The following is a 221,894-nucleotide window of genomic DNA, read 5'->3' as shown; positions in this document are numbered from 1 at the left end:
CTAGAACACAAGGAGTTACCGTCACTTTAGTTTACAGCTCCGCAAGGTTGCTACAACCATGTCCATGCTCAGATTCCAACCATTTTCAAATCACTTTGGGTAATAAAATGATTGACATATTTTTAAATTGGCAGCACCAATTACCATTCCTTACATTCTTACTTTGTTTTTACTGAGCTCTTGCATGATTTATCTTGTGTTACCACCTTAATAAACATTTTATTAAACATAGAATAAATTGTCTCTTTTTCATGAATTAGGCTTTTGGAACATCCTGTGTCAGGATGATTTTTTTGTTTGTTTTTCATTTGGAACCAAAGCTCTATATAGGGCTGTAAACATTTATTATCCACTTAATAATCTAAAATTTTATGTATTTTATGGAAAAATTGGAATTTTTCCTCCTGATTTTGCCATTAGATTGATTTGCTACATTTTTTAAATTTATGCAAAAGCATATGAATGCACCCTAACTGTGAAAGTGTGGAATACTAATAGTGCTTACAACAAGTGGGGTGTTGTAGGTTTGCTTGCTGCATTAAAATACCTTGTGGAGGAAGGGAACTGGGTGGGTTTTGTTTGTATCCAGTGTGTCTCTACATGTTTCCTAGTGGGCTATGAGACTGTGTGGTTTAACCTGTCTTTACCGCTTGTTTTGCTTCCCCCCTTGCCCCATGGTTTTGCTTTTGTGTATCATCTCTCCAGCATCCTCCTCTGGGTTTCGTTTCTGTTTTCATCCACGGAAGATTCTGAGAGCGTGGAGGAAGGGGAGGAATCCCGTCGTTAGTGGAGCAGACTGCCTGCTGCCCCGACGGGACGGGGTGGGGCTCTTGCAGGCTCTTGTGCTTGTAAATCAGACTGCAGCGGGCCTTGGCCATGGACAGCACAGCGCCCAGACTTTGGATCTGGGACCTCAGCAGGATGCCTGGTTGATGAAGGATCTGCCTTCTCTGGTCACTCTGCCCACGTAAAAATAAAACTGGCTGAGATGTGACCACCATGTTGTGCCCAGCCAGGATAACACCTTAAACAGGCTGCCTGTGTGAGAGTATGGAACTTGGCAGCGCCCGGGCACATGTCGGACACAAAGGCCTGGTAGGACGCGCCTTATGAAGCACTGTTTCAGAGTAACTCACTTCCTGAATAAAGGTTGTCAGGTAATGAATATTTTTTATTGAGCTGTTTTATTTGTGTGGACTTTTTAAATGTAAGCACAAAGAGAAATCAAGTTAACACATTGCCCACTAAGAGAATTCTGAAAGCTGCTGGCCGTTGCCTGCCCAGTTCAGTCTGTTTTAGAATGACATTTCCTGCTTCCGTACAGTCTGGTCAAAAGAGAAGGTAGAGAAATAGGTGTGTGTGGGGGGGGAGTTGCAGGTAGAGGCCTTGCAAGAAGACCCCGCCTTTCCAGAGACGCCACTAGGCTGGACAACTGGAACGGTCAAGCAATGACTTCCTTTTAATAGGAAGTGATTAGTGGGAACCCTGAGTAAGAAAAGCACAAGCTTAGGGGTCAGCCTTGTGTTAGAGTCTTGACTCCCCACTCTCCAGCTCTGTGACCCTGACCCTGGATTGAACACGTGTCTCCTCCCCACTCAGATGCTGAGGCTGCTGCCACCGGATTTCCATAAAGTGAATGAGTGCATCTGGGGGAAGCTCAGGACGCACAGTGCTCTGCACCAAGGCGACCCCCTTTCCCCTCCCTTTGTGATTAGCTTAGGACAGCTGTCTCAAAAGCTGGCGGGAACCAGAAGTCCCTCTGGCCCATTTGATGACATTGGTCAGCTTTGCCCTTGAGAGAGCAATGCATCTATAGAAATGGACTCCTAGGTACCTTCCCAAACCACCCATCCCAGTGGCCTCTGATGAGGGCTGAGTGCCTTGAGGCTCCAGCTTGGGTTTTTCTGTGCGCCTCGCCCTCTAGTGGCTAAGTGTGGGATTCCCCAGGACCGTGCGCTCGGCCGGTACGCGCCACAACCCCCGCCCCGCCCCAGCGCGCACACCTGATCTGAGTCAGCCTTTGCAGCACGGGCTTCGTGGGCGCTGTGGGTGTTTCTCCTGCCGCTTTGAAACAATTCCCTCCTATCCCTGCAATTTAAAAGCAAATTGAAGCATAATATAGCACTATTACTTTTCAACAAGGACATGGGTACTTTTTTTTTTTAAGAAAGCTCTTTTTTTCTTAACATATCTTTATTGATTTCAGAGAGAGGAAGGGAGAGGGAGAGAGAGAAACATCAATGATGAGAGTGTCATTGATTGGCTGCCTCCTGCATGCTCCCGATGGGATCGAGCCTGCAACCTGGGCATGTGCTCTGATGGGGAATCGAACTGCGATCTCCTGGATCCTGGGTCAACCCTCAACCGCTGAGCGACTCCCCGCGGGGGAAGAAATAGTTATTTTTAAAATAGATTTTTTTTATAGATTTTTAAAATAGATCTACTTTTAAAGTTATTTTTAATAGCAGAAAATTGAAAAATCTGTGTTTTAAAACAAGGGAATAATATGCTTTGTATGATACATCCACAAGGTGAAATAATGTCTTAAAATAGGCCTAATTCAACTAATGGGTTGATGTGACATGGAAATGGCAGAATATACTTGCAGTGATTAGAACTATACAAAATTATTTTTTAAACCTGCATACCGCCTCTGAAATAACATCGTTTTGTGGGTTGTTACTGTGTATAACATTTCCGTACCTACCTTTACTAACAAGTTATGTACAAGCATCATCTTATTGCCAAGCCTTACAAATCCTGTTTTCAAAAGGGAACAATTCCTTTAAAAGTGTGTGATCACAGTATAACCTCCAACTCCCGAATCACCCTCTCACCTTAATTCCTACTTTTCCTCTAGATCTCATTTCAGTGTCTTCTTCAGGGACATCTTCCCTGACTTCTCGTTACCCAATCAACTGCCCAGTAAATATTAATTGTATGAACGGATGAATGCTTCTCTGTTCCATAAAATCCCCACAACTTCCCTATAAAGTCCCTGTATCATTCTGACAACCGTCAATACAATCTCAGTATTATTTTTAGCCCTGAAATTATGCCCTTTCGAAGAGCCCTGAAGGAACTTAAAACTTGGCAAAGCTTGACATTTCATGAGTCTGTTTGTTCGTTCATCGAATATTTAGCGTGTCACAGCAATGGACAGGGTGCCCAGGCTCCCACCACTTAGGCTGGAAGGTGGGAGGAGGGAGGTAATAACCGTGATGACCTCCGGGGAGTGGTGAAGTCTGAAGTCTGGGAACCCAGGGGTGCGCGCTTTCAGGCAGAGCGGCCAGGGAAGGCCCGTTGGAGGCGGTGACACTCGAGCTGAGGCCCGAATGCAGTGAGCGACCTGGGAACACCCGAGGGAGGGGCATCCCTGGCAGAGAGAACAGAGAATGTAAAAAGCCCTGGGGCGAGAACGAGTTTCAGGGAGGAATAAAGGCGGCTGGCCGTGGGGTGACGGCGGGAGAGAGTGGTAACCCTGACTAGGGGGGACGGATTCACACTCATCTATGGCCTTGGGATGCGTGACTACCAGGGAAAGGCCTCTGCGAAGGGGTCGGGGCCCCTGTTACAGACAAAGTGCAGCCTTGAGAGACCCCGGCGGAGGATGGCCTTGGTCTGACGGTGCGACGCGGTCACCCCGGCTGCTGCGGGGCAGAAGGAAGAAGGGGGGGGGAGGGTGCAGACCAGGCGCGAGACGGAGGGACTCGGACCAGGGCGGGGAGCAGAGGTGCGGAGGCGGGGTCGGGACCCAAGGCCCTGAGCCCGCCCTGCTCGGGAGGAAGGTGGGCAGACCAGGCTGCTCCCCGCCCCCACCCCCACCCCCACCCCCGAGCGGCCAGGTGGCTTCAGGCCGTGAACGCCACCAGGGTCTCGGGGTCCCCTTTCCGGACGGCGGGGCGCCCAGGGCGGGCAGCCTCGGCACAGGCCTGGGCTGCGCCCCAGCTCCGCAACCCTCGTCTAGAAAATGGAAACACCTGCGAAGCCGATTGCACGTGCGAGCGAGCGCCCCCGCGGCGAGGCGGGCGGCCGGCGTCTTCCGGTCCGCGCACCTGCACAGGCGCAGAGGGTCCGGCGGCGCGCGCCCGGCGGGCTCGGCCTCGGCGCGCGCATGCGCCGGGCCCCGTCTCGCGCGCGCCTGCGCCGCGCCCGGGCAGTTTGGCTGTGAGAGCCCGAGGGCGCGGGACGCCGGGTGCGGAGCTGCGCGGGGGCCTTCGCCATGCCCGGGATGGTGCTGTTCGGCCGGCGCTGGGCCATGGCCAGCGACGACCTGGTCTTCCCGGGGCTGTTCGAGCTGTTCCTGCGCGTGCTGTGGTGAGGGCGCCGGGCGCCGCTGCGGGGGCCCGGGCCCGGGAGGGAGCGGCGCGGGCGCGGGCCGGGCGCGGGGGTGGCCAGCCGTCCGAGGGCAGTGCCAGTGTCGCCAGGTCACGGCAGCGTCCAGAGCTGGCCTTGCGTTCCCGTGTCTAGTCCTCTCCACCGCCCGAGGAGGCAGGTGCCGTGACTCTCCCCATTTTACGGTCGGCAAACTGAGGCCCAGAGCGGGGGGCCCGCGGCCGGGGCGCGCGCGCTGCGGGGCCCGAGCTCCCTGCCTGCCCCCCGGAGCCGCCGGGACTCCGTGGCCTCCCGAAAGCCATGGCCCTGGGGCCTGCTTCCTCGAGCCGGAGGCAGCCACCCGCGTCCTTCCCGCACCCTCCCTGCACCCTTCAGCACCCCGCGCGGGAACGCCCAGCGTCGCGCCCCTGCCAGTGGAAAACGGGAAACGGCGCCGCCCGGGGCCGGGCCGGGCGCCGGGCGCCGGCGGCCGAGTTCCCCTGGGAGCGTGGAATCGGTAGAAAGTGGAATTGGGGGCCCCCGCGATGTGTTGTCAGAGGGTCTGAGCAAAGAATAATAACACCGTCGCTATAAAAAAGTAGATTTTCGAGGGGGAAAGAAATAAAATCGGGGAACGTTAGGAGCTGCCTACTCGGTAGTTGAATACTTTTCAAAGCTAAGTCTTTCCGAGGTCAGTTCCCGTGATTTCTAGACACAGCGGTGGTAACATCACAGAACTGACAAAAGCATGAAAGGTTGCCGAGGCCATTTCCACGTGGCCTGGGCTTGAATGCTTAATGCGTGTTCCTGCCAGGCAGGCTGTACCCTCTGGGGGACCACCTGCAGCCACAGGCCAGGTTCTTTGGCGTTGTGTGTTGCACTGAATTACAGAACATGAGTCCACACTACTTCTTCCAAACTTACCAGTGTTCACCCCATAATGTCTTTGTGTGACCTGCTGTATTGCACCCAGCAAATCACAGTGCATGTTTGCCCATGTGCCTTGTTAATCGCGGAAGCAGAAGCTCTCTTGTTAATAATTTAGCAAGCATATAGTTCGTCGGTTTACCAGTTGTGTATTTCTGAGCCGCGACGGGGCTGTAGCGGCTCAAGTTATATTTGCTTTCTTACGGCTGTACGTGCCTGTCGCGTATTACAGCGGGCACGGAGCAAGAACAGTTATGCAAGCATGGGAAGTTTAAAACTCATTTTAAAAATTACACTCTTCGTTGACTTTGTAGATCTTTTATTGATGGACATTGTATTTCAAAGCCAGCCTCACCTTGTTTTGAAAAATACTGACTCCTTTTAGTTCTTTCTGTCGTGTTTTGCAAAGCAGCTCCTTGGGTTCCATTCCTGACCCTCCGTTTCCCGACAGGTGGCTTGGCATTCTGACCTTGTACCTCAGTCACCGAGGGAAGCTGGACTGCGCTGGAGGGGTCCCGCTCGGCACTTACTTGATTGTGCTCATAGTTCTCCTGGCTGTTATTATCTGTACCGTGTCAGCCATCGTGTGTGTCAGCATGAAAGGTAAAAAAGAGCAGCCTTGCGCTGGCGGGGGTGGCTCGGTCCCGTACACAGAAAGAAAGGTGGCGGGTTCAATTCCCAGTCAGGGCACGCACCCGGGCTGTAGCGTGTGCAGTGCTTCATTCCTTTTTACGGCTGAGTGATATTACACTGAATGGCTATACCTGATTTTACATATCCATTCCTCAGTCAGTAGACATTTGGGTGGCCCCCACTTCTTGGCTATTAACAAATAATGCTGCTGTGGATGTTTGCAAACATGTTTTTGTGTAGACATATGTTATCATTTCTCTTGGATATGTGCCTAGGATTGCGGTTGAACTCTGTTTAATCTTCTCAGGAACTGCGGGTCTGTTTTCCAAGCAGCTGCCCCATTTTTCTTTCCCATCAGCACTTTATAAGGGTTCCAATTTCTCCACATCTTTAATAATGCTTGTTATTACATGACTTTTTTTTTTTAATCCTTACCTGAGGATATTTTTTCTATTGCTTTTCAGAGAGAGTAGAAAGGAGGGAGGGAGGGGGGAGAGAGAGAGAAACATTGATGTGAGAGAGATACACTGACTGGTTGCCTCCCGCACACAACCGGGGACAGGGAGTGAACCGGCAACCCAGGTACCTGCGTGCCCTTGGCCGGGAGTCAAACCTGGGATCCTTCGGTCTGTGGGCCGACACTCTAACCACTGAGTCACACCCACCAGGGCTTTTTTTAAAAAATATGTTTTTATTGATTTTTAGAGAGAGGAAGGGGGAGAGAGAGAAACATCGATTGGTTGCCTCCCGCACACATCCCTACTGGGGATCCACCCCTACTGGGGATTGAGCCTGAAACCTGGGCATGTGCCTTGACTGGGAATTGAACTGGTGACCTGTCAGTGCATGGGGCAACACTCCAACCAACTGAGCCACACCAGCCAGGGCTATATGACTTCTTGATCATAGCCATCCTAGTGGAATGTTTATCTCATCATGGTTTTGATTTGCATTTCGTTGGTGACAATGATACTGATCATCTTTTCCTATGCTTATTGGCCATTTGTGTATCATTTTTGGAGAAATGCCTATTTAGATGCTTTGCCCAGTTTTAAATTGGGTTATTCGTCCTTTCATTAATGAATTGCCAGAGTTACGTCTATTTTTAATGATAATTTTTTTCCTGCATGTCACCATGTTCTGCATTTAGCCACTTAGCTGAAGATGAGGGAAACCTTCCCAGGTTCACAGGATGAGCTGAGTGCTCTGGTGACTGACAAAGCAATGCACCAGTAAACAGATTCCTCTTCAGAGGCAGGGCTGCCACTGCGCAGCGTGGCTCCGGGTTTTATCACTGCTCCGATCAGGATGTAGGAGGCATGCTTATAGACTGCAGATGATGACGAAACTGGGAGGTGTAGCTGACAGAGTGGGTGACAGAGGTGAGACTTTGGCATTTTGGGATGATAGACTGAAGCTTACAAAATGGTAGTTCAAGGGGAGCAGTATAGAGAAAAGTGTTAGGGGCAGAGTATTTCATGGGAAAAAGACTAGGGTTTGGGTGACCAAGAAGCATGGCCTGTGCCCACTGACTAGAGTAAGCTGTAGAAAATAGAGCTCTGAGAACACAAGTCTGGGGTCTGCACCAAAGAAGGTCCTGGTTCTGTGGCTGTGTCAGCCCCCGTGTCTGTACTGCCGCTGGGGCTGGAGGTGAAGAGAGGGATAGAATGTGTGCATGTGGCCTGAGTGGCATCATGAAATTGTTAGTGGGTCAGAATTTCTGAAAGATGCAGTCCTGAGGTTGGTCCCATTCTGTTCGGGTCACATTCTAGTTCATACGCCATGTTTACAGCTGTCATTGTGGGTTCAGATGTGAAGCAATAAGTAGTTTTTTTCTTGTGAAGTGTTTTCCTTCAGATAGTCTTGGGTGTGTTAGTGCCCATCACACCGCTGGGATGGATGCCATATTCACCCAGGCACCAGGTGGCCTACCCAGCAGCCTCCTCCAAACAGAACCTAGTTTGATTCAGGACATCCACCCACCCCTCCGCATACCAAGCTGGCCCTGAGCCAGTGATTGGTTCGTGAATGTGCATGTGACCCGACTGGGGCCATTACATTCAGGGATGTACTGGGAAGTTGTGGAGAAGTCCTTCCTTGCTCCCCTGGGAACAGCATTCCCTCTGGATGATGCTGTGCTTGGATGAGCTGCTGAATTCCTGCTGCGCTCAGGCCAGGAGGAGCCGACACACAAAGGAGGCTGGAGCGGTGGGGAGCACAGAGAGCCATGGTGCCTGTCTTGCTCACATCAGGGCAGGGCTTCCTGGTTTGTAGCCAGTTTGAGTTGGATTTTCTGTTACTTGTGGTGAGAGAGATCACAGCTGAGTTGAAAACAGCATTTTAAAGAAAGAAGTTTAAAAAAAGACAAATGGGGAAAAATATTGTAATGCATGAGCTTAGAGCCAATCTCCTTCATTGTAAGGGCTTTTATGATAAATAAGAAAGAAGAGAAACACGGGCAAAGATCATGGACAGTTAAACATAAATAACATTCACATTGTTCAGCCTCAGTCACAGGAAGAAAAACCCACCTAGATAGTACATGGAGTCTGTGAGACTGTGCAGACAAGCAGCTCATTTTGCTGGTGGGAATGTCATTTGGCTGAGCCTCTCAGAAACCCAGTCTGGCTGTGTGTGTGTGTGTGTGTGTGTGTGTGTGTGTGTGTGTGTGTGAATGCATCTTTTCCTATATATTTGAATGTGTGCAGAATACTTGTAGGGACGTCACTGCAGTGTTGTTTATAGGTTCGAAAGGTTGGAACAGACTCAGTGCCTGTCAGTGGGCCATTGGTTAGGTAAAGTGTAATTCCTTTATATGATGGTTTACTGGGCACCTGTTACAAAGAATGAGACCTGCTTGGACAGATAAGGAAAGATTTCCACTCTACCAAGGTGCAGAACATTGCAACTTTTTTCTATACGTAGAGGAATTCCATCGCCCCTTCTGTTAATGTCATCTCAGTAGTTTATCTCTTTTGAGCAGAAAGACCATGTTTATTTAGCTTTTGATTGATCTCTAGAAGAAACACCGCACATTGTAGAGCATGTATGGAACAAATGGAATGCAGTCATTTTTATCCAAAAGACCAAAGGATGTGTATTTTCCTGTTTGTCCTCTGTCTCTTGGTCATCTACGTAGCTTAGTTGGGAGGAATCTTGGTATCATTGTGGCAGCTTCTAGTTTTGATTTGAGAACCTCCCTGATGAAATCCTACTGTTCCTACTATGTGGGAGGTTTATTTATTTATTTTTTCAAATTTATAAGAGAAAGTTTATTTAAAAAGTTACAGAGGTAGAAGTGAGCCATTTGGGCTGCGTGGGCTCAGGAGACAAGTTACAGAAGCAAAAGAAGGGTCCTTGGAGCTTAGGAGGGGGAAAGGCAGAGGTTAGGTGCCTGGGGATGAGGAAAGGGGGAGGGAAAAAGCTCTGGCCTTCCAGGAGGGAGCGTGCGCCCAAGTGGGAGGTTTAGTTAGGGAAGGTCCACCCTCTTGACTACCACGTTTTGGTGGAACACCCTGGCCATGCGAGGTCTGCCATGCACCGTGTCTGATTCTGATTCTTGGATCAAGCATCTCCTTGGCATTTGCATCTCCTAAGCTCCTTGCTCATCTCAAGCCAGAGAAGATTGCTACAGTGGCTGGAGGTGCTGAATCCAAGGATTCTGTGACATAGGCCTTCCTTTTGTAGCCCTTACGTAAGTGGCTATTCCTAGTGATGGACAGTAGTTACTTCACCAAGATTATCTTGGACGTAGGGTGTTGCTGTCGTGTTAACCACGAGGCACAGCCTCACGACACCCTCTGCAGCAGCCAGGCCACACCAGCAACGCTTTCTCTTGAGAAGAAAAAAAATATCTAAGTAAGATAAAAGTGCTTTTCTGGGCAGACCTCACTGTGTAAAGGGGACTTTCTCAGTATCTTTCTCCTTTTCTGGAACCGTGACCAGAACTCCATTTCCTGCTCCCTTCTTTATGTGTTAGTCTTATTCTTGCAGCATCAGTAGGCTGCCTTTCAGATCCCGGGGCTGGGTATTGGGGTGGTCCCTTATTTGGGACCCCAGCCCTTCAGGAAGCAGTGGGCGTGTGCAGATGCTAATTCCTGTTTTTCTCTCCAGCAGTTGGCTTTTGTTACACAATCACAGGCTCCAGATATAGACTGGTTTTTTTCATGCTGCATCACTGTCCCTTGGAGAGGGTGCCCATTCACTTCCCTTGTAAGGTTTTGTCTTTGTGCCCAAAATGAGGCCTGATAGTGTCCAGTATTTTAAAGTGTGACTCTACGTAATTCATTCTAATGGAAGATTATTTTTGGAATTTGAAATCGATTTCCTTACCACATCATTTTTTAGAGCTTAGATTTGTTGTATTTGTTTTGATCATACGGTATTTTTGTGTTACATAAATGAGTGTTTTTATCACAACATTTTCCCAAAGGAGGAGGGTTGATGTTTTGCATCAAGAGTTAAAGCACACAGGCCCCTATTGATACTGGGATTTGTTTTACAAACACGGTAAGAATATTGTGTCTAAAATGTTCAGCTTCTTTAAGTGGGTCTTGAGCATCAGAATTGCTCACTTCCCAGAAGTGAGGGCCACGGGGGTACTGGGGAGGCTGGGAGCCGGGGTCATGGATATGGGTTATATTTCAGAAAGTGGCTTCTAAGCTCTCGGTGCCTCAGGTTCCTCATTTGTAAAGTGGGATGGTGACTCTCACAGTCCTTTTGAGGATGGTGCCTGGAATGACAGAGGGCTCAGGTAGGTGGTGGAGCTCATTTTCTTCGCTGTTAGAACTTGGGTAACTGCTTATCTCTGTTTGCCTCAAAAGTATCCCAATTTAGATAATCGTATGGTCACCCTAGTTAGAACCCAAGTGTTTTTAAACCATGGAAAGTCTAAGAATTTGAAGCTGAGGCTTCCTGTCACAGTCCCCATCGCTTACTTTGTCTCCTCTCAATTTTAGGCATTGATGACCAATCACAAGTAGAAATGGTCATATGGGGGGTGAGCACCAGAGATTATTTTCTCCATTGCTTTTCAGAGAGAGTAGAAGAGAGGGAGAGAAAGAGGAACATTGATGTGAGAGACACATTGATTGGTTGCCTCCCTCAGATACCTCGACCAGGGCTGGGGATTGAGCCTGCAACCAAGGTGTGTGCCCATGGCCAAAATCAAACTCGTGACCCTTAATTCCCGGGCCAATGCTCTAACCACTGAGCAACACCAGGTAGGGTGCTGTGCTTTTGTAGAAAAGGAACCTGCATCTCCAAGGGAGCAGGCGACCAGCTCGGGTGTTCCTGTGTTTCAGGAACCATTTGCAACCCTGGGCCACGGAAGTCTATGTCCAAGCTGCTCTACGTCCGCCTCGCGCTCTTTCTGCCCGAGATGGTCTGGGCGTCTCTGGGGGCTGCCTGGATAGCAGACAGTTTTCAGTGCAACAGGGTCGTTGTGATTGGCATCATCGCAACCGTCGTGGTCAGGTGAGCTTTCCCGCTGTCTCTTCAGCTTCTTGTCACAGATGCACCTGAGATGTAGGTAAACAGACCCTCCTGAGAAACTAGACAGCCGGGCATCACGCAGGCTTCCTAAGTTAGAAACAGCCTTTATGAGGACATGGTACAAACGTAGAGGCACCTGTTCACACGTGAGACAGCTCACCTTCCATTATGCAGTTATCGGTGGAGTTTTCTTTCTTACCGGCTCTCATTGTTCTCAAAGGAAGAGACCCCCAAGGCCAAAATGGGCAGCCACCAGAGGCAGGATGGGAGTGCACTAGACAGAGTGCAATACACTAGGACAGGATTTTTGCATTTCACTCGCTAAACATTTTTGAAATGATCTAGTTACATCCCTTGTGCTATAAACAAGGACATGGACAGTTGTGCTGATGGTGCCTCTCCTGGGTCTCACCACCACGGGCAGCAGAGCCCCTTCTCTGAGGTCTGTCTTCCTGCAGCACATGTGGTCATGAGCCCAGAGCTCTGCGCACCGTGGACAGCCGAGAACCGTTTAAACATCTGTACGCAGGACCTATCAGGGTGCCCACGCTGTGGCTGCACTCTTTTGGTTTTACCAAGAAGAACCCTGAGGCCCTGAGGAGCGAGGGCCTGGGTCATGGTCAGGGGGCCACAGCTCTGCCCACAGAAGCTCATTTTTCCTTTTGTTTGTTTTTTAACCTGCTCTGAGGGTATTTTTTCCATTGCTTTTTCAGAAAGAGTGGGAGAGAGAGACATTGATGTGAGAGGCCACATCGATTGGTTGCCTCCCTCACGCACCCCAGCTGGGGCTGGGGATTGAGCCTGCAACCCAGGTCCGTGCCCTTGGCCAGAATCGAATCCAGGACCCTTCAGTCTGCAGGCCGATGCTGTAACCACAGAGCCAAACCGGCAAGGGCTCTTTTGTGATCTTTACTCTAAGAGCTCTGATTTTTGTGAGGCCTCACAATGAACTTTCTAGAACAAGTTGCCCAGGTTCTGGGAGAGCTGCATCTTCCTGGGTAACTGGAGCGACAGGAGGGAGCCGTAGGCTCTGCTCTCTGCTGTAGGACCCGGTCACTGCCTGCTCTCTCTGTTTTGCAGTTGGATTATCATCGTCTCCACTGTGATCACCATCATCATCGTCTTTGACCCGCTCGGGGGGAAGGTGGCCTGGTACTCCTCGGCTGGCCCCAGCCTCCTGGACAGTCCCGAGTCGAGCCAGATTCTCAGTGGCCTCAAGACAGCAGCCAGGAGCGTGTGGGAGACCAGAATCAAGCTCCTGTGCTGCTGCGTCGGGAAGGATGACCACACTCAGATGGCTTTTATGAGCACAGCAGAGCTTTTCTCGACCTACTTTTCAGTAAGCCGAAGGGCCTGGGTTTGCCCCTTTCTCCTCTTGGAGCGAATGCTTCTTACGTTAAGACAAGGACTCTGCACTTTTAGCTAGTCCCCTGGCTGCCAAAAAATAGCTCTTGAGGGTAGGTAATCTTGGGGGTGGGGGTGGAGGCGACACTGCTTCCTGAAAGGAGCACTGAGCACTCTAGGGGTCGTTAACCAGGGGCCCTGTGTTTGCAGACCCTGCCCCTCTGGTCAGTGCCTCTTGGTGTTGACACCTGTTCATTACAGTGTCGAGAGTTCAAATTAGTTTGTAACGAACTGAATATGCTTTTAAGGAACCTGTACATTTTGGGAATAATTTACCAATTACCTTTTCACGCCCGCCCACCGGCTGGCACTGAGCAGACACCAGGCACAGGCGTTAGAAACGACCGATCCTGCTCCTCCTGGAGAGTTGAGTCCACAGTCACCATGCAGGAGGGCGTCACCGCCCTAGGGGGTTTTTCTTCAGTGACCTGGAAATACTCGTTTTTCTTTCACACTTAATGTGTCTTTTCATGTAATGGTCTCTAATAAACTGCTCTTCTGTTCACTGTTGAGAGCAAGTCAGGGAGAGGCCTTCTCTTGACATCCCACGTGCTTGTGATCCTTTCCTCAGCTCCCTGTGGTCCGACTGCCTGTCCAGGGCTGGCCCCGTGCCCAGCAACAGCCTCTGTGGGGATTAGAGAAGTGTGTCCCCTAAGTCATTGTAGAGGAGTGCTTCAACCCGTCCTGAGACAGTGGAGGAAGGAAGGAGAGAATCTGCCTCTTAGAAGATGTCGTACCTGTGTCACAGGCAGAGCTCAGTGCTCAGCACCTGGTCCTTCCTTACAGACCAGAAGTGCCTGCGGGTGGCGGGGACCCTGCCTGCTCACTGGCCCTCCTGGAAGGGAGGGGAAAGTCAGGCTCAGGAGACCACTCAGCTGCTTTCCCAGTTCATGGTCCTTTTTGAGGCTGGCTGTCCCCAGTGAGTGAAGTCCAGTCTCACGGATCCTGTCACAGACTTTCCAGGACCTTTGTGGCATCCTGAGCACTGAGAGTATAAACCTGGGCTAAGAGCACTGTCGCTGCTGAAGCGGCAGGTTTACCCCTTACTCCCCCTTCATCAAGGATGGGACATAGGCATGAAGAGCTGAGTTACTTGAGGGAAATTTAAAAATGGAGAGCCACACGGTCTGTGTTCCTGGTGGGTTTGTCTCAGGGCAGGATAATAGAACACACTGAGCTCGGAGACAGGAGGAGTCCCAAAAGGAAAATGCTTCCTAACACACCTTTTTACATGTAACTGTATGTGTGTGTGCACATGCACGCATGTGTGCGTGCACGTGAACTGTATGAAACTGTGAAGAGCTCATGGGCAGTTCCTGCTGAGCTTGACGACAAGCCACGTGGCCTCCCTCCAGGACACAGACCTGGTGCCCAGCGACCTCGCGGCCGGCCTCACCCTGCTCCACCAACAGCAGGGCAGCATCAGGAGCAGCCAGGAGCAGGAGGGGGTCAGCCATCCCCCCGGCTCCTCCCAGGTGAGCCCAGGCTTCTGTCGGGTCCCACAGTTCTGACGTTGACACCCATTTGTAAATCTTCTCAAAAGAAAAACAACAAAACACCTAAGCAACAAAACAACAAACAGCTGGCTCGGAATTAGACCTGTGGCTCGTGTGGGCTGCGGTTTGTCACCTGTCGGGTGCAGCGGCTCATCGCCACCTGGAGTGAGGTCGAGGCAGCCCATTCCTGGCCCGTCGCCATCCCCTGTAGCTTCAAGCATTCTCTTAGGAAACGAGCTGTGAGTCTGGTTTCAAAAACCCCTCCTGGGGTGGGGCCTGCTTCTCCCCAGGTAACGCGCTTGCTCTCTGGGCCTGGGAGCAGGAACAGCTTAGCTTTGAGTAATGAGAGTTTTCCTGCCACAGGCCTTTATGCTTTTGAAGAACATCCCACATAGGTGCCTGTGCTCCCCTGCGCCTCATCCAGGCTCCTAGTTCCCAGCTGGTTGGTCACAGTGGCGTGAAAACCTGCTGGTCTTGCCTGCATTGGGCAGGAAGTCGGTGGCCCACTGCGCCAGGAGCCAGGGAAGTCCTTAGGGATGTTTGCTGTCACCCCGCTGCACTCGCTGCGTTCCTGTAAAACGAGGGGTCCACCTCCCACTGTGTCTAAGGACCAGCTTTCCCTGTGGGAGTCCTGAGGGGTCCATTCAGTGAGCAGAGGAGGGGAGAAGAGGAACTCTAGTTCAGGTTTAGGGTCTCGTGTGTGGGTCCTCTCCGGCCTGGGTTCCCCTGAACAAGCAGCTGTTTTCCTTCCACAGGAAGATGATTTGGATGCAGAATTGGAGAACTGCCGACATTACATGCAGTTTGCAGCAGCTGCCTACGGGTGGCCGCTCTACATTTACAGAAACCCGTTCACGGGGCTGTGCAGGATCGGGGGAGACTGGTAGGTGGGCAGGGGCTTGGCCTCTACTTCCTTCTAGACGGCTCTTGCAGCGGTGCCCATACGTTCTCTTCTAAAAATAATCCTGTTTCCCCTTTTAAAAAACTCCGTTTTGAAATATTTTAAAAGCTGCAAGAGCTGCACCAGGATTCTGGCACCTCCCTCAGCATTGTCACCGTTGACTCGTTCCAGTCATACGTGCTGTGTGCTCTCTGTGCAGTTTCCGCTGAACGTTGGAGAGAGTTGCAGACGTCTGTCCCTTTATCTCCAATTGCTTCAGGCTGGGTTTCTTCAGAACAAGGATATTCTCTTATGTGACTGCAGGACAGTGATAAAACTCAGCATTTATCATCATCGTTAGCTCATTTACAACTCACATTCAACTTTTTCCAGTTGACTCAATGACATTCCTGTCGTCGTTTCCCCCAGACGCAGGATTGTGTTGCATTTGGTTACGTCTCCTCAGTCTCTTTGGACTTGAAGCAGTTTCTCAGTCATTTATCTTTCATGATACTGACATTTTGAAAAGGGTCACCAGTGTTTTGTAGACTGGCCCTCAGTTTGCATTTGTCGGATGGTGGTTTGTGATTAGAGTCAGGCTGTGCATTTTTGGCAGGAACACTGTGAGGAACATTGTGTCCTTCTGGGTGCATCACAGTGGGAGACGCCTGGTGCCAGTTTGTCCTGTTACTGGTGATTTTAGTTTCTTCATCCTTGCTGATTTTTTTTTTTTAATGTTTTTATTGATTTCAGAGAGAGGAGGCAAAGGAGGGGAGAGAGATAGATAGAAACATCAATGATGAGAGTGAGAAACATCATTGATCGGCTGCCTCCTGCACGCCCCCTACTGGGCATCAAGCCTGCAACCCAGGCATGTGCCCTGACCCTGGATCGAACAGTGACCTCCTGGTTCATGGGTTGACACTCAACCACTAAGCCACACCAGTCAGTTGGGCCATCCTTGCTGATTTGATTCATTTTTTAAAAATGTAAAGCGCTGCCCGGCCGGGCGTGGCTCAGTGGTTAAGCGTCGACCTAGGATCCAGGCGATCAGGGTTCGATTCCCAGTCAGGGCACATGCCTGGGTTGTGGGCTGCAGCCGATCAATGACTCTCTAATCATTGATGTTTCTCTCTCTCTCTACCTCTCCTTTCCTCTCTCTGAAATCAATAAAGATATATTTAAAAAATAATAATAAAATTTTAAAAATTAAAAAAATGTAAAGTGCTCACGTGAACCCAGAAGTCAAAGCTCTAGTAAGAAGCATGCACAGAGATAATAATACCCTTTAAAGGCCATTGTACATTCGCCAGACTGAGTCCTAAAAATTGTACGCTCTGGTCCTCATGTTTGCTGGGAAGCAAGACGGGTTTGACATCCCTTGGTGAGCGGCTCAGGTGGCCGTGTTTTTAGTTGCAGAAGCAGGACAACAGAATATGACTTGGTTGGAGGCGAGCAGCTCCACTGCCATTTTGGTTCCATCCTGCGGATAACGGGGCTGCAGTACCGGGATTTCATTCACATAAGCTTCCATGACAAGGTGAGTGTCACAGTGCTTCCAGACTTCAGGGTCCTGGAGCCCTTTGAATTCTGATGGGTTATGAATCATTCCCCCCGGAAAATGCACACAGACACATACTACCCACTCTCCCCCAGGTTTTGTGTATCGTTTCAGGGGCTTTTCAAACCCCCAGAGCCCACACAGGTTTAACGTGAGATGGGGCAGAAAGCCTCCCCAGAGCTGCCACGCTGCCTTCACACGGTCCATCCTTCAGAACAGTGGGTGGTGGTGGGGCTGGTCCCACAGCAGTATCTGGAGGTAGTTCATCCTGGTTTCTGGATCTGAGCCCATCCATAGTGGCCTGGTGCAGTCTGGAGGGGACTGGGGGCACTGAAGATGTTGGTGACCCTACAGGAGCCCCCTGTCCAGCTTCTGCGACCTGTCCTTGGTGGGCTCGCAGCTCTCCAAGTGACTGTCATGTGGTCTAGTGCAGTGGTCCTCAAATGTGCTGCCTCATAGATCTCCTGGGAGCTTCCACATCCCCAAAGTCCAGGCCACACCAGGTCAGTGAACTGAGTCCCTGGCAGTGGGGTCCTGGCTCATGTTCCTCTCCTGTGGAAATTGGGGAAGAACAGGCAGCAATTTTTTCCTTCCTGCTTGCTCCAGATGTGTAACTGTTCACCACAGACCAGTGGCCGCCCTCCCAGTATTGCTGTCACTGGTTGATGGCCATCCACGAGCCGGGCCCTCTGGGTCTGCACTCCAGCCTGTGGGGCTTGGGCCACTATATCCTCTGGGAGGTGAGGGAGCAGACCCAGAGGACTGGGCGCTCTCAGTGTTCTCGCAAGACTGGCTCCAAAGATAGGAGCCTGGGGCTCCAGCTTTACCTGTGCTTGGTGCTGGGTGGAAGTGATGCCCACCTGGCCCAGACCTCTTACTGCTCACATTTCACGGAGAAGGGCTCTGTCCTGCCCCTGAGGTGCACACCCACACCACACCACCACCACCACCACCACCACCACCCCCCTACCCCCCCCACACGCGCACACTCCACCCCGAGGGTAACCTGAAGTCATTGGTGAACAGTGGCTGTTGGTCCTGACCCAGAGGGACAACTTCTAGTCAGTCACCGCAGAGCTGGGCTTAACCCGGACCCTGCTGATGCCGGGCTAAGGTGAAGGAGGCCCAGGTAGACTGTGGCCCCCACACCGTGCAGCACGTGGTGGGGCAAAGGTGGGAAAGGAAAACAGACTTTTCCATGTGAGTGAAGGCCTGTCACATACAGAGAGTGGGAGCAGTCAGGCCCCACACAGTGGGACAGGCTCTCCTGGTCCCGGGAAGAGCTGGCCCTCCTGGCGGGTGTGTGCGCTGATTCAGCCTCCTGCCTGCTCCTCTCCTGCAGGTCTTCGAGCTCCCCTTTCTGGTGGCCCTGGATCACAGGAAAGAGTGCATTGTGGTGGCTGTGCGAGGAACCATGTCTCTGCAGGTGAGGAGCCAATAGGCCTGGGAACGAGGGGCCGCAGATGCCCGGGAGCCCTCAGTGGGAACTGAGGAAAGCCTCCTGAGTTCCTGCGTCAGACTCAGGAAAACACTGGGAGGGACATGCGGGAGCAGGTGCAGGCTCGTGAGAGACGGGTGACCTTATTTCCTTTTGAGAAATGTCAGAAAGACGCCAGTGGGTGGGTCCCTGCTTAAAGAACTGCTACAGGGGTACCTGCTCGACTCCCTGGATGTGTCTGTTCTGGACCCCAACCTGGGTAATCCTCCCCTGGAATATTTTACTCCCAGCGCCAGAAAGGGACAGTGAGTTAAGCAGTACTGTCGGCACCCCCTTCGGGGTCCTGAGTTCCTCTTACGGATCTCAGCCCAGGGCCTGCCGGCGCCCAGGGGCCCGCTCTCCAGGTGCTGCGAGACCCGCCACCCCTCCCTCCCTAGCCGTGATCCGCCCATGCCCAACCCCTCTGCCCTGCGGAGATGCTGGGTGACTTTCTTCTGTTTCTCATGTCCTTTGGCCTCTTGGCCACTCCTGTCTCATTGCCTGGTTCTTGCTACTCTACTGACCCAGAAAATGTAGTGAGACTGAGCCTCCACCTCCCTCCGCCCTCTGTTGGGCTCTGTGGGGCACAGCGTGCAGCCCGGCTGGTGGCCAGGACAGTGCTTGCCTCTCCTGGAGCCATCTGGGTCCACCCAGGGACCAGAGAAGCCAGAGCCCTTCCCTCCCCACCCGTTCCTCCATCTGGCCCATTTCTACTAACAACGTGGTGTCCTCCCTTCACCCACGGAAGACACGGTGACGGGGTCTCCAGTTTCTCTCCTCACTCCCTGCCCAGGCTGTCGTACGTGGAGTGCTGCCCGGCCTGCCTTTCTGGCCACCTCCTGTCCACTCCCAACACCACCACCACCCTCACTCTGGTCCCAGGTCTATCTTGCCTGTGCTTGGTCCTGTCTCTAGTCTCCTACTGTCCCAGTCTGTCCTGAACACTGTCCACAGTCACTCTCCAGAACCTGGGTCAGGTCTTAACCACTGCCCAGAAAACCCAGACTCCCACTGCTTTCCACACGGTTTGTGCTGCTCAGCACAGCCCTGTTGGTGCTTTATGACCTGACCCCGCCTGCCTTTCCAGCCCCTGGGCGCTGGGAGCTCAGGCCAGCAGGTGCCAGCCAGGCAGCCTGTCATCTGTGCAGCTTTGTGACCAGTGTAGATATGGGTCCTCTCCCCCAGCGGTCAGGCTCACTGAGTCCTGGGGACACACCCGCCTCCCACAGGCCACCTCTCTGCCCTATTCCCGTGACATGTCCATTGCTGGGTTCCCATGAGGCTGGCCTACCACCTGCTTCCCATGTAGATGCCTGTTTTGGGTCCTGCCCCTGCCCTTGGGTGAGGTTGCCTGCCTCTCTTCTGCTTCCTGAAAGAGCTTTTCCTTGAAGCTCTGGCTCAGGTGCCACCTCCTCCAGGAAGCCTCCCCTGCCCTGCAGTGTTTACTCTGCTCCCTTTTCAGTGAGCTGTTGGCTGAGCCCCAGCATAGGGCTCACAGATGCTGTGGTACTTAGATGTGTGCAATGAGGCAGAACAGAGGTGTGTCTTGGACAGGTCCCAGGTCCCCGCTCTGTTGTTCATGCCTGGCCCAGCTGGGCGTGCCACAGGTCTCTCAGGAGCTACCTGGCCACCTGGGTTTGTCTCCTGAGTTCTCAGCTTCACAGGTTTGGGTCTCAACAGTCTGACCCAGGAGACTGCCATCCCAGCTGTTCCTCAGAGCAACCTGCCACCCAGACCGACAGTGCACGACACCCAGCTGACACCTCTTCTCCCAACTTTCTTTTACAGGACATCCTTACAGACCTGTCAGCAGAGAGTGAGACCCTGGACCTAGAGTGTGAGGTGCAAGACTGTGTGGCACATAAGGTAGGAGCCCTGGGCTCCGGGATTTGGAATGTTCTGCTCAGGTGAAGGGTCAGAATTGCCTGATTATGAGTTTCCTGTTAATTCAGATCTACTAACAAATCGCTGCTCCAGGCCTGGTGCTGCGCACAGTGGGTGCTTTCGTGCTTACAGTGCAGGCTCTCGGGACAGCCTGTCAGCTGCTGGTGGGGCAGTATTTGTGAGAGGCAAGTTCAGAGTGACTGAGTCACCTACCACAAGGCTCATGGTTCCTGAAATACATGTCAAGAGTCGGCCTCTGAACCTGCAGAACGTTTTCCTCCCTTGTCATCAAAAGAATATATTCTCATAGTGGGAAACGCACCTCAGCGCCGCGCACTCCCCCGCCCCTGCAGACGCTGCGCAGCCCTGGTCTTGTTCGGTCCTGTGCTGGGGGCGGGGGACCTCCTCCCCAACAGTTTTAAATGTCCACAACAGTACTTTTCATTTTAACTGTTTAGAAGTGTAACTTCACTGCCGTTAGCCATTCAGAACGGTGTGTCCATCACCACTCTCTATGCCCCGAAGAGCTCGTCATCCCAGCACCACTGTGCCATTGAGTCCTAACTCCTGCCCCAACCCCTGGTCCCCACCATTCCAGTCTCTATGAACTTGGTTGCCTAGGGACCTCATACAAGGGGAGTCACAGTATTTACCCCTTCGTGACTGGTTGGTTTCACTGAACACGTTTCCAAGGTCCATCCGCGTTGTAGCCGTTGTCAGAACGTCCTTCCTTTTCAGGGCTGAGGAATATTCCGCTGCATATGCACTTACACCCTCTGGTTTATCCATTTATTCAGAGATGGACCGTAGTGAGTAATGCTGCTGGGCACGTGGGGGCACAGGCACCTGCTCAGGTCCCTGCTCTCATTCCTTCTGGGTGTGGCCCCAGGAGTGGGGCTGCTGGGTATTTCTGTTTAACTTTTTGAGGAACCTGCAGTTTCCCAACAGCACCGTTTTACATCCCACCAGCGACATGGGCAAGTTCCCGCTCCTCTGCAGCCAGACTTCCTTCTCTTCACCCTGTGGGGTGGGTAGCTGTGGATGCCTCTCACTGGTCTCCATGTGCGTTTCCCTGATGACGAGTGAGGCCACAGAGCAGAGGGTTTTAACATCTGAGGGGAGCCTGAAATCACGTCAGTCAGGTTATCGGGTGCAGGGCAGTGGGCCTGTGCTGTTTTACACACCTCATGTGTTTTCAACTAAAACACATTACTTCAGTAGTAATCATTTTTTAAATAAAATGCCTGTTACACAGACATGTCTCACAGCAAGAGTGCAGCTGCCCTGCCTGGACAACTTCCAGCAAGGAGACAGGGGGGCTTAGTCCTGGGAATGTGAATTATTTCCCTTTAACCCTTAGCTATTTTTTTGTGCCTAAATTCATGAAAGAGTCCAGATTAACTGTTAGTGGGTGTGTATGAAAAAAATTTTTAAAACTTATAGACACATCAACCAGCCAACCAGAGTCTGCTGGGCTTGGCTGCACCTCGGTTCCTATAGGACCTGCCCACAGGTCAATGTGTGACCACAGCTGGGGCACTTAGGGCCTGGCTATTTGCCACCTGCCCGAGGCATAAGGCCATGACCTGTCCTCTACTCTTAGCTTCAGCTGTACCAAGTGTTGGCTCTGCCACTGTCCATAGTAATTGGAGCTGAAAGCTCTGCGGCTGAAAACAGTCTTGGCATCTTGTGTGTGTGAGGCATGTGCCAGGGAGACACCAGCAGCAGTTGTGGTCCAAGTTGTTTGGCTCCGACTGCCCAGAATCAGACACTTGATAGGTGCCTCATAGTGTTGGAGGAAGTTGACTGCATGGAGTAAAGGGGAACTAGGTGGTTTGTCAGGAAGTGCTGAGACTGTGCCCAAGATGGTCCACCCTTCCAGCCTTCTCTTGGTTTCTAAGGCCGGGATCAGCATTCTACTCACAGAATTACTGGATCAGAAACTTGCAGTAGCTTCCAAGGTGGCCAGCCAGGCTCCCGTCTTGCACAGAATTGCTCCCCCTCCTCCGTCGGGGGCAGGCTGCACGAGGACAGCCAGGCCTGCCTTGTCCTATAGGAAGCGCTCCAAAATATATTTGATAGCATTGTCTCTGTCTTATTCGAACTGTTTAACTTTCAAGAAGCTATGAGATAGCCGTATTTATTAGGAAGTTCTACATTTTATTTTTTGAAATTAAATCAAAACCTGACCTCCCTAAAATCCACTTCTGATGGTCTGTTTTGCCTTTGCAGGAACAGTGGATGTTTAACCAATGTCAATGATTCAGAACTTTGTTTTAGCATCATTTTGAAAACTCAGCCATTCATGATCTAAATCTGCCCAACCACAGGGACTTGGCTGGACTAAACTGTGGTACAGCCATATAGCAAAACTCTACGTAGCTACAGAAAACGCTGTAGAAATGCCCACTGACAAGGAAAGATGGGTGCCAGGAATATAACAGCAGTGGGCATGGACATTGCCCAAGATGCTTCTGGCTTGCTAGGGGCATAGAGTCGCAAATAAGTGCATAGTGTAAACCTGTTCGTCGTTGTGATGGGACCTACCTTGTCTGACAATCACTAGTCACCTTCTTCGTTTTTAGGGGATTTCTCAAGCTGCCAGATACCTGTACCGACGACTCGTCAACGACGGGATTTTGAGCCAGGCCTTCAGCATTGCTCCTGTGAGATTGTACTTTTTTTCTTTCATTTTCTGTCATTAGCTGTTTGGTTTTCTAACCTTTCCTCGTTCTACTGTCCTCGAGGACTACCAGCTGGTGATCGTGGGGCACAGCCTGGGAGCAGGTGCGGCCGCCCTGCTGGCCATCCTGCTCAGGAAGGTGCACCCGCAGGTCAGATGCTACGCCTTCTCGCCGCCCCGGGGGCTGCTGAGGTACGGCCACAGACAGGTCACAGGGGGGAGGCTGGTCTGTTGCTGGTGGTTTAACTTTCCCTCCTCAGGTGTGTTTTCAGCACCACTTAGCTGAAGTCAGACTGAGCAGCTTTCCATAGGCCCGTCTGACCAGCGCTTGGATTTCCTGAATGATGGAATGATTCAGTGATCACCATAAGCCTAGTTAACATCTGTTATCACACATTGTTTCTTGTGATGAGAACTTTGATTACTCTTAGCAACTTTCAGATGTGCTACAGCGTTAGCTATAGTCTACTCATTTGTTTATAACTGGATGTTTCTACCCTTTGTCCCTCCATGCATTTTGCCCACCTCCCCCACACCCCGGGGCAGCCCCCCATCTGTTCTCTGTATCTGTGAACTTGTTTTTTTAGAGTCCACATATAAATGAGATCATGTGGTATTTGACTTTGTCTGTCTGGCTTATTTCACTTAACACAATACCCTCAAGGTCCATCCATGTTGTTTCAAATGGCAAGATTTCCTTCTTTTTTATGGCTGAATAATAATCCAGTGTGTGTGTGTAGACAACACACACAATCCAAACATTCACCAGTGGACACAGGCTGTTTCCGTGTCTTGGCTGCTGTAAATAATGCTGCACCGAACACGCAGGTGCACGTTGTCTTTTCAAGTTTGGGTAGAGAGAGAAAATTTAACGAATTTTTCCTGTTTGAAACTGCAGCAAATCCCTTCATGAATACTCTAAGGACTTCACTGTGTCACTCGTCCTGGGCAAGGATGTGATCCCCAGGTCAGTCTGCCGGGTGCTTCATCTGGGGTTGGGTAGCTGGAAAGACTGAGTACTGAGCCCAGTCTGGTTTTGATAAACAGGTTAAGTGTGGCCAACATGGAAGATTTGAAGAAGCGAATCTTGCGAGCGATTGCTCACTGTAATAAGCCCAAGGTAAGCTGTGCCGTGAGGGTGCACAGGAGTCTGTGCGGCCTGGGGAGGATGTTTCTACATTGAAAGCCTCTTAGCCCGGGGCAGCGATGCTGCTGCCAGACAGACTTTTCAGCCCTGTTCCAGTTGTGACTTGCTGTGCACCTCTTAGCCCTGTCATGTCACCAACAGTATCCTGATGCCGTTGGAACCAACACTTAGAAAATAAGTCGGCCACGTAGAGTTTATAATGTAATGGTATGTCTGTCCTGTGAAATATTACACAGCCATTAGAAATGGTGACATGAACTTATATTACCAATAGAGAAAGCAATCCATGACGTATTGAAAAGTTAAAAGAAAATTAGGCAGGCTTAAAAATTCTTACTGGTATGATCCGAAGCCGGGGGTGGTGTAAAAAAAGAGATGTATGAGCTTTGACCAAAAAATATATCAAAATGTCATTTTGTTCAGATCTCTTTTTAACCTGTTTTCTGACTTTATTTTTGTTGCTAATCAGAAAAATACTAAGAATTTTAAGTGAACTTTCTCCTTATCAGCTACTGCCACCCCCCATTTAAAATAGTATCTAACGTCTTTGAGAGTAAAACTGGTTTGCAAAGTTACCTGAAAAGAATTAAGGATAATTTTCTCTCAAAATCTGCATGATTTGGTTTTTAAATATTGCTTTTACTATGGTGGCTTCTTTGCCCAAGAGACACCTGAGTTTAGGCCCACTGATCGCCACTCCTGAGATCCATGGCGGGCACTTGTCCCAGCTCCCGGGCCCAGGCCTCTGGTAAGTGAAAGCCTCTGAGTAACAGGAATGCCGCCTTCTCGGTCCCACCTTTAGTACAAGATTCTGCTGCGCGGGTGCTGGTATGGGCTGTTTGGAGGGAACCCAGAGAACCTTCCGACAGAGCTGGATGGGGGCGACCACCAAGACCTGACACAGCCTCTTCTTGGGGAGCAGAGTCTGCTGACACACAAGTCCCCAGCATACAGCTCCTCCAGCGACTCCCCGCTGGGGTCCCCCACCAAGTACCCCCCCCTCTACCTTCCTGGCAGGATCATCCACCTGGAGGAAGAGGGCACTGCAGGCAGGTGAGATATGGGCAGCAGGGCCCTCACCTGGCTAAGTCCACGCACCACCCGTCAAAGAGACACATGTGTGGAGTTGAGGCTCAAGTGAAGCTTTGCTGTCTGTCCCTTTCAGGTGTTCCTGTTACACTTCTCAGTATTCCGCAAGGTGGGCACATGAATCAGAATTCAGCAAAATACTCATCAGCCCAAAGATGCTAACAGACCACATACCGGGCATCCTGATGAAAGCCCTGGACAGGGTGGTGTCAGACAGGGCCGTGTGCATTTCCTGCCCTGCCCCAGGAGCCTCTAATGCGGACATGGTGTAATCAAGAGCTACTGGAAACTTCCAGGACTGCAGACTCGAACCATTGATCTTCAAGTGACTTGCTCTTAAAGTGGATCCCACGATGACAGTGCACTGATAGGCGTTTGACAGGCACTGAGCTTGAGATGTCTAAATGACGGACTGATCTGAGAAATCATGCTAATCATAGTATTAACGCACCAGGAGTCAGCAGAGCACAGAGGTCACAGGATTCCTGAGACTGAACGTGCTCGAAGCTTCACAGGTGCCCCTTTCCCCATGGCCTGCAGATCCCCGGCACCTGAGAACTGCCAGGGACTCCAGCAGCCAGGTCTGGATCTGTACACTCCCACCCCCAGGCCACTTTTCACTGGCAGGGTCTTGTCTTATCCCTGTTCAAAGGAGTCTGAACTTGGCGTACAGGCGTGCAGTTTTTTAGCAAACTCATTTTCCCAGCTATACAAACTCAGCTCTCAGCTGCAAGGGTGCAGACTGGGGTTTGCTCCTGGTGGCACTAAAGATCAGCTCTGAGCCGCAATTGAGAACCGAGACAAAACCAGATCAGGAAAGTGAGTGGAGACAGCCCCTGCCCCTCCGCCGCAGCCATTCCTTGTTTACGTGTCCCATTTGTCTCATCAACCCAGTTGATGTGAACAGTCCTGGCTCTTGTGTTGGCAGTGGATTCAGAGGGCGTTAATAAAGCGCTTAATGGTCACACGTGTGTGGTGCTGTACCTTCCTACTGGACACTTGCACAGGCCTGTTTTCCCGGGAACATTATGGCATTTTCTGTCCACTAACAAAATGAAGTCTTTAGTCTTCTTGGCCCTGTGGCTGCAGGCTGAAGATTGCACGGACATCTGATTTCACCCACCCCACAGAGCCCATAAAATGACAGTAAAGGGATTTAAAAAGCCTAAGCCAGCCCTGGCTCGGTTGGTTGAGCGTTGTCCCACACACTGAGAGGTCACAGGTTCAATTCACAGAGCACATGCAGGAGGCAGCCAACCCATGTTGATGTTTCTCCCTCCTCCCTCTAAAATCAATCAAAACACTTTATTTTTTTGGTTAATCTTCACCTGAGAATATTTTTTTCCATTGATTTTTAGAGTGTGGGAGGGAGGGAAAGAGAAACATCAACATGAGACACATCCGATTGTGGCCTCCCACATGTGTCCTGACCAAGATTGAACCTGCAACCCAGATATATGCCCTTGAAGGGAAATCGCACCCATGGCCCTTTGGTGTGCAGGCCAACACTCTAACCACTGAGCCACACGAAACAGGACAATCAGAAGCTAGAGGTAAACAGAATCTGCTTTACCACCCAGACCCCCTGCACGTGACGCTGGAGGGAAGCAGACAGGGACGTGCCAAAGCGAGGGGTTACCTGAAGGCTGGAAGAAACCTGGCTTTGGGCGGGGCAGGGGGACTGGACACAAGCACAGTGGAAAGCGAGGGAATGACATTCCTCACCTCCTCCCACTTGGCCCCCAGAACCTTCCAGGAAGAATTCGCCAGGGAAACCTGACCCCTAGAGATCCGTGTCCTCCCCTCTGAGCCTCAGCTGTCCCAGCCAGACTACTTGGGCCACTGAAAACCTTCACAGGGCCAAGCCATTTAAAACCTGTGCTGGAAATGCCACGGTAACATCCAACTGCTACAAGCTTCGTTTCTACACACAAGTCCTGTACACTCAGATCTCAGACACACTGCAAACACTGCCCTGCTAAGACTCACCTTTGTGCTCAGCTGTCTCTGCTTGTGAGGTTCTCGACCTTTCGGCGCGAGCCCAGGACTGCCATGAACTTGAAGAACAAGCGGCCGGGAGAGGCAGGTGCGGGAGAAGCTTCACACTACCCCCGCTACAGGCTGGGCCAGTGGAAGTGCTGCAACCACAGAACTGACCCCCGAGGCTGGAAAAGTGTATACAGAAGATAAAGGAGAACACCTGAAAGTTCAAAGCAGGAACGATGACAACAGAAATGGACACCTGAGTAACGGAAGCCATGAGTTTCCAGATGGAACAAGCCCCCCCGCCCCCCCAGCACACGGGATAAAAATAAAACCAGGCCATGGAAGGTCAAGGGGAAGTCCCGCAGGCTGCAAATCAAAGTATCCCTGTGCAATGGAAATGGCCACGGAAGACAGTGAGAGAACGGCCTCCAAAAACCTGAAAGGAAGGAAGTTCCAACCCGGAATTTTAGACCCAGCCAAAAAGTATTAGGGTAGAATGAAGTTATTTTCAAAGCTGTAAGGGCTCAAAAACGTTTCCCACACTCCTCAGGAAGCGCTTGGAAAACCTGTTCATCGAAATGAAGTAAATTAAAAAACAAGAGTCGGGTGTAGGTGGTAAAAATCAAAACACGTGAGGGAAATGGTGCCCAGAGGATCCTGAGACTAGGAGAGTAAAAACTGATGAAACACACAGTACACGTGAACACATTGAGAGATTTAGACAACATGGAAGTCCAGGGTTAAGTCCACAGGAAAGTAAACCTTAAATAAAACACCTCAAGAGAAGCCAAAAGTTGTGCAGGAAAGGCCAAGTTCTGTCCCTGCCTGGCTCAGCTTTGAGTACTTACAGAGTAACACAGACACTAAATCGTGAGCACCAACCGCAATGACCATTCGGAGGGAATGGGAAAGGTGCTGGGGGCTGGAGATGCAGCTGGAAAGAGCCCACACATCTCCCAGGATGGGAATGCCACTGGTAACGGCTGAAACTGAAAACTCCAATGACAATAAAAGCACAGGGTTTAGACTGACCCTCCGAGAGAGGCTGGCAGCTGACTAAATCACCAGCAGATTTATTCAGTCCTGCCCATGTGAAGAGGCCTCCACAAAAACCGGGGTTGGTGAACACGTAGATTTGGGGAGAATGGCCCTGGGGGAGGGCATGGAAACACCGAGCCCTTCCCCCATGCATCTCTTCCGTCTGGCTGAGTTATAGCCTTTTATAATAAGCCAGTGGTCTAGTAAACAAAAAAAGCATATGATTTAAAAATATGGAGACAAATATCAAAAAGTTAACTCAAAGTAGTTGCCTCTGGGGAGGATGTAAAGGGGAAGGCTGCCACTTTTGTAGTAAACTTTTAGAACTATTTGGTCTTTAAACAGTATATCTTTGGTTAAAAAGAAACTCAAAAATAAAAAACAATCTTCCAAAGCAATAAAAAAATATTTAGAAAATGAATTCTATAGCATGATTTATTTATAGCACAATTTCAGGCTCCAGAAAGGATCTTAAAGTCAGTCAGCCTCCGCCCCACCAAGATGCCAACTCGGGTCCCAGCATCTCATTCTCAGCCCAGCCCCCCAGCCCGAGATGCACGTGCAACGCCTACACACATGCCCCAAGGTGGACATCAAGTGTGTATCTCACCAAGGGTTGACAGGTCTGAGACCAACCACCACCCCAACTGTCTACTGACTCACCCACGTCCTCCAGCATGAAAACAGACGTTGAAAACGAACGTCTCCAACAACCCAGGAATTTAAAGTGAGGCAAATGAACACATATATGAGGTGGAACACATATGAACCATGAGGTGGTTCACCTAGCTCTCAAGAATTCAAGTATTACCAGTCATATGATTCAAGGATTTATTAAGTCATACATGCAAAACATACGGCTAATTGCATTAGCAAAAGATCAATGTAAAAACACTCCACAATTCTGCAACTGTCAATTTAAAAAATGTTCTAGTGGTTGAAAGGTCCAATTTTGTTTCCTTGCCAGTGGTAAGCTGTACAGAACTTCATTAGCACGAGCACGGGGTTTACAGAACCTCCCACCCAAGGAGCACAGTTAGGCAGAGCAACAGGAAGCTGTCCACACAGGGAGGTGGGGGTGTGTGTGTGGCAGCATTGGTCAAGGTACAGTGCTAGGGATCTGGCAAGACAGTGGTGGTAAGAAGGTTCATAGTTTAAGAGTATCTAAAATGTTTAAAAAACTGTAAAGATGCAACACGTGATTTTTACATCTAGTTACTAGAAAACTAAGGAAAGCACTTATTAGCTTTGAATAAAGAACGTGAAAACAGGAACGCACGTCTAATCTACAAAAAACTAATGCGTCATCAAGAAAGACTTTATACAAGGAGGCATATTGCTCATTGAGAGGGGGATCTATAAGAAAAGCACTAAGTTAGCAACTACGGGAATGACCAGTTCGAAGATGAATGCCCAATTTTGGGAGGGACTGCAGGTTTACGAAAAAGGGAAATCTTAAGAAAACACTTACTGATTAATACCGACTTTCTTCATCGACTGCATTTGACAGAAACTAACTTTAAAAATTTACCCGTGACACTTTCATTCAGTTTATGTGGACAATGTAGTGTAAATTAATCTCCAGTTCGTATTTTGTCAAAATACTGTCTTCATCCTCTGATCGCATCAAGTGTTGCCCACACTCCACCCCAAGGCATCCACTTGAGAGCAGAAGACTTCATCAGAGAAGCACATGAAGAAGAGCTCTGTTCAAAATCTCAGCAAAAACTAATACACTAATTTTTTTAAAATCTCACTACAAAATCAAAAGGATCGATCCAAAGAGTTGAGTTGTTACACTCATTCCATTGTGATATACAGTACAGTGTTAGGTAAGGAACATGGGCTGATAAATGATCAATGCATTAAATTGGCAAGATTTCACCCAGGAGGCCGTACTGCCTGTATGTGAAACTCGTTAGAAAGCGTCTGCCTTCCCTAACTTCAGAAGCTAGTCTTCTTAGAGACAAAGTTCTTTAAACTGCTTAGTGCTTAGTGTTCTTAGCACAAAAATGCAACTTAGTTCACAAGGTATTTTGGCAACTCTTTATCTGAGCAATAGGGGCTTTTGAAAAATAAGGCTTTAAGGTAGCTTGTCATTTTTAGGGCTAAATTTTAATAGAATGTGAAAGTTTGAACTCTTACACTTATTTGTTTAAATAAAACCTAAAAGTTACTGATTGGTTCAAAATGGTTTTATGGAAAAGCTAATTTGTAACAAAAACTTGGCATTGAGTGCGAAGGCTCCATCATTTCTGAGCAAAGCATAGAAAGGTTTCTGGGGACAGGGCGGTGGCGGGGGGGCAGACATTTACAACAGCAGGCATTTTCTCTTCCTCTTCTTGACGGGAGGCGGGCAGAGAACGGCTCGAATAGCTTCATCAAACACTGTCTTGAGGCCGCGCTGTGTGAGCGCCGAGCACTCCAGGTATTTTACAGCACCTGCCGAAAAACACAGCCTCTTAACAGCCACGCGGCTGGGTTTCTGATCAGAACAAGGGTGAGGCTGCTCCCCCGGGCCCGCCGCCTTCTGCAGGAGGAGAGGCACAGCAGAGCAACCCCTAACCCCGCTGCCGCCTCCTGAACACTTCGGGCCACGCTCAACTGGTTCCCCAAGAGTAAGCCAGACCCTGAGCTGGAAGAACACGCCCTCCGCTTCCCAGACTGGACTGTAGTCTATCGGGAAAATAAAAGCACGTGCAAAGCAAGCGTGAAAGACGCAGGAGTTCCTACCGATCTCCTTGGCCATGGCTAAGCCCTGCGGGTAGGTGATGGGTGTCAGCTTCTTCTCCTTCAGTTTCTCAATAGTGTCTTTATCATCCCTAAGGTCAAGCTTAGTCCCCACCAGGATGATGGGAGTGTTGGGACAATGGTGTCGCACTTCAGGATACCACTAGATGCGAAGAAAGGAAAACAGTTATGACACTCTCCTTTTTGAGCTTCCTTCACCCAAGTTATATCCACACAGCTGACAAAATGTCAACTGCCCCTTAGTCAGGGTCCCTACAGAGCCTCCATGCAGGAAACTGCACCTGCACGCCAGCCTTGCTCACACTTTCCATTCACACGTTCAAGGGCCCCAGGGCTGCCGGACCAGACCACGGGACAGCCTGGACCACAGAACCACCCTTGCATGTTTGATTAGCAAGGCAGGACTCCCAAGATTAAAATCCTACAGGGTGGGCGCTACCTGTCAGTAAGAGAGTGGGGAAGAGAAAGGGACGGTTCTCCCCAAAACTATGTTTTTGGTAAAACGAGTCAAGTTCTTAGGTTGTCTCGGAAAATACTCCATATAGGGGTGGGCAGAACTAGGTTTACAGCTATAATACAAATAAACACTACAATACATAGTAAATAACAACACAAGAATAAGAAGTCCTTCGTGTACTCACAACTGAAACCTACATTTGCCCACCCTGTAAATTCAGGGATGAGAAGCAGCTACTGAGACCTAGGTCTCTGCTCTGCTATCATCACCTGCTGACCACTCCAACAGAAGGACATCTCAGTGTCATTCTCGCCACGTTTGTAAAGACGCAGGAGTGAAAAGCAACGGCTGTGCTTCATTACTATAACAAGGCACACGTCACTGAATCCACCTGAAACTTTAGATTCTACGTACTGAAGTCATATATTAGAAAACTAATTACCTACCTTAGTACAATTACTAAAACCAATTTAAGTCATTGAAAATTTCATTCAGTAAATGGTATTTTATTTCTTAATGTTTCTTCCTGAGAGTAACATTATATAACAAAATATTTTTCTAAAAAGCACCCACTTACCTTTGCACGAACATTTTCAAATGACGCAGGACTCACAAGAGAAAAGCAAATTAAGAATACATCCTATAAAAAGGAAACACAAGGCAGTGTTTAGGAGATGGTCTCACAGCGACAAATGCACTCTGCTATCCAAATGCTGCTGGGGACAAGCCATCGGACCAGGGGCATGTACTGTGCACCCACACCCTGTGTCAAGAGCATGCGCCCAGATACACCTTGGCTTCTGGCAGATGGCCCCCAAACCAGGGCCGCACATGAAGCAACCAGCTACTGTGAGAAGGGGGAGTGGAGGCAAAATACGCTGTAAGTTACTTAAGGCTGTGGAGGCATCAAGTCAGAGCCCTGGGAAGCCTCTTTTCCATCACTCCCAACTCCCACTGGGAACCTAACTGGGACGAAACCAGGTGTCAAGACATCACTTGAAAATTTCTATAAAACTTGGTCTGTTTCTCAAAACATTATCTACAAATGGTGTGCTTTCCATGAAGCTCCGCACCTGCGTGTTAAGTACAAACATTTTTAGATGATTGCTGGGCTCCAACTGAACTGCTTAAGAACTGCCACCACAGCAGATCAATGACTCTCTCATCATTGATGTTTCTCTCTCTTCCTCTCTCCTCTCCTCTTTCTGAAATCAATAAAGATGTATTTAAAAAAAAACAGCAAAAAAACCTGCCACGAGTCCCTGGCAAAGAACCGGACTGCGGCACACACGTTCCCTGTGAGGGAGGCTGTTCTACTGTGTAAGTGGCATCTTCCTGCTGTTGGACGTTCCACCCCCCTCAAACTCGGCCTCTGGGAAACTTCTACCCGGGCAGGGCAGGTGTAGCTAAAGTAGATCCAAAGTAAAGGTAGGTACAGAATAAATACCTAGAAGAATTTTGGGCTACAAGTGAAATATTTGTTTTTTCCCTCCCATTCTGCATTGTGTAATAAGTCTAGATATTTACTTAAATTAAAAAATGCCCCAGTTTTTAAAATGCTAACTTTATAAGACATTTTCCTGGAAAAAAGCAATTATGCTACTTTGTGAAATGCCCAATTCCCAAGCTAACACTTTCAATCATTAGCTGCTTTTGTACCTGAAAGGGAAAGAAACACCCCACACAACACCTTTTCATGAACAACACTGTTTAATGCTAGCGCATGCACAAGCTTGTCCAAGAATCACCTGAGATGATTATGACATGTCAAAGCAGAGTGGGGTTAGCTCACCAGCCTGCACAGCAGCACCCAGACAGTCCCACGGCACCAGACCACCAGCAGGAGAAGGCCCTGGCAGCCCTGGTTAGTACCGCCCGGCCGAGCTCAGGGCCCGCACTGGGCTTTCTGGCAGAGCCCCCAGGTCTCCATCTCCACCAGCCTAGGGGGAGAGGCTCATTCATAAAAGCCCCCCCCCTTTCACTTGGGAGGAGGAACTGCTTTAATTCAAGCTAGAAGGTAAACTGTCACACTATTAAAAGCATGGTTCCTCAAGCAAAACCCCAACCCTGAGTGAATTAAAAACACCCAAGGAACTGAGGCTGAATAGGAAATCCTAGGAAAACTAAAAGGAATGAGAGAACAGATAAAGCTGAAACTGAAGTCGATTGAAAGTTTTACATACGGCAATCGGCTTGTCTTTGCCCCTGGAGGTTATATCCTTACCATACGTTTCTCCAACCTAGTAATGCATGAGAACTTTGAGTTTAGTAAAAATGGAGGAAAATAAAATCAACACAGCCTGTCATTTATTTTTCATCAGAACTGTCTCAACCCTCCCAAGGTTTTGATCTAACAGCAGGTAATGGTCTAACAGGTCTCTGATGCCAAAGCCACCAAAACACTCTGTCCACCAACCTGGGAGTGGAGCCCAAGGGGCCTGTGTGACTCAGGGATGGTGAAGACAGGGTAGGCAAACCCTGGGAGACAGGGCACTCCTCCTCACCAAGGCAGCAAACAGAGTTCCTTTTCCAGCAGAACTGATAACACGCCCAGGAAGCTCACGCTCAGCAAGGAAGTGTTAAATAGTGTCCTTCCTGCCGCTGGCATCCATTAGCAACAGGTACACCTTCAAAGATCTCCATCCAAGTTGTTAGACACAGCCCAGCTGAGGCCACAGCTCTCAGAGAAGCGCCTGTCTGTGGAACAGGCCTCACGGTGAAAGGCTCTCCTGGAACCGGGCCAGGACGAGAGCTGTGACCAGGACAAATGTCCTGCCTGTGCAGAAATGCTGGACTCTCCTCCCCAGGCTCTGGGAACAGTGTTGCTGCAGTGAGACCTTCAATCCCCGCCCCCTGTGGACCTGGACAAGGCGGCCCAGAGTGACAGCATTTGGGTGTTTCTCACAATGCTTTCAATTCATTCCTCTGTGCCAATAAAAATGGGAAGACTTGCTCTCCAGCAACAGAGCCCTGGAATTCTCTTGAGAGACAGACGGACAAGACAATTATTTTCATTTCATCTCATTCAAGCTTCTCGGATTTCCAATTTGAAGAGACCATTAAAGTCTCCATAAATACCCTATTTAACCTGTGGGCTGTTTGTGAAGATTTGCCCTCCCAAGAACTTGACCTGACGCCAGATCTTCACTGTGATACAGGGACTCCTGGGGATTGGCCACGAAAACAGTTTCAAGATACCCTCTACCCACATCTGTCGTACCCTTTTCAGTTTTTAAGAACATCTTTTCTGATGAAGAAAGACGCTTTCTGTCCTATGCTAACATTACACCATTTGCCTGTTCCCTCCCAGCCTAACTGTGGCTTTAAGGAATCTTCTCTCATGCTCGGACCTTTGCTTTCTGCCCTGATGCCCACAGTGTTCACGCCGCTCATCCCTGCCTGGGGTTCCTCCATTTACATGCCTGTCCTTGTGACACTCAGGGCTCCTCAGCACAGACACCTGTGGTGTGGCCACACTCTCCCTTCCTCATAGGTCATCTGTGTGTTCTGCAGCCTCTTTAGTCCACCTGAGCTGTCCTGGATCACAGGACACCTTTCCTCTGGACATGACCATGACCATTACTTTCCTTACACCACAGGGCATTTCTGCCCACACAGGCCCAGTGGCCCTCAGTGACTTTACTGCTCCTCTACTGCTAACCCTGTCCTCACTGGTGAACATTAGAGTCCTTCCTGTCAGTGGTACAAGTCACAAAAAGATGAGTCTGCTCTGAGCTAAACAAGTGGGCAGACCTCTGGACGGCTGGACTCTCACTACTCCAAAAGCACTCTCATTTCTTTCTTTTACTTTATTCTCTTCCAAATACTTTCCACCTGGTTTTTACTTTCAGGCTTGGAATATTTTTATTAATACAGGCATACTACGCACCAGAAAAAAGACCAGGGTACATAAGCATGGCAGAGAAAAGAAGCCCCAACACCTGGGAGCTGCTGTGGCACCCACAGCTCCACCACGGGAAGTTTGTGTGGGATAAAGTAATCTCCCAGAACATCGGCGTCAGCCAAGGTCACTGTGTGACCAAGCTGAAATTGAGACCAAACATAAAGAAATAAATAGATCATTCACTTCACAATCGTGTCCAAACACAAATACAAGGTCACTGTGCAAACTACAAAACACCAAAGGTCCCCCCTCCCTGCCGAGCAGAGTAACTACTCCTATACCAATCCACAGCTTTAGCCTCACTTCATCCCCACCTTCTAGGTAGGTTTTGCTAAAATTACCAACAAAACTACCCTGCTTCCTGCCAGCATCCAAACCAGAGCAATCCCCGCTTCCTTGAGCCTTTGCCCAACTCACCCCGCAATCCCCCAAGGTGTGTGTCTCCCTCAGGACAGAGCAACAGCCCCCATTGCGCTCAACCAGAGGTGTGTTCCTACTGACTCTGGATGGAGGATACTATGCTGCGACAGCCAGCCAAACCAAGCGCAAAGCCTTTTGAAAATCAAAACAGCCCAGCTCAACACTGGGTTTTCCTTTTATCTAATGTTGCAGTAATGTAGTCAGTTCTTAAAAACCTTAAGTCAGGACACATACAGAAAATGAAAATACTGCCATAACACAGCAGGGTCCTGGCTGACCCAAACAGAGAGGCCAGTACAGCAAAGCAAACCAACCACAACAGTGTGGGGTCTCTCAGAACACACACAGGGCTCGGGCCATGTGACTCTGGCAAGTCTCATTTATTCCCACTCACACGACTAAACACTGGAACAGGGAGGCAAATGCAGGGGAGTGGACACAATGCGAGACGTTGGGCTTGAGCACTATGGCAATCACACCTTGATTCTGAGCACACCAGTTGAGGATGAGTATGCAGAAGTTACAAAATATTTTTAGAGAATATAAAGATAATTTATTGAAGGGGAGAAAAGCACTAAGGATTACTTAATTTAGAAAATATAAAAACTTGAAGGGAAATTTATGCTGAAAATGACGACTACTTGCTCACCAACTTCTGGAGAACAAAGTAGAAACTAATGGTTTAAACAGATTTCACTTAGCTACAGAGAGACTCGACAAAGGACACCAGCACCAAGTGGCCACGGGAAACAGAATGTCTCTTTTTAGGACATGGTAGATAAGACATCTTCCAACTGGCCCTTCCAGAGTGGGTCTGAGCAGTCATAGATGAGCAGCAAGAATAGGTCTGCAGACTAAAGACCCAACAGCCAGAGACAATGTCCCATCAACACCAAGTTTACTGTTTTCTTGCCCTTTGCCAACAAGAAATCATGGTGCCAGCCTGTAAATTCCAAGGCCTATTCCTCTCGGCAGGACAGCCTGGCTCCAAGGAAGGAGACTTTCCAGACAGTGGCACCTCCGCACTCGGGCCGCCCCTCGCAGCCAAGATGACGTCCCTTATCTCCAATGAGTCCAGGCTGGCATCTGTACTGCTGGCTGGGTGCTCTCCCTCTGTGCTCCTGAGCAATGCCTCCCTCGCCCTCTCGGCTGGTACATGACGTGGTGCACTGTATTACACAATACTTGTGAGCTACTGGAGGGTAAGAATCACATCCTACTCCAGCAGCCCCTGGGATCTCAGCCCCACCACTGCAGCCTGATTCAATCAGTTGCTATCTATGTGTTCTTTAGCACACAAAGCGGGAATCTTGCCAAGTCACCTTTGACATACTGTGAGTGACTCTCTCAGAAAAAAATCACTCAAAAAAAAAGGGCCACACCCTATCCTCTGAGTCACAGGAGGTCGTTGAGTGACACCCCACCCACCCTTTAACTCAGTATATTTGCAAATCCATTGAACATCTGGAATTATTAAGCATCCACTGGTACAGAATAAATTCCTAAACACACTGAAGAATTCAAACCATTTGGTGATTTGACTGGTTTTTAATACTTAGTTAATTTTTAGCAGGAGATTAACTAAGAAATCATGCAATTCAAACCTCCCATTTTATAGTTTTGGTTTGTTACCAAAATCCAGCTCAAGAACTATCAGCAGAAATCTACAGCTCAAAGAAACTGCATTTGGCAATTTCTCCAGCAGGAAACAAATAAAAAAGACAATGACTGTTGCATGGAAAAAGCTGTTTCAGAAGTTTAGAACTATCATTAATGAACAGGAAGTTCATTTAAAAACAAAAAACAAAATTTGGACAGGCTAGAACTAATTGGTTATTTTCACCCACACTGCCCACCAAGGAAAAGTGATGATTAAGTCAATCAAAGAACAAATCAATCAAAGGATCAAAGCCCGCCTTCTCCAGATGACTCTCTGACCCTGACCCCTAACCCCTCTGGCCATCTGCTTGCTGAGAGGATGGATGACTGAACTGAGGTCTCCAGACCTACCAATGAATCTGCATAAGAGGAAGAGTCCTAACAGCAGCTACACTGGAGCTTCAGCTTCACAAGCCTAGGACTGTTCCAGGTGCTTTGCCTTATTATTATTAATAAACTCATCTAATCCTACTAAGAAAGAGGTAAAGACCAGAGATGAAGAAAGCTGCCCGAGGTCACACAGCTAGTAAGAGGAAAAGCGGGATTTGAACCCAAGGAATTTGCTTAACTGCCTCTATACTGTGTTTGCCAATTAGACACTAAGCCTCAAAATTGTTCTAAAATACACTTTTAAAAGGAAGAACAAAATGTAACAAGATAAGCAAATGATACAGGTAGGACTCTTGCTTAAAGAGCACTGGCTCCTAACCATGTTTTCACCAGCTACTGCTCTTACCAAAGCTGTTTAACTTTGGTAAGTATAAGCAAAACTAATTTTAAGTTTTTCTGACTGAACACAGTGGCCAGTCACAGTTTTATCCTCAATCGACACTGAGAAGAATTAGGCACTAAAACCACAGAAAATGAACATGTACTCTATAGAAACCACGATCTTCACGGCTTCATTTGGTACAAAACTCACAAAACCAATCACCTCAAAAGTAGCTGCTGTTAAAGCTGGTCTCCAAAAACAAAACAGCACCTATTTCATAGGGTTCTCCAAGAACTAAATGAAAAAATGCAAAACACACAATGCAGTAGTCAGTAACTGCTAATGATCAAAAAAGAAACACAAACCAAACTCCAGTTTGCATCCAGGGGGCTATGTACTTCACTACTGAACTAATATATTTGCTATTACTCAACATACCCAAAAGATAGTAATAGAAGCAAATCCATAGGTGATATGCAATAATTAAACATTCAGGAATTGTACATTCTAAAGAACACATTACAAAATCGGCCGTGCCCTGGCCGGTGTGGCTCAATTGGTTGAGCGTCATTCTGTGCACCAAAAGGTGCCAGTTCGATTGCAAGTAGGAGGCGAGCAGGAGGCAGCCGAGCAATGTTTTGCTCTCACATGGATGTTTCTCTCTCTCCCCCTCTCCCTTCCTCTCTAAAAATCAATAAAAAATACTTTTTAAAAGCCAGCTGTGACCCTTACTGTCTGCGGATAGGAGAGAGGACGTAGTCTGTCGTAATCTTCTTGTCCAGCAGTATCCCACAAGCCCAGGTTCACCGGTTTTCCATCTACCATAACATTGGCAGAATAGTTGTCAAAGCTATAAAATATGGAGAAAAAATGGTTAGTCTCTAGCCTTGGAGCATAAGGCCCAGGTCCAGGACCTGTGTTGCTGTCCCAGCAGGGGTCTCAGAGGAGGTGGTGCTGAGAAGGCTGGGAGCAGGCCTGGAGGCTGCCAGGACAGCAAATGCCCTCCTGCAGACACTAGGAAATGCCAATGAGCTAAGAAATGGAGGGAAAGTGGGGTGGTGTGTGAGGGAAACATATGCAATGCCTGAGAAACGAAGGACAGTTACTAAATTTAACTGAAACAAATTACTATCAGCACTAAGAAAGCTTTACTTTACTAAAGAGAACATTAAGGTTTTTCTCCCCAGGAAGAAATAAAGTGTAAACTTGGTCCCTCTTTCAATCCCGCTTGCTGAGTTTTTCATAGATGTCTGACTCACTCTCAACAAGATGGCACACGGCTGGAGCTGTGCCTACACAGACCCACCCGAGCCCAGGTTGGCAATGAGTCGGGTCTTGGTCATCCATGCCCGGAACCAACGTGCAGGGGGATTTGAGAATGCGTAACGTTTTCAAAGTGAGTGTACCAGATTACACATATAAATTACTTTGAAGTTGTTACACAAAAATTGGTTAACTATAGGAGGCAAAAAAACCTACAGGCTAGCAGGGGAAAATAAGGTTGACAAAAAATTACTACAAGTATCATCAAGTAAGAAGTTCATTAAAAAGAAAATCTAGCATTCCAATTCAAACCAGGGCAGGTACCAGGACCATAATAAAACTCCAGAATTCATTTTTACATACTTTGAAGACTAAAACTAGGGTCTTACTACACTGGGACAACAAAGTCAAGGTCTGAGTAAGGTGCTAATATGGTTTATAAAATTTAATGACCAAACTAGTTTTCATAAAGAAAAGGTCTAATGTATAGTAATTCTGCCTCATGAGAAAAGGGTTATTCACTAAATAGTGACTTTTTACCCCCCCGATTTGGCAAAAAGAATCAAGTGCATGTCTCATACTAAAATAAAAAATACATTCTAGGATGGGTAGCTCAATGAGTTACAGCATCGTCCCGATGTGCCAAGGTTGCTTGTTCCATCTCCAGTCAGGGCACATACAAGAAGCAACCTATGAACGCATAAATGAGTGGAACAACAACCTGATGTCTGTTGCGCGCATTCTCTCCACTCCCTTCCTCTCTCTCTAAAAATCAATAAAAATTTTAAAAAATACATCCTAAATGAATTACAGATAAAAACTTTAGCTACAAAAATCCTAGAAAAATTACTAGAGAATATTTTTTGCATCACTCAAGTAGGAATGGCCTTCCCTGGCAAAACATAAAACTCAGGGAAACAGGAGAGAGACCTATCTACATTAAAATGTTACACTTGCTCATGGCAGAAGACACCATAACAAAGTTCAAAGACAAATGAGAGACAGAGGCATTAATGTTTCTTATATACAAAAGATCCATCGGTACGAAAAATATTTTAGTAGAAAAATAAGCAAAAATGTCAACAGGCAATTGAGAGAAGACTATGAATGGACAGTAAACATTCAAAAGATTTTAACCGCACTGATGATCAGAAATGCAAATGATGAGTTATCTTTTTCAACTTGTGTGGACCACAGCATGTATTAAAGGGCTGCTTCAGTCACAGCTGGTCAAAGCAATAGCCTTTTAGATGGCAAATGGGTAGTATCCATCAAAATTTTAAATTTGACACAATTCCACTACTCATAATCTATCACATGTGCACAAACATGCAAGGATGTTTAACACAGCACTGTGTGTAATGCAAAAAAAAAAAGGCCTAAATGACCAGTGGTCAGTCACCTATAGCAGTTCAAAGTCATAACAGCTGTTAATGATTTAGCTCTATCTGCACATATAGATAAAGAAAGTCCCCACCATAAATTCTGAACAGTATGATTCCACTTATACTAAAATATGCACAAGACATATTATGCACCTAAGTGTGAGTGTTGTGCTTGAGGAGGTGGGACTTGAGGTGTTTCTTCCCACCTGGATGGAAGCTGTGAGTACAGAGCTCACCGTGGCCACAGGGTGGTGCTATGAGGCCAGGCAGGCTAATGGGGCTCCCTAGTAACCCCATCATCAGAAAAACACTTTTCCGTCTCCACCCAATTCTGCTGCCAACAGGGAATAAGCAGCTCAGTAGCCAACTCCATCCTCCTGTATACTCACCCCAAACACACCCTGATTAAATCCCAAAGCCCCATAACTCGGCAGTGACATGTAACCAGTGGAGTACTTGCCAGAAAAGGCCAATTACAACATAATGGAGTAGTTCATGTTCCAGCTCCTGGAGCCCTCACACACAGAGCCCAGAGAGCAAAATTTATCTGAAACTCTTACATTACCCAGCCTCTGTGCTTCAGTTAGTTTAACTTTCTTTTGTTTCCTAAATGTCTAAAAATCAATTAGGAAAGCTGTGTGTTTCATCATTGCATGGAAACTTTAGATTACTTTTTAAAAACCCAAATACCTAGACTTTGGTGAACATTTGAGTGGAAAAGTCATCATATCTGTTCATGAAAGCAGCAAAATGAAGGTCAAAGGTGTCCGGAAGACATCACAGATGAGTTAACTCCCAGTTTAACCTAAGATACTTACACAGTGGGGATATATTCTCCAGGAAATGCATTGGTTGTATAACTGATCAGTAGGCAAGTTTTACCTACAGCTCTAGAGAGAGAGAGAGAGAAAAAGGTGTAAATTGCTTGGTTACCATGAATGTAATCCTAGTTTTCATTATTCTGTTAAAATAATTTATAGAGAAATCAAGGAGCATACACTAAGTATTTAGCATTAAATAAAACCATTTCTATAACCTTTTATTTAACACTACAATATATTTTTATCCTGGAATTTAAAGCAAACAAACTAGAATTTTTCAGAAAGGCCTTCCCATTCTGTTTAGGAATGTGGTGTGAGCACTCACAGTCAAGAAACAGTTATTAAATAAGCACAAGATTCCAGAGGAACACTGTTTCAAAACTGAAGATCTTTTTTGTGACCATCTGTAGAAGTCTTTCATCCAAGAATCAATTCCATCCTGAAATTATTTTGAAGAATACTAATACAGCTTTCCTCTGCAACTTCCACTCTGTTGCTAAGTAACAGATTTCCCTGCCTCTGAGTGACAGCTCAATTCCACCACCTTCCTAAAGCCACCCTCTGGCAATCAGTAATGACTGTTCTCTTAACAGAGCGCTTAGTCATAACCACCACACAGAACTACTCTCACATTAACTCATCTGTATTCACTTGCCACCTCCCCACCCCCACCCCTGTCCTCACATATCACCACAAGCTTTTAGAGCAGCTAACACAATATAATCCAGACATTAATTAATAGCTCAGGGATGCTGGAGTAAACTTCCCAAGCAGCTGCAAGGAGGAGAAAGTAAGAGACCCATGCAGAAATACTTCAGAAAAGGAGGGCCTCCTGCACAGCTGGTAATGGATACAGTGTACCATCAGGCAGAAGTCTGAGTGACGCTGAAGTCTCCCAATCACTTCAAAAATTTTTTTTTCAAGAGAACATCACCTAAAAATTAAAGTTAGTCCAGCCGGCGTGGCTCAGCGGTCGAACATCGACCTAGGATCCAGGAGATCATGGTTCAATTCCCAGTCAGGGCACATGCCCAGGTTTCGTGCTCCATCCCCGGTAGGTGGTGTGCAGGAGGCAGCTGATCAATGACTCATCATTGATGTTTCTATCTCTCTCTCACCCCTCTCTCTTCCTCTCTCAGAAATCAAAGACATATTTTTAAAATTAATTAATTAAAGTTGCCACACCATTAGCCCAAAATGGTCTCCAAATTTTACAACATTCATAGGGTGACTTCAGGGGCTTCTAGAGCCCATGTCCCTGGCCTCCTAATGGTTCGCCAAATGCCCATGTCCCTGCTGTCCTCAGTTGGCTTCCAAAGCTAAGAGGACACAATGGAGTCCTAAGTTGTAAGACTTTGTTGTTCAACCTCAACTACTATAAATCAGGACTCACCATAACAAATTTAGGTGCTTTTCTATTCTCCCTGCACTCTTAGCTTAAGGCAAAAACCTCTCAATGAGGACAGATTACAGGCCCATCCAGTCTTGCCAATACTTGTTTCACTTGTAACATTATTTAGGGCTTAACAAAAGTTGGAACTCCCCACCCCAAAGACCTCAGAGTCAAACATTGTATCATCAGGAGGTAGCTTCCAACTCCTAAAGGCTTTCTAAACAGAGATGACTCACTGGCCATACATTTTGTTAAAAGCTTAGAATGTCAAAATAAACCTGTAGGAGCAGGAGCCTAAGATTTAAGTCATTACCCTGCATCTGAGACACACCCATGGCCAACTCGATCCATCATTTACTGGCTGGAATTTTGGGGTAAATTTTAACTTCCTTATGCCTCCAGTTTTCTCAACTGTAAAATGAATGCAAAACTACAAACTCCATCACAAAACTACTATGAGCATTAATTCAATTTCAACCTTTACCAACGAATTGCATGCTATGCCAGAAAGTAAGTATACTAGGTGCTGCAATGAACAAGACCTCGTGGAACTTATGCAGTTAATTAAAAAATGAAGAATGCAATCATGACATAAAATTATAGGTGTGACAAATGTTATCAAAGGTGCTCTGGAAACATACAGCAAGATATCTAATATAGTGTTGGGGGCGGTTAGAGGAGGCTGCAGTGTATGCTGAGGCTTATGAGGAACAGGGACACAGTATAGGGAGGAATATTCTAGACAAAAGCAACAGCATATGGGGAGACCCAGAACTAAAAGAAGCCCAGAATAACTAAAGGACAAAATAAGAGGCAAGTGGTAGAGGAAAATTTGAAGAGATTGTCATCTCTTCTTGCTAAGGACATGGGACTTTATCCTAGCTGGGAAGTCACAGAGGTTTTTAGTTGCCAAGAAATCCTTAGATTTGCATTTTTACAAGAAGCCTCTGAATGCTGTGTGAAGGTTGAGGAAGCTGGGCCCCAGGCAGGAAAATAAGGAAGCTGCAATTGCTGCTCGTTCCAGTAACTACCCCTGGTAGTCTGGACCAAGAGGGGCTTTCAGGGTGAAGGGAAGGGGGCCATTTCAAGAGCAGCCTAGACTTGAGGCAGAACAAGCATGTCTCTGCCATGGGTTGGATGTGGTAGCTAAAGAAGCAAACAGAGTCTAAGGCCATAAGTGAACCTCTTTTCAAAACTATAAATGTTGCGCAAAAATGTTCAGTTATGGCCCCTTAATGTCCAGGATAAGCAGTTATAGGGATTTAACTTTCACCCTGACCGGTGTGGCTCAGTTGGTTGGGTGTCACCCCTTGCACCAAAAGGTTGCTGGCTGGATTCCCAATCAGGGCACAAGCCTCAGTTTGGGGCTCAGTCCTCAATAGGGAGTGTGTAGGATGCAGCCAATGGATGTTTCTCTCCCTCCCCCCAACCCAAAAATCAATAAAAAATAATTCTTTAAAAAAAGATTTTAACCTCCATGTTAAAATGTAGTAGCACTTCCTTTAAGATCCTGGCCTAAGCCTCTTCTACATATATGAGGAACAAAGCCATTACTGTAAATACGACCCACTATGTTTTAAACGCTCTGAACTTTCTTTTCCTGAAACTCAGCTGAGGCAGTATCTTTTGAAAAGTTGAACTATAAAGGAATTCAAGGGAAAGACATAACCTGATATTGACTGAAATTTCATTACCAATCAATTATTTGTTACAAATCTGCATTCTATAAGAAAATTATTAAATTATAAAATTGTAATTTTTTAAATGAGTATATGTCCATTGATTTAATTTTTTTAAACAGGTAAAAAGAAAAAGGAATTGGTTATTTACCTCCTCTTAGTGTATTTATTCACTCCTTTTAAACACACTCCACAAATAAATGTTGAAGCTAAGTCAACACTGGCTCTAGGCAAAGCCACAGTTTTCCCCACAGAAGAATGGAGCCGTATTTGGTCACAGCCTGGGACTAATGCCGCAGCAGAATTTCTGGAAGTTACTATCTGCTTTGGAATTTCCAATTTTATATATTAACTGCTTATTCAACCTCTTTTTAATCTTTGAAAGATGTCGTAACTATAGAAAGTGAGCATGAGTCTACAGAAAGAAGTTCACGTGAGCACTTTTTCTTTAACCTACCTGTGCACCTGCCCCATCTAACAGAAATAACCAAGATTAAAGCCAGTAACGAGTTCCTATTATGTTCATTTTTCCATTAGAATTTTAAGGAAACTTTGTACTTAAAAATATTTTTGGCAAATTTCAGTATTAATTTCCAAAATCTATAAACCAAAACATTTTTAACAATAATCAATGAATCTAGAAACATCAGTAATTTCTTCATGTTAAAAAAAGTAAGGGAGCCCAGCTGGGTGTGGCTCAGCAGCTGAGCTTCGACCTAGGATCCAGGAGATCATGGTTCAATTCCGGGTCAGGGCACATGCTTCCGTTGCGGGCTCCACCCCCCCTCACCCCCCCACCCCCCGTGGGGGGCGTGCAGAAGGCAGCCGATCAATGACAACTCTCATCATTGATGTTTCTATCTCTCTCCCTTCCTTTCTCTGAAATCAATAAAGCTATATTTTTAAAAAAAGGTAAGGGAGCCAGGAAGCTCAAAAATTTTAAAAAGACCTTGAATTGAAACGCCTCGATTTGCACTGGGAAATGAGAATGGGGATTCTACCAGTAAGCCTTCAGTAAACGCATAACTATGCAGATAATATGTTCAAAAAACATATGAATTAATTAAGTCATTTCATGCTACAAAAATACAAAACCAGAACAGAAATTCTGATGTTCTGTTACTAACAGAGGACATCACAACCAACTTATAGAAAGCCACCCATTATCACCATCGGAGGCTTCAAAAAATTCAGATTCTGTGTAGTTTCTAGAACAAAAGGTGAAGACACTACCTATAACAGAGTTCAAGTAAAGGCTGAAGCATGAAGCAGCCTTTACCTAGACGCCCTTCTAGAACCACCAAGCCTAACCCTGAGGTTAGTTGAAGACGGAATTCAAAACAAGAATTATATCTAACTATCCACCACCCTACCCTCAGTCTCCTTCAAAATCAAACTCTTTACTAAATCCTCTTAAAACATTCCCTCCAATAATGAAAAGATATGTGATAAAGCAAACAGAACAAAATGTTGATTACAGAATCCAAGTGGTGGGTATACCTGTATAAATGTGTTCATTGGACAATTCTTTCAACTTTTCTGTATGTTTGAAATTTTTCACATTAAGATGTTGGAGGAACAATATTCCTTCTGAATCCGTAGCAGGATTCCTGATCAAACATCTCCTTTCTAGGAAGACCACAATTATAAGACAGAGCTACCTGGTGATGCAGAAGTGAAAAAGCAGTAAGTACTAGGACATTAGATGACTAATGCAAAGACAGAACATCATAAAAGGTGGATTTAAGGTTTTTAAAAATGGATTCCTGATTCTCCTCCACTAAACCAAATCCCAAACTTTTACTGAGATTATAATTTGAAGCAGCTGTCAGAGGGAGGGGTGTTGGGAGGCTGGGTGAAAAAGGCCAAGGGAGTAAGCAAAGAAAATTTAAAAAACCCCAAAACCTCAGTCACAGACAACAGTATGGTGATTACCAGAGGGAAACAGGGGTGGGAGGAGGTAAAGAGGGTAAAGGGGGGATAAGTGGTGATGAAAGGAGACGTGGCTTGGGGTGGTAAACATACAATGTAATATACAGATGGTGTATAGAGTTGTACACCTGAAACCTATATAATTTTATTAACCAATGTCACCTCAATAAACTCAATTAAAAAAAAAGTTCACAAAAGAAAAAAAGTAATCCTATACAGCCTAACCATCCAATAGGAGAATGCGTGAATAAGCTGTGGCTGCAACAAACGATCACACATCATTTAAAAAAAAAAAAGGAGAGCATTATATGTCATTTTACCAACCAAGACCAGAGTCAAATACTATACCTGAATTTGGAAGCCAATGACAAATTCAAACACCTTTACAATAGGTCAAAAACATGAAACCCTAGGCCTCAGAATGAAATACATAAAGGCAATGCATAAAGCTTAAAAAAAAAAAAAAATCATGTATCATGCCATCACAGATTGTTCAATAGAAATAGACAGTAATTGGTGTGAATACATAAAGATGACATCATGGAGGCATGGTACATGGATTTTCCATGCTCAACTAAAAAGTAAAAATAAAAAATCCTGGGCAACATCTAAACTAGACACTGTACTGAAGAGTCCACTAGCCCCACCGGGACACTAGTTTGTATGATGAGTGAAATGGGGGCTTCTAGTCATTCACTCTGGGCCCTTCTAGTAAACCAAAGCCAAAACAATACTATTAAAAGTGGCTGTAAATATCTGAATGTGAGATGCTGTCTTACCTAAGTAAAGCTGAGAGAAAAATCTTGGGGCAAAGGTCCCCCAAATAAAAATGACAGACCACGTGCTCAGGAAGGGCTGCCTTAGAATAAAAAAGTATCAAGTTTTGTATCTTAGTTTAGAGTCAATGTCAATTAAATCACAATACAGAAAATGATCCATTAGAACAATATGGGTTAATTCATCCTAGTTATAACATGGTTATGACATATGAGAACTGAATGAATCCAACCCTACATCAGGCCCAAGCGCACACCCAATTAAACACTGGAAATAAAAATAAAAACAAACAAAAAAACCATGGTAATGACAAAGCTTTTAACCAGAATTCCCAAGAACATTTTTAACATGAGGAAGCTTGCACTTTGTGAAACCTGTTTGCCTTCACTGCTTAAATTGCCCTTAATTTAAGCCTGAAATTCCACACATTAACTCCTTAACTCCAAGAAACTTAGACCCACACTTACAGCTCTGACAATCTTTGAATAAAAGAACATTCCAACTTTATCACCAGAAGGTATTTTATTTGGGTAAAAGAGGAAAAATACTTTTGATGGAAAATTAGGTATCTCAGTTTTGTATGGAAGTAATATTTGCTACATACTGTCAATTAAATAACACAGCTTAAAACTTTTTGTGAGCCCGGCAGGCGTGGCTCAGCGGTTTAGCACCGACCTATGATCCAGGAGATCGAGGTTCGATTCCCGGTCAGGGCACAAGCCCGGGTTTTGGGCTCGACCCCCGTGGGGCCGTGTAGGAGGCAGCCGATCAATGACTCTCCTATCATTGATGTTCCTCTCTCTCTCTCCCCGCTTCTCTCTGAAATGAATAAAGATATTAAAAAAAATTTTTGTGTGTGAAGGTACATTTCAGGTCTAACTATTTAGCCCTAGTCAACCTCCATGTCAAATTCAGTATTTAAAAAACTCAAGGACAGAACTGTGTTTCCTGCCCAACACCCTTTCGGAGCCCAGCGCGCCTGGGTGTTAGCAGCAGCAGCACCACGGGGGGCGGCACTTGTTCCGCATGTGCAGGCACTTACCGCCCGCATCTTGTTTAACCCTCGCGACTTCCCCAGAGGCCCCTCTTGGGGGACGAGCGACGGCTCGGGGCTGCCCCCCTAAGCCGGGGCCGGGCCTGCAGGAAGGACCCCGATCCCCAGCAGGCATTCAACAAGTACGTGGGCTCATCGGGCCAATACAAACAGCGGGCTTATCCGCTCCGCATTAAATACCCTAAATATACCTGCTGCACTTATGTCTTAGTTTCAAACATTTTCAAACAGCAATATTAGACGCTATGGTTAGATAGTAAAACACCAGCAATCTGACCTCTTTAAAAAACAAAACCAAAAAAACCTCAAACCGTCTCAAATGTCTAACAACGACGGGAACACGCTGAGAACTCACAACCCCACGGAGGGGCGCAAAAGCGACCTCGGCCCTAACGACGAGCTAGGGGCCCGTCATCAAGGAACAGCGACGCCAGAACCCTTCCCTTTTACGCGAGTCTAAAAATGGACCAGTTGCATCCTGAGTCCGGAGAAACCCGCAGCGACGCCCGGAGCTTCCCCGTTCACGCTTCACCGCTCGAGCGGTGCTGACACGCACGGTTTTGCTCGGATTACACTGACATTCTTGTTTCTATGGGCGAAAAAAAAACACCACCACACACACACACACAACTGCCTAAGTCTTGTGTTCCGCAGGCCCGTAGCCAGCAGACGGGAATGAAAAGAAACGCCTCGCGGCCGGGGCCTCCCCGCGCGGGGGGCCCCCTGCTCGGCTGCACCCCACGCGCGACCCCAGCGCCAGCTTCTCCCTTTCCCCATGGCCACGCTCAGAAAAAAGAACCGCCTTCACCACGCCCGGCCCCTCGCCGCTAGGCTCCCGAAAAGTTTCTCCACGGGAAGAGCAAACACGATCCTTTTTAAAATCCTGAAAGTGCCGAAGGAGCCGAGACATGGACACCCCGGGAACTCGGTCTCGGGTCCCGAAACCCGCCCAGGCAAAGACTCGTCGGTTCTGACCGCCGGGCCGCCGGGCCGCTCAGGGGGCTCTCGAGAGGTGAACTTAAAAGACAAGAAAGGGGCCTTTTTTTTTTTTTTTTTTTTTTTAAAGAAACGCAACTCCGAGCCCACAGCCCGCGAGGGAAGCGGCGGGGCGGGGCGGGCAGCGGGCGCGGGGAAAGCGGAGGGTGGAGCTCACTTTCGCTCCCGCCGCGACTCCCTCCCCCACCAAAAAGAGAGGAAAGGGCCGGGTCCAGGCCCGCGCCGCGGGGTCCCGGGAGGGGTGCTGGCCCGCGCCCCCCGCCCGCGCCCCGAGAGGCCGGAACGCGAGGCCTCACGCGCGCGCGCGCCCCACCCGGCCCCCCGGCTCCGGCCCCGGCCCCCCGGCCCCCCGGCCCCGGCCCGGCCCGGGCCGCGCACTCACCCGTCTCCCACCACCACACACTTGATGGCCTGCATCTGGGCCGCTCGGAGGGCCGCGGCGGCGGCGGCCGGGCACTGAGGCGAGAAGCGGCGGGCTCGGGGCGCGGCAGGCGGGCGGGCGCGCGGCTGCGGGCGGCGGGGCGCGGGGTGCCGGGGCCGCTGTCCACGCCGCCTCGCCCTCCTCCGACGGGAAGCAGAAGCCCAGCAGCGGCCACCACCCAAAGCTGAGGAAAACTGCAGAGAAACAGGAAATGGCCGCTCCACTCACATCCGGCCGTCCCTCCCCCGCTCCGGCGCCAGCGATCCCAAGCCTGGGGCGGGGCGTTCCCGCCCGCGCGCTCCCGGCGCTCCTCTGGGCTTCGGGCGCGCTCGGGGACGTTCGGGCGCGCTCGGGCACACTCGGGAGAGCTCGACTCCAGCCGGGCGGAGGGCGGGGCGCGCAGGCCGCTGTCCGTGCGCGCTGACGTCACGGCCCCGCCCCGGAAGGCGCGAGCTGGACCAGGATCGCAGCCCCGCGTCCCCGGGGGTCCAGCTCCCTGTACCCGCGACCGACTCCTGTCCGAGGCCCGCAGAAGGGCGTCGGTCTGTCCTTTCTCTGTGACAGCCGTAACTTACGTGACGACAAGGGCCCTTCTAGGAAATTCGGAACCCAAAGCTATAAAGAAGACCAACCGTCCATCGCAGCATTATTCAGACGCCGAGGTTCATTGAGCCAAAAAAATGGGCCGAACTTTCTTCCCTTGGCGCTTCTGTTTTCTATTATTTCTAACGGCGTGGAGCGTTTCCTATGTGCTGTGCTTTCGTTGAGTAGAAATGTTACACGTCCCGGGCTGGAAATGGAGCTGGAAAAGAGGAGCAGGGCCTGGGGCGTGGGGGGCAGACCGGCTGCGGCAGCGCCGTGCGGCGGCGGCCTGTGCCCGGGGCCACCGGCCCTTCTGTGGAGAGAATCTGGGGAATCGAGGTGCAGGCTGCTGCCAGGAATGCACGCTGGCTGGAGAGGGGAGGGTGGGAGAGGGCGAGGCCGGGCTGGGTGTGGGACAGGCCCCGAGCCCGGGTGGAGGGGTCGTTGGCCCGGTTTCTCGCTCCTTTGGGTGGGTGACGGGCCACAGTCTAGAAAATCCACAGAAACAAGAAGGGGGAGCGCCTGGGTGCTGATGGCCCCTGGCCATCCTCCCTGCTAGGGAAGGACAGAAATAGCCACCTGAAGCCCTGCCCTCGGGAATGTGAGCAGACTGGCCAGCTGGCCCCCGGCTATCAGCAGCTAACTGTTCTGTCCCTTTGACTAAAGGCCTCCCCTCCTGTAATTTAATTCAGAACATCTCAGAGGGTTTTTTTGGTTTTTTTTTTTTTTTTTTCTCTTGTCACTTTGTACCAAGCCCTGGAGATAATGCTCCGTGAGCAGACCATTCTAGTGCCCATATTTTGGTAGCTTGCTTCTCAGTTATTATTTTAGATACATAACGAACTGTTTTAAAACAAGTCAGACCCGGAATCGTTATTAGGACCTTTTTAGTGGCTGCTTTGTGTTCATCCCATTGTGCACAGGTACCTTCAATTAACCTTTCCTGTTATCAGACGGGAGAGTTGCTGTCAGGTGATTTCCATCTTGTAGGCCTCCCTTTCCTGTAACTCAGTCTGTAGCTCAGTATTGTAACAGTTTTTTGCAATCAGATCTTTTCTCCACACTTTTTTTTAAAGCATTTTTGTCTTGCCGTTATTTCACAATGGACATGTTCCCAGGGCAAAGGACATCTCCTTTTTTGCTCCGTTCATGAAGATCTTCCCTGAAAAGGAGTTGACATTTCAAGAGCAACAGTGTCCCCTTTGCCGATAAAAATTTCCAGTAAGTCTATGGGGCGAACCTCAGCTACTAAGTATAATTACCCTTATGTCCTTAGGACAGGAGTAAATAAAAGGGCGGGGCCTCAGGTCGATCATTTAACTCAAGTGCGCAAACGTTTGAGCACTACCTGTGCTTTATGGCGGGACAGTCAAGGAACCAGAAAGGGGCGTAGTTGCCAGGATACCAGGCCCACTGTGCTCAGTGCCCTAAGTGGGGTACAAATATAGTGCTTATCAGGAGGTGAAAAAACTGTATTCGCAATAATAAAAGGGCTTTCCTCAGAGAGATGAGAGTTAAAGTAAGGGTCTGGGTAGGATTTCTGGTGGGTCTTGATAGAGTAAGAAGAAAAGAGTTTTCCACAGAGAACAAAGTCCTGGATGTTAGAAGCCGGCCGAGGCCATCCTCAGATGTGACTCGGAGGGAGCCAGGCATGTACGTTGCTCCAGGTCTAGATTCTAGAGGTGGCCGCAGGCTGGATTACCAACTGCTTTGAGTACGGACTGTATTTGGTCAGGACATGAGTTTTTGAGCCAACATGTGGTGCAACCACATTCAGATCATTATTTCTCTAGATTGGTAAAGTGGAAGTCCACCATATAAGAGATTGGGTTATTATTATAAAATAACAAAATTATCAACCATTGAATGCATAAATAAGTGAAACAGCAAACCTCTCTCTAAAATCAAATTTTATTTATTGTTATGTTTTAAATATATCCTTATTGATTTCAGAAGAAGGGAGAGAGAGAGAGAAACATCAATGATGAGAGAGTCACTGATCACTGCCTCCTGCAAGCCCCTGACTGGGGGGAACGGAGTCCACAACCCAGGCATGTGCCCTGACAAGGAATCAAACCTCAATTTCCTGGATCCTAGGTCGATGCTCAATGGCTGAGCCACTCCCGTCCAGGCATCAATACATTTTTAAAAATAAATAAATTAATGTACAGTCCACACATGGAAATTAGCTTTTAATTTAAAACCAATTGATGTTTCTCTTTCCCTTCCTCTCTCAAAATCAATAACTTTTTTTTTTTTAACTGTTAATTTAAAACTTATCCAAGTTTGGCTTTGAGCATCTATTTGTAATGTTGTCCATGGCAACAGATGGTCCAAAAAATTAAAATTAAAACTAAATAAGCAAATATTAGACCCTGTGTACTCCTGGATGTGCTACATAGTTATTTCTCAGGTTTCTTTTATGTATGCAATCATGTACCCTACTTAGGTCCCTCATTCAAGGTCAATCCTGGGTATTGGAAGCATGAAATGAACAAAACAGATCCCTGCCATCAGGAAACCTACGTTCTAGTGGGGGAGATGCTTAATAGCCACATGAACATATAGTATTCATTTCCAGGTTAACATGACGGAATTACATGCAAGTGTCTAACGTCACTTCAACCCAAAGCACCACTAGGATTTCAGAAAAGGCATTTTTTCAAAAGGCCCCATAATCCTAGAACGGAAAGCGCAGAAGAGAAGACAAGAGATACTAGAAGCTGGAAAGAGGGGACAAAGTGGTTGAAACTGATTTAGCCACCTAGACTAGCTACGGGGAAAGCTGATCACCGTGTCCACATCAGAGAGTCACCGAAGGGCTGGGGACCGGCAGCACCTGACACCTGTGGAAGTGGGGGTGAAGGAGGGTGGGCTGAAAGCTGAGCAGCAGCAGCAGGCAGTCCGTCAGGCTCCCTCTGGTGTACTGGGCAAAGTGGACGCCTGCCCCTGCCCCTGCCCAGGCCCCTGCCCCTGCCCCTGCCCAGGCCCCTGCCCCTGCCCCTGCCCCTGCCCCTGCCCCTGCCCCTGCCCCTGCCCCTGCCCCTGCCCCTGCCCCTGCCCCTGCAGGAGCCTGCAGCTTCCTCCCTAGAGAGCGAAGGCCAGAGAGTGTTTTGTAACCTGGGCTGGCTCTTGAACATCTCTACCCCCCACCTTCACGGCTCCGGCTGGCAGTTTTCTTCAGGGTACAGGGTGGACAATGGAGCCTCTACTGAGGAACAGGTGTCGACATGGAAAGAGTCTCCTGGACACCTCCTAAGTCCCCTAGAGCGTCCCATTAACTCCTAGTTTCTCACTTCTGATCAGCAACAGACAACCACAAATTAATGGATATATAAACAAAACTTCCAGAATGGAAGCTAGAAATCAAACTACACAAACTAAGTAAATTTGAGTAAAACAAAAACAGGACAGGGAGAAGGAAACTTTGTTTTTTAAAGGTTGTTGATACCTTCACCGGGTCAGGTGTGGCCCAGCAGTTGAGCATCAACCTAGGAGATCGACCCAGGAGATTGAGGTTCGATTCCCGGTCAGGGCACATGCCCGGGTTGCAGGCTCGATCCCCAGTCGGGGGCGTGCAGGAGGCAGCTGATCAATGACTCTCTCATCATGGATGTTTCTCTCTCTCTCTCCCTCTCCCTCTCTCTGAAAGCAATAAAGGCATATTTAAAAAATAAATAAAGGTTGTTGATACCTTCCTTGATAATCTATCCATGAATAAGAAGGGAGCACTGCTGTTTAAAAAAAAGAAAGAAACATTCAGATGGTTTAAGAAAGAAGAATCAGGAATTAAAAGCAAGCTAGCGGGAAAACCCCAACTGAAAGGCTGAAACGTCAAACTGAGGAAATCTCTCAGAAGGCCTGAGAGTCATGGAGAGAGAGAAAAATGGGAAACCCTGAGAATGCGAGGGAACCAGCCCAGGAGGCACAACCATCCTAATAATATCTTAAGATAGAAAAGAAAGAACAAAGAAAAGGCAAAGGAGGAAGCTTCCAGTCCTGAAGAACAGGAGTTTCCAGCGGGCAAGTGGCAACCCAGGCAAGGAAGACACCCAGCCTCGAGTCCCGTCTTGTGAAACAGCAGAGCGGGAACAGAGAAGGTCCTGCAGGCTCCCGAAGACAACAGTCAGAAGGAAACAGAAAGCAGAAGGGCTCCCGGTTTCCCCGCAGGGACCCGGGTGCGGCCACGCCTTCCAACAAAAATGATTTTCAACCAGCAGCAGCCGAAGAATTGATGGAGCGGGAGGGGGAAACAGACATTCTCAGGGAAGTTAGTTCTCAAAAGTGTTTTCCCTCCCACACCCCACGCCCCACACCCCAGGAAGCTACTGGGACAGGAGTCCTCCCAGGAGGGGGGTCCAGCTCGGCAGAGGGACAAGGGCCCTCCTCCCCACATGGGGACTGCTGCAGGACCAGCCCGCTTAGGAGCAGGGCCACTGGCCATAAACCACACCTGGGCTGGATTCCCAGCCACGTCCCCCAGGGCGACCAGCTCAGTGCCGATGGCAGGCCAAGGATGTGATAACAGGGAGAAGGTAACACGGAGACAATAGGGAATTATTTGTTTTTCCATTTTAAAGAATCCAAATGTATTTCCAACTTTAAAGTCTGAAAAAGTAAAATAAAACCTTTTGAATCAAAGATTCGAAGACATAAGTGATGCCCTACAAAAAATAAGCACCTTTCTCTCTCTCTATATATATATATTTTTTATTTTGAGATTACGTTTATTAAAGCTGGAGACAGTGAAACAAGGAAGAGCTTAGGATAGAAAGAGCAGCAGGAGAGCCTAGGCACCATCAGTTTCTTTTTTGTATTTTTAAATCCTTACCCGAGGATACTTTTTCCATTGCTTTTCAGAGACAGTGGAAGGGAGGGAGAGAGAGAGAGAGAAACACCGATGTGAGAGAGACACATCGGCTGGTTGCCTCCTGCACGTGCCCCACCAGGGCTGGGAATCGAGCCTGCAACTGAGATACACGCCCTTGGCTGGAACTGAACCCAGGACCCTTCAGTCCAAGGGCCAGCGCTCTAACCACTGAGCCAGACCGGCTAGGGAACCATCAGTTTCTGAGTCTGACCCAAGAGCAGGCTGTTGGCTTGGGCCCGGTCCTGCGGATTCACCAATTTTGCCCCTGAGGTCTGGACGGCTAGAGCCCTGCCCAGAATTCAGGCAGGAGAGGTGTTGGGATCAGCTCACACCCCTGCACACCCGAGGCCAGCTGCTTGCCGTTTGTTTGCTAAGGTTCCCGGGTGTGGTGTGTCACACCAGGAAGTGCCCAACGGAAATAGAATGCAAGCAAAAACAATAATAAAAATAATATTGCAAGCTATACAGAATGTCCCAGTACAGCAGTGAAAAAAGGAAACTAATGCAACTAATTTTTAAAAATCAATTTTTGGAGGAGTGATTGACATACAAAAAGCTGAACATGGTTAATGTATACAACTTGACAAGTCTGGGATAATGTGGTCAGTTCTAATCATGCGCTTTATAGAACTCAGTGTCCCTAAATATCATTTCAACATGCAATCAACATGAGCATTATTGAGGTATTTTGCAGTCTTTTTTTGGCACTGAATCTTTGACATCCGGTGTGTGTTTTACGTCGATGCCACGTTTCGACTCAGACACTGAATGTTCATCAGAAATATTTGGTCTGTCTTTCAGTTATGAAAAATTTACTGTTGAAAAGGTAGATTCCCATGCCCAAGTGGTTCTAACCATACATAAAAGTTTTCCAATACGTGAAATGGAGTGTCAGTTTTAAAATCTAAACTGGAGTAAAATTCAAAAGCTCGGTAGCCACGTGGCTGACCACGCTGGCCTGTGCCGGTTGCATGGACGGCGACACCATGTGCAGAGAGGCCCCTGCTGGGAGGGGCCACCACGAATGTCCAGATGGAAGTTCCTGCTGTTTGGCTTCTTTCCCGTCATGGGATGGTGTTGACTGTCTTGCCCAATACGGCTCCTTTTGAGGACCATCTTTTAGGTTTTGGTAAAAATGAAGGCTGTGCTCTCCTGAAATATACATTATGAATTGTATTTGTTTATATGTTATAATTTCAGATACTCTGATAAATGCTATGAATAAAAATGGAGTAGTGATTATTGTATTAGGGTTCTTCAGAGAAACAGATCAGTACGATATATATCTACTTATCTGTTTAGAGAATTATATGAGAAATTGGCTCATCTAACTATGGAGACTGAGAAGCCTCATGATCTGCCATCTGCGCGCTGGAGACCTAGGAAGCCTGGTAGTTCCAGCCCGGGTCCAAAGAACCAAGACAGCTGATGGTCAAAGTTCCAGTCCAAGTGCAGGAGACCAACGTCCCAACTGAAAAACAGGCGGAGAGAGCAAATGCCCCCTTACCCCAGCCTCTACCCTCTTCAGGCCTCCAGCGGACTGGACGCTGCTCCCCACACGCCAGCTGCTTCACTCAGTCCACAGGTTCGAACGTTGGCCTCGTCCGGAAACACCCTCCCAGACACACCCAGAATGACGTTTAACCAAGTATCTGGGCACCCTGTGGCTCAGTCATGGTGACACATAAAAATAACCGTCACATTTACTAGTATGGGTATTGAGGGACCATGTGCTATTATCATATAACTAAAAATAACAACTAGAGCAAAATCCAACTAACCCCTGAACACATACTACTTATCAGGCACTGCATATGCTTTCTGTGTATTATTTCTAATTCTCAAAATGACTCCACAGGTGAGAGATAGTGCTATGACACCCATTTCACAGATGAGGACATGGAGGCGTATTGACATTTAGTAACTTGCACAAGGTCCGGTCTCTGTCAAATGGCGCTTTGAACCGACGTAGTTTGACACCAGGGCCCGCTGTCTCGGTCACTACACTAAGCTACTTCATTTATTCATTCTTTTGTTATAAAATTTGAAAGGGCTGGTCCCTGTCCTCAAGGAACTTTCAGTAGAGTAAAGCCACAACTGCTGTCACAGAAATAAATCATTTTTGGTTTGGAAGATAGGAAGAAGTGAGGGTGAGGAGTGACTCAGACCAGTCTGCAGGAGGACATGGTCTTTGGCCTGGAACATGGTTGGGTTTCCATAGTAGAGGCTGATTGTATTTTCCAAGCTGGCCACAACTATCCTACAGGCCCTTCCTACAGAGTGATACTGATGCTCCTCCCAGCGAGAAATGAGCTCTATGCTCCCTTCCCTTGAAGCTGGGCGGGACTACGTCTAGGGCAGAAGTGCCGCCCGGGGTCTGCCTGGGATCTCCCGGAAGCTGGCTCTCAGAACCTAGTCGCCAAGTTCCGAGGAAATCCAGGCCACGTGAAAAGACCCCGTACAGATGCTCCGAATGACAGCCCAGCCGAGGGCCCGGCCAGGAGCCAGACTGGAGTGAGGAAGTGTGGTAGAAAAATACGCTTGGTCTTTGTACCCAGTTCCTGGCAATGAGCTCCTAATACCCTTGGAATTTCCTGAGTGATAGGAGTGTCTTTTGTGACTCACAGGACAACCTTTTCAACCAGTACCTGAGTTTGTGCTCCCGAGGTGAGTCAAAGCTGGTCTCTAGATAGCTTCAGGGTGGGGGCTGGGAGCCAGGTGCACCAGCCGTGTGTTAGGGGCTGGAGCCTTCAGGGGTGCACCCCAACCCCGAGGGAGGGGACAGGGACTGGAGGCTGAGTTCAATCATGTGACCAGCGGCTTAATCAATGCTGCCTGTGGAACAAAACCTCATATGAAAACCCTGAAACAATGAGGCTGCAGGAACCTCCGGGTTGGAGGCGTTGTGCCCAGACTCCACAGAAGCTCGAATTCTAATTCTCACTCACCCCAGTCTTGGACTCTGTCCTAGTCATCTTCTTTTTTCTCATTTTTTAAAATATATCTTTATTGATTTCAGAGAGAGGAAGAGAGGAGAGAGAGATAGAAACATCAATGATGAGAGAGTCATTGATCAGCTGCCACTTGCACCCCCTGACTGGGGATCGAGCCCGCAACCCGGGCATGTGCCCTGACCGGGAATCGAACTCCCATCTCCTGGATCCTAGGTCGATGCTCAACCACTGAGCCACACCAGCCGGGCTCAACTTTTTTTAAAAGCACTGTATTGAAGAATGGTTGACATACAAAAAGCCATACATATTTCTTTTGTTTTAAAAAAAATTTTTTTTTTTATTTTAGAGAGAGAGAGAGGAAGGAAGGGAGGGAGGGAGGAGAGCGACACATGGGTTTGTTGTTCCACTTACTTATATACATTCGTTGGTTGCTTCTTCTGTGTGCCCTGACCGGAGGGTGAACCCACAACCTTGTTGCATCAGGATAATGCTCTAACCAGCTGAGCTACCCGGCCAGGGCCAAAAGCTGTCCATGTTTTGTGTACACAAGATGAGTTTGGAATTGGTATACGCTGGTGAAATTATCATCACAGTCTACGTCATGAACATATCCGTCTCCTCCAGAAGTTTCCTCCTGCCTCCTTTACTTGTGTGTGTGTGTGTGCTATTTCATTGTGTTTTTAACTTTTTTTCCAGTTTTTAAAAATTTGATTTTTAATTTTTTCCATTACCGTTTACAATCAATATTACTTTTTATTAGTTTCAGGTGTACAGCACAGTGGTTAGGCCATCCTATACTTTACAGAGGGTTCCCCTTGACATTTTTAGTACCCAACGGGCACCGCACAGTTATTACAATTTTAGGGACTATATTTCCTATGCTGTGCTTTCCATCCCTGTGACTATTTTGTAACTGCCCCTCTGTACTTCTCAATCCCTTCACCTTTCCCACTCGGTCCCCCGAGCCCCCCCCCCCCAGCAACCATCAGTCTGTTCCCTGTATCTATGAGTCTGTTCCTGTCTCCTAAGCTTCTTATTTTTTCTAAGAACACTTAACACAAGACCTGGGTACTTAACAAACTTTTAAGTGTACTAAACGGTATTGTTAACTCTGGGCACCACGTTGTACAGTCGATCTCTAGGACTTATTCATGTTCTACAGCTTCATACCCTTTGACCAGTGCCTCCCCGTTTGCTCCTTTCCCCAGCGCGGGAAGACACCTTTCCACTCTCTGCTTTTATGAGCTCGACTATTTGAGGTTCCTCATATAGGTGGTACCATGTAGTCTTTCCCTTCTGCGTCTAACTTATTTCACGCAGCACACTGTGTCCTCCAGGTTAGTCCACGGGTCACAAATGGTGGCCTTTCCTTCTTTCTTAAGGCTGAATAATATTCCGCTGTATCCTAGTGGGCTCTTCATCTGGCTGTTTATTTATGACACGCCAGTAATCATAAGTCTAGTGGTTTCCTAAGTTCAGTGAGTCATCCCAGAGGATTATCAAACCTGAACAGGGCTTGTAGGATACCCCGAGTTTACAGCCAGCCTGTCAGAATCCTGAGCGGCCCCCGGGACTTGTGGCTGGCATCTGAAGTGGGGGTCCCCTGGTGGGACTGAGCCCTAGAACCTGTGGAGCTTGACGGTAACTGCAGGGAGTGAGCGTCGGAAGCGAGCCGAGTTGTGGACACCGGTCTGCACCAAGGAGCTGCTATGCTGGAAAACGCAGGAGGCCTTGGAGACGACAGCAGCCCCGGCCGCCACCTGACTGCAAAAACACAGGCCTCCCGCGTGAGACGCACTTTGGCCGAGCGCACTCAACCCCCAGAAAGGCAGAGATGGTAATAAAATGATTGTTGTTTCACGACATTTATGCATTTACTAGGTTATGGGGCGATCTGTTATGGAAACCAGGGTGACTAAGGAATATCAGGCATCCCAGGTGGGGACACTGGCGAAATCAGAGGTAAAAGAATGGGAAGGCAAAGGGCATGGTGATGGGGACAGAAAACTACTCTGGATTACGGAAAAAAAGAGAGAGATTTTTTAGGAAGAACACTGGTGAGCTCTCAGAGTCAAAGGAAAAGTTGAGTAGTAAGAATTCAGAAAGGACAGGATCCAGGGCCACGCTGGGGCCCGCAGGGATCTTTCTTTGCGGGGACACTAATGTCACAATAACTTAATCCCACCTGCCTGAGGGTGCTGCTCCGCTCAGGTTTCCCTTCCTCGCAGAGGGGTGGGGATTCTGGTTGGTATGGTTTGGTTACCCGCCAATTCCGTTGGGGGGGGAAGGGAGGGAGGGACCCAGTGACTCACGGCCCACCAGAACCAGAACCACAAGGAATGGGGGAGAGGAAGTCCCCCCAGAGAATGGGAAGTTGTGGCTGGGCAGGCAAAACCCAAAGAAATCTACTGTTTTCATCAGGATTAGGCTCAGTGCGCAGGCCGGAGACCTAAGTGACAAGGGTTTAAACGTGATCGGTTTATTTCTCTTGTGTGTGAAATTCCGGAGGTAAGGCATTCAGGCCGGTATGTTCCTGTCCATGAAGCCTCGGGGCCCAGCCCCTTCCTCACATGACCATACAGCTGCGTTGCTGGTTGGGCAACATAGGCCTGCTGAAAATTCCATCACCCCCAAGGAAGAGAGGAGGGGACCCCAGGGGACAACGATCGGATCCTGCTACACCCACCGCATGCCGTCTGGCCGCCTACGATGCAGAACGCAGGAAGGCACTCACACGCACACATTTCCACACATTTGATATTTGTAAATGTTCCCACCCATCACAATGGGACCATCCTAATCTCACGCTCAGCCAAGAGCACACGCACCGTTCTCAGGAAAGAAACGCAGAACCAGGTCCAGGGGCTGCCGCAGCTCCAAGTCCAAGGCCTATTCCATCCGTTCCGCCTCAATGTTGGCGACCTGTGGGCCAAACCAAAGTTGAACTGGCACCAACTCACCGTATATACCATATACAACTGAGGAAACGGAGGAAAGAGATCTAAAAGGTTTTAAATAACAATAATGTAATAGAACAAGCAGGGAAATGCAGGCGGACACCATCTCCAGTCCCCGTGTCCACAGTCACAAGCCTGCGGCCGGCATGCATCGCTTCCCCTTCTCACTACCCTTTCTAGCATCCCCTTGCCTTTGGCCGGCGTCAAAGTTAGTTCCTTTGCTCAAAATCTCATTGCTAAAAGGTCTGAGCCCTTGACCGTCCAGCTTATGCAGGGATTCTGGCTTTAAACCTTTATCTATTGCCGGGTAATAAGTGACTCCTAATTTTAGAGGTGTGTAAAACAGCAATACATAGCAAAGGGGCACAGGGAACGACCAATTCCCACCCCTCTTTATCTACAGTGGACATTTTAAAAAACAAAGTCCAGGCATTAGATTTGGCAGATAAATGTCTCAGGCTCTTTTTAAATGTATCGGTTCCCTTTCACTCTTTTTTTTTTTAAAGCTGTGTGTGTGTGACAATTGTGATTTTGCTGGCTACATAACCATGAATGTTCAATATGTTCCTCCTGTAATTAGATCTAGAGACCTGATCGATTCAGGTTCCGTTTTTTCCCAATTTTATATATATGTGTGTGTGTGTGTGTGTGTGTATGTATGTATATATATATATATATATATTTTCCCCCCCAATTATATTTCATTGACAGTCATCAATGATCATTGCCTAGATTTATTAATTCATTAAGGGCTGCGAAATGGTGATATTCTCAGTCACGCATTCCTCTTTTACTTGTTAGCTGGACCCACTTGCAAAGAGAAACATGCCCTAATCAAAGCCGTGCTTACCTGAAGTACCACCCCTGCAGGTGAAGTAGGACAAATGCTTCATTCTTCCCCTTTCTTTACTAGTTTACAACAATGAGTGTGTCTCCAAGCATTTTCCAGAGGCGCCCAGTGAGATTGTTTTCTTTGTTTGGTTTAGTTAATGAGCACTGTCCTGGGTTGAGTAGTGTCCCAAAAAAGGTCATGTCTACCTGGAAACCTCAGAACGTGACTTTGTTGGGAAACAGGGTCTTTGGAGATATTAGTTCCGACGAGGTCATGCTGGAGTAGGGTGGGCCCTGACTCCAGCGACTAGTGGGTGTCCTCATAGGAAGGAGATGGGGCAGCACGCAGGTCAGCCCCTTGCAGAAGGCCCCATGGGAGTGGGCGGCTAAGCAGTGGCATTCAGTGCATACTTTTTGCCCCCTTACTTTTTTCACTTAAGAACAACTCCATACTAGTAAGCGTGTCAGTGACTCCCACTGACCTTGATCTGTTGAAATAATGTGTCAGGTGCCTGGAAAGAGCCCTTCAGTGGGGGACTGAAAACGTGCATTTTCTCAACACGGTAACTGAGCCCACGTGTCTAAATCCATCCCACCCTCCCAAGTCTCCACGGGAAAGAGCAGAGGAATAGAAATTATTTCTGACCAACATTGTAGATCAGTGTGTCTATACTCTCTTCCAGCAGCATAATTAAGTTGTCTCCATTTTTTTAAAAAAAATATCTTTATTGATTTCAGAGAGAGGAAAGAAGAGGGAGAGAGAGAGAGAGAAACATCAATGACGAGAGAGTCACTGATCGGCTGCCTCCTTGCACGCCCCCGACTGGGGATCGAGGCTGCAACCCGGGCCTGTGCCCTGACTGGGAATCGAATCCCGGTCACCTGGATCCTAGGTCGATGCTCAACCGCTGAGCCACGCCCTGCAGGGCAAGCTGTCTCCTTCTTTGGGTTGCTTGTGGCCCATAGTGAAACATTACTAATAATGATTATTAATGGATCCACTGAACCTGCATTCTAAGGACTCCAGGGCTCTGCGTAGGAAAATAGCAACTTCCTGGGTGCCCTCTAGCCACCCAGGCCTGTGCCGGCTGCTGCAGGTCTGCCCTCGCTCATTTCTCACAGAAACTGTAGGATGGGGGCCCTGATCCTCATTTTATAGAACCAGGTCTCGGGAGCTGAGAAGTTGCTGAGCCTGGAAACTGCCTTCCTGTGCTTTTCTTTTCTTGTCAGTCCTCCCCAGAGGATATTTTTTCCATTGACTTTTATTTATTTATAAAAATTGATTGATTGATTTTTAGTAGAGAGAGGAAGGAAGAGAGAAAGAGAGAGAAACATCAATTTGTCGATCCACTTAGCTGTGCGCTCAGTGGTTGATTCTTGTATGTGCCCTGGCCGGGGATCAGACCTGCAAGCTTGGCGTATTGGGAATGATGTTGTAACCACCTGAGCTACTAATTTTTAGAGAAAGTGGAAGGGAGGGAGAGAGGAGATGAGAAACATCTATGTGTTGTGAGAGAGACATCCACCTGTTGCCTCCTGCAGGAGCCACGGCCCGGGGGGGATCAAACCTGCAACCCATTTACTTGCCCTGGACTGAGGCTCAAACCTCCCTTCCGTGGGAGGGCGGGTGCTCTGCCACTAAGCCACACTGGCCAGGGCTCCCTGGGCTTTTCTTACCAGGTTAACCTGAAAAGAAAAAAAGACGTTACTATTTATTTATTTAGCTGCTCTGACATCAGTAGGGACAATTGTAGGCAAATGCCCTGGGTCCTGTTGATCAAAGGTTAATGAATTTCCCTGTCTGCCTCGGCCACTTCCTCCCCCCTGCTCTCATAACCCTTTGTGCCACTAGGAAACCACTTTCACACCGATTTATAATTAGTCCTGTCTGTTAGTTTCTCAAATTATAATTAGCAGGATGCCTTCCCAGAGATGCCAGGAAGTTGGGCTGAGTTCAGGGTTAAGTCAGGAGGCTTGACTGGTTCACCAGCCTGCTCTGTAACTTGGAACTAGTTAACCTTGATAGGTAGACACTAAGCCTCAAGTCTTGTTAGCTTTTCTTTGTGTTCTCTTTGACCTTTCATTCTGTCTAATTACAACAGGCTTCCTACCTTGCTCAGTTAAGTTTTGTGGTTATTTTGTCTGTCATTGTTTTTGGCACTTAAGTGGCTTGTTAAAAATGCCCCATGGCCTCAGTGGCATTTACAGACAAAGAAATGAGTAGTGCCCTAGCTGGTTTGCTCAGTGGTTAGAGCATCAGCCCGAGGACTGAGGGGTCCCGGGTTCGATTCCACCCAAGGGCACGTGCCTCATTTGCAGGCTCCATCCCCGGCCCCTGTCGAGGCACGTGTGGGAAGGTAACCAATTAATGCGTCACGTGGATGTCTTTCTCTCTCTCTCTCCCTTCCACTCTCGCTGAAAAAGCAATGGAAAAAATATCCTCAGGTGAGGATTGAAAAAGAAATGAGTAGCCAGGGAAGACACACACACACACCTCACATCACCACAGCCCATCTGGTCTTTCAGCATAATTCTGATAAACAGGACAGCCAATTATCCACCCGTGAAAATCTTTACAGGCCTCAGAATAAATTGAGCTCATCTCCAAAGCTGTTTCCACATTGTTATATTGACTGGGGCAAATTTTCCCTTGAAGACTCTAACGTTTAAATTGTCTTCCTAAATACTGCATAAAGAAGTGTTCATTTTGCTTTTTGGGAAGGGTATCTTGAAAAGACAATAAATAATGCAGCAGCATGTGCTCTGCAGTCCTTAAAGACAGCATCCACTGCGCACTGACTGAAAGGTAAAAATAGTTCACACGAAAAGGGAAGGGAACTTTTCAATGTCACTGACACATGTGGCAAAATATAATGCTGAAAAATAAGGGAAACTAAAGGTTTATGCAAATACTTTGAAAAATATTACTTTAATAATAATAATAATAACTAGTCCAATGCTAAAAACTCTGAAATATTTATTTTAAATGGTCTTGGCCTGAAACACAATGGATAGGAAATGTAGGATGATTGAGCATCAGAGAGGTCAATTCTTTTATACAGTAGACATTTAAAGAAAAACGGTAATGCCAGATTGTAGTCATGATAATGATACTGGAAATGTCCTCCACGATTTATAATCTTTGGATTATAGATGAATAAAATGAAGACTTTAAGAAAATGATTTTGAATGTGAATTCACTTCAGGGTAGAGAATTTTAAAATGACTTTTAAAAATTATTATTGCCAACCTATCTGGGGGCAAAGGATTTTTACATTTAAATCTATTTTCACCCTGTTGCTTCCGACTCTTGCTTTCTCAAAGGACTTGAGCCCTGGTTTCCGTTTCATCAGGGAAACTCTTTTGTCCCAACTGCACCAAATTCCCAGACTTCCTCATGGGTGGGCAGAAGTAATGACATGAAATACTTTGTCTGAAACCAGAAGGAAGGTCTCTACCTTCTCACCATGCAAACCTTTGACAGAAACCTCCATGCTTCAGTAGGAACGCAAAAAACTCACTGTCAGAGCCCTCCCAAAAGACCCAGAACACCAGATGCTTTGGAAGTTTCAATATTTTAACTTTTCACATCAGGGGCTTTAATTAACATCATAATTATTCAAAGATGAGATATCTTTGAATGATTATAATTATTAAAACTCCGTATAAGTGGACACTGAACTGGAACGGCTGGGACCACAAGCAACCTCCAGGGGCCGAACGTTCTGTCCCTCAGCCCCAAGCAGCCTCCCTTTGTTTCCTTTTTTTTTTAAATTTTATTTTTGTTTAAAATATTACAGATGTCCCTTTTTCTCCCCAATGACCCGTTCCACCCTGTCCCATCTGCCTCCCCAGTCCCTCTCCCCACCGTTGTCTGTGTCCGTGGGTTGTGCAGATATGCACACAAATTCTTTGGTTACTCTCTCCCCCTCCACCCACCCGCCCTCCTCCATCCCTCTGACATTCTTCAGTCTCATCTATGCTTCCATGTCATTGAATCTATTCTGTTCATCAGTTTATTAAGTTCTTCAGATTCCACGTATAAGTGAGATCATGTGATGTTTGTCTTTCTCTGCCTGGCTTATTTTACTCAGCATAATATTCTCCAGGTCCATCCATGCTGTCCCAAAGGGCACGAGATTCTTCTTTTTTACAGCTGCCTAGTATTCCATGGTGTGAATGTCGCACAGCTTCTTTATCCACTCACCTACTGATGGGCACTTGGCCTGTTTCCAGACCTTAGCTCTTGTTTGCTTTTTATAACTGCGGGGAGACGCGCCCAACATGAAGCTCACCAGCCTAACCATGTTCTGATTGCAGGGGGGGCGCTAAGCGAGTCCAGGGAGCCGAGCGCCCCCCCAGCTCCGCGCTTCCTCGCCGACCTTGGCTTTTTTTTCTCTTGCTCACCGTTAGGGGGCGGCCGCGCACAGCGCCCCCGCCAAGCCCCCGCCCACGCATGCGCGTCTCACCGGCGGGAAGGGGGCGGGGCCGGGCGCGCAGGCGCGGCGCGGGCATTGTGACGTCAGCCGGGCGGGCGGCGGGGCGGCGTCTCCGGGCGGCGCTTCCCACGGCGTGACGCGCGGACTCCCCTCCCCGCGGCCCGCCCGCCGCCCGCCTCGCCGCCGCCTCCCTCGCTCTCAGCGCGCCCAGCGCGGGCCAGCGGCCAGGGCGGAGGCCCGGGGGCGACGCGGGGCCTATTAGCGGGCGGGCGGGCGGCTCGGGTCCGCGGCCGCGGCGGGGCAGGCGGGCGGGCGGCGGGCGCGGGTCTATATGGCGGCGGCTCTGTCGGGCCTGGCTGTCCGGCTGTCGCGCTCGGCCGCCGCGCGCTCCTACGGGGTCTTCTGCAAGGGGCTGACGCGCACGCTGCTCATCTTCTTCGACCTGGCCTGGCGGCTGCGCATCAACTTCCCCTACCTCTACATCGTGGCCTCCATGATGCTCAACGTCCGCCTGCAGGTGGGTGCGCGCCCGCCGCCCCCGCCCCGCGCGACCCTCCCCGCGCGCGGGCCCGCCCACCTCGCCCGGGGCGCGCCGGAGGCGGGGAGCTGCCGAGCCCGAGGCCGAGTGTTCGCCGAGCTCCGTGCGTTTCCCCCGCGGCCCCTCGGGAGGACCCCCGTCCCCCCACGGAGGTTATCGTTACGCCCGTTCTGCAAACCAGGCCGGGGGTCGGGGGGGGGGGGGTGCGGCGGCTCGCCTTGGCTGAGCGCCTCCTGCGGGGGGCGCGCGGGTCCCCGACAGGCGAGGGGGGTGCTGCCTGCACGGGCTGGAAAGGCCCTGGTCTCCTGAAGACGGGGCTCTGTCCAGAAAATGACAAATTGCGCTTCCGTGTGGTGGTGGTGGTGGTGTGGTTGACTTTCCTAGTTCCCAAACTTCACGAAGCTTCCAAGAAAATTGCCCTTGGACGTGAGGAAGGATGAATGAACGCTAGCTAATGTCCCTGGAGCTGTGTCTTGTGTATCCCGGCCCCCCCGGGACGCTCAGGGGTCGGAGGCCAGCAGCGCGTCAGGGGTGAAATCGAAGACACAAGCACACAGCACCCTGGAGGCCCCCTTTGTGAGAAAGGACTGACGTTTCTACATCCCTTGCATTAGAGATGCCTGTTTCTAGTGGCATGGGAAGTCCTCAGGCTGAGAATGACTCCTTTTCGAGTGTGTCTTGCAGGACCAAGCGCCAGCATCCTCTTGGATGCCAGGGACCTGTCTTGGAGTGCCTGCTGGGTGCCGGGCACAAGCTCTGGGATGGCAGGAGGGACAGGTCCCTGTCCCCTGGGAGTGCACCGTCTGAGGGATCTGTGTTGCTCCCTGGTGTGCAAAGTGAGGAAGCCTGAGCAGTAGGACCAGGCAGTGTTGGGACCCGGCGCATGTTGTTTTTCTCCATTCTGGTTTGGTTGTATCAGAATGGGATTGTCCCTGTGCCTTGGACTTTCAGGTTTTGGGTGCCGGTCACGGGTGATGGCAGGCCACATAAAACTTAAAACCAGCTATTGATCAAAATTGCGTCAAGGTGAAGGGAGATGAACCTGCCTCTCTGTTTCAAGGTCCAAATTGAGATGCTTTTATGTGAGCAAGGGCTTATGGCGTCCTTAAGTGATAACAGACTAGATGAGTAGGAAACCCAAATACCTTTCCAGCAGGTGGTGTGAATGAGTGAGGTGTGGGGATTGGGGTACCAGAAAGCCTGTGCTCTAGCCAGTGGCCACTAGCCTACTGTTGTTTGCCAGATGGAGTGATTTCCAGGAGAAATTGGAAATCCTGATTTTTTAGATATCAAATTAACAAATTAAAAACCCCAAAACTTTGTGGACAAAACAAAACATGTCCACAGGCTATATCTAACCCCCCAGCTTCCACTTCGGAAACACTTGTTCTAGAGTTATATTAATAATTTGCAGCTTGGCCAGGCGTGGCCCAGCGGTTGAGCATCGACCTAGGATCCAGGAGATTGTGGTTTGATCCCTGGTCAGGGCACAGGCCCGGGTTGCGGGCTTGATCCCCAGTTGGGGGCGTGCAGGAGGCAGCCGATCAAGGATGACTGTCATCATTGATGTTTAATCTCTCTCTCCCCCTCTCACTTCCTCTGTTTGAAATCAATAAAGATATATTTTTAAAATAATAATTTGCAGTCATTTATAAAATTACATGAATTGACTGTAAAAGAAAACTTAGTACATAATGTTGAAAATTAGTTTTACATCATAAAAAAAAAAATCACTGTTCTCATATGCCCACTTATATTTATGACCCACTCCCCTAGTCCAGGCTAGGGGGGTGAGTCATAAGTCACTCACCTGCACGATTGCAGTAGCCTCCCATCTGTTTTCCACCAGGCAGAAGGCCATGTCATTCTTCATAGGAAAATAAAAACAACATTGCACATGATGTAGTTCTGAGCTCTGTTCATCTTCCTAGACTCTCACCCAGCTTGTTTCTCACATATTACTCTCTCTCCACACTTTCCTATCTACTGTCTGCATGCATCAAGCCCCTTCCTGCCCCAGGACATTTGCACATGCAGGTGTTTTTTTTTCCACCTTGAGTGCTCTTCCCTGGCTTTTTGAGGCTGATACAGTCTTCCTCCTCAGTTCTCATCTCAGAGAGGACCTTTGTGACCACCTTATCGATGTGATCTTGCACCTGCTCTCTCCGTTGCAAGAGTGCTTTCTCCATTGCAAGAGTGCTTTGGGCTTGTTTGTTTCATATGCAATAAGGAATAAAGGACTCCAAATCTCCCATTGTTTGTAGGGCAGTGAGATCATCTCTACAAAGGTTATTCAAATACACATTTTATAACTAGGAATCTACCCCGTAATGACTGTTAGTGCGTTTCAAAGGAGGGAAATGGGCTCCATAAAGGTGGTGTGGGCAGTCGGGAGAGCTAGGTGTACCAGTCAGTGGACTTGGGCCCACATAATAGTCCAGGTACAGCACAGCTTTAGTGAATTATGGGAGCCGAATGCTCTAGGAGTCGAACGTGGGCCTTTGTGGTCTGGTCAGGGGTCAGGGGTGAGTGGGGGTGGGGGGCACAGACAAGGTGGTCACCAGGGACCTCGGGGAGGGGCTAAGAAATTGGAAATCCTTGATCTTGGGCTTAAGTGCAGCAGCAGCCATGTCATGTGGGTGGGAGTGGGGTGTCTCTTTTTCACTGTAATATTTACATCTGCCACTTTCAATTCCCCTGTAGGTTTAGAGTTTCTGCTCATTTGTGGAAAATCACTAATGTACCTGATTTGAGGGTATAATTATTCTAGTCTCTAGCAAAGGGAAGTGGGACAGAAAGTAGAATCTGAGTAAGGGGGGTAGCCCCGGCTCACCGCCCTTTCACTCAGAGCCCTGCGCCCTCCTCTCCTCTGCAGAGGTGCCAGAATCTGTTCTGCAAGGAGTAAGGAATGAAGGACTCCATTTCCCACACATTGACTTAGAACCCCCAGATCATGTGTAGGGCGACAGCACATTTTAAGGAGGTTGATATTTCTCTTACGTGGAAGATGATTGAGAAAACAGATGCAAAGGGTTTTGTAAACTGGAAAGGGTTATCATTTTCAAGTACTGTGTGTAAGCTAGCTTTAATCTAGAGCCATTAGCATTCTACTTAATTTGCACAGAATCTGAACTACACGGCAGTATAAAAATGAATATCCCTAAACGTCATAAAAGCAAGGTAGAAAATTGTACTGAGAACCAATTGTAATTCACCAAGCCCACACCACCTCAGTCATGTGGCCTGTGGGAAGAACCAAATGTCTTAGCCCCAGCTCACCCAGGTTCTTATAGCTGTTTATTTATTTATATATTTTTAAAATATGTCTTTACTGATTTCAGAGAGAGGAAAGGAGAGAGAGAGAGAGATAGAAACATCAATGATGAGAGAGCCATTGATCGGCTGCCTCCAGCACGCCCCCTACTGGGGATCGGGCCCGCAACCCAGGCATGTGCTCTGACCCGGAATCGAACCCCGATCGCCTGGATCCTAGGTTGATGCTCAACCTCTGAGCCACGCCCGGCTGGGCCTTATAGCTGTTTAAAGAGAAGGAATCGCCATGGTGGTGTGGCTCTGTGGTTGAGTGTTGACCTATGAACCAGGAGATCACGGTTCGATTCCCAGTCAGGGCACATGCCCGGGTTGTGGGCTCGATCCCCAGTAGGGGGCTGCAGGAGGCAGCTGATCAATGACTCTCTCATCATTGATGTTTCGCTCTCTCTTCCTCTCTCTGAAATCAATAAAAAGAGAGAAGGAATGGAAAGGACAGTTGGAGAATAGAAGACGTGCAGTCGGTGGTAGTTGTCAAGCTGAGTCGTCCAGTATCCTTGTCTTCCTACGATGCCACCGTCAGCCACACTGCCCGGTGCTGACCAGGCCTGAGAAACCTTCCTTCAGCACCCCCTCCTCGTTCCAGCTGCTCTTTCGTAGTCTTTTTCTGAGTGACTTTCTAAATCTGTAGCTCCCTGTTTCAGCTTTCGCTTGAAAACTACACTCATTCATCCTGATCAGGTAAAGGGTTAAGGACGGCAGGTAGGGTGGAGAAGCTGGCTGCCTACTAAATAGAGCGGTCATGGGGGGGCATTGATGAGATGGCATTTGAGCAAAATCGTGAAGGAGTTGAGGGCTTTAGCCTCAGGGATGTCTGGGTGAGAAGAGTATTTGCTTTGCACAGAGCAGACCCTACAGCTGGCGCAAGCCTCCTGCGTCCCGGACCGGTAGGAAGCTGGTCATTGAGAAAGAAGGTGGCAGGAACTTCAGGCTGAAGCTTAGGGGAAGCTCACATGGTGTCTTATAGGCACCGGAGAACTTTGGCTTCGACTCTGATGAAACCATCTTCCTTAGGTCTGAACAACTTCAAAAAATTAGTGAAAATCCCAAAACCCTAGTCCCCGGGTCAGTTGCAACTTGACTCACGTTTTTTGGTGTGTTTTTTTAAATTGATTTTAGAGGGGGGAGGGGGAGAGAGAGAGAGATCGATTTGTTGTTCCACTTACTTATGCATTCAGTGGTAGCTTCCTGTATGTGTCCTGACTGGAGATCGAACCCACAACCTTGGCTTGTCAAGATGACACTCTAACCAGCTGAACTACCTGGCCAGGGCCAGTTTTTGGTGGTGTTTTTTTTAATGTTTTTATTGATTTTAGCGAGAAAGGGAGAGGGAGAGAGAGAAACATCAGTGATGACAGAGAGTTGTTGGTCGGCTGCCTCCTGCATGACCCCCACTGGGGATCGAGCCCGCAATCCGGGCATGTGCCCTGATTGGGAATCAAACCATAATCTGGTTCGTGGGCCGAGGCTCAACCGCTGAGCCATGCTGGCCAGGCAAGGCCAGTTTTTAAAGTACTTCAAATATAGGCACATATTAAAGTGTATGAGTTAGATATCTATGTACTCATATTAAAAAATATCCACCATATGTAAAGAAAAGCAAGTTTAAAAACCATTTGTTAGTATTATCTCATTTAAAAAAAAAATTCAAAAATATGCTTGTCGCCCTAGCTGGTTTGGCTCAGTGGCTAGAGTGTCAGCCAGTGGACTGGGCCCTAGGTTTGTTCCAGCCAAGGGCACGTGCCTCAGTTGTGGGTTCAATCCCTGACCCACGTTGGGGGCAGGAGTGCATACAGGAGGCAACCAATCAGTGTGCCCCTCTCACATAGATGTTTCTCCCCCCTTCTACTCTCTCTGAAAAACAATGGAGAAATATCCTCAGGTGAGTATTAAAAATAATATATGTGTGTGCTTGTCAATACCTGGGGGCAGGGAGCATTCCAGGACCAGGGAGCAGCCCTGACTCACAAGGGAGCCTGGGTGTTGCTTCTCAAATGATGTGTGGAGAGAGACCAATGTTTCTTCACCTCCATAGGCTGGGTAGCCTTGGAGACTGAGAAGTCTAAGGTCAAGGCGCTAGCACAGGCAGGGGCTCCTGCTGGCCCTCCTGGTCCTAGCTGGCACCTCCTTATTGTGTCCGTAGGTGTTGGGAGGGGCTAGGATCTCTGTGGGATCTCTTCTATAAGAACACTAATTCCATTCATGGAGGCTCCCCCCTCATGACGTCAGCACCTCCCAAGGCCTTACCTCTGATACCACCATCTCTGGGTGTCAGGGTTTCAGCATATGAATTTTGGGGGGAACACAAACATTTAGACCACAGCTAAAAATGAATTGCTTTCCCATGCAAGAAAATGAAGGTGGACCCCAACCTTACACCATATATAAAAATTAACTCAAAATGGGTCAAAGGCTAAACTTAAAAACCCAAACTGTAGAACTCTTAGAGAGGAAAACACAGGGAAGTCATGCTATTGAATTTGGCCACAAAGAAAAATTAGACTTCATCAAAATTAAAAACTTTTGTGCATCGGAGGACACTACCAAGAAAGTGAAAAAGACAACTCACGCCCGCCCGGGCGTGGCTTAGCAGTTGAACATTGACCTAGGATCCAGGCTATCGGGGTTCGATTCCCGGTCAGGGCACATGCCCAGGTTGCGGGCTCCATCCCCAGTCGGGGGCGTGTAGGAGGCAGCCGATCAATGACTCTCTCATCATTGATGTTTCTACCTCTCTCTCTTCCTCTCCTTTCCTCTCTCTGAAATCATTAAAGATATATTTTAAAAACCCCCACAAAAACAAAATATTGAGCTTTTTAAAAAAACTCACAGAAGGGCAGGAAGTATTTGCAGATCATGTATCTGATAAGGACTCATGTCCAGGATAAAGAACTCTTACAACTCAACAACAATAAAACAACCCAATTCAAAAATTGCCAAAGGACTTGCAAAGACATTTGTCTAAAGAAGACATAAAAATGGCCAGTAAACCCACGAAAAGCTGTCCACTCCCACATCACCGTCCAGCGATCGTGTCTGTGCTCTGCTCTACAGAGCCCCTCAGCAGCATTTGTCACTAATTCCCTGACACTCCCGATGCTGATGGTAGCTGCTGTTTATGGGGTTCCGGTCAGGAAAGATGCTGGGTGCTTTTTCACACATTGAGGAAAGAGGGTTGCCCGGAGTCCCCCGCTGGGACCCAGCTGCCCGCAGATGTGTGAGCAGTGCACCTTCGGCACCCAGGTGACGGAAGGAGGAACCGGGAGGTGGCTCGTGAGAACTGCACAGCTGGCTGAGGGCAGGTGTGTTGGGGACGTGCTGACGGGCTGGAGAGGAGCAGAAACTCCGGACTGTTGCTGTTGCCTGTGGTCGTGATTCAGCTCACCGTGGAGAGGCAGAGCCCTTCCTACTCCCCTGGCGCGTGGTTTGAGAAATCAGTGTCGGCCACCCCCTCGGTCTGCTCCTGTAGTGAGCACAAGTGTGTTAAGGTGTCTAATGTTCCCATCTGAAAGCAGGAGGGGGCCAGGATGGTTTTGCGATGTGTTTGTGCAGAACCCCACTCCAAACCCATTGTCATCGAGCTGGCTGAGCAGCCCCTGCTCCTGTGGCCTGTCTCCTCCAGTCCCCTTTGGGAACAGCCTTGCCGGCTGGCTTTCAGAAGCATCGAGGCCAGGATATTTTTAGTATCCAGACCGTCAGGTTCCTGAGGCCATTAATAGCTCAGGTTAGGGAAGGGAAGGTGACAGCAGTCCAGGAGGGCAGCAGCTGCCTAATTGGGTCAGGCCTATTGTGCAGCAGGTCAGCTGCCTCTGGCCTGCAGGGATTTTGCTGGAAGGTGACTTCTCGTGGGCACTGAGGATCCTGGACACACCAGACAGTCTTGTTTTCTGTGCACCTCCTCTGCTCTGGCCTCTGGGGTTCCATTCTTAACCTTTGCCATATTTTTGGGTGCGGGGGGTGGAACTAGTTCCGGAATCTACTCCCAGGCCTGCACTTTATTTTTCCTGAATCATACTGTCTTGAACTTCAAAATAGACTCCTCCCTTCACTCTGGTGGCTCGGGTTTGGTGGATAAGTTTGTGCCATGACTTATGCCGCGTATTATTTTGTAGACTTAGCGCGGGAATGGGAGGTGAGGACATAGCTGGGGCCAAGGACAGCCCATTGTGTGATTGTGTATACTTGCTGGGTACAACGTAACGCACCGACACATATGTCATACAGTGAGAATAAACTATAAAACATGCTTTACAAATGACACACTTAGAGACTGCGTGACAGTTGTTTCTGGCTTTCAGAATGTAGGTGGTGTGTAAGTCAGAGAGCAGAAGAGCTGGCTGGTGGGGGCCCAGAGCCGAATGTCTTTGCTGACCTGAAGTTTTTGTTAATAGAATTAAGTACATAGTTTATACCTGAATTTACTGAAGAACTAGAAGGTGTTCAGCAAAAAATTTATTCTGTCATTAAATACACGATTATTGATTTCATTAATGGTGCCTTATTTAGAATATTTTAACACAATGCTGGGGATGCGTCATCTTTCTGAACAGTACTAAGTCCTTGTACAAGGACATAATAGAAGTGGTTAGAAACTAATTTTCCTGAGAGCCGGCCCATATTAAATGACCCGTTTTTCTTAATAATTTTTTAAAACCTCTATTAAAATGTATTACATGTATATTAGGGAATGCTTCCATTTCAGGAAAATGTTCATTTTTAGTACATTTCAAATTAATGAAATAAATGTAAGGTTTGACATAATATGGTTGGGAAGTTAGTTTGAGGGAGAGACTGTCAAGAGAAGTTAATTATATTTGACTTGGTAAACTCTGAAAGTATTGTTTTGAGTTGTACTCAGAATTCACACTTGTAAGAATTGCACCTCTTGCCCTGGCCAGCGTGGCTCAGTCGGTTGAGCGTTGTCCCATGCACTGAGGGGTCCCCCCTTCGATTCCCAGGGCGCGTGCCCTGGCTTCAGGCTCAGTCCCCAGTAGGGGCCGTGCAGGAGGCAGCCAATTGATGGTTCTCTCTCATCGGTGTTTCTCTCTCCCTTCCTCTCTAAAATAAATGAAAACGTATTAAAAAACAAAAGAAAAGAACTGCACCTCTTAGAAGTTCTCATCACAAGAAAGAACAGACAGACCTGTATCTGCCTGGTGCTGTGTGCTGACTTGTGGCAATTTTCTGCAGCGTATGCACGTACTGAAGGCTCACCTGAAGCCAGTAGGATGTCGTCTCATTTCTACCTCCGCTTAAAAAGCACTGCCCCTTGGTCTGTGTGCTGCTTTATGCTGTTCAGGTACACTTGTCAGTTGTCACAGCGTAATGGTCACACTGCCAGCAAACAGTTTTGAGCATGCCCCACAGGTATGTGTATAATTTATAAAGTATATATTTTGCTCTACCAAAACATGGTATATAACAAAGCATAGGAAGAGTTAAAAGGGGGCTGAGGTAGAAATGAACTAAGCAAAGCTGTTCTGACTTTTCTCCCATGGTCCTCGAGGTGGGGGCGTGCAGGAGGCAGCTGATCGATGGCTCATCATTGATGTTTCTCTCTCCCTCTCCCTCCCTGTCTCTGAAATCAATAAAGATATATATATAAAAAAAAAAACACACAAAAAAATCCCTACATTGCCTCTCCTCTTTGCTCTCATGGCCTTGCGTCTTCTTTTTCCTGCACTGTTGGAATAGCCTCCTAGTTGGCCTGATGTGGTTCCTTTCCAGTCTAGCCCCTGCACCGCAGCCAGAGTAATTCATCTTAAGCACAGATCTAGCAGCACTTCCTGGCTGGGCATCCCTGTGCCTCTCCATCTCCTGCCACAGGCAGTCCAGGCTCCCGATGCCAGGGGCTGTGCCTCTTCATTGGCCCTTTTTACAACGTAGAGGATTGTAAAGCAGTTCAGACAAGGTGCAGGGCCGATAAAATGAGATAACCCAAGGGTTTGCACTAAACCGCATACCCCGTCATCTTATTTTGGGCCCATTTCAAAGCCTTTCAGTTATTCCTGACGTCTTCCCTCATTTGGAGCATAGTAATGTGAAAGAAAGGTTGTTCTTGGTCACAGAGAAAAGCCAGTCTCATTAGGTTCAGTGTGTGCAGCCAGAGTGTTAACTGATGGGCCATCTCACGTTTACTCTCGGACAGCTGTCGAGGTCACAAACCTACTTCTCTCCAAACGTTTCCCTGCAAAATCTCAGGCTGGGCTAATAAGCCTCTGCTATTGGCCGGTCTGAGAGTGAGGGGCTGAGCCCAAGCAGCTTTCTCCACCATGTTTTCACCTGCGGTGCCTATAAATTCAGCGAAGTCTTCCCTTACCCAGGCTCCAAACTCCGCTGAGGTTCCTGACCTGCCAGCAGGTGACCGTCCCGGCCACCTGGGGGGGATCCTGTACGCAGGGCCTCCAGGCTGGCTTTCCTGGGAGGGCTTGTTAGATTCTGGGCCTGTAGGTAAAGTTGGCTTTGATTCCTTGCGAGTGACTTGTCAAAGCTGAGTCACTGAGTCATTCTCAGACAGGGCACCTCAGGTAAGGCCTTGGTTGTGTCATGGAGTCGTCCAGCTCTCTTCTGGTCAAAGGGAAGGCAGAGTTTTGTCGAACCTTCACACGTTACTGCTGTGAAAAATACAAACCCAAGAATGTCTTCCTATGTTTACATATTTTAGGAAAAGGCATTAATAAAGTACTATTCTTTTTGTTGTGATCTTTAATAGGTGGGCTGTCACCCTGTTTTCTGTCAGAAGTAGGGCTCGGTACGAGAGACCGGAGAGAAGTCATCAAGTTTGTTAGGAAGTAGCTTGTGCGGCTCTCCCAACTCCCCTTCACTGTGACACTTCAGTGTGATTATCTGTTCCAGGTTCACATCGAGATCCACTGAAGACCTCCCACTGGCTGGCACAGGAGTGTCCTCGGCCTCCCCGCGTCAGAGAGCACAGCATGAGGGACGGAGGAGGGACTCTGGGCACCTGCCTCGCAAAAGCTCAGGGAGAGGACTCGGACGAGCGGCTGTGCTGCCTGCGAACACAGGAGAGCCCTTGCCCACCAGGTGCACCTTGCTGGGCACCTTCCTGGGCAAATAGGCCTACGGCTGATGTACATGGAAATTCACAGAATGAGACGTTATCATTGGAAATGAGAAGTGATCTGAGTGAGGCCGGCCTCCTGCTTCACGGTGGCACCAAAGTGCTTGCCTATTTGAAAGAATCAGTGAGAAGGAATTCCGCCCCCACCGTGGCTCAGAGCGAGACTGTGGGCCTGTTCTTTGCTCCTGCAGAAGAGGGTTTTGCTGGGCCGTCCCTTGGTGTCAAGGAGGCCTGGGCGAGGGACTGGGTGGGAGGCAGGCCCAGGGCCACCAAGGGCCACAGGGGTCGGTGCCGCAGAGGAGAGCCCCGGGGGTCAGGACTGCCCTGCCGTCAGAAGCGGTCAGACATGGGAATCTCTGAGGATGAGCCGAGTGCTCTTGAGGGGAGAGGCTCTGAGCTGGAACCGTCTCGCCGGCACCCGGTCCTGCGCACCCCACTGCGTGCGCAGCGCGGAGTGTTCCCGAGGGATGGGACAGCGCGGGCTCCCCCCGGCTCGGAGCCCCTGCTGCCAGGGCAAACAGCGGGGTGCAGGAAGATGCTTCCCCGTGGAAACAGTGCCTCACGCGACCTGCAGGCAACGCCGGGACCTCTGGCTGTGCAGGCTCCCGAGGTAGCGAAGCCATTACGCCACGGTTAATGATGGTAACGCCGAACAATAAAAATAGTGAGATTCATTTACAAGGTGTCTCAGAATGGTTTCTCTGCTCAGTCTGATGCAGGCGGTGCTGCTGGGAGGTTCCTGCTCCGGTTTCTGTGCCCAGACAGACTTCAGCGAGTGGGATGGAAACTCATGGAAAGCCGGTGACACAGAAGGAAACGTTTGAGCGTGTTTTAAATTGTGCTTGAAAGAGACATTTGTGATTGGGAGACCTTTTCCGGGAGAGCACGAACATGTCCTGCGTAAATACCACATTAGCCGCAAAGCTTTCGTGTAAAGTCCTGTGTAAACCTTCAACAGCCACCTGAAGGGCTCCCGTCGTGCTGCCTCGGGCTGCCTGGCCACCTTGCGGAACTGGGTGCCTGTAAACGCTGCCCCCGTTCTAGCCCCGGGCCTGCTGGGTTGATGGGAGCCCTGACCATTTCCGCACCTTGAGAATAACTTTGGTCGCAGCAAAATGTGATTCCTTTTCTCTCGGCCCTTTCTTCCCACTTGTAATGCAATTTTTAACGGAGGCCCTGCGGTGGATGTTGCAATATTAACCTTACCTACAGAATAAACCTTTCGCAGACTGGCGACCCTGGCAGTGTTACCTGAAACAGAAGCAAGCGTGAGGCTCCGTCACAGAGGACCCTCAAGTGTTTCCCTTGTAGGAAGCGTCTAGTCTCCAGTCGAGGTCTCTTGTACAGTAAGGTTTTCCTGAGATAGCTCCTTTTTTGTTGTTAATTGATAACTTTGATAAAGGTCACGTAAGAGTGTGAGTTTTTACAGAGTCCCCGAGTCAGACAGCCGTGTCTGGGATGATGAATTGCATATACAGTCTCCTGTGCTAGATTACCATGTCATGTGCTATTTTAGTGTTTTGGGAAAATGAAAAATAAAATCTGTTCTCTAGCAAAATAAATGTCTTATTTTATGTGCATAGTCTTGGTTCACCTTGTGTTTTCATTAATGCTGCCTTCCTAATACGTACAAGTCTTCCAGACCAGTGGGAGCAGTTTGCTGACCAGGAGACCAGACGCAGAGCTCAGAAAACAACATAAAGCTGGGTTGGAATTTGACTCTCACCTTCCTCCTGGGGTGTAATGAAATTGTGGGTTGTGGGATCCTTCAGGGTGTTGCCCAGAGTCCCAAAGTAAGAGTCCTTGTGAGAAAACAATTGCCAGCCGGTCTAAAAGGACCCCATCGTGATTGAGCAATGAAAGCCCCGGCCACCCAGCTGGCGTGGTTCAGTGGTTGAGCCTCGACCTAGGACCCAGGAGATCGGGGTTCGATTCCCAGTCAGGGCACATGCCTGATTCCCAGTAAGGGGCGTTCAGGAGGCGACTGATACCTCTCCCTCTCCCTTCCTCTCTCTGAAATCAATAAAAACATACTAAAAAAAAGAGCCCTGGCCAGTGGAGTCACTGGTGGATTGTGATGTAAAGTGAGGACACATTTTAGTGTTTTAAAATGGGAGCTATTTTCTTGTCACGCCTTTCTCCCCTAACCCTACCTCCTCTTTTTCGGCTTCAAACTAAATTTGCTCCTTTGGGATAGAACTTTCCATGACTCATGAACTGTTTTATTTGCTTTGGTTTATAAATTGTAAGTATATAAATTTTCAACCAATTGCAAATTAAAAAACCAGGAATTTCCTATTTGGCCTTCAGTGCTAAATTTAATAAATTCGAAATTTTTTCACGTGGTTATATTAGAATAAGGTGTGTTTTCTCTAAAAGCAGTTTTGGGGAGAAGTTCACAGTAGCTTTCTGCACATTAATTCCTTAGTACATGTATACTTTGCTGAAACTTTTCGGTGCTGTGTCATGACCAGTTCCTGTCTAGATGGAAAGTTCTGGGATGGTGAGGAGGTGACTGACACAACTGCTACGTGACATTTTGTGACTTTCCATAGTAAAGCCTTTGGTAAACATGTTGCTTTTTGAGGCAGTTAGTACAGAAATAGGATATTTTGGATACATTGTTTCATGGTTGAATTATAAAAAGAATCACTCATTGGAAATGTTTTAGTTTGTATCATTTTGGCAGCTAAAACTAAGGGAAGCTTGTTAAAAAAGTTCTTAAGTTGAGCCTGGCCAGTGTGCCTTATTGGTTGAGTGTTGACCCAGGAACCAGGAGATCGAGGTTCGATTCCCGGTCAGGGCACAGGCCCGGGTTTCAGGCTTGATCCCCAGCAGGGAGGGTGCAGGAGGCAGCCGATCAATGACTCTCTCATCAGTGATGTTGCTCTTTCTCCCTCTCCCTTCCTCTCTCTGAAAGCAATAAAAACGTTTAAAAAATAAAAAAGTTCTTAACTTTATATGCATTTCCTTTTTTGCCTTTATGGGTTCTGCTCTTAAGGATTGAACAGCACAATCATTTTAAATTTAGAAGCAAAATCTTGGACTTAGTTTTACATTTGGAAATCATAATTTAACACTGGAATGAGTTTGAGGTCTTGAAGCAATTATGAGGTTACAAGCCTACAGAGGATAAAAAATTTAGAAACTCTTGCCTTTAAATAGATCATTCTTATGACTATTGATTCTATAAACAGGAGCAGGATTCTGCTCCCTGCATCCGGGTGAGTGGCAGGCAGGGTTCATTGTCAAATTAACGTTCACATTTCCTACTTCCCGGTGTAAGATCAAGGTTTGGCAATAGGTGGCTATAAAAACGTTTCAGCGTTTGGAGTTTGCTAGAATCAGCTTCTTTTCCCCCCTGTATGAGGGATTTTCTAACAAGAATATCAACCGGTTCCATGTAACTGTTGTACGCAGATGGTCCCTGGCTTAGGGCAATTCGCTGGACAGTGGCAGCAAATGCAGCCCTGGGTCACCCCTGCCATCAGGGGTAAACAGCCAGCACTCTACAGCATAGTATTAAATGCATTTTAAAAAACCCCAAAACACCATGTTTTTATTGATTTTAGAGAGAGAAGAAGGGGGAGGGATAGAAACAGATGAGATAGAAACACCCGCCTGCTGCCTCCTGCCCGCCCCCTGCTGGGCATGGGCCCGACCAACCGGGACGAAAACCAGTGACCTCTTGGTTCATGGATCGATGCTCAACCACTGAGCCACCCTGGCCAGGCTTAAGTGCATTTTGGCTTTTGGTATTTTTAGTTTATGAGGGGTTTATGGAGGTAACCCCGCAGTAGGTCCAGGAGCCTCTGTGTTTGGGTTGAGTATTTTCTGTACTCCTTACTCCATGTGTTTCCCGCATTGTCTAAAAAGGGTCCTGGAAGATCAGAATCAGCCACTTGGTTTTTTTTTTAACAACATCATTTAATATGTTGACTATTATACCAAAAAAAATGACTTTATTTTTCTGTCCGCTTCCTTCAGGGAGCAATGAGTCTGTCTTTGGACCACAAAACCGGTAAAATACTCGGGCTCAGCTTTCAGACCCGACCTTGATGATGTGTGAGTTCTGCCCTTCGCTCCTCGACGCAGATGCGTAACAGATGGTGGCTTTGGATTTAGCCTGTGGGGAGGAGGAAGGGGGATCCAGAGAAGGGCGTGAAGGCACCTAGTTCCATTGCGAGTGAGAACCGCTCAGGCCAAGGGACCTGCCCGCCCAGGTGAGTGAGACACGGCGGGGCTTGCAGCTGGCAGAGGCCCCCTTTCTCAGGGCAGGGAGGCCCTGCTTTTTTTTTTTTTTAATCCTCACTTGAGGATATGTTTTCCATAGATTTTTTAGAGAGAGTAGAAGGGAGGGAGGGAGGGGAAGAGAGAGAAGCATTGATGTGAGAGAGACACATTGGTTGCCTCCCACACCCCCCCCAACCGGGGCCAGGGATGAACTTGCCGCCCAGGTACATGCTCTTGACTGGGAATCGAACCTGAGGCCCTTTGTGCACAGGCTGGTGCTCTAACCACGGGGCCCCCTGACCGGGGCACGCACTGCCTTTTTCATAGTTCCAGCGCTTTGACGTGGCTATTGGCATGACCGAAGAAACCTGGTATTTTAAAATGGGTTCGTCAGTACAAATCTATGCAGGCCATGCTTAGTTGTGGAGCTAAGGGAGATACGTGTGCCGTGTTTTAAGTTGGCAGATGAGGGGACATGCATTGTGAGAAGGCAAAGTTTATTAAATGGCCTTTATTAGTCTGGGCAATTTTTTTTAACATATCTTTATTGATTTCAGAGAGAGGAAAGGAGGGGAGAGAGAGAGAGAGAAACATTAATGATGAGAGAGTCATTGATCGGCTGCCCAGCCCACAACCCGGGCATGTGCCCTGACCGGGAATCGAACCCCGATCTCCTGGATCCTAGGTCAATGCTCAACCGCTGAGCCACGCCCGGCTGGGCTCTCTTTTTTTTGCTAATCTTCACCCAAGGATATTTTTCCATTGAGTTTTTTAGAGGGACTGGGAGGAAGAGAGGGAGGGAGAGAGAGACAGAGACAGAGAGAGAGAGACATATTGACTGGTTGCCTTCTGCACACGCCCTGCCTGGACCAGGGCTGGGGATCACACCTGCAACCCAGGCACATACATGCCGGTGACTGGGAATCGAGCCCGAGGCCCTTCGGTGCATGGCCGGTGCTCTCACCACTCAGGCTCCCTGGCCATGGGAATGTGGGCAAGTTTCAGTGGAACATCCTCATGTCCCTCTGAAGGCGGGCAACTGAAGCCCCAGTGGATGGGACACTGCTGCCCGCATGGTGTGTATTTAGTCACTTCAGTAATTCAGGGTAATTTTAATGTGGCTGCTTAATTTGGGGGGACTGGGTGAGACGCGAGGCCAGCCCCAGCCAGTCCGTGCATGCGAGGCTCGCTGTGGGCACAAGAGGGAGCCACATGCTCACGTAGGGAGTGTCTTGCTAGGGAAGGCCCTGTTGGGTTTTTTTAGTTGTTTTGTTTATCCAAATTCTTAACCAAGTTCTTAATCTTAAGAATTAACATAAAAATGCCGGAATTAGTTCAGTGTGGTTTGTTAAGCTCAGTGAGTGTGATTTGTCAAATCTTAAAGAGGCTCACCTCTAACTCAATACCTATAGGTGCTTTAAAACAAGATGACTGTTGGAAAAAATAACTTAGTGGTTTTGGTTTTTATTTCGGAGAATGACTTTCAGTATGAGACCACCTTTTCACACTGTATCAACAAGAATGGTGGTTTCGGTTTTTGTGGGGACACACACAGCCTCCCCAGGCAGCCGAGCCCCGAGGGTTCCCTGCAGAAGGGTCTGGGTCAGTCCTGATTCAGCTCGGGCCTTGGGGACCCAACCTGAGCCTGCACCAGGTGTGAGAGCCTCTTGGAGACCCTTAACGGGATATTTTCCACACGAACGAGTCAGTGTTTCACTCCAGAGATCACAGCTTGAGATTTCTTTGGTGGCTCGTTGTGAAATGTACTTAAAACACTGGAATCTTAAAATATTGGAAATTGGCCCGGCCGGGCGTGGCTCAGCGGTTGAGCGTCGACCTAGGATCCAGGCGATCGGGGTTCGATTCCCGGTCAGGGCACATGCCCGGGTTGCGGGCTAGGCAGCCGGTCACTGACTCTCTCATCACTGATGTTTCTATCTCTCTCTCCCTCTCCTTTCCTCTCACTGAAATCAATAAAGATATATTAAAAAAAATAATAATTAAAAAAAAAAAAATTGGAAATTGCCCAGCTGACGTGGCTCAGCAGCTGAGTATCGACCTAGGATCCAGGAGATCTAGGTTCAATTCCTGGTCAGGGCACATGCCCTGGTTGCGGGTTCGATCCCTAGTGCGAGGCGTGCAGGAGGCAGCCGATCAATGACTCATTGATGTTTCTCTCTCTCTCTCTCTCCATCTCCCTCTCTCTGAAATCAATAAAGATATATTAAATATAGATATACATACTGGAAACTGCCATTGTTCTGTAATGTTCATGAATTATTGCTCTTTCCGGTACATTTTTGCAAAAGATCTAGCAGGGGATTTTTTTTTAAATGATAACTTGTGATAATAGGGTATGTATAAATAGCTCACAGGCTATTTAATTTCTTGGAAATGTTCTGAGTACCACTTAGGACTTATTAAAATAAAGCAGTCTGTTAGGATAAACTGCAGGCTTCCTCTCTGTTAGTGTTTCTGTCTTAGTCTCTTGGGGACCAGTCACTAGGCTGTCTGTCACTCCATCTCTCCTGCCTGACGTGGAAGGTCCAAAGCTCCTCAGACACCTTTCGCAAGATCACAATACCTGGCGTGAGTTCCTTATAATACTCGTATCTTTAGGTGATAAAATTCATATATTTATGCACATGGTTACCCCATATTTACTGTTCTCTTCAGATGTTTGTTTTTATTCATTTTAGAGGGAGAGGGAGAGAGAGAAAACACCAGTGGGAGAGAAACATGGATCGACTGCCTCCTGCACGCCCCCTACTGGGGAACGAGCCCACAACCTGGGCACTTTGGCACATGGGGCAACGCTCAACCAACTGAGCCACACCAGCCAGGGCTCTTTCGATGTTTTACAATGAGGATGTTCCATTAAAAGAGACACTAACAATAATGTCCTAACTCCTAAGGATGTTTCAACTGCCGTCAGACAGTTGACCATTTTGACAGCTAAGAGGTGCCATTCCTGGAGCTCCCCCGTCTTTCCCGGTGACAGTGACTCTGCTGGATGAACGCTCTTCATTTTCAGAACAATCCTGAAAAGCAGCGGTGCCCATTTTAGTGCTGAGGACACGGAGGTGAGGTCCCGTAGCTAGGAACTGGCGGGGGACCAAGACCTGTTCTTCCTGCCATGTGGTTTTTTTTTCCCTTGTTACTTCCTTTCAGGATAGTCATTCAATATCCAGCAAACATTTATTGGGCGCCTACTGCATACGAAACATCCTAGCAGGTGCTGGAGACAGACCAGTCAATACAAGTAGGCCTCTTGCCCTTGCAGAGCCCAGCGATCGAGTCCGGTTCCTCATTAAGTACCAGTGAAAGCATCGAGGTACCCGGAGCAGGAATTTGGCAGTGAAGATGCCTTTGCTGTTATAAATGATGTGCTGATACTTGATGCTTGACTTTCCGATGGTGAACATGAGGAGTGCCAATTTTGCACACCTGGAACTAATATTATGTCACTTGTCATTGAAATATAAAAACTTACTAAAAAAAGAAAAATAGGCCCGGCCGGCATGGCTCACGGGTTAGAGCGTCAGCCCAAACAGCAAAGGGTCACCGGTTCGCTTCCTGGTCAAGGACACGGACCTGAGTTGCAGGTTCGATCCCTGGCCCCCATCGGGGCGAGTGCGGGAGGCAACCAATCAGTGTGACTCTCTCACGTTGATGTTTCTCTCTCTCCTCACTCTCTGTCTTCCTTCCACTCTCTCCAAAAAGCCATGGAAGAAAAATCCTTGGGTTAGGATTAACAAAAAAAAAAAATTTAAAAAGATAATAAAAAGAAAAATAGTTGCTGATAGAATAAAATGTAATATATTAAATTTTTTCTTAAAGTAAAAAGACAATGAGAAATGTTACATCAGAGAAAGTTTTTGTCTAGAGAGGACGATCCTGCTAACTGTTTGGTACCGATGAGGCCTTCAAGGACCCAAGGCACACCCTCCAGGTCACGTGTGAGCCGGCACTAACCTCGGGCTGTGTCGGCCACTCCAGCCTCAGACAGCTTTCCACCCACGGTCCGAGACTTAGAAAAAGAATGAATGATTCTAAACTGAATCATTCAATGATGATTGAAAATGAATGATTCAATGAATGATGAACTCTCCGACACAGTAGCTGCTAACCTCACATGACTCTGTACACTTTAATTGAAATTCTGTAAATGAAATTTACGGTGTAGCTCCTCGCTCACACTAGGCACCTTTCAGTGCTCAGTAACCGAGCAGCTCGTGGCTGCTGAGCCGGACAGCGAGGTCCGGAGCGTTTCCACCATGGAGAAAGGCCTGCTGGGCAGCCTGTTACACTTGCAACAATGTTGCCTCCACAGGAACTGCGCGTCTTTACTGTATCAAGAGTTCACGGTATTTTTACTTTAAACCTCTCCCCTCCGCCAGTATAAGACAAAACACCATTCTCTAGAAGTGGGGGGAAGATCACGAGTTCCCGCATGACTCTCTGTAAGCCTCGCTGGACAAAAAGGGATTGTCTCGGCCTCGCTTTCGGTCTTGTTCACGGGTGTATCCGTCGCGGTCCTCCGGAGAAACAGAACCAATAGGATCTTCGAGATAAATGAGGACATTTGCTGTGGGAATTGGCTGGTGCCGCTGCCAGGCTGAGATACGTCAGGACACGCCGTCCACGAGCCGAGAGCGGGCAGGCTGCTGGCGCGACGCTCCAGGACCACAAGCAGGTGTGTCGACGCCCGAGGGCGGGAGGAGGCGGGTGTCCCAGCTCCAGGAGAGGACTTGCCTTCGTCGGCCTTTGTGTCCGAGTCAGGCCCTCCGTGGATTGGATGATCCCCACCCATTTGGTTTTGGGTAAACCTTTGCTAAGTCTGCCGATTGAAACGCTCACCTCTTCCATCTCGCCCTCACAGATGCACCCAGAAATAGTGTTTTACCAGCTCTCTGGGCATCCCTTAGCCCGGCCAAGTTGACACATAAAATTAACCATTACGATGAGGCATCCCACAGCCCCCTGAAAGATGGGAAGGCTTCTCACAGTGCCAGGCCTTCCATAGAGAGAGGCGGCCTCTCATTGTCTTTAGTTTATGTGATTGCGTATGTTTTAAAATATTTTTTATTTTTATGTTTTATTTACTTATTTTTTTAAAATATTTTTAAGCCCGGCCGGTGTGGCCCAGCGGTTGAGCATCGACCTATGAACCAGGAGGTCACGGTTAGATTCCGGGTCAGGGCACATGCCCGGGTTGTGGGTTCGATCCCCAGTAGGGGACGTGAGGAGGCAGCCGACCTATGTTTTTTCTCTCATTGATGTTTCTCTCCCTCTCCCTTTTTCTCTAAAAATCAATAAAAACATATTAATATATATATATATATATTTTAAATGCAGAGCCCTTCAACTCTCTGAAATGCTAAGCATTTCATTGTCCAATAGCGATTGGCTTTAGTCTTTTAATCTCGCACCTTTTGGAAAACTCCATCTTCTGTCCGGCTGTCGACCATGCCTGTGGTTTCGGGAGGGGAGAGCATGCTCCCGCTCAGCCCTCTCCAGAGGAAATGCACACTCAGCTTTAAAGCTTGACCTTGGCTCATTGGACTTGAGATGATTCATGAGAACATCCTGTGCTGCCCCCCTGTAGAGCCGCCTGGGGACTCGGACCACGAGAGAGGACGGCCCGAGGAATGGAGGCAGGTCTCGAAAGGGGCTGTCTGCCCCCCCACCCCAGATCTGCGGGCTCACCAGGGAACCCTTGAGATCTTCCAGCTGGAGGCCGGACTTGGCTTCCCCTGGTCGCCTCCAAAAATAGGATTTGGAGCCTGTCCCGCCTGTGACATAATCATCTCGCAGTCACAGGCAGGAAGTGAATGTCTTCCTGCCAGGCTGTCCCCGCGAGGTGGGCCAGGAAGGACATTTCTCCTCAGTCCTATTTCACAATAGAATGTCAGGGCCCTGATTTGAAGATTCCTTTCTTCAGCCTGAAAGCGCGGCGTGCTCTTCAAAACCAGGCGGCCGGAGAGTCGGACCGGCGAGGCTGGGTGATGCTTCGTGAAGGAAGCTAGCCCATAGCCCTGGCAAATGCGGGCGCCGGCGCCCACCCCCTGCCTCCGCCCGGCCGCCCTGGGCTCAGAGAAGTGGTGAGGTTGTCTCACTAGGGAAACACCCTCGTGTCCCTCCAACCATCAGGTCAGACAACAGGATTTGGCTCCAGGGCCCGACCTGCGATTACGATCGGTCCCACGCACAGCAGACCGAAGCAGGCAGGCCGCGGCTTGAAACGCCCCGTAGTTTTGGTTTTCCAGGATCTGCAGTGAGAATGGCTTCTGTGTGCCAGGCTCTAGGGGTAAACAGGTGAGCGAGGCAGGAGTCAGTCTTGAGAATCCGCAGGTTGGGGAAAGTGACCCCCAACCAGTCATTAACCTGAGACTGGGGACACATCCCCACGGTGTGGGAAGTGGCTCCCAGGCACTTGCTCACTGCACGTCCAGCTCCGAGCACGAGGCTTCTCTCCCGGGAGCCCCCTCTCAGGCCCAGCTCACCCGCTCCCAACCTTAGCTGGGCCCCCGCGGTGCCGGCCAGGCCTCACCTGGAGCCCTGGTTCGAGAGGTCCCACCTGGAGCCCTGGTTCGAGAGGTCCGCGTTTGAGATCCAGTGGTCCCGGGACTGGGGGAGCACAATTTCACCTGCCTCCCCTCGGCAGAGACCTGAGGACCCCTTAGCCCTCTGTCCCTCCAACTCGTAAGATCGAAACCCCCAGCCTCATGTGCATTCCGCCCCTCGGCCTCTGCCCTGTAAGAGCAGACGGAATAAAAGCCTGGCCCTGCCTGTGCCCGACCAGCACCCTCACTGCGTGTCCCAGGCCAAGCCCTCCCCTCCGCGACCGTGACAAGCTCCCGCCACAGCCCTTAGCACTTCCCGGGGGCCTTCCCTCTGCCCTTTCCTCGAGAAAGACCTTATCGCTGTGACCCAGTTGTTTAAAACAAACAAAATGAGAGAACTGAGAACTAGAAATTAGAATCAGATTTTGCTCTGCGGCCTGAAGTAATTTGTTATAAGTTCTAATGTAAGCAAAACCCCAGCTACTTAAGATGACAAATGGGGGGGGAAAAACCACGTTTACTGGGTTTGCTGTTAAGTGGGTGTATTGCTACCAGATTGGACAGCAAACGATTAGGGTCCCTTAGAGCGAAAATGAACGTGCCCGCGTTGGCCATCTGCGTGTCCTCTTTGGAAAACGGTTCCTCTTACCTTTTTTATTTATTTTTTAAATCCTCACCTGAGAATATTCTTTCCATTGCTGTTCAGAGAGTGGAAGGGAGACAGAGAAACAATGATGGGGGGGGAGAAACGTTGACGAGAGAGACACTCGCCCCAACCAGGGCCTGGGATCGAGCCTGCAACTGAGATACGTGCCCTCGGCCAGAATGGAACCCGGGACCCTTCTTTCCTCCGGCTCATGCTCTAACCACCGAGCCAAACCAGCCAGGGCCCTCTTCCCATTTTTTAATCAGATTTTTTGTTTGTTTTCTATTGTTTGAGTTCCACATATTTTTTAGATATTCACCCCTTATCGAGATATGTGACTTGCAAATATTTCCCCCCATTGGGCAGGTTGCCTTTTCTTTGTTCGTGGTTTCCTTTGCCGCACAGAAGCTTATTAGTTTGATGTGGTCCCACTTGCTGATTTTTGCTCCTGTGACCGCTGATTTTTGTGCCCGGCATCAGCTTTTCACCCTTGAACCCAGAGCCAACTGAGCCATGAGCTGGTCTGTCTGTCCTTCCGCCCGGAGGGTCATCACATCTGAAAGGATCGCCGCAGGCTCTGGTTTCTTACACGGGGACTTGTCCGGGGCCTGTTATTTGCTTAGAGGTTATTTTTAGGCCGCTGGACCAGTTTCGAGGTAAATCTTTTGGGTACTTAGGCAGCATTATTTTTTAAAAACTGATCATGGACTATTTTCAACTGAAAGTTCCAAGGCAGAAACATTTCCATTTTAAGGCGCTTGTTTCTCTGGCAGTTTTAAAGACTAATCCAAAAGATTAGCAAAAATAGCTGCTTGTTAAATAGATTCAATCTGGAAAAGGCAGGCGCTACTTCTGTTCCGTGAGCCTCTCTGGCGCGAGAGGCGAGCGGAGGAATAACCGGGGGTGGCCGCGGACGTCTTACGGGAAACAGTTCTTGTTTTCCTGTCTCTTCTCTTGTCCTGTCTTTTCTTCTTGAACCAGAGGAAAAGAAACATTTCCATGATAAGCAGCATGTGCCTGACCCAAAAATGCATCCCCCTCAAAATAATGTTAAAGAAATGGCCTGCTGACCTCTTCGGGGTGAACCCTGTATATATGCCTGTTGGCTTAGCTCAGTGGGTTCGACCCGTTTCGGTGTTGAAGGTCACGGACGACTCATAAACGGGCCTGGAGAGGGCCTACTGTGTTTATTTGGACAGCAGCTTTGAAGCCTCCTGGGAGACCCCCAAACCCCTTAAAACGGAGCTTGTGTTCGCGGCCAGGTGATCGGTGTTCATGCTTTCTGCCCGCTGCAGTTTACGTGCCTCCAGGTCTTTGAATTGCCCAGCTCCCTTGGCATCAAGAGCTCCCCTTGAATCCGTTCTCCGTGTGGCCCGCCTGTCACCGTCTCCATTTGGCATTTCAGTGAAACTACAAGAGGCTGGAAGAGATTCCCTTAGACTGAGCTTTACTGCCTGAGAGAGTTATTTGGGGCACGAGGCACGCGCTCGGTTCTGGTTTGGGAGAACCGAGGGGCAAGCGCATGCTTTCCTCAAGCAGGCTCCTATTTTGCCCACAAAGCATCTTTTCAGTTGATTGCAACACACAGATTAATCTGCTTACCCAGCGGTCGTCCCTTACCTTATTGTTTTCATTTATTTTAATTGATGGGAAATTTCCATAACGTAAATTAACTATTTTAAAGTAAATAATTCGCTCCTGGCTGGCCGAGGCTCAGCGGCTGAGCTTCGGCCTAGGATCCAGGAGGTCGTGGTTTGATTCCCGGTCAGGGCACATGCCCGGGGGCAGTGGGTTCTGTCTCCAGTCCAGATGCTTATCAGAAGCAACCAATCGATATTTCTCTCTCACATCAATGTTTCTTTCTCTCCCTCAAAAAAAAAAAAAAAAAAGACTTCATTCTTTTTTGTGGCTGAATAATATGCCATTGCGTGGCCACATCCCAGTTGGTGGCTCCGTTCATCCGCTGGTGCACATTTGGGCAGCTCTGGCCAGCCCGGTCGGCCCCGGGCCGGGCTGTAATGGCAGGCGGCCCGAACGCCTCCCCCACCCTGCAGTCTTGTCTTTTCTAGCTGCCAGAACAGTTGTCCTACATGCAATTCAGTGAATGAAAACGCCCTTCCCCGAAGTTCCTAGATCTGGAATTTGTAAATTATTACTCTTCGGGGACTTTTATTGGCCTAGGACTCTTTTTTATGTCTGACATTTGGAAGGCTTTGTGCTCTTTTTTTTAACGTCAGAAAATTATACAAGGTCATTGCCTCTTTGGTTGATTCCCTAGTATTTTGTTCTAAACCATGCAAACTATTTGTTTTCTTTGGAGCTTTCTCCGACTTCAGTTGCGTAAACTGTATCGGAGGCTCTCAAGCTGGACTGGTCATAAGAAACCCTGGACATACTTTTGAGGACAGATGGCCGGGTCCTGTCCCCGGGCAGCCTGGTCCTGCAAGGCTGGGTGGGCCCGGGAAGCCGCATGCCCTCCTGCACCCCCGCGGCCCTCAGGCCACGCTTTCTGGAACAAAGGATGGGACTTTTATAAGCGGGACGCGTTAAGAGATAACGTTTGAAATACATTCGTTCAAGTCCCGAAGAATCCGTCACCATAAAATACATGCTAAATGAAAATGGAAGAAACAGTTCAACGTTTTTGATGGAAGTAGGTTTCGTTAACCCAGGGAACCTTTCTATCTGCCCCCATAAAATTTTTTAATTGAAAAAGTGATTATGGATTCACCCTGGCGGGCGGCTCAGGCAGTTGGGGCGTCGGCCCCCTCACACCACAAAGTTTCCGTGTTTGAGTCCTGGTCGGGGCGCATACCTAGGTTGCGGGTTTGATCCCTGGTTGGGGCAGGTACAGAAGGCAACCAATGGATGTTTCCCTCTCTCTCCCCCTTCCTCTCTCTCTCTCAAAATAAAAAATAGAAAAAACATACCCTCAGGTGAGGATTTAAAAAAATAATAATAATTATAGATTCATAAGAAGTTACCAAAAACGCACAGGGAGGTCCCCTGGGCCTTTCATCCAGTTTTTATATGTATTTAATGTATATGTATTATATATATATATAGTACTATAGCGATGCAAGATGTTACCACTTATTATTTAATATATATAATATATGTAATATATAAAAGTAATATTTTTTACAATAACCAGGAAATTGGCAGAATCCACAGAGTTGATTCTGATTTTACCGGCTTCGCTTGCTTGTGTGTGTGTGTAGCTCTGTAGACGCCGGAACGGTCATCACCGCAGGGCTGCCTTGTGCTACCTGGTGGCGTCACCTACGCTTCTCCCGCCCCGTTCCTAACGCTGGCAGCCACCAGCCCTGTGCTGTTTGCTGTCTTCATACAGTATGTCACTTTTTTTTTTTTCTTAAAGAAAGATTGTATTTTTATTTAGTTTTTAACGCCCACCCGAGGATATTTTTTCCCATTGCTTTTCAGAGAGAGTGGAAGGGAGAGAGAGAGAGAAACACTGATGTGAGAGAGACACATCGACTGGGGCGGGGGACGGAGCCTGCAACCGAGGCACGTGCACTAGGCCGGAATCGAACCCGGGACCCTTCGGCCCACAGGCGGACGCTCTAACCACGGAGCCAGACCGGCCAGGGCAGTAGGTCACTTTCTGAGATTGGCTTTTTTCATTCGGCATCATTCGGAGTCAGCTGTGTTGCAGTAACACTTTATTCCTTTACTGATACATAGTTTCCCACGGCATAGCTATACCACAGCTTGTTTAACCATTTCCTTGTTCGGGGACATTTTCGTTGGTTCCAGATGGAGCTGCTGCAAATAAAGCTGCTGTGAACATTCACGCGCAGGTTTTTGTATGGACGTCGATTTTCGTTTCTCTGGGTAAATGCCCGGCGTGCGGCGGTCGGGTCCCACGGCAGGCGCACACTTAGCTCTGTAAGAAGCCGCCGGACTAAGACCCACAGGGCTGTGCCGTTTCCCATTCCCGCGGCGGCGTGCGAGCCGTTTCTCCATGTCCTCACCGGCATTCGGTACCGTGGCTAGTTTTGATTCTAGCCGTTCTGACAGACGAGCGGTGGTATCTCACGTGGCCTTAACTTGCATTATGTCCCTCCTGACGAATGATGCTTAACGATTTCCATGTGCTCATTTGCCATCTGTATGTCCTTTCTGGTGAAATATCTGTGCGTGCCTGTTGCCCATTTTAAAATTAGGTTGTTTTATTTGTTTGTTTTTATTATGTAGATTGTTTCTCTTGCTGTTGAATTGTGAGAGAGAGAGTACGTGTTCGAGATATTCCATTAAAAATTCTTCATTGCCTTTTAACAGAGATAACACACGTTCACTCTTCTTAAACTCCAGCACTTCAGGCACATATAATACAGATGGGAAGGCCCCCTGCATGCAGCACAGGCCTTAGCGCGGCTGTCACCGTCCCGTCCCATCCGTGTCCCCCCAGCCCCCCCTTTCTTCCCCGAGCCTTCCACCCCGTGTGATTTAAGCGTCAGGGAAAAACAGCTCCGGGTGTCAGGCTACAATCTGCCCTGGGGACATAGCTTGGGGATATTTTCTTTGCGACTTTGTGGAGATTGATCTGATATTTGGCAACAAAAGCTCCTGCCTTGTGACTCAGATTAAAAGTCAAAGTCTCAACTGTGCTTCCCAGGCCTCTGTGCCCTGTTCTCCCTGAGCTCCTCCCCTGCCTCCTGTCCCGGCGACTCCGACTGGGCCGCACCAGCCCCTGACCTTCCCAAAGGCCAGGCTCGCTGCGGGGTGCGGGCCGTGGGTCCTGGGCCGCGGGCCTTCACTCTGGGCTCTTTTGAGCGACTCTCCCCCCCCCCCCCGTGCCCCATACCCCGTGGCTCACTCCTTCACCCCTTCAAGTCTTTGCTCCTGATCACTTTCTTTCTTCCTTCCGCATTTTTTAAAAACATTTTATCGTATTTTATTTTCAATTACAGTTGACATACGCTCTTATTTTAGCCTCAGGTGTACACCCCGGTGATTAGACATTACATCACTTACTAAGCGATCACCCCAATAAATCTCACACCCATCTGACCCCACGCAGGTATTAGAATATTGGCGACTACACCCCCGTGACAGTTCTGTAACTACCAACCTGCGCCTCTCAATCCCTTCCCCCTGTTCGCCCGGCCCCCCAACCCTCCTCCCATCTGGCAGCCGTTAGGCCCATCTCGGAGCCTGCGGAGGGGACACGATTTCTGTGACGACAAGTCTGTCTGGATGGCTGTGGTCCAAGGCCGGGTTCGCTGGCGCTAAGCGGGGTCTCGGGAAGCAGAGGGAGCACACGGCTCCTCTTCATACTGAAGGCGTTTATTATGCTCAAGATGAAACTGAGCTCTACCTGGGCAGGAGACGCGCTTCTGTGTACAAAGCAAAAAACAACACAGGGACTCCCGGTGGGAAACCAAACACAACCCGGTGACCTGGGGAAAGGAAACTCGTGCTCGCGGAAACGCTGGGCGGTTTAGACTGATTTGTGTACCTGTTCATTCGTGAGGGTCGCTCAGGTTGCTTCCGCTCTTTGGCTACTGTGAATAATTCCTTATTGTCTTATAACATAAAATTGTGTCCCCTGAGGGTAGAGATTTGTTGTCTGCCTTGATCACTGACCCGTTTCATATGCTTAAAACGGAGCCTGGTGCATAATAGGTGCTCAACAAACATGCGCTGAATGAATGAATGAAGAATGAATGAATGAATGAATGTTCTCCTGTTGTCTGAGGCAAGGCTGTTGGGGCCTGAGTCCGTCCGATAGGCTCTCCAGCCCTCACGCTTAGAGGTTCAAGGCTAAACGTGGTCAGCACTCATTGCCGGCGCCCGGCCGGCCTGTTCACACTCAGTGCCTTCCTCCCTTCTTTTGGTGACTATTTATTCTGCTCCTACTATGTGCTAGGCCCTGGGCTGGACACGGGACACGTGGTGAACCAAACCAGGCCCTGTCCCTGCTTTCCCGGCCTCTGCTCGGGGACACAGACGTGCGTCAGGCGGGCGCACAGGCTCCTCGGGGAAGAGCCACAGAAAGCGCCCCCCCCAGCCTCTCCTCGCTGGGCAGTGTTTTCCCCGTTACGTTTTGGAAGTTCTCTGTATATTCTAAACGCAAGTCTTTCGTCGGCTGTGTGATCTGCAAACAATTTCCCCAGCCTGGGGTTCGTCTTTACATCATCTTATCAGAGGCTTTTGCAGAGCAAATGTTTTTTTAATGAGGCCCAATTTATGAATTTTTCCTTTGAGATACGGGGCGATGGGGGGGTCGGTGGTGAAAAATACCATTAGCGGCATTTCGTACAGTCGCAGTGCTGGTTCCAGAACGTTTCCATCAGCCTCAAAGGAAACCCCATCCCCCCCCCCCCCCCCCCCCCGTGGCTGCTGCTTTCCGTCTCCCCCGCTCCGCCGACTCCGGACGTTTCCCAGATAAATGGGCTCGTGGGCTCCGCGGCCCCTGTGCCTGGCTTCTCTCACTCGGCGTGAAGTGTTCAGATGGTAAGTCGGTCAGTCAGACTCGTGGCTCCGCAGTGACGGTCTGCACCCCCGTGGGGTGCCAGCTCCCCAGCGCCTGGTGCTTCCTCACCCCCCCCCCACTCTCCCGGGCCTACAGCCCCCATCCCGGCTCCCTGGGCGCTTCTGGTCCAGACACCCGGCTCTGTCCTGGCCTCTCCTCAGGCCTCACCTCGCTGCACCCCCATATCATCCAATGTTCGGTGCTTGACTCCTTTCCGCATTGCTGACCCCCGAGAATCACTCGCACGCGGGGAGTGGTGAAGAAATGGACTCAGAGTCAGACAGTCTGGGTTTGGGTCGTTCAGTCGTTGACCTAGTCCAATCGGGCAAATCGTCTATGCAGGGTGTCCCCCCAAAATGTATACACACTTTGACAGCTCATAGCACAACTGATGTTCCTTTTCAGGTTTAATAACGGCAGCCAAGGTGTGTACACAGTTTTGGGGGACACCCTCTGTATCTCACAGAGGATAGCACCTGTCTCACGGTCACGGTGAGGGTGAAACGAGGGGGCCAGGGGTGCGTAGGCCGACGACCGGTGCGGAGAAAATGCTTCATCCTGGACAGATCCTATTTAATTACGACGGCCCTGGCAACGTCTGCGGTCCCACACGCTTGTTTGAAACCTTGTGCCCCCATCAAGAGATGGCGCGTAACCCACCCCCGCCGTAAACCTGGGCAGACTCGGGACTCACTAGTAAACCAGTCGCATGTGACACGAAGGACGCTAGGTGACCTCCAGGGCTGGGCCAGGAGAGGCCGTGCGGTTCGTGTCCCGTCCGCTGGAGCCCCCGGCGCCCAGGTTGTCATCACGTCACAGGCCTTACGAGGTCACCCAGCTGCCCCTCCCCCCAAGCCTTCGGCCCCCGCAGCGCAGCTTCCAGCTTCGGACGTCAGGGAGCAGGGACGAGCCTTCCCAGCCGTGCGGGTGCTGATTCCTCGCCCCCGGAGGCCGTCAGCAAGCAGGGGGGCGGTTTATGCCTCCGGGGCTGGGCTGGGCCGTCCCACGGCAGCAGCAGCGACTGGAACAGTGATAAGGAGGCCGCCTTGCCAAGGCCACCCCCGTACCTGTCTGTACCTGACCGGCCCCTTCTCCCCACGGTCTCCGCTCGGCCGTATCTCTACCTGCATCAAATTCCAGACTTGTTTTTCTGCTCCCTGCCTTGACCTTCCAAACCCTCCTGCCCCCACACTGATCTTCCTGAAACGTAAACAGGGCCCAGTCACCTTGCCCAGTCTTGGGGCCAGCGATGCTCCCGGTCACCTGTAACTAAAGTCTGGAGAGAGTCAGCGCAACACGGAGAGACTCACGATTTAGGGAAACATAGCTCCCTGCGTGCAGGGCTGCACCTTGCTGGGCCCCCGCCTGCCCCCGCCCACCCTGCCCGGGACAAAGACCGTAACGTGTGAAGCTCAGAGCATTTCTAGTCCAGAAACAGAAAGTGGGCTCCTCACTTGGGGAAACATGTAAATATCCATCTATGAAAAATTACATGAAAACCCCGAGAAGTCCAGATGTAAAGGTAAAAAATGGTATATTTTCGAGTTAGGGATTGAATTGCATCTGGAAAAGTGAAGTATAAGTCAGCCCTGCATCGCACAGCGGCTCTCAGGCGGGTCGACAGCCCAGGGCGAGGCCGGGCCGGGGATGCGGGGCGGTGAGGCCGGTGGGCAGGCCCCGCGGCCGGCGTCCTTCACGGGAAGTGTCCGCCCGCGGGACCCGCCACCGGGCCTCGCTGCCCCGCGTTTCCCAAACTTCACCCTGTGTCAGCCAGCGGAACAGGTAAAACCGGGAACTCGAGACAGGACGCCAGCTTTTTGGAAAATACATTTTAAAAGGCTGTTGGTCTTCAGAGGTTGTTTTTAACTGATCCTTTGGGGCGTGAGGGTCCCGCCCCGCGTCACATCGAGTCGGGGCTGTTTCAGAGTCTAATACGCGGCTAGGAGCGCGCTGGGAAACGTGGTCAAGTTTCCTAACAAACGGAGTACACGTCCAAAAGGCCTTTTCAACGTGAGAAAATGGAAACGATAGCTTTGCAAAGTGCCACTGTGTGCTCACCGTGAAACCTTGCCTGGCGTGTGGCGCGTTGCCACGGCCATTTCTCAGAGCTCAGGCCTCCTGCCCAAACTTCTTCTTCGAGAGGCACTTCCTTCTGTTATTTTATCACCTTCCCGGTTTTGTCTAATCTCCCCCAGATCACAGCCACTCTTCTTTGTCTTTTTAATGCGCGTAGGAGAGTTTCAAACACAGGGCCCGCGTCCGCGCCCCGAGCCCTGCCCGAGAGGAGGGCCCCCCTGACCAGCTGGTGGCCTGCGGCCGGCTTCGGGGCTCAGCTTCCGCAGCGCTCTTGCATCCTGAAGAGGCGGCCAGCCTAGAGAGGATTTTGTTTTAATTAAGCCCATCTTCAGAGCCGCGGCTCTGGCCAAGAACGTGCTTTCCCGGCGCAGATGGGTTATGCTCGTGGCCCTCGCAGACGGGGCCCTTAGCGGCTGTCCCGCGGCAAAGAGAGCGAGTGGTGGGCCGAACGCGACCCCGGGGACACACGTGCTCTTTAGTTTCAACAATTGGTTTTTCTGACGTGCTGGGCCTTAGAATTGTTTTCCAGAACAAGTGCTCAGCTCTGAAAAGGACTCAGGGTGGGGGGTGTCGCTGTATTTGCGAGCATTGCTAGGAGTGTGTTTTGTTCGTTTAATTTTTTATTGATTTTTAGATAGAGAGAAAGGGAGACAGAGAGAGAGGAACATCAGTCGGTTGCCTCCCCCAGGTGCTGTGCCCCAAGCCCGGGTGGAAGCCGCCTGGGTATGTGCGCTGACTGGGAACTGAGCCGGCCAGCGACCTTTTGGTGCCGACCGACTGAGCCGCACCAGCCAGGTCAGCATTGGCGCGTTTTTAATGCAGGTCTGCTCTCACCACGGAGAAAGGCTCCAGTGGAAACTCCAGTTCTTCCTGAGCTCAGTTACGGGGTGTTGAAAAATTAAAGTTAGCCCTGCCAGGCATGGCTCAGCGGCTGAGCATCGACCTAGGATCCAGGCGATCGGGGTTCGATTCCCGGTCAGGGCACATGCCCGGGCTGCGGGCTCGATCCCCAGTCGGGGGCGTGCAGGAGGCAGCCGATCCATGACTCTCATCATGGATGTTTCCATCTCTCTCCCCCTCTCCCTTCCTCTCTCTGAAATTAATGAAGATATACTTAAAAAAAAAATAAAATTAAAAATTAAAGTTTATCTTTTCCTGAATCTTGCGATACACATCCATGTAATAGAATGTATAGAAAATACAGAAAAATAGACGGGAAATTAAAGTCATCTATGGATCTCTCACCAAAAGGCAATCAGTGTTACTATTCTGGTCTATTTTGTTGGTAATATTTTATTTTTATAACCCTCACCCGAGGATATTTTTTCCATCGCTTTTCAGAGAGAGTGGAAGGGAGAGAGAGAGAGAGATTGATGTGAGAGAGACACATGGATTGGTTGCCTCCTGCACTCGCCCCACGGGGCTGGGGACCAAGCCTGCAACCGAGGCCCACGCCTTTGGCCGGAATCGAACCCGGAACCTGCAGTCTGTGAGCCGAACCAGCCAAGGCCGCACTTACTTATTTTTAATCATTTATCATCTCTTGTGAACAGCCGGCATGTATTCAACTTGCTACTTTGGGGAGGAAAGGACAGCAACAGCTAAGCATGTGAAGGTGTATCTGCTCTTGCAGGTCATTCCACAGGTGCACTGATTTTGGGGGGCATGTCATCAAGTTTCAGTTGTGCAAACTGTAAGTCCTGCGCATCAGATGCCATATCTCATGCAGGATTTGTCTGCCTTCTAATGAGTTTCTGAGCGGCCTGCCTTGTACCTTGGTGGGGTAGAAGGGGGTCTCCCAAAGGAGCCAGGACGGGGCCCTGAGCTGTGTACCGTGGGCAGCTAATCACCTCTCTGGGCCCCCCCCCCCGACCCCCGAGGGCTCGCCTAGTTCTAAACCCCACGGGGAAAATAACACGCTTAGAGTCTCCAGGGTCACCTGAGCTCCGGTAACGAAAGTGTTTAGCATTCAGCAGGCACACAGTGAATGCTAAGTTCCAACCTGGTGATTCCGTTTTGTTTTTTTTTAAGTGATTTTATTGATCTTTAGAGAGAGAGGAAGGGAGAGGGAGAGAGAGAAGCGTCGGTGTGAAAGCGGAACATCAATCCCCTGCCTCCTGCTCACCCCCTCCTGGGGATGGAGCCCACAACCCGGGCATGTGCCCGGACCAGGAATTGAACCGGCGACCTCTTGGTGCGCCAGGCGATGCCCGACCCACTGAGCGACGCCGGCCGCGGCTGCTGGGTCCATTTTTGATAATTCTGTAAGCAGAACTTAATAAGACGGTGAAACTTGTTCCTCTCCCTTACCCAGTGATCCTCGGGAGGGAAACGGTCTATTCCTGCAGCTGGACCACCGATGCTATTGATCGGAGCGTGTCAGTGAGGAACCAGCACTAAAATGCTCGTGGCAGGGGGTGTCTTTGAGAAACTGCAGCACAGGCTCAGCTCGATTCTTTTTCATGACAGTGAGTACACGCCAGGCGCGTAATGTAAATGATCTGGAATCCTCAGAAGAACTTGGAAAGGCAGGTGTCACTGTCTCTTGTTAGTCAGCCCGGAAAAGGCTCAGAGAGGCCAATCGCCTGGCCCCGGGTCGCACAGCAGGGGAGCCGCGGTGACCTCTCCTCGTTCTTAGACTGGGGATCATGCCTGTGCTTTCAACGGAGGTGAAATTCACAGAACATGAAATTAATCACTTTCAAGTGACAATTTAGTGGCATTCGGTGTATTCATAGTGTCGTGTCACCACCATGGGGTCTAGCTCATTACCCCAAAAGGAAACCTGTACCCCTTGGGCAGTCACCCCTCCCTCCCTCCCTCCCACCCGCCCGCATCTGGTGACCAAAATCTGTGCCTGTTTCTATAGATTTGCCTATTCTGGGTATTTTATGTAAGTGGAATCATATGATACGTGACCTTTCGTGTCGGGCTTCTTTCACTGAGTATAATTATTTCAAGGTTCATCCCCATGGCAAGTATCAGTACTTCTTTTTATGGCTGAAAAACAGGCCGTTATATAGATATCATTACATGTTAACACATGTAACATATAATAATATTATGTAATACATACATAATTATGCTTATAAAATATATATTGTATTAATCCTCATGGGAAGATATTTTTCCCGTTGATTTTTAGGGAGGGAGGGGTAGAGAGAAAGAGAGAAACATCGACGTGAGAGAGACTCATAGACGGGTCGCCTCCTGCATGTGCCCTGACCAGGGCTGGGATCGGACCCGCAACCCAGGTACGGGCCCCTGACTGGGAATCAAACCTGCGGCCCTTGGGTGCGAGGACCAGCACTTTAACCCCGAGCCCCGCTGGGCCAGGGCTGCATATAAGATATTAAATATTATCTATGTCCCACAATGTATTCATTCGCTGACGGACATTTGGACCTTTCCACCGTTTTGCTTCCGTGAATGACACTGCTGTGAGCGTGTGTGTGCAAGTATTTGTTTCCGCACCTGTGCTCAGTTCTTCGGGATTCACTTTAAAAAAAAAAAAAAAACTCTTTATTGATTTCAGAGAGAGGAAGGGAGAGGGAGAGAGAGAGAAACATCCGTGATGAGAGAGTCATTGATCGAGCCCACAACCCGGGCATGTGCCCTGACCGGGAATCGAACCCTGATCGACTGGACCCTAGGTCGACGCTCAACCACTGAGCCACGCCCGCCGGGCTGGATTCCCTCTTTGAGGACAGCAGCTGCACCATTTTCCATCCCCGCTGGCAAGGCCAGTGCCCTGGATCCTCACGTGGGGGCCGTATCTTGGAGCCGGGGGGCCCTCTCTAGCCCGTCGCGGGGGCGCATCCATCGTCAGCCCCGACAGCGCTGCTGCTGATTCCCCTGGGAATGCTGGCCGAGGAGCCGCCGGCGTGGCCTGGGGACGGCCTTCAAGTCCGTGAACTTGAAAATTCGCAGTCTTACGCGCTGGAAGGGACTTTGGAAGAAATATCACCCCGACGTAACTTGTCCCGTCTCTGCCTGAGTGCGGGGTGCTCACGACAGTGACGCCGTCCCCTTTCCCTGGAGCCGAGATCTCCTTTGGAAGCCGAGGTCGGCAGAAGGCTCCCTGGAGGCCTGAGCAGCGCGTGGGGGGTGTTGAGGTGAGCAGGGAAAGCAATGGGGCAGGACCGCCCGGCAGAGGAAGTGTCAGGGCAACATTTCCACCTGGTCCTGGGTGCCGGGTGTGCAGCGGCCTCCTGGGGGTCCTTAGGCGGACAAGCCTGGGGGCGTCCCAGCGGCCGCACAGCCGCTCCCTGCTTTCTCTCTGCCCGCCCCCCCCCCCCCCCGGGGCATCTCTGGGCCTGCGAGTCTGAGCCCCTCCTTAACTCCTTGTCTTGGGTTTTCTGGGGACACTTTCCAACCCTCCAGGACAGGCCGGTGTGACGCCCGTAACTAAACGTGTCCCTTTTCAGACTCCACACCTCAGTGAACGGTTCTTGTTGACGTGAGGAAGCCAAGGGCGCCTCAGAATCCACAGGGTCAGAGCGGCCTGGGGGGGTGGGCGGAAATGAAGGCCCCCCAGCGGCCTGCGACCTTGGGACCCCGTCCGGGTCCTCGGGCGCCACTTGCTGCTGGCCAGGGAAACCACCCGGGGTCTCAGCTAGGAAATAAGTCAGCGCCGAGGTGCCAGGGTCACCTGGGGACACACGGGCGACACAGACATGAACAGGTAACGTTCAGCTCGCAGCGTGGCTGACCTCGCCGTAACTTCTTCCTCTGCGGAACTCTCTCCCAGCGGCGGAACAGGACTCCTCGGAAGCCGGTTCCTTTTTCACTTATTTACTTTTTTCTTCCATCCTGGGAACGATCCAAGGCCTGGGTATCTATTGCCCGAGTGAGCGGCAGCTGTGGACATGTTAGAAGGTGAGCGTCCAAGAGAAAAGGCGCTAGAGCCGAAGTAGAATGTGTCACACGTGCCGTCCTGGGGGAAACTCAAGTTCAGCTGGACGTCGTGGCCGAGCCCCCGGTCCCCCAGGCCCCTGGCTCTGGGGCTGCCCACCGGAAGGCCGGCTGGCGCCGAATCACCCTCAGAATTAACAACCCGCCTGCTCCAGGCTGGCCGGACCCCAGGGGCAGCTTTCCCCGGTCTCCTGGCGCGGGGATTCGGGTGAGGGCCGGGCAGTGGGGAGCCTTCTGGGAAGCCATCTTGCCCGTCTCTCCCCTCTTTCCGTACTCTGCTTATTAATAATTAATTTTTCCTTTTAATTGCCAGCCCTCTGGATGGTGTTTTTGGACCAGGACAAAGCGCACTTTGCTTTTTTATATTTCCTTTCATTCTAATCACAACCCCCCCCCCCCCAGGCTGAGTCTCCTTCTCAGAAACCCGGCAATTAAAGGAGGAAGCCAGCCTCTCGCTAACACTTCATCTGGAGCTTCTTCGTAAATAATTAACCCGAGGACGTCGGGCTCAGAAAACAAATGGATGCCCGCCGCCCCCCAGTGCAACCCGCGTAGCTGCGTGAGAGCTTCCTCTCCTGGGTTTTCAGCCCATTCACAAAATCCAGGACCCGACGGAGGCCTTTCCATCAGCAGGAGCGAGGTCTCTGCTCTCGGACCCTTAGAGGAAGCCGGCCGGGCGGCTTTTCTCATGCACTTAAACTTGAGATTTGCTCACGAAGCCCTGGTCTCGGGCCCAGGACAGGATTTTCTCCCACTGGCGTCTCATGGGCCCCCTAAGGCGGCAACCGGCCTCCCACCGGGTTTATTTTGATCTCCTGCCAATCAAGCCTCACCCCTGGGGGTGCCAGGGGAAGGGGAAGGGTGCGGGCTGTGGGCACCTCAACTCAGATTCAGGCCTTGGCTAAAACATGGGGGGGGGGGTGGCTGGTGGTTTCTCTCCCTTTGTCTTTTACTTTCTCTGTCTCTTTCCTCCCTCCCTCCCTCCCCTCTTCTCTCTTTCAACTGGAGTGAAATTCATAGAACATAAAATTAACCAGCTTAGTCACAGAAGCACAGATGACTATACGACTCCACTTATAAAGGTCCTTAGAGGGGCCGAATTCATAGAGACAGAAAGTAGGAGGGAGGCTGCCAAGGCCCGGGAGAGGGAGAGGGGTTTGGCGTTTAATGGGGACGGAGTTCCCGTCTGGGAAAATACGCCGAACTGCACATTGAAAAGTGTGTTAAGATGGTACATGTAAAATTTTACGGATACTCGACCCCGAAAATATTCACGCGACTTAAAAAAACTAACCGTCCGAACGTACAGAGTCCGCAGGCGTTGAGCACATTTGCACTGTGGCTCAGCCAGCACCTCTGACTAGTTCCAGAGACGCTCCTCACCTCAAAGGGAACTCCGACCCGGGCGGCCGCCGGGCCCACTCCGCCCGGCCCGCCCCGCGCCCGCCCGCCGGGCGCCCTCTGCGTGGGTGAAGGTGCTTATTCTAGACACTTCTGATCCGCGGAGTCCTGCCACGCCGGGCACTTGTGTCGGGCCTCTTCGGGGCATCACGGTTGGGGGGGATCCCCCCACCGCTCGGCGCGTCAGGGCTTCGCCCCCCTTCGGGCTGCGTAGTGCTCCGTCGGGGGAGCTGCCACCCTTTCTCGGTTGGTGCGCCCCTCCGCTGGCGGACACACGGACGTTTCCACCTTTGTGCTGCTGAGGACACGTGTGCACACGGACGTGTTTGGGGCCCTCTGTTGGGGGTTGTTGGGCTGCTTTTAACTCGCCTGTGGCCAGGCTGGTCCTGCCGTGACCTCCCGCAGCTGGTGGGACGAGCAGCGCCTTGGAGAACCTGCCCGGTGGCATGTCTCGGGAGGTCACAGCACTCCGGGGCCACCCAGCAATTAAGGAGCGGCCGTGTCACGCGCCCCGGGGAGGGTGCCCAGGAACTAGGTCGGGCAGTTCCTTCTGCAAGTGCCCCAGAAGGTAAATCACGGCCTCGGAGGGCCAGGTGCCCCGGAGCATCCACCTCCCTGAGTCACCTCTCCCGGGGCGGGGAGCCTCACGGCAAGTCCCTGGACGCCCCGTCTCACCTCAGCCCGAGTGTGGACGGACGCGCAAGGCGCGGGGCTGCCGGAGAGGGAGGGAGGACGGCGCCCCCGAAGTCCTGCCCCGGCGCGGCTCCCCTGGCCACACCGCGGGGGCCTGGGGCTGCCTGGCCGCGTCTGGTGAGAGCCTGGCTCCAGAAAGCAGCAGGCACGGGGGCTTTGAGGCTGGGACGGCCTTACGGATACCCAGCCCGAGTTTCCCAAACCTCTTTCATTTATTTGGGTGAAATTCGCACACAACGAGCCACTTCACCGTGTACGCCCGGTGGCATTTGGTACGTTCGCAGAGCGGGGCCCCACGCCCGCCGTCTAGTTCCAAAGCACTTGCATCACCCGGAGGACACCCCACGCCCACACTGCGCCACACCCCAACCCACGCCTGCCGACCGGAGTCGTCTGAAAATTCAGCCGCTGGCGGGAAGCTGGCCCCTGACCTAGGGTGTCGCGGCAGGGGCTCCGCGGAGCCGGGCCAGGAGCCGGGCCGGGAGGGAGGGGTGGGGACGCTGGGGTGTGTCCGGGCGCGGGCTCGGGACTCCCTGGGCGTGAGCTGTCCCGGGAGGGACTGGAACGTGTACTTGTTTGTGTCGGAGGCTGGAGGGTGTAGAAAGCCGGGGACAGCGGGGCGGGCCGATGGCCCCCCGCCGCCTCTAGGGGTGCGTGGTCCCCGCAGGCTGATTTCTGTCTGAGCCTCGGCCTCCTGGTCCCTAAGGGGGGCCGGCGACCCTGCCTGATCAGGCGCTGGGAGGGCGCCAGGGCAGGTGCGAGGGTGCCCGGCGCTGAGGCCGGCACACAGGCTGGCCGGCGGCGATGGCCTTGGTGGGGCTGTGGGTGGAGGTGCCAGGAAAACCCAGCACCCGGCACCTGCGTCCAGGAGAGAGTGGACGGAAAGGGAACGAACGAGGGCGAGACGCGTGGAGGAATCTGCCGCGAGACCCAGGAGAAGCCGGAGAGCCCGGAGCCTCTTAAGAAACTCGGGGCTCTCTCCCCGACCCACCTGTCCCTGGCCGGCCTGGTGCCCTCTCCTCTGAAGCTGGAGGCCGGGGAGCAGGGCGCCAAAGGCCGCGGCTAAGCTCCGGGCCCGCGGGCGCCCCGCCGGAGACCGAGCCCGCGGCTGCGCCCAGGTGGCCCCAAGGAGGCGACTCTGCTTCGCTGCCTTTCCACCTTCGAGGCGCAGAGCCCCGCGGCGTGCCGGAGGGTGCGCCCCTGTTTCCTGGTGTAGCGGACGGTCCCTCGGAACCAAGGAGGATCTGGAATTCCTTCTGCTCGCGAGGAGCCCCCCGACGGCCCGGGGATGGCGGGGACGCCCCTTCCTCCAGGCACCCTCGGCGAGACCCCGCCTGACGGACCCGGGTGTCCGTTTCCCAGAGCTGAGGGAACAAACGACCGCGACCCGGTGGCTTAGAAACGACGGCGGTGATTCCCGGGCAGTCCCGGGGGCCGGGACTGTGAGACGAGGCGTCTGAGGCGTCGGCCGCTCTCGCCGCCCCCGGAGGCTCCCGGCGGACCTGGGCTTCCCCGCGGCCCTGCCTCGCTCCCATTCCCGCGCCCGTCTCCTGTGGCCGCCTTCCCCCCGGGTGTCCCCCCCTCTTCCTATGGGGACACCAGTCCTTGGGTTTAGGGCCCAGTAACTGCCTGTATCTGCAAAGACCCTACTTCCAAATCCAGGCACCTCCGGAGGGCCCGGTGGACGTGAACTGGGGCTGGGGTACGCTATTTGACTCGGCGCGTAAACAAACGCTCCAAATGACAGCAGCTGTCCCCAGATCCTAAGCGCGCGAACCTGGCAGGCCGGGCCACCTATTTCCCGTCTTCTCTTTTGAGAGCTATGACAGGTTGTGGTTTTTTCCCTCGAGGTTAATACTTCTATAGCTCCCTGTGCCCCTTCCCAGGCAGCACCGCCCGCCCCAGGCCGCCTGCGCCCAGGGACAAGGGGTCGTCTGGGGCGGGGGAAGCCGGAGTTCAGGCCGGACCCCTGGGAGGGGGCAGGAGGCGGCCGAATCTCTAAAACTGAAGCTTATATGACTGGTCTGTATCGAGGGACAAGGATTTGAGTGGGAGTGTATACCCGACCCTTCCCTTCCACTTTTTTTTTCTGAGAAAAGGGGCCTTGCCAGCTGCCAGGGGGTGTGGCGAAGGATTCCCGGGTTGTCCGTCATAAAGAATCGCTGACTGCTGGCTGCTGTTGAATCCACGGGGCCTGCACGGTGGTGGTGCTAAGAAACAGGTTGTCGAGTGAATAAAGTGATGTCAAAGGAGGGGCCCAGAGTCCCCTGATTTCCTCTTGGAAATGCGCACGTGTGTGACCGTGACCCCCAGAACCCCGCTCCTTAGGGGACCGATGAGGGGTGAAGTGTGGGGCAGTTCATGAGCAGACGGCCCAGAGCACGGCACCTTCCAGAAGACCTGGAGGAACAGGCAGCCGGTGGGAGGCGGCCACACACGCGGGGAGCCCTTACTGAGGTGCACCGTCACCCCCGAGTCGGTCACAGGCGTTCCGCCCGGCTTGGGAGTGAGGGACAGGAGAGGCTTTGTATTTCGGTGCGCAGCAGTGATGAGCACTGGGTGCGAGAGCACCTCGGACCGCGCGGGGAAGAGTGGCTGGTTCCGTTGCGGATGCAGACACGAGGGCCCAGGGAGGTGAGGTAACTTGCCCGAGGTCACACAGTCAAGATGGAGAAGCGCCTGCGTTACGCAGTTACCAGAGGTGGCAGGTGGTGAGGCGCCAGGGCTGGGGCCTCATGACCTCACCGGTGTCACGTGGCCTCTTTACGACGGCGACGCGTGGCCTGGACTCACGGCTGGCTCTGGCCGTCCCAGCCCGTCGCCGCCACATCCGTGGGACGCCGTTAGACCTCCGGTCACCGAGCGCTTGGTGACGGATGCCGTGCTGTCCCTTGGCCGCGGGCCGCCCGATAGTATGCTCTGCACCCCACGGCGGGTTTTCCTGATGGCGTTAAGCTGCTCACTGCAGATTCAGGGGATTGTTTGTAAGTGGAACAAAAGACACATTTTTGTTTTTGTTGCTAGGAGGCCAGGGACATACTATAAAAACGAACTAGGTGAAAATAACCCAGCTTTTGATTCCCACAGGGGACGCCTTGTACGTAATAACTCTAGATGCCGCCGACAGTGGGTACAGCGCTTTTCTTCTGAAGGCAAATAGCTCGAGATGGTGGCCAAATTATTTCCCCCAAGTTTGCCCCTCCGGAGAAATTTGACCACGTTTGTAAGAACAAACGTGCAAGTTACCAATCAATGTAAAAGGAATTAATCCGTCCTTGGTAACGGGAGGCCTGATGTCAGCTGCGTGGGTCGCAGGGGCGGAGAACGGGACTGAGGCCGGCCGACGGCATCGAACGGCGGGCGGGCGAGACGGGACGCCGGGAAGGACATGATGCCTGGGCTTTTGAAAATTTAATGTGGCTGTGACTCGACACTCGGACCCCTGCTGTTTGCCCGGGCAGAGTGGAGGATGCTGATCTGCACGAGATCATTGCTATTCCAATGAGACGTTTTTGTCTGAGATGAAATGAGATTTCGGAAAACATCGCTTTCCTTTCACGACCGTGAGCCGACTGTGAGCTGGCGGCCGGGTGCGCCTTCCCGGGACGGGACCAGGCCCCAGAGCAGATGTAACGGATTAGTCAGGGTTCCCATCTGCTAACGGCCGCTGCTGTCTCCGCATTTCTGGACCAGTATTAGAGGAGCCGGGATCTGCTCCGCGCAGGGTCCGGAGGCAGCCGGAGCTCAGGCAGCCTGGGCCGCCTCTTCCCGGCCGAGCGGGGAGAACTGGCCCCCGCAGGGCTTTGACTGCTTTGGCCTTAGTACTGGGAAAGGACACTTCTGTCCGATTTCACATTTCCAGTTGGAAGATGGAGATGAAGGTCCAAAGAAGGCCTCTGACCTTCCTGGAATGTGCACATTCTTGACCCCCCCCCCCCATTGCTTTTCAGAGAGAGTGGAAGGGGGAGAGCGAGAGGGAAAAACACTGATGTGAGAGACACATCAATTGATTGCCTCCCACATGCACCCCAACCGGGGCCGGGGACGGAGCCTGCAACCGAGGTGCATGCCCTTGACCAGGGTCCAACCCGAGACCCTTCAGTCCGCGGGCCGACGCTCTAACCACTGAGCCAAACTGGCCAGGGCGCATTCTTGATTTTTAAAAACGATTCCTGCAACGGTCAGAGGGCTGCTGAGTGGGTTTCAGCACGTTTTTAAGGGCTCCTGCTTTCGATTGCCCTGTTCATCCCGCAACAGTAGCCAATGCTGTTGCTTCCTCCCCTACTTGGACACATCGTAAGACAATAAAATAGGCTACACAGTCTTGGTCTGAAGGAGTTTCAAGGCTGCAAAGCCCATAATACACTGTGAGAAACTCTCAAAGTGGGGCCAGGTATCAAAATTTCAATTAAGTAATTATTTGTGTAATTATATGCGCTTAATGGCTGTACATCTTCTAGGCCAAATATCCCTGAAGGAGAGGGACCTGATCTGATCTTTGTCATCATCACATTCCCAGCACCTGGGACAGGTGCCTAAATCTTTTTCTCTAACTGAACGACTGTCACAAGGGTTTAACGCTTGTTATCTTTGGGCGATGTCTCCTGCATGAATTGTTTTCCTTAATAATTCACTTATAGAGCTCTCAACATCCGAGTCACCCACCCATAAGCTGGACATAAAGTGAGCACCCGTCTTAGTGGGTAACTGGGATTCTTGATGTTCCTCCGTGTGGGGACAACCTGCATGTGAGCTGATTAGGTAACTGGGTGGGATTTAAGAGGAGCTGGAAAGCAGCTTTTTTAAAGAAGTCTAACTTTCCCATTAGATATTAATTCACTCGAGTAGTGAAGGTTTTGAAGTCTTCCAGTTTCTCCATTCGAGGGCAGGAATGACACCCGAAGCCCTAGTCTCCCAATATTTTTGCAGGCTTTGTCGAAATGGACACCCGGGGAAAGCTGTGAGGATAATCTAATATTCTATCTACAAATAACTGGGCTATGCTTCATTCTGATGGAAATTAAGCAATTTTCAGATCCAGACTTTGAGAGAAACACCCGTGGATCGCATCCTAAGGAACCTAAAGAATTAGCAATTGACATTTAAAAGCATTTATAATCTGTAGTATCAAAGCTCCACATATCACATTATTACCAAGTTCCGCCCTGGCCGGGTAGTTCAGTTGGTTAGTGCTGTTCCCCATAGGCCAAGGTTGCTGCAAGTTCCAAGTATGCTGTCATTTTTCTCGGTGACCGCAGTTCTGTCTCCAAGATAACCAAGCTTACGGGAACCAGATCAGGAAGCCAGATCTCAAACCTCCATCTCCCGATGCCCAGGCCATCTCCAGCTGCCTATTTGTCACACAAGCTGCCCAACATTTAATCTGCGCCCAGAAGTGCGCCCGGTGGTTTGAGAAGCACCAGAGAGCTGGGCGTTTAATTCTTGAGATTATTAGGAGATTGAATTCTTTGGAATCACCCCGCAACCTGGGGAAAAAAAAACAGGTGAAAACGTCCACTTTGATCAATGACAGCAGAAGGAGCCTTCCACTCGGTGGGCCATTTGTAAATATAAAACAGTTGCCGGGAAATCACGTTAGAGGTGAATGATCTCCTCCGTTACAATGTATCCTTTTCTTTAATGCAATTTAGTTAAAGCAGAAAAGAACAGAAGGGCTCGGGGAGGGAGGGGCCGCGTTCACTCTGTGCTTCGGGGGAGTTACTGGAAGCAATCGGTGGAGGGAGAAAGGTGATTCATAGAAGACGTGGAGCGGGGCGCGCCGAGGCCTTCGGCCCAGGAGGCCTGGCCCAGGGCCCCGGCGGTGCCCACGGGAAGCTGAATTCAGAGCTTGTGCATCACAGACCCAGGGCCGCGGGCAGCCTCCCGAGGGAGCCCGGGGCCAGGCTGCAAGGGCACCTGAGGCCACCCGGCCGGTGCGCGCGGAGCCCCAGGCGCGCGGTCCCGGACCTCACGCTGCCGTCCGCTGAAGAGCCCGGCGCTTGGCTAATTCTAAAGCGCACCGGGCGCCGGGAAAGGCGCGTCTCCATTCTGTGGCCGCGGGAAGGCCGGACCTGCTCCGAGACGCCTCGGAGGGAAGCCTGACCCGCGGAGCCGCGCGCGCCGGGTCTTGCCCGCAGGGTGCACGTGCGAGGCGGGCCCCGGCGCGGGCTCTACAGAGCGGGCCCCCCCGGGTCCTGCCCGGGCTGCTGCGAGGCGCGGGCGGCCCCCGAGGGTCGCGGTGTCTCGGCGTCGCCAGGCAGGGCCCGGCCGGCTCGGGGCGTGGCCGCTCGGCCTCGGGCCCCGCCCACGGCGCCCGGGGGGCGGGGCCCCGCGTCACGTGACGGCGCCGCCGAGCGCGAGCGCCCCGCCCGGCGGGAGGAGTCCCGGCCGCGACCCGGCCCGCGCGCTGCTGGAGCCGCCCGGCCGCCCGCGCGCTCCGCACCCGCGGCGCCCCCGCCCGCGGCCCCTCGCGCGCCGGCCCCGGGCTCGCCGGCCCCGGGAGCGGCCTCAAGATGGACGAAGACGGCGGCGGCGGCGAGGGCGGCGGTGAGTGCCGGAGGTGTGGCTGGGCGGGCGGCCTGGGCGGGGCTCGCGGGCGCTCGGGGCCGGGGCCGGGGTGCGGGGGTCGCGGGCCCGGGTCTGCCGGGGGTGCGGGGTCCCGGCAGCTTAGGGGCCGGCTGGCGACGCCGAGGCCCGCGGCGCCCCGGGCCCGGGGACCCAGGCGGGGGTCCGGGGGGCCCCGCGGAGGGGCGGGCGGGGTCGCCGTCGAGCCGGCTGGGGCCGCCCCGAGTGTCGGGCGGGGTCCCGGGGGGTCCCTGTCCTGGGGCGGGCGCCTCGGGGGCGACCTTCCCCTCCTGTTGTCACCAAGGGCGTCCACGCCCTCCGGAGCCCCGCCGCAGGCGCACCCTGAGCGCCCTTCCCGGGTGGTGGGAAGTGGGGGAGCCCACGGGAGACGGGGAGGGGAAAGTTTCGAGTTGGGGATCCCCGGGTCCGAGAGGGGCGGGTGCGGGGAGAGGGTTGGCAGTCGTGACAGTTCCCGGGCGTGGGGTCCGAGCGGCCGGGGCGGGCGGGGAGGGGGCCGCGGGCTGGAGCGCACGCGGTTTACGCGCGAGGGGACCGGGAGCGGGTCCGCCCGGAGCCGGGACCCCAAACCAGCCGCCCGCCTGACGACGCGGCGAGAGTGGCTTTTGTTGTAAATTATTTAGTGGGATACAGATGCCTGGCGCGTCGTGCTGCGAACGACGCCCTTGAAGCAGAATCACCTGCCCGGGCCGGGCGCGGGGCGCGGTCGGGTCGTTGGTTTGGGAAGCAGAGAACCCCCCCCCCCCCGCCGTTTTACAGGAGGACCCGAAGTTGAGGATCCCTCCTCGGCGACTAAAGACTTCCTTTCTGCTGACAGACGGAGTCGTCAGAACCCTTTGTAATAAGGGAGCGTTTAGAAAAAAAATCTTAATTACAGGCTGCGGGAGCAGCTGCCGGTGCCAGTCAGCAGCCGTGAGGCTCGGGGCCGACGCTGGCTCGTCCAGGTGCCCGCGGAACCTCCGTGCCGCGCAGGTGGGGGTGCTCGTGCGGGAGCCAGCCACGCGCGCCCGTGGCCGCGACGGGCGAGAGCTGGCAGCAGGAGGGCATGTGGCGAGCTCAGTTGTCACCGTGGGAGCCGGGGGCAGCACTGTGGCTCCGAGTGGGTGTGTTGTTTGTGAAAGAAAGTGCTGTGGCGAAGGAGCCCAGTTGCAAACCCTCCTACAGCCAGGCTGCCTTGTGCAGACCGAGCCCTGGGCTCTGTGGGTACCGTGCGCCCTGCCTCTCGGCGCAGTTTGGGGAGCACGAGGGACACAGCAGTTTCTCCTTTCGAGAAAAGAAAGACGAACGACTGTAATAGTTGAGCGTTGGACGTTTGAGTCAAAGTAGCCAGCTGGCTTGGAGTTTTGTTGTTACGTTATAGGTGACTTTTAGTTCCATGTATATGCTTTCTTTTTTTTTAAAGTTTTGTGATGTCCGACAAACATCTTTTTAAAAAAACTTATTTTTCAGTTACAGTTGCCATTCAGTATTTTATATTAGTTTCAGGTGTACAGCATCGTGGTTAGACAGTTATATAATTTACAAAGTGGCCCCCTGATGATAATTCTAGGACCCACCTGGCACTATATACATAGTTACTAGTTATTACAATGTTACAGACTGTGTCCCCTGTGGGCAACTGTGTTTGGGCGGTGATTCTGACTCTGAGGAATGCAGAAGGCTTGAAGGTAAAAGTAGGTTGAAAGATTTAAAAAAAAAGGAAGCCAGTGTGCGCCAGCGGTTTATAGATCTTAAGTGCTCTAACAAAGGATGGTATTAAGTATCCAGCCTTAAGACTTTCTTTGGGTGGTTTAGTATCTCTTCCGGGAATACAATCTTGAAATTCAAAAAAATATGTCCTTTGTGAAGATGTGCGTTACACTATAATAGAAAATTGGATACAGCCGTGCCTGATAGGAGACCGGTGAGGTAAATTATGGGCAGTTTATTGGATGAATTGTTTTACAACCACTAAAAGATGAAGCGGTTTGATACATCGTGGTGTAAAAAACTGGTGACTGCTGTGTTTTATTTTCTTAGTTTTTGTATTTTTCAAGTTTCTGAGTGACGTGTGTTACTTTCAAATTTGAACAAAAGAACTTATAAAAAAATGTACCCTGCAGTAGGAAAAGGGTCTGATGATTTTAATGTGTGATTTAATCCACTTCACTGGAACAGTCAATAATGAACAGATATTTATTGATTGTCTACTAAGATGCCAGGCAGCGTGCTAGGTCCCGGAAAGCAACATCTAACCTTTATTGGTACAGTTTATTAAGGCCTTTCTTCCTTGCCTCATGGAAGACACTTAAAAATATGTTTGACAATCTTAGAATAAGTAGATTTTTAAGTGAAACATCTTAGAGTTTTGAAATGACATTATATAGTGATTATTATATACATTTGGTGTGCTTATATTTAAGCCTCGATTGCTGGAGGTTTTGAAGTTAACATACCTCTTTGCATTTCTTTACTTATCACCACCATTTATATTTCTAAAAAGTAATGCTTTGCTTTAAAATTCATATTTCTAAAAATAAAGTTCAACCCTTGGAAAGACCATGAAGTCACTTGCCAGCCAGTTGTAAAACACAACTTTTTGGGGTATAGTTCAGAGTATAGTACAAAACTGAACTGTGTACGAAAGTCAGTTTCGGTTGCTTACGAGACGGGGTAAATAATCTAGTCAAAACAGTTACGGCAGGGGCGAAAGATGATTTAAAAGCTCTTTTTGCTAATGTGCTGGTTGGGTTAAAAGACCTTTAAAAAAAAAAAAAAAGATTCCTACTTGCTGTTTTTATAACTTAAATTTGGTCCAGGGTATTATTATTTGTTCCCTCCGTGCGAGATAAGGAGGGGGGCCGGCGATGTGAATGGCCGGAGGGCGGTGCCCGGAGGAAGGGGGCGAGATTACAGCAGCATTGTTGCTGGCGGGGCGGGCACCGCGCGGGTAAGCTGTGGGCCATTCCTTTGGGGCCTGGTTGCCATTCAGGTTTTTAAAACAGTTCTGGAGATGTGTCTCTACTTGGCAGGTGACTGGCCAGTTGGGCTGGTTGCCAGCGTCTTCCTGCTCAGTTTGGGAATGTGTCTGACTGACGTTCCCGAGTGGACCATCTGTGGCAGGGGAGGGGAAGAGCTTCGCTGGCTGCCCCCCTTCCCCCTGCCCCTCGCCCCACCCGGCCGGGGTCGATGGTGGTTAAGGCTGTGACTCACGTGGAGAGATGCTCAGCCTCGCTCAATAAAATAAATATAAATTACCACAGGGTTGGGATCCCGGGTTTCACCTGTCAGGCAGGCGGCAGCCCCCACGTTTGAAACCAGCTGTGGGCGACGGGAGGGTAAGTTAGTTACGGCTCCTAAGGGTGCAGCGCCAGCCAGTGCCCTGTTGGCTCAGATCCACGGCCTGCCCTCCGCGGGTGGAGGGATCTCCCTGCAGGCGTTGCCCACCCCCCGGGGTCCTTGGGCTTGGGGTAGGTTTGGCCGGTGGGAGATTGGACGGCAGGAGGAGGGGGGAAACCAGGTTCTCTGTCCTCTGTTCTGCCTCAGTGTCTCTGGCAGTGACTTGGCCTCCTTTTGGCCCCAGGTCTCCTGAGCTTTACAAATACCTCCTCTCGTTGACCCTCCGGCGTAGAGGTGATAGCGGCCTCTGGCTTTTCTGACGTGTGGGTTTCACTCTCAGCTTTTCCATCATGTGTGCAGCCAGTCCCTTGTGTGAAAGCCCCTCCCTTCCAGCTCCTTCGAGGGAATCTGTTTCTCTGGGTGAATCCCACAAATAAAGGGGCATCGGGCAGCAGCTTTTAAAATTACAGATGTATAAATTCTTTGCCCCAGCAATGCCAAGCCTAGGAATCTAACCTGCAGGTGTATCTGTAGCTGTGTGAGGTGCCATATCCTCGGCAGCGTTGGTGGTAATAAAAGGCGGAAAATAACCCGAGCGGCCCTCAGCAGGAGGTTCGGCAGTCAACCCTGCCGTGCCCAGGTGGGGCGAGTGAAGCTGTGAGGCTGTGGAAAGGAACCCAGAGGCTCCTTTATGGACTCATATAGAAAGATCTCCAAAGTATTTTACTGAGTTACAGAAGCATAGTGTATGAAAATGTGCATTGTTTGCTACCATTTCTGTTAAAAAAAAAAAAAGTGCCAGCACACGCATGCAAATTCTCAGGAAGGAATTCTCACAAGGGCTACCTGTTGGGGAGGGTGACGGGAACTGGGCAGGTGGGGAAAGCAGGTGCAGAGGAAACTCTCTGCTATGCGCCTTTCTATATTTTTGAAATTAAACTTTAAGTCTGGCTTTACTTTTTCCAAAACGGATAGTTTCACAGAACAGTACTGTGATGGTAAGAAAACACCCTTTTTTGAGAGACTTTTTATGTATTAAAAAATAACGCAAGTAATATAAAATGTAGGAAGTTATAAAATACATACATTGCCTGTTTTTTCAGCCTGTGCCTAGGAAATTAATAACCACCGTTCTTTTGAATGTTTGCAAAGTGACATGGTAGGTGCTTTAGAATATGCTTAGCGTGCATTCCTTTCTAGAGTATTAATAAAATATACATATTCAGCAAGTATTGGTAGCATTCCCTCCAAAGGCCAGGTCCTGTTCTTGGCACAGGGGTGAATTGTGCATAAGGCAGGTAGATTTCCTGGGCTCGTGGAGCTTCTGTTTAGGTGGGAGACAGACAAATAAGGAAAACATATGTAAAATAATTGCAAATTATGCAAAGCGTGTTGAAGGAAACTATGAGGGGCTGAGGGGGAGAGTGAGGATGGGCGGGGCATGGGGCAGGGGTGTGGGGCAGCCAGGTGGCCAGGGAAGGCCTCAGGGAGGAAAAGTCTTCCAGGTGCAACCTAAAGGGCTATAGTGGGTGGGGCAGGGGGACAGGCACTGGGCTGGACCGAACCGAGTGTGTCCAGAGGACTGAAGCTTTGTGTGGCCAGAGAAGAAAACGGAAGGGGGGGATGGGCCGGGGACAGGCCCGGGGCTGTATCAGATGGTTTCAGTGAGTAAGGAAGGATCTGAAACAGGAAAATGACATCTGATTTACCTTTCAATAATTTTAGCTAATATTTATACAGTGCTCTGTGTTGGGTTCTGTCCTGTGTGCTTTACATATTTTAACCTGTTTACTCTTCAGAGTAACCCTATTAGGTACTTAATATTTATAGAGGAAAATGGAGGCATAGGGAAGCTGAGTGACCTGCTTTAAATTTTGAAGCTAGCAGGTGGTGGAGCTGAGATTTGAACCCAGGCATTTGGGCTTCAGAGGCCATATTCTTAACCACTGCACCCCCTGCCTCTTTTAAGAAGAGCGTGCTTGGCTACTGAGTGGACAGTGGGTTGGAGGAGGGGAAGAGAGGAGACATGGGGACACCAGAGAGGAAGCTGTTGCCGGGGTTCAGGTGAGCGTTATAGACCCTGTTTATTTCTTTTAACCGCTGTAACGTTTTATTTACCTTGTCCAGTATTGGGCTTTAATGTTGATTTTACATTGTTGCTACAAACAGTAAGACGAACTCCTTAGGCTTGTTTCCTCTTACAAACGTGTGAAAGTTTTTCTCGAGTATATCTGTAGAATCGCATTTGTGGGTTCTGGGTTTGCTTTCGGTTTCCCTAGATACTGACAGATTGCCTTCTCACTAGGAGCATCCTCAGCATTCTAATCAGCTCTTGGCGTTTGTCTCACAAGTGAGAAATGATGTGCTATTTTAATTTGCATTGCTTTACGAGCAATGAGATGTATTTTTGGAGACTCTAACGGACCCCACAGCTTGGAGGTGAAGGAACTGTAGGAATTGAAGATGACGTCTAGGTTTCTGGCGGTGTGGCCATGTGGGAGGTGCTGCTGCTTAGTGATTGGGAAGCGGGGCTAGGAGAAAGCCATTTGGAGGGTCTGTTTGTGTTTTTGTCAAAAATGTCATTATTTTGCCCTTACTTTTGAAGGATATTTTCACAGGGGGTACAGTTGTAGGTGCTATGACTTGCCAATTCTTTGCCTTCTGGCTTCCATTGTTTCTCTTGAGAAATCAGCTGTATATCTTGTTCTTTTGAAGGTATTGTGTCTTTGGCTGCTTTTAAGAGTTTTCTCTTTGCCTTTGGTTGTCAGTTGTGTCACTGTGGTATGTCTGGCTGTGGCTTCCTTTGAGTCTCTCCTGCTTGGGATTGATTGGTGGTGGTTCTGCTTTTTGGTAGTGCCAGGACAAGACTTGATTGTACATTAGAGCTGAGTATTGGTGGTCATCTCTTCATTCGTTACTTTGGCCACATTCCTTATCTCTTCTCCTTCTCGGACTCTGCCTTTTCATCATGTCCTGTGTGTCCCTCAGACTCCTTTCTGTCTTCATCCCTCCACCCTTCACTCTGTGTATTTTCTTCTGACCTATATTCCAGTATATTAATTTTTTCTTCAGCTCTATCTAACCTGCTATTAAATTTGTCAGTTGAGCTCTTATTTTCAGTTATTGTCTTTTTCAGTTTTCTTGATTCTTTTGTTTTAGACTCCAACTTTCCGCTGAAAATTCTCATCTTGTCAACTAATTTGTTATATTAATCGCAGTTATTGTAAAGTCTCTGTCTGATATTTGAATACCCTATGAGTTTATTCTGTTATCTATTTTACCCTTGGCTTTCAGTCATGTTATCTTGACTCTAGACGGCCTGTTAAGCTTTAATTAAATTGTCACAATGTGTATGAAAATTTGTAGAGAAAATTTGAGACTCTGGCTATCTTCCCCAAGAGAGGTTTCTGACAGGCAGTTAAAATAAGGAAATATCACTTTAAAGTTGTGAGGATTGGTTTGCTTCTGGTTTACCCTTCTCCTAGGGTGGTCCTGGCTCAAAGCTGGGCTGTTACCAGAGCCTCTTCTACTTGGCAGCCCCTCAACTCTAATTTTTATCCCCCCAGCCCCCTAAAACTGCTTGAGATTTTGTTGGCCGTCTCAGATTCTCAGCCACTTGTTTCTGCTTAGCTTACTGACCTCTCAGCTTCTGCTGTGAATTGGCAAATGTGCCAAGAAGAAAAGTGGCTCAGATTAAGGGGCAAACTTCTCTGAGACCCTGGCCTCCTATAGGAGTCCCTCCTCTCTGCATTGGTAGCTCTCGGATACCTTCAAAAGTTGTTGCTCTTTCAGTTGTTCTTGGCAGAAGGACTGGTCTGCAACAAACTAGTCAGCTCTTACTAGAAGTGGAATCCCAGGAGGTCCTTTTGGTCTTTCAGATTAGAGTTGTTTGCGAGAGAGCCTGGTGGAGATGGTAGGAAGGCAGTTGCTGTGTGTGAGCCTGCCGCTCAGAAGACAAGTCTGGGGTAGGAGATAAACATAGGGAAGACTCTAAATCATGGGGATGGATGAATGAGAACACGTAGGGGAGGGAGTTGAGAGGAGAGGATATCCCAGGACTGAGGACAACCCAGTGAAGGAGACCGAGACACCATAACCGGTGCGTCGAGGAGACCTTGAAATTCGTGTGGTATTGCAGACGTTCAGGGAGGAAGAGTGTTTTAGGAAAAGAGAGTGGTGAGCTGTGTTGAATGCCCTTGGGAGGTGGGTGAAAATGTGGAAAGACAGTGTCTATTGGATTTGGTGACTTGGAAAACCCAGTCTGGTGAAAGGTAGAGAACAAGGTAGACTGGAGTGGGCTAAGGAGTGGATGGGGAGAGCTTGTCCCTTGCTGAACGGAAAGCATGTTCCGTTTGTTAAGTGACTAGAGGTAAAGAAAGCCAGCGTGGTGGGGACTCAGCGAGGAAAAGGGAACTACGCGTTTCTCAATAGGTCGTTCTGGTAGGGGGCCAACATTGCTTCCTATCACCTTACACACTTGGTATAAATAACCCCAGGAAAGAGAGATTGGTTTTAAGAAGTTATTGGCAGAGCCTTTAGAAAGCAGGTTTATCAATTTGTAATCTAGGACTGTTGAAACTTTTGAAGTGAAATGAAATGAAAAAATAGGTTTTATCAAAGTATCCTAAAAGCTGCTTAAAATATAAGTACTTTGAAGTTGGGGGAAAACAGTAAGTCATTTAAATGAGAGTAGAAAATGCACGGGTCTGCCCGGCCGGAGTGGCTTAGTTGGTTGAGCGTTGTCCCGCGCACTGAAGGGTTGTGGGTTCGATTCCCAGTCAGGCCACATACCTGGGTTGTGGGTTTGATCCCCAGTCTGGGAGTGTAAGGAAGGCAACTGATTGATGTTTCTCTCTCTCCCCCCCTCTTCCTGGGGACTCTCTAAGCGTGTCCTCGGTTGAGAATTAAAAAAAACCCCAAAATCCAAAAACAGAAAGAAAAAATATGTGGGTCTCCATCCTGATTTTTGAAGTTAAACATGTAAACATTTTATAGTAAATGCCAGTTCCCCAACTGACAGAATAGAATCGGCATGAGATTCTGCGGTGTCTTATAGTTTGGCTGGAGACGATTCAGCAAGCATTTTGGGGGGGGGGGGAACATCTTTCAACATTATGTAAATATTAGAAAAGACTTTACCTGAGTCCGCGGAGTTGGCTGAGAAGCTTCTGTAATTTACTTTCGTGGAGCAGACTTCCTTGGAGCGGCCTTCGTTCTAGGTAAGGCTCCAGGAGCGCTGTTCAGACGGGAAGGTGACCCCCTACCCGAGGCTCGGCAGAGCTGTTTAATTACCGCCCTCTTCTTGAGAGGCTCAGTCCTGTAATTGATGCATAAAAACAGCAGTTTGCTGTAACACTGGACATTTTAATGATGATTGAAAAGTATTTCCCAATATCGAGGTAATTAGCAGTGCTTTTTCCAGCTTCATCCAGATGTTTGGCACTGTGTAGACGCAGCCCGGCTGCAGTTTTGAGGGCCACTGTCCGTGGGAACATGCAATGCGCTCCGTTTACTTTGGACGGCAGGGCTTCCTCCCTGTGTGGACAGATACATGCGAAACACATGCTCTGCGAGCGGAGCCTGCGGTCCCCCGAGAATTCTCTGGAGGAGGAAATGGGTTGACCTATTTGGTTGCTATGAAGTAAAAACAATCTTGTTTTCATTTTTCGGTGAACATCTGGGTTGCATTTATTATTTTACATTCTAGAGGTTCTTTAAAGCCACAATTTGATAATGTGAGGGCTCATTTAAGCAGCAACTAGCTATTTTCTATAATTAAATTAAGTGCTAGGGTGGCTGATAGGTTTTAAAAAAAAATTTCTTAAATTTTTTTTTTCTTTCTATAAAATGTAACTTTTAAATAACAGCCCTTGGTGTTTAAACCATAAAATGGGATGTTGATGTTTTGGGGGCGGGAAGGGTTGATCAGCCGGTGTATTGCCTGTTGCCCCGGGCCGTGTGGTGTGTGGCCGTGGTCACGGCTGTACCTGGCCCTGTGGCCGGTCCCCTTTGTTCTCTTAAAGAACCCTGGTACGTTCACATGTCCACTCCTGGGGGAGGGGGACCTTCGCGCCAGGATGGAGTGAGTCTTTTTTATTTTTTTGGAGGGAGTGAGTCTTCAGTGGTGTAAGCCAGGCGAGGTTACCCCCTTTTTCTTTGTCGCGGGTTGGACATCGGCTTGCAGGGCAGTGTGCAGGGTCCTTGGGAGGGTGTGTTCCTTCTTAGAAAAATAAACGGGGGAGAAATGGTTCCTTTTCTTACGATGCACTGTGTCGGGCCTTGTTAGGTAGCCGGCTTCCATCCATACTGTCCGTCGGTCTGTCCGGGGCCAGGCTCGCAGGCTGAGCACCACCAGCTGGACCCTGGACTGTGGGGCTGAGTTGCCGACTCTCAGCCGCCCGGAGCCTCCCCGTCGCGACGCTTCCTGCCGTGTGGGACGGTAAATGCCACCTCGTTGACATGGCTGCGCAGGGGTCGCCGTCCCCGGGAGCCGAGGCCTCTGGCCTGGCGCCGGCTGCCGCAGCAGGTTCCCCCTCCTCGCAGTCAGGATCCCATCGCCACAGGGAGCGCGGAAGCCTCTTCTCTTCTCTTCCCCAAGTGGTCACTAAACACGTGGGCAGCCCGTGGGTGTGGCTCAGTGGTTAGCGTGTCAGGGGTTTGATTCGGTTTCGGGTCCGTTCCCGCTCCCTGGATGGGGTGCAAGTGGGAGGCCACCAGTCGATGTGTCTCTCTCACGTCGATGTTTCTCTCTCCCCTCCCTCCCTCCCTCCCTCCCTCCCTCCCTCCCCCTGAAAAGCAGTGGAAAAAATATCCTCAGGCGAGGTTCACAACAAGACCTACGGGCAAATGTAGTTTCACAGTTGTTCGTACAGAAAAAGACGTGCAGGCTCTGGCTATTAAAATGGCTTTATTAACGCAAAAGAATGTCCCAGTGGCACAGTGCCCCTGGGCGCAGTCTCTGAGCGCTGGCGTCGCCACCCGTCACCATTCGCAGGCTCTCGCGGCCTTTGAGGACCAGTAGGCGGCCCGAGCTCGGGGGCGGCCTGGGTTGGCCCTCGGCCGCCGGGCTGGGCGACTTCGGACCGACTCCTGCCCACCCCCGGATATCTCGCTGTAAGAACTGAGCTGGGTTCCATTTCTATTCGAGGTTAGCACTTCCTCCTACTTTTAATAAGACAAAATATACTTTCACATGCTTCCAAACCCGTGAATAAGTTTCGTCGGGCAGTTCCCTATGATTACATGTATTCTAACACATTTTTTAAAAAATGCCGTAGTTGAAAGCGGCCAACTTTAGCCTTTTAGTATTCTGTTAGAAGACAGGACTTCCTTTCAGTTTTTAGCAGAGAGGAAATAAAACAATCAAGAAGGGCGCCCCCCCCCCAAGTGTCAGTAATTAGATTAAAATTTTTGAATCGAGCCCTCAGTGAATCCTCTCTTGTCTGCGTGGCGTGTGGGAAAGCGACCGCGGCTGTGACCGGCGGGTGGGCGGCCTGTCGCATGGGGAGGCCGCGTCCCCGGGCGCGGGAGGCCTGTGCTCGCAATGCCCCGGCATCTCCCCGGCCGGGCTCCCGAGACAGGAAACGTCCTGCGAGTAAAATGACGCCTTTCATGGGCTGTGTCAGAAGCAGCCCGGTCCTGGCCCAGTGCTCTAAAGCGTGGTGTTTTCTCGGGAGCCTCCCGTGGGTTCCCCAAAGCCATGTGTTTCTACAGCGTAGCTTTTTCATTCAGAACCGTGGTGAAGCTGCAGACTAGTCGACGGTAACTGGGATGTTTTTATTTTATAAAAGAGACTCAGATGCCGGATGCCTCCTTCCTCCTTCCTGTGGTCAGACTGGTCTTCACCCAGAACCTGGCTCGGTAGACCTGCTGTCGGCGGGGCCCGCGGGTGGCGGCAGGCGGGGGGGGGGGGGGGGCGGGTCCGAGTGGTGGGCCCCACACCCGGCTGGCACCCTCGCTGTCTGCCTCACAGATGCCCCGTAGTTTGGCTGGACATGCAGAACATGACTAATTTTTTTTTTTTTTTTTAATCTGGAAAAGAACATACACAGATATTTCCCCCGGGTGCTGCTGCCGCCGGCGCTTGAGCACTTGGCTTTGGGGTTTAAGCCTCCCCGCGGCCCCACTCGCTGCCGCCCTGGTGGGCGCTGTGACCCTGGCAGAGGAGGGACCGTCCTGCCGTGGAGATAATAAAGGCTTTCAGAAGTGTTCTGGCTCGCTCTGCATTAGAAATATTGTTTCCTGTTTCCACGTTACCTGTGAAGATTCGAGGCCGGCTCCCTTTGGACAGAACGCCTGGCAGATTCCTACCCACTGTAGCTTGGTTTTAGCCACGAAGAAACACAGGGAGATTGGCGACCAGGAGTCTCAGGGGCAGAGTCCACAGGAGAGCCATTTTCTTAAGTAAAGTTGTAAAGTTGCTGATACCTAAGGCCATTCCAGCTTCCACCGATTAAAAAGATTAGAAGGCCCTGGCCGGTGTGGCCCCGTGGGTGGGGCATCGCCCTGTGCACGGAAAGGCCGCCGGTTCGATTCGCAGTCAGGGCGCATGCCGAGGCTGCAGGCTCAGTGTCCGGCAGGCTGATCAGTGTCTCTCTCTCTCCCTCCCTCTCTCTAAAAATCAATTAAAAAAAAAAAGAAGACTTAAAGGCCAAGCTTTGGGTGGTAACCCTAATCCGAACATCTTCCCAAATACTGGAAAGGGGATCCGTCTCTTAGTATAGGCCGTGAATTTTATGAGACTGTTGCTGCCTGTTTCATTGAAGCTCCTTGTTCCTAATGTCCCTAAACATGCCCTCCCTCCCTCCCTCCCTGCCTCCCTCCCTCCCTCCCTGCCACCCACGGCCCGGCCCCACCCCGCCCAGAGACTGTTCCTTTCATCCGTTCTCGGGGCCCTGGGCCCTGGGGTCCTGCGGCCTTGGTGGGCTGCCTTTCCTGCTCTGGGCCGATGCTTCGGGGCCGACCTCGTGGGGATGAGTCATGCCAGAGATGACCATCCCTTCCCAAATCATCTTAGTCCTGTGGGACTGCAGAGGCCCCCGACCCCCCTGTGGTCTGTGGGAATAAAGATTTCGAGAGTTTTTGCCTGTTTGCTCTGTCGGGTCAGCCCCTGAAGGATATATCAGATAATTCCCCCGGCTCACGGCGGAAAACAGTCAACTGCCGTGTTCCTGGTTTGTTCTGAGAACTCGTGTCTCTGCTTTCTGTATACTGACTTAGGTTTGTTTAGACATCTGAGCGGACTGTTACTTGTTGTTGACATATTTTTAAGTAAATATGTGCAGCTCTGGGCACTTCCAGCCTTGAGTCTTTGTGTAAGTTACCGAATCTCCTTAAGGTGTTCATCTCCTCGTGTGTTAAAATGGACGTTAGAAAACCCAAGTGAAATTACGTAGTGAAGAGTTTATCAGAAATCCCACCGGACAGTCGGCGGGCGTTGACCACTGCCGTGGGCACGCGGAGCCCCTCATCCACTTGGCAGAACGGCTGTATTTGGGTCTGGGCGTAACTGATGGTCAGCCGTGGGATTATTGTATCTTTTCTCCCCCAGCCTTGTATTTTGAAAATTTTCAAATCGACAGAGAAGGTGAAAGGACAGTGCAGTGACTACCTGTATATCGTTCACCTGAACTCATCATTGCTCACATTTTGCCGCATTTGCTTTCTCTCGCATACTACTACTTTTTTAAGAACTAAAAAAGTATCAATTTTAGAGAGAGGAAGGGGGAGAGACAGGCAGACATCGATGTGGTGTTCCACTTATTGAGCATTCATTGGCTGATTCCTGTCTGTGCCCTGGCCCGGGACCAAGCCTGAGACCTTGGTGTATCGGGAGGACACCCCAACCAGCTGAGCTCCCCGGCCAGGGCTCCAATTTTATTTATTTTTGCTGAACCATTTAAAAGTAAGTTATGTACGTTGTAACAGTTCATCCCTAAATACTTAACATTCCTCTCCTAAGGACATTGTCCTCCTTAACCGCAGTCATCGCCGGACTTCAGAAAAGGAACGGGAATTCCACCCTGTCCTTTCACGTGTGTCGGCCACGTTCTGCCTTCGCCGGTTGTTCTCCGAATGTCCTGAGTAGCTATTTTTCATGCCTGGTCTGTCTCTGATTAGGGTTTGCACCTAGTGTTTGGTTATGTCTCCTCAGTCTTTGTTTATTATTTTTTAAATCTATCTTTATTGATTTCAGAGAGGGGAAGGGAGAGGGAGAAACATGGGTAATGAGCGTGTCAGCGAGGGGCCGCCTCCCGCAGGCCCCGGCTGGGGATCCAGCCCGCAACCCGGGCGTGTGCCGGGAATCGATCTGCGATCTCCGGGACCATAGGTCGATGGTCAGCTGCTGGGCCACGCTGGCCCTGCGACTCCTTGGTCTTTAAAAAAACCTTTTTTATGGTGACCGTGACTGTGTTTTCTTTTTGAAGAGTCGCCCATGCCGGCTGCCTGATGTGACTTGCATCCCGCAGTCTAGATTACATGTAAAAACGGGAAAGAGGAGCCCTGTTTGCTTACTGCCATTTTTAGTTTTTGTGAATATGTTAGAATCATCTACTTGATTCAGGCCGAAGCCGCACCCTGTTTTGCTGGTGCTTCGGCAAGTGGGGGTTCGGGCGGTGGCGGCGGGAGTCACTGACCGGCTCAGATGTCCGTGGGCTGCGCGGGTGGCCTGGGAGCCACACACACGGGCTGTCAGCTCTGCCCCCGCGTGGAGCTGACGAGTTATCTGGCTTCGAGTAGTAAGGATTTTATTTTAATACTTGGCCACGGCTTTATAAAGAAGTGAACGTTAGAACTGGGACTGTGGAGAGACGCTGCGTTTACAGAACGCAGGCCGCAGACCCGCGGCCTCCCCCTCGCGCCGGCTCCGGGCCAGTTCAGCGCGGCGAGGCGCGCACGGACCCAGCTGGACCGCCGCCGCCCGTGTGTCCGGGACGGTCCCAGCAGGCTCATTGTAGGAAAACCCAATAAAGGAAAGGGCAGGGTGGGAAAAAATGACACCCTGTGAAAGTATTTAAGAAACGGGCCGGCCCGGCTGAGTTGGATCCCGCCCTGCAGCGCTCACTGCGTGCGGGGCTGCGCTCGGGGCTCTGGCGGCTCCCTTTCATCACGCTGTGCATGTCACCGCGTCACCGGGGCGCCGGCGAGGCAGCGGGAACTGGGAGCGGCGGGCACCCCGAGGCCCGGGCCCTGGCGCGGCCTCGCCCGGGTTTGCTCGGAGGCGTCCGCGGGGCCGCGCCGAGTCCCCTCCGCGTTCGTGCGTCTCCGGGGGGCACCTGGGCGCGGGGCGCTGCCCCCGAGGCCGCATCTGGGGGCGCCCCTCACGGGCCGCGGCGCGCGGGGGAGCCCGGGCCTCGGGGAGTCTTCGCCCCGCGTGTCACTGTCGGCGACCGGCGGCTTTCGCGTCCTTGCGCGTCTGGAACATTCCGTGTTTTCTGCCGGGAGGTCAGACTCCTCCGGTTTCTCCTAATTGCAGCCAGACTTCCTGTCTGGGCCCGGGCGGAGCGGGGCGCGGCGGCCACCCTGGGGCGCCCCTTCCGAGGCCGCTTCCCGGCGGCGCCCCTTGAAGGCAGACGCGCTCCCGTGTCCGCGCTTCACGGCGCGGAGGAGCCCCCCCCCCCCGCTGTTGGGCAGACACGGTGCTTCCCCTGCAGGAAGGTAACCGGGCCACGGGCACGCGGCTCAGGGCGCAGCCCGGGGCACGTGGGCGCAACCTGCCGGCTCACGGGTCACTGCGTGGGGCCGTGGACCCGCGTGGGGCCTCCCCGCCTGTTGGCCGGCGCCTGGGTTCCCGCAGCGGCTATTTTCTGCCTCCCCCCGGAGGACGTGTCTGCAGCCCCTCGGGAAACCTCGGCTCTAGCTCTCGCTGGCCCCCTTCTTAAGCACAGGTTTTTATTTTATTTAACTTATTTACTTATTTATTTATTTATTATTTATTTATTTATTCACTTATTTATTTAAAATACCTTTATTGATTTCAGAGAGGAAGGGAGAGGGAGAGAGAGATGGAAACATCAATGATGAGAGTCACTGATCACCTGCCTCCTGCACGCCCCCTGCTGGGGATGGAGGAGCCCGCAACCCGGGCATGTGCCCTGACCCCGAATCGAACCTTGATCTCCTGGATCCTAGATCGATGCTCAACCGCTGAGCCACGCCCGCCAGGGCCAGGTTTTTCATTTTTAAACAAACGTAGTTCGGAGCCCTGTCCCTGCCCCAGGCCTTGAGGCTGCCAGTGGCACGCAGGGGGCGCCCATGGGTGCTGCGCCCGCACGCCGTCGCTCTGCCCCGCGCTCGCTTCAACATCAATCAACTGCTTTAAAAAAGCCCCGCGGCTTCTCCGGTAGGACGCGGAGTCCGCTGCCCCGTCCGTGCCCTCCCCCCGCGAGTCCTGACTGCGCGACCCGACCTGTTCTCGGTTAACCCTGAGCGACCCCAGGGAGCACGTGCGGCTCGCTGGTTTCGGGATGTGAGCGGCTGTGCCGCCATCACCACCGAGGACAGCGCGCCCCGCCTCGCCCGCCCGGCCAGGGTGTGCTTGTTCCCAACGCTTCACGGCAGCGGAACCCCGGACGCGGCCGTCGTGCCCGCCTCTGACCCGCGCTGGGCCCACCCGCCTCGCAAGGGGATTCTGTCGGCCGGGCCACCGCCTTGTCGGGGACTCGGGCTTCCGGGCCCAGCCACGTCGCAGCGCGATTCGGCCTTCCGGGCCCTCCCTCTGTACATGATTCGGGTTTCCGGGCCCTCCCTCTGTACGTGATTCGGGTTTCCGGGCCCTCCCTCTGTACGTGATTCGGGTTTCCGGGTCCTCCCTCTGTACGTGACTCGGGTTTCCGGGTCCTCCCTCTGTACGTGATTCGGGTTTCCGGGCCCTCCCTCTGTACGTGATTCGGGTTTCCGGGTCCTCCCTCTGTACGTGATTCGGGTTTCCGGGCCCTCCCTCTGTACGTGATTCGGGTTTCCGGGTCCTCCCTCTGTACGTGATTCGGGTTTCCGGGTCCACCCTCTGTACGTGATTCGGGTTTCCGGGTCCTCCCTCTGTAGGTGACTCGGCTTCCGGGTCCTCCCTCTGTACGTGATTCGGTTTCCGGGTCCTCCCTCTGTACGTGACTCGGGTTTCCGGGTCTACCCTCTGTACGTGATTTGGGTTTCCGGGTCCACCCTCTGTACGTGATTAGGCTTCCGGGTCCTCCTGTGGGTGATTCGGTTTCCGGGTCCACCCTCTGTATGTGATTTGGGTTTCTGGGTCCACTGCCTGTACATGATTCGGGTTTCCGTGTCCTCCCACTGTGCGTGCTTCAGGCTTCCGGGTCCACCCTCTGTACGTGATTTGGGTTTCCGGGTCCTCCCACTGTGCGTGGTTCGATTTCCGGGTCCTCCCACTGTACGTGATTGGGGTTTCCGGGTCCACCCTCTGTATGTGATTGGGGTTTCCGGGTCCACCCTCTGTACGTGATTGGGGTTTCCGGGTCCACCCACTATACGTGATTTGGGTTTCCAGTTCCAACTGTGCGTGACTAGGGCTTCCGGACCCAGCCACATTGTACGTGCTTTAGGTTTCCGGTCCCAGCCACGTTGTATATGATTCGGGTTTCCGGGTCCGGCCACGTCATACGTGGTTCGGCTTCCGTGTCCGGCCACGTAGTCTGCGATTCGGTTTCCGGGTCAAGGTAAGTTGCACTTGCGGAGCAGAAAGTCCCCACGCTCCCTGTGATTAGAGCGGAAATGTGGGCGGTGTCAGTGGCGGGAGAGTTTACTCCGCCCTGTCACGTGGCCGGCGTGAGGGCCGCACACTGGGGAGTTTGCTCCGAGTATGGGGCCGGCGGCTGTGGCCTTCACCCCCGGGCAGGCGCGTCCTCGCGGAGGCTGACTCCCGCCCGGCGGGGTCGGGGCGCCGCGTAGTGAGCCCCCCCCCCCCGTGAAGCACTCCGCCTTCCGTCTTCTCGGGGCTTCTCCGTCCCAGGGCTGGTCCCTGACCTTTCGTGCAAAGCGAGGCCTGCGCGTGGACGGGCGTGTGGGTCAGAGCGCCCTGCCCGCCTCCGCTCAGGAGGGGGCCGCGGAGAAGGGCGCCCTCAGCCCGCCCGTCTCGTCCTAGATGGACAGAGCGCGCAGAGCCCCGGAGGTGAGTGCAGACCGTGGGGGAGACGTCGCGCCCCGAGGCAGGGCCGGGGAGGAGGCCCGTGAGCAGCAGCACTGGCGCCGGGGGAGGCTGTGGGCTGAGCGCCGCGCCTGCCCCGCCGCCTCCCTGCGCCCCTGGCGGGAGGGACAGAGAAAAACGGGCGAAAACCCGAGTCCCAGCGGGCAGGGCTGACTCGCCCCTGTGTCCCCAGAGCTCGTGCAGGGCGGCTGTGTGAGGGGACGCCCCGGGCTCCGCGGGGTGCGGCCTGAGGATACCCGGTGACCACGGGCGAGGGGCGGGTTTGTGGCGGAACCGGGGACCCCCGGCGGCAGAGGACTAGGGTCTCAGCCTGCGCAGCCCCGGGGGCTTCTCCCTGCTGGGCGCCCATCTCCCGACCTTGGGCAGCACCCCCTCCATCTGGAGCAGAAGCCACCGAGACAGAATTTCCTGAGGAATCAGGATCGCAGACCTAACGTGATAAACTCACCCAGAGAAGCGGACTTGCAGAAATGACTCTTGAGGCCAGACCGCCCAGGAGCGGGCGAGGTGACTTGTACACCTCAGCTTAGAAACCTAGAGCCGGAACACCCCGCCAAACTCAGCATCCTGAGGAATCATGAGTGATGGGATCAGGGTGAAGAAATACTAGGGGCGCCCTGGCTACTCTGGCTCAGTGGTTAGAGTGTTGGCCTGCGCCCTGAAGGGTTGTGGGTTCAATTCCTGGTCAAGGGCACGTGCCTGGGTTGCAGGTTCCAGCCCCAGCCAGGCATATGCAGAAGGCAGCCAACCCATGTGTCTCTCTCACATCAAGATGTTTCTTTCTCCCCCTCCCTCTCCCTTCCACTCTCTAAAAGTCAATGGAAAAAATATCCTTAGGGGAAGATTAACAAAAACAAAAAGGAAGAATGAAAGAAATACTAGAGGCTGGGATATCCATGTTCAATAAAAAGGAAAAAGGAAAAAGCAAATGTCACAGTAAAATAAGGCCTGGGGGTATATGCTTTTTGAGGCAGTGAGAAAGTATAATTTTGAAAAAGATTAAAGAAACTAGAAGTCAATTTCCAATTGCGTCTGCTTTGTGTTGTATACAACACAATTCAAGAAAGACTCTGAAATAAGTGATTGAGAGATGAGATAAGGCAACAGGCAGACTGAAAACTGCTTGGCTGAGAGGCAGATAAAGTGCAGTGAATGAGCCGAGAGAAAGAAACTGGAATGATACTAATTGCATTTGCAGACTTTTAAACTCCATTAGGATCTGCAAAGAGCAAAAATGACAATGTAGACAGTTAAATTAGTGCTGTGATCTAAATACTGTTGTTCCTGGAGAAGCTTCCAAAACAAATAGAATAGAAACAGTAATGGATACAATGGGAAGAAAGTATCTTTGAGCTGGGGAAAAAACAGAAACAAAACCTATTCTCCCAACTGCCTCCCATGTTGAAAGGGCTCATTCTGCATTAGATGAAGGTAGTGGAAAGAACAGCTGTATGCTGCTGAAAAGTTTAAATTTCAAGAATGAAGAAAGTACCCTACAAACGGCCAGTCAGCAGAGGGAGAAAAGGGGGGCTACTTACAAAGAAGAGTCAGGATGGCTTTAGACTTTGCTACAATGTTGCCCGAAGATGGCAGAGCCGAGGCTGAGAGTTTGAGGGTACAATGTTTTAACTAAGAATGAAGTAATTGTACTAATTGTAGTTCTGTAAAAGTACAGAGAAGTCAGACCCAGTACCCTGCCCTCGGTGGGCGCTCACCTGCCTTTGCCCTGAGCAGTCACACGAGCCACCATGATGCCTTAGTCTTTAAGGCCATTCGAGCTTTTTCCTGCCATTTGTACGTGAAACAGTCTTAACAGTACCATCTGTGAATTTTTCTTGGAAAAAAAGCCTTTTCAAAGATATGTTCCAATCCACTGAAAGATGAAATAGTTCAGTAAGGGGAAAGTTGGGATATAATATAAAATTGATACTGAATTGAAATCATTTAAACATAGACATAAGTCTAAACAGCGATAAGTTTGGTTACACATAAAAATTCAAGTGTTGTAAATAGAAATTAAAAAAAAAGATGTGCAATGAAAAGTACAGAGCCCAGTTACTCAGTAACGAAAGTAGCAGCAGTAAATGTCGCCCGGGTTACGCTAACCAAGCTGAGTGAGGAGGGGAGGGGAGGGGAGGGAGGAGATAGTAAAGGCCTTGCTTTGCTTCTTACTAAGGGGGATCTCTGCTGTTTTATTTTTGACATTGATAAATAGAAAAATACTGGTAGCAGTTTGGTGTTGGAAAGCAGGTACTTGGGTCTCTCTTCACCTGGGTCTTTTTTGGTTCTCATAGGAACCACGGTCTTCTGCAGCAGCCTGGGGACCAGTGGCCCTGGGTCGGCTCTGGAATCACAGCACAGGGGCTGCCTTGGAGCAGCAGGGGTGGAGGGGGGTGGGGGGGGCGGGCAGAATGGCATTTGTGGGTGTAGCATGACTGAGGACTTCTGTTAATAGAAGCTTCCTGCTCTGTTCTTGAGCCTGGGGGCTTTGTGGATGTGTAGGTCTTGCTTCTTAGAAATAATAATCTTCATCAGTTGTTTCTTTTTTTGGCCTTACAATGTTTATATATGCAATTGTAATAAAAATATAAGTTCTTGCCATTGCTTTCTTTTATGCCTTGTTTTTTTCATTATTTCCTGGAAGTCGTTCCGTATTGGTGCATGGAGCGTTTTCGCACCTTTTTAACAGCTGCTAGTAGGCGATGTATCTAACCAGTGCCTCATTGGTGGACACTTGGCTTGTTTCTGATCTTTTGATGCTATGTTGCAGTGAACAGCTTTGTGACTGGGCCATTTTTGAAAGTTTATTTGAGAGAGGTTTTCAGAAGGGAGATTTCCTGAGCCAAAAGGAAAATGGATTTGAAGTGTTGGTAGACATTGCCGGACTTCCCTCCGCACCCGTTCACTATCTTGCGCGCACCAGCGCTGGGGGAGACTGCCTGGTCCTCGCCCCCAGCTTCATCAACAGCCGTTTTGTCTGTGCAAACATTTCAGAATTTCTTCACCCAGTGGTAGATTCATATCTACTCGTCTGTTCAGGTTTTCTGTGTCGTTTTTCATACGGGAGACTTGATTCTTTCGGTGGCGTAGAGCTGTGGAGCGGGGATCAGGAAACTGCGTACTCAGAGCTTCTCGCCCTGCTGGCTTCCTCATGTCCTGGGTTTCCAGAGATGAAGAAGGTACAGGAATCAGCATCCAGAAACTCCCGCTGTTGTACTGCTTGGCCGGCCTGTGGCGTCTCACTTTTTATTCACAGCTGCCCAGTGACTACCAGGTACAGGGAGAACCCGGGAAGGGTCCTGAGAAGCGCAGTTACCCAGCAGCTGGCTCCCCAGCGGCTCAGCGCCTAGTGAGATATGGATGGAGCCGGGACACATGCCAAGTGGCGGTGCAGGCTACCCTGTGAGTGTCCTCAGGGAGAAAGTTCTGACGGCAGGGGTCAGGGTGGACCCTGCGGAAGGAGTGGTCATTGAGCCTTGTAGGTTGTCCTAGGTTGTCAGCTGGTGGGAAGGGTGGGTGAGGCCTGCTGGGAGGAGGCAGTTCACAGACACGGGGGCAACGTGGGGACTCAGATGAGCACTCAGGGTGACGGGGTTGTGCCGGGAGGTGAGGCTGGAAGCATCATCAAGGACCAGAGAAGAGGCACTTAAACGAAGCATCGAGCCTCTGTTCTTCTGCCGAGTAGGTGGGAGAAACCACGGATGCCGAGATGAGCTGCTTCTCCAGCTTGGGTGCCATCAAGCCGTCTCACTGCCAATAGTTGGGAAGTCCGCTGTCTTCCAGGGTGACTCTTCCTGCCCTAGGAGTTGCCCTGTGGAACTCCAAGGAGTTCTTAAGTCCAAAGGGGCAAGTCTGGCCATGTGCCGAGAGGGAGCAGGATGACCTGGAGCTGCAGCTCTCGGTTCGCACTCACAAACCCAGCTCAGCGCAGCTGCGTGGCTGGGTCACTGGGTCCCCTGGGGCTTCAGTCTCAAGTACACGCTGTGCTGAAACTAGCCCTTTCCATGAGCACCGAGGCCCTGATGCTGAGCCTGAGTCACTGTCTCGTGGTGACATCCTCTTGGGGATTTCGGTGTCCTCGCTGGCCAGCAGACCTCAGTTGGGGACGTCCAAAGCGTCGGGTGCCCTTTGAACATCTTACATGAAGGAATCGGGGCCCCTCCTTTTTCCTCCAGGCAGCTCCGTGGTCCAGATGCAGGTTAGACCAGTGCATTTTAAATTATCAGGAAGGCAAACCTTGGTCAGGACCCAGAAGATAAGTTTATTTTTTTTCCAGGGTGTTGGGTGCCTACTTGCCTGATATTTGCATACCTAAGAGCAGCTGACTCCCGGAACTCTCTCTTGTTGTTGACAGATCTCCAGAGCCTACCTCCGGGCCCTCGCCCTGGCCTCCCTGTGCGAGATAAAGGTGACCACAGGGCTCTGTGGGGAGGGAGGTAACTGGCCAACTTTGTGATTTAGAAGATAACTACCGGTGTGTAGGCTGGATTAGTGGTTAGGTCTTGAAATGGGGTAGAAACTGGGACTGCAGGTGAACAGACAGACTTACTATCTTAAAACAAAAACTCATTGCTGAGGTAGAATGGGCAGGATTTGGTGACTTCCTGGAGGTAGGCCCAAGGTAACTTAAAGCTCGTCTGCCTTGGTGCCCAGTGGAGACTGTCAAGGTGTGGAGAGGGCAAGGCGACCACGCGAGTAACTGTGACACCCTGAAGTATCTACGGCTGTCCCGAGCAGCTGTCCGGCAGGCAGTGGACTGTGCTGGGGGAGTCACACCTCTGTCAGAGCTGACGTTGTGGGATGACCAAGGGAAGTGTGGAGTGAGGAAGGCAGGTGGCTGAGGGTGACTTAGGGAGCAGCAAGATTTACGGAACTTGGGAAGAAAAAGGGATCCGGACACCGGAGACCGAGGTGTCTGGGATTAGAGAAGTAGAGCAGGTGGGGCAGGGGAGGTGGTTTCCAGTGAGTGAAGGGGCCGAGCGCTGCAAGGAGGCCGGGGTGCGGAACCAGGAGTGCCAGCTCCCACCAAGGACGGCCCCCGATGGCCGAACCCGTGTCCCGGGCACCGAACGGGTCTCTGGCTGATTTAAGTATGTAGTGATCACTGGAAAGACACGAGAGTTACAGAACTTATGGGAAGTCCAGCGAGCCACGCCCAGAAAACAGACCGAAGCCAGAGGGAGCTGGACAGCCACGGCCACGGCCAGGCCACGGCCAGTCTGGTCCAGGTTGCCCGAGGCTGCAGCTGCAGCTGTCGCCGCTTGGGCCCTACTGTTGCTGGCACCGCAGTTTCTGAGTTGCCATTTCTGTGTCTGTCTTGGTCAGAGCCCTGGGCAGCGTGTCTCACTGAATAAGGTGACGGCAGGCGACAGGCGGATTTGGGGAGACAGGCACTGGGCTCTGCTTCCCGATGGCAGGGGGTCCATCGCGACAGGCGTGAGGTTGGGCATCTCTGTGCCCTTGGCTGGCTCAGCAGGGGCAGGGGAACAGCAGTTGGAAGAAGCAGAAGCAGAGGGTAGGAAGCAGGAGTGCCAGGGAGAGATGGGGTCGCCATCGCCGGTCACCCTCTTGTTGGGGAACCTCACCCTGTGCCCCGAGCTCGCAGTCAGAATCGGGATGGGCTTAATCCCCGGATGCTCTGGCTTGTCCTGCAGCCTCGACTCCAGGGCCTTCCTGAGTCTGACTGTTGCGTTCCCCAGGGCAAGCTGCTTGCCTCCTGGTTTGTGTTACTGCTCAGAATCGTGCTTACATCTAGGTTGGGTTAAAGCGGGAAAGGCCTGGAGGACCCAGGAACCCATGAGCCCAGGTCCCTGCGGGAAAGTGGGAAGCCTGTGGGAGGGTGCGTGGAGCCCGGCCACGTGCTGCCTGCTCGGCCACAAGGAGTTTCTCGTTTCAAGATGCAAATGGCATTAATGATTTTGTTTTTCCCTTCTGATTGTAAAAGTACAAGCTCCTCAAATTTTTCAGAAAATTACAAAGAGAATAAGAATCTCCTACTGTTCTACCATTATTGCCGTTCTGGTTTGTGTAACTTGACTTTCCTGTGAGTAAACATACATATTTTCCAAAACACGAACAGAGGCCTCTGTACTTAGGGTTTCTTGCCCCGCCCTGTCCATGTAATTTCCCTGTAGACGTCCTGTGTCAGGCCTGCGTTGTCATTGGATGGCGGCTGGTGCTCCGTCCTTTGAACGTGTGCCTTGTCTCCTGCTGTGGACACGTAGGCTCCTCGGGGTTTTGCCGTGTACATTGCACGGGGTGAGCGTTCTCCGGGTTGTAGTTTCAGCCCTACAGCCTCAGGCCTTTCCTTCAGCCTGGCGGCTAATAGAGCAGAATGCAAATTGGGATTCCAAGTGTTTAGTTTTGACTCGTGCTGCCTGTTGGGGGTTGCGTTAGTCATCTGGTGCTTTCCATAGATTAAAAAACAGACAAACAACAAAACCCCCCCCAAAAAACTCCAAAAGAAGTGTTTCTCTCCCAAGTAGAATGGGAGTAGGTATTTTTAGATTTTGGTGCCTGTACTTTAAGGAGAAAAACTTACTCTTATGAGTTCCTAGGTGCAGGATGTTAATAGTGATTGATACAGTAATAACAGTAACAGTAGCAGCAATACCAGTGTTACCACTCACCGTCTGCCCTGTGCCAGAGGCTGCACTAAGCCCTTTGCATTTGGCATATTAGCTCACTTGTAATTCTCAACAGCCATGAGATAGGTACCACAGCCCATTGTACAGATGGGGAAATTGAGTCTTAATTAGCGTCAGTAACTTGCACAAGGCTCATAAGGGTGGAGTGGAGCTGTGGACTACAGTGGTCTTTTCTGGGGTCTGCTTGGCAACTCTGTTTTTTAAAGTAGAAGCAGAAGCGTTTATCATTTTGGGGCATATTTAAAATTCAGATGTAACCACTTGGACGTCCGAATCATCGGTCGGGGCAGTCTGGCGCCCCAGCCAGCTTTCCTTTAATAACTACACATTTCCGCCCTGGATTTCCCGCCGCACTTTCTTTGGCCAGCTCAAGCTTTACCTCCTGCTCCTCTGTTTTATGCCCGACAGCTGTGCAGCATCTGGGCCTGCTCTGAGGACGTGCGGTCGTGGTGTGTACACAGCGGCTCCGTGTCCTGTTTGCATGCGCCCGGAGCCTTCGGAACAAAGGGTCCTGGACGGCTGCGCGGGGTCTCGTGTTTTCTTGTCACTGTATCCTCAGCGACACCCGTTACTGAGACACATGTCTAACAGATTAGGTACTTCTCCCCGTCACAGGAATAGAGGAAAAGAAGACAGAGTGGAAGGGGAAACCTATTAGAAAGGGCGATTTTACATTCCCAGAAATGCGGTGTTGAGTGTGAGGGGCTCCTCCTGTGGCTCTGGCCAGAGGGAGGGGTGGGCAGAGGGGGGACGCCGCTTCTCCCAGGGGAACAGCCGGGCTTCCAGGAGCTAAATGTTAAAGTTGAGCAGGGTTTGGATACGGATGAGAAGTTCTTTTGCCTCCCTGGCTCACTTTAAAACGGCTCATTTTTTATTTTTAAGGTCATCTGGGGGGAGTCTCTGCTACCAGCCTGGCCCTTTCAGTGTGGCCTGACCCTGAAGCTCACTCTCCCACACAACCCGGGGGCTCAGTTCTTCCCTCACAAAGACTCCTTTCCAGCCCTCCCGGCCCCCACCCCTGCCCCCAGTCCCTGCTGGAGCCCGGGGTTCTGAGCAGAGCTGGCCAGAGGGCCCGCCGAGCACGCTCCCCTGCCCACGGACACAGGAGGGCGAGCTTCCGAGCCGTGTCTGGGTGGAGCGTGCCGTGAGGCTGGGCCGCGCTCCAGAGGTGCTGTGCGTGTGCTCGCGTCTCTGGAACCTGCCTCTGCAGCTGGACAGAGGTGATGGGCAGGCGGCAGGGGCTTGAGGTAACGGCGGGGAATGACCAAGACCATCGTTTCTTAGACAATTCTCCTGTGAGCCTTGGTTAGCAGAGTTTCACGTCTAAACAAGGGAGTAAAATAAGGGGAAGCAGCACGGTTCACACCCATTATTAATATAGTTTTCTAAATCAGAGGATCTGAGTCCGAGTGAACCCGAGAGGTGATCTATTGAAATTTAATCCACCCACCTCATTTAAAAATATGTGTATGTACATATGTCTTTATTGACTTCAGAGGGAGGGAGGGAGGGAGAGGGAGAGAGAGAGAAACATCAGTGATGAGACAGCCATTGACCCGCTGCCTCCTGCATGCCCCCTACTGGGGATCGAGCCCACAACCTGGGCATGTGCCCTGACTGGGAATTGAGGAATTGAACTGTGACCTCCTGGGTCATGGGTCAACACTCAGCCGCTGAGCCACACCTGCCAGGCACCCACCACATTTTCATGATTAAAGAAACACACCCGGTGCAAAGATCAGGGGCTCTTAGTGCGTCCCCCCAAAGTGACGGCCTTTCTGCCCTGACTCCACGCAGGCCCCCGGAGGCTACCTGTTCACATTCACGATGCAGTTTTTTTACTTGAGGGGGGAACCATAACATTTTCAGTAAAGTGTGTGAGAGTGCGCTGGCCTGGAAGGTGCACAAAGAATTCGGCAGCCGGTTTGGGTGGGGAAATGCACATTTGCTAATTATGGAAAACTCAGTTGACGGGAATGCTTCCCTTCCGTTCCCTCACCAGGGCTCCGGCCTGAGTTTTTCCAGCCTCAGAAAGCCTGCCAGGCCCTCTGTGCGGAGCGGCAGCCGTGACGGTGGCACCCCTGTTCGGTCGCGTCCTCGGTGGGAATGCTTCCAAGTCTGTGCGTGTTGTGGGTTCTGCCACGGGGCCTTAACTAGGCTGAGAAGTCTATTCTTAGTTCACTGCATTTTTTTTTAATCAGGACGGGCTGTTGAGTTTTATCAAATGCTGTTTTTCCATCTGTGGAGCCGGTCATATGTTTTCCATTGTGAGCCTCTCTCTGCTGCTTGACTCTTTCTGAACCGTCTGCACACAGCGTGGCCCGGACTTGAGGCCTGAACTCTGTTCAGTCCAGGCTTTGCAGCCGTTACTACTGCCTGGGTTTTTCCTAGAGTTTGATTTCTCCTTTCATCTTTTCCTACCTGCTCTCTCTCTCCCCCCTTTTTTTTTTTCCTTTTGGTAGTGATTACAGCATTTCTAGGCTGCTAGTGATTTCTTATTTTTACAGCCCCTTCTGTCATTTCCTGGGTCGAGAGGGGGCGAGCATGCCCACTCACTAGCCCTGCCCTCAGGACTCAGCCTCGGGACTTTAAGGTGCCACCCTCCTTGCCCACGGTCTGCCCTGGAGGAACCGTCAAGTTCTGTGACCTTCAGGGTGTCTTGTTGCTTTACCTTGAGGTCCTGACCACAAGTCAGAATGTGGGATTGTGTCACAAATCTGCCAGCTCAGCTGAAATTTCAGGAGACGGCTAACAGGTTCCCAGGACCTTGGCCTTGAGTCGCTGAAGGCGCTCGGGCTGGGCTGGGCTGGTCAGCCTGCCGGCCTCACCTTCCTTCCTGGATTGAGAGAAAAACCACATGGGTTCCCCTGGGTTTGCCTGCTTTGCCCTAAAACAGCGCTCCCCCTCCCCACCCCTGTTTACGTTGAATTCCTCAGCCTTCCACCAGTTCGTTTCTGAATGGGAAGCATGTGTCAGGTGTCATGCAGCTGTGTCCAGTCTGCCGCCAGCGGAAGCGGTTCGGCTCCCGGCAGGAATGCGGGAATGTGCGCGATGCCCAAGGGCGAGGACACTGGGGAGTGTCCTGGGCAGGTGTGGCCGTGGGGCAGGTATGGGAGGGGCTCTGGGTCTTGAGGTGGAGGCTGTCGCATCCTTCCAGCCTCCGGCAGAAGCCAAGCACAGACTCGTGGGCTCGTTAAAAAGCCTCTCGCTGGGCCGGGCGTGGCTCAGCGTTGAGCGTCGACCCACGACCCAGGCGATCGGGGTTCGATTCCCGGTCAGGGCACATGCCCAGGTTGTGGGCTTGATCCCCAGTCGGGGGCGTGCAGGAGGCAGCTGATCAGTGACTCTCATCATTGATGTTTCTCTCTCTCTCCTTTTTCTTTCCTCTCTATGAAATCAATAAAGATATATTTAAAAACAAACAAACAAACAAAACAGCCTCTCTGCCCGGGTGGATTGGTCAGGCGGCCACACAGGCTGATGCTCTGGGCCACCTAATGACAGCTTTTTAAGTCACCTTTCCATTGTTTGGAGAAAAATCACCTTTTTTCTTTCTTTTTAAAAAAATCCTCACTTGACATTTTCATTGATTTTTAGAGAGAGGAGAAGGGAGAGAGAGAGAGAGAGAGAGAGAGAGAGAGAGAAACATCAATCGGTTGCCTCCCAAACATGCCCCGACCGAGGATGTGACCTGACGGGGGTCTAACCCAGAACTGTTTCCGTGTTCGGGACGACACTTCCATCAACAGCCACACCTGCCAGGGCTTACCTTTTCTCTTTTTAAAAGATATTTTCAGCGTAGACTCTCTCCCCCTGTAATCTTTGTAAGTTTCATAGTAAGAGAAGCCCTACTTGGGAAATACTTATCCCATAGCTTGGTCTTGGCACACGAGCGGTTTCTGTGAACAGTTCGTTGCACACGAGATAGAGAATGTGTGTGTGCCTGTGGACGGCGCGGCATGAACGATAGTGTGTTGTCTGGGTTGATCTTATAGATCAGACTTGGTTAATATTAGGCGTTCTGTTGGGTATCTGACAGGCTAACCGCTGGTTTGGAATTTGCTGGGCCCACCATTGTGTGCCGCGTGTTCTGGTTTTTCTACTTCCCTTGGAAACAGAGAAAGGAAAAGGAAAAGCACCGTGTAGGGTAGGGACCCAGGGTCCTGGATGCTGGGATTCCAAAACAGAAGGGCTCGCCCAAACCCCGATTCTCTCCAGCAGCTTTGTCGAGACACAGTTCATACCCTGTACGCTCAGAGTGCACAATTCAGTGACATTTAGTGAATCTGCAGAGTCGTGCAACCGTCCCACAGGCAGTTTTAGACCCCCCAGCCCGTTTGCAGTCAGTTCTTGCACCAGCCCAGCGACCACTGATCTTTTTTTGTCTCTATAGATTTGCCTTTTCTGGACATTTTAACATAAACAGAATCACAGTACGTGATCTTTTGCATCTGGCTGGTTTCACTGAGCACGTTTTTAAGGTCCGCCTGTGCGGTAGCAGGTAGCAGGAGCTTGTTGGTGTGTTTTTCCTCAGAGTGCCAGTCCATCGTGTGGCTGTCCCACAACGTGTTCATCCGTTCATCTGTTGATGAACATTTGGTTTCCACCTCTGGCTATTGTAAACTCAGCTCCTGTGAACATTCCTGTACAGGATTTGTTTAAATAGCTGTTTTAAGTATTGCTGGGTCATGTAGTAATTCTATGTTTCACTTTTTGAGAAACTGCTACAATGTTTTCCAGAGCTGCTGAGCCACTTTACAGTGGTTCCCACCAGCGACCTATGAGGTTCCAGTGTCTCCTTGCCGGCAAGTTAATAGCCTTTGAAGAATGTTACTGTAGCCGTCCCCGTGGGTCTGAAGTGCAGCCTCATTGTGGTTTTCTTTGTGTTTCCTAGTGACGTTGAGCATCTTTCCCTGTGTTTGCTGGGTATCTGTGTATCTTTAGAGAATGTCTGTTCATATCCTTTGGAGTTTTAAGTTTAGTTGTTTGTTGTTGAGTTGTAAGAGTTCTTTATACTGGACATTAATCCTTATGAGATACATGATTTACAAATATTTCCCCCCATTCTTTGAACTGTCTTTTTACTTTCTTGATGGTGTCCTTTGATGCACAGAAGTTTTTAATTTTGATGAGGTCCAGTCTGCCTTTTCTTTTGCTGCCTGTGCTTTCTGGTGTCGTGTCTAAATGCATCGCCAAACCCTGCGTCATGGAGATTCAGCCCTACGTTTTCTTCTAGGAGTTGTGCGGCGTTAGCTCTTCTAGTTAGCTCATCGATCCACTTTGAGTTAATTTTTGTATGTGGTGTGAGGTGGGGATTCAGCTTCACTCTTTCACATGTGGCTGTCCCGTCGGCCCAGCACCGTTTGTTGAAGAGACTGTTCTCTGAAATATTTTTATATGTGGTTCTGTTTTAAGGCTCTGTATTCTGTTCCATTGAGCTTTCTACCTGTTTTTTGTTTGTTTTTGTTTTTAACATATCTTTATTGATTTCAGAGAGAGGAAGGGAGAGGGAGAGAGAGAGACAGAAACATCAATGATGTGAGAGTCATTGATCGGCTACAGCCCGCAACACGGGCATGTGCCCTGACCGGGAATCAAACCCTGATCGCCTGGATCCTAGGTTGATGCTTAACCGCTGAGCCATGCCTGGCCGGGCTCTACCTGTTTTTTAAAAAAATACATTTTTATTGATTTGATTTTATTTTGGGGGGGGAGGGGGACCATAAAAAACAATCTATATTTTTTGTATCGAGGGGGAGGGAGTAGAAAAGGAAGCAGCCCCTGTACTGGGCCCTGCTCAGTGACAACTTCTTTGTTCCATAGGGTTAAGGATGACTCTGAGGAAAAAAAAGTTGTTTGAAAAAATCCAGGTGTAGTTGCTTTATGTGTTGTGATGGGCAGAAGGGATGAAGTGAAGTGTGAGGGCCCCTCACACCCTCTGTCTTGCCTCGGACTAGGCCCTGGAACCCTGGGGCTGTGAAAGTGCCACTTAAGTTCCTGCTCCTTGGGATTGTTGGTGGCCACGTGGTGACAGAGGACGACCAGCAGGAAGGGCGACGTGCCCAGCGTGTTGGCGAAGGTGGCGAGCTGCACGTCTGCCGTCAGCCCGACCAGCTGGGCTCAGCTCCGATGCTGCCTGCCTGTTTTTATGGATTTTAGAGAGAGAGGAAGGGAGAGAGAGAAACACAGTGTGAGAGCGAAACATCCATCTGCTGCCTCCTGCACGCCCCGTCCTGGGGATGGAGCTCACAGCCGGGGATGACCAGGGGTCGAACTGGTGACCATCCCGTGCATGGGACATGCCCAGCCAACTGAGCCACACCAGCCAGGGTGCCACCCATTTTTGTGCCAGTAGGATGCTGCTGCTGTTGTTAGAGCCTCGGTGCGTTTGGGTGTATGCTCCCTGACTCAAGCTTGTTAACGTGCTGAGTGACCGGCTTTGGGGCGAGCGCGGGCTGCTCTAATGGTTTATCCGGGGGAGGGGCGGGGTGACTGAAGGAATGCGGGCTCCCAGGGCAGGGCGAGGGGTGGGGCGGGAGAGCTCTGCACCGTGTATGTTTACAGTGAGGGGAAGAACTGGACGTGTTTATGTTTACAGATGGGGGGCAGAGAGGGAGGGCGTGGCTTGAGGAGCAGGGGCTGGAGGAGGGAGGAGTGAAAATGGGGCGCAGGCTTCTGTACTGGGACCCGCCTTCCCGAGCCGTCCCGGCGCCAGCCCTGAAGGGTAGCTGCACAGGCACAGCCGTGAAAGCCACGAACACGCTTCGGCTTTTGTAAACCGAGCCTGGAGGGCTTGAAAGTGGCTCGCAGCGCGGGGGGTGGAGCTGAGAGGGGTGTGGAAGCGCGCCGTCCCTCCCGTCGGGTCATGCTGTTTGGGTCAGCCTTTGCTTCACCGGGGACCTCGTTTCCCTTTGGCAGGGAGTTAGGATTTAAAATAAGCCAAGAAGGACTGAGTTAAATTGAGCCCCAAGAAACTTAGTTTCCATGTAAGACATGTCTTGGTCCTATAACATTTGAGATTTTAATTTCATTTTTATTGATGACCGTTTCTTTACAGAGCTGTTTTAGAAGGGTGGGGTGGCCTTTTATAAAGGGCTGGTCAAGGGGAGGGGCGACCGAGGGAGGTGCCGATTGGAAAGGGCAGTAAAAGTGGGCCCAGCCACCCAGTGCAACCTGAACCCCAAGCTGCCCCTGCCGTCGGTCTCTCCTTCGTGTCACCCCACTGAAAACAATCTTCCTGTGTGTGCACGCGCGTGTGCGTGTTTGAGTGTGAGTGCGTGTGAGTGCGTGTGCATGCACGTGTGCGTGTGTGTGCGTGTGAGTGCGTGCGCGTGTGCGTGTGAGTGCGTGTGTGTGAGCGCATGTGCGTGAGTGCGTGTGTGCGCGCGTGTGTGCGCGCGTGTGAGTGCGTGTGCGTGAGTGCGAGTGTGTGCGCGTGTGTGCGTGTGAGTGCGTGTGAGTGCGAGTGCGTGCGCGTGAGTGCGTGTGCATGTGCGTGTGAGTGCGTGTGTGAGCGCGTGCGCGTGTGTGCGTGTGTGTGCACGCAGGCCTCTGTCCCGGAAGGAGTGGGTCTGCAGTGTTAACTGCGGTCATCTCCGTGGTGGGCGGGTAGCGGCTCGTTTGCTTTCCTGCGTGAGCCTGTACTGTCGCTTTTTGTGTTGTAGGAAAATGTAAAGAATGAGCGATGAGGGTCGGGCTGTGATCCACGGAGGGTCGTGTGTGTGGAAGTCACAGGGCAGTGTCCGTCCGCACCCTTCCTGGGCCTGGGTGGTTAGACGGCTGTCGCCACACGCGCCGTCTGTCCTTGCGTTTCCCGAGGTGAATTGGTGCGTAAGGACCTACCCTCCACGCCGGGGGAGGAAAGCGAGGTATTTCCATTGGCTTTTGCTTCAGGCCATGAGAGAGTCACTTGCCTGCCGGTGAAAGCTGCCAACAGGGGTTTAGTTCATGTGAAATTCACTAATTGACTCACTGTTGTGAGCCGGCCAACTGCGCTTGAAAGTGTTCCCTGGTCACACGAGCTGTGCCGTGGAGCAGGCATCCCCGCCGTGTGGGGCGTGGAGCGTTTCTTTCCTGTAGCGAGATGTACCTGCGTGTCACGAGCGGCCCGGCCGAGTCAGCGCTGCGTGGAGACATCGCCGGGCTGCTGCCCTGGGTGTTCAGACGTCCTCCTGGGAGCGGGTCCTGGGGCCAGCGGGTATCATCGCGGTGACGGGACTGTACGTGAGGAAAGCAAGGTGCTTGCCTCGCGGGCGCAGAGACGACGGTTCGGTGTCACATTTGAGCAAACAAGCCCTGGTGGTCACTCCGTGAGGATGGACCTTGACGTTCCGTCTCTGAAAGTCCGGCTGGTGTGTGGTCAGCATTCTGACTGTCCCCTCCCAGCTGTGATGGGCTCCCTGCAGGAGGGACCGCGGTCGGCTCTCGAGTCAGGCGTTCCTGGGTGGCTCCCAGGACCCCTGCAGCCGGAGATCGGGGGCGGGCCAGTTCCTTCTGCCCTGTCCCTGGGAATAGAAAACACAGGGATTTCCCCTTAAAAAAATTTTGAACTAATTCACAGCAAGTTACAAACGTGGTAGAACAGAGGGCCTCCCCCGCCCAGCTGTGCTGCAGCCTCAAAGTCAGGTCGCTGGCCTTGGCGCGGGGGCGGGTATAGGTCTGTGACTGTGTTTTTTTTAAATCCTCGTGAGGATATTTTTTCCATTGCTTTTCAGAGAGTGGAAGGGGGGGACATCGATGTGAGAGAGACACATCGATTGGTTGCCTCCAGCAGGAGCCCCAGTCTGGGCAAGGGATGGAGCCTGCAAGCGAGGTGCATGCCCTTGACTGCAGCTGAACCCAGGACCCTTCTCAGGACAGGCCTGGCGGAGGCTCTAACCAGGAGCCAGACCGGCCAGGGCCATCTGTTATCTTATCACCATGTCATCTTATCACCTGTCTGTGTTGTCATCAACTGCCGCAGTCTAGATAGAGAATGGTCCTGTCGCCACAGAGATCCCATCTCCCGCCCGCGCCTATAGTCAGTCACACCTGCCGTTCACCCGCAGCCGTCCTTAGCCCTGGGCAAAAACTAACCTGTTTTCCGTCTCTGTGATTTTCCGAGAACATCACATAAAAGAACCGCATGGTATCTGACCAGTAGAGACGGGCTCTTTGTTTTCACTCGGCGCCGAGCTGTTCACCTGTTGGCGGTTCACGCGTTCGCACGGCTGAGCAGCCTTCCGTGGGTGGTCTGGACGTGCCAGTTTACCATCCCCTCGCCTGCAGGAGGACACTCGGGGGGTGGTTTCCGTTCTGGGGCTGTCGCAAGTAAAATTGCTGTGGACATTCGTGCGTAGATGTTTGTGTGGACGTAACTTGTCATTGCTCTGGGGTCAGTGCCCAGGAGTGGTGTATTTTTTATTTTTCTGTGTTAATTGACGCGAGTAATACCTCATGACGGTCTCGATTTGCCCTTTTTTGATGACTGGTCGGTCACGTTGGATATCGTTTCTTGTGCTAATTGGGCACCTGTACGGCCTCTTAGATGACATGTTTCTTCGAGTGTTTTCTCCACTCTCTGGTTGGATCGCTTGCTTTTCCACTGTTGAGTCCTGAGTCTTCTATAAATTCTAGATACGTCTTCTCTCGGACACATGGCCTGCAGGTATTTCCTCCGTCTGTGGCTTACCTTTTTGTCATCTTAGCAGGGTCTTTTGCAGAGCAGAGGTTCTTAGTTTTGACAGATTGAGGTTTAACTTACTGATTTTTTTTTTCCTTTATAGTTAGTACTTTTGGTGTCGTGTCTTAAGAACTTTTTACTAAGCCAAAAATACGTGTCTTATGTTTTCTTCTAAAACTTCTATAGTTGTCCATTTGAAATTTACATCCATGGTCCTTTGAGTTACTTTTTATATAAAGTGCAAAGTGCAGGCCGAGGTTCATTATTTGGCCTGCGGACATCCAGCTGCTCGGACACCGCTGTTGAAGACTGTCCTCCTCTGCTGCAGTGCTGCTGTGCCTTTGTCCAGAATCAGCTGGCTGTGTGGGCGTGGGTGTAGGCCCTCGGGGTCCCTGCTCTGTCCCACTGAGCTGTGGATCGATTCTGTGCCAGTGCCTGAGACTGATAAACACAGCTGTGTAAGTCCCAAAGTCAGGACAGCGATTCCTCTAACTTAAGTCTTTTCAAAGCTGTTCTAGCTACTCTGGTTCCTTTGATTTGCCATATAAATTTTAGAATAATCTTGCCCCTATAACTCTACAAAAAAAATCTAGCTGGGCTTTTGATAGGAATTACATCAAACCTATCTACCAGCTAAGGGAGAATCGACATTGGATAACAGTGTGAGTTGTCCAGTCCATGAACATGGTCTATTTCTCCATTTATTTAGATTTTTTTTTTTGTCTCTCCACTTATTTAGATTTTTAAAATTTATTTCTTGCATCAGTGTTTTATAATTTTCAGCATACAAGTCCTGCGCATGCTTTGTTAGGTTTCTACCCAAGTATTTTTTTGTGTATGATGGTGCTGTTACCTTTTAAATTTTGATTTCTACACATCCATTGCCAGTACATAGGAACAATTCCTTTATCTATGTTGCTTTTTGTATTCAGCACTTTTTAAGTTTTTGGAAGTTTTCTGTTAGGGTCCTTGGGGTTTTATTTATTTATTTTTTAAATTTATTTTTATAGTTGAAAGTATTACAGATGTCCCCTTCCCCCCCCCCAACGACTCCTTCCACCTCGCTCCCGCCCCCTCCCAGGCCTTCACCGCACTGTCGTCTGTGTCCATGGGCTATGCATATAAGTTCTTCAGTGAGTCTCTTCCCACCATCCTGCCCCTCTGCCCTCTGAGATTTGTCAGTCTGTTGCATTTTCTGTGTAGACTGTCACGTAATCTATAAATAAGGATATTTGTATTTCTTCCTTGAGACCCATATGCCCTTTCTTTTACTTTCTTGTTTTATTTCACTGGCCGGACCTTCCAGCACCATGTTGAATAGCAGAGAGAAATGCTTGCCCTGCTCCCAGGATTTGAGATCTTTCATCATTAAGCGTGATATTAGCTGTGGGCTTTCGTCGGGGCTCTTCATCAAGTCGAGGAGCCGCCTCGCCTTAGTGTGGAGAGATGTTAGTCATGAATGGGTACTGAGTCTTTTAAAGCCTTGTGTGCATCAGTTGGTACGATCGTGTGCTGTTTCTTTCGCCTGTTAATATGTTGGATGGTACTGATTTTTGGAATATCGAACCAGCTCTTTATCCCTGAAATAAACCCCACTTGGTTTTAGTGTGTAATTTTAAAAACGTAATGCTGAATCCTACTTGCTAATATTTTGTTAAGGGCTTTTACATCAGTATTCACGACATACTGTTTAGTAATTTACTTTTTTATGCTCTGTCTCGTTCAGTATTAGGGTAAACACCGGCTTTATAACACAGATCAGGAAGAGTCACGTCTGTTTTCCGGCAGAGGTTTGTGCGCAGTCGATGCTAACTCTTCTTTAAACGTTGGGTGGAATTCTCCCATGAAATGTGTACCTGGAGATGTCTTTTTCAGCAGTTTTAAATTACAAATTAAGTTTTCTTAAATGTTCTAGACTCTTCGAGTCACCAGTTTCATTTCGGGGACAGTGGGAGTGGTTTTTGCCGTTTAAGGACCTGGTGCGCCTGGTGCAGTCCATCTGAGTGCAGTTTATCTTGTTAGAGGGATGTTGATTTTATATACTTTTAAAAACAGCTTTTTGTTTTCTTGATATTTTTCTATTTATTTTCCATTTCATTGATGACTGCTCATCATTTTCCTGTTTTGCTTGCTGTAGGTTTATTTCGCCCCTCTTTAATTTTGGGGGGATGGGAACTTAGATTATCGATTTGGCACTTTGTGTTTCCCTCGGACGGCTTCAGGGCTGCCTCACAAACTGATGTGCTGTATTTTCATTTTTACTCAGCTCATTGTATGTTTTTCATTTCCCTTGAGACTTCCTGTTTATTCTGTGGATTAATGGAGACTGTTTAGTTTCCCAGTATTTGCAGACTTTCTTACTTTTTTTGTTTTGTTAATCCTCCCCCAAGGATATTTTTTCCCATTGCTTTTTAGAGAGTGAAAGGGAGGGAGGGAAGAGACATTGATGTGAGAGAGAGACATTGATCGGTTGCCCCCTGCACGTGTCCTGACCAGGGGCAGGTGCCTGCCCTTGACCAGGAATTGAACCCACGACCCTTTGTGTGCAGGCTGGCGCTCTGACCACTGAGAACACTGGCCAGGGCCCTATTATTTTCTTGGTACTGATTTCTAGTTTGACTTCATTGTGTCCAGAGAATGTGCTTTGTACGGCTTCTGTTCTTTTAGATATATTTAAGGTTTGTTTTATGCAGTAGGTATTATCTATCCTAGTATTTGTTCGTGTTGGTTTAATTTGTTTTAGATTAGGTCCTGCATGTCTTTGGGGACCCATTATTAAACCTAAATATTCATGTCCCACATTCAGAATACATTCATCCCATTCCAGCATCCTGAAAAGTCTCAACCAGTTACAGCATCAGATCAAAGTCAGAAATTTCACCTGAATTTCTCGGCTAACCAGCCCCAGATTTTATCATCTCAGCCAGGTTTGGATGAGACTCTGGGTATGAACCGTCCTGAAGCAAAACTCCTCTCTGTTTGTGGATCTGTAGTTAGAGCACAGGACGTCTGTTTCCAAAATACGGAGGCAGGACAGGCATAGGACAGCAGTTACAGACATTCCCATCCCAAAAAGAGAAAAATGGGAAGGAAGGGGCCACTGATCCCAAGCAATTTCAAAATTCAATTAAGCGTGCTCCATTAGGTTTCGCTCCTGGGAGTAATCCTCTGTGGCTCGAGACCTGCCCTGTAGGCCGAGGCAAGAACACACCAGGCTGTGCGGCTAAAGGTGCATGTCCTTGGAAATCGCCTGGGTCTTTATCATTCAATTCAAAAGTAACTTCCTCATTTTTAGGTATTTGTTACAGTAACACCTCCTTCGGGCATCAAAATTTGTACTTATTTCCTGTGGTTGCTTGAACAAATGAGCACAAACCTGGTGACTTAAAACATCTTTATTTTTGTGCAGTTCTGGTCCCAAGTCCCAAGTCAGTGTCAATGGGCCAAATAAAGACATGGGCTGGGCTGGGCTCCCTCCGGGGGCTCAGGGAGAACCCGTTCTCTTGCCCTTGGGCTTTCAGCACCCTTCCCCCCTCCCCGCAGGTTAGCCACTCTTCTCATTTCTGTCACCACAAATCTGTGCTGTCTGTCCTTGGCCTGTTCCGAACATTTCCCCTAAGCGGGATCATATAGTTCGCAGTCTCTTGTAGCTGGCTCCTTTCGCTCAGCGTCCTGCGCTGTCAAGCCTGTGTCCGTGACCGTTCTTTCATGGCTAAGTGATGTCCCTCTGTATGGGTGGGCCACCCTTCGTTTATCCTTTGTCCACGGTGGGCTTCGGGGTTGCTTCCGCCTTTTGGTGGCTGTGAGCATTCGTGGTCCAGCTTCTGTGCAGTTTCAGTTCTCTTGGGCATACACAGAAGAGGAATGGCTGGGTCATATGTAAACACTGTGTTCAATTTTTTGAGGAACTGCCACACAGTTTGTCAAAGCGCCTGCACTTTATTGAATTTTTTTTTTTTTTGAAAGGATATGCTTTTATTGATTTTATAGAAAGGAGAAGGGGGGGAGAGAAACATTGATGTGAGAAACATCGATCGGCTGCCTCCAGTACACACCCCTACTGGGGATCGAACCTGCAACCCAGATAGATGCCCTGACCAGAAATCAAACCTGAGACCCTTCGGTGTACAGGACAATGCTCCGACCAACTGAGCCACACCACACTGGCCAGGGCTTTATTACATTTTAAAAATGAATGCTTTTCTGTATTCTCCTTTGGCTTTAAACTGTTATTTTTCTAAGTTAAAAAAATATATACATGTCTGTTGATTTCAGAGAGAGGAAGGGAGAGGGAGAGAGAGGTAGAAACATCCATGATGAGAGTCATTGATCGGCTGCCTCCTGCATGCCCCCTGCTGGGGATCGAGCCACAACCCAGGCATGCGCCCTGACCAGGAATCAAACTGAGGTCACCTGGATCCTAGGTCGATGCTCAACCGCTGAGCCACCCTGGCCGGGCTCTTGGCACTGATTTCTAATGCAATTGCTCTGTGGTCAGAGAATGTGGTCTTTAGGGTGCCAGCTGTTCCCATAAGAGCGCCCCTCGGGAAGCGTCGGGCATGCTGTGCATTTGAGCAGGAAGGGAGAGTGGTGCAGGGCGGGGCGTCTGCCGCAGCCCTGGAGTAGCCAGGGGAGTGGGCTCTGGCCTGGTCTCCAGCATTGAGTCACTAAAGGAACTCCTACTGGGTGACCCCGGGGATCATTGGGCTCCATGTGGGTGGGGTCCTCAAGTCTGAATCAGGCACCCCTGCTACTGCAACCGCTCGATTCCCAGGAAGCTGGAGGAGGAGCCTGCGACCCTCGCCGCCAGCCCGGAGCAGCGGGCAGCACGCGGCCCACTCGGCTTCACCCCGCCCGCAGTCCTGTCCAGCGCGTCCCACCCGGAAGCCTCGTTCACCCAAAGCCCAGCTGTAAGAGCTTCCTCACAGCAGCCTGGGGAGCTGGAGGGCACTGTGCTGAGTGAGACAAGCCATTCAGAGAAAGACGAGCCCGCAGGACCTCACTTACATGTGGAATCCAATGAACACAACAGTGTAACAAACAAAATAGAAACAGAAGCACAGATAGAGAACAGACACAGCTGTGGAGGGAAGGGGTTGGGCTGGGTGGAAAAAAGGCGAAGGGATAAATAAATAAACACACAGACGCAGACGACAGTGTGGCGATGGCCGGGGGGGAAGGGGTGGGAGGAGGGGAAGAGGGCAATGCGGGGATAAGTGGGGATGGAAAGAGACTTGACATTGGGTGACAGGTGCACGAGGCTGTGTGCAGGTGATGTTTCATTGAGCTGTACACTTGAAACCTGCATGGTTTTGCAAACCAATGTCACCCCAATAAATTCAATAATAAAATAGATGATAGGTAGGTAGGTAGGTAGGTAGATGATAGATGATAGATAGATAGATAGATAGATAGATAGATAGATAGATAGATAGATAGATAGATAGATAGATAGATAACCTCTGCTTTCCAGTAAGGTGCCTGCAGAGGCTGAGCAAAGCCAGGTCACCGCCTCCACTGCACCAGCCCTGGGAGGCTGATTAAGACTTTCTTGAGCCCGGCTCAGCGGTTGAGCGTCGACCTAGGATCCTAGGCAATCGGGGTTCGATTCCCGGTCAGGGCACATGCCCGGGTTGTGGGCTTGATCAATGACTCTCTCATCATTGATGTTTCTATCTCTCTCTCTCCCTCTCCTTTCCTTTCTCTAAAATCAATAAAGATACATTTAAAAAAAAAAAAGACTTTCTTGAGCAGACAGGATGCATGAAGGCTCCGCGTGCCCTGGGACAGTGTCTGTTGCACAGCTGCTGGGTACCGTGATCTGACTCGGTCTGTTGCCATCATTTATAAGACGCATCGTTATGTTCCACTAAGAAGGAAAAAAGCTGCTAATAAAACCAGACTTAATATCTTCTCACTTAGAATTTATATTTATACTGATTGAAAGAGTTCTTTAAATGTGTGTCAACGCCGATTTTTATATAACCTTTACCATTGCCCTGCTCTTCCGAGGCTCTTGTCCTCGGAGTTGGTGTTTGTCTTTTTCCTGCAGTGCTGGCTTCTGGGCCACCAAAGGCATGGGGGACGTGGTGTTTCTCAAAACAGTCTGGGGGCTTTAGGGTTCTGCAGGTTCTTGGGCTGAGACTTTCTTGATCCTACGAGCAGGCGTCAGTGATGGTTCAAAGCAATAGCCAGGCTCACGGTGCTGCCTCAGGTGGTTGGTGCGTGAATTGTGTTTTTGACCAAAGCTCCGGGTAGCAGCTCCGTTGTACCTCAGGCGATGATTCGAGTGTTCACAGATATGAAGGCAGAGACCTGCACCTGTCACAGTTGATTCCAGAGGTGTTTTAAATGTGCGTCTTAAAGTCCATTGGTTCAAGCTTGTTAATTATGTTACATCAGATCTAGATCTTTCCCCCCTTTCTTCGCCTTTGATGGAAAAATTCCACTTTCACATGTACATCTGCCGATTTTTTGCTTTATGTGTTTTGAGGCCATTTTGTTAGATGCATATAAATTCAGACTTGTTCATTGTGTGATTAGCTGCATAATGTGTTATTATCTAGTGGACTCTTCGTCTTAGTCTGTTTTGCTTGTGTTAACATAACGGGACCAACTTTCTGTTCGTAAGGTTTATCTGGTATGTCCCTCCCTGCCCTTTTCCTTCAGTTGTCAGGTATTCTTATATTTTAAACATGCTTCTTGTAATTTTTTATTGTTTGTTTCTTTATGTCCAGGCTTTGAGCGTTGGTCTTTTTCCCTCGTCTATAATGTATCAGGTTTTTTTGACTGTGCAACAAAGTATCCCAAAGTGATTGGCTTAAACATCACTGGGTCACCGCCTCTGTCCTGGGCGTTGGCCTGCTCTTGTCTGGGTCCTTGCACGTGGTGCAGCCAGCAGGGCCGAGCTCCTCCCAGGTGACCTCGCTCACCTGCCTGGGGCCCGAGCCGAGGTGGCTGCGGCAGCTGGGGTGTCTGAGACTGTCTCTGCGTGTGGTTTCTTTCTGCAATAGATTTCCCTTCTCAAGGTTGCTGGCGAGGGCTTCTCCAGAGCACAGTGGTTCACTGTTCCAGGGTTCAGGGTTCTGGGCCCCTCACAGTGTCACTTGGGCCATGTTTTCTTGGTCAGAGGAAGCCCCAAAGCCAGTCTGGATTCCACGGTGGAAGGAGACCCCCATTGTTAAGCAGAGCGTGACTGTAATCAAAGAAAAGAGAGAATATAGGCATAGTAGGAATGGGAGGAAATGCTGCAGAGGTTCCTCACTAGTAAGAGGCTGCAATGAACCACTCTGTCAATTTAAAAAATTCAGCAAATGCCCACGTCCCGGCTACCCTTCCCCTGCGGCACTGACATGCCCCACATCCTCCTGGAGGGCACGGCGGCCACCCCGGCCTCCTCGGGAGGCACCGCCATCGAGTCTGGTGCTCGTCCCCCTGCGGGTTCATCTCTGTCCTGCTGCAATACGCGCATCTCGGAAGCACTTATGGGCCGCTGTGCCCGTTTCCTGCCCTCTGCGACAGGCGTCAGGTCACGTGCAGCGGAGTCCTCAGCCGCTCTTGTCACCTCTGTTTCATTTGTGAGGCTCACCTGTATCGAGACTGAGCTCAGCCCGTTTTCATAACTGTGTGGGACTCTTTCATAAAGTCTCCGTCTCTGACCGCGGGACGCGGGTGGGTTTCTGTTAGAAACCGCGCGGCGGGGCCTGGTGCCCCGGTGAGCCCCGGCATGCACCGTTGCCCGAACGGGACGGCCAAGCTGCTGTCCAGGCTCGCGGTTTAATTGTGTAATTTGATTTTTTTTTTTTCTTTCAGTGCCTGAAGACCTCTCCTTAGAAGAGCGGGAAGAACTTTTAGACATTCGTCGAAGAAAAAAGGAACTTATCGATGACATCGAGGTAAAAAAAAAATCTCTTAGTTTTTGCTTTTAGGTAAGAGTAAATCACGTAGCTTCATGAACCTGTGAAAACTGGGTATCTCGTGTGTGCGTGTCTGAGCTGCACAGAGAGACGGGGCAGGAGAGCCGTCCAGGTTGATGGGGCAGAGACCGTGCTCCTGGGCCGTGCGGGCTCTGGGGTGGCGGCCAGAACCCCAGCGACCTGGGTCAGCAGAAAGTGACACGTGATGCCAGGGTCACAAAGGCCACTTTTAAACAGCGGCAGCAATCTGCTCACTAAAATTGTATGGAGAAGACCCCATTTTGTTGAGCACATTCCCAGCACCAAGAACGTTGCTTGTCCCATTTTGGGCACCCAGACATTTTTTTTTTTTTTAAATCCTCACCTGAGGATATTTTTTTCCATTGATTTTTTCTTAAAGTAGAAGGGGGGGGAGAGAGAGAAACATCTATGTGACAGAGACACATCGACTAGTTGCCTCCCACACTCGCCCCGACTGGGGCCAGGGATTGAGCCTGCAGCTGAGGAACGTGCCGTTGACCTGAATTGAGCCCGAGACCCTTTAGTCTGCGGGGCGACACTCTAACCACTGGGAACACCGGCCAGGGCGTACCCAGGCAGCTTTGCGTGAATGCACCTCTACAGGCTCCGAGCTGCACCTGTGCCTGCCGCCTGGTGCGAGCGGCATTGGGGGAAACAGGCAGGTAAACAGTGTGCTTCCCCCACTGTGCAGTCCGGGCAGGGCAGGGGTCCCCACAGGACCCCCCAGGGAGCGAAGCCGCTGTCTCAGGGTCCGCTTCCCTCTGGGGCTGCCTTGGGAAATCATCAGACATGCGGCTCGTCTTTGAGAGGCTTCTATCGCTGTCATGCCAAAGTAAACGTAGCCTCGCAGGCCACTGGGCGCAAGACTGAGCCTTGTCCAGACAATCACTCCTTTCTAGGAGCTCGCACTTGAAGTCTGAGGTTTCCTGGCACAGAAAAAAAAAGGCTTTCTAATAAAGACGTCCTTGTATTTGAATGATAATTCGTGGAACTTTTTCTTCTGAGGTTACCCTGTGTTCTTGGAAAAATCCGACACCCACAATAGGAGCTTCGGTTGAGGAACAGGATATGTTTCCAAGGGACGGGTCTAGTTGGACATAGGTCGTGATGGTGCCTATGGAGTCCTCTGGAGCTCTGATGGCCTCGTTTTCGAGTTGAGAATGTGGAGGCCTAGAGAGGTTAAGAGGGTTGATGAAGGTCTCTCACCAGTAAGTGGTGGAGGGACGGGGTGTCTGTACCTTCTCGTGTCCTTGGCGAGTCTGGGGCCATGGGCAAGTTCTGTGGTCGCCCCCTGGGCTCTGTCCATGGTGCTCCGTCTCATGCAATGTGATGGAAAGTGATGGAAACCATCCTGAGAGGGGCGGTGGGGGGGGCATGTTAGGGGCCTGTTGCTAAATGCCTTTCAGCCCTGCCGTCCCCCCTGGTCTTCCTGGGGTTGCAGGTACCGGGAAGGGGAAGGCAGGTGGGCCTGTGAGCTGACGTTTCATAGCCGCAGGAAGTGGCTGGGCCTCACTGCTCTCCTCTCGCTGTTTTATCGTTTACACCTGTGACGTCCTCGCCAGTGTCCCTTCTTGATTTTGCCCACGAATCCTCCAGAACCTGCCTAGAGACGCGAGGTGGACTAGTCGTAATGTTTCTTTTTCCTGTGTTGGGGCGGCTCCAGCTAGGAGACCGTCTCTGTGTCAGGCAGTATTGTTTGTCCAGACTCATGGGGGGGCAGGCCAGAGCCCGGGAAGCAGCACCCGGACGGCTAGCGCTCCTGAGTCCAGGAGGGGGAAGGAGAGGTCCCCAGCCCCACCCCAAAGTCCTGTCTTCCTGTTCACAGAGACTGAAGTATGAAATCGCTGAGGTGATGACCGAGATCGACAACCTGACGTCTGTGGAGGAGAGGTAACCGCGGCCCCTGTGGGCGGACGGCGGGCTGGGACTCGGAGCCTTTGCGGAGCCATCTGAGCTTCTCTCCCGGTTGCTCCGGCTCCTCTCGTGGGCTCAGGGAGCAGTGTGGCACCTCAGAGTTGCCCTCCACGGAGGTGACTTTCTGTGTAACGGGGACTGTGCTGCTTTAAGCCGCTGCCTCTCACCATTAGCTTTTCCCGAAGACACTGTCAGATATGAGCAGGAGTCACGGTGGCCACTCCTGGCTGCTGCCACCTCCAGGGTGGGGAGCCCTGGGAGTGTCGTGAGGCTGGTGGCCGCAGCACCGGGTGCAGACGCCTGCTAACCGTGTCCTCGTTTCACGCACAGCAAAGCTTCTCAGAGGAACAAGCACGTCGCTATGGGGAGAAAGAAGTTCAACATGGACCCCAAGAAGGTAGGAGCGTGCGCGGCCCGCCCCCTAGATGCTGGCCGGCTGACTGACAACTGACTTCAGTGGCCACCTCCCTGTTGGATAAAAGTGGTCAGGCCACCTCTTAAAAAATAGTCGGTGTTAAACTTTTATTAAGAAAAGGGCTGCTAATGAACAGGGTGACCCCAAAGTGTTCGCGTAACTGGCTCCTGGACCGAAAGGCCTCCTTTCCACAGGAGGTCCTGAGCAAGGTCCCGAGCGGGGACGGGTCTCCCAGAGCCCACCCCTCGGGGAAGCCAGGCTGAGCCCTCTGCGTCCTGCTGAGCTATCCCCTTGGCCGGGGGCAGAGGTGGAGCCAGGCGGGCAGCCTGCAGACTCGGTGGCCTGGGTGGGCTGAGCAGTTCACATAAGAGGATGTTCTTTCATTCGTCTTGAGAACATGTCTGTGTGGAAGACTGAGGATCTTTCCAGACTTCAGCCAGTATCTGGGTCTTTCCTCAAATTGGTAGATGTAGAAAAACATCCCAACACAGTGACACTTGCCACGTGTTGCTGCTTGTTTTGAGCTTGAGCTAAAGGACTGAGTAGAACCGTGATGCCTCGAGAGCACATGGCGCGCAGTGTCAGGCTTCCTGGGGTGGGGATAGGAGGGTGGGCCTCCTGGTGATGTCAGACTGCAGAGGGAGCTGGCAGACCTTCCTCGCTCGTCTCTAGTTGGCATTCGCTTTTAACATCTTTCTTGGTTTTTGTGCAGTTTTTGTGGCATTGGGCCTCTGTACTAATTAATTATTTGTTCATTTAATGTTTGTTGATTGCGTGGTCCAAGCTATAAACTTAGGTTTATAAGTGCAAGTGTAATTGCAAAAGTCACTTAAGGAAATCCATGCCACTGTAGCCCGTCCATGGTGTGCAGATTGGATGCTCTTAAGGCCCAGCATGCCCGCAGCTGGGCGGCCCGTTGTGTGACTAGCGCTCGTGCCAGTGGAAGCTTTACTGCTGCTTCCCGAGTCTGCTCGTGGGGCGTAAATCAGCCCCGCGTGGTCCGCGGAACACGTGTGCACTTGGTAATGATTTGATCTTTGGGGTTAGTAACAGGTTTTCTTCCTCTAGAAGATGAGTTTACGGAGCTGAATTGTCAGCAGCTGTCATACGCACTGGAAGCATCTAGGAAAGAGATCATTTAGCAAGTGGATGCTTTAAAAGCTGGGCCTCACGATTGAACGTGCGGTGCAAGTAGCACAGCAACCGAGAGGTTCCTGGATTAGCTCACATCTTGCTCGTGAGACACAGGCAAACATTCTTTCCTGCTTAAGTGGGGCAGCTGCTCTGCACAATTCCTCTCCGGCCACCCATCTCATTTCACTGACATTGTGTCAGGTTTACAGTAATCAGGTTAAAGTTTATGGAGAACCGTGCTAAGGAAGCAACTTAATATGCTTCAGCCCTCACAGCAACCGTATGAGGTAGGTTCCGTTTTATTTCCCGCTTCACAGTTGGGGAAAATGAGACACGGAGCAGGCGTGGAGCTTGCTTAGAGTCCTGAGCCAAGAACCACTGCCCCTCCCGAGCTCCTGCGACTCAGGGTTGGTGTGCAGGTAGGAGTCTGCCCTGATGCCTGCGAGTGTGGAGTCTCCCCTGCGGTGCCCGGGCTGCAGCACATTGCTCTGCAGGCTTGGCTTTGCTGTCCTTTTCGCCTAAAAGATTTAAAAAATATGTTAATTACTAGTTTCACTTGACAACTTATCTGTGATTATGTTGTTTGATAGAAGCAGGTGGCATGTTTAGTCTGCAGGTTCACTTTTGCTGGGAAAAATTATCAGAAATCCCTGGTTCTGTAGAGTTGGTGATGGCACTGGATTAGTCAGAGGGTCGCCATAACAAAATACCAACAGAAGTGAATTTTCTTACAGTTCTGGAGGCTGGAGGTCTAAGGCGAGGGAGCCAGCACGGTCAGGTTCTAACGAGGACCCTCTTCCTGGCTTGGGGACAGCCATCCTATTGCTGTGTCCTCACACAGTAGAGTGAGCTCCTTCCAGGGGCACCAGTCCCATCCAACCCAGGCCCTGCCCTCATGACCTCATCTAACCCAAGTCACTTCCCAAAGCCCCACCTCCTAATGCCATCACGTGGGGGGTAGGGCTTCCACACATGAATTTTCAGGGACATAGACATTCAGCCCGTAACAGCAGATGATCTCACATCCTTCAGACACAATTTAGTTTTATCTACCCCCTTATAAACATTGCAACATTGTGAAACACAGGGCTGTTGTCAGAGTAAATACTTTGTTTCAGGCCAGTAGGAAAGAATTTAGGTCACAGAGTGGTAACATTTTAGCCAGGAGCTTCCATTCATTTGTTCTTTTGTTTGTTACATTAGAGTCCGGAAGCAGCACGGGGCTTATAGGTGAATTAGAGGAAGATTGATTATATCAGCAACACTAAAAACACTCCAGAGCCTCTGCTTTGTGTTCCCAACTTCCTAGAAACGCCTTTAAAAATACATGAATGTATAACAAGCAGGAGCCCTCCGTCAGGGGTCAGCTCACTCAGAAGCAGCGGGTGTGGGCGTAGGATCGCGAGAGGGGGTCTGCGCCTCCTTGCTGAGCTCCCACCGAGTAGTGTGTGACCCCAGGTGGGGGAAGCAGACAGGCACCTGGCCCATGAAAACAGGTCGTGCCCTCTGGGCCCCATCGCCGAGGAGGCAGCGAAGCACCCACTACAGAGACCAGCTAAGTGAGCACCCACCTGGAGCGTCGCCTGCTCCTCTGCCGGGTCCCTGGGGCAGGTCCAGTACAAACCAGGAACTGAGGGCGGCTGGTTAGGCTACTGGGGAGTCGTAAATACAAAGGCGACCACCCAACAGGAGCCAGCCAATGGACAGCAATTGAGGAGGAAGCTGACACTGTGAAAGACACGCTAAACTCACAAACAGGACTAACGGGAGGAAACAGGCCTGCAGAAGCAATGGAAGGAAACATCAAAAGCAGGATATTTTTATATTTTATAAATATCATCAAAGACATGTGATAGGACATTCCTTATCCTTGATACAAAGGCAGGGAGTTGTGAAAAGTCCTAGGAAACGAGACAGGCACCGTCCCTTTCTGCTCCAGAGCTGCTCGCCGTGCCTCTGGCGTTGGTTCCATTTTCTCTTCCAGTCCCTGGCCGGCGTCACCCCAGTGTCTCTGTCTCCCACGACCGGGGCCTCAGTCTCTCGCAGAGAGAGCTGGAGCTTCTCACGGGGCCCCCTCTGCCCTCCGAGCGTCATCGCTAAGCACAGAAGACGGGGCCTTGTTTGAGCCAGTTTTCTTCTCAGATTCTTGGAGGTGGTTTCCTAACACTCTCCAGAAGCCCCCTGGTGTCCTGGGAGCGTGGAATTCTAGAGCAGGCCACCAGCGTGCAGAGGAGCTCACGAAAGCCTCACCCCCAGCCTGTTCAGTTCTGGGGGGTACAAGCCGCTGGTGTGGCCCGGCTGTGTGGCTGCAGGGCTTGCTAATGACTGCAGACAGCTAGAGAGGTGGGCAGATGCAAGACCCCCCGAGCCCTGGCCGGCCCCGCCCAGGACCGGCCGCACTTGGAGAACATCTCAGGGTGCCTTCTGGTGTCTCCTCCTGGTGGGTGAATTCCACTCACTGCGGATCATTGAAACTTTACATAGATGGAATTAAAATACACGGAGTCCTTTGACGCCACGTTGTGTCTGCCAGGCTCGCCCGTGTCGCCCGTGTTTGTTCCGTCCATTTGCTATGTGGCCTCCATCACATGGAAATACCGGAATGTACTTGTCTGTTCTCTTAGGCACTGACCCTCGGCTTGTGTCCAGTTTTTAGAAATTCTAAGTAAGGGTACTGTGGACATTCATGTATTAAAAAAACCAAAACACTGGGTAGACCCTTCAGGTGGGTTGTGGGCAGTGGGAGAGCGCTGGTCTTGGGCACTGGGTCTCGGCAGGAAGACTGTCTCTGGATTCGCAGAAGTGCCCCCGGGCAGACAGCCCAGCACCCCGATCCCCTTGCAGCCTTTCTGGCACCTGCCATGGACCAGCTGGGCAACTGTGTCAGGGTAAATGTCTGCTGTTATTAGGGCTCCTCATGAGACAGAGCCCACAACTGTCCGGGACAGCCCCACGCAGCCTTTTATTTAGTGTTTGCACTCCGTGCCCTTCCCATGGCCTGGGTTTTGACTGCATTTAGCTGGGGGCACAGCAGTCGGCTAACGCGTTCGGCCACAGGTAAGTCCCGTGAAGAAGGCTCACAGAGGGGCTGCACAGAGTCCGGTGGCTCCCAGGAGGCAGGTGCCAGGTCCTGTGTTTCCCTCATACGATGGCCGTTAGGGCTCAGACGGTCACATCTGTGTTGGCGGCAGGAGGGGCGGTGTCTGCTCAGGGGACCCAGCAGCGTTCTCGAGAGGTCCTCCCCACAGGCTTCCCTGTCTGTTTGACCAGAACTGTGCCATGGTCCTTTCTAGTTCCACAGGAGGCAGGGAAAGTGATTGTGGGGTGAAGGGTGGCAAGGAAGGGGGATTGGGAGCGGGTATTAGGTTGGCCCACCCATGACATGTCTTCTCAGACACAAAGTGCACCGTTCTCCCGAGCTTGGGAAATCGGGCATTGTGGTTACTTTATAATCTCTAATTACTATGTACAGTGGTTTGTGCAGTAACCTGCTTGTCTTCTGACCTGTTAAATGGCCGGGAAGACCGTGTACTTTCCTGTGCTCTGGTTCTGAGACTCAGGTTGTGCCGTTGTGTTATTTATTATTTTTAACCCTCACCTGAGGATATGTTTTTATTGATTTTTTTGGGGAGAGAGAGAGAGAAACATCAATCTGTTGCTTCCCATACGCACCCCGACTAGGGATTGAACCCGAAAGCCAGGTATGTGCCCTGACTGGGGATCGTCCCCGCCACCTTTTGGGGTGTTGGGGGGATCCTCCTGCTGACTGATCCATCCAGGCAGGGCCATAATTTTTGCTGTGTCCAAACCTGTGTTCAGACTGTCTCTGCGGACGAGCCCAGTGGCACCCTGAGCAGTGCCTCCTTGCTCCCACTCCTAGGGGATCCAGTTTCTGATCGAGAATGACCTGCTGCAGAGCGCCCCTGAAGACGTCGCCCAGTTCCTCTACAAAGGGGAGGGCCTCAACAAGACCGTCATCGGGGACTACCTGGGGGAGAGGTGAGCACCTCCCCTTCGGGCCCGTCACCCCGGGAGGTGCTTCCCCGGAGCTGAGTGCTGGCTCCCCGGGTGGTTTTGAAGATGGAGAGAGAATGGGCCCCGAGCACCCAGGACGGTGCCTTCTGGCCAGCACCCCTTTGGTTCAGATGGTCTCCCCACCTTCCCTCTGAGCAGCTCGGAAATGAAGTCAGTCCCCCGCAGGGTCCCCTTGGTACCAAGCCTGAACACAGATGTACGGGGGAACCCTGAACTTACAGTCATACGAAGTGAGACCACAGAAGGGGCTTGAGGAGATGTATATCTGAAAATGACTGGCATGGTCAGCAGTGGGTGTGACCATGCTCCGCTCTCCTCCCAGGGATGAATTTAACATTAAAGTGCTGCAGGCTTTTGTCGAGCTCCACGAGTTTGCCGATCTCAACCTTGTACAAGCCTTAAGGTGAGTGTGTCGTCAGGTGTGGTCACAGAGAAGGAGAGACCTGCGTCCCTCGTCCTGTCGGCCTCTCTCGAGCTGTGTGAGCGCTCAGAGCCCGAGGGAGACTGGGACCCTCAGGGACGGAAGCTGTGCTTGCCTTGCAGGGCTGCTGCGATCTCTCGGTCTCTTGTTTTGAATGAGGTTTGGCGGCTGTTTGCTGCCTTCCTCCCACTCTGCGGCCTGAGATGTGGCACCCTGCGCTCAGCCCCTCGCCCCTCGCCCCTCGCCGTGGGCTGAGGTGTGGCACCCTGCGCTCAGCCCCTCGCCCCTCGCCGTGGGCTGAGGTGTGGCACCCTGCGCTCAGCCCCTCGCCCCTCGCCCCTCGCCCCTTGCCCCTCGCCGTGGGCTGAGGTGTGGCACCCTGCGCTCAGCCCCTCGCCCCTCGCCCCTCGCCGTGGGCTGAGGTGTGGCACCCTGCGCTCAGCCCCTCGCCCCTCGCCGTGGGCTGAGGTGTGGCACCCTGCGCTGAGCCCCTCCCCCAGCCAGATGCTGCAGCCGGGTTCCATTTTTGAAAACTCTGCCACGTAGAGAGGTGCAGGCTGGCACGTCTGGGATGAGTCTGGGGGCACAGTCACGGCGGCCAGGTTTCCATTTCTTGTGGCTGCTCAGTCTCTGGCCAGAGCCACAGGGTCTTGCCTTGGACCTGCAGGTGTCAGTGGGTGCTGAGGACAGGGCTGCCTGCCCCACAGGGCTTGCTGGGTCCTTGGGCTCTGCATGTCATCCCCCCCCCGCCTTGCCCCAAGGCCCACCGGGAGCAGCACTGGGATCGGGGCTCAGGACAGCTGAGGCCCAGCGTAGAGGCAGCGCCCCTCCTGCACCTGCTGCGCTTCCTGGGCCAGCAAGTGAGGCCAGGCCCCTGGGAACGGATGGCCATTCCCTGGCTCCCTCTCTCTAGACAGTTCCTGTGGAGCTTCCGGCTCCCGGGGGAGGCCCAGAAAATCGACCGCATGATGGAGGCGTTCGCGTCCCGCTACTGCCTGTGCAACCCCGGCGTCTTCCAGTCCACAGGTCAGTGGTCACGCGGCCGGCACCTGTCGCGGCCGGCACGCGCCGTGGGCCCCGCCTGCTCTGGGCCGGGCCGGGCCTGCCTGAGGCGCCGCCAGGCCTGCTCTCGGGCCCAGAAACCAGACCAGCCTCTCGGCTCCTGGCAGCTGAGCTCCCTGCGCTCGGACCCCCCAACCCCCCCGACCCCCCACCCTCTGACCCCCCCGACCCCCCCGCCCTCTGACCCCCCGACCCCTCCGCCCTCTGACCCCCCCCACCCTCTGAACCCCCCCGCCCTCTGACCCCCCCCGACCCCCCCGCCCTCTGACCCCCCCGCCCCGGGCCTCCTTCAGACACCTGCTACGTGCTGTCCTTCGCCATCATCATGCTCAACACCAGCCTGCACAACCACAACGTGCGGGATAAGCCCACGGCCGAGCGCTTCGTCACCATGAACCGCGGCATCAATGAGGGCGGGGACCTGCCCGAGGAGCTGCTGAGGGTGAGCTGCTCTGGGACCCCCGCTGCTCCCTCTGCTTGACCTCGACTGGGGGGGGGGGTCTCGTCTGTTGTGAAGCATCTTCAGTGTGTCCCGCCAAGCTGGCCGCTGACTCTGCCCTCGGGCTGGCCGGCGGGGAGGACCTGCCCCCCTCCGCTGAGCCGAGCATGCTGCTTCCTCGCAGAACTTGTACGAGAGCATCAAGAACGAGCCGTTCAAGATCCCGGAGGATGATGGCAACGACCTGACACACACGTTCTTCAACCCCGACCGCGAGGGCTGGCTCCTGAAGCTGGGTGAGTGGCGCCGGCGGGCGGGACACTCCCGGCCCTCAGCCCCCAGCCGCTCCCGCCAGTGCCTTCGCGAGGCCCGAGCAGATGCAGAAACGTTAAAAAGAGGCCGTTAGGCGAAGGCTGGGCTGGGTAGCTGGCTGCACGCCCCAGACTCGACGGCCATGGCTTTGAGTCACACCCCGTCCGAAGGAGGCCGACGGTCAGTGTCCACCACACACAGTGACGGCCGGGCTGCACGAACATCCCAGAACACCGCTCGCTCAGTGTCCAGACAGCCCAGCTTCCTGTGCGAGGAGCAGGCGCCTCTGCCTCCAGGAGCCGCGTGCCTCCCCGTGGTGTGGTGTGGCTGGTTTCCGACGCGTGGTTTAAATGTGCCTTCTTGTTTTCCTTCTGCCTGTGGCTCCCACCTTTCTGTTCTGTGACGGGCTGTCCCTGCTTGTTCTGCGTTAGGAGGTACGTACCCAATGGCTCCCGCCCTTCCCCAGCTGCTCATCCCTCTCTCGTCTCTCGCCCGTGGTGTGTGTGAAGCTCCAGTTTGTGGCTGCCATTCATCTGACCCATGTGGCCTTGGACTTGCTGGTGGATGTGACAGCCACGCCTGGGCTGGGCAGCAGCGGCCTGGCCCAAAGCGCATGGGGATGCCTGTGGGACGAGCCCGCCCGTCCTTCCCAGGCCTGAGCAGCAGCAGCAGGGCTCGGGCAGCTCCATTCCCGCCATCACCTCCCGTCATACTAACCCAGCGCAGTGCATGTCTGCACCTCCGGGGAGAGTCTGGATCATTTGAACGGCTTCCTAACCATTGACAAAGAAGTAGAATGGCTGTTCCATGTCCTGGGCAGTCTTAGGAATTACTAGGGTTTTTGCCTGGGGGATGGGCTGGGGTTTCCGCCTCACTGTGACGTTAGAGCCCGTGACAGCCGCGTATCGTTCACACTCTCTGAGAACAGGTGGTGAGATCCCGAAGCTCATGAGAATTCTGGGGATTGACTGACTTACCTACTTAACCTCACCTGAGGATATACTTACTGATTTTAGGGGGAGAGAGCAAGAAAGACGACATTGTGAGAGAGAAACATTGATTGTTTGCCTCCTGTACTTTCCTGGACCAGGAATCAAACCCACAGCCTTTTGGTGTACAGGACAACACTCCAACTAACTGAGCCACCCGGCCAGGGCATGGCTTTGTTTTTAATCGGGGGAGAAGACACAGGCAAGGGGACAGTGTGGCAGGCTTGGGGAGCAGGCTGCTGGTCCGCTGTTCTGACTTGGGGTCTTGCTCTCACTCTTCTTGGGCTCTGTCAAAGTTTGGAGAGTTCAGGATCTTTGCCTGAAAACCCAGAACTGTAGCCTTGCCCTTGAGTGACCTTCGAGATGCACCCGACCTTTAGACCGCGTTAGGCTTGGGGTCCTGAGGGACGCGCCCAAACACCAGCATTGCGCTTGGGCCCTCCCCTTCCTGCCTGGCCAGCAAGTGTCCCTCGAGGGACAGTGACACTGCGCGCCTGCCTGGCAGCGAGTGTGGCCGAGTGCCAGCAGGGACATAGCTGCCCCTGGAGATGACAAAAGGAATAAAATTAAGGCACAACAGGGCCTGTTTTCCAACCTCTTCTCTAGTCGAGCAGATAAGCAGCCAGGATGACAGTGCTCAGCGGGGTTGTGGGAGCTGTGGAACACGGGGACACTAGGGGCCTGATGCAGTGGCTGGGTGTGGCCTCAGCACAGGGACACTGGGTGGGCTTCTCCCACGCTCCCGCCACCACTGCGTTCAGGTGTCTGTGTGGAGACGTCGAGGCTTCCACACAGAAGCCACAACTCTAGCGATGGTGGTGCTATCCAAACCTTGAGCCTGCAGGCTAGGTGACAGCCGGAGCTGCCGTCCTCGAGGCCCCGCAGCCTCCCCACTCTCTGCGGAGCTGTTGCTGTCCAGAGAGCAGGCGTCCCAGCAGCAGGCAGGCTGGTCTCTCCAGAGCCCCCGCCTTGCTGGCCACACCCACCCGACGCTTCTGGCCATTAGGGACAGCTGGTGGGTGGTGGTATCTGGGGGCCGAGGGGGCGGTCAGCCAGCCAGAAGCCAGTGCTAAGCTAAGTCAGGCCGGCCTGGGGTGGGCCCAGAGGCAGGCAGACGGGGTGGGCACGTGTGTTCTCCCTGCTCTCACTCAGGTAGGACCCTTGCTTAGCTGTTCCTCACCCTACGTGGAGCCGTAGAACAGGCTGCCTTTCAAAGGCCCAGATGCTTAGAACCAGCAGCGTCAACTGTTGCTTCATGATTGTCAAGTAAATGCCTCCTAGTATCCTGGTTTTGAGAATGAACCAGTTGATAAGAACAGGAATGTGGGTTAGAGTTGACCTGTCACACAGAGAAAAGTACATGTTGCAGGGGTGTGTGTGCACATGTTGTGCCTGCGTATGTGTTGGGGGGTGGGAGTAGGGGGGTGTCCATCCATCTCCTGCAGCTCAGCCAGAAATATGCTTGAGCAGAGCACATCGGTCCAAGTTCTGCTCAGCCCCAGCCCCTGCTGTACCTGCCTGCATAGCTAAAAGGCTGCCCGGGGCTGCGCTTCAGGGCCAACCCAGATGCCACACATCAATCTAGGTGTCCACAGCCGCCAGCTCCCTCGGCCTTAAGAACTTGTCCAGAGATGGGGCTCCCCCCACATGCACTGAACTCGGGAGCAAGGGGCAGGAGCCCGGGTGCAAGGAACTGAGAGGCCTTGCTGGCAGACCTGCTTCCCCTGGCAGCTGGTGATGAATGCAGGGCCGGTGGTGGGCAAAGGCCTGCGGGCGAGCAGAACACCAGGACAGCCATCTAACATTCCAGTGTCAAGAGCATGGAGGAGGGCAGGCACAGGACAGATGGACAGGCACTGGGCAGACAGCGTGGGGCTCCTGGGACAGTTCTCTAAGAACGTGCTTGTGGGGCTCAGCAAAAGGGAGGTTCTGCGAGGAGCTTTGAGGTTCCGGTGAGGGGAACCGGAGGCCCTGGAGGCCGTCTCGGGGGTTTGGGGCTTCAGGCATTGATACAGGATCAGTTTATTTTTTAACAGGACAGCTCTGGCTGCTGTTTGGGGGCCAGTGGTGGGATGGGCCCCAGGGGCAGGAGAGTGGCCGCCTGGCCCAGGGCCAGTGCAGATGGAGAAAGGCCCTCAGCAATTTAGGGCTCAGGGTTGTGCCTAGGAGAACTGGTGCTGTGCCCTGGCCTGAAGGACTTTGAGTTGAGGCAGAGCTGCCCCGACGATCTCCTGGGACCCCTCTGTGTAAAGTTGGACCGTGGGGGGTGGGGAACAAGGCCTGAGCTGAGACCAGGGCTGCAGGTGCACAGGTCTGCTGCTCCTTGTGTTCATGAAAGGGACCAATAAGAGGCCACACCCGCAGGGAGGCAGAGGCCGCCAGTGGGGCGCTGAGTGGCCTGAGGAGGCTGCGTGCAGGAGTCTGGGGAACGGGAGCCCCGCCCAGGGTCAGAGGATATTGGGGGAGGTCCTGTGGCTCTGGACTGAGCAGCAGCTCGAGCAAAGGCCCTGGAGCACAGATGCGGGAGCTGGGGGTAGGCTTGAGGTCTGAGGTCCTTGGAGGGGGCAGCAGGAATCTTGGGTCAGCATGTGGTCAGACCCTTTGGACAGGGACTGGTAATGGGGAGGGGAGTGGGGCAGAGCCTGTCAGGGAGTAGGGGACACCCAGCCGGACCTTCCTGCACAGTGGCCTAGGCTCCCTCCTCAAGGCCTGCAGCCTGGCCTCAGGAGGACAGGTGGTCTGACTCATGAGGCAGCTGTGAGGGGTCCCAGAGGGGTCTCCAGGGGTCTGTCCACTGACACCAAATTCCAACAGTCGGGGCTCCCTCCCTCCCGAAGCTGTCTCCCCCGACCGGACCTCTGCAAACATCAGAGGCCAGGGAGCCCTCGGGCCTCAGCCCTAGGATGACCTGGGTGCTAGCAAGTGTCCCCCCTTGTCCCCTGTGACATGCACGGCCTCTGTACAGATGGCAGTCGCCCGCTGACATGTATGCTGTAGAGAATAGTGGGCCAGCTCACCCCGAATGTCACCGTTGTCACCATGGGAGTTATGGATCAGGAAGAGCCTCTTCCTACCTGTGCCCGTGTGTCCCTCCAGTTCATTCCCAAGCCTGTGTTTTCCTCTTGTTTTGTAAACTTTGTCTGAAGCAGGGGCTAGAATTTGAAGTCAGTTAGTCTCAGCTGAGTATTTACGGGTAAAAGACTTTCTTTCCTGTACTGAAGAGAGTAGATACAGATGAACTGTGTGCGCGTGTGTGTTTACATGTGTGTCCCAGATCTTGTTAAGAGATTAATTCAATCTAATAATTCCCTGGGCCAGGGAGTAATTGATTTTGATGGATCCCAGGGCCGCCCAGAGTGCTCAGTAATGTGATCAGGGCCCTGACGTAATGGGATTAGGTCCTGGACAGACAGGCGGCACTGACTCCATCCGGCTGTCATTTCCACGTGGGGAAATTAAGCCCATTCATCATGACTAACTTTTCTAGGGGGCACGATGGGGAAGCGATTGAGGTGTGGGTGCCCCAGGTGGCTGAGAGGGAGGCGCAGGCCCGGGTGGGGGTGCATGCGGGTCCTAGCAGAGCGCCATGCCACGTGTCCACTAGTCGCCAGGTGGGCAAGAGCGGCCCGAATGGCCCAGGCCACACAGCTCGTCCGGGACCTGGCTGCGTGCTGGGTGGACAGTTGGGCATTTTCATGAGGGAGGAAACTTAAAGCCAAGCTCGGCTCCTGGTGGCCTGAGAACAGTGATTTGTCCAGGTCCGGGCCCCGCCCTGTGGGCCCAGGCTCCCGCCTGCACTGGCTCTCACTCACGTGGTCCTTCTGCCTCCAGGGGGGCGCGTGAAGACCTGGAAACGGCGGTGGTTCATCCTGACCGACAACTGCCTCTATTACTTCGAATATACGACGGTAAGTGAGGGCGGTCGCCTGGTCCCCTCGGTGTCAGGGGCCCCTCGGGCAGCGGCTGGCTTGAGGCTGGCTGTGCTCTCTTCTCTCGCAGGACAAGGAGCCCAGGGGGATCATCCCACTGGAGAACCTTAGCATCAGGGAGGTGGAAGACCCACGGAAACCCGTAAGCTGCCTTTCTCTTCCCAGCTCAGGGACTCCCGCGCTGTGCCCCCCCCCCCCCCGGCCCTCGCTGACGGCCCTCTCTGTCCCCACCAGAACTGTTTCGAGCTGTATAACCCAAGCCACAAAGGGCAGGTCATCAAGGCCTGTAAGACGGAGGCTGACGGCCGCGTGGTGGAGGGCAACCACGTGGTGTACCGCATCTCGGCGCCCAGCCCCGAGGAGAAGGAGGAGTGGATGAAGTCCATCAGGTGAGGCCCGGCACCCGCATGCTTACTGGTGACGCCCTTCGGCAGCCACCCTCAGGGAACTGAACAGATGCAGGTTTATTACTTAGAAGACGTGGAAATCACACAGCCCGCGTGGGCCGCGCAGCCTCGGGGAGGGGGGCGTGGGCGGTGTGCCCTCGGGCCTGGTTCCTGCTTTTATTGGGGGAGCCTAGGGTTTTGAGGGCTTGCTTTTTTTTTTAAATCCGCACCCGAGGATATTTTGTCCATCGGTTTTCAGCGAGGGAGGGAGGGAGGGAGAGAAACATCGACCGTTTGCTTCCTGCACGAGCCCCGACCGGGGCCGGGAACCGAGCCTGGAACCGAGGTACGTGCCCTTGTCTGGAATCGAACCCTGGACCCTTCAGTCCACAGAACAACTCTCTAACCACTGAGCCAAACTGGCCAGGGCTAAGGGCGCGCTCTTTATTGGTTAACGTAAAGCTCTCGTAAGAGGAGGGGTTGAAAGCGCAGGAAGGGAAAATGAACAAGTCGCCTGAAAGGTCACCTGTCGAAATCGTGATCCCTGAAGCCGAGGAGCAGGGGGGTGGCCTGGCTATGTGTCTGAGGCGTTCACGGAGGCGGCCGGACTTGCCTCTTGTGTTGTGAATCAGGGCCCAGGTGCTGGGGCTCTGGGTCCGCTTCTTTCCCACAGTGAAGTCGGAGAGTGTGTGTGTGCACGCGTGTGCGCGTCTGCCGCGTGCACCTCCAACGCTCGGAGGTCGCCTCTGTCCTGGTCGGGGGCTTGCCGGTGCTGCGGGCGGGCGTGCTGAGCGCGCCATGTCCGTCTCTCTACAGAGCCAGCATCAGCAGGGACCCCTTCTACGACATGCTGGCCGCGCGGAAAAGGAGGGTCGCCAATAAGAAGTAGCTTTCCTGCCCAAACAGGTAAAAGTAAAAACTGAAACCCCACGCAGAAAGTGACCGGGCGGCCTCCCCACGACTCCCTGGACCCCGGGCGGCCTTTTCCAGAGGCAGCCCAGGACGCGGCGCCTCAGTGCCAACGCGCTCCCGTGGCCTCGAGGGTGCCACGGGTTCTCCGAAGCCTCTGTGCCGTGTCTGGTGAGCGACGCCGGGCGTTTCCCTCCCGCCAGCCCTCCCGGGCCTCAGCAGCCCGTGCCCACAGATGTCCTCCCCGCGGTTCCAAGTGGCAGCGGCACCTGGGAGTTCAGCTGCGACAATCTGTGCAGTGGACTTGGGCGAGGCCTGTCCACGGTACCTCGCTTGTAGCAGTCGCCACACGTGCTCATTCGTGGCGGTGTTCGCTGTTCTAGAAGCCTCTGTCTTATATCAAAACAGGAAGGAAAAGCTACTGCTTTTTTATTCAGATTTTTTTCTCAGATATATAGGATTATAGCTTTTATATGCCTTTTTATATTCTGAAATTATAATGAAAGATACTTACTTTCTAATAGTAGTATTTTTAGAATGGCAGCTATAAATCTAACTCCTGACACAAGTATATACTGTGCACTGAGAAGTTACACAGACACTATATATGCAGCGGCCGGGGGCGGGGGTTGTGTGGGGACTTGTCACTCCGAGTGCCACCACTCTGCGGGTGCCCTCGTCCCTCCTGGGGCAGGGAGGTGACCGTGTCCTTGAGGACCTCGAACACGGCAGGGCTTCAGGTGTCCGATTCCCCTGGAACCTCTCAGCCCAGACTTGGTGGCCCCACAGAAACTTTCTAAAAGGGCCAGTTGTTAAAATCTGTGGTTGGGGGCACTAGTCCCGTAACTGCTGAGCCCCAGCACAGATGTGTACGTGTTGTTCTGAATGAAAACACCACCGTCGGACTGTTTTTGACCCCCACAAGCAGCAGTTTCATGCGGTGCAACAGAATGCATGGGTCAGGCCAGCTTGTGACCACCGACTTCGCTATTCTAAACCTTTGGGCAAATGGCTGGTTGGGTGTATCACTGCTCTGCTCACTGACCAAATTTCTTAATATAACAGGACTGCGTGCAGGTAACTAGAGCTCATCTCATCCCGTGTTTCCAGAGCTTCAGTCTCCCATTAGGCGGGGAGGGGAGCGAGCTGCGGGATGATGTGTGGCACTTAGGCTTCCTATAGTTTAAACCCCATGTACTCCCTGGTGGTGGAACTTGTGAAGGCCGGTGATCAGGTGGTCAGGCTGCTGTCGGGATAAGTTATCGGGCTCCCAGCACATCCCGACTGGACCGTGGTGCGCAGGTGGGCGGGGCTGGAGGCCACGTGCTGGGACGCCTCTGGTTCTCCGGTGACACATGCCTTTATCTGTCTTGGGGGTTGTATGTCCATGGCCAGGATGGCCTTGCCCACCTGGGCTGTCCTGGCAGTGGGTCCCTGACCCCACAGGAGCCCCTCTCCCTGTCCCGTCTGCATAGTCACGCCCTGAACTTGCACACCCTTTAGAGGTCCTTCCTCCTGTGTAAAGTCCAAGTCCAGGAAGGAGAACCTCAGACTGACCTATGCACTTACGTGGAGATGCCAACGGCAGAAGGTACTTCCTGTGAGTTCCTTGCTGAGACTTGGTGGCTCTGGGCCCCCGGCCTCGGAGCTGCCGACCTTGTAGCTTTAAGTCACACGAGACTGCAAAGGGTCTGAGCCCAAGACCCGCCAGCACGCAGCAAACTGGTTTTTCTGGCTTGTTCCCGAGCTCTTAGGCTTTGTTACTGTACCGATACCTCAGATTCGAAGCTTTAGTTTTGAGAAAGGCAAGTCATCGTTCTCGAGATGCCCGACCGCTCCCTATGCAACTCTGGCCTCCGCCTTCCGTGAACAGAGTCGCTGCCCCGCCCAGCAGCCAAACACCGCGACCCCTCAGGCTGGCTCCGGGCCCAGGACTGCCTGCCAGCGACATCAGTATTTCCCCGTGGACACTGTCCTTTCACCCAGGTAGGAGCCTGCGGGTGCAGGGCTGCCTGCCTTCCGGGCCGGGCCTCAGGGGGGTGGGAGAAGGGGACCTAAGGAGGCCCGGGCAGGATGTTTCTCTGGCCCTTTCCCAGGAAGGCGCAGAGAGCCATGGTGCTCAGCCTGTGTCCTTGCCGCCAGTGTCACGCCAGTGTCACCTAACTCCAGGTTTCCTTGTGACAGTATTAACCTAACAGGCATGTAGCCGTCACCCCACTGAGCCCTCAGGCAGGCCTGGTGCCTGGATCTGTTTGATGGTGTCCCTCCTCCTGCCCCATCTGTGCTCAGTGCTGAATTATCCCTACTCTGGCCAAAGACACGCTCCCCCCAAGACAAAGGTGGGGGGGCACGCTGGGCGGGAGCAGGAGCTCCGCAGCCCCCAGGCCTCGGTTAGCAGGGAGGCTTAGCTGGTCGACCCTGAACTCGGACAAGCAGGCGTCCTCAGGGTCACGGAACACTTTTGAGCAGTTTAATGTGGTACCAAACAGTCCAAATAGAAGCTCTTCATAGATGAAGCAATGCCTGTTTTTAACGTTGACATGCATATACCTACACAGATGTGCTTTGCTAAAAAGTTAGGTCTCTTTAGAAGCCACATGTGATTCCTTGTTTTTTCTTGGAAGACATTTCTACTTACAGTAAATGTGGTTAGTATGTAAATAATGTACATACATGTTGCCTTCTGGAGTGTTTCATTCAGTGTACATACGCTCACAACTTGCATGAAGAAATACACCACATTGATGTTTTGTTGTAAAGTAAATAGTAAAATTGGATGGTGTGTGGCTGTCAAATTGCAAATACGGTGTTCACTAAATAAACCCGAAATGCGTTGTTACAAGACTGCCTAAGACTTGGTTCTTTAAAATAGATTCCCGGGTCCAGCAACCCCCTCACCACCCGTCTGCACCCCAGGCCCGGCCCCGCAGTTTGCACTTTGGTGGTTTTCCAAAAACGAAGGCAACAGGAAGTCATGCGACACGTCTCTAAGCACGTGGGGCAGACAGCAGTAAAAAAGACACACAAATGTTTAATTTGCTGCCATTTATATACTATATAAATTTTACATGCTGTATATTTACAGTGGGGCAAGTGCTTTTTAATCTTTAAAAAAACAAAGATCAAACTTTAGACATCTCTGAACAACACAAACTGTATAAACCATACAGATTATTCAGATACAAACTGTATTAAATACAGTTTTCCCCACTCCGTCTCCTGATGCAGGACCAGTGAATTATAAGTGTATCACAGTTTGATAGCATATCCATATTAAAAATAAAATCACAGTATGATTTTGTCTGTAACTAGAAACTTTTCAGGGACCAAGCTGACAACTCAGACTCCAATATCATAGTCAAGACAAGAGACACTGTATAAAAAGTGTTATGTAATAAAAAACGTACTGTAGGCTTTACAAATAATGTCTGGATTATACATTCATAATGTAAATACTCATCATAACCGGTAAGTTGATTGGAATAGCTCCACAAAGTTCAAAAACAGAACTTGTCTATAAAATACACCTTCAAATCTTGAATACAACTAAAATATGAAGCGAATTAGTTTCTAGTATCAGACATTACAGAAAACACTGCTCTCAAAGTCTGGTTGAGAGCTTGTGGGTCTTTAAATAAGTCTTTAAATTAAATATACACACTGTCAGTTGTTTGTACTGAGCAACCCCATGGTTCCCGGTTGGTCGGCACCGGGCCTTACTTGGAGGAGCATTACATGGAGCACGAGATCAACCTGAGTCTGTGGTTAAGCAGCATTGGAGATGTTCTAGTCCAGGGCGTTATTTTTAATGTGATTTATATACACGGTATTTTACAATGCTCAGCAGTTGTAGAAAGTGTTCGTCCATTTGGAATAAGGGTAATTAAGAAAAGGTAAAAACTAAAAAAAAAGTTCTCCATGGTAAAATCTGTACAGTATTTACTAAAGAAGCACCACGCAGATTTGAACAAAGTTATTTTCTATATAATTTAAGCTGGGTTGGGGATGGCTTCTGTTGAACATGTTGAATCTGAAAAACAAGAGGCAGGACGTTGGAACAAAGGGTCTCGTGCGCCCCGGGCGGGCCTCTCCTGGTCACATAGCTTATTCACGGGCTCTGCGCTAGCACGTCCCCAGGCCTCTGGGGAAGCTCGGCCTTTCTGGATAAAGGGACTGGGCAGCTCCAGACACAGGCAGAGGGTGGGAGCCTCAGCAAAGAGGGCGCCATCTGCTGGGCATGGGCTGTGCCCACCGAACCCCAACTGTGGCTAATCCATCTCAATCCTTAAATTCCCTTCCAGGGAAGACTTTAATTCCTTAATTCGGCTTAGGTCTTTCCCTTGAGGACACACTGATAAAGCATGTTAATTAACAGCAAATTAATCTTCTGCAGACACTTCACTTTGAAATTCGTTTATAAATCCCTCTTGCTGACAAGAAGTTCTACATTTGGGCAAAATTCCTCTGCGAGGGCGGGCACAAAACACGAACCCATCTCCCAAGGCCACTGAAAGGTCTAGCAGTCAAGGCATGGCACTGTCCAGGTTGTGATCTGCCCTAAAACACCCAGACCTCATTCAAATAAATCCTTTTCGTCTGAAATAGGGGTGGGGTCAGATGCCTCTGGTTTGTGGGTGCACTGGCCCCGGGGTGTGGGGAGGGATGGAGATTCCAGGGGCTCCTCCCAGGCCATGCGGTAGGTCTGGGCTGAGGAGACTGGATTCTCTATCTTTTGGAACGTTTACCATGACTGTCATTCATGATGCTTTAAATGCCCTCATTTCTTACAGTGAGAGGAGGAGAAGGGGAACAGAGTGACTGCCTGAGTTTAGGGACACAAGTGTCCCTAGCCAGGATCCTGAGGAAGGGGGTCAGCTGCAGCTGAAGGAGCCCCCTGTGCCTGCCCCCTCAACCCATGTCCTCAACTCTATGTCCCACGGTGCTTGTAGAGACAGTGATGGAGACAGACAGGAAGCAGCTTACCGTAACTAGTGAACTCCTCGCTGGAGGCCAAGTTCTCAGTCACCTAGAACAAGCAAAGGTTAAGAGACAGTTTAATGGTCACAGACGTGGCCGTGCTGGCTGCGCAGCAAGTGATCACACTGCCAGTTCGCAGCAGTTCCCAGTTGCTGCCTAAACGAATGCTTTGAGGACAAGCAGGTGTGCTGTCAGCGAGCCGTTTCTCCCGCGTGTTACTGAAAACCAGAGTCATGGGGACAAGCCGTGAAAGCCATGCACCTGGGGAAATGGTTCTGTCAGCCACCAAGCTGACCAGCCTTTTAATATGAGGAAAGTACAGATCTCAGACCAGAGGAAGCGGGGGGTTAATGAGCCAGAGACTGAGTCTGAGAGACAGGCAAGTGTCAGGACATGTGTCAGGCAATGGTTGACAGGGATGCTTGTCGTGGAAGGCCAGGACAGGCACCCAGGCTCCTCAGCCTGCTCAGAGTGGAAGTACTGGGTCGGGGACAGGACCACTGTGCAACACAAGCCTTACTGCAGCCCCTGGACACAGCAGAGCTACCACATGCCAACCAGGGAGGGGGCGCTCAGCCTGCCTGCCCTCCAGAGCTGCCTGTGGGCGGCTCTCTGGGCCAGATGAGGAGGAACCTGGCAACCACGTGGAATGCCCTGGGACCCCGTGCACAACAGCCCCTCACTGAGCAGAGGGGAGAAGGCGCTTAATCTTCACAAGCCCTGTCCCCAAGTCACTAACATGTTCTTGGGAAACCAATCTGGAAATACATTGATTTCTTAAACAGCAAATACCACTTCAGTTCCACTTTCTTGCTGCCGTGGGCGCCAGAGTCCCCACAGCACTCGCACTCACCCTCCATGCCTTACAGTCTGTCCCCTCCCAGCCAACACCATGACCCCTCCCTCAGTCAACAATCTCAGGCTGCCCCTCCAACACAGGGCAGCTCAGCCAAGGCCAGGACAGTCGAGAACCAAAAGGCCTCTGGGCAACCAAGGGGACAAAGCCACAGAGGTTCACTCTGTCCACAGCGGGGGTTGGCAAACCTTCCCAGGGAAGGCAGGCCGTAAGGCTGGGCTGGGCCCCACTGCAACTCTACACACTGAAACTTCAATTTCATGGGAAATGAAATCTTTGGACTTTTTCAACCACTTGAGATGTTGAGGCCATTCTTAACTGGCCGATGCCTGCTCTGGTCCACTGCCCCTACATCACACCTCGCAAACTCAGTGCTGCTCCCTGGGGTGAAAGGTCACTGGAGATTAGAACGGGGGGGGGGGGCTTTAAGTGCAATTATTGATAGAAGGGACTACACAATTGATCACAAGGGGCAGAGCTGTGCAGAGCAAGCAAGACTCAGGAACCCAGAGTGACCCACTGTCAGGAGCCAGAGCCCCACAAGACAGTGCAACAGCTGACTGACATCCCTGTGACCCAAATCATCGAACTGTGACCTCTAGGTTATGCTCAGAATGCTAGAGTCTAAGGATTCAGGAGAAAAAGAATATTGAAAGTGGTTTAAAAACAAAGTTCTGGTCCTGCATGCAGCAAATATTCAATACCGGGAGCCCCAAATTCCAGGTGTCAGAGGTTCTGTGGGGCCCAGGTCCACGTGACTGGAGCTTTGCGTAAACGCTACACGGTCAGTGCTAGATACCCACATGGCACAGCATGCACTCATGGGGGAAGGGGCAGGGGGAGGAAGCCGGAGGGAGGGGCTCCCACTGAACCGCAACCTCATACCATTGGGTTTTCTTCCCAGGTGTTAATCACCTTTTCCAAAAACACCAGTTTCTGTATCTTTAATTCCAAGTATCTCCTCTTACCCTGGCCACATTCAGAGAGATGACACCTGTCATCCCTGCTTTCCATCCTTAAGCGTTTCGTTTTCTCACGGAAAGGTCCAACACCTTCCAGAGGCAGGCCATCGGTGAGGGGGAGGGCGCCGTCGGCTCTCCGGAAGAGGTCCACAGTCTCGGAGCTGGCGGCCTTAGCCAAGTGTGGCCCTAGGTCTTTCCCAGAGTCCTCGGGCCTCCGCGAATGCCGCCGCCGCTTCTTCTTCTTCTTTCTGTGCCGGTGGAGGTCGGTGTCCGAGCACGCAGCGGAGAGGTCCGAGTCCCGCTGATGCCTGCAGAAGGACAAGTCAGAGCTCGAACCACCCACACACACAGCCACCGGGAGAGCTGGTCCTTGGCTTCTATACCCGCACTGCAGACACTCATTCTGCAAATGCAGGTAAAATTCTTGTCTAACTCAACTGGCGTGGCTCAGCGGTTGAGAATCGACCTAGGATCCAGGAGATGGCGGTTCGATTCCCGGTCAAGGCACGGGCCTGTGTTGTGGGCTCAATCCTCAGCAGGGGGCGTGCAGGGGGCAGCCGATCAATGACTCTCATCATTGATGTTTCTCTCTCTCCCTCTCCTTCCTCTCTCTGAAATCGATAAAGACATACTTAAAAAAAAAGGCATTGTAACAATTTTTTTTAAGCACAGGGTCATAAATCCACCCAATTCCACCCCATCCCACCACTGTGTTTAGCTCTGCTTGGGAGCTGAGGTGATCGGTCAACTACCAGAGGAAGGAAAGAGCTACTTTTCCTGAAACCAGTGGCCAAGGGGAACTGTTTCTGCAGGTGTCTCGGCCGCATGGGAGGTGTCGGCGAGCTTTTCCTTTGGTAGCCACCATTTACCAATGACTGATGGCACCGTTTTCCCAAGGTTTCCATTTTAAGAGCTGTCAGCTGTATACAGTATAAAATGTATAAGTAACTGTTTGTGCTTATGTGTCTCATCAGGGGTAAGTCATTTCCAAGACACTCACTAACCAATTTAGCTTTTTAAAAATTCAAAAACGCATTTCCCAGATTTCAAATTGAGAAATGGAAACAGAAAAACAGACAAGGACAAAGGCAACAGAAGGCGTGTCTCAGATCCCCACTCAGGGCCTGCCGTTTCCTGCTCGCCCGGCAGGCAGGGAGCGCGAAGAAAACGTTACCAGGTACAACAATGTACGTACATCTGACACTAAGAACATAGCCCGACTGTGAGGTCAAAGGCCCCACACTGACACCTACAGAGCAGCCCACTGGCTCCTGGAGGCATAAAGCTGTCATCAAAACGGCAGTGTCTTGAAAATGAGGTGTTTGGGCCTCTTACGATATCGTGAAGCACAACAGCTTAAACGAGCAGAGCTGAATTTTAGAAATCTGTAAAAACAGTGAACTCTCAAAGCTCAGAGATGAGAGAGACAAATCAAACTCAGGACCACAACCCGGCCTCCTCGACACCAAGCCGGTGGGAAGAGCGCGAAGCTGAGGGCCCAGCGCCTCTCTGGCCACGAGGCCGCGCCCTCACCTGGCGTCTCGTTCTCGGCGTTTGTCTTTGGATTTCTTCTTCTTCTTGGACTTTTTGTGCCTCTTCACTCGAGGTTCTTCTAAAGGGCCCCTTGGTGAGCTCCTCCAGGCTTTCTTTTCTGCACACGTGTCGCTGTGTCCTATGCTATCGTACCTCCGTTTTCGTGACTTCACATTTTCATGGTCGTGGAAGCGATCGGCAAGGCGACAGCTGCTGCCTTCGGGTCCAAGTGCAATCTTGTCGCGGGCATACTTCTCGGGGTAGGGAGGCAGGGCGTGGGCTGGGCCTGCCCGGGGGCTGCTGAAGTGGTGCCGTTCCCTCTCTTTGGCCACCAGCTCATAGCCCTTTCTGCTTTTGTAACAGTCCTTGTATGGCCGGCCGCTGTGCTGGCTCACCCGGTCATAGTCTCGGTCACAGTCTCGGTCACCGTGCAGAGGCCTCCAGTCCCATGCCTCCCTGGCCGTGTACGGGACGTACCTGTCATGGTAATACCTGCACTTGTCCCACCTAGTTTTGTCTGGGTAGTACTTCTCCCGGCCCCAGGAGTGCTCACTTTCCGAGTGGTGGTACCTGCTCCAGTCCTGCTCGGACCCGCCTCTGCTCCGGGAGTGGTGGTGGTGCCTGGCCAGGCCTCGGTGCTGGCAGGGGTGGTGCGGGCCCCCACTGCAGTGTTCTGGTCGGCAGCGGGCCTGCAGGGCGTGCTCACGCGTGTAGGAGTGCCGCCTGCGGTGGTAATGGTCCTCCGTCTTGCTCCTGCTGTCCCGTGCGTGCTCCCCGCTGGAGGAGCGGTCTCTCCAGTTCCGATAATGGCCTCGGTCAACTTTCCGGAGGCTGCTGATTTTTTCCTTAACTGGAGAAGGACCCTGGACTTTTTGCCCAGCCTTATTTTCTTCACATCGCTCCCCAGGGCTTTGTTCGGGAGCCCCGCCGCCTTCTGAATGGTTCTCCGTGACTCTGTCCGACTGAGGAGAGGGTGGCCGGGTGGTAGGCGCCGCTGTGATTTTAGACGCGTCTTCCGCATCCGTGCACTTGTCTCGGCTGCTGTACACTGAGGGCTCCTGCTCACCGTCACCGTCACGACATGCTGAGGGACTCGGGCTCAACCTCCCTGCGGCTTCCACTGCTGCTGAGTCCCGGGGACTCTCCGTTAATGTCCCTGTCACATCCTGGGAGGCTTTACTCTCCTCCCCCATTAGAGTCCCAGGGTCACACGGTTCAGAAAGGTGATCGTCCCCAGCGGTGCTCTTGTTGGCATTACACAGATGGTTGATGCTGGGCAAAGACTCCTCGGGTTTTGCTGAACTGCTTTCAGAGACGACTTCTTTGGTAGATTTGATGCTGGGGTCCGAGAGCGGCAAAGCCTTCTTTAATTTGCTGCTAAGACTTGTGACTGTCTCCAGTTTCTCCCGTGAGTCAGGAGTGGGGCTGCCAGGCTCCAGTCCTGCCTCAGGATGCTCTGTCGGGCTTCCCTCTGTTCCAGTTACACTGCAGCCCGATCAAAACAAAGAAATAAGCAAATTAGTCTTTTGCCAGATTGCTTTATGGGTGTCTGTCACTGGCTCGTGGGGACAAACATGTCAAAACATTCACTTACTAATATTTTAGGCTTTTAATATATCTGATTGAAACCCAATAGTGAGCTTACCATTTTTGGAAACTTCAAATTTTCTCTTCCCCTCACTAAATAAAAACATAAAATTTTGTATCAAGCCTATCTCCTACCCCATTTTTTAGCAACAATAATTCTGTGGTTCTAGCTACTTCTGTTTCCAGGTAGACTTCTACTTCTCCTTAGTAACTAAGTCTGAACAATCCACCGGGTCAGATGACAAGGGAAGGCTCTGACTTTTCCTCTGGATCCCCTTCTACCTGCAGACAGAACCAGCAGTTCCTGGAATTACTCACAACCTGTGAGAACCACAGGCTTCAGTAAATGAACTCTGCCCTGGATCGCTGGGGAGCTTTTGATGTATCGAGGTTAATGAAGCTGCCGGGAGACAACAAAACCCTCTAGTGGCACCACTTTTAGAGGAAAGTGTCTGGGAGAGAGAACACACATGAAGGCAAAACATACAAGTTTGCCATTCGATAGCTGGGAACCACTGCCCTGTAACCGCAATACACCTTAAAGGGACCAAGCGAGACAGTGCTGGCTGCCAAACTCACAAGCGTGCTAATAGCACCCCTGAGGAGAAGGAAATGTCAGCTTGAGGACATGAAGCTTTCCTGGACTACTGGCCGATACATTTTTCTTTACTTTTCTAAAAGTAAACAAATTCTATAGATTTAAGTCATCTCCAGGATTCAAAAAGTTCACTGTGAGATTCGTACAGTTAAAACTCATGACACGACCGACAAGCCCACTGCGATTTCCTCCCCAGTCACTACGTTACCTGGCGTCATCTGTCGAGCCTTTCCCTTTGTTGCCCAGTTTGAAGGTCTCTAAGATTTTGTCTTCCGGGAGAGGTGGCAACGGCGTAGGCATCAACTGCAATAAAAAACAAAGATGCTTCAACTCCAGTCGCTACTCTCTTCCTGCTGAACTCTTGCCAAGAGACCGGCCACAAATGAGAGTCAGCAAAGCCTGCCGCCCCCCACCCCAACACCCACTCACCTTTCCAGGGAGACCATTTGCCTTAGAAAAGGGGTTTTCTGAGTGTAGAGCAGGCTGGACTGGGCAACTGGCACCATCAAACGACAGACCATTTTCCTTCGGGTCGCTGTCTGTACTATTAGCACCATTTAGAGTCACGGGCTCTCCAAGCTCATGCTGAGAGGCCTCGTCATCGTCGGCCTCCAGAGCAGAGGAATTCGCGCTCTCGGGCGCGCCCAGGCCGTTCTCCCTGCCCAGGCCCTTTGCCTCCTCGTCTGACTCCTCCGAGGACTCGGCGCCGTAGGGGACCAGGACACTTGAACTCAGCTTGGACTTGCCGTTCATCACAGGTTTGGAGCAGGACTCGCTGGGGGCCGTCTGCTTTGTGACTTTACTGGAAACTGATGTGGGAGGGGCACTCGAGGTAGACTGTGTTGCAGAAGAACTGGTAACGGTAGAAGAGGGAACAGGCTTGGTGGGATTCTCCAAAGAACTGCTGTGAAGGTTAGGCTGAGACTGACCTTGGCGAACAGGTAACTTGTTGTGAATACTGATCGTGATTTTCTGTTTCTTGGGATGTTCTGGTACAACTGAGGACCTGTTAACTGACCAGTTTTGAACAGAAGTCGAAGCATTAACAGGACCAGCCCTGTTGACATTGGAATTTCCATTAGGACTAGACATGGAACTGCTCGGCGTTTCTTTCAACAGTCCGGTCCCATTCAAGTGAGGTGGGTTCTGGAAGCAAGAAGGCCACAGCCACCAGTGAGAGCTCCAGAAAGTCAGAGAATCCACTCTGGCTACAGACCCTTCCCATTTGGTCTTTTTATAAACAAGCTTCAAACACCTAGAAATACCCCCTCGCCTCACCCTCTCCTGCCTGCCTTAAACTTCATAGGTCATCGTTTTCTGGTAATTAAGCAACAGAGACAACTCTTTTTTCGAGAACAACGCCCAGACCAGATTCCTCCGGCTCCAACCTGGCAGAAGTGAGCAGGCCCCTTGGGCATGGAGTCACATGTTCTCCTTGGTTGGGTTTCTTGGGAGCCCGGTGCTATACAGGCAGAAGGAAGTGCCGGCCAGCAGGGAACTGCCGCTGGACTTGGTAGCCAGGGAGCCGGTCACATGGGCAGACACAGAGCAGCAGCTTCAGGCACCACTGGCTAGGCTGTCCCCTCCCCCACCAAGCCTCTGAATCCCAGGTTCCAACTGCTGCTGCTACACCCTAGAGGCTGTACACTGGAAGTCATGGGTGAAATCAGATTCAAGGATGAGTTTCTGTTTGGCGTTCACAATGTTTTCTTAAATATCTGAATTAGTTCCTTTAACATTGAAAGGTTTCATGGCGGGTAGGGGGAGGGGGTGACTTGAAAAATCGATAGTAGCCACCTCTCAACCCTGGGCATGTGCTCTCCAGTTGGCCAGTGTCCTGATGTCACTCTTACGAAGAGCCCAAATCAGGAGCCCACTGCCCGCCCAGCTCCCAGAGGCCTTGGATTTGTGACTCCTCCTATAATCCAAACACTGCCCACGTCCCTAAGAAACAGGTTGCACACAACCAGGCAATCTGCTGACTCAAAACCAATCAAATTCGAACTGAAAAGCTGCTAAACACTACAGCACAGATGACAGGGATTATTCCAGCACATGGACAGGCCGTCGACGACCTCGACACTAAAGTCCACCAAAAGGCGGGCCTCTGCTCCACGATGCCTTGGAGTGTCACCAGACTCAGGCATGTCATTAGGTCTCCCAAGACACCACCTGGGAGTGAGGTCAAACCCAGCATGAGAGCAGCCAGAAAGGGCCACAGCCGTGAAAGGGCTACGCAGATGTAGTGAAAGTGTTCTGCCTGTAACAGGGCCCTTTCCTGGAGTCCAGCATTAATGAAGGATCCTGGATATTTCACACAGTAAGTGAATGGAGGTCCAGCGCAGAGCTAAACTCTGGCATTTAAACACATTCACACCCAGATCTCCTTCTTGACAATTATATCCATACGCTGGGCTGGGCTTTGAAATATTTTATAATAAATGGCTTAAACATACTCTTTTGACAAGAAATTCATTACAGTGCTAGCCTAAGGATTTAAATGACACATTTAAAAAAATTAACATAAAGGTTACATTCTACCTGTGGGAAGTTACCTTTATCATGTGAGCAGGAAGCTGAGGTCCAATGAACCCTGACGTGGCCTGTTTGCTGACAACACGCTGACTGATGACGGGCCGGGGAGAGGACTGGCCGGGGCTGTGGGCGGAATGAGTAACTTCACCTCCATTTTTCACATCGTGGGACCTGGGGACAGAGAGTGACAGTGCTTAGGGTTACACAGGACATCTAAGAGGAGATTCATTTGTAAGCCTCAGTAACAGACCGACCTGCTGCAGGGACAGAGCTGCACACGGCTCTCCTTTAGGTTGAGGACAATGTCAGGTGCTCAGATGAGGAGACCACCAGGGTAACTGGGCAAATGGTACTTTTTAACTATATTCTGAGGATGCCACTATTTGAAGGCTATTTTGCTTTTCAGTTTAATTATATTTTTCTAATTATAAATACACACATACCATTATAGAAAATCTATAATAAACAGAAAAGTTACAAAGAAACAAAACCGCTGTGCCACATCTCGCCCTCACAGGCATCTGTTCTTCAGATTTAGCGAGTACCCTTCAGACTCCAGCCTATCCTTGTTTTTTAATAAGTGTAAAATTTCAAACTGCTCTTTCCTCCACATATATTGAGCACTTTGTCATGTCTTTCAGCTGCATAATATTTCTACATACAGACTGGCTACAATTTATCTGATCATTCTGCAACTGTTGGACATTTTAGAATGTTCTTGCTTTTCAGCTATTGCAAATGAATACCTCGAAGCACACACGAGTTTCTCCAAGGCCATGAGCTTCCAGAAATGGACTGAGTGAGTCTGCAGCAGCAGCAGGAGAGACATGAGCAGTGGTGCTGGTGCTGCCCAGGCTGATCCAGGAAGGTGACTGGCTGCTGTACTGAGTGGCTGAGAGGGGACCACACCCATTGCTCTGAGGCCCCTTCCCAGGCCTCCACGGCCCCCAGGCCCACCCAGTTTGTGGCTGGCAGCAGAAGCCTACCCTCCTCAGCCTTTCCCTTCCTCTGAATGTGTTTGTGGTTAACCTGCCCGAGAGCTGGAAGCTAAAGCACACTCAGGACCCATCCTCAAAAGCTACATTCCTTACTCTCCCAAGCATCAAGCTCCTGCTTTAAAAATAACCCAATAATGCATTTAAATATGTTGATGAGATGAACAGAAATGACATAATGGAAAACTTGAGAATCTGTTTTCCTGACAATACCTGATATAAAAGAGAACATACGCTTGCTGACTGAGTACCGATCTGATATCACTGGTAGATACGATGGAGTCATTCATCTGATACCAGAGGCCATTGCTAGCCTGCAAGAGAGCCAAAAAGAGAGACAGTCAATACAATTAATTAGGGAAACAGGGAACACCAATCTAGAGAAATGTAAGGAAAATGGAATTGCACATTTTAACTGTCAAAGTCCCACCGTCCCCCCAAGAACGCCAGTGCTTGCTCCCTTACATGTACTGTAAAAAGAGACATTAGCAAATGCACACAGCTCACCTTTATGTAGCAGAAGTAATGGCCGGCATGGCAATTAAAACCAGTGTGCACCAGTACTGCATACAAAACATAAATAATCGGTTCTCCATTTGGCTGAGACATGTATGGTCGAATATCAAGATACTCAGGATACTTCACATCCTACACAGAAACGGCAGGAGGAAAAGGAACATTGTCTCTGAAGCACAGATCATTCCGTGTGTTCGGGTGCGGGGGAACTAGGGGGGGTGTCGGGCAGGATACTGTAGAGAAACCTAACTTGCTGAACCTATGATACTGTAGAGAAACCTAACTTGCTGAACCCCATTTCAAAAGACATGATTAAGCTGGGACGTATCTGGATCTAAGTGTGTTAATGCAGTCCCACTGTACTCTTTATTTTCTTTGAACAAATAAGAATCCACATTAAGTGAATTCTTCAAATCCATCCAAGGAGATGGTAACAGTAACAACTCTGGACTTTGGTCATCACTCATTTTTTTTTTTAATAATTCAGGAATGGATTGTTTATTTCTCTTGCATGTTGCTTTCCGACCACTTCCAATCTTCAGAAAGTGGAAAGGAAATGGAGAAATTCAGTGTATTACTGATCAGAAAAGAAACCATCAAGAAAACCAACTTGGATGAACGAGCCACCAGACGCAGCCGGGAATCCTCCCTGATTTCAAATCACACCCCCCCTCTGTATCTACTCACCACCTCACTGACTATGGAGTCCAGATTCGAATAAGTTACCAATTTTTCCATCAGAAAATGTAACCAGCTAAAGGCTATAGAACACACACTCATAAACACAGTGACATACTACTAGCTCAATGCTTGGACGTATTTTCTGACTGCCAAGTGCTGGAAGAAGTTAGAAAATCAGGTAACAACACTGTTCAATTAGGCTGTTTATAACCCTTAATAGCTACTGACACTGAGCCGCGAAAGACTCAACGTAAAAGGTTATTGATGTCTACGTACCTTAGCAATTTTTCCACCAGTAAAATTTGCAAAGCGTTTCAGAGAAAGTGTAAGAACATTGGAGGATCTGTGTATGGTGAACCTCTTTGAAGCTGGAACCATCTTTTTACACCTTGAAATAAACAGAAACAATGAATTAAAAAGATTACGTTTCTTTTGGGGGGGGGAGGGTATTATTTTAGTCTTTTGCCTATTATTTCTCTGAAACATTCTAAATTAAGTTTCCAAAAGGATACTAGATCAGAAATACAACCCATTTCAACCAACAGTGAAAATATCACATTTTGAAATGCAGGGAAACTGCTTAATTAGCATGACAGGGAGAAGGCAGCTCCGGTGATTTTAAAAAGCACAGATTTCCAGGCTGGTGTGATTCTATGAAAACAAAGCCCTATCTAGATACAAAAGGAAGAGCAGTTAGAAATGCCCACGCGTTAACACAGAGAATCCCCACGGCTTGGCCAGGGGAGCCCTCTTCCCACCTGCTGCGCCAGACTATACACACAAAGCAGGGCTTCCTCAGAACATCTCTCGATTTCAGGGGGAAATGTATTAAGGAGTAATCACAATCAGGTTTCTGGCAGATCTACCCCAATCCTGGGTAAGAACCATAGAGATGAAGATCCTTAACCACTCAGAGCAAGCGGCCGCCCTCTAGCCCACCCTATACAACGGCGTGGATGAAAACGCTGCTGCTGGGCACAGGCATGGCACCCGGGCGGCACCTCCCTGAACAGCAGCACTGCAGGCAGCGGGTGGGCTTACTTCTGCCCTCCCTGCCCCCCAGCAGCGGTGAGGCCCACATCCCCCTATCTCTACAGAGGACACCTGCAGACACTGTGCCCTGGGCCTGGGGAACAGACATGCAGTGTCTCCCGGGTGGCACTGGTAAGGGACCTTTCCCAGCCAGCAGCCCGTCGTACTTGCTGCACTTGTACGAGTTCTCGCCGTCCAGCTGCTCAGGCTTCACAAACTGCTCCAGCGCCTTGTTCACACTCTGGGCAGCCTGGGGAGAGGGAGCCATGTCACCGCTCACTGCAGCTGCTGTGAGGGGCTCGGCGCGGGGGTTTACGCGCACAGAAAATGTTTCTGTTATGACTTTCATTTTTATGCGTGGACACACCAAGTTAATTCCCCTCCCGTCAAAAAAGGAGCAGCTTCAAGTGAACAAAATACGTAAGCGGCTGCTCACTGAAGCACTGTTTACGATAGTATAAAAATGGAAACGAGCCAGCCTAGCGGGCGGTTAGAGCACGGCCCTCCGGCCAAAGGGTCCCAGGTTCAACTCTGGCCCAGGGCACTGCCTCGGTTGCAGGCTCAATCCTCGGCCCTGGCCAGGCCCATGTGGGAGGTAAGCAATCGATATGTGTCTCTCACATCAATGTCTCCCCCCCCACCCCCCCCCGAAAAGCAATGAAAAAACATCCTCGGCTGAGGATAAGAAAAATGGAGCCCAGCCAGGCGTGGCTCATTAGTTGAGCGTCGACCTAGGATCCAGGCGATCGGGGTTCGATTCCCGGTCGGGGCACATGCCCAGTTGCGGGCTTGATCAATGACTCTCTCATCATTGATGTTTCTATCTCTGTCTCTCTCTTTCCTTTCCTCTCTCTGAAATCAATAAAGACATTGGAAAAAAAAAAAAAAGGAAACAAACCAAATTCCTACTGGGAAGGACTGGGCATGCAAACCGTGGTCTAGCCACTCACTGGATCACCACGCAAACACCAAGGCGCACACAGAGGTCTCCAGAATGAAATGAAAATAGCAAGTGGCCAAACAGACTTCAGGCAAAACCTCATTTGTATAAACGGTAAAGACCGCACTCTGAAGCAGCTTGTATCAAAGTGACGGGGGAGCTCGTTCTGCGGGCAGGATCACGTATGTGTGTGTATTTATACATACACCCCCCCCCAGATGTTTCTCATTTTATCATAAACATTACATTTGAAATCAGAAAAACAAAGCTCAGGAACAATAAAAATTACAGTTTAGAACATGCAAAACAATTTCTAAATAAAAAACACTGTCTACTTTGGCTAATACAAGTATCAGAATCTGGTTTTATTAAGATTTATTAAGTGAAATGTCAAAGGGTAATAAGATTAGGTGTTCTAAGGTTTTTATGATGCCTAGTACAAAGCTCAAATAATCATCTGTAAATAAGGTCTTGGCATATTAAAAGTTTAAATTCATATTCTCTAATGAGTTAGTCTTAGTAAGCGAACTACAGCCACATAACGTTATGTAAGTCTAACTGGTTTTTAAACTTTGCTGTCACAACAAGGATCCCGCTTACCTTGATCTCCAGTGTTATATCAAGATACGGGTCAAAGGTATCTGAAACGCCTTTGCAATTTAAACATTTGACTGAAATAAAAACAAAATGCAAAGATAAGCAAAGTGCAATCGTTATGGCAATGCCAACTATTAAGATGACAGAACACAAAAATACTGTTTCAAAATGAAAAATTAAAATAAGGTACAGTTTTCTCCTATCAGATTGGGCAAGAGGTTTTACTACTGCACAGTTCGAATGAGTGTCATGGATTTGGCGCACGTGCACTGCCGGCTGGAATGTAAACTGGTGTAATCTCCTGGAAGGCCCATAGGGCAGTGTCAGGTTACACACACAGCCTTTAATGCAGAAATGCTGAGAATCTACCCTCACACACACTTTACATGGACATTAATCATGTGCACAAGGATATTCATGAAGCACTGATGATAATTTTAAAAATAAGAAATGACCTAATTACCTCTTGTCAAGTGCCTAAAACAAATGAAATGCTACGCAATTGTGAAGACTCAGACGTGTGTGCTGAAATGCAGGCTTCTAATGTTAGGAGAAAACTGAAAGGGACATTTCTAACATGTGCCCAGTCTGTTCATGCACAGGAAGCTACTGGAAGGGTAACAGAAACTGTGGAAGGGTTGTCTTTGAGAAGGGGGTGGAAGTCTGGGCTGGACAGAGGCACACTTTCCATTCTTAACCCTTCCTGCAGTTTGCATGTTTTTTAACCATATGCATGTATCACTTTATCAATGTTTTATTATTTTTTAAGATTTTTAAATTGCTTTTTAGAGAGGAAGGGAGGGGGATAGAGAGAGAGAAACATTGATGTGAGAGCAGACATCAATCGGCTGCCTGCTGCACACCCCATTCCGGGGACTGAGCCAGCAACCCGGGTATGTGCCCTGACCAGGAATCAAACTCAAGACTGAGCCACACCAGCCAGGTCCACTTTATCAACTTTTAAATAAAAGTTTACCTCTAGATCTTAGGTATCCTCCAAATATCTGACAAACGAGCGTGGTAGCCTGGGTGTGTCTGTCTAATCTGAAAAACAGTCAAACAGTGATGTGAGAAGAGTCCCACAGAAATCCCAGACATTACGGCCAGATCACAAAACCACGTACATCTACAGAGGAACAAGAATTCAGGCAGGTCAGCCACAAAACAGGACGTCAGTGCACGTGGCAGCCAGAGGACAGTCATGCCTAACCGGGGAGCAGTGACGGTGAGGAGGCAGGGAAAGCAGCAGGGCGGGATGGAGGGGCTTTAAACCAAGGCAGGCATTTGGCCCTGAAACAAGAGGAGGACACCTCCAAGCATGACTGCGACAGCGAGGGGGAGGCCTGGCGGTGAGGGCAGGACACAGCACGCTTTCCTGTTCCGTGCCCATCCTCGCCCAGGCTCTGGAAGCCTGGCTGAAGCAGCGCAGGCGGCACAGCAATGGAGAGGAGATTTGCCAGGTGCTGCATTAGCAAGTGGGCAAGACTTGTCTCATTGTTTCTCCAAACTTCCTCCTGAGTCTGCATTTAGACTTTAAGGAAGAAACTGCAGGAACTGGTAACTGAGCAGAGTGAGAAAGACACGGGGAACAAATACAGGCTTCGGAGGCTGGGGCCAACAGAGAACACGGGGGCACAACAGGGAGGAGAAGTGGGTAGTTGGCTCTGCAGGGGGATGCTGACAGTGAGAAGTTAAAAAGTGGCAAGACCAACATTCATTTCCTGACATCTACAATTGAACAAATCCAAATTGCATAGAAAGCTCACCCTTTACGTTTTATTCACTTTAAGACAGTGCATGTTACTTGAGGACAAGGCAATGCAGGGTCAAAGGGTGAAGCCCACACCGCTCTGCACCCTTGTAAAGGGCAAAACTGAATCCAGCAAGCTGGCAACACACAGGAGAAACAAATGCAGTGCTGCTGTACTTACTTATTGCTGCCATTCAAGCACGCTTTTTGCATAGCATCAACAGTGTACTGAAGGAATTCATGGGCATCTTCTTGGTTTCCAAAACGAAAGTGCCTAGCTATACCTATAAAGTTTAAGACAAAGCTTTATCATCACCTAACAGGCCCAAGCTGTAATCCCCAGAAATTATATCTCATACATTATGTTAGTTAGAAAACACCTAACACATTGTTTGCGGGTAGTTTTTATCGCGCGCTCTACCACCAGTCAACGTAAAACATATAAATACGTTTCCCGCATACAATGTGCTAAAAACCACTGTACAAGGAAATACTACCACAAGCTGCCCCAAGAAGAGCTTACACCTTGCCCTTTAGACCATTAAAAGCCCACAGGGACCAGAGTTTCCAAGAGCCCAAAGAATAGCCACAGAGATGCCATCTATGGCTTTAGCAAGTTAATAAAACTGTACTTGAATAAATTCAACTCTACTGTCCCAAACATTTGTCCACAATGTTATGTTAGTGCACACATCTTAACTTTGGTGCTAAACTCCCTAAGAAAACCCATGCAGAACATCAGTGTCCAAACTTATCCAAATTCTATCCTGATTACCTACATACTATATCCTCAATAACATTTCAGTCCTATTTCTAATTGAACAAACAGTTGCAAGCTGTAAGTGCATAATAAAAAACATTAAGCAAAAGTATAATATAATAAAACATTATGCAGAATTTTACGTGTAAATATATCTATAAATTGTATTAGCTTAAATCATGACTTGCCAATATTCTAGCAGTTCTAACCTACAAAAATGGCAATTTCATAATTAATATTAATCATGCCTGATATATGTTTAAGTATATGTAATTAAACCAAAAAAAATCAACTCCAGCTAAAATTTTGCCGGGATCCAAAAATGTTTAAAAATGTTTACGTTGTCTGCTCTGGCCTGTTAATAATGCCAAGGGCCAATAGAGCATCTCTTTAATCTTTAGCAGCATTTTAGGCAAAAGGATTTTAGTTTGTAAATGTATAATTATCCATCCCTGTAATTACCTAGCTAGATATCAGATTAACAGTTAGGTTTTTCTTTTTAATTTGCATGCACTTTTTATTCCAACCCAGTTAATTAAGATGATGTAAAAGTTTACTGCAAAAACACAAAGTGCATTAAGAAAATTTCAAGCAACCTGTCAGTATCATAATGCAAAAGAAAAATTTTAAAGCCATTTAAAAATTAAATAGAAAAAGTAAAATTTATCCACAGATTTGCTAAGCTACAAGTACAAATTTTTCTTTAAAAGTATAATTAACTTTATTTTGACAATTACTGTCACTGTGTATAGTATAATATTCACAAACTGAATTAAAACTAGCTCAAAACAATTTAAAGAAACCTGTAGGACAGTATTAGAGTTAGTATCACTCAGCATAAAAATCCAAATATCTGGGCTGGGGAGGAAATCACTATAAAATTATCAATGATTTTATTAACAAAATGAGTTTTTAAAAAAATTTTAATTTGCTTATATTAAAGTGAATACTGTCTTTTTATATTGTCATCTTTTGCTTTAAAGTTTCAAAATCTGTTTATGTAGTAAACATTTTACTAAAAATCCTGTTACTAATTAAAGGCATATGTGTGTATGATAAAATGTTTGTTTCTGTGATACACAAGGGGCTCATCCTCTACCAGATAGGCCATTAAGGCCAATTAGCTAATAAATACTAATATCAGCAACTGCAGGTGACACTTACGCCGCATCTCGTTAATGACGAACATGGGCTTAATGACGTCCCCAGGATTGCCGAGCGCCTGCGTGATGTGCGCCTGCATCGTGCACATCATACAGAACCCCTCCGCGTGGCCTGGAGACGACAAATCACCCCCCAGTTAGTAAACATGACTCTACACACAGGAAGGCACGCCAGCAGGGCACGCTCTTGCAGTAACAATAACAGCTACCATGTGTCAGGTACTGAACCATGTACTTCTGTTCATTCGCACTTAATTCTCCCAAAACCTGACCGACAAGCGTATACCGGCTGCTTCACAAGAGAGGAAGCTGAAGCTCAGTTACAATCTGCCCAATGTCGTGCCCTGGCTGGGTGGCTCGGCTGCAGTGTCATCACGCACACCAAGAGGGCGTGGGTTCGAGTCCCGACCAGGGCACACACCGAGACTGCGGGTTCAATCCCCAGTCAGGGCACACACAGGAGGTGACCGATCAATGTTTCTCTCTCACACTGCTGTTCCTTTCTCTCCCCCTTCCTCTCTAAAAATGAATAAAAACATATCCTCAGGGGAGGATTAGAAAAAAATTTGCCCAACGTCAAACAGTTATTAAGTGGCAGATCACATCTGAATTGTAAGGCCTATGTTCTTAACTACTTTCTATACTGAAAAAATAAGGGTATTTTTCTGACACTACCATTTGCCTCAAACAGTAAAAGAATGTCTCTCATACTGGGGATTGGAAATCTCTCTGCAAATATTTGACTTTGCTGGTGACATACAGTGGTCTCTGTTGTTTTTTAAAAAAAAACACAACTTTTTAAGCATGAAAACCATTCTTAGCTCATGACTATGTGGCACTACTGGCATCTAGTGGGTAAAGGCCACAAATGCTGCTAAACATCAGCAAAGCACAGGACGGCCCCACAACAAAGAATGACTGCTCCCAAATGCCAAGCGTTGAGGCTGAGAAACACTCTTAAACTAAAGGCTTCTCAGAACCTGGCTAACAAAGCTTTAAAAGTCTCAAAGGGAGCCCTGGCTGGTGTTGTTAAGTGGTTAGAGCATCGACCCAAGAACTGAAGGGTCTCAGGTCTGATTCTCGGTCAAGGGCACCTACCTGGGTTGTGGGCTCACTCTGCCCCCAGTCTGGGCACGTGTGGGAGGCAACCAGTGATGCATCTCTCTCACATCATTGTTTTTCTCTCTCCCCCCTTTCCACTCTCTTTTTTTATTGTTTTTAAATATGTCTTTATTGATTTTAGAGAGAGGGAAAGGGAAAGAGAGATAAACATCAATGATAAGAGAGGGTCACTGACTGGCTGCCTCCTGCACATCCCTTGCTGGGGATCAAGCCCACAACCCGGGCACATGCCCTGACCCGGAACTGAATCACAATCTCCTGGATCGTACGTCAATGTTTAACCACTGAGCTATGACGGTTGGGCTTACTGAATGATTTGAGAGTGAAAAGGGGGGGGAGACACACACAAATTTGTTGTTCCACATATTTATGCTTTCATTGGTTGATTCTTGTATGTGCCCTAACCAGGGATCAAACTTGCCAACCTTGGGGTATGGGGATGTCACTCCAACTGAGATACCCAACCAGGGCCAAAAATTATTTTAAATAAGTTAGAAATAAAAACATTTTATAGGAAGAAAAAACAAAGTAGTAATAAAATATAAGCAAATACAATAGCCTTTTCTCTATTAGCATTTATTTTATGCTGAATTTACACCCGAGCTGTAAGTTTTTGTTTCTTCTGGGACAGCTTTTCCTTCTGTGCAACCTTCTCTTCTGCTCCTTTTCAGTAGGGTTCGTCTCAATGTGGCAGGGAGAGATCACATACAGGTTAAATTAGCCCATAAGCTCTATAAGTTCTGTGCCGCATCTTGGGAGCTTTGTTCACCTGGATGTGCTCAATGACCAAGGAAACCCTCAAGTTCAGTGCTACTCTCTGCATTTTTAAGTGCAGCAAAAATTCAGCACTTTTTTTGGGCCAAAAACCCTGCTTCCATCCCCACTTTTTGCCCTGGGCACCACTGTAACGACGGAATGGAACACACTGCTTCTATAAAGTGCCATCCTTTAGATACTCGGCGAGTTTTCCAATATGCATCCCTTGATGACCTGGGCAGTTTCATGAGTGTTCTTAAAGTGAACACAAGATTTGACCCTATTGGTCTGCATGATTTTGTGAAGTTTCTGGGTCAAGCAAATAGTGAACCACTTTCAGAGGTCACTCCAGGCCACTTACAGGAAGAGGAAGCAGGCTTTCTTTCTCTTGACTTTTCTAAATTCTGTGACAGGTGAAACAAATTACAACATTGCTTGGTTTGGCTCTAAATGTATGTAGAAAAGTTATTTAATTACATGAAACTAAGGATACTTCCCTTTAACTGGTAAAATTATACCACCAATAGACTGTGATAAGTTATATATATATAATACAAACCTAGAGAACCACTAAAAAGATAACATAAAGAGATGCACTCAAGAACATTATTAACAAATCAAATTAGAATTCTTAAAACATTCAGTAACCCACAGGAAGGCAGGGGTAAGAAAACAAATGGAAAACAGAAAGACCGAAAATGGCAGACTTCAGTTCTAATATATCAATAGTCATCTTAAATGTAAATGTTCTAAATACGCCAAAAAGACCCAGATTAAGAAAGCAGATTTAAAAACATGACTCAACTGCCTTCAAGGAACTCACTTCAAGTGTAATGATACAGGCAGGCTGAAAGAAAAGGAATGAAGACAAGTCATGAAAACATTAATCCAAAGAACGTAAGGATGGCTATATTAAAACAGATGGAGATTTCAGAGCAAAGAAAGCTACCCAAGAAAGGGACATTGATATAAAGGATCAATCCATCAACAAGACACAGCAATCCTAAATGTGTGCATACCCCACTACAAAGCTGCGAGATACACGAATCAAACTCACAACTGAAAAGACACAGAGAAATCTACAAATGGAGCCGGAAGCCTAAGCATCTTTTCTTTCCACAACTGACTGAACAAGGAGAAATCAGCTGCCCACAGAAGAGCTCACCACAGCATCGCCAACGGGATCTGATCGCATCTGTGGGCATAACACACACGATTTCAAGTGCTCACGGAATAAATACCAAGGCAGACCGTCTCCTGGGCCATAAAACCTCAAAAATTTTAAGAGAATCGAAATAATAAAAAGCATGTCTCACACAATGGAATCATGCTAGAAATCAGTGAGAGAGAGAACAGGAATATCTATAAACACTTGGAATAAGTAACACATTTCTAAATAATCCAAGGATCAAAAGAGTAAGTTTCAAGGAAAATTTAAAAATACATTGAACTGAATGAAAATGAAAAGACAACATAAAAGTCTGGAGACACAGCTACAGCAGTGTTGAAAAGGGAAATTTATAGCAATTACCAATATCAGAAACAAGGCCAAGGGTAACAGTGCAGACCTGCAGACAGCTAAAGGACATAATAGGGGATCCTCTGAGTAACTTTACACACATACATTTGGCAACTTAGAAAAAATGGACCAATTCCTCAAAAAAGTAAACTACCACAGTTCACCCAATATAAAATATATAACTTGAATAGTCCTATACCTATTAAGGAAACTGAATTTATAATTTAAAAACTCCCAAAGAGGAAACCTTCAGGCTAAGACGGTTTCATTGATGAATTCTACTAAATGTTTAAATAAAAATTTACATCAATTCTACACAATGTCTTCCAAAAAATAGAAAAGGCGTTAACAGGCCCCAAATTCATTTTGTAAGGCTGGTTTACCTTGATACCTAAGGATGGTACAAAAACAGAAAATTACAGACCAATCTCTCCCCATGAATACAGATGTAAAAATCCTTAAACAAGATATAAGCCAAAAAACTCAGCAAAATATTTTGAAAATTAAACACCGTGACCAAATGGAGTTTATTCCAGGGACGCAAAGATGACATAATACTGGAAAATTTCTCAGTATAATCCACCGTATTTACGCAACAGGCTAAATAAGAAATAGCACATGATCATATCAATTTGATACAGAAAAAACATTTGATGAAAGCCAACATTCATTCTCGATAAAAAGCAATCAGAAAAACAGAAAAGGGGAACTTCCTTGACCTAATAAAGGGCATATACCAAAAAAACCTTCAGCTAGTATCAAACTGGAAGCTTTCCCCTAAGATCAAAAACAATGCAAGGGATGTTCACTCTCTTATTTGACTTAGTGACAGTAGTTCCAGTCATTGAAATAGGCATGAAAAGGAAAAAGGCAAGCAGATCAGTAAGGAATAAGAGAAAATGTCCTTATTTGCATATGACATGACTATGCAAAAAAATCCAAGGACTCTAAAAAAAAAAAGGTCGAGAACTAGTGAGTGAGTCCAGTAAGGTCACAGGATTTAAGATCAACATAGAAAATCAAACATACCTTTATATACCATTAACAAACATAGACACCAAAATTAAAAATGCAATGCTATTTACAATCCTTCAAAACATAAAAGAATAAAGTATAAGTCTAACAAAACAAGACAAAACATGCTGAAAGCTATACAATGCTGATAAAAGAAAGTAAAGATCTAAATAACTGGAGAGACATACTATGTGCACAGATTGGAAATGTGAACATAGCAGAGATGCCAATTCTCCCCAAATTGAGATACAGATTTAATGTAATTCCTATCAAAATCCCAACAAGATTATTTGTAAATATACACAAGATTATTATATAGTTTATATGGAAAGATGAACTACAATAGCTAAAACAATTCTGAAAAAATTAAGTGGGTGGAATCCCTTATCCAATATCAAGACTTATTACCTAGTTACAGTAATAAAGACTGTGTGGAGGGACGGCACACACTTCAATAGAGCAGAACAGGGAATCCAGAAATAGACCCACATGAATATGCCCAGTGGTTTTTTTACAAAGGTGCAAAAGCAAGTCAATGGAAGAAAGAAAGCCTTTTCAACAAATGGACAGCCACAGACAAAAAAAACTAACCTCAACCTAAACCTCATACTATACAAAAATTTAAAATGGATCACAGACTAAATGCAAAATGTAAAACTATAAAGAAAAAAAACAGGGGAAAATCTTCAGGGCTAGGCAAAGAGATCTTCAACTTGACACCAAAAACACAATCCATTAAAGAAGGAACTGGACTTGACTAAAATGAAGAACTTTCGTTATGCGGAGGACCCTGTCAAGGGATGAAGGGACAAGTCCCAGGTGGGGAGAATGTATTTGGAAACCTTATGAAAAGGGAACAAAGAATAAATGGGACAGGTAGAAAATAAAGTACAAGATGGTAAATTGAAACCCAATCATGTCAATAATCTCATTAAATAAAAATGACTTACAGCCCAAAATAAAAGGCAGAAACTCTGAAACTGGGTTAAAAAACAAGACCAATCTATACACTATTTACAAGAAATCCACTTTAAATATAGACACAAATAGGTTAAAACGAAAAAGAAAAAGATATACCATGCTAACATTAATCATAAGCTCTATCTCAGACAAAGTAGATTTCAGAGCAAAGCACATTATTTGGGATAAACAGGGTCATTTCATAAATTACAACAGGTCAGTTCATCAAGAGGTCATAATCATCTTAAATGGCAGAGCTTCAAAACAAATGATGCAAAACGTACAGAACAGAAAGGAGGAACAGATTCACAAATATATTTTATTTCAACCTCCCTCTTTCGAAACTTAATAGGACAGGTAGACAGAAAAGCACTAAGGACACAGAAAACCACCTCAACATTAACAACTGCAGAAACATAATCAGCATTTATAGAAACTCCAACGACCGTAACAGAATGTACATCGTCCTGATGCACCAAGGTTGCAGGTCCGATTTCCACTTAGGGCACATCTAAGAAGCCGCCAATGAATGCATAAATAAGTGGAACAACAAATTGATGTTTCACTCTCTCTTGCCCTCCCTTCTGCTCTCTCTCTAAAATCAATATATTCTCTGACCACAATGGAATTAAACTGGAAATAACAGGACAATTTCTGGAAAATCTACAAACATTTGGGAACCACACCACACCTCTAAATAATCACAAGGGCAATTAGAAAGTATCTGAATTGAATAAAAATAAATTCATGAAATATCAAAATGATTGGAATGCAACTAAAGCAGCACTTAAAGGGAAATTTATAGCATTAAACATGTATATTGGAAAGCTGAAAAATCTCAAGTGACCTAAGCTTCTACTTTAAGAAACTAGAACAGAACACACTGAATCCAAAGCAAGCAGGAGGGAAGGAACAAAAACAGTAACAAACATCGAGGGAACAGAGAACGAAACAACAGTGAAGCCAAGAGCTAGTTCTTCGAGAAGATCGATTAAGATGATTGGGCCTCCAGTCAGGTGAGAAAAAAGGGGAGAAGACACAAATTAACATCAGGAAAGAAAGAAAATCACTACAAATCCTAAAGAAATTAAAAGGATAAAAGAAAACATTATAAACAATTTTATGCCAATACCTTCAACAACTAAGATAAATTCCTTTAAAGACAAACTACCAAAGGTCCCTGATGAAAAAACGGATAACCTGAAAAAGCCTATATCTATTAAAGAAATTAAGTATGTAGTTAAAAACCTGCCCAAGAGAAAACGCCAAGGCCCAGGTGGCTTCACTGATGAAATTTACCAAACATTTAAGGAAGAAATAATACCAATTCTACAGGAGACCAAAGACAATAAAATGCGTCCATGATGCCACCACTACCCTGCTGCCAAAATCAGACAAAGGCACTACAGGTAAAGAAACTACAGACTATATCCCTTTGTTAATATAAAATTTTAAACTTTTTAGCAAACCCAATGATATGTGGAAAAGATAAGGCATCATGACCAAGTGGAGCTCATCTTGGAACACAAGTTTGGTTTAACATTCACACACACACTGAATGAGGTAAAGGGCTTCTATAAAAAACCCACAGACCTGCCAGTGTGGCTCAGTGGACCGAAGGATCTCGGGTTCGATTCCAGTCAAGGGCACATACCTGGGTTGAGGGTTCATCCCCTGGCCTGGTCCGGGCTGTGTGTGGGAGGCAACCAATCTCTCTCTCCCTCCCCCTCTCCCTCCCGCTCTCTCTAAAAGTCAATAGAAAAAATATCCTCCAGTGAGGATTAGCAAAAACAAACAAAAAAGAATGGCCAAAACAACTCTGAAAAAGAACAATTTCAGCCCCAGCAGGTTTGGCTCAGTGGTTGGAGCATCGGCCCGTGGACTAAAGCGTCCAGGTTCGATTCTGGCCAAGGGCATGTACCTCAGCTGCAGGCTGGGGCACATGCAGGAGGCAACCAACAGAAGTCTCTCTCTCACATCGATGTTTCTCCCTCTCTCCCCCCTCCACTCTCTAAAAAGCAATGGAAAAAATATCCTCAGGGGAGGATAAAAATTAGATAAATATTTTAAAAAAAGAACAATTTCAAAACTTAATTATACAGTAACTGAGACACTGTTACAGTGTCGAGATAAACAGTGAATCAATGTAACAAAACAGGGAGTCCAAAAATAGAGCCATGTGCATAGGGTCAAGCCATTACCAAAGTGAAAAGACACTCTGGAGAGGGCTATCTTTTGAATGAACAGTGATGGGGCAACTGGGCATCCACACGGGAAAGTATCAACTTCAATCCATTCTTCACACCAGACAAAAACTAACTCAAAATAGGTAACTGACGTAAATATAAAAGCTAAAACTACAAAATCTGTAGAAGAAAATACAGAGAAAACCTCTGTGACCTCTGGTTAGGTAGATTTCTTAATACAACATCTAAAGCACAATTGATAAAGAAAACAACGAAGTGAAATTCTTCAAAACTAAAAAGTGCTTTTCGAAAGGCAGTGCAAAGAATACTTTCTCCAGACTGGGAGGTCATATTTGCAAATTACATATCTGATAATGGACTTCTACCCAGATAATATAAAGAACTCTCAAAACTCAACAATTAGAAAACGGCCCAATTTTAAAATGGGCAAAAGGGAGGAAAAACAAGATGGCGGGTAGGTAGCAGCTGCTCCCGCCGCCTCCCGCCACCACATCAAGATCACAACTAAAGCAGAGAACCACCCTCCTCAGAGCCTCCTGAGACCCGGCTGCCCGCAAGCCCCACGCCCGGGAGCTGAGGCAGCACCGAGCGGGGGCGGGGGACGCGCGGGCCGGGCTGGATCCGGGAGACAGGGCCGCGGGCCACACCTGGTGCGCAGGGCGAACCCGGGAGGGCATCTCGGCGGCGGAGTTCACCCGGAGGAGGGAGGGGTCCCAGCCCACAGAGGCCCCCAGCCCAGGAAGAGACGTCCCCACAGCTCTGGGCTGTGGAACCAGCGGGGACTGTCCTGAGGGTCGTGGAGGCTGCGGGGCTCCAGCAGCTCCTCTAAAGGGCCCGGCAGGACTCACTCGGACGCTCCCTCTGGGCCCAGCGCCAGGAGCAACGTGAAAGGACCCGGGACACGGGGGGGGGGGGGGGGGGGGGGGACGGGACGGGACACGGGACGGGACGGACACTGACCTGCCTGGAATCGGGGGAGAGGCGGAGGGCGGCTTCCTCCCGGGCAGAGGGGCTGGCGGAGGCCATGGCTCCTGTGGCGAGTCCTCCCAGGCGCCATATTTGAATCCCCAGCACCTGACTCCACCTTTGGCCCCGCCCCCTGATTCCTGGAGGCCCCGCCCCCCCACCTGCAGCTCATCCAGGCCGTTTCCACGGGCTTTTCTGTGCAAGTGGCCTCTCGAGCCTCAGGCTTAGGACTTTCCTAAAATCTCTCAAACAAGCAGCAGCTGCCCCATACGGCTTAATAAGCGGCCCCAGGCCTGGCACTGGCGGCAGCTGCATTGGCTCATAGCTTGGTCTCTCCTGGACACCACCAAGCCCAGCACAAGGAGCTGCCAACTACGGTTTGCTGAGTAGCTCATGCTGGGGGGCCCTGGGCAAGGCACTGGCACAGGCTGACTTTGCACCTCCCAGGAGGCCCCAGAGACAGTGCACCTGGTGGTCAGACTCGACCACGCTGGATTACAGCCCTACCACATCCACGAGTGACACTCAAGGGGTGCACTTGGTGAACACCAAGGCCCCACTGAAGTAAATCCTGCTCCATAGGGGTGTCTCCAGCACAGCAGTTCTCTGGCTGTAGCTGCAGCTGGTCCTCACAGCTGATTGGCCTGGAGGTCAGTTCCTCCCAAGGACACCAACAGCAACCAGGGCTCAACTACAACAGGACAGTGCACACAGCCCACACAGGGGAGCACCTAGAAGGCCCAGCTCAGGTGACTGGGGAGGCTGAGCCACTGGGCCCTACAGGACACCTACTACACAAAGCCACCCTACAAATTCCAGGAGACACAGCAGCTCCACCTAATACACAGAAACAAACACCTGGAAGCAGCCAAAATGCAGAGGCAAAGAAACATGTCACAAAGGAAAGAACAGAAGAAATCTCTAGAAGAGGAACTAAATGAAATAGATCCAAGCAAGCTAACAGATAGAGAGTTCAGAATTTTGGTTATAAGGATGTTTAAGCAGATGGTTAGGGAAATAACTGAGAAAATCGATAACATAATAAAGTACCAATTTGAAATGAAGGCTACAGGAACTGAAATGAAGAATAATTTGCAGGGAATCAACAGTAGAGCAGAGGACGCTGAGCAATTTGGAACATGAAGAAACAAAAAACACCCAACCAGAAGAGCAAAAAGAAAAAAGAATCCAGAAATATGAAAATAGTATAAGGAGCCTCGGGGAAAACTTCAAGAGGCCCAACATTCATATTATTGGGGTGCCAGAAGAGGTAGAAAGAGACCAAGGAATTGAAAAAATAATTACAGAAAACTTCCCCTACCTGGGGAAAGAAATCGACTTTCAGGTCCAGGAAGCACAGAGGGTCCCAAACAAGAGGAACCCAAAGAGATCCACTGCAAGACACATCATAATTAAAATGCCAAAGGTTAAAGACAAAGAGAGAATCTTAAAAGCAGCAAGAGAAAAGCAATTAGTCACCTACAAGGGAGCACCCATACGACTGTCAGCTGATTTCTCAAAAGAAACCTTGCAGGCCAGAAGGGAGTCGCAAGAAATATTCAAAGTGATGAAAAACACGGAACTACAACCAAGACTGCTCTACCCAGCACAGCTGTCATTTAGAATTGAAGGTCAAATAAAGAGCTTCACAGATAAGAAAAAGCTAAAGGAGTTCATCACCACCAGACCAGTACTACAGGAAATGTTGAAGGTTCTTCTTTAAGAAGAAGCTAATGAACAAAAGAATCTGACGAACTAAATAGATCCAGAGACAATGACACATGCAACAGACGATCATATTTCAGAGGAAAGAAGGAAGGGGGGTGGAGGGTGGGAAGAGATTAACCAAAGAAGTTATATGCATATATGCATAACCCATGGACACAGTCAATAATGGGGTGAAGGCCTGGGGAGGGGGTTGGAACAAAGTGGAGGGGGTCAGTTGTGGGGGAAAATGGTATACCTGTAATACTCTCAACAATAAAGATAAATTTAAAAAGTAAAAAAATAAAATAAAATGGGCAAAAGATGTGAGCAGGTGCTTCCACAAAGCAAATATGCCGATGGCTAACAACCACATGGGAAGATGTTCAGCAGCATTCATGAGGAAACGCAAATTAAAGCCACCAGAGGTACTGCTTTACAACATACCTACTAGAATGACAAAAACTGGAACAACTGATCACACCAAGTATCAGGCGAGATGCAGAGCAAATAAAATTTTCATTCACAGCTGGTGGGAATGTAAAATGCCACAATCCCTTTGGGAAACAGTTTGAAAGTATCTTTAAGTTAAGCACAGACGTACCACAGGACCAAGACATTCCAAACTCCTGGATATTTACCCAAGAGAAATAAAAAACAGGTCCTTATAAAGACTTGTTTACAGATGTTCAAAGCAGCTTAATTTGTGATGGCCCCAAATGGGAAATCACCAGAATGTCCACGAACAGGTGAATGGAGAAACAAATTGTGGTACATCCATACAATGGAATACTATTCAGCAATAAAAATTAACTACTGATAAATGCAACAACATGATATAATATAGAAATAATCGTGCCGACAGCAGCCAGGCAAAATAGGTATACTGTATATAATTCCACTTATATGACATTCTAAAAAGCACACCCTAATCTCTAGTAGACAGAGGACATACTGGTGGTTGCCTGGGGTGGGGGTTGAAGGGTAGAGAGGGCAGCGGGAGTAACTTCCAAGGAGCACCGGGACACTTTAGGGGCAATGAAAAGGGGCAGCAAGTTAACTGTGGTGCCAGTTTCATGGGCGAATACAAATGCAAAACACACCAAATTGTTTACTTTAATACATGCATGTCATTGTACATCAATTACACCTCAGTGAAGCTGGGAAAACAGAGAGGACAGAAAACTGCCAATAGCATAAAGACAGGCACCTAATTCTGGACACCAGGAGCTTCTGAATTTTTGTCCTGGTCCTTTCTCTTGCCGTTCAGGCACCAGGGCTGGGTTTTCATCCACATCCTACTTTCATTTAGCACAAAACTGATGGGAAAACTGTCTGTAGGGAGTGAATTATGGACTTAGAAAGGGAGAGAATGTTCATTCTGTAATTTAAAACCCTTTGGCACAGCAAACACCTCTAGGCAGTGAGACTCTAGGTGATTTTCCTCTGGTTTCTTTAAATTTTCTGTACTTTCCAAATTCTTTACAAGCATTATTTTGCTCTTTGGGGGAAAAAAAACGGTTTTAAAAGAACCAGTTTAAATTCTCCATTAAGAACTATTCAAAAAGAAACCAAGGGGCTTTTTTTCCACCCTGATAATTAATGAAGAGCCATCTGAACATACACAAGCAAATCTGAGGCTTAATGTAGATCAAAGAACAGGGAGATTTCATCTGCAAAGGTTGAAGGATATTTACAATATGTGTAGAAGGTCAAAACCTCAAAAAACAGATACGTTCTAAATTCTGAATTTCACTAGTCACACACTGAGTTGGCTTTCACCTAATTAAGGACCGTAATATGTTTTGACTGATTTCCTGCCCTTTAGGTTGAAAACTGAGCTCTCACACGTGGAAGGGAAAGTCCTGTATGAATTTCCAGGAGGCTGGGCAGTAATGAGAGTTCCTCTCCACTAGGGCTCATAAGCCTGTAAATGAATCAAGCACAGGATGGTCTCCAGAAGAGGCAGGATTTTTAATCCTGCTTGTCCCCAGCTGTTGGTGACAGACATTTGTGTCACATTTTTTAGCAAGTACAGAAAGCCAGCAGAGGGTTCAGAAATGCCAAAAGCTGATAAAATATGTCTCTTTTTAAATAAATTCACAGGTTGAATTAGGTGCAAAATGCTTCTTTCACAACCTGAATACAAATATTCCTGCACAGTTTCTAAAAGAATAAACCAACTGCTCAGTGAACACAGAATTCTTGCCTCAATTCCTCCCCTTCACTCACAGAAAATATGAAAGTAGGTTAGTATACCACAACGGGACACACATAACCTAACACAGGACACTTACACGTCTTGGAGTGTTCGTGCGATAGCATGTAATTGGCGAGAGGTGGTGTGTACGTTAAGCACTGCAGTGCTGCATTGGCGAAACAGGTATTGCCCAAATTCTGGAGCCCAGCTCCAACTCTATGAGTTTGTTGCCACTTAAGACAAATCTTCTCAGATGGGAAAAGAACTTTTTGTGGAGGAGCAATGCCATCACCTAGGGCTAGAAAAATAAAGAACAAATATTTAAAAATAAAGCTTTGCACACTTCTGCAGCTAAATACATAGCAACACATCACACTTGAATCTGATGATTCTAAATCTTATTACCAGCTAACCAGAAATACAGGGGAGAAAGGCAGATCTCAGAATGTAGGAAACTCTACATGACTTGGTTTCTTCAAATTGCAAGGACAATGGGGGATAGGAGTTACAAAATAAAAGAAACTTAAAAGACATACACCAAATGCAAAGTGCAGACCTTGTCTGGGTGTTGCTCCCAACAGTCAACTTTTTTAAAAAATTGTATGACAATGGGAAATTTTTAACATTGACTGGATTAAAATAAAACTGTTTTAATTTTTAGAAAGAATTTATATCTGCACACTAAAATATTTATAGGTGAAATATGAAGTCTTGGATTTGCTTTAAAATGACGGGTAGTGGGGAGAGGAGTAAGTGGGTGGAGGTATAATTGGCCATGAGTTAATAAATGTCAAAGTTGACTGATGGGTTCATGAGAGTTTATTATAATTACTCTCCCTTTTACATCTATTTAAAAATTTTTACAATAAAAAAATTAAAAACAACACAGTAAAAAGTGAAGGATGAGTGGACTCTATAGCATTTGCTTAGATGCTTACACTCAGTGCCACCACCACCACTTCCTGAGTCTTCACTGTCTGTTGGAGATGGTAGTGATGTCATCCCCATTTTACCAGTAAGGAAACGGGCCAGGAACTCAGGCTTTTGGGCACCACTATATTCACTTGTAAGTATACTATACATGCTATAAGAGAGATTTTTATCTATTTTTAAGACCTATAAACAGATTGCTAATGCCAATATTCCAATAGCCAACAGGACTCTGGTGAAGCTCAAAAAAAAATTTATTTAGGAAAGCTCAAACTCATCTATAGCAGGCTACTTTTTCAAAAGTTTGCCAGACCAGCCAGTGTGGCTCATTGTTGAGCAGTGACCTAGGATCCAGATCTCGCTTTGATTCCCAGTCAGGGCACATGCCTGGGTTTCGGGCTCCATCCTTAGTGGGGAGCATGCAGGAGGCAGCTGATCAATGACTCACCATTGATGTCTCTCTCTCTCTCTCTCCCCCCTCCCTCTCTCTGAAATCAGTAAAGATATATTTTTTAAAAATAAGTCTGCCAGTTCCTTGGTACTACCAAACACTGAGATGCCCAATAGATGGTCCTCTCCTTTAAGAGATATTACTGATGTAAGTATGCGAAGATAGGCTTCAGCTTGGTGGGGAATGGAGAGCAAAATGAGGAAAAGAGAGATGAGTCTGTAAAGAGTAGAACAAAGCCCGGCCGGGCATGGCTCAGCGGTTGAGCATCAACCTAGGATCCAGGCAATCGGGGTTCGATTCCCACTCAGGGCACATGCCCGGGTTGCGGGCTCAACCAATGACTTTCTCATCACTGATGTTTCTATCTCTCTCTCTCCCTCTCCCTTCCTCTCTGTGAAATCAATAAAGATATATTTAAAAAAAAAAAAAAAGTAGAACAAAGACCCCCAAAGAGCAGGGGAGATGAAGTGAACGAAGTCCTGAACGAGAGAGGAGCCCCAGCGGCAGGGGTGTGTGAGATGATGTCCTGTAGGAAAGTCTTATTGCTGAAGGTCTTGAAACTTCTATGTGTAACATTCAATTCAATTGTTTTGTGAAATAAACTTTCCCCCACTCAAAACACCCTCATCAAATCACACCACTCACCCCCATACCACAACAGCACAGCTACTAAAAGGACTCAAAACAATGTATGGGCCAAGTTATTTGAAGCCAGACCATGTTCTAAGTAGGAACTAACCTATTCTCTGCATTTCTAAGCTTCCAAATCCAAAAGTCTTAGAAGTACCAACTGGAGCGTTGCCTTATTTAACTGGATGAATTTTAACAAATGTAACATTTACACTATCTGCTCTCTTTCAAAGAGCTTTATTTATTACAGATGAGCTTAACTGGCAAACAACAAAAAACTACTACAGTATTTTTTAAAACATCTTTAAATTTTTAAAAGACAGACATCTACTTAAGGAACTATAGTTAATTGACAAATTAACAAAATGCTTGCCCATCTCAATTCTCACCAAGATAAAGTTTACCCTTCAACAAATTAGAAATAAAAAAACTACTAATATCATAGTAACTAGAAACAATCTACCTCGTCATGACATGTTAATCAGGAATAAGCAGCGGAGGAGAATGAAGCCATCATAACGTAACTCGGCTGGCCACTCGGGCAGCGGCGATCTATTGTGCAAAATAATTCCCCTCTGAAACTACCAACCCAATGACAGCATTTACACAGGAGTCTCTTGGAGTCATTCTGTCTTTTAAAAAGTACCTTGATCCTTTTGCGGTGATGGTTTTGACTTATCGGGCACAGATGAACTTGAATAAACTACAGCACCAGGTACTGGTCCTAAAGAAAGTGTGTGACTTGAAACATCATTTAGTGAAGACACAGCACCCCAGCTGGCAGAGCCTGCATCCATGTCTCCAGGTGAGACCGCCTCCGAGCTGCCAGGCTGATTCTGATAGGCTGACGGGTCTGAAGATTCAGAAGCTTTGTCAACTATGGTCATTGTTCAACTCTGCAAAAGAGGAAAAGCATACATTTGTCTCATAAGCTCAGAAAAGTAATCTACTTAGTCTACCATTAGATCTCGGGAAGTTAGTCTAGCCATTTTTAATTATTTTCAAACAAATGATCCAAATATAAAAGCAACAGTATTTTTTCACTTTGTAATTGCTTCCTTGGGACATTGTGCTACTCTGAACATATCAACGATTTTTAATTACAGATCCTTCGATGAAATATTTGATGTTACCTTGTTGTTCTACTCCATGCCTCTTAAAACTCTGATATTTCAATTTATAATCAGGTACCTCAATTTCCAATTATATACATTTACCAAGTACCCATATTTTTCTCTCTCTATTGCTTAAAACTGGAATGTGAAATGCGCTAATTGCATGGGACTCAATTTTCAATCCATATTAATTCCTCAGGGAGAAGTCTCAGCTACACAAAGAGAACATCTAGCTTTAATTTTGAGCATAAAGTCCAAAAGATGTTGTTTGAAATGAATGGCATTAAAGTACAGGAAGACTTACCTCTGAAGCACATTTTTCTAAAGAGACTCATCTATTTGGTATATATGACTTCTTAAATGAAACCCGTAAGACATTGCTGACATCAAACTTGAACACGAATACATGTTATAAAAGTACTCAATTATAATTTTCTCTTTGAGTCCTATCTTAAAATCGTAGGACTACCATAATGTAGCATCTTTTATGTGCTGGGCATTGGGTTAATCGCTGAACATACATTAACTTATTTAATTTTCATAATGGACCTATGAGAGATTGGACAGAATCCACAGGGTCTATAAACCCAAACTAGGCAGCAACTGGGACAAGGCACCAAAGTCCAACATTTCTGGCTGGGCTCCTTCTGGCTACACCAACCTGGTCAATAGAACGTTTAAGAATGTTTCTGAAATTGTCTAGTAGCAGCCAAGTCTGATATGGCACTGCTCTGCAGATAATCCTTCAGGTGTGCCCTGACTGCCCCCTGCACCACATCCCCCTAACACCCAGCCTGGGCACTGCCTGACCTAGGAACCTCTGCAGACACTCCCCACAGGCCTTTCCCACCTGCTCTCTCTGGGCTCTGCACATGCTGCTCCTGGTTAGCTAGCTCTCCTCCATCCTCCCACCTCCAGCCACTTAACACTTCCACTGCTCAGCTGAGAATTCACTTCCTCCCGGACACTTTGACAACCTCCTTCCCCAAGACTGGGCTAGAGCCCCTCCTACAGGCCCCCAGCGCCCCTGGGCTGATTCATACAGCAGCGTTTCAGCACCTACTGCACCACAGGTTCCCTGTGTGCTCGGTCATGTTCTTACTTGTAACCCTGACCCCACATACAGAAAGCTCTCCATCCGCGTGTTGAACCAATGAATGAATTCTGGAGATACAAAGTAACCAGTGTTTGCTTTAGTACCAGTTTGTGCTGAGTGATTTATATACAATATCTCACTTAATCCTTTAAAAACTGAAGTAGGAACAACCTTTAAAACTTGTTTTAAAAATATTCAATACAGAAAGAGGATAATAAATATCCATGTACATGCCACCTCAACAACAGTTACAATGCACTGTCTGCTCACAAGTTTTTTAAAAGCCTCAAAATTTTGTTAATATTTTAAACTAAGGCAATGATTACCCCCTCCCCAAAAAGGATAACCTTAAAAAACTTTTTGGACTCTTACATAAAAACCAGAAGAGTAGAGATTATTTAGATCTTAATGAAATAAAAACTGAACTGAAATTTTAAGTCAACCTAAGACACTGAGAAAAAGAGAAAACTAAAAACAAAACAAAACAAAACAAAAAAGGTACTGGATCTTCATTCAGGAAGAAAACTTGAGCCATATTATCCAAAGAAAATTCACACTTTCCTCGTCAAAGACTCCACAGAAATTACGAAACGGTGTGGAGACGAGAGTAAGAGAACAAGTGAGGAAGAGGAAGGGAAGGAGGAAAAGCAAGAGAGCCAAACGGCGATAAGGAAAGGCTTACTTACAGTGATGTTAAACAGCAAAAACCTTGATTTTCCCTGTATAGACACCCCTTCAGGACAACCGTTAACAAACGACCAAGTAAAATCATTTTATTGGCTCAACTGCCTTTTTTGAGGGGAGGGTGGGGCACTTATATATATTTTTTTAAAAAAAGGAATGCATACAATTCAGTCATCAATAACCACACAGCATTATAATTTTGGGGAAACAAACCAAAACCATCCATTCGTCTTCATTTGTACATTCAGCCAATGAATTCTTCCCCTACAACCATCAGGCATCCGACTAAATCCCATCAGCTGCAGAGAGAAAGGCTGTCTGGAAGCCAGGCAGCGCCGTGCAGGACCCAGGATGCACACCCTCACTGCTCTTGACTCTCAGCGAAGCTTCGCAACATCTCTGTTACAAATCTCAGGACATTTAAGCAACTACTTCAGCGAAAAGTTAAAATTGCTCTCAACATGTTCTGGTGATATACAAAAAGTTACAAAAGCATGCTTGGAAAAAAAAAAAAAGCAAGTACTGGCATCCATCAGGCTGGATGTGTGTGGAGGAATGAGACAAACTGGCTTCGCCAGGGTTTCCTTAGCTTTTATTCAAAAGTCTTAAAATTCTAGGTCTCTTGTATGGTATTTCTCCTTTAGTATTTCTCCCAAATACCAGAATGCACTATTCTTTCTGAATTTTTAATACGAATACGCTATTTAAACATCAAGGTTCTCCACATGCCCTGAGGTAGCATCAACACCCGCAACAAGAAACTGTTACCCTCCGCTTCTTCATAGACAATGTAACCCACGTTCCTGCACTTGCTTCAGAAAGGCATCACCTCGGTTTTGGTTATTTTTAAGACAACGAAACAACTAAGCCTTAAACCTTTACAAAAACACAGGGCAGACTTGATTCAATGACATAGAAAAGAAAGCGAAACTGACCTTAAGTAAAAACAAATAAGTGAAACTGATTATTCCCTACTCCCTAATGCATTCTGAATGAATTAATAGCCCAAAGAGCAGGATTCTGTTGAAAATTTACAACTCTTAAAAAACAAACACGTGAGTCTCCACAAAAACGTATGAGAACCTGTAACACCGCTGTTGCCTTGAAAAGGAGGCGTTAACCCGTTTTCCAACCCGTTTTAGTGCATTCGCTCTAAAATAACCAACGTGTTTCCCATAAACCAGCCAGCCCCGAGGCCTTCCTGAGTGGAAGCTGTTCGACAAAAGTAACCTCAGCTGCATTTATTACGAGGGTCAAGTCCTGCGCCGTAAAACTTCCGTCCCGTCCAGCTTTCATCTCGGGCATCTGAAGCCCATCTCCTCCCGACCCCAGGTGGGCTGGCTCCGCCCGTCCCGAGGACAGAGCACGAGCGGGACCCGCACGCTCGCTCCGGGGACGCGCCGCCCGCCGGCCCCCGCTCTGCCCCGGAGGCGCCCGCGCAGCCCGCGGCCGGCGTGGGGAGCGCGGGGCTCGGCGGGGCGGCCGGGCGGCCGGGGCCCGCGAGGGCGGACCGGCGCGGCCGGCGGCCGGCCGAGGGGCGCCCGGGTGGGAAAGTTTGTATCTTCTGGGGCGGGATGGGGGCGGGGAGGCGAGTCCCCGGCTCCGGGGGGCGCCCGGGGGCGGGAGGCGGCAGCCACGCGGGGGGCGGCGGGCGGGCAGAGGACGCCGGCTCCGCGGCCGGCACACGCCCACCCCGGGCAAACCCACGCCGGCCAGGCCGCCCCGCAGCCGCCCGCCGGGCCCGGCCCCCGGGCCGAGGGGGCGGCCTGGGCCGGGTGGGGGTGGGAGGGCAGTGTCCATGGCAACCAGGGGGTCCGGCCTCCCGGCGCAGCCCGGCTCCCGGGGCGCCTCGCCGCCGCCGCCGCCGCCGCGGCCGCCGCCCCCTCCCCAGCGGCCTGGCTCGGCCGGCGCTGGCGGCGCTGCCACCGGGGCGGCGGGGTCCCGGGCGGCCCGCGGCGGCGGCGGAGGGGGCGGCGGGCGAGGGGCCGCGCCAGCCCCCGGCGGGCCGCGCCGGTTGAGGGGCGGCCGGGCCAGCTGCGGCCGAGGCGAGCGGAGCGCCCCGCGGGCCCCACGCCGGCCAGCGGCGGGCGGGAAGGAGGCGGGAGCTTACCTGACCCGGCTCGGCGCTCGCTCCATCCCCCTCGGCCGCCGCCGCCGCCGCCGCCGCCGCACACAGCCCAGCCGCCCGGCGGGGGACAATGACGTGCCTCCATCCGGGCACCGCCGCCGCCGCCTCCGGGTCAGCGCCGCGCCCGCCGCGCCCCGCCGGGCCGCCAGGGGGCGCGCCGAGGCTGCGTCCGCGCCCGCCGCCGCCCAGGGGCCGTCGCACAAGAGGCGCGGCGCGCAGTTAACGGGCCGGGCGAGCGCGGGAGGGGCCGTCGCCAAAGCGCCGCGGGCGCAGGCGGGCGCAGGCGGGCGCGCGCGTCCCTGGAGCGCCGGGCGCCGCGCAGCAGCGCGCTGATTGGCCGGGCGGGGCCGCGCGGGGTCCTTCCCGTGAGCGGGCGGCGGCGGCGGCGGCGCGGGGCGGGCCCGGGTCTCCAGCCGCGTCTGCCCCGGGTCCTGCCCGCGCGGGTGCGCGCTGGCGCGGGCTTCCTGGGCCCCCAAACGGACGCGGCTCCGGAAAACCTCTCTCGTGCGCTTCTCCGCCGCGACGGCGCCGGACCCAGCGCTGCGCCCGGGCCGGCCTCGCGCGCGGCGCCCCGGGGCGCGGATGGAGTCTGGGAGAAGGGCCGAGCGGGGCCATCGCGGGCTCATGGCGGGGCCGAGCACCCCCAGCGTTCGGGGGCGCTAGGCCCGCGCTCGCTCCCGAGGGCCAGATGCGCACTTGCAGCTTCGTGGGGGGGGGTCTGCCCCGCGGGGACCGGGGCGCTGCCTCCTCGCGTCTCCCCTCCCCGCTGCGCCCCCTGCCTTGGTTACGGACCCGGGGCCTCCCGCACCGGCCGGGCCCCTCGCCCTCCCTCCTCGCGCTACTAGCCCCGTATCTCCAAGTCCGGTCCGCCCGGCCCTCCTCCCCGGGGCGCCCTTTCTCCCCCGGGCCCGTCCCCGCCGCCTCCCTCCGGGCGCGTCCCTTCTCGTCTCCGCTCCCTTTCAGCCTTCAGGCTGCTGCATGATCTTCCCCAAACACAGGCCAGACGCGGCTCCGGGGCTCAGAGCCTGCAGCCACCTTCTTGGCCCACAGAAAAGTCTTAAAAAAAAAAAAAGCCTTCGCTTGGTACAGGAGGCTCCAGTTGCCTTTCCTCTCTCTGTGTCCCAGCCATAGCAGACTTTCCCCTACAAACACCCCACTCCTGCATCTGCCTGTAGAAATCCTACCCTGGGTCTCTCCCCTGAAGCCCTGCTAGAGCCCCCCCCCATCAGAATCTCGCTACCCCCCGCCACACACACACATCGCATGTATCTTTTGTGGTAGCAGTTCTTTCACTGTTATGGAAAGAAAGCATTGATGTGATAAAATATCAGTTGTGTGTGTGGAGCAGAACCCTGGAGCACTTTGAGGACATAAAAGAGGAAAGGTGGGGCCCGGCCTGGTAGCTCAGTTGGTTAGAGCATCATCCCCCATAGGCCAAGGTTTCGGGCTGGATCCCTAGGTCAGGGCTCATAAGAATTAACCAATGGATGCATCAGTCAGTGGAACAACAAGTCGATGTTTCTCTCTCCCTCACTCTCAAATAAATAAATGAAAATTTTAAGGGAAATGGTGGGTTTCAAACCTCCAAAATGCTGTGCCCACTTTGGGAATTAACACCACAACTTGCCTTCTGATGTAGAACGGTGATGAAATTTCACCTTCACAGCCCTTTCAGCACCATTAAGAGATCTGCAAGGACAGGCCAGCCATAGGGATAGCCTCCGTAACTTGCTTGCCTTTTCCAAATGACTTTCAGATGATTCCATACAGAATGAGAAGGAATTAAACAGCAAAATCCTCATGTTCACCTGAGCTTTATGGTATCGCAGGTGCTTGCTTTCTAATGCTTCACACTAGGAGTTTGGCTTCTGACTTTGTTTTCCATTTCACATTCTATTGAAAAACTGCCCCTGCAACCAGCCTTTTCATAGAGCCTGAGTGACTTGGGTAAAAAAAAAATCCCTTAACATGCTCCACCCAGAACAGGCTCTTGGAGGAGGGGATGGGATGCCCTCTCTCTGAAATCAATAAAGATATATTTTTTTAAAAACTCCACAAACACATTCCAGCCTTTGGCTGAAACCATAAGCAATCTTGCCCCAGAAATTCCTTCTCCTCCAGACAAAAGCTTAATCCAAAGTGAATGTTGTTAGAAGATTTTACTTTGCCTCTAACAAGCTGTGTGACCTACAGCAATTACTCAGCCAGTTGACTTTGCCACAATTATCTAGATGCTAAGGGCAAATTGACCCTAAGTGCCCCACCACGGAATCCGGATAATTACATGATCCGAGAGCAAAAGGTGTCACAGGGATAAATTAGACTTTCCGAGGACCTCCAGGCACTTAGGAAGCCTGCAGTAGGCCTGGTAATGCCCTACCCAGATCCTCCTATTGGCCGACGCACCCTTCCCCCGCCCAGCTGCTCCGAGTGTCGGCAGATAAAAACTCACAGCTGCCACTTCTCCTGACAACTGTTCTTGGCCGCTGGGGAGCTGCTCCGTGGGGAGGTTAACCACACCCACCTCCCCCTTGCAGCCTACAGCAATGGCTCACCAACTGGGTTAAAAAAGACCTTGCCTCAAGTTGTGACCAGTCTTGCGCAGTTCATGCTCCAGAGCTCCAGTGGGACCAGAACGAAGCTCTTCCCCCACTGAGGCTACAACCTTGCTGAACTCCTTTCCCTGTCCTCTCCCTTCATTCCCTTTCTCCGGGGACGTCTCCCTCAGTGGGTCACGCGCACCTGAATTCTGTCTCAAAACCTGCTCCCTCCCAGGCAGCCTGGCTTAAGACAGTTACCAGGAATGATCGGAAGGCAGCTACCAGTCCAAGGATAGGATTCGGGTGATAGGTGGGACTCGGATAGCTTCCTGACGGTGTCAGGCTCCCACCTGGGGGGGGGGGATGGTAGAAGGGGATGGGTTGGCTTAGTCACTCTCTCCGGTGTTTGAGGCTGTGGGGGGAATAGCAATGAAAAGAACTGTGGAATCGGGTGGCCACTGATGCTTTCAAGAGGAAAAGAACAGGCTCCGGGCAATGAGTCATTGATGCAAAGCAAAGCATAGAAGCCCGAGAGCCTCCTGGGCAGCCTGTTGTGACCATCACCTGCAGGCTGAGGACAGGCAGTTCTGAGGACAGGCTCAAGTTTGTTTAAAAGGAGAACATTAGAAACAGTTGACTCCTCAGCCCTGGTCCGTCACCTACACAAAAATCAAGGCTCTGATAAAGAAGAGGTGGGACCCTGAGCGAGGCTGGGGACGAGAGTCTAACCACAGGACAATGTCAGACTCCTCGGAACCACCTGGGCCTGCTCACGTCGTGGCCCACTCGCACTCCAATAGGAAGACTGTGCAGAAGCCACACGGGCGGCAGGTCCCTACAAGACAACGCTTTCTCCAGGACCTGCCCATGACCCTCCCGGCCACTAGCCCGTCTCTAGGGTTAGCGAGGCCTGCTGGGGAAGGTTAGGAAAGAGGAGCTGCACGTGGAAGGAGCTGCGGGACCTGGCTAATATACACCAGCAGGACTGTAAATACGCCTGAAAATGGATCCCAAAGGGGAGGAGTGGGGGAGGGTTTGTCAATATGGGAACGCTCCCCGAGTGGGCCACTTCGGATGCACCGGTTTGGGCAGGAGTCAGTGAAAGGAATGAGCCACATTAACTGAAGTTGAGATGCCATGATTTCCAGTGGCGGGAGGGACCAACAGGCTCAGGGACGTGAACATGCTGGGGTGGATACTAGCAGCCGACTATATTCCGCGACAAGGCCTGGAAGACACCGTTTACCAAGGCTACGGGCGGCAGGCGCACTACCAGCTTTGTTGAGAAAGTCAGTGGCGGCTGTCATCTGTGGCCGGGCCTGACGATAGGGGATGGGCTCTCCAGGAACAAGGGGTGGAGAATGGGAGGCTGGAGGGACAGAGGCTGGGTGCCAGCATTTACTCACCAGAGGCAAGGTGGCATGACTGCTGTAGTGGGTGGCAGGGTCAGAGTGGCAGAGAGGGACACCTGACTTGCAGAGATCCGTGGAGATGGCTGACAGAACAAGGGGCAAGACAGATGGGCAATCAACAAAGGCATAATATATATAATCCAATGATACGTATGTAAACATGTAAAACCTGGATGTGCAGAAGACTGAGGTGTGCCGTCCCAGGGGAAAGTCACAGTCTCCTGCCCGGGTTCCTTACCTGAGACAGCTCTCAGATCCAAAACACCCACTCAGTAAAAGAGAAGCCAGATTCACGGCAAGTGTACACAGTAGTGACTCTCCGAATCGTTTCCCAAAGAGACCTCTGGCCATTTGATTTACTCGGGAACCATACACTGGGAAAGAGGAATACTCAGATATTTCATGGCTATTGGATACAAAGTCCAAGTTAATGCGGATGGTTGGGGCCCCGAGGCATCCCCAGGGCTCCCTTTTTGCTAAAGGAATATGAACAGAGAGGGTCAAGGAATTCCCTACGCCCCTCAGCGGGTCTGTTGGGACCCTAGTGGCCATTTCCCTGGTTCCCAAATGTAATACCCAAATGGTCTTACTTAGCAGTTGGCAGAATCCCCGCACTGGTTCCTTGACTTACCGCAGACTGCGAGCTGTTGTAGTAGACAAAGCCATGTGGAAGCCTGACACTGCCCTCTCTGGCCAAGGGAGTAACTGTTGGGGGCATGGCCCAGAATCCTGCCAGGCCCAGTTGTAGGGGATGCAGGGCTGTGGTCTCTATCCTGCGCCCACTTAATTCACTAGCCCGACCACTGCAAAAAGTGGCTGGATCCTGACAACGGACTACCGCAGACGTAGCCATCAAGAACTCGCCTGGCACCGGCTGAACCCTGCCACTCCCCGCTCCGTCCCTTGGAGTCCTCACCCGTAACTCAATTGAGGAACACTCAGAATATCAGTGAGTCCTTGCTCTGAGCCCCTCTGAGCAAACATAAACCGAGCCCCTTACCTCTTACAGTTTGTACCCCAAATCACTGTGAACAAAGAAGAAATACTATAAACACACACACACAATTAGACTAGTCGCAAAGCATATTCAAAAGAAGTACCTACCATATCTTGCCACAAAAAGGAAAAAAAAGGGGGGGGGGAGAAAAAAAGTAAAAGAGTATGTAGGTTCCACTGTCAGAGTGCTGGGAGGAAAGCAGCAGTCGGCTGGCCCGCCGCCTGGGCCGAGACCCCGTCACACAGCGCGCTGGTCGGGGCGGGCGGCGAGGCACACGCCCCAGCTCCAGCTCCTACGTATTAGTGGGCTCTTTGGGTCGTTCTGTGGACTCTCATGAAATGAAAGTCTTATTTAATGCATCAGAGGCAACTTTATTGCAATGGATCAAATGGACAACCGTTCCCACCAACCTAACATAAAACACTAAAGCTGGAGAGGTTTCAAGGAAGGATAGATTTGCTTTTCTGAGGACCACTGTCTCCTCCGAAGGAGGTCGGAGACCACGGCTCACCAAATCTTAGACCTAGCTTATTTTTAGGTGACAGATCCCAAGCCACTCCTTTATGTATTGCCAAAATAGCAATGTAGAACCCGAAACGAGCCGTGCATGGGAGATAACTGCGCCTACTTTCCAGAAACCGTTTTGTTTGGGATACAGAGTTAAGCCTAATTAGTTATCTCACATCCAGACAATGTTCCAAATGAGGGCGGCAAAGCTCGGGAGGCAGTGGGCGGATTTAACGCTGAAGCACAAGCCACTCAGGCAAAGATTTTTACCAAGTGGTGACACTTGAAATGGGTCCTTGAGGACTGAATGGAATTTTTTTCCAGGCAAATCAAGGATAAGAAGGGGATGCCAGGGTTTCAGGAGCAAAGGACACTTAGAAGCCAGTATTCTAAGAAATCTGTTGCCCTTGGAAATGTGCAAAAATGAAGACGGGTAACACAGCTGGTAACAAGGAGAAGGTTCGGCATGAAGACTGATTCAGTGGACTTAGGGTTTCAAAGGAGAAAGGAGAAACTCAGAGAGGTATAGCTCTAACTGGCTGGTTGAGCCTGTAAGGGAAACGTCACTTCCAAGTTTAAATCACAGAAACCCATACTTGTCCAATTCATGAACAATAATGGACGCTATCCTGAGTAATGATTAAACATTGTCCTGGAACTCTGCCCCCCGCCACCACCATCAAAACAAGGTATTTCCATCCGAATGAAGACAAACTTAATTCATTGGCATATTATACATCTATTTGAAAAAAGAAAATACGTGAGACACATTTAAGAGTTTTCAGGAAAGTGGCTAGTGGCTGATTAAAATGCAAATATTAAAAAAAAAATTCACCCAGCCGGGCGTGGCTCAGCAGTTGAGTGTTGACCTAGGATCCAGGTGACCAGGGTTCGATTTCCCATCAGGGTGCATGCCCGGGGTTGTGGGCTCGATCAATGACTCTCATCATTGATGTTTCTGTTTCTCTCTCTCCCTCTCCTTTCCTCTCTCTGAAATCAATAAAGATATATTAAAAAAAAAAAAGATTAAAAAAGTCAATTGAATGTAAATTTACCTAATGCCAGTGAATTTACCTATACACTTGAAAATGGTTAAAATGATAAATTTCATCGATATTTTACCACAATAAAAATGTCCATTGAAGTCTATATACCAGCAATATCTAATTAGAAAAATAATCTTAATCACGAGAGCTAAAACAAAATGCTAAGGAACAAATAATACATGTGAAAAACACGCAGCAAGAGAGGCTTTCTGAATAAAGAGTTTTACTTCAATTTGTATTTTATTTTTTAATGTATCTTTACTGATTTCAGAGAGAGGAAAGGAGAGGGAGAGAGAGAGAGAAACATCAATGATGAGAGAGTCATTGATCAGCTGCCTCCTGCACGCCCCCGACTGGGGATCAAGCCCACAACCCGGGCGTGTGCCCTGACTGGGAATCGAACCCTGATCGCCTGGATCCTAGGTCGAAGCTCAACAGCTGAGCCATGCCCGGCCGGGCTACTTCAATTTGTAAAGATTTTAAGTAAAACTGATCTCAAAAGAGATTCTTTCTGGCACTTAATAAAGTGCCCATAGGATGAAAATTAAAATAAGTTTACAAATGCAAAACAGTTCATCCTTAAAGGACTCCTGTGGCACTTCCTAAAAGGTTTTGAATGTTCACCTGGGAAATAAAGCCACTTATTAATACACTCAGTGCTTAGCCTCATGTAGCTCCTTTCTCTGGAAACAGTTCACATTTCATTCAGCAAATATCCACCTGGCATCTATTTTGCTAGTCAGGGACAGAGAAACGGGTCCAAAGCATCCCTGCCCTCTGTCAGCTCTCAGGACATTTGTGTTAAGCAGTCGAGCAAGTAATGACAATATTCCAGAAGGGAAGAGTGGGAGAAAACAACATAATGGGGGGCAGATAAGAAGGAGGGGGACATTCAGAGAGGGTTTCCCTGCGGAACGCACCTTGAGATTGAACCCTGCGAAGTGAGTGGCCATGAACAAGGTGAAATGATGACTGGGACAACTCAGAGAGGAGAGACTCGGAGGCAGAGACGGCCAGAGAAAACCAAGGGAGGAAAGGAAAACTTAATGTCTAATTCACCTTGATGAGTATTTGAAGGAAACACTTCACAACTTTATCAGAAAAAGGTCACAACATATGCGCTGAACAAGGTAAAGGATGCCAAGGAAGAGACTGCCACCCGACTCAGAGTCCCCCTGCTCTGAAAGATGACCATCAATGTTTGAGAGTTGACTCCAGTTCTTACTAGAGTTTACAAATGATAATATGAATCATTGTTGTTAACAGTTAAATAGAAGGAATTATGTGCCAGACATTACTTCTAAAGATTTATACACGTTAACTTTCTTTAAAAAAAAAAAAAAAAAGCTTATTTAAAAAGTTACAGAGGTAGAAGTGAGCTGAGGAGTGAGCCAGCTGAGCTGCGTGGGCTCAGAGAACAAGTCACAGAGGCAAAGAAGGGCCCTTGGAGCTCAGGAGACAGAGAGAGGCAAGCAAGAGGCGGCTGTGGAAGGGGGTTGGAAAAGGCGCGGGTGTGCTCCTTGTTTAATTCTTTCTCTTTTCTTTTTTAAATACGTTTTTTATTGATTTTAGAGAGAGAACAAGGGAGATGGAGAGAAACATCCATTGGCTGCCTCCTGCATGCCGTCTCCTGGGGATCGAACCTGAAACCCGGGCATATGCTCCGACTGGGAATCGAACCTGCAGCCTCTTGGTGCGCAGGACAGCACTCAACCAACTGAGCCACACTGGCCAGGGCAACTTGTTACATTCTTGCAACTGCTGCATGAAGTAAGTTCTACAGGCATTTCCATTTTATAGACGAGTTAGCTGAGGCAAAGAGAGGTCAACTTGCTCAAGATCGCACACGCGAATAAGCGACAGAATCCCCGTTCTTAATGCGCCACGCCAGTGCCGTACAGAGGAACTCTCTGCAGTGACGATAAAAGCCCGGTGCTGTCTAACAGAGTAACCACTAGTGACATGCGGCGCGTAAGCACTTGAGATATGGCTTGATGTGCCCGAGCAACTAGCTGTGGCAGGCTGGCCCTGTGTTGGGGCTCCTTCAGCACTTAGCCAGGCTGTTTACAGCTCTGCCTTAGCCTTCGCTTCCTGCTGGTGCAGAACCTAAAGGCCGGGGCGGTGAAAGCTTGTGGTCTTCTGTGGGGATACATATATGTGAATATCTAAAATATACATGTACATGTATGTACACGTGCACATATAAATTGGGTTTGTGCATATATAATTGTATGTATATATGGTGTGTATGTATATGCACATACATTCATGTGTGTGCATGCGAATATATGTGTGTGCATATATTTATATGTATACACATGTGTATATGTTACATGTTTATATAGGTATATGTACGTATTTATGTATGTACACACACGTCCCCACTAAAATACTTATGTCTCAGAGCTCGCGTTTTATTGTATTACGGTATGGTATTTTACGCAACGGAAGTTGCTGATACATATAGGTGCGTATTAATATAAAAATCAGGAGGACACGCGACAGATAAACTGCTTACTTCCGGGCAGGGGAGAAAGACCGAGGCGAGAGGTCACGGTCAGCCGGGACCTTCGGCCTTCTGGGGACAGCCGGGAGCGGAGCCCGAGGCCGACCGGGGCGTGGCGCGCTCCGGGCCCCGCCACCCCGCCGCCCGGGACCCGCCCCGGAGGCCACCGCCGGCCGCCCGGGACCCGCCCCCGAGGCCGCCGGCGCAGGGGGTGTGTCCGGGCGCCGGGACCCTACAGCCTTCCCTCCCGGAAGGGGCGGGGCTGGCGACAGGGCCCGCCCCCTACCGCCGCTCGCGGAAAGGCAGGGGCGGGACTTCCGCTTCCGGGGAGCTACTTCCGGACTTGGCGGCGGTAGTGGGCTGGCGGAGTAGTGCGGCCCGAGGGAGGTGCTGGGGGCCCGCTCCCGGGCCCAGAGGGGGCGACGCGGCGGGGGGCGACCCAGCGAGGGCCGTGCCCGCCACCGTCCTCGCGGCGGAGGACTCGGACCGCAGGCGGGACGGCGAGGGGCCGGGGTTGGGTGTCTGCAGAGGCCGAGGGGGCGGCCTGTGGACCCCGAGCGGGGCTTTGGAGGGTGTGCGCGCAGCTCACCTCGGTTGAGCGTCGACGAGAAAAGCCGCGACCGTCGGAAAACCCTCTCGCCTCGAAGCGGGGGAACGAGGGGCGTGAGAGGAGGGCGCTCCGCCAGTCCCGCAGTTACTCCGGTTCGGGCGGGGACGCTCCGCGCGCGGCGGCTAGAATGAGGCCTCGCAGGAGCGGCGGCCGGACACGGTTCCGGAGAGCGCGCCGTGGGTGCGCCGGTGCGCTCCTCCCCGCCGCGGCCGCGCGAGGTTAGGCCTGGAAGGATCTTCTCTGCGAGAAAACCGAGACACAGGTTACATATGTTTCGTTTAAAATCGCAGCTTGCAGTGGTGGGATTCCCTGAAAACATGACACCGGGCACAGGGGTCATTTTCCGCTAGTCGTTTGTAATATTAACACGCGGGAGACACCGAAGTCCCCGTCCGCTGGGGCCAGGGCTAGACTAACTGTGGAATAGCCGGGGACGGAATACTGTTGTCATAGTAACGTGGACAGCTCCCCGGGGACGTAGGGGTTGGTTGGTTTTTTTTTTTCTTTTTTTGGTGTGGTCAGAAAAATGTCTATGTATTCTTTGTATAATAAAATTTATTTGCTTTATATAATATAAAAATTAATTTTAAAAGTTGACTGAAAGTTACATTTTTGTCCTTTGTGCACCCAGTCTGATAGAAATGGCATTTGAATAACTTGAGAAATAAAATCCAGCATTAAGGAGTGACGAAGGTTTGAGGGTTATGAGAATATGAGCATAAAAAGAAGGCCTTTTCAGAGAATCCCAAAAGAGAACATTAAAAAGTAATTTTAAACAGTGCAGTGTTTCATTGTTTAGTCTCGGGGGGGCTTAAAAAAATGTTACCCTAAAACTGCTCTAGGTTTACCTTACAAGCGCAAGTTGGATGGAAACTCAGAGGCATTAAGTAATATTAAGTACTTTTTCACATATGCACCCGGCTATTTTAGTTGAAATATTTTATAGCACAACTTTAGAAAATGGTAATTATTACTTATAGTCATTTTTATCAATATTAATGATTTGCTAAAAATCACTGTATAATTTTGTAGCCCTGTATAAAAATTGTTAAACTTAAAAAGTTTCTAACATCTCTTGCACATTACTCTGGGGTTGAGGCCCCAGAATTGAAAACGGTAAGTCCAGAGATTGAAATGGGAGTGACCCACTCTTAATTGGTAGTGACCCCTATGAAATTGCCATTTAAAATGTGTCAGCTGACCTAAGGAACATCAAGAAACAATTTGAAAAAAAAGAGAGAAATGATTTGGGATTGGGATCCCTTAGTTATTCACCTTATTCTGGAAAGTAAAGAGGAAAGCAGAAAGAGAGATGCTCACCTGAAAAGTTCCTTTATATCTGGGACTTCCCTTCATACCATGGGCAAGACCCCATTAGTAAGGGTTCTAGTCCTGATGACGTCACAACTGTTGCTTGGCAGCCAGTCAGATCAACAGACTTCTACTAGGTGTTGGCTTAGACCATTCCTTACTCTGATAAGATGCTGAAATCTAGTTTAGCATATGTATTAATTATGGCTGTGTCACAAATTACCCCCAAACATTTATTTTCTACCATAGTTTCTGAGAGTCAGGAATCTGAGGACGTTGTAGCTTGGTGTTTCTGGCTTGGTGGTGCAGTCTTGAGGTTACAGTTGAGCAGTTGTCCTGGGCTGCAGGCATTTTAGGGTTCTGTTGGGGATGAAGAATCTGCTCCAAACAACACTTCGCTGTTGTTGGCAGGACTCAGTTTCTCATCACCTGGGCTTTGCTGTAGGGCTGCTCACAACAGCAAGGTGAAAGCCACAGTGCCTTTTAAGCTAACCTTGGGAGTCTCACACCATCAATTCTAAATATGCTAGTGATCATACAAGCCAACCTTAGCACAATGTGAGAGGAAACTTGAAAAGGGTGTCAACACCAGGAAGTGGAGATCATTGGGGGCCATCCTGAAGGCAGGCAACCATGGTGTGGTACCACTTCCCAAACTCGCTCATGGATAACTACTAGATATGTACAGGGTAGCTAGCACTGTAGTAGAAATGAAGGAATTGGAGACAAACTGGAGAAGGTTGGATCCCACTGCTGTATTTGTAGTTTCCTCACATCAGATGAATATGTATTCAGAAAGGAGAGTAAAATGTATACAACCACAGTTTTACACAATGTACAACACTCTTATCAGTACCTGATATAACATTCTTAAATATCTGTTTATTGATCCATCCAATTGAGACAGTATCTTTTATTTTTTATTATTTTAAAAATCTTATTGAATTTAGTGGAGTGACATTGGTTAATAAAATTATATAGGTTTCAGGTGAGACAGTATCTTTTAATTTCCCATTAAATAGATAAGTTTCTTTCTCTTCCAATCTCATTACTTCCAAACATATGTGGATATACCATTAATTTTACTAAGATTTATAGCATTTACCTTCTGTTGGGTAACCATAAACCTTGCTGACCGTTCACCAGTATTCAAGTGTGGAAAAGTAGCCGGCTGCTCGGGCAAGTTCTGGCTCGAAATAGCTGCTCAGCAAGATGTTAAGTACTTGTGTAACATGATTATTAACAAAGGTAGCTAGTGAGGGCTTCCTCTGTTCTGATCTCTTCCTCCCTAGTTGAGAGCTGACTTTAAAGTCCATGTGGAGATTGATGTGAAGGCTTCACATTGGGGGCCTTGGTGATGGGAGATAGAGGAGAGACTGGGTAGGCATTTGTGCATACACAGGTATGCACAGAGAGATGACACACACCTACACTGCCAAAAAGAAGTCCTACCCTGGGATGCTGACGTCCACTTCGAGAGCTCTCACCCCCTCCTGCCATGAAAAAT

General features: G+C 50.1%; 6 protein-coding genes across 9 annotated transcripts; 4 read left to right on the top strand and 2 right to left on the bottom strand.

The window, feature by feature from the left end:
• Positions 1–4,202: 4,202 nt before the first annotated feature.
• DAGLB (diacylglycerol lipase beta) lies at positions 4,203–26,227 on the top strand. The gene is made up of 15 exons (XM_087817004.1): positions 4,203–4,317; positions 5,693–5,844; positions 11,178–11,349; positions 12,448–12,706; positions 14,127–14,246; positions 15,023–15,150; positions 16,561–16,687; positions 18,051–18,134; positions 19,974–20,051; positions 22,655–22,735; positions 22,817–22,944; positions 23,651–23,719; positions 23,800–23,872; positions 24,702–24,952; positions 25,065–26,227. Exons 1-15 carry the CDS (start codon positions 4,223–4,225, stop codon positions 25,258–25,260), a joined length of 2,013 nt encoding a protein of 670 aa, XP_087673130.1. The 5' UTR covers positions 4,203–4,222; the 3' UTR covers positions 25,261–26,227.
• A 2,602-nt stretch (positions 26,228–28,829) lies between these two features.
• Positions 28,830–49,705, bottom strand: RAC1 (Rac family small GTPase 1). Of its 2 annotated transcripts, XM_087817003.1 has the most exons (7): positions 49,598–49,705; positions 41,382–41,453; positions 38,648–38,765; positions 33,404–33,460; positions 31,798–31,860; positions 30,746–30,905; positions 28,830–30,454 (listed from the first exon to the last, which is right to left on the bottom strand). In XM_087817003.1, the coding sequence occupies exons 1-7, from the start codon at positions 49,630–49,632 to the stop codon at positions 30,324–30,326; spliced, it is 636 nt and encodes a 211-aa protein (XP_087673129.1). In that variant the 5' UTR covers positions 49,633–49,705; the 3' UTR covers positions 28,830–30,323. The 2 variants fall into 2 exon arrangements, with proteins under 2 accessions (XP_087673129.1, XP_087673128.1); XM_087817002.1 differs by lacking the exon at positions 33,404–33,460.
• Positions 49,706–66,600: 16,895 nt separating this feature from the next.
• On the top strand, positions 66,601–77,072 carry SMIM10L3 (small integral membrane protein 10 like 3). The gene is made up of 2 exons (XM_087817001.1): positions 66,601–66,786; positions 76,993–77,072. The coding sequence occupies exons 1-2, from the start codon at positions 66,601–66,603 to the stop codon at positions 77,011–77,013; spliced, it is 207 nt and encodes a 68-aa protein (XP_087673127.1). The 3' UTR covers positions 77,014–77,072.
• On the top strand, positions 66,713–169,723 carry CYTH3 (cytohesin 3). Of its 3 annotated transcripts, none has more exons than XM_087816999.1 (13): positions 66,713–66,786; positions 152,425–152,507; positions 154,375–154,439; positions 154,794–154,860; positions 159,893–160,011; positions 160,370–160,450; positions 161,382–161,494; positions 161,824–161,972; positions 162,154–162,265; positions 167,102–167,178; positions 167,270–167,341; positions 167,434–167,588; positions 168,402–169,723. In XM_087816999.1, exons 3-13 carry the CDS (start codon positions 154,402–154,404, stop codon positions 168,472–168,474), a joined length of 1,056 nt encoding a protein of 351 aa, XP_087673125.1. In that variant the 5' UTR covers positions 66,713–66,786; positions 152,425–152,507; positions 154,375–154,401; the 3' UTR covers positions 168,475–169,723. The 3 variants fall into 3 exon arrangements, with proteins under 3 accessions (XP_087673125.1, XP_087673124.1, XP_087673126.1); XM_087816998.1 differs by lacking the exon at positions 66,713–66,786 and adding an exon at positions 110,713–110,792; XM_087817000.1 differs by lacking the exon at positions 66,713–66,786 and adding an exon at positions 110,785–110,805.
• FAM220A (family with sequence similarity 220 member A) lies at positions 76,996–78,796 on the top strand. The gene has a single exon (XM_016213629.2). It carries the CDS (start codon positions 77,073–77,075, stop codon positions 77,853–77,855), a length of 783 nt encoding a protein of 260 aa, XP_016069115.2. The 5' UTR covers positions 76,996–77,072; the 3' UTR covers positions 77,856–78,796.
• A 1,801-nt stretch (positions 169,724–171,524) lies between the features above and the next one.
• USP42 (ubiquitin specific peptidase 42) lies at positions 171,525–209,481 on the bottom strand. Its single transcript, XM_087816997.1, has 18 exons — positions 209,441–209,481; positions 205,082–205,331; positions 202,522–202,722; positions 189,978–190,088; positions 188,235–188,337; positions 187,280–187,347; positions 186,307–186,377; positions 184,934–185,016; positions 184,011–184,122; positions 183,045–183,185; positions 182,751–182,851; positions 181,563–181,713; positions 179,437–180,153; positions 179,216–179,310; positions 176,823–178,307; positions 175,296–175,597; positions 173,478–173,520; positions 171,525–172,524 (listed from the first exon to the last, which is right to left on the bottom strand). The coding sequence occupies exons 2-17, from the start codon at positions 205,320–205,322 to the stop codon at positions 173,513–173,515; spliced, it is 3,990 nt and encodes a 1,329-aa protein (XP_087673123.1). The 5' UTR covers positions 205,323–205,331; positions 209,441–209,481; the 3' UTR covers positions 171,525–172,524; positions 173,478–173,512.
• Between the last annotated feature and the right edge of the window lie 12,413 nt (positions 209,482–221,894).

The sequence above is a fragment of the Miniopterus natalensis genome, chromosome 4, assembly GCF_054644295.1.
Source record: "Miniopterus natalensis isolate mMinNat1 chromosome 4, mMinNat1.hap1, whole genome shotgun sequence".
In the NCBI taxonomy this organism is placed as follows: Eukaryota; Metazoa; Chordata; class Mammalia; order Chiroptera; family Miniopteridae; genus Miniopterus; species Miniopterus natalensis.
Note: the sequence above shows the minus strand (reverse complement) of the source record. Positions and strands in the feature narration are given on the sequence as shown.

Coding starts and splice junctions, on each gene's coding strand:
- DAGLB (XM_087817004.1), top strand. CDS start 4,223: ATGCCCGGGATGGTGCTGTTCGGCCGGCGCTGGGCCATGGCCAGCGAC. Junction 15,151..16,560: donor TGCAGGATCGGGGGAGACTG/GTAGGTGGGCAG, acceptor CCGTGTTTTTAG/TTGCAGAAGCAGGACAACAG. Junction 22,945..23,650: donor CCGCCCCGGGGGCTGCTGAG/GTACGGCCACAG, acceptor TTGAAACTGCAG/CAAATCCCTTCATGAATACT.
- RAC1 (XM_087817003.1), bottom strand. CDS start 49,632: ATGCAGGCCATCAAGTGTGTGGTGGTGGGAGACGG. Junction 38,766..41,381: donor GGAGAATATATCCCCACTGT/GTAAGTATCTTA, acceptor CATATTTTATAG/CTTTGACAACTATTCTGCCA. Junction 33,461..38,647: donor CTCTCTCCTATCCGCAGACA/GTAAGGGTCACA, acceptor ATGCATTACTAG/GTTGGAGAAACGTATGGTAA.
- SMIM10L3 (XM_087817001.1), top strand. CDS start 66,601: ATGGCGGCGGCTCTGTCGGGCCTGGCTGTCCGGCTGTCGCGCTCGGCC. Junction 66,787..76,992: donor TGCTCAACGTCCGCCTGCAG/GTGGGTGCGCGC, acceptor TATCTGTTCCAG/GTTCACATCGAGATCCACTG.
- FAM220A (XM_016213629.2), top strand. CDS start 77,073: ATGAGGGACGGAGGAGGGACTCTGGGCACCTGCCTCGCAAAAGCTCAG.
- CYTH3 (XM_087816998.1), top strand. CDS start 110,759: ATGGACGAAGACGGCGGCGGCGGCGAGGGCGGCG. Junction 160,012..160,369: donor GGGGACTACCTGGGGGAGAG/GTGAGCACCTCC, acceptor CTCTCCTCCCAG/GGATGAATTTAACATTAAAG. Junction 161,973..162,153: donor TGCCCGAGGAGCTGCTGAGG/GTGAGCTGCTCT, acceptor GCTTCCTCGCAG/AACTTGTACGAGAGCATCAA.
- USP42 (XM_087816997.1), bottom strand. CDS start 205,322: ATGACCATAGTTGACAAAGCTTCTGAATCTTCAGACCCGTCAGCCTAT. Junction 202,723..205,081: donor ATCACCGCAAAAGGATCAAG/GTACTTTTTAAA, acceptor TTATTTTTCTAG/CCCTAGGTGATGGCATTGCT. Junction 183,186..184,010: donor CTGGTGGAAAAATTGCTAAG/GTACGTAGACAT, acceptor GTTTCTGTGTAG/GATGTGAAGTATCCTGAGTA.